The sequence below is a fragment of the Numida meleagris genome, chromosome 1 (assembly GCF_002078875.1).
Source record: "Numida meleagris isolate 19003 breed g44 Domestic line chromosome 1, NumMel1.0, whole genome shotgun sequence".
Classification (NCBI taxonomy): domain Eukaryota; kingdom Metazoa; phylum Chordata; class Aves; order Galliformes; family Numididae; genus Numida; species Numida meleagris.
In genome coordinates this window covers 49,475,677-49,748,590 of record NC_034409.1, presented here as the reverse complement: position 1 = coordinate 49,748,590, position 272,914 = coordinate 49,475,677, and the positions used below count along the sequence as shown (strand labels likewise).

General features: G+C 39.6%; 5 protein-coding genes and 2 long non-coding RNA genes across 21 annotated transcripts in view; 3 read left to right on the top strand and 4 right to left on the bottom strand.

Moving 5' to 3' along the window:
* Positions 1-32, bottom strand: part of UBN2 (ubinuclein 2) — a 57,893-nt gene extending 57,861 nt beyond the window's left edge. The window contains exon 1 of the mRNA XM_021394816.1: positions 10-32. Coding sequence (XP_021250491.1) covers positions 10-32 — 23 coding nt within the window. The remainder of the gene's footprint in view (positions 1-9) is intronic.
* On the bottom strand, positions 8,017-11,487 carry LOC110389438. The gene is made up of 2 exons (XR_002433225.1): positions 10,163-11,487; positions 8,017-10,002 (listed from the first exon to the last, which is right to left on the bottom strand). It is a non-coding gene; the product is annotated as an uncharacterized LOC110389438 (long non-coding RNA).
* TTC26 (tetratricopeptide repeat domain 26) lies at positions 11,573-58,450 on the bottom strand. 8 transcript variants are annotated; one of them, XR_002433125.1, is made up of 20 exons: positions 58,069-58,435; positions 57,805-57,942; positions 57,535-57,627; positions 50,317-50,431; positions 42,641-42,690; positions 41,091-41,236; positions 39,687-39,858; positions 39,195-39,269; positions 37,958-38,060; positions 35,974-36,029; positions 34,105-34,158; positions 33,629-33,692; positions 28,204-28,292; positions 23,567-23,650; positions 21,930-21,999; positions 19,716-19,822; positions 16,239-16,372; positions 14,822-14,956; positions 12,421-12,565; positions 11,579-11,845 (listed from the first exon to the last, which is right to left on the bottom strand). XR_002433125.1 is itself a non-coding variant. In XM_021379433.1 (19 exons), the coding sequence occupies exons 1-18, from the start codon at positions 58,291-58,293 to the stop codon at positions 14,845-14,847; spliced, it is 1,887 nt and encodes a 628-aa protein (XP_021235108.1). In that variant the 5' UTR covers positions 58,294-58,435; the 3' UTR covers positions 11,573-12,565; positions 14,822-14,844. The 8 variants fall into 8 exon arrangements, 6 of the variants coding, with proteins under 6 accessions (XP_021235108.1, XP_021235233.1, XP_021235010.1 ...); XM_021379433.1 differs by having other exon boundaries at positions 11,573-12,565; XM_021379558.1 differs by lacking the exons at positions 11,579-11,845; positions 12,421-12,565 and adding an exon at positions 12,641-13,116.
* On the top strand, positions 69,797-114,295 carry GUCY2C (guanylate cyclase 2C). The gene is made up of 27 exons (XM_021384434.1): positions 69,797-70,073; positions 70,909-71,021; positions 72,206-72,273; positions 74,737-74,952; positions 77,381-77,502; positions 78,307-78,403; positions 80,521-80,632; positions 81,811-81,946; positions 84,957-85,042; positions 85,479-85,596; positions 87,597-87,678; positions 90,301-90,406; positions 90,930-90,992; positions 91,548-91,619; positions 92,478-92,582; positions 93,754-93,840; positions 98,060-98,192; positions 100,027-100,164; positions 103,090-103,178; positions 104,845-104,936; positions 106,466-106,624; positions 108,241-108,433; positions 108,743-108,917; positions 109,842-109,940; positions 110,503-110,597; positions 111,210-111,286; positions 113,697-114,295. Exons 1-27 carry the CDS (start codon positions 69,857-69,859, stop codon positions 113,869-113,871), a joined length of 3,225 nt encoding a protein of 1,074 aa, XP_021240109.1. The 5' UTR covers positions 69,797-69,856; the 3' UTR covers positions 113,872-114,295.
* PLBD1 (phospholipase B domain containing 1) lies at positions 116,814-152,987 on the top strand. Its single transcript, XM_021378972.1, has 11 exons — positions 116,814-116,971; positions 124,521-124,740; positions 132,242-132,325; positions 134,095-134,233; positions 139,646-139,810; positions 142,291-142,435; positions 148,352-148,552; positions 148,662-148,802; positions 149,801-149,986; positions 150,845-150,951; positions 152,315-152,987. Exons 1-11 carry the CDS (start codon positions 116,893-116,895, stop codon positions 152,480-152,482), a joined length of 1,635 nt encoding a protein of 544 aa, XP_021234647.1. The 5' UTR covers positions 116,814-116,892; the 3' UTR covers positions 152,483-152,987.
* On the bottom strand, positions 155,013-264,072 carry ATF7IP (activating transcription factor 7 interacting protein). 8 transcript variants are annotated; one of them, XM_021378343.1, is made up of 15 exons: positions 263,843-264,030; positions 208,463-209,478; positions 199,359-199,445; positions 196,458-196,606; positions 195,214-195,351; positions 194,746-194,811; positions 194,066-194,139; positions 193,475-193,563; positions 191,260-191,895; positions 189,655-189,722; positions 171,812-171,890; positions 169,042-169,200; positions 167,773-167,958; positions 162,999-163,111; positions 155,013-160,450 (listed from the first exon to the last, which is right to left on the bottom strand). In XM_021378343.1, exons 1-15 carry the CDS (start codon positions 264,001-264,003, stop codon positions 160,034-160,036), a joined length of 3,438 nt encoding a protein of 1,145 aa, XP_021234018.1. In that variant the 5' UTR covers positions 264,004-264,030; the 3' UTR covers positions 155,013-160,033. The 8 variants fall into 8 exon arrangements, with proteins under 8 accessions (XP_021234018.1, XP_021234275.1, XP_021234450.1 ...); XM_021378600.1 differs by lacking the exons at positions 155,013-160,450; positions 162,999-163,111; positions 167,773-167,958; ... (1 more) ...; positions 171,812-171,890; positions 263,843-264,030 and adding exons at positions 180,667-188,185; positions 230,343-231,405; positions 234,416-234,503; positions 244,454-244,928; XM_021378775.1 differs by lacking the exons at positions 155,013-160,450; positions 162,999-163,111; positions 167,773-167,958; ... (1 more) ...; positions 171,812-171,890; positions 263,843-264,030 and adding exons at positions 180,667-188,185; positions 230,343-231,405; positions 244,454-244,928.
* On the top strand, positions 214,340-217,117 carry LOC110389169. Its single transcript, XR_002433081.1, has 2 exons — positions 214,340-215,425; positions 216,899-217,117. It is a non-coding gene; the product is annotated as an uncharacterized LOC110389169 (long non-coding RNA).

Genomic DNA, 272,914 nt, shown 5'->3' with positions numbered 1-272,914 from the left:
GCCCCCTACGTTCTCCTCGCCGCCTCCGCCATCTTGGCGCCCCCCCACATAAATAGAAGCAGGCCCCGAGGCCGCGCACGCGCCCCGAGGCCGCCGACGCCGTCGCGCCGCCCCGCGTCGCGGCTGTTATTGCTCAGCTTTCCCTCGACGTCAGCGCGCCCGGCGGTGCCCGCCCCCGGTTGCCATGGCGATGTGCACGCTGCTGCCGTCGGAGCCTTAAAGGGGCCGCCCGCACGCGCCGCGCGGGGCAATGGCGGCTGAATCGCTGCCGTCCCCACCCCCCGCCTCGCGCCGGACCGTTGGCGCTCGGGGGAACAACGCGCGCGCGCGCGGGAGGGGAGCGGCCGCCCCGAGGGGAGGCCCCGCTGAGGCGGGAAGGGAGAGGGGAGAGGAGGGGCAGCGCGGGACGGAGTGAGGTGCGGTCTGTGCTGTCCGTGGAGGCGGCGTTCACCACCGACGGGCCTGGGCCTGGTTGGGGCCCGAAATGGCTCCTTGAGGAGCTAACCTCCTTGAGGTCCTGCCCTGGCAGTGAGGTGGTCCTCTGAGGAAAGGGGGCTCTGCGGACCCATCTGTTGTGTAGGGTTCTGGTCCTGGTGGCAGTGGGTTGGTGAGAAGAACTGTTCTCTGCGCACACGAAGAAGGCAGCATAAGAGCAGCGTACTTCCTCTTCCAGGAGCTGGTGCTGCCTGCAAGCAGAGTGTCTCGGTCTGCCACCACCTACCTGACAGACTGATGCTTCCAGGCAGTGGTACGCTGACAAAGAAAGCACTGCAGAATCTCAGGAAGCCATGAGCATCCCCGTAATGGATCTTCACTTGCACTGGAGCAGGCAGGAGGAAGATGTTACCGTCTTTTGCCCTTCCTTGGCCTCAGTGTTTCTGAGGCAGAGGAGTTGTGTTCTCCTTTTAATTTAAAATGTACTTGTGTTATGCAAGATGAGTGTCATTTGTATATCTATTTTGAAGGTTTACAACAAACCATTCTAAACTGCCCATTTCCCCACTTTCCAAACTGCCTTTAGCACAGCTCTTGATGTTTTCATCTCCCTGCATATGAAGTTTTTTGACTTGGCTACTCTACGCTGCAGAGAATATTCACAAAACTGGAGCAGTGTTCCTGAACACTAGGGTTTCACTAAAGGGAATGGAGAACACTCCAGAATCCTACTTGCAGCAGGAAGTCATGGAGTGCCTGACCAGGTCTAGGGAACATCGGCTGTCCTGAAGTCCTTCAGAAAGGCTTTGTTCAACACTGTAGTCAAAGAGACTTCTTTTATCTTAAAACCTTTCATATTTCAGTACAACTGGAGCTACAAAGATGGTGAAGGATCCAGAGGGGAAGATGTATGGGGAGTGACCGATATCCCCGGGTTGGCTCAGCCCAGAGCAGAGGAGCTGAGGGGAGGCCTCATGGTGGCTGCAGCTCCTCACAGGGAGCAGAGAGGCAGCGCTGAGCTCTGCTCTATGGGGACAGTGACAGGGCCCAAGGGAACGACATGGATCTGTGTCAGGGGAGGAGCAGCTGGGGGTTAGGGAACGGTTCTGCACCAGAGGGCGGTGGGCACAGCCCCGAGCTGGTGGAGTTCAAGGAGAATGCTCTCAGACATAGGGTCTGATTTCTGGGTCACTAGGAGTTGGACTTGATGATCCTTATGAGTCCCTTCCAACTCAGGATATTCTATGATTCTATGAACTGGCAAGCTTGGCAGAGGTATTCCTCAGAAATATTTCAACTTTCAACTCCAGGCTGGACGTGGCTCTGGGCAGCCTGGTCTAGTGGTTGGCAACCCTGCACTCAGCAGGGGGGTTGAAACTTGATGATCTTTGAGGTCCTTTTCAACCCAGGCCATTCTATGATTCTATGATAAAATTAGTCGTAAATCCCACCTGTTCTCTTGTTGCGAATTTCATACATTTATCAGACGAGGCACACAATAAGTACTGCTGGACTCAGTGTCACTAAGCTCCAGACCTGCAGATTCTAGTCTTCATCAAAGTTTCTACATAGTCTGTGCTAATAAACCTTGTTAATTAATGGTAGAAGGAGACCTTTCCTTGTCAAAAGTGCAAGTTAGTGCTGGGCAAACAGAAGGGTAACTTGGAAATCCTGGGCTCTTTTGTGACTCTGCTGAATGCTTGTTTTCAAGTACCATATGGGAGATGAGAGCTTGAAGTACAGTGTAGTAACAGGAATACGACAATTTATGTTCATAGGTAATGTCTGCACATATTCTTGGAAAGGGGTGAAGACAGGCTGTGCACTGAAAGAATCCAACTTAAAAGTTGATTCTGTCTTTCAGTCCTGTAAGATATGTATTCAGATGTAATGAATGTAGGACACGTACTCTACAAGAAAATGAAGCTTGCAAGTTATCTGGAACCAGTACTTGAAATTCTGTTGATTATTGTGTAGATACACTTGAAACCACATCTTCGTCAGATTTGTATCGTGCTTTGAAAAAAAAAAAGAGATAGCAATAACTGATCTGACCTTCGATAGGGTTACAGAGGAAAACACTGCTAATACTTGGAAGCAGCAGACAGCCATTTATTCTAAGTTAAGACATTGCAAATTTTGATAGAAGCATCAGCCTTTCTCACATATAAGGTTTCTGTGGATACTTACTGTTTCATTTATATTCCCCCCTCTTCCTCCTCTCTTCTGGGAGATTAGCTAGACAAATAAATCCTCGAAGACCTATTTAATCTAACCTCTGAGCATCCTGGAGCACACCTCTTTTTTATGAGGCTGAACATTTGTTTATATGACTAAACAAACAGCGGTGCTGGATGTTTGAATTTAAAGTGAAGTTACCAAAAAAAGCTTGCTCTAGATCTTAATATCTTGAACTAAATTAGAAAGAACCTTGGCAGCAGATCCAAGCATAGCAGGTGCTGGAATAAAGTGTGAATTGGTGGGTTACATCCAGAGAACTATGTACAGAAATGAATATTGGCTTCAGTGCTTTGGAATTTATGGTTGCAACATTGGAATATTGCAAAATTTGCACCAGATGAGTCCAATGAATGCTCACACAGGAACAGAAAGAACACCGTATGCAAGTTTGTCAGGACCTATTGAACTAAACTGAGGCTGAAGGTGATGTTTCCTGAATTGCATCATTACCTGTTACAAGATGTGGTGTCACCACTATGAGCTGGAGTCAGAACGATATTCCATGGAATGGCAACATGTGAATTTCCCATTGAAGAAAAAAGTTCAAGATGCAGCCCTCAGTAGGTAAAATGATGTGCACTGCCTTTTTGGATGGGAAAAGGATGGTCCTTCCAGGTTTCCTGGAACCCAGACAAACCATCAATTCTGACCACTATGTTGCAATGCTGACTAAGCTGAAGGCTCAAATTTCCAGAATCAGGCCAGAGAAGAAAACAACCTTTCTCTTGCAACGCAATAATGCCAGGCCCCATACCACTTTGAAGACCATGGAGCACATTGCCACACCCACTATATAAACTGGATTTGGTGCCTTCTGACTTCCATCTGTTTGGGCCAGTGAAAGATGGACTGTGTAGGCAATATTTTTGTAGCAATTATGCAGTCATAGCATCTGTGATACAGTTGGTTACCTCCACAGATTTTTTACGAGTGCAGCATACAAGTTCTTGTTCATTGCTTGTGAAAATACATAGCTAATAGTGGTGACTATGTTGAAAAATAGTGTTTTGTATCTGAGAATTTGCTCTATCAAATGGCGTTATTGTGTTCTTTGTATCTGTTGTAGTTTTCATGGAAATAAATAGGAGGCATTACTTTCGGAACAGCCTATGTAAGTTTTCTTGCTTGAGGTTATGTGGCATGGGGTGGTAGCTTTAAGAGCTTCTGCTTTGTTTAAGGTGAAGACTGGTTTTCCCAGTAAAGGGGAATTCTCCAAGGGATGCCTCTGTTCATTTGGGGCTTTGTTTTTGTGACAATATCTTCATTTTTCATGGGTTGTTTCCTCACCATCTCTTCCTGATGTTTTAGTTTCTTGTAGTCCAACCAGGCATCTTGTTGATTGTCGTGGTCCTTTCACTGAAACTGCTGCCACAGCAGCTGCAACTTTCATGGCTGTGTCAGGAGATGCTGCAGCTGCAGGTAGGATGACATTTGTGCAGCTTTTGCTAGAACCGCTTCTGCATTACAAGAATGCACTGCACCAGCAATGTGGCTGGTTTTGCTGTTTTTCTATGTAATAAGGCTTTCTGAATTTGCACGTTTTTCTTTTTCACTTGTCTTTTCTTCCTACATTTTTTCTAAGTTGTCCCCTGTCTGATCCAGAAAACAAATGCTACAACCACTTGAAAATAAAATTTGATCAAGAGGCTTTCAATAAATGCAGGAGAATGGATATAACACAGCTCAAGGAGTAACAGAACCTCTTTGTTTCTCCAAAGGAAGCATCAATGTCATGCAAACCAATTGGAAAAAGATGTTCTTCTTTTAATTAAAAATACATTTTCTTGCAGAGCATACCTCAAGCTTTCTCTCTTTTAGGAGAGAAATCCTATTTAATCCTGCCAGGCAGGAATCAGGCATATGTGTTCAGAGTTGTTACCAGATGCCACATTTTCAAAAGGTCCTAAGTTCTCCATTTAGTGAGGTAAACAGTGCTTTAGAAGGACTGTAGGCAGGTAGACAAATACCAGATATTGAGGGCTAGAAAAACTCATTGGCTTCAGGTAATTAGGAAATACTTTACAAGGGAATTTATCATAATTTCAAAGTAGAGGAATAGTGGTGAACTTTATCCCACGCATTGGTATATTGCACCCTGTGAACTGGTCAAACCTTACTTCTTGGAGAATGAAAGTTTGAGACTATGAGACACTCAAAGTCTTTGAAGAACTTTAAAAAAAGCTTTGAACAGACTTAGTAAAAAATTCAAATTTTCAATGGCAGTAGGACTTCTGTTTTTCTTTTAAAGTAGCAACAACTTACATTCAAAAGGTATCCAAAAGGTTACATTCAAACTGCTCCTGGAGCTAGAGGCCTCACCCTGAAAACACTCTTTTCCTTTAAACATGAATGTAGATACATCCATTTCCTGCAACCAGTAATTGTCTTCTAAAACTGTGTTGTGTACCAGGACAGCACTGGCTGTCTAGTAGGTAGATGATCTTCATCATTTACATCAACAGTGAGACTGAGTGCACCCTTAGCAGCTTGCAGATTATGCCATGCTGTGTGGTGCAACTGACACACCCGAGGGATGGGCGATGCCATCCAGAAAGACCTGGACAGGCTCGAGCAGTGGGCCTAGGTGAACCTCATCATGTTCAACGAAGCCAAGTGCAAGGTCTGTCCTTGGATCATGGCAACTGTCACTATGAGTACAAGCTGGGGGATGTAAGGATTGAGCACAGCCCTGCCAAAAAGGACTTGGGGGTACTTGGCAGCTGGACATGAAGCAGCAATGTGCCCTCACAGTCCAGAAAGCCAACCGTACCCCGGGCTGCATCAAAAGGAGCAGGAAGGGAGGTGATCCTGCTCCTCTGCTCTGCCCTTATCAGACCCCACCTGGAGTACTGTGTCCAGATGCCGAGTCCTCAGTACAGGAGAGACAAAGACCTGTTGGAGTGCATCCAGAGGAGGGTCACAAAAATGATCCAAGGGATGGAGTACTTCCCTGCCAGGACAGGTTGAGAGAGTTGGTGCTGTTCAGCCTGGAGAAGAGAAGGCTCTGGGGAGAACTGAGAGCAGCCTTTCAGGATCTAAATGTAGGCAGAAAGAAGAAAAAAAGGGAACAAACTCTTTAGCAGGGTCTGTGTGATAGGACAAGGGGAAATGGTTTCAAACTAGAAGAGGGGAAATTTAGACTGGATGTAAGGAAGAAGTTTTTTACAATAAGGGTAGCGAGGAACTGGAACAGGTTGCCCAGGGAGGTGGTGGATGCCCCGTCCCTGAAGACATCCAAGGTCAGGCTGGAGGGCCTCTAAGTGTCTGATCCAGCTGTAAGTGTCCCTGTTCACTGCAGGGGGTTGGACCAGATGGCCTTTAAGGGTCCCTTCCAACTGAAAAGATTCTGTGATTCTCTGATGAAAACATGATGTTGGCATTTATCTCACCAGAGCAAGTCTTCAAGTTAGAAAAGCAACAGGATTTACACGGCTGCATGTAAATAGCAGTGTGGTTTTCCCAGCCAGTCAAAGGGGGAGTCCTAGCTACATCGATTGTCTGTACTTTGCGCATGTAATTTCTCATGGTGAACTTCAAACTGACACTACTGCTGTATGATTTGTGATTTTTATCATCTACAGAATATTGTAATAAAATTAGCTAATTAAAAAAAAAACAACAGGAAAAAGATTGTTAACTTAGAGGAACTTCAGAGAAAATTCAAAGCTTCAAAAGCTGAATTTACATGGAATAGCAGCATGAACCATGTTGGGAAGAAAGAAGAGTGAGAGAAAATGAAAAGAACTGCATCTTGGATGAGGAAGAGCAAACTCCTCCTGAACAGGTGGTGAGATATTAAGTCTTCTACCTAATGTTAAACATCAGCTCTTAAGTGTGCATGTTTGCCAAGCAAAAGCTGGTAATTTTTTTCCTCAGATAACAGTAGCAAAGTCAATTCTAGCTAGCATTACGAGATGTAACAAGAAAAATGTTATTTTTTGCATAACAGTTAATAATTGTTTCTGCTTCTGCTGTTAAAATTCCTTGCTAGAACAAGCATGCACCCTTCATCTTTAAAAACATATGCAGCCTTCAGAAAGAATAGATTTCCTTAATGGTAGTAAGTCTTTCATGATTCATACTTGCTCATTTCATGGTGTAAAAACACCTACATATTTACAGAGATTGAGAGGGATTATGTGCTCAGGGTTGTCTCATCCCTCCCTCCTCTTCCCCCCCCAACTGTTACAGATGCTTGCTGTGTGGGATACTTATCTGCAGTGAAAAGCCTGTTCCATCAAGCCAGCCCCCTGGAGGCAGCAGATTACCAGCCTGGCTGAAACTTTGGAGTCAGGTAATTGTCTTACCTTCTGTTATTGTCTGCTGGTTCTATTCTTCCAGTAGTAATTAAAACCACACAAGTATCTATGAGTCACTATTTTAAGTAGCTACAGCACCCACCTGTAAAGGTAGTAAGAAAAATTGGCTTTCCATAGAATTCTCAGCTAGAATGGTAATTTTACACTCAAAGAAGTAGTAATACTCTTTAATGAGGTAAAAGGCTCTGGAAGTAATTCCCAGCAATACGAAAGCTAACGTGCCATAGATTTGCTCTTCTAAGTGCTGACCTAGGACGAGACAAGTGCTCTCGCACAGTGCCCAGAGAAGTGGGCCCAGTCAGACCGCAGGCAGCCTGGCCTTGTTCACTCACCAGCGTGATATTTTCCTGTTTTCGTGAAATATTAATGTTTTAATTAATTTAATTATCAGAAAATGTTTCATTTATAAAATATTGTAATACATAAATATTATAAAATGTTGTTTTAAAAGTATAGTCACTGTTCTGGACACAACTATCAAGCAATGTCCACTCTCCCAAAAAGCAGAATGACGTATATTCCACGTAGATCACAAAGGAATCTTCTAGGAATTGTTTGACGTAGGAAATAATATTTGGCTGTGACCTTGGAGGATTTTTTTTTCTTCTCTAGTTTCTCCTTTGGCTTTCAGGCTGATGTTACAAAAACTCCAACATCCTCACCACCGCTTTTGGTGCCTCTCAGCACTCTGGAAACTGTTTTGCCTTGCATCAAATTCTACATCTAAATAAGTGCGCATTATCACAGACAGCTGAGGATGATTGCATAAACAAATTACCACATTTTTAACATTCATACAAGCCAGAAGTATCCTTTGCATGCGTGGTTCAGCATTTTCATACTTCCATGATTTTATTTCCAAGCCAAATTGCATTCAAAAAGCAAAGCACATATTCATCCACAAGAATTAACGACATACCAAGCTTGCAGATTCAACACAAAGCTGCTTTTGAGTTGCCACAGCATTAAAAATAGCATCTGAAAAATTACTTGTGAAAAATGATTTTCCATACATGAATAATTTAAACAGACAAACGGAATTTTATTGAAGTCTGTTTTCTTACCACCTCAAGCTGTATTTTGAGAAGATATGTGAAATTTAAAGACTTTTTAGAATATTGGAACAGCAGCAATAGCAGTGAGAAGTTTAAGAACAGAGCAGCAGCTACATACCAGAAATGCTTGTGAAAACAAGCTACATTTCAAATGTCATTTTCGTGGCCTTAACAGTATTCCTCCTTACTCTGATAAGTAATTATACAGTCAGATGCAACTTATACTTTGTCACGGTTTTAAGAGATTTTAAGGTTAGATCTCAGCGTTGTACTCATTTGGAGTCGTCCACAGGACTTACATATTTCACAAATCAGAACAAACGTTGAATGTTCCCAGGAAGTAGGGCAAGGCAAGCGGTGTTCAGAGGTGGGGTGAGGGGAGGAGGAGATATGTGGAAAACTTTATGACTGTGCTGTAAGTCACATGTTAGCGGCTCAATGGGAAGGGAAAACACTTGACAGGGAAGGAGAACATGCAGAAATGAAAAGTGGATGCAGCAGAAGGACCTGTTTGAGAACAGCGAGCTGAATCGAGTGCAAAATCATGTAAAACTGGCCTCGGAAATGGCTTTGCTCTGACCTGAAAACAGCTCTTCTGACTATAAGTAGTGGGGAAAACCACAATAGTTTTATATAACTAAATTATTCCCAGTCTGTTTAGCAACGACTCAAGTTCAGAACTTGTGACCTCATGAATGAGTCAGACAAAAGTGTGATTTAACTTGTAGGATACTATTACTATGATAACCATCAGTAACGGGAATATGCCATACAGTTTAAGACCTGGTTCAACAGATTTTGTAATTTAATTTTTCTAAAGTTTTCTTAGAAAAAGCTATCACATATGGATTGATATTAAAGAGAACCATTTACTTCATGTTGAATGAATTGACTGACTTGTCAAAGACATTGTGCTTCATCACATAATGGCTAACCACATAACGGCCTCAACCTGAGTGCACACCCACTGGTGAGAGGCAAGAAGATAACCAGTAGCTTTGAAGCAGAAGTGCATAATGATCCCATCATTCTTAAGAAACAAAAAATTAGCTAAGAAATTTAAAGCTGTAGCATTACAATGTGGAATGTAACTGTTGGAATTGAAGCATGCTTCTTTTCTGTATGACATAAGCCATCTCTTTGTTATTACATGTATTATTAGAATGTTATTGCATACTGTGTAATTTTGCATTGTTGTGTATGGTTTTTCACAGAACTGACCACTTGAGAGTTGCTTACTGTGATCAAGGAACAGATGGTGAGGTCTGAGGCTCATCACTCTTCTGTGGTTAAGGGGCAGCTTAAAGTGTGCTTTGAGGACTCCAAAACAGGCATACAACTCCTAGGTCCATACAAGTGCAACTCAGAGATTATGACATAGGCACTATCCCACTTTTCAGTTAAGATGTAGTTGTATCTGAGAAATGCTCAGTCTATCTTGTACATCATTTCGACAGGAAATATGCTAAGTTCCAGTTCTTGGAGAGTTAGTTGTAATAGCATTTTCAAGACTATTACTTACTTCACTACATTTGTTATTTTTAATTATCTCGAAGAATAACGTGGAACAGTTAAGCACAATAGTGTACAAATATGAATCGAAACAGAAGTTCTCTTTTTACTTGAAGAATAAACTCAGTTTTCTCAAAAGTCAAAGCCTTTACTAAAGATTTACTTTTGTTTTTGAATCCATAAATAGATGTTAGTGTAATTCAACAATTAAGCAAGTCCTATAAGGAATTTAGAATCTGACCATTGCCCAGAGATGTCAAATACCTGCTTTATCTGTTCAAAATGAAAACAAAACTTTAGAACCTACAAAACTCAGAAGGAAAATTTTTGTGGGTGGCTTCTAAGTCTGATTTGAGTGCAAAGAAAACGAGTACTATCTTTCAAATTCTGCAAGCAGCCTTAACCAATGGGACTCCATCTCCATCAGCTTTTCTGGAATGCTGTAAAATTAACAAAGAATGAATGGGAAGATACATGACTAATGACATGGATCTTCTACAAGTTTACCTGTGCAGCAGTTATACAAAAGCAACGCAGGCATTGCTAATGTCATGTAACTCATTTAAAAGAATAGAGTAATACAGTATCAGTAAGGCATACCTTAAATGAGTGGAGAAGGACAAATGGTGAAAAGTAGCAGTCATCACTGATAGAATGTTTCGGGGAGTTACTTTAGTAGCTCCTGGAAGGATGGTCTCTTGATGATTCAAATACAGATGTAAGTGGCACAAAAGGCTGCAGAGAAGTAGACTAGTAATGAATGAGACTAAGAGTCACAAGGAGTAATGTGCAGAAACTGGAAAACTGAGTACATTCAAAAAAATACACTTTTCATAGAGCTTAGGGTAGGCTGTTTGGAAGAGTAGACTGTATCCTGGAAAATACTGGTTCTGGAAAAAACCTAGATGTCATGTTACAATCAGGAAGCAATTTAATGTGCTAATATGGCAAAAGGTATGAATAGGAGAACAGTGAGCAGCAGTATGAAAGAATGTATTCCAATATCTCAGGCAGTGATAAACTAAGTGCCACACAACCACTTTAAAAGAAAAAAAGTAAAAAAATGTTGATGAACTCATTGCCAGTTTTCCAGGCTGGAAAATATCCTTAAAAGAGGTGGCCTCTTTAATACAAAGGTGACTGGCTTCCAGTTTATGCATACCTAAAGAGGGGGAAGAATAAATAAACGAACAACCCCCCCCAAAAGCACAGAATGCCAGACTATTTAACATAGCACACGTGAACACTGGAAAAACAAAATACTAGAAAATAAGGACAAACAAACTGAGTTTAGAATTAAGTTGCAATTTTTAGAAGAGCAAACATGATTTAACCATTTGAACAAATTGCAAAGGAAAATGTATCTTTCATTACCCACCTTTAAGTGTTACTGTTGTCTGAAAGGCAGATTTGTTACTCAGTGTGCAGTAAGCCAGTTTCACACAGAGAGGATATAATGATTTATTGCAGAGTTGTACAAGTTTGGGTGCTAGATGGTCTCCCACAAAGCTAGCACTAGAGGCTTTTTTATACTTATCTTTTTATCACTTGATCATTACCCCTATATAGCCTACAACTGGTCAGTTAAAGATAGGGCTGATCTCCCTACCTGCAGGCTAGCCAGACATGCTCATTAACTACGTGTTTTCTCAAGGCACTCTTTTTAGTCATCTTTTTTAGTCATTGCACTGTGATTAGGAGTTCCTTTACTTAACCACTTTAGCAGCTTCAAGGGTGGTCAACCCGAGTTAGATAAAAGCACATATTTGTTATATTCAAGGATACACATACAAAAACTTACATACAATCATAGAGTCATAGAATCATAGAACTGCTCAGGTTGGAAAAGACCTTCAAGATCATCAAGTCCAACCGCAACCTAACCATACTGCCCTAACTCTAACAACCTACCGCTAAATCATGTCCCTGAGCACCACATCCAGACGGTTTTTAAACACATTCAGGGATGGTGACTCAACCACCTTCCTGGGAAGCCTGTTCCAGTGCTTTCTGTAAAGAAACCCTTTCTGTAAAGAAGTTTTTCCTGATATCCACCCTAAACCTCCCCTGGTGCAACTTAAGGCCATTTCCCCTTGTCCTGTCACCTGTCACCAAAGGTTACAAAGATTAGTTCTTACTGACAACATTGCTGGCAAATATTTTTATGAAAGCCAAGTTATGGGATTCAGTACAAGGATTAGCAGACAAAATTTACCACCATGCGTTATGAGGATATTGTGGTATAACTTGGCAGCATCTCAGCACTGCATGACCCTGCAGTATCTAAAAGAAAGGTAGAAAAGGAAAATGGAGACAAAAATGGAATGATAACAATATATGTATAGTTATATACATGTAGCCACAATGCAATTAGTCTCTGCCTGACAACCCACACCTAGAAACAACACAACTGCCCACCAAGCAACTCCCCACTGACCGACACCCAGCAACCCCCTATAACTACATTGCAGCAATGTAAAACATAGCTGTCCTTCCCTGTAGAATACTTGGATGTTACTGGCATAAATGCTGAGATATTATCAAGCTTAAGATCATAATCTTTATTTATCAGGAATGGGTTAGCGCCCAACTAAAAGCAATTACAGTATTTTAGTTTTCTCTGTCATTGTTAATGATACAATTGCTAACGCTGTACCTTCGGTGCGCTCTCTGTATCATATTTTCCATAATGAGATGGTTACTGAGAGTATAAAGAAATAGCTGTATTTTCCATATTCTTCCTTTTAATTCTAACGAAGCAACCATTTCTTTCTGACTTAGTCACTCTTCTACTACATTATCTGAAATACAGCTGTTTTCAATTTTACGTTCACTTCTTACTGACCCAATAAACTTACCAGTTTCCCTGACTCTGCACACGCATTCTTCACTGCCTGCTAGTTCTATGTAGGTCCCTTTTGTTGTTATGTTTTTTCTGCACATCTCCTTTCACTCCCAGCTTTCCTATTTAGTGACTCCTTCAATTCCTACAGTTCAGGGAATCTGGAAACGGGCAGAGGTAAAGTTCTGCTAACTACTAGAGAAACAGCTTTAGATGTTTTCTATTCTCTTTCTATACCAGCTAAGGCAACTTCTATCACATTTTTGTTCTTAAACATACTTCTGTGCTAAACAAAACATCAATATTTCAACAGCTTTCTTCTGCATTTTAGAAGAATGTACCTACATTTCTGTTCCATTACCAGAACTTTTAAGTGCTAGGACAATATCTTAGTGTATTTTTTATTTTGTCACCACACAAGGCAAAGCCTGCAGTCCCCGCTTCTTTATAACTTCAATGATAATTATTATCAGTCAATAAAATGTACTGTGCTAAAAAACACATTCTTTAGCATATTAAATATGACTTTGTGACTACAGTGAACAAAGGCAACATTTTCAAAAACTTCTTCACTGATCACAGACAAAGAATTTAAAATGAGTCCCCAAGCCCGTATGCTGCAATGCCAACACACTTCCTTCAGAAGATTCATCCAACACGTAAAATGATCTGCAATGGATTTGGATGCTCTTCAGCTCTCCTGCAGGTTAACCTTCAATAAAGGGAGTAATTAGATGCATTTAACATCTGCTACAAAGCCACCAACATGATTTTTTGAAGCTTTGTACCAACACTTACAGTAGTATTTCTGATCTGTTTCCAAGTAAATTAAATTGGGAGGGAAGACAAAAATGCCTTTTCCATGTTAAATGTGTTTTGCAACCACTTTCAGTGAAAACACTTCATGCTCCTGTCACACTTTCTCTTTTGAATCAGTGTATCATTGCCACTGCCCCGCTGAAAGCCTCTATTATTGCTGCTTATCTGTTCTCTAGATTTCATGTAAATGCAAATAATCACAATGATCAATGTATTTCCAGATATCTGAATGATGATAACCACAGTTTTTGCTTAAAGCAGTAAAACCACTGAAGTTACATGGCTGAAAACCGTGTATGTTTCATAGAAACCCAGCCTCCTTATTTTCAGCTTCAAAATCAGGACCAAGGCCACTGACTTGCCTTTGAATGACTACTGAACATACAGTTAACCAGTCATACATCTACCCTTTTCCACAGCTAAATGAATATACTATTTCAATTATTTCAGCATGAAGCAACACAGACCAACATTCAACTGTAGATTCAAATAAGAGCTTTAATCAAAGCACAGACAGCAGTGAATACTGCATTCAGACTCCCCTCACTCCAAAAAAAAGTTACAAAAATACTCCAGAAGTATTTTATAAATTTACAAATCGTAAATTTTACTTTTACAAATAATATACAAACGTTTTTCACTGCAAACCATATAATACATTTCTATGTTACAACTGTTGCCTTCTTTTAGAATCGTATGTCCTGAACTGTTCTCAGAACACATGAGAGTAATTATCTCAAAAGTACAATACATTTATTTGTAACTAGGATAGAAAGCACTGAAGAAAATTATTCTAAAGATTCAGCTCTGGGTGTTTTGAGCATCAACAAAACAAGGTTAAAACCAATCTGCTCTGGTCAGTCAAACCTCCATGCCCTGAAATAGATGCTACCATCACGCTTTTCTACTAACCTAGAGAGCAAATAAGCTAATTAGAATCTTGGCATTTTTGATTGATTAACCCTCATCTTCAGAGTTAGTGTTAAGAGAGGTAACAACTCTTTCAGATATAAATAGAAGAGATGATTTATCCAGAAAAGGACAGTGCTCAGAATATAGTTTGTATTTTACCCTAGGCAGGTAATATATAGAACTCTTTGCGTGTTCTCTGACATCCTATTTTGGTTGTCACAGTCATCCTCTCTACCTGCCTCATTCCATCACTTGCTGAAGAAGATTTATCTTAGTCATTTAACAAATAAGTCTTCTCCAGAGGCCAGAATACTTACTTAAAAAAAAGCCCCACAAAGCACTCCAGTAACTCATGCAGAGAAATCTGGGGAACGCCAGAGGAGTCCTTTGACTTGTGGACAGTTCGAATTACAACTAAAAACTGAGAAACTTAGAAGAAGGAACACACATTTGTGCAACAGAAAAAATACCAATATTGCTTTAATGAACAAAAGCAATAACAAAAAAAAAAAAAAAACAAACACAAAAAAACTTGCTGGACATTTTGCAGTCTCATTGAACTACACTGTTGCTCAGCTCGGTCAACCTGCTTCACGTCTGAAAGCGCTACAAAGAAGGAAATACCCAGAATGCACGGGAGAAACCAAACCCCATGTACTACAGTCACACAGAAAATAGTAACTGACCCTGTTCATCTTGTGGCACTGACTTAGACAGGGACTCGGTTCTCCTTGGCCCACTTTTTCATGATGCGGATAATGTATTCCACTTGAGAATTACCAGTGCTTCTCAGGAGATGCAGTACTTCCCGCAGAGTCTCTCTACAAAGGAGTAAAGCAAAAATTTAAATGCAGGTGAGAATAAACTGATAAAATAAACAAGCACCCACATCCAAACTATTTTGTACAACATGGTTCATAGGCAGAGAGATCCATTTGTCTATCAAGTAGAAATAGGCAAAAATGCACGATAGTTTAGATACTAAGGGAAAAAACAAAGTCTTGTTTGCAATTGCAACAGGGAGAGAGTTTTTATGTATAAATCCCTACTCTTGCAAAATAGTACCCCAGAACAAAACAAAGTATTTTTCTTTAATGCTACTTACTTGCTAGTCTGAGTAGGGCAACATCTAGTTTAATGCTACCAAAGCACCTTACAACTTACTAATACAGAAATAGCATGGAAATGAACATTACCAATAGGATAAACCAGTGCGAACCTGCAGTTTGCTAGCTACTTTACAACAAGAACTTGTAAGTATAATGTTAAAATGGGCAAGCTATGTATATTTTACTGCATCTATTGCAGCACTTGCCAAAAGGACACTTGAAGGATGTACTGGTTAATGAGATTATTCCAGCAGTGAAGGGAATACAAGGAATTTGTAGAAGCCAAGATGCACACCTTCCAGTCATGTACGAAATGGCAACTTTGGCCAGGCGAGAATGGCCATCTGGCAATAAATCAGAATATTCACAAGGGAACAGTTCTTAAATACAGCCTCACTTCTCTCTCTTTCTTCCATTCAGTGAAATGGACCAAAAGCAAAATTATCAATAACACAGATAGTTTCCTTTAAGCTTTCATCAAATAAGTATCTTTGACTGACAGTTTTTAGAAAGCAAAGGTTAGCAAATTTTAGCAGTCTCTCATTTAGTCACTGTTTAGAGAAACCACATCCTTCCTCAAGTGCTGAGTAAGTGCCCCCTTATTTCTGTTCTGTGAACCTTAAAATGTCATGGGACAGTTTTCCATTCTTAGGCCATCAACATGAAATGAGGTCCTTTCCCTCAGGACACAAAAGATATTACATTTATAACTTAGCTCTTACTAGTATAATGACCAATATATTTTGGTAGCCTACAATTCATAGCATTCACTGATAAGACATTCTCTACCACATATTTTCTAACCGTTGTTGTGGAAGATGCAATTCCAAATTGAACACTGTGGAACCACTGGACAGAGTTTCTTTTCTCCAACAGGTCAATAAATAACTGAAATAAATAATTGCTCCCAAAACTAAGATTAAGATTTTAGCTTATACCTAATTGGAAATAGGAAAACTGCAAAATAAATTCAGATACAACAAAGAATACTCACTTTGCTTCTCGGCCAGCTAAGATCATTTGAAAGACGCCAACACAGGCACCTCTCTTCCCTTCCCAGTATTCAGGATTACTGTCCAGTCTCTCCAGAACATCAAATGCTTTGGCTGCATAGTAAAACTGACGCATCTGCATAAGAAGAGAATCACTGAATATTCCTGGCTATATGACCATCCTTCAGAAGAGGATTAACAGTTTTGAGTTCAGCTTTCTGAAATCAGCAATAAGTCATAGAAGCAATGTGCACTTATTCTCCTGTTTTTCTTCTGGCAGCAAGTGACACAGAACAGGTACATTTCAGTTCTATGTAGGGAAACGTGATATTATAACATTATTGTTACACATCTTTGAAAACAAAGACAAACTGCACTGTGAACTTCTATTAATTGGTTATGAACAGCACTGTTCTGGTTTTGATCATATACATTTATCAAAAGCTAACAGAACTTCTTACCCACTTTTACTTTTCCCCTCCAAATCAGCAATAACTTAGAGTATGAGCTGCCCTACATACAGTAATATCTACTGTACCAAACTCCTTGATACAACATCAACTCTAATTAGAATAAGAGAATCATTAACATTGGAAAAGACCTCGAAAATAATCAAGTCCAACCACCACTAGTCCAAACAAGTCCTAACAGTTTAAAACAGAACCGCTTTTTCTCATCTAGAGATGGATCTGTATGTGGTTTGGGTTAAACTCAGAGCTAAATTTTACATTTCACTGTTACAGTACAGTACGAATTAAGATTTGGTGATTCTATACACCAAAGTTTTCCGAAGCATAGGAAAACTGACAATGTACCCTATCTTTTCTGCCTTAGACTCCTTACTTGTAAGAGGGAACAAGAAGCAAGTTGGTTGATAACAGTCAGTGATAAAGGAGTGATTGCAGTAACTGCAGCTTTTCAAGTCACTATAGCTCATGTGAACCTTATCTGTGTCTTTGAATGTTTTCCAGTTCAGCAAGCCTGAGTAGTAATGTTTGTGGCTAGCATCTTCCAACAGGAGAAACGGAAGGCAGACTGAGTGTAACCTCCCATCCTTTGGTGGCTGGAAGCTTGTCCTTTTCTCTCAGCAGATGCAGGCTGTGGGAGTTACATTTGGATACTTTACTCAGAGAAGTATAGGTACTGCAGAATAATTCCCTTTCCTTCATATACATGGTGATGTTAACCACAGGTGACTGGAAAGCACTTATATGAATGGGAATAAAGATGGTGAGTATAAACAGACATCTCAGCTCAGAATATACTGAATAGTGATCTCTCCAAAGTGGCATCTGATGTCGTTCCATTAAGCAGATAACAGTTTAAAGTCCTCTTTCTACCTCACATAAAAGCAAGAATTGCTTGACCCCAGATTATGTGCTGCTTCCTGTATGGATGGATAAGATGGTCTATTTCATGATAAAGAAGCAATAAATTAGCTAGAAGTCCTGCATGCTAGATTCCTCAAGCAACTGCTATCAGAACCAGCAATGGGGCATCCAGCTACACCTAGTCTCAGATAGCTGTTAGCCTTGTTAAATCATGTTCATTCAGCATTCTGTTGAATGAAACCTTGCGTGACTGCTTCTTAAGCTACAGCTATGATGCTGTTTGCAGACCTCCAGTATATAATATAATATTTCAGAAAAAAACTGGAGAATTCTATATAAACTCAAGCAATACATTGCAATTGCCATTAAGTGGGAGAAGTAGAAACAGCTGATATTATAGACAGACAAGTTATAATACTGCATTAATTAGATAGCCTTTGAAATGAAATTCCTCAGTCATTTGTGGCCATATGTAGACATAAATAACATGAAAAAATTTAGTCCTGTTGGCAATTTTAAAGAGCTCTAGATAAATCCAAACCATGGAGCTGCCTCTCCTCTAGTGCACAATATGGTTTTGAGAAGAATTTACTCAAAGTAATCAACTGATAAAAACGAGACTTAATATGATCTAGAGATTTTACATAAGATCTAATTGTCAGCTTGCTTTCAAAAATTGCAGCCAGGGGAGATATCAGAGGTGACAGCAACTTGCTTGAGAAAAAAAGGGCAGATCGTGCCTTACCAATCTGGTGGCATTCTACCTTGAGCCCAGCTCAACAAGGAGAGGAGAAGGATCCAAGGACACCTTACTGTGGGTTTCCAGTACTTGAGGAGACCTTACAAGCAAGAGGGAGACTGACTTTTTACATGGTCTTATAGTGATTGGACAAGGGGGAATGGCCTTAAACTAAAAGAGGGGAGATTTTGGTTAGGGCTTAGACAGAAATTCTTTACTCAGAGGGCAGTGAGGCACTGGCACAGGCTGCCCAGAGAAGCTGTGGGTGCCCTATCCCTGGAAGCATTGAAGGCCAGGTTGGATGGGGCCCTGAGCAGCCTGAGCTGGTGGGTGGCAGCCCTGCCCACAGCAGGCAGGTTGGAACGAGATGATTGTTAAGGTCCCTTCCAGTCTAAGCCATTCTATGTTTCTATGGTGAATGAAATACATAAAAGATGTGTTAAGAGAGGATCCTCTCAGTTTTAGAAGAGCACTTTCAAGATCACAAGGTAGATTTTCTGTTTTACAGTTATGAGTTGTTTAGGATTTTGAGAAATATGTTACTTTGTCTGATGAAGGAAAACAGCAAAGAAGAATGTCATAGATAGTATGCAGGTATTGCTGCTCTTTAGAAAACTTGGCTGAACTGAGAATCTTTGAGAGGTTTTCAGTAAGCGTTCGCTGTTCTATATGATGGCAAGTTTGGTCACTGTATCTCTAATAAGCCTACGCTAATAGCAGCTAATACTTGTTTATTCACTTAAATTAAGAGTCTCCATTGAACCAGTTCCTCAAGATTTATATCTGTTCTGCTTTCCTCACATCTGCTTTCTTAAAGCAGTGAACTATTCTATTTTCCAATCACAAATCATTTCTTCTTTCTTCTATAGCGCCATTTACAATCCTCTCAAACCAGTTGGTCTTTACATCTCTACATTCATCCTGCAGATAAAGCTCACATTTTCTATTACACATTTTGCAGAACAGATTCAAGTTCGAATCTGTGCTAAGTCTCACTGTGTAGAAACACCATCTGAAGAATTAGATACTATGAACTGAGGCAGAATCGTAATCAGCTTCGCAAGTTCTCTTCACTACTAACACAGCTTTTTATGAACTAGAATTTGTGGAATAAACTATTGTTATTGACAGATCATGCAATAGTTTGCCAGTATTTTAGTCACTGGATTGTCTACCAAGAACGCCCATAAGTTACAATGCTGACTGAGCCTTGCCAACTTATCTGCATTAATAACCATACCCCTGTTACAAGTGGAAGTTCAGTACTGATGACAAAGATGAGAAATATATAAAAAAAAGGCTGTTAGTGAAATTGCCTAATTAACATGCTGTACACTAAGTTCTAAAGCATTGAGATGCAGAATCATGTAAAAGCTCTGGTCCAACTTTTTTTTAAAGAGAAGACTCACTTTGTAGCAATCATTTGCAATGAGCTGCAATAGGTTAAAGGACTCCGCTGAGGTCTCCATCTTCAGATAGAGCTTCCAGGCCAGCTGTGGTTTCTTATTCATAATATCTGCAAACAACAAAAAGCTGGGATCATTAAAAGAATATGACATGCACAATACTCAGTGAAAGGTGGAATGTTTCTAAATTTCTTTGCTCAATGTAAATGCATGCCTCACCCTATAAGCATGAAGTTGGGAAGGGAAACGCATCCTTATCTTCTGCCTTCCTAGTGATAACAGCAATTCATCAGAGAACACTAATAATTATGGAGTATGCATCTCACTTTGTATTTCACAGATATAGCAACAAGCACAGCTCGCATAATTTCAGAAGTGAATAAGCAACAGAACAGAAAGCATAATAGAAGGATTTTATGCAGGACAATTAACTGGGCAATCAATCTAGATGTTGAAATTTAGGATTTTGTGTTCTTATGCACATAAAGATTTTAACTGGCACTGAAATAAGGTCTCTGATAATTGGTGCCTACCTCAATCTAAACACTGAATTCCCATGGTTCATAGAAAACCAAAGGACTGGTAGAATAAAATAAAAGCTCCTATAGCCTACAGGCATAATAAAATGTGTCATTATGCATCTACTGGAAAAAAAATGTGTCCAAATTCCTGAGATTTTGTCCTAGTTTTAAATTTTAATTTGTGACTGGAATTTTTCATTGGCTTTCAAGCATACCTGTTAATATACAATTAGAAATAAAGTGAATATTCCATCTCAGCTAGTGAAAATGTCTACTAGCACATGTGAATATAAAGAATTCTAAGAACTGATTTTATGAAGATAAGGACCATTCTGTTAATGTGAGGCTTATATTGTTACTTCCAGACACATTTGAGTACTAGGAGAAAATAAAAGGAAATGAAGTATTTCTTTTTTGAGTCTTATCAGCTGCTCACAGAGTAGATGGTTGCTCATACATGGAGAAGCCAATATGTATGTTGCAGGTAGAATGAGTGGGAATCATCAACAATAAAAACATAAAAATGCAGGATTTATGGACAGTTCTCATTTAGGAAACAGTATGGCATCCACATCAGATTTTTGTTTCATCAGCTCTGGATAACACACGCAACAGCAAACAGCCAGGCCTTAATTTCCACATATGAACCCATCTATCTGGAGAAATGGACTACTGTGTTCATTCAATGGCTTTTTACCTCCTCTTCAGGAAGAATTTGATGTAAATAGTCCAACAACCTTAAACAAAAAAATATTGTCTAGCTTCCAAAAAAGATGCATCTCTAGTGCTTCCTTCCCTTTGGAAATATTTCAGGATTGAATTGTATATGACTCAATACCTAATTGTACTCTGACACGAACGAATTAGAATGCTTTGAAATTTCCATAGCAGCTTTTATCCAGAAGGATATAATAGCAATTTATAAACTTGACACAAAAAGATCAATATACTCATCAATGAACAGTTCCTTCTGCAAAATATTCCAGAAGCTGTTTGAAATGAAAAATGAAATTTTTAAGATAGATAAGAATATAGCACCTTTACTGAAACTTCAGGAGGAATTCAGAGCGGTAAGAGGCACACCTGAGAATAAATAGCAACTTTAATGAAATTGCTACAAAATTTATAATTGATAATTGATTAAAATAGTGTTAATTCTACCTCTAGTAGAAAAGTTAGCGCACTTAGAGTACTGCACTTCCAGAATCATGTCAAAGAACTACTGTAGCACAAAATCAAAGGGAGGAACGCTGTCTACTGAACAAGCATGAATTCCCTCAGCCATGGGAGTACTCCCAGTAAAACTGGAATTATACAGACCCTTGTGCCTGACCCAGTATTGCTGCTTCTATTTTATGTTTTACTCTGAACATTTTACAGTTTTAATCCAGTCTTTCAAGACAGGAAATCCTCACTCAAGCAACGGAGTAGACAACTGAGAAGAAAAAGGTTCACTGGTTAGGACAAAACTGCATTGATGGAACCATGAAAGTATTGAAGCTGTAACTGCTTAGTGAAGCCAGACATACGAAAAGTGCAATAACCACCCACACTATAATGAGCGCACAATCAGCTTTTCACTTTTAAAGTCCTGAATCCACCTACAACATTACATTCAATTAGGACAGTGGATTGCCAAGACTGATGCAATAGAGGAGTATCTGTATTCTGCAAGGTAGAGAGTAAAGTGACTCACAGCAGCGAGCCAGCCAGCTAAGGTAAACAAAATCATTCTTTATCTTCTCACTCTGGATCAAAAGGAACACCTGCAGGAAGAAGGAAAATAAAAGATTATTTATGCACATACTTTTAAACAAACACAAGGCAGACCTGCCTCGTTTCAACATGCAGGTAAGGCTTGAGCCATGCAACAATGGCTTCATGAGAAGACTTTGAGTTTGCAAGCGTAGTGCTGGGGCATATTGCTACGTTGGGTAGGTGGAGGACTGAAACAGTGCAACGCTTATCAAGGGACTTCTGCAGCTTCGAAGTGCCAAGCTGTGCAGAGGGTGTGTACTGCTATGAACAAGCACCGGTGAGTGGCCACACAACCCAAACAGCACAAAGGAACACTGGGCCTGTGGGAAAAGGTATTTGGAACTTGTTTGTTTAGAAAGCAATGCATGCAATTAAATTAGCATCATCCTGAAATACCAGAAGTTTCACTATACATATGAGCCTTTCTTCCCCGTATGTGTCAGAGTTCATTTTAGGTGAGCAATAATCCATTTCTTACCCTTTTGGTTTCAGTAAGGTTCTGAGGCAAAATATTAGTCTTTTGTAACTTACTGTACAAACACAGGCTTATTACATTCTGCATTTAAAGGGATGTGTGTGTGGGAAGTTATGCATTTTAAGATGTACTCTGGCTTTATTAAGAGGAAAAAAAAAAAAAAAACCCAGCTACGTATGCCTCTTTGCATGTGTATCTGTAAGTATACTTAGGATGCTTCTGGGAAAAAAAAAAAAAAAAAAAACAAGCAAAATATCTTTATAGGAGCAGATGTATGTACTGGAATTGTGAGTTCCACAGAAATAGAGTGAGTTTTGGAAAAAAATAACTGAGGAGAAGGAGGAGAGCTCTGTTGTGACCAGCTTTGAAGAATTAAAAAATTAGAAAGGAGAAAATCAAAAACCAAAACAAAAACTGTATGACCCACTTTGGACTATATGTTTTTTTCTGGTTCATCTTCTGATATCCTTATGGAAAACATAGCTTCCATCTTCATGATGGTTGTTTGCTTCTGCATATTTTAATTGTAATTAAGTTGCTACTGCACATAGACACAAAAAATGCTGTGTGTAGAAGTTAATCTCTTCCAGCTGCATCTGGATGCTGCTGAGTAAGATAGTGAACACTTCCTCTTCTCCTCCCACATCTCCCCAAGGAAGAAAATGTTTTTTTTTTTGTTGTTGTTGCATGGGTTTTTTTTAAACACAAATTTCTAGGGACACCTTGCAGCTCTTAACTATTCAGTGTCTTTTACTCAGCATGCTCTAGTCAATCTGAACAACAGGACTGCCTGGGATCCCAGACAAAGTGTAGGAAATCTGATTAAGAAGGCATTCTTTGATCAATTAGAGAGAGCTGCAAGCACTCTTGTGACGCACCACAAACAGCATGACTCTCCATATACCTCGCATTACAAGATTAGCAAGATAATCTTTTCTGAATAGTGTTCCCTGTGAGTTTCAGTTCCTTTATGAATGTTCCACACAGTGTAATTATTTTCAACCAAAATGAAGATGTAGATGGAAAAAAAAAAGGAAGAAAATAGAAGAGTCTGAGGGAAACATTTGTATTATTGCTTTCTAAAGAAAGTAAAAACATACCTCTTCAGCTTCACTAAAAAGGCCCATGGACGCTTTGGCTTGGGCGTAGTTGAAGTTAAAAGTGTCATCATTGTAGAAGTAACTCTGGAAAAAAGAAAGCCACACAGAAAGAAAGGAAAAACTCAAATGGTGTAATAAGATTAAAAATAACACCCCACTCCAACTCTGAGTCAACAACAATCAAGACAACAGGAAGGAAAAAGAAAAACCCACATTATGAACATACGACATTTATAAACAGTGGGTAGAAAATTATGGACTGGCTTTCCATCCTACATTTCTGACTACAAACACAGCCGGAAAATTCCACAGTATTAACCATGAGTTATCTGGAAAATATTCCAAGCTTTAAATTGCAGTGGCAGTTTTTATGGGTGCCATTTTCACTTTGGTCATGTGAAGACATGCTGTGCTGCCATGGTCTCTTTCACCTCCCAAACACTTACTTCACCACTAGAGTGGTAAATAGGTAGCTGACTCCCTAAAGGCTTAAGGAGATGAACAGTTTGTTTTTCCAAGACTACTCAAGAAGTTCAACAAGACATCCTGTGGATCTGGTTATGTGACAGATGCTAATCTGAAACACTGGATCACAAGAAAGAGGTGGAGCTGCAGTGCCGGGCTGCAGCCAGGGAGCATACTTTGTAATAGGGCTTTCCTAAGCTCAAGACTTGCTTACAGGCACCCTTCTCTCTTAGTGCAGTACTAAGCTGTTCTCTCCCATGATATCAGACAGGACACACTTGGTTAATGATAGATGGTTAATCTGGCTGCATCTCTTCTGAAACACTGCATGGGCCAAAGCAGGAAATAAAACTGTAGATATAGATTAGCCTGATGTTTGAGTTTGACCCAAATAGCTTAGATTTGATCATGGTCAGATGTCCAGATTAAAGTATAATTCAGATGACCAAAGTTAGCTGAGCACATTCTACATTCAGTTCTGTCACCACACTGCCTCACAGGCAGACCTGATATAGGTAAACTGGATCACAATACCACAGCAACAAGCATGAATGAGACTGAGGATCTCTGCCAAGCAGAGGTACAGTGCTTGTGAAAGAACCCAGGAAAAAAGCAGGATGGTTTATCCAGTGTCCACAGTTATCACGAGGAAAGCTTTCTTGGGAGCATAATAGCAAGCTGTGTGGAAAAATAATGTCTTTCCTTATATAACATCTATAAGAGAAACAGCGTGTATTAGGAAGATCAGTTTCTAGCTAACTTTGGTTTGCTCCCTCATTAAGAGTGAGGAGGAGGTGAAAAGCATAGCTAGGACTGTATAAATATATGGAGAGCGAGGGACAAGACCCTTTCTCGGGGCTCTGTCTTCTTCCATTATGTATAGACACTTGAGGAACCTCATCCCTTCCCTGTCAGAGGCAGTCACAAAGACCCAGTCCACTCACATATACCTAGCCACTGCCTTGAGAGAAGAGGTGAGAAGTTGCCAGTAGTTGCCAGATGTCTAGCTTTCACCTAAATAATCTATGCTAAGGTCCAAAGGAGCTGGTGAATACAGCAAGCTATGTGAAGGCATGAGGATGAACTGACTGGGGGAATCTCAAACTAAGCCTGTACAAACATTTCAGTACCCTTAGGGTGAATTAACTGGTTTCACCAAATGAGAATTACAACACTTTACTGTATACTTCCTCAATGATAGTTTTGTGTGAATCAGCACAAGTCTCAGGTTAAGCAAAGCTGGTAAGCAAGATGCTGGTTTTACTGCATGAATAGCTCCTTCTGTTCAAATACTCTCCATTGTATTTTTGAATTAAAACTGAAAAGAAGCTCTGTCAGCAACCAAACTCAAAAACTGTCATCCTATCCTGGCTGTATTAGTGCCAGAGACCAGAACTGCTGCAAAAACAAGGCTAGTTGAAATGGATCTGTGTTGCAAGATATTCAGGGCAGCTACATGGGTGTTTTTTTCAGTCCAGTGCATTCTATGCACTGGACTTCACTCTTTTGTGGTCTTTTTACTGGCCTTCAGTCTTTCCATAAAACTGTGCTCTGAGGGACACCTATTTCAATGAGACACTCAGATACTCAGTTGAATGATGAAGCATTCATTGTGGCCAGAACTCAGCTGACCTTGAATTATCTTCTCTTCTCAGATGATCGTCAGTGCTACAACGTCACCAGCAGAGCAGCTGGCCATATATTTATAATACTCTGTCCATTGAGACATTCTCATGCCTTGAGCTGTTTTAATCAATCATAGATGAAAGTGGTATTTCCTGTAAGTATCATGCAAACAGTCTTCAGAGAGCGCACGGCTCTACATAGAGCTGCAGACATTGTATTGAAATTTATTTCTATCAATGAAAAAACACAAAGGTGACCGAAAAGCCACCTAATCCTGGTCTGTAAAATGGTACAAGAAGAACTACTTGCACTCCCATGACCTAACTAAATCTGACCAGTGGCTAGACTCAACTAAAATTGATGAGTGTCATCTACCTCAAAAGGACCATGCAAGGAAAACAGTAGTAGGCAGAAGACATCTGTCCTCAGTTCTTGCTTTTTATCAACAGCACTATGTCTCAAAGTGCCAGTAGCTATAAACCCCTTCAAGAATTTAACAAATACATGTTTTACCAGGCTTGATCATTTTGCAACCTGCTAGACACAATCTATAAAACCTTCCAAAAACTGTAATTCCAGCAAGCCTATATTGTTTTCAATACAAATCAAATAGAGGTTTCAAATCTAACTGGTTTATTCTAATCTTCATTTTGTATTACTTTGTCTTCTTACCAATCCTCATTTTGACTAATTTTATTTTCTTTCATTTCTATAGCAAATAATGCCTATCTTCTAAATCTCTTCAGACAGTATTTCAATTTCTAATAATTCTCTGAATTACTTTTCTTTCTGCACTGCAGAAGGGGAGGCCAGTATTTCAAATAAGAGTAAACCACTATGCAATGAAACGCATCGATCATTTTTCTATTGACCTTTCTTTACTTAGCATAATATTTTGTTTAATCCTTGTAACACATTCACTTTGCAAGTGTGAAAACTGAGGGAACGCTAAGAAAGGTTATATTTGCCTAAAAATGTTTCAGAAAAGGTATACAGTTAAAAATAGGCACGTGCAACACTGTTTGCCATATGTGGAACATACTGCGGTACATTATTCTTTTCTGATGATTGGTTTTGGCAAATTACTGTTATGAATGGAGAAGCTGAGATGCAAGCAAAGATCCACTTACATATAACATGTAACAGTAGTGCTTCATACTTTCAGCAAAGCAGCTAATTTAAAACAAAAACCAAACCAAACAAAAAAAAAAAAAACAAACACAAGAAACCAAAAGACCAAGCAGTCAAATAGCCCCTCCTCTCATTAGGCACACATAATAAAATCTTTTCTCCCATATCTGACTAAGTAAGAATGCTCCTTCTTCTAGTTGATAAATATAGCAGGATAGAAAGTTTGCATACCTGTACCTCTTGCTATTTCTGCCTCCTTCCTGGCAGTCTTTAGATCTGTATTTCCCTCTGCATGGAATCTTACTAACATCTTATGAAGAAACATTGAATATTCTGCATTCTTCCTTTTTTTTCCCCTTCAGATTTTCTTTCCAACCTTTCCTACACCATTTTCCTTTATACCCTCACAAACAGAATTGTCTCACCAAATCCCCTCAATTTAGTACTTCTCTTACCTCATGACTCTGTCCTATGATCTCCCTATTGCCTACTTTCACCTTCTTAATTTCCGTTTAGTATCTTGCTCACTTCTGACTCTTTCCCTTACAAATGCTAACCATGCTTTACTTTCCAATATTAATGATTACTCCACTGAGCTCCCCAGATGCTACCATATTCTCCCCTTTTCTAAGATTTCCTATATACATTGGCAGTGGTCATTAATCTCATTTAACTTTATCCTTTCCAGGTTAGAACTGGTTGTTTAAGAGCTGTGCATTATCTGTGGAGTGACTCATTCCCTTTATGATAACTATAAGAAATACACAAGATGAATTCTCCTCTGGAAGTTATCATCTGTCCATATTGGCTATACACTGACACAAGTTGATCAGTTATAACTGGAATTCTAACTCTTAGATGGCCTAAGTTAGGCAAAACAAATCTCACTGCTAGTTTCTAGTGCTCCTTTTCTTCAACTAAACACACACTTCAGTTTAGGGTAACAGGTATCTTTTCATTCCACTACAGTGGAGCCATCCCAGTTGCTATAGCCACTTGGGATTTCATCATTGACCTACCCCCGATATAGTTTAAAAACATTACACTTCTGTCATTCTTCACCCATGCTTTGGCATTATTACAATCACATGCATACTCCTTAAGTTTCCCCACCCTTAGAACATCATAGCTCTCTCCCCATCTAGTGCATCTCCCAAATTGTTTCTTTAAAGATTCTCATTCCTCTTCTTATCAAATACAGAGTTCTTACTACTCTTGTCTCCAACCACTGGAACAAGATTGCAGTCACTTAATCCCATGATCAGAATGCTCCAACTATGCAGCACTGTTGTTCCCGTGTTTTAATGTGCCTATTACGTTTCTATGTCTTTTTCTGATTCACACAGTACAGCATAATTCCATAGGTAGTGATTCCAGGCATTATAGTAGTACCAATGCTAAATAATAATACTAACCTTGACGGAGTTGAGGTAAATCAGGACGTTAGCAAACTGTCTAAGAAGAAAGAAGCAGGAGGCCATGCACTGTCTCCCTGGAATGGTATCTGAAATTCAAAAGAGAAATGCAGATTAGTAGAATTTAAAAACTATGTGGTAATGGAGGTCACTGCCAAGATTGCTGGCAACTATGAAAGCAACTAACTTCTAAAAATAACATAACTTGCCTTTTCAGGCAAAAGAGTACACTAGAGGTTAGAAAAGCTATTAGATCATCTTGTCAACTTTTCTACAGCATACAATAACTATCACAAGACTGTATTCAACAGCACATTCTACAGAAACAAATTGTTTAAGTAATAGGACTTTTCCGTGACAAAAATCTATGCAGCATTATTTTACCATGAATTATTCTTACTTTTAGGAAACAACATTTGATACAAAGTCTGAGTTTGTTATTCTGACCTCATACCATTTTGCTTTAGAATTACACTCTTTGGTTATCCCAGACAAAGAAGACCTATATATTTTGATTTTAGTTCCAGTAAGAGAGCAAACTTCAGACACCAAAAACATAACCAAAAAATTTCAGTACATGCACAAGTTAAAAGACAGCATGAACGTTATTTTTCAAGCACTTGGGTTACCACATTGCTCACAAGTGATAATGCCATAAATAAGTTAGGCAGACAAGCACAAATGAGTGCCAGTAGGATCTTTTTTTTAAGAGTTTACTAGGACAATTTTTTTTTCTCAGACTCAGCCAGCAGAGAGTGGTCAGAGATGGATGAATCCAAGTAGCAGCTACGAAGGCAATATCCCAAGGTTGTTAAGAGAGCATGCTGCTCTGTGCTGGTGGTGAAGTGACAGAAGCTAAGATCCTAAGATTATCAACAGCCCTGAAGTAACCTGCTCTTTCAGGTTAGTTACCATCAATCCATCCACACTAGAAAATTGTATCTGAAGAACAATACTTTGACTGCGCCACAGCACTAAACACAGCATTTCACTAGAATTCCACTGTAAATTTTGCCTTCCAAGGTAAGGTACTAATTATTGCCAGAAAGCGTTATATAAGATCTCAAAACGTATTGCAAAGGAAAGCAAAACATTCTCATTTTTTATCTTGTTGCATGAGGAGATACTAGGCTTGGATGTCCTGTCATTTCCATAAAGAGACAATCATCCCTATCATTGGCTGAATGACATCCTTCAGTTCTCCAAATTAAGAAAATCATTTAGTTATTTATACAGTGTTCATTTGGGAGCAGAAACTGGCCCATACGTACTTTTTCCTCAATGTCCCTCCACTTCTTTTTTTTTTTCATTGTAATGAGAATGAAAGTACCTCAGGAATGCACTTTTTCTCTCACATTCAATTTTTGAGGCTGAAATTCTCAGTAATTTAAATAAAATGCAAACGAACATTTGAAGACTTAAAACTAGGAATACATTTTCCACTAAAAAGGAGTTAATAGGACCATGCATTTCTTTTCCCATTTATGGGAGATGTCTAAGTTTCAGCATTTAGTTTCATATCCACATTTTGGCAGGAAATTCTATTATCCCAGCACACTATCCTCCATATATTCCTTTTAATGAAACAAACAAACAAACAAGTAAAACATTTATAAATCTTGTACATCTCAGCATGAAAACCAAAGCTTTATAGTTCTATTCCACACAGTCCATCTTATGTGGGAAGAGGATAAAGTTCTCACTCCAAAAAATTACTAAGGGTGATCTAAGAATACCTCAAAGAAGCAACTGCACCAAACCCAGAAGAAATACTTCCTTCTTTCTGCTTTACACCTGCCTTGCTCTTAAGAGGACCACAGAAAACAAATGGGGTGCTGTTCTCCATTATGTCAGCAGTGTAAATAGGGTAGTTTGTAAGACTTATGTTCAGCACCACAAACACTGTATTTAATAGAAATTTTAATGCTCGTTTACTTTCACTAACGTTCTTCTTGCAACATTTTCTCCTTAAATTCTCTGATAACGGTTATGTTTTCTACCACGTTGAGACAATGCGATTAGATCACTTACAGCACAGGAATTACCTGTAACAATCTAGTTATATCCCCTTTGGTAACACCAATTCTACTTTAGGAGTCACTCAGGATTACAAATTCTTTATTAAATAGTAAAACAGAGCTGCTGTTCTGGGCATTATTTATTGTATCTAACAGTTGAGTACTGACTGCTATGCTCCAAATGCTTCCTGATTTTTTGCTTTTGGATGTGCCCACTCCTCTTAAATCACATAACTTTTCATATATCTAAGAATTTCATCTTGCACTGGAAAGGCCTCTGTTTGCTCTATGTTCCTCAAACTTCTGTGTCACAAATATAATTAAAAATAGCAAAGATTCATTTGCTGACTCCAAATGACCTTGCAAACACACAACACAGTATTCTTCATAAACTAACTTTTTGCTGCTTTTCTCTTCATCTAGTCATGGAATTTCTACAGCTAATGAGAGCAAGTCAGAAAGACAAGAATTTATTTTGAGAAAATATTCCACAGAGAGCCATACAATGACCAAGGTTGGAAAAGACCTCTAAGATCATCCAGTCCAACCACCCACCTATCACCAATATTTCCCACTAAACCGTGTCCCTCAGTACAATATCTAAATGTTTCTTGAATACCTCCAGAGATGGTGACTCCACCATCTCCCTGGACATCCCATTCCAGCGCCTGATCACTCTTTCAGAGAAGAAGTATTTTCTGATGTCCAACTTGAATCTCCCCTGGGGCAACTTGAGGCCATTCCCTCTCGTCCTATTGCTTGTTATATGGAAGAAAAGGCCAACCCCCACCTCACCACAAATCTTCGCTTCAATCCATTCACTTTTTGATAATCCACATTAAAGCCTGGCAGGTCCAATTCCAAGAAAAGAAAAAGCACAGGATTTCCTCACTCTAATCAGTACAACCTTCTTTTCCTTTGTTAGTCTGCAAAACAGCTAAGAAACTTGATAAAGATCTCAAACAGATGATCTAGTTGTTCTCTTTGCTAGACCGGCACAGTGGGAAGCATTGAAGTGTAACTTACATGCTTGAATAGCCTGGCTGGCTACAAGCCCAAGTGTACAAACAGGTGAGAATTCTGTTCTCCATTTCAAAATGCAGCATATTAAAAATGACCAAAAATATACATCATAATGGTTAATATGCTAAGTAATATAAGAAAATAAAAATGATCATATTGGATAGATCTGAAGCCTGTCTAGCTCAGAAGCTTGTGTAGTAAGAATATATGGCTACAGAAAGAATGCATTCTGGTTTCACATATAATATGTGATTTGGTAAATAACGCTACTTCCTTTGAAGCTTCTCCCAGCTTCCAACAACCTGCTCTTACACACTTCCTAACCACAACCGAAAATTTTGCAACAGCCAATGTAGTTTTCTTTTACGATTTTCTTTATACATTTTAGTTCTTGCAAGATTCTACATCTAAGAAGTTGTCTTATGTGAAAAAGTAATTTGTGCTCCTTGTTTTTAACTACCTTGCTGAGGATTTATTTCAACGCTCCTTAGGCTTTGGATGGTAGAGTAGCTAATTCTTCTCTACGCATCTTTGCTATGTATTTACAATGTTCTGTATCACGACTGTAATAAACTCAGTCATCACTTTTGCAGGCTGCGTACCCTCTTATTTTATTTCTTCTTGTTCAACAATCTGTACCCTTTCTTTTGTCCTTGTTGTGCTTATGTATGCTTTCTTGTTTTACCATATTCATTGGAAATGTAAGAATCAGAATCGCAGACAATATTCAAGCAAGGGAATTACAACTGTGTACAATTACACAGTAATTATTTCTGTTTTGTTCTCCCTTTCCTCATCAGTTCCTAAGAGTCTCTTCAGTTTTTCTAGAGCTTCTTATAATTTTGCAAATATAGTTAAAGTTTTTTTCTCCATATGTAATACTTCATATTTATCAAAGCTAAACTTAATTTGCATATTACTACCCAGCTTCATATATTCTTCCACAGCTTTCATCATTGTGGAAGCTCCGACTATGAGTAATTTTGTACCACTGGCAAACCAAGTCATGTCTTTGTTTGCCTCCTAAATCTAATTAATTATAAATATGAACCCTTTCTTTAGGAAGAAAAAAGGTTCTTTCAAGTGTTCTTATCAGGTTTGTTTTATCCTTTTCACCGCTACTTCTCATTTGAAACAGAAAACTTGTAGTGAAATGTTATGTGGCTTCCTTTCTTGAAATTTAGTACTAGAGAAATACTTGAGGTTTTTGTTAGCAAATGAATTTTGAATTCAATTATACTCAGATTACTGTAACAGAATTGGATTTTGATCATAATATTTCAAATCAAGTTCTATGTAATAATCTCTGTATTGGTCAGGAGTCACCTGATCATTTGTGTGCTCCCTTTCTAAGAAAGAAGAAAAGTTGTCATTCAAAATTTTTCCTCTGTATCATGCCACATCATTGCACATACCAGGTTAGCACAGGCAGAATAGAACTTGAACTATTTTTTAATTATCTAGCTACATAAAATCTCTAACCTCTTTAATATGCCAGCCACTGATCCTGCCTACGCTGGTTGGTGAATAATTTAGGCTCTATACTACGCATCTCATATTATCTGAGCGTAAACAGGTTTGTGTTACTCACTGATAAAGAAAACACGTACTTTATTTTGGACAAGGTTTCTGTAGTGCTTAGAAACATCTCTTCACTGGCATCATCTACTTTGTAAGGCCCTGTTGCAAATTAAATGTGAACAATATGCTATATATTACCTTCTTCCTATCGTGTTTTAAAAATGATTTTCAGTTTACAGCCTCTTCTAAAAACAGGTGTTCCACTTCACTCATCTATTTAAAAAACATCTAATATTTGTAAAAAACCCACATTTTCATTTTTATGTGTTTGTTTTTTGCCATGCCCTACCGCAGCTGTTTATTTCTTCTACTTGGTATCTACAGTTTGTTGTCCTCCACAGACCCTGCATTTGAGGATACAAAAATCACACTATTTCACTTCTAAAGGAAGAATTGGTTTGAACTGTATGCTCTTCTCTGTCAGCTTTTTTCCACAAGATTTTAAGAAGGTGACAAAGGTTTCAGCAACACACTAAATTTAGTTACGTTGCTGTCCTCTCTTTCTACGAAGGGGATTACTAATATAAGACAAGCTGCCGCAATACCTCTAAGACTTGCAATTTGAAGTATAGTCTCTTTTCTGGCCAAATTCTGGCCACAGTTTTGGAATAAATTGAGCCTTCTAATTTAAACTTGTAAATTTATTTTGAACTATAAATTAAACTTTCTCTCACTCACATTATAGCAACAGAATGCCTAGCACTAGTCAACCTAATGGTCAGCAGTTAGATGAAGATATGATAGTATATATTTGTATTTCATAGGAGGGATTACATAATGGAGAAAGAACATTTCAAACATACCACATTCACTGGCTGATTCACCCACCAACTGGAAGAACTGCTGAGCAATTTTCAGATGATCTCTCTAGGAGAAGAAAAAAAAAATCCAGAGTTGTTACTACAATACAAACTGAAAATGTGTTCTGGGGAACACATATGAGAAATTAAGAATAACAAGCAGGCAAACTGGGGATGAAGTAAAACCAGAAAAGGCAAACTATGCCAGTGTGTAGGTCTAGATACACTGGAATACTGTAAAAGCAAACAGGGTTTGAAAGCATGACAGGGAAGCCAAATTTAGTTTGATTTATTTTCAAGACTAGTAACAGAGACTTGCAGTTTATGCACTATGGACTGAGAACTGTGTGGAGTAATACGAAGAGACTCAGAGATCTTGCAGTGTAAATGTGAGATGACTTTCACTCCATTCCAGTCCCTACAGATCTGTTCATATCCTACTGTTGAAGAAGCTAGAGAACCTCATGGACTTAACTCACCGAATCCATTTCTTGTCCAAGAGCTGCATTTACCACTCCTTTGAGGATATACTCCTGGAAAAAAAGAGTAAAGAGGATCAAAAAAGGCAATGTGAAGATTTCAGGAGACACAGAACAATGTACTCACACATATTTTTCTTTCTAAAGTTAACTCTGTCCCAAACCAGTTTAACTGATAGCTAGTTATTACAAGAGCAAGTGCTTCAGTACAGCGTCACAGTCACCCCCCAAAAATCTATACTACTTGTTGGCTAGTCGCTTCTGCTAAATATTTGGGCTGCAAAGAGGTAGAGTGTTTTCTGATAAGATTTTATATTCAAAGATGATGCACCAGAAGTTACACCATAACCATCTTGGCTAATAATCAAGTGCAATATCATTATATTAACGCACAGATCCAACTTCCAGCACACACACTAGTTAACCATCACCACCACCACCCATGCTCCAAAACGCACAATGTTTCTCATCAGGGTAAAAACATCAAGAGGTTTGTGCTCATGCTATTCTACTGAAACTAGGAACTGGAACAGAGCATGCTGTAATCTCTACTGTGAGCTACAAAGACAGTTCTATTCTCCACTGAGCAACATTTTCTTAGCATGTAACCAACCCGTTTGTCTTGTTTAAATTTTATAATTTAAGAGTTCTAGCTATAGATATGCTGTAGTAGGCTCTCCTGATAAACTTGGACAGATCCCTCAAACATAAACACAGGAAAGGAGGGAAAAAAAGACTGTACACAAACTAGCAAAATGCAAGGAAACAATGTGACAGTAATAGCCAGCATGCTAAGTAATCATTTTAGTACATCAAGTCTTACAGATGCAGAATTAAGCCCTACAGACTCCATGACAAAGAATAAATTTGATAAGAACTATAGGAGGATATACATGTAGCTTTGCAGTCTTAATGGGGAGTTCCTTCCAATCATGGGTGAGAAAATTGAGAAAAAAAACCCACAAAGATTCTCAATTTAAAATGTATCAAGTGGGTGATATTATGGTACTCATACTAAACATGTATATGGGAAAAATGCAGGGAGAAAAAAGGGGCCAAAGAAACAATACCCGTATAAAACTGTTTAAGTATAGTAAATACTATAGTATATATAACTGTTTAAGTATTAACTATACTGAAAAATGCAAGAAATAAAAAGAAACAGCAGAAGACACTCCTCAGCACAGAATTACCACATCTGTGTTCGAGGTTTTCCTTTTCCTTTTCTCCCGCCCTCCATCTATTCCTCACACACACTCATGAAAGGTTTCTTTCATGCCCAGCTATGTGATCTTTGGAAACTAAACTGCAAAGAGGAATAAATCAGAGACTAGAGATGCTGGAACAACCACAAAAGAAAATGACAGTAGCAGTCAAGGGACACTGCAGTTTTCACTCACTGCAGCCAAAGTGAGATGGGATTAGAAGAGACCTATTATTTAACACGTTGAATCTAATCTAGCTCATTTTTATTGAAATGGCTTCAGGACAAACCACATGAGTGTCTGAGCTAGCAGATCCTGAGGGATGGTGGTAACCATCACTGAGGGAGAAGTGACAAGCAGCTGCAGTTGGAAGAGAGCTTTTATCTGTACAGTAACGGGCAGCTTCCTAGAATCAAATCTGCACAAAGAGTTGCATTTTCAATCGTCCTGGGCAGTGCAGTACTAAACATGCTAGGTACTCATGTGCGCACATATAATATTCTACGGATGACTGTTAAATCTATCACTGATAAAAGGAAAAAAAACGAGAGTTTTAAGAGTATGAACAGGGCAAGCTACCTGCAGGATATCAGTTTTGTATGTGGCAGAATTCATACTAATTTACAACCTGTCTTTATGTACCATGACATCATTTTCCAATTACCTGTGGAGCTGTAGGTTCCAAGTCTTTAATCAGGTTATAAGCCTCCTGCACATCATCTGAAATACCAGATGTTAGAATGCATGACAAACCACGGCATGCTGTCTTAGAACAAATCATTCATCCTCTACAACATTACCCTATAGTCACAGATGAAGAAATAAAGCATTTAGACAGGGAGAGAAAGGTACCTATAAATCACTGTGAACTTATATCACAATGGTGATGGTTTTCCAGAACTCAAATAACAAACGTGGTGTGAGTAATAGCTTCTTTATTACTACAGTTTTCCTAGTAGAGATGACTCAGTCCCTCATTCATAATCTAGTGGCTGCCTTTTCAACAATACAAGGTCAAGACAATAAATCCATTACTTCCCTGTCTATCTCTTTTCATATTTATTTACTCCATATGCAGGATAAGGCAAGATGTTTCTGAAGAGAAACTTCATTTTTTCTTATCAGCATTTCAAAATCTGTCCAGCACCTCTTACCTGATCCTACTTCTAACAAGCAAAACCACTACCAGCATAGAAGTATAAATGTAAATTTGGATTCAATAAGCAACTTTGCATCTCCCCAAGAAATAGTAACTGAAGAGATCCTAAACCTTATGAAGATGCCCTTTGAACTGACAAAACGTTGCTAATACAGCATTATACCAGTTGCCTATAAGAATAAACCTTATCAAACAAAGCCTCCTTTTTGCTACTACACATGATCCATACAGCGTGGTGACAGTACTCCAGAGTGACTTAAGGCAATATACACTGGAGATCCCAAGCTCCAATTCAACCTCTAACCAACAACTCTGCTTTTCTACTCATTCCCTAGAGCAGCCACATAGTAAGCTAGTACAGACTATCCAAAAGTAATCACTTTTTATTTAAAAAAAAATTAGAAATAATTTTTTGGTTTTTTTTTTTTTTGCTGGCTTAGCTACCAATGCTGGCACAAGGATCGCTATTCAAGGTAATTAGCAGGGCATGAGGAGGAGAAGAAACTACAGCAGCTCTGCTTTTTTATCAGTGTAGACCATCAGCACAGAATTCTCCTCTTCAGGCTCTGAAGATGTTCTCGAACAAACATAGGAAATTAGGATTGGAATTCCTGGCCCCAAACCCTAAAACTCACTACTTTAAACAGTTGAAGAAAATGGGAAGTACGTTTGTGCTTCAGTCTTTTCACTTCAGAACATATCTTTATCAGAAACCTTTAAGTTTTGGAGAGATGGCTGTAGACATTGGGAGTATTCTTAACCAACATTGCTATGCTATGAAGATTTTTAAAGGGAGACAGAGCCTAAGCACATTTTAATCCTAACTCCATAGCCTTCTTTTGTCAGTATGCACGTTATTTGAATAACAAAGAATGGAATCTAACTGAAATTATTGCAAGGTTGGCAGCAAATGAGTAAATGGACTGATTTTTAAGTGATGCAGATGTACTTTGCTTTTGTATAAGCAGAGATCAATTTGAAACATATCTTCCCCAATAATGTTAACAATATAATTGATAATAATACTAATATTGATTTCAACAATATTGATTACAGTAATACTGGCCACAGCATTTGCTAGGAGCAGCAAGTGCAGAGTTACCAATGTCAAAGTGTACTGACTGACCCAATGGATGCCTGATTGCATGGATAAGGAAATAGTAGCACATGCTTGACTTTAGCAAGGTCTTTTGACACTGTCCCTATAACACTGCCACAGCCATTTCCAGTTTCATCATTTTAGCCATACCTATAAACCCAAAAGCCTCCAGTTCTCTGAGGAAATAGATTTATTTGATGGCATACAATTACAGCCCTTATCTACAAGCCATGGGAATTTGTTTACATCACTGTTTCTCAGAGATACTGAAAATGAAATATATTACACATTACTGCAAAATAAAAAACATTTTGGGGAGTAATCAGTTGAGATTAGATAAATAAAAATCACCCCTGAAGCTACGAAAGAGCCAGAGGAAGGCATATTTACCTTGCCGGAGATAGTAAATCACAAGATTCAGTCTTGCCTCAGGAATAACATCAACCAGAGGGGGCAGCACCTGCAAAGCCCCTTCTCCTCCTCGGAACACCACCTGCAGATAAAAGCAGCATATTGATAACTGTATATTACAATCTTGCTTACGATCTCTTTAATTCCTATGTTAACAGCAGGAAGAGGTGAACAGTACCGTCTTCAGTGTAATTCCTGCTTTAATATAACACTAAAATTACTGTGTATGACAACGTTTATTCTAAAGAATATTAAGTACATAATTCATCAGTAGACATTGACTGATTTCAGATTTTAGCAGCTCACAGGTGTGACATACCAAACATTTTAAAGAATATGACCCAGAATAAAAGTGAGAACAAGTAACAAGTGCCAAGTTAGTCTCCTTATGATTATGCATGTGAGAAAAAAATAGTATAACTATTATACACTTGTTTAGAATGCCTTAAGATCTATAAAACAGTCGATGCCTTGTACTTCAGATTTACATGACAGTTCCTCCAAAAATATATATATATACTGACTCAATAAACTCCTGGCAAAAAGACCAACTTTCAAAATAAAGAATTTTAACTTATAAAAGTCCAGTCTGACAACATTGTTAGCTTGTTGTGACAAACAACTGCCTGATAAATAATAGCTATTGACAGCTGTTCAGCAATGTAATAATACTATTGTGGGGTAACTAACAGGTACTCAGTGACTCTTTTACTGCAGAATACATAAATACTTTGGCTTGTATCGGTATCTTTTTTCCCCATGCTCTCCCTGTCAAGTACTGTTTTGACAAAGACCATTTTCCTGAGTTATCTTAATTCCACTGACATTGCACTCAATTGTAGACGACAGTTCAAGGTCATGCATTTTGGCTTGTTTCTGTACTATCCTAATTGACTAGCCTCCACAAAATATCTTGCTAGGGCATTCTTACAAGCCATGATTTATTTTGATACGCCTTTTATGTGAAAGCAGCAACATTATTATTTTCATGATACAACCTCAAACTGTCAGAGAAAATGCCAGGGTAAAAAAAAAAAACAACAGCAACAGACTTGATGGAACATGGATTATACAGGCAAGTATTCTGGAATGGGACTTCCAGGGCAGCAGAGATTCAGATGTCTGCAGATCCCAAAATATTCCCTTTCATATGTCTTCAAGAAAAGCTCTACAAACAACTGCAGATCCCATTAAACTCAAGAAGTACATTACTCACCAGATTATGTTTAATGAGCTCCTTGCCAAACTCAAAAGATGATGAGGCACTGTCTGTCAAGTTCTTGAGTTCTGCCTGGAATTACATACATTCAAAAAGTTTAACAATAAAACAACAACAACAAAGCACGCAAACATCAATGGAGGATCATATTAGTCCCAAAACTGACAGAAACATCTCCACCAGCTCTGGGTCACTGGAAGAGTTATGTCTTCCCACTTCTATGTGGTGATTTTTGCCAATTGAATAATACATAGACAGAAGGTCAAAAGTGGAGCAGGAAAACAGTAAGACCGCTGTGCACGCATGTGTACAGATGGTTTAATACCAGGGTAACTGAAGTAGGTGAAACTCTTAAGAGAAGGACACAATGTTGGGATAAAAGGCCATTATCAACATGATTAACTGATTAAGACAGATAACAAGGAAAAGAAATCCCTAAGGGATCTTGAGCTAAAATGAAGGCAAACTGAAAGGCTGTCAAATAGATACCTCAGCAGCCTTTCCATTGTACAGTCGGAAATGGTTACAAGCCTTAAGGTTAAGAGCAATGGTGCTGTCAGGAACTTGCTGAAGATAAACAGCTAGCACTTCTTGTGATACATCATAGTAATCCAGCTTATAATAGCATAAAGCCACATATACATTCAGAGCCAAGTACTCCCTGCAGAACGGAGAAAAGAGCATTTAAGACAACATTTCAATCCACCAGATAGTTATATTACAGAATATTAAAATCAGTGATGAAGCCCTATATCTTTAACAAACGTATAAAATCTGGACTTTCTAAATACTTGCTAGGTACCTATATATCTCTAGTTTGTGATAAAAGTCGCACAGATCCAGTGACAGATGTGCATTAGTTTTTTCAATGGCAGCTATTCCAACTTAATTACTGACAAAACTGTTGGTTTGCAAATCTTTGAAAAGGTGGTAATGGAAAATAAGTACTTTTGTATTCCTGGCAGAATAGGATTTCCTGTGCAATGTGTGTGAAAACATTTAATATGCACTTAAAACTTTGAAAACATTTAAACAGATCTTATTATCTTAGAAATAGAATTATTAAAAAAAACCAACAAGCTATGAAAACAGAAGAACTAGGCACAGAAATAAGACAGATATTTGTGATAACAGTAAATAAAACGATAACTGTTATGAAGGTTACTCTCTTAGCTTTGCAGGATTGCTTCTACAGATTTAGAAGTTAAAAAACTCTTTCCTGAGCATTAAATTACATTTGTACGTTATGAAGGACGCTCAGCTTTCTCTAAAGCACTCAAGAGGAGACAGTGCCAAAAGACAGCTACATATTCTGGGGCAGCAGTTTCTTTTTTACCAAACTGTTTTTCCAGCTGCTTAAGAATTCATTTTGTTCCTTTTTAAATTATGAACAAAGAAGTTGTAGAATATGATAGAAAAAACATGACGCTTAAAGAAATGCAAGGAGCTTTCTACATAACCACTAAGAGCCAAACCCTTTCTTAGAAAGGGTCAGGTGAAGCAGAAATCAGTGGCCAAAAGCAAGGCTCACCAGACTGATAATCAGAAGGTAAGAAAGAAAGAAAAAAAAGAGAGAGAAAAAGAAAAGATAAAGCAGGTACATAACCATACCTAATTTCAGAAGAGAAAAGCATAGAAATATAGAGGGCTGTCAGGATGAATTACAAGAAAATAAAGCAATGGAGAGCAGTTTACTTCTTAAATGTGCATTTTTCAATAATGATTTGCAATGAACAAAATTGAGGGATCTGCAACTTGTGCATATTTTGCGCTGGAAGGAGGGCATAGTTATTGGGGAAAATTCCTACTTTTAGAATCTAAAAGCAGCTAATTGGAATACAGACACAACAATATCGGAGACACCGAAGGAAAGTTTAGAGTAGAAATGCCCACCGATTTTCAAGAAGAATGCATTTGTAGATATCAATAGCTTCTTGGTAGTGGGACCGCATGTAGTGGATAGATGCCAAGCTAAGCTGATCCTCTGTAATGTCTTGCAGATTTTGGTGAGAGCTCATCAGTTTCTTCTCATCACTGAACTAAAAGAGAAAGTGCGACATTCTCAAAAGAGTTCAGTGAGAAATACATTTTAAGTGAATTAGCTGGATTAGTTTTGCCCTTGCTGGCAAGCAGCAATTGATTCATTTTTAACATCTGGATGTTACTTCAAAGTTAATCTGAACAGTGGAGAAAGCCAAACAAAGAAGCAGACTGGTTGTAACTAGATAAATGTGAGGCTAAAACTAAGCACACACTTTCCTTTAAGTTGTGATTTAGACATAATTACATGTCACAGGCCTTGTTGGATAAGAGAGGAAGAGCTTAATTCATCAGTTATTTCACAAATGTAATTTTGCAACACAAGATTTAACTTACTGCTCAATCCGGCAGAATTTTTTTCTGTTAACAGATGAAATCTTATTTCTCATGGATAGCAGAAAAATGCGAGTCCTGCCAACACTCAAGAACTAACTTTCACAATACTTTACAACACTAGCAAATTCTCTGTCATCATTCCTCCAAAATCCCAGTTAAAGAAGTGATTTTTAAAAGCATTGCTGTCAAGCACATAACAAATGCACCAGGGTATAAAAAAAAGCAACAGAGTTCAACAATCACCTTATACTTGTATTACAAGAATAAAGTTGAGGCTACCCAGCAATCACTTTAATCAAATCAGTTACTCCAGTGCTTCCCTTCTTTTTATCATGGACATCATTAAGTGCCAGCGTCACTACAGAAACATTTTAAGATTACTCTTCTAAACCAACAGAGATTTAAGTCAAGATAATCAGGCATCAAAGCTAACACTCAGGACTTGTATTTTATTTTGCCCAAAACTCAGTCTCTTTGGTACCACAATACTGGTTCGGTATCATACAGGGTGGTACAAAAGCAAATGGAAGTTCCTTTACCACACAGCCACATGTGGCAATTGAAACAGTCATTAAACTGTTGTTGAAATTTAAGTAAGTCTCATGCCATAAACATTATTACATTTTGGACACTGAATGACCTAGGAAGATCAGTAATACCTTACGGACTTTCTTGGTCAAACTGCTAAGTATATAGCACAGCTGCAAGTTAAGAAACTTTGATACACTTCAAAGAAAAAGAAAATAGTGGTGTATGCATTTCTGATTCTGTTCAAAGTCTCAGGTTCCTCATAATCAAAAATACCATCAGGTTCTTATTGTATGACTTGCATGAAGCTGGTTGGTAAGGCTTTTTGTAGATACTTTCTGAGAGCATCTATTCCAAGATCCTGCCTTCACACTTGCTTTCTCCTTCACATTTTATTACAGAAGCATGGTTGCAGAAAATCTTTGTTCTTCTTTTGCCACAGACATTTTAGTTATTTGCCCAGGTTGCCAGTACACATTACAAATTACCAAATTGAAAAGAAAACAAAGCAAAGCACGAGTGAAGAAAAGACACTGTACCTTATGTGCCAGGTGAAAGAGTAAACGGTTCTGAAGACGACTCTTAGGTGCTGAAAGGAAAATTCAGTAAGTATTGCTGCAAAGAACAACTTAGGACATCTAGTTTTTATTTTAACTTTCTCAACAGACATGCATACATTCATTAACTAGCCCAAATACAGTTCTTCACTGTACTTCACTTCACCAATTTTAGAGTGGCTTTAAAGCCTTCCTGCTTCCCATCTTCATTCCCTGTCCATTTCTTTTGAAATCCCTGCTGAAAATACTTTTTCATTGGCCTCTTCCTTCCATGAGCCGTAAAAATGTCAATACCTGCACTACCATTTCTCTGCTGGTCCTTCTGATTAACATGTTTTTTTTCTGATGCCACACAGCACATCTCTTATAGAATAAAAAAAACAGCAACAGACAAACTCATAATCAAGGTTCTTTCTACAATCTGTGATATTTGAAGTAAATTGTGATTCATAATTCTAGGAATCTTGTCAACTTTCAGTGTATTGCAAATTCCAATGCTGCTACCGTTTGGTTATGCGTACAGATTATATCATACACAGTTCTAATTTCTTCAGTCTATAGGAACAAAAGGCACGTGAATGAATCCTGTACTCAGAGCAAATAAGATTCAAGCTAAGACATGAAGAGAGAAGAGTGTCTCTCCAAAGCCACTGAAGTCCCCAAAACTCCTGGCTCTAGAAGGTTTAGAAATTGCATTTAACACATTTCATAAGGCACAAATTGTTAACTGCGGAGCTTTAAGTCACTAGAGAGAGCCTTGTGCTTCACTGAGATTGACAAAGGCTCTTGGTCAGCAGAGCTATTAACTTCTTTTGGAAGCAATCTTCCAAAAAGCCTTCCCTTGTTTCCTGTGTTTTCTTCAGCCTACTCAGCTAATGAGCACTCTCATTTTTGCTCAGACCAACCAGCTGGCAACCCAGCATTTACATGGAATTCTTACAAAGAACAGAATTACTTACTGTGTTTATGGGGCCAAGAAAATGCAGAGTTAGCAAAGCAAAGGCCTGTAACACAACGCTATAATTCTTCTGACATCCTAAACCACGAAAGAGAGCTCAAACCACCAAAACCTCTTTCTCTTCCCTTTCAAAGATGGAAATTTCTAGCAATAAATTAGATTTATTTTAAACAGCAATTTAGGGACAGATTTCCATACTTCTTACTTTTTCTCTACATAATAAGAAAACCGTAATTCACAACAATGCCAAAAACCAACCAGGCCATTCTCATCAGATGGGTACTGCAAAACTCTCTATGTACTCTCTCCAACTACATCTAGAAAAAGAAGACAGCAAATTTTCTCTCCAAAGAATTGCTAGAATAGAGAATTGCCAAAAGGAAAAGGTGGTACAAGAGAGTTCTCACAAAACCAAAATATCTCGCCAAGTATTACTATCCAAGGATCAAGAAGTTACGAAGCTACATGGTCTTCAATCTTGGATGTATTAGGGAATTCTCACTGGCCTAATAAAGGAAAGGAAAGCTTTTCTGATCTACAGTCAATACTGTGCAAGCAGCAGTAGCATTATTATTGACATTGCAGTACATTCCAGAGGCTATTTCATCCACTGAGTTAGAAAGCTGGAGTACCTTGACTTAAAGCAAATTCTTCAACATGCTGTCAGCAGTGATGCCACAGTTAACTCTGCATGTGCCTCAGCATTAATTGATAGGTTTCAGTATCGAAGTTTACAAAGGTTGCACATGGACCCCACATGTGCTTTCGTGCAAAACTTCAACCAACCACAACCACTCTTCACAGTTCAAAACGTTAGGTCATCAAAGACTCCAAAAATATCAGCAGGACAATTTGTGGGATTTACACTGAAAACAACATATTGTATAACCACAGTCCAGTGAACAAAGACATCAACGTTCCTTTTTTTTGCGTAGGTTTTGTTTCTTTTTCTGAGTAGGTTTTAGCATTAATTCCTGTGTAAGCGACTTGCAAGCAGTATTCCCTCAAGAACCTAAACTGAGGAATTATTGTTTCACTGGTCAACCAGTGACGGTAGGGCCACACTCTCAAATCTGGCATCTGATCTGACGCTGAAATTGTTATTTACTTCTTGGCAAGAGCTGGAGCGTTAGTCCATGTTATCCTATGCCTAAAACCAGGCAAAAGGTGAAACCCAAGTTCTGATGGTTTGCATAGGTAGGAAAAAGGCTCCCACTTCATAAGATACAGTACTACATGATAGAATCCATTTTACATTCTTTAAAATATAACCTTTTTACCTGATGTCAGGCAGGGAAGAGGAGGGGCAAAAACAAAAACAAAAAATGTAGTCTGGTTGACACTGTAAGCAGAACCATGGAAACATTCAATAACAGCAGTTTATTTTCTCCCAGTGCCAAACTTATTTCTTGAAAGAGACCTATGAACAAGGTCAGATTAATTTCCAGATAGAATCAAATAACAAATATTAGATAAAGCTGCTGTTAATCACTGGGGCAGGAAGGGGTGAAACTACCTCATCATCAAAGAATGATCTTTTGAGGAATGCTAGGCTTGCTCTTTTACTACTCTCCGTTATCAAATGTCATTGTCACTGACCTATCAATGCCACAAGGAAGCACATATTTCTTTTCCTATCATACTTTCTCAAGAAAGAGACTGCTTATTTTTTTGTTTGTCTGTTTATGTCAGCATTTAGAAATCTAGGGATCATGATGACAATGCTGCACTGCGATAAACTGCACCCTGCTCCTGTGTCTAGTATTGGCCTTGTACTGAAGACATCACTGAGATAGCCAGACTGGACATAGCTCTTTCCACCTAAGAAATGCAACAACATCTCTATGCTAGAATTTTTGTAATGATCAGTGCTGATGTTCCAGGGACTAAAGTCATAGATGAAACGTTTACATGTTGCGTTGAGAGACCTGGTTTGGTGGGGTTATTGATGGTAGGTGGATGGTTGGACTGGATGATCTTGTAGGTCTTTTCCAACCTTGCTAATTTTATGATTCTATGATTCTATGACACAGATCTTAAAAGCCTTTTCCCTTCTGTTTCCCTGTGGTGACTCTGAGCAGGCACCAACACAAACTGTTTGTTAAAATATAATAAATAGCAACAGCAAGAGAGAAGGCAGTTATCTTCACTATTAAACAAAAAGTGAATCTCACTAGAAATGGCAGCTCAGACTCTGGGTGGGTTCCATATTCCTCTCACAGGCAGTAAGAAGATGATGAGCAGGGTCATGAACAATCTGGCCTTTGTGCAAGACAAGGTTGGTGAAGCACCCAGAACTAACAAAATCCATCCAGCAAACATAATGTATACAAATACTCTATTGAGCACTTCACATGCTAACAGGTGTAGAATACATCCTAAACTGACAGATCTGGGAGGGGGTTGAAGTGGAACAGTGATGAGAATGCTTCAGCCAGGTAACACAGAAAATATGACCAGAGAAAACCCTATTTCACTGTCCCTGAGAAACAACGCCCTGCTCACCTGAACACAGCTGAATGAAGCCCTCTGTGCTTCAGAACCACAGTCTCGCTGGTGGAAGGAAAATGCAAGGGTAAGGGAAAAATGTCAGGAAAAAACAGAGTCCAGCACTGAGGTTTACACTTGTACACACTTGAATAGCTCAACTGTTGAGAATTTTCTCACATGAAACCTACAGAGGTAATTCACCGAAATTTTCCCTTTCCTCAAATACTTTTATTCTCTTTCATAATTAAGTCAGTTCAACTGTGTTCAGTTCCTTGCGGTATATACACATCTCATTTCAGTCATGCCTGAGCACAGTAACTTGAAGATGACTGAAACAAAAACTCAATTATTTCTGTTATGTGGATTCCACTACGCTTTAAAAAGCAAATAAAAAACCAACAACACAGAAAACAAACAAAACCAACAAAACACCACCAAATCAAAACAGGGCTGGTAGTTTTTAAAGTTAAAAGATCTATAATTTGATACTTTCTTGTGTCCACTTCGAAAGTTCAAACTCAGCTGTTTCAAAAACACCTAAAATGCAATGAAAATGAACTCCTCAAGAAATACAGTACAAGCAGAAAGCAAATAATTTTGCATGTAGGGAAAGATGCAGCCTAAAGAAAAAGAAAATCCAGCAATGTTTCCATGCCCTCTTGTAACTGCACATTTTCACTGGTGACAGCTATCTGACACCTGGCAAACATTTGTGCATGAATAAGCAAAACTGGTTTGGAAAATGCCGCCGTTCTTACTAATTCATCTCTGTTTTGCTTTTGTGCAATATTGCTCCTTCCTGCACAAGCTGAAATGAGAAGTATCTCTGTTCAGTTAAACCACATTCTGAGCTGACACACGAAGAGCCGTGAAGAAGCAAAGCAATTATAAAGCACTGCCCATTAAAAAATAGGAGAAAAACCTCTAATGACACGTTAATACAACCCTATCTGTGCATGAAGCTTACATTTAATTGTAAATTTCCACATTTAAAAGACTGGGTTTTTTTTTTTTGTTTTTTTTTTTGCAGCCTCACTTATGTGCAAATCACATTTGCTGGCATATATTTTGTGGTTTAAAAGAATACTGTTGGTTCTTGTTTTTTTTTCTTAATGCAGTGCTGGCCAAAGGCTTCTGAGAGCACTGCACAGGCTTCTGAACACTAGGATTAGTTGCCAGCATTTCTGTGCAAATGTGGCAGGCTGAGTTTCTGGTCTTTGTCATTTATTTCTTGAAGGCACAGGACTGAGAATGCAACATAAGACTATTTGGTTTTATAATGAAAAATTAATATATGTATTATTATTTATTAAGCCAAGATGAAGACTTGGCTGCACTCTTGCAAGGCAAGAATGGGTTGACATACACTACAGAAAATATATGTTCAGCCCTGTGCATTAAAGCACTGATGCGGAAGGAATAAACAATGCATCACTTGGCAGCTTGGCTATGGGATCACTATGGAACAACAGCTGCTGACTTGAAGTAACTCCACTTTCATCACAGATTCAGGAACTATAACGTAAGGGGACAGCAGAAAAAAGAGGCCAGAACTATCTGAAAGGAATTTGGAAGAAAGCCTAGAGGAGATAAAGTACATCTATAATGAAAAACCTTCAAAAAAGGATTCTCTGCTGCTGACTTTTTGTTCCACTTCTTAGGTTATGTTTGCAGTAATTCTGGTTTATTTGACTTTTGATATACAGACTTATTATTTCCTGAGAGAATGTACAATAAAGTTTTATTTAAGTAATGACAAGCTTCACATCTATTATAAAATAAAGTCTTGCTCCAGAATAGAATGCAAACAATCTTTTATGAAATGCAATAATTACCTCATGGCCTTTAACCCTAATTTCCTGATTTTTAAACATTCTTCACATTTGTCCTCAGTTAACAATTTTCTTAAGCAACGACAACAGTAAATGACAGGAAGGAACTTCTATTTAATTTCCAGATATTTATATTTCTGTGCAGATGAGCTATTCCAGAAAGCTAGATGACATTTACATTCCCTTTCATGAAGAGACTCCAACACCGTAGGAATTTAGAATTATAAATGAAAATAAATTATTTCTCCCTCATTTGTTTTAGCGCTGTGCTGCTTTCAGAGGCATGACAACTGCAGCAATAATCAATAAACATCAAACAGTATGCAAAAAGTCTGGCAAAGTAATCCCAAAATAGCAATGGTAAGCAGCCCAGCACTAACAGTATCTATCACTCTTACAGCAGTGTTAAAGGCAGTAGTGGATAAATGATGTTCTTCTACAGACTTCACCTGTTGTGCTTACAACCCAATGAAGTATTTTGCTTCTTCCAGATCTTTGCAAAACCACGGAAGAAATCGTAAGACACTACAGCTTCCACTGTTAATATATTGAGAAAAATTGTCGCTGATGTGACTGTAAGACGCTGAAAAAAACTAAAAGAGGATATGTCTTGAGTGAAAATAAGACAACTCAACTTCAGTGTAGGAAAGCCCGAAATGATGGGTGTAGAAAGGGGAATCTACAACACTTCTCCTTTCTCCACTGAAAGCTCCCAAGCGTTACAAATCTTCAGCCGTGACTGCCTCCCCAGCAAGCTTAAGTAGCCAGGAATCATCAGTATTACAATACTCACAGCAAAGGCTTAGCATCTCACTACAAAAACAGGCATGCTGCCCTACTTGCACAATTACGTAAAGATCAGCAAGTAACATTACTGCTAAGCCGTTTTCTATTTTGTTCCTAAGCTACATTCCCAATGTCATGCACTCCTCTCTTAATATTCCTGCCCTATTTTCTTCTGGCACTTGAGCACTGTTAACCACACCACTTACCCTACCCCTTGCCGTGCTACCAAGAACTGATCTGGGGGGCAGGGAAGAATTAACCTCTCCTCACTTTCAGCTCCCAGCTCTAAAGATGCATGCCCAGCCATGTACCTGTCATCTCCAGAATGGAGAACTGTAATTCACCCTATGTGAAGCTGATGACAACAAGCAGGCTCCAGCTGGTACAGGATGCAGCCACTTGCTTCCTCTGTCATTTAGATATAGTGACACCACAGATCTATAGCCCAATTATTTTTACATTTCAAGTCCTAGATTGTAACCTCCTAAATTCAAGCTTGCAGTACTTTACAGATTAGATTATTACCTGTGAATGCTAGAATTTTACACACTTCTTGAACAATATGGATCACTAATCAAGAATACGCAATACACATTTCTGCAGGAAACTTTTTATAGTTGGAAACAAAACGTTTTCAGATGTGGGAATCAAGTTCAAGATGATTGTTCAGGGAATTTTAAAGGGTTACCAGAATCTCATTATCTCTATAAAATACTGCAAAACTGTCATCTTTGGAGGCATTCTTCCACAGTAGCAGAATATGCACAATAATTTTCTCCCTATCCTATTTTCAGCCCAAGATTAAAAAATAAAGAATGAAACAAAACAGAAAACAAAAGACTCCATAAGAGTCTTATCCTAAAAAGATGAGAGTCAGAAGCTGAGAACACCACCACTATTAATTGTACTTAGGAAGCACTGAGATACTATGGTGATGGGAAACAATAGAAGTCACTAAGATAAAAAGAAAGTGATGGGTAACAAAATGAAACTGGAGAAACATTTTTAGGCAGTAAAAGAGTGCCTTGGAATCTAATTTCCATTCCTCTTCTTTAATGATTCCATGCATGTTCACATTAACACGGAAATGTAATAACGTGGTGCAGCAATATCCACACCTTGTAGAATGAGATCCCTAATATCAAACTGAAAAGGCAGTAAGACCATCTACGAAGTCACTCAAACTGCTGAATTCTCTCATGCTTTTATCTTGATAATTTCACTATCCTCATTAGCTTCATCTGCACTGGCTCAGAGATATGGAGTCAGTCAAAAGAACAGTAAATTTTTGCTGCTGGTCAGCATATGCTACATTTTGTATTTAGAAATTAGTAAGAGAAATTATTTTCCAGATGCTTCTTTCAGTTCCATTTGTTCCACCTCCCCAAGGTATTTTTAGGGAGCAAATCTCGTTACAAATCTTGCCCTGAACAGAAAGAAAAAAACACAAAAAAACATGAAAACCCCCAACTTTGCTCAGAAGTATCCTTTATTACTCTGGAAAAAAAGCACCATATACTTTTTCTGGAAGTCATTTTAGTTGTTCAAGTCAACAAACAGTTCTTTTCATCAATCAGAGACATACATCTCACCTTTCAAGGCTGCTTGTTCAGCTTGTGTATACATCCCCAGAAAGAAGTAGGTACACGCAAGGTTCACCCAAACATCAGGATTGCAAGATGGTTGTTTGGTCAAGGCCTCATATTCCTGTAAAAGAAGAGGTGTTTTTTGTTGTGGTTTTTTTTTTTCTTCATTTAATAGTATACAAATTATTCAGCTCACTCAACTTATTCCCAAGTTCATTATCACTCTTACAACCAAACTACCACATTTTAACCTAACATACGTTCAGCAGCTCCTTTTTGTTCACGACAGTGGAAGAGTCAAAGGAGACAAGCAGCACTATAAATCTTCTCTGCAGGAATTCTGTCAATGTCGTAATAGTTATAAAGTCATCAGGATAACCAGCTTTTCCTCTCTTTTCTGATGCTTCCCTAACTCCTCCTCCAGTCATAAAAACCATGGCAATCTCTTCATGAATACTTATTGGAGTAAGTGTTAAACATCCTTTTATAAATCTGTATGTAGTGTCTTAGTATAGATTAAAACAGCAGACTCAAAAGACATGCTATATGCAAGGCAATCCAAAGAGGTGTGGCAAGAAATATTTTTGTGCCATTAATAAATAAAATAAAAGTTTAAAATAAAATAGAGTGTTTATTTCAACTTTAATGTATATAGTTTATAAATAAATATTCACACGTTGCAGGTGTGCCATTTTTTTTCCCTCTTCGAGGCTCTATTAAATTACTGAGAAGGACCTTCCCAGTGAAAGTGCCTCCTACTGCATTCCTTCTCCCCATCCCATGTCCAATCTCCAGCATAAGGCAAAAGCAGGCCAGGTCATTCAAGGTTCTCACAAGACCTGCTTAAAGAACGCTACCCCTATAATTCTCAACCAGCAGAAGCCTCTCAACAACACACCCCACTGCCAACTCTGTATTCTTTCTCCAAGCGTATTATCTGGAATTTCTCCCTTCCTGGTGAGTTTACCACACTGTGCCACCGTGCATGGAAGTCTTCTTCCCGTGGGGGAAAGGCACAGATACTGATATCAATCACTAGAGAAACTATGTCCAAAGGGCAGTGAATTCCAAGAACAGATGCATGCTGACAACAACAAAATTTATAGTTCGCTAGTAAAAAGAATTTTTTTCTGTTGCCAAGTGAAAGCAAACTGCACTGTCAACCACAGAAGGTATTGGTGAGGTGTGCTCTTTAAAGCCAGCTCAGTTTTGCTAATATTCTAGGGACTAACCATCCTTCAAGAAAGCTTTAAAAAAATAATAAATTAATTGATTAAAAAAAAAACCAAACCCAAAACAACAAGCAACTGCCAACTACAAAGAAAATATTTACGTATAGGCTGATGTTCCCTACTGTGGTCAGATCGGTCTTGACGCAGGCCTGTGATGGAGCTCTGAGACAGGCTACTGCTCTGTATTGGGGCCATCTGGAATCCTTCAGAATCCACTCAGATTAAATGCACCCAAAGGTCTCTTTCGGCTATGGCTTCAGGCAGATTAATTAGAAAGGACAAAGTGCATAAACACAAGTCATGTTCTGGCCTGGCCATTCAAGACAAGCAATAAATAAAGAGTGCTGTAGCATTACTAATGCGAATCTGTAGAAACACAGTAAATAAAAATGAGGACTGTTAGTCCTTCCTACAACATAGTTCTGGGCCATGAGCCCAAGCTAAGTGCTGCTGCCCCTTCACTCAGTAAAAGCCATTCAACATTACAGTTTCTCAAAGAATACTTCACAAGTGCTTTTCCCCTTCCTCACCCAAAACAAAACCAAACCAAAAGCACAACAAACACACCAAGAAAATCAACCAACAAAATACTCTACAAGCCTTCCCAACAGTCGCCCCGTGGCATATTTTTGCCAACCAAGGGCTTAACAGCTTCATGCTTTTTCACTCTCCTTCACCTCTCATCCCATCTAAAGACCCACATACCTTTCCACAGAAGCAGGCTGCTAGGTTGATTACCTATGGCTACGGACACCTACTGACAATGCGCCTACTAACAACACTGAGAGCACTGCGTAGAATCCTGCTAGCCTCATTACTTGTCAGGATTCTCCAAGCTCATAAACAAAGGTTCTGCAAAGATGCTGAAGAGGCCAATGTACAGGGCTGCCTCACAAGTGCTCAAGGAGGCGAGGAGATACTTGATTCCTGGCTACAGTCATGACAAAGAAGCACAGAGAACTGAGAGCCAAAAATCCATCTTTCTACCTTCAGCTGTCAGAAGCTTGAGCATTTTTATATTTTCATACTCTCAGCAGAGGAATTCAAACAAAACTAGACATTGCTCATCCATGAACAATTACCCTGGTATACCTCGGTTCCTTTCACGCTTCACTGCCTGACTGAGGCACAGCAGAGTAGGTAGGAGGTCCTGTCCAGCAAAGAAGTGAAGCAGTTCCTGATTCTCTGCTGAAGAGAAGGCAGCAGGCAGGAAAGCCTGTCAGAATCCCTGGGTGACAAGAAGGTGGAGGGGATTCCCCACTAGGAATAGAAGAGGTAAAAATCTCCACAAGAGTAATTAGATCCTCCGATCAACTAGGGGAGTCCCACTTGCCGTACAATGCCAAGAAGACACTTATCTGCCTACTGTTAGTAAAAATCAATTTACAAGTGAGTAGGAAGCCCTCAGGGACTGCCACCATGACTGCTGGAAGGGTTCGGTGTAGTGCCACTTGTAAACTGGTGCACAGCAGCAGTGATGATCCCAGACCAGTGCCAGTGGTATATCCTTTGAGAAAGACATCGACCTACTAAGAAAGGAGAAGTGTAAACCTAGTCAGGCTGAGGTTAGAGCTCTGCCTAGCGACTGCTGGTATGTCTACAGTAAGACAACTTGAATGTGCAATTACATTGCTGTAATTCTCCCTGAAGATACTCTTGGATTTGCGGGTCTGTCTGTTTTTCACTTCTTCCCCACCTCTCCTTGTGGATGATGATGGCTACCTCACCCCAATTCCCAAGACTCTCCAAGACGTGGCACGTAGCCAGCACGCCTAACTCACCATGAAAATCTCATTATAAATGAAAGGATTGCTAAACAGCAGGATTTCATCAGGTAAAAAGAATACCAACCACAAATTAGGCATGTAGTGACAGAGACAACAGATACATTGTCACTTGCAGGTACTCGGGACTGTGAAGCATTTAGACTTCGTGTAATGTCACTCTGTATAATTCTGGAGAATTTTCTACCCACAGTACTTCATTTATCATGGTCTCAGCACATCCCAAAGAGATCTAGATATTATAGAGAATCCAGGAATTTGTCCTTGAGAATATACCAACAACACCTCTGTAATATAGCAGTGAAGGTAGATGCTGCATGCAATTCATCCTCAAAGCTGATAACTGAAAGGGAATTCAACCTACACAGTACAGTCAACGCTTTCCTTTGACCACTACAACATCTGGAATTACAAACACAGTGTTCTGATCCAAAAGAAACTAGGCTCAGATGCGCAGGCTTATTTCCCACGTGCTACCAAAGCAACAAAGATACCAGGATTCATTACTGTGCCAAAAATCGGTCTTAAAGTGGAAAAGACAGGCCCTGTGATCTCTCACTTTAAGAGGTGTGTATACATGGTTTGCAGTTGTTTTGTTTTTTTTGTGTGCGTTTGTTTTTTCCCTGCCAGGGCAGAAAGAGAAAAACAGACTGGGTTGTAGATTTTAAAAGCCTGAATCAACAGCATCATCTAGTGGTGAAGTAAATAAAACTGACAAACTCTAATTTCTACAAAAACAACGCTGTTATTCTTTCACAGAAAAACTGAAAACCTACTCTGGCCAGATGAGCACCTACTGGACATTCCAAAGAGCAGAAATTATTTCAAATGAAATCCCAACCTATTATTTGTTTTATACAAACATGTTTTCTTCTGTTTAAACTTCCACTCCTTATTAACACCTTAATATCTAGATATAAATTAAGTAAAGCTACTGATTGTTACATTCATGATCTTTAAATGACACAACTCTAAACGTGAATATTAAGTTACCACTATGTTCAAAACTGCTGCTCTTCATTTTGTGCTATGTATACTGTCAAGCTGATGTCACTGAACAGTTCTAACTTCTCCCAGCAGATATTTGTTCTTTAATCTTAAGGCAAGGGGAATGTGTCTTTTCAACTTACTTGGAGGCTTGAGAAATTCTGTTTCTACCTCACATCACATCTGGATAGAGCAAATTCTCTGATACAAAACCCTATTTTTCAAAATAGTTCCCCACCACTAGAAATGCATTTTTGCCAGCAGTGAACAAGAACCTGCATGCTATGCTTATAAAACCTCCATCAGTGGAGGTGACCCGCTGTATCACAGACGCTATGATGGCATCATTGCTAGGAAAAGGTTGTCCACACAATCCATCTTGCATCATCCAGAACAGACAGAAGTCAGAAGGTGCCAAATCCAGGCTAATGGGTAGGTGTGAGCGGACAGTCCAGCCAAATCTGGCAACGTGCTTGTCATGGTTCCAGCCTAGTTTGGCCTAGTTCTGTGACTAATGGGGCAGAGGGACCCACGGACCCATGCCAGGGGAAAGAGGGAAGGGAGAAGACAGAGAGATGGGCCCAGAGAAGGAAAAACAGCAGCAACAAGCTAAGGGAGAAAACTAATTTACTAAATACGATAGCGGAACGCGAGATAACACAATATAATACAATATAATTGGAAATGAAGCTAATAAATGAATAAGAGAGAGAGCGTCTGAAAACTGAAGGCCTTACTCTAATGCTGTAGGCGAGACAGCTAGGGAGCACACACAGCAGAGACAAGCAGAAAAAGAGAGTCCCGCAACTCCCAGGCAGTTTTATCTTTTCCTCCAAATGGAAAATGAAAACGGAATAATGAAGTCTCCTGGGAGATGTAGTTCATTCTTCTCTTCTGAGACTAAGTACCCGGAACTACTGACAATCCATGGAACTGGAGCATTAACTCTTTAACTCCCAGTACACTACATGATATTATGCTGTGGAATATTGATAACAAAAATCATAGAACTGTGACAGTGCTTCATGGTCTTCAAACTGATATGAGGCCTGGTGTTATTGTGTTGCAAGAGAAAGGCTGTCTTCTTCTCTGGCATGATTCTGTAAGTATGAGTTTTCAACTTAGTCAGCATTGCAATGCAGCAGTCAGAGTTGATGGCTTAAACGTTCCAGGAAATCCAGAAGGACGACCTCTTTCCTATCCCAAAAGACAGGGCACATCATTTTACCTGCTGAGGGCTGCATCTTGGAACTTGTTGTTCAATGGGGAATTCACATGTCGCCACTCCATGGACTGTTGTTTTGACTCCAGATCACAGTGGTGACACCATGTCTCATCACCAGTAATGACGTGATCCAGGAAACTGTCACCATCAGCCTCGTACTGGTTTAATAGGTCCTCACAAACTTGCATATGGTGTTTTTTCTGTTCCTGTGTGAGCATTCATGGGACCCACCTGGTGCAAACTTTCCGGTATTACAACATTGCCACCACTGTTTCCAAAACACTGAAGTTGATATTCAGCTCCATACAGTTCTCTGGTCATGATCTGCTGATTCACCTGGATGAGCTGATCGAGTTGATGCTCTTCATTTTGCGGTGTGAGATCTGTGTACGATCATCTGGAAGATGTCTTGTCTTTCATGTCACGGTTGCCACTGCTGAAACACATCACCCACTGCCTCACTGTGCTCACATCCACTGTTTGGTCTCCATAAATGTTCAGCACACATCAGTGAATGTCAATGGATGCCATTTTTTCTGCATGGAGGAATTCAGTGATACACCTTTTCTTCATAAGCATTTCCACGTTATGGATATCATTTCATTAGATATCATTTCATTAGACTACCTCTATGCTGCCATCCATCACACAGTGACAAAATTCAATGGAATAGTGGCAGAAAGGTTCAACCTCTACTGCTATACCACCAAAATCCGCCACTAACATCATGGGCCAACATAATAAAATAGGAGGCATTACTTTCAGAGCAGCCCTCATATGTTTTAAAAAAAGAAAAATTCTCCCAGAGTACACAAGTTAGAAAACACTGCAGTCTTTTCAGACTACAACTGCACTTTACAGCAAGTTGTGGTGGAGCTCTCCCCCAGCTGACATTGACCAAAACTAGTAAGTCTTAAATGGTGTAATAGAGCACTGTAAGGATCCAGCAATTCACATCAGTAGGAATGCAACAATGGAAAAAACACTACTCAGGCAGACTGAGCTCTTTCCAAATCTTCACTTCATATGCAGCCTTGTGGGTATCACCAAACAAGTCTCTACATGACTCTGTATTCAAGAGTGCACACTGATTCCATCTCTTGGAGGTTCACAGCAAAGTAGGCAACAAAATCTTTTTCAGATTTCTACAGAGGAATATGTTAGCTCAACTGAGGAAAGGAATCCAGTGACGCTGGCAATAAACTGAGTGGCAACAAATTGAGTTTCACAGGAGACATAAATGGACACAAGACTTACATTTGGAGTCATACACAAAAAGTGACACAACAGCACAGCATGGTGCAAATACTGGTAAGTTATGTGTAATTGAATAATCAACATGCCTCTTAGTGACTTAAAACTTTTGGAGAATGTTTTATTGCACGGAATTACCTAATATAAGAGAACACACAGAAAAATAATAAAGTACATTAAATGGCCAGGGTCATCAACCTCTAAAGACTGTTAAAAAGCATGCATATTATGTATAAGGAACACAGTGAATACCACAATATAATTAAATCTGAAAAACAAAACTGTGGAAAGTTAACTGCAAGAAAGGAATGGAAAAATAGAGAACATGAACTCTGACATTAAAAAGAGCAAATCAGTTTACCGATCCTAGTGTTAAAACAAACAGTAAGTAACTACAAAAGGTCTATTGGGCAAATATCTCTTTTTCAATCCACATTGCTTTTTACACCATGAGCTTTACTATTGGGAACAATTTCTTCTCAGAAAGAGCAGTGCTGCACTGGCACAGGCTGCCCAGGGAGGTGGAGCAGGTGTTCCAGAACCGTGTGGATGTGGCACTGAGGGCATGGTCAGTGGGCATGGTGGGGATGGGCTGGTGGTTGGACTGGGTGATCTGTTCCAACCTTAATGATTCTATGATAATCACGTCTATAACTGGATTGGCTGGCAGAAGCGTTCCCTACCCCAGCACACCTTCCTGCTGTTGCCATCACCGTGGCACAGCCGCGATTCCCCATCTCACCTCCAGAGCTCTCTTGTAGTCACCCAGATGGAAGGCGGAGTACCCGATCCAGAGGTCAGCATCCTCCTCTTGCTCACCTGCGTGCCGCTGAAACTTCGGAGGGAAGAACGAGTGTGAGACTGCTGTCAGCTGTCACGCACAGTTTATAAACACCAACAAAGTAACACCAGGCCCACTTATACCGCGGGCAGTCTGATGGCTGTGGGTGCCGCTGGGTGCAGCCGCTCTCGGTTCCCAGGGAAGCAGCAGGCCCCGGCCCGCGCCCGTTACCTCCAGCAAAGCGATGGCGCCGGTGAAGTCCCTCCCGGCCAGCAGCTCCTCCAGCTGCGGCACCTTCTTCCCTTTCTTCCTCCGCCTGTCTCCCTGCGGCGGGGTGCTCCCCACAGCCGGCTTGGCCCGGGAGAGCATCTGGGCAGAGAGGAGAGCGGAGCCGGCTCAGAGCGGGGCCCCCGCGCGGGGCTGTCCCGCCCGGAGCAGGAGGGAGCGGGGAAGGAGCGCCCGCCCGGCCCTCGCCCCCCGCCCGGCCCCTCTCACCATCCTGCCGCCGGGCCCGCGCTCCCCACGCCGCCGATGGCGCCGTTGCCGCGGTAACCGGGGGACGGCGGAAGAAGGCGCGGAACCGCGCGATGCGGCCAATAGGCGCCGCGCGAAAACGGGCGCCGTCCCCGGAAGGGCTGGCCTTTGGCTCTGCTGGGCTCCCACGGGCTCCGACCACCTCACGCAGGGCAGACGCTCGTGGAGTGTCTCTTGGTTGTCCATCTCCCGAGGCCTGGAGCTTCCCGTCCTGCCGGTAGCCGGCTGGCAGGCGCTCCGACCTGCCCGGCCCAGACTGATGAGTGCAGGGCACGGCCAGAGAAGTGTACTGGCTATCAGACTCTGCAAGTAATATTTCCTATTTTATTATGTTGGTCCACGACATCAGAGGTGGATGATGGCGGTATGGCGGTAGAGGTTGAACCTTCCCGCCAGTATTCCATTACGTTTTGTTGCAATGCGATGAAGGACAGCAGAGGGGCAGTCTGACAAAATGGTGTCTGACGTGGAAGTGTGTATGAAGCAAAGGTGTGTCACTGGATTCCTCCATGCAGAAAAAATAGCACCCACTGACATTTATCAATGTATGCTGAACACTATGGAGACCAAACAGTGGATGTGAGCACAGTGAGGGAGCAAGTGGTGCATTTCAGCAGTGGCTACAGTGACGTGAAAGACAAGCCATATTCTGGATGGCCATGCAGATTTTTATGAGCACAGCATACAGGCTCTTGTTCATCTCTGGTGAAAATGCATCACTAGTGGTGCATTTACACTAATGCATGCAGCATGGGCAACAAACAGGAGGAGCTCAAAGCCATGGTGCGACAGGAGTACTTTGACTTAGTTATCATCCTCCCCAAAATTCTCATGATTGGAGTGCTGCAATGGATGGCTATTAGCTCTTTAGGAGATACATGCAAGGAAGAATGGGTGGTGGGTTGGCTCTGTATACGTTTTGATGTTGTAGAACTCAATGCTGGGTATGATAATGGTGAGTCCTTATGGGTAAGGATCAGAGGGAAGGCCAAATAGGCCAGCGTCCTGGTGGAAGTCTGTTATAGATCTCCCAGCCTGTCCAAAGATGGGCTTCAAAGCTGGTGAAGGGTCAGGAGCACAAGTCTTAAAAGGAGCAGCTGAGGGAACTCAGTCTGGAGAAGAGGAGGCTCAGGGAAGACTTTATCACTCTCTACAATGACCAGAAAGGAGGTTGTAACGAGGTGGGGTTGGCCTCTTCTCCCAGGTAACTAGAAATAGGACAAGAAGTAATGGCTTAAAGTTGCACCAGGGGAGGTTCCGGTTGGATATTAGGAAAAATTTGTTGTCAGAAAGAGTGATGATGCATTGCCCAGGTAGGTGGTGGAGTCACCGTCCCTAGAGGTGTTCAGGAAATGTGTGGATGTGGCACTGAGGGACATGGTTTAGTGGGCATGATGGGATGGGTTGATGGTTAAACTGGATGATCTTAGATTTCTTTTCCAGCCTTAACAATCTATGATTCTATGGTGGTGACTATGTTGACAAATAGTGTTGTAGCTGGGAATTTGCCCTATCAAATGGTGTTATTGTGCTCTTTGTATTGTTCTGGTTTGCATGGAAATCAATAGAAGGCCTTACTTTCAGAGCAACCTATAGATAGGAAAGGATGAGGGAATCAGAAAAAAAGACCTCTCAGTTACTAAAATCCTTCCACCTGATCAACTTAACCAGTCAGGGATACGCTGAGCAGGAGGTCCTAAGGTTGGATACCAGGATAGATGGAGCTTTGGACTCGCTCAGGACTGTTCATGTTCTCCAATCAAGAATCACTCTTTCCTGGATTGCTGCTTGTAATGTACTGTTGTTAGGATACTACATAGTCAGCAGATGATACCACGTAGGTGTTTGTAGTTTCCTGGTAAACATAGCCACTCCACCTAAATTACTCTAAATACAAACACGGAGAGTATAATATTAAATGTTAGATATGCATGTTGTGTACATTTTAACAGCATACGTTAGCTGATCCCTTTGGCAAATCCTGGGTAATTTTCAAGCACAATTGTGACCTTGTTTCTTGTAGCATATCTGACATTGCTGTTTGCTGCAAACAGAACAAATCTCTTCTACTTCGAGAGGAACACTACACAATAGAATTTCCAAAACGTTAATTTTTATTCTGTCTTAATTGCACCACTAGCAATTCCAGTAAAAAGAAGCAATACATTATGCTACTGTTGACAGCTACCCTGAAAACACCTGTCCTTGGAGAGGTTTAATGAAGCACCTGTATTTCTGGCATTTCTGCTTCCTTGAGAATAAAAAATACTTTGTATTCCATCAGAAAGAGAGATGGCTTTTGTTGATGTTTGTTTGTTTTGCTACAAATAAATAGACCTGTTTGTAATGTTGTTCAGCAATAAAGAATGGCACACTTCTTCAGAGGATGGAACCCCTGTTCACGTTCTACCGGTCACTTCAAGCCAGCTTGGCCCTGGAACAGCACGGAGTGTTTGCAAGTGTCCCTGAGAGGTTACACTGCAACCAGAATCCTTGGGAGCACAAGAGAATTGTGACAGTGTGCCTTGCTTATGAATGTGCTTTCATACAATAGGCCATAAAGAAGGGGAAGTAATCCGCACTCCCATAGTGGATTTATCTGCAAGCAATTAATTTCAAGTTAGTCAATCAAAGTGATAAGGAGTGTATGCCAGTGATTTGGCCTCCTTTTGTAGTTTTTCTTTTATTTTTTAATTAAGTAAGCTATTACCTTTGTTAGGAGAAAACTCACTTTCTATAAATAGTTACAAAATTATTTGCCTGTTCAGAGATTGGATTTTAAGTCTTTTTTTTTTATATTGTTCAGTTTTTATATATAAACTAATACAATATACATATCTGTTGTCTTATCAGTTATTTAGGATTTTCTGTTATCTAACAGAAAAAAATTGTTCTGCAGGCCAGAAAGCTTAGCAGTTGTAAAAGTCTCCTTATCAAGACCCTATGAAATCACAAAAAACATCTAGATTGACAGGGATACTGTAAGATTCCTTCTTCCTCTCAGATCTGAAATGATGCCTCAGAAGTACTTCATTTCTAACTAAAAGAAAGTAAGAACTTTTGTAAATACCTCACAGCAATTTTCAGTACTGCCATGGAATATTCTGACTGCACAGAAAGCTAAGAAAAATTAAGATTTAAGGTTTAAGGGCTTTTTTGCATACAAATGCCATAGAAAACTGATTAAAGAAACAGAAGAAGCAGAAATGTCACTGCGGGAGGTATTTTATGTGAAATGCAAAATCGGATGGGAGACCTTCTGACCTTAACTGTGTTTTAGTTAAGGCAGTTCTCCTTAGCCTATACACGCACCTTGTTTACTTTTGTTACCTCAAAAAAATAGTGTAGTCCGTATGGGTTAGCTCCAACTGAACTTCAACTCACCCACAACATTAGAAAGTAATTTTTTTTTCTAACTGGACATATTGGTCTGGTTTTCAGTTAGAAAAGTGAAGACATTTATACATAAAGCACAAATGTAAGATACATTTAATAACACGGATCCTTCTTAGCTTCTTCTGCATGACTCAGAGTTTTTCTGGAGCATTCTGAGCAGGTGAAGCTGTGACTCTGTCAGATCATTCCCTCACATGTGAGGTCTACGCAGTATTAGAGGATGGGTTGGTGACTTTAGTTGTGATTTCATGTCCAGCCTTGCTGACTTACACAATGAGGTGTATACAGCAAGTTGATAGCCCAATAGCTGTATAATCATAACCAGCTGTCAATCAGAGTAACAGACTTTGATGTCAGAAGGATTCCCAGTTGGAACTGCACATCTCAACAGGTAGGCTATGGGTTGAACACATAAAAATCGAGTTATCTCCTGACTTCTTGGGATACTATCTGTATGTAATGTGTGAGCAATAGAAATAGGGAGCAACATACTAGAATTTGTCATTGTGCCATTGGGTGTGGGCTCTTTGCACATAGGAATGGTCTAAAACCTGCTCAAAGCAGTAGAAGTCTCTATTTAAATCTAGTGTATGCTAAATTGTGGAGGAGGACTGATGTAACTTAATCGTGTATTCTCACCAGCACCAAATTGATCTAAGTCTTTCTAGAAAGTCTGGTGTAGCAATTACTGCAAAGATGCAGATCAAAGTGGGTAGAGATGTTATGATCCTTTCCTCATATGAAATGCCAAAATGACACTTCATAATTTTAAAGCTAAGTTGAGAAGTTCAGCTACTCTATTAATAATGCTGGAAAACTGCTGCTGCTTACCATCGCTGTTCTGTTAGCTAGTGGCATTATCTTGGAGGCTGTGAGCTGCAAGATGATTAATGATCATGTTTATTCCCACACAGAATTGCTGGGAGAGGGGGAATTGGCCTACACTGACAGAAGCAAAAGGGAAGTCATACACCTGTGACTAAACACCAAGATAAGCATGAGAGACTGTAATGACTTTAAATAAAATCAGAGAGTAGAAAGTGAGGTTTAAGAAAAGAAGAGGAAGGAGGAAAGGAAAGCTAAAATGAACAGAAAGGAAAGACAAGAAATGGAAAAAAGTCATCATATAAACAAAGCAAGAGGTTGTGAAGTGACCTTTTCACTGGCAACAATCACATGCTTCAATTTCCACGTCTAGCTAAAATCTTGATTTTTCAATAATGATGCTTCACAGTGTTCTGCCTCTTGTACCATTGAAAATGCATCTGACAGCCTCTCGGGAGAAATCATTTGCAGAAGTGAAAGAAATGAAGTATTCCCCTGCTAAAACTACAAAGGCAATCCCTTGAGATGAGTTAATGGCGTATGATTTCCATAAAGCAAAGATCTTGAAGAATATTTGCTTATTTTTTTAATGGAGCCAGTGATATCTGAGCCTTAATCTGTCCTGTGTAGGCTGTCCATGATGAGAGAAGGTGAAGCATCTAAGTTGAGAGCAAAGACCAGCCTGCAGAGAGGTGATAGATCACGTATGCATTTAATACTCTTGTCAAGCCTCAGTTGTCCACGTCAAGACAGCAAACAATAGTCATGTGAAACAAAGACCCTGAACAATGAAGCAAAAATGGGTATTTTCTACCTTTATTTTTTAAGTTTACACAGGTGCCTGACAATGATTGTATAGCTTTGTGGGAATTGCACTTTCAGAGGCTTCCTGAAACTTCCAACACCCAACCTATCATTAAGATTCCGTCAAGTTAGTAAATGTAACTTCAAGCTGCTCTTGTATTGGATTTCAGCATCAGATTTAAGTTCAGTTTTGGAAGTTTATATATGTGGAATCCAGGGATGAGAGGCAAGGCAACCAGCAGATTGTGCAAATCCAAACTGCCCCAGCACGAGTCAGTCTCAGAGCTGAAGATGCAATGCATGCTTAGCTGAACCCACATAAACTTAACCGAATCAGAAAGCCACATCATTGCAAGTGCTATGGGCTGAGAATGCAGTTGTACTGGTCCAGGAGTTGGGGTGAAATATCTGCACACAATTCCACTGCCAAATGGATTTGTAGGCATGCACTATGTTGAAGATCTCATAACTGCATCCCATCGTACAGTGTAGACCTGTTTGACATTTAATAAAAAAAGAGCTTGAGAAGACCGAAATACATGTCCAAGACACAAATTATTACATGAACCTCTTACCTTTGTAAGGTAAAACAGGACAGATGTTTGCATTTTACAGATAGCTCCCATTTGTCACTTGACAGAGCTGTATCCTGCTGAGTCTGAAACAGTGTCTAACTCTTATATTAAAATATGTCTTGTTACTCTGGAAACAAAGTTCTCCATTGAGGGTCAGCTCTGTGGTTCCATTTGACTGCCTACTCTGCTGTGGTGAATATTAGGATATTAGAAAATTGTTTGACTCTACTGAGCTGTAGATTTTAAATCTGTCCTCCATCTCATTGCTGCACTTTTGAGGCTTCAGCTAGCACGGTAAAATGGTCCCAGGCAGAAGCCCTGATGCCGAGAGCTGCCTTTAGCTGCATTAATGTTCTTGTACTAGCCTTCCTCACCAAGCTATCATCTCTGTGTCACTCATCACTCTCCATTATGCTAGGGTTAGCTGATGAGACTTTATATCCTATATCAAAGACACTGTAATCCCTAACCAGCACCCTGACTCTAGGTTCGGAGCCTCAAGCCCCTCTGAAACAGTTTTTTAGACTTAATACATATATATTTTTTAACTTCACCCGGAACAACCATTCACCTTATTAACTTACTACCCCTGCAACTGCAGTAAATACTGAACAGCTATGCAGGTGCCATCTACCAATGTTTTTTTTTACTATCATAGGCTCAGGTCCACTGTCAAGTTGAACTTTTCACAAGGAGCACCTGCTAATTCTTTTATGGGTAGTGGGAAATTCCCTCAGCCTGTCTTTATCTGACAGGGTTTGGCCTGTGATTGAGTTGCCAGAGATCATTGGTTTTCTACTCTTAAATAAATACATGTTTTCTCTGTGTTTGATGTCTTATATTAGCTGATATCACAGAACATTTTCCTCTGGCAGGAATGCCTGATACTGTAACTGAATATCAAAACAGAGGTTGTTCACTTGAGTTAATCCCAGTTGCAGCTGTATCTCTGCACAAGATCTAATTTCTCTTCCCCCTTGCTATTGATTGGAATAATTCAGATTTGAAGCTACAAAAGACTGATTCAATTGTACTCACCATAAGGAGATGGTCAGTCCTCTAGAGAAAGTACAAAACCAGAAGTAGAGAGGGAAGGCTTTTTTTTATTTGTTTAAATAGTATACAAGTCAGATGGCTGAATAATATTCATTTCAAACTGTATGAGTTGGGAAAGGGTTAAAAGGAAGAACCTTTCTTCATTGAGCTACATGTTTATGATCCATCACATATTTAGCTTCATTTTCTGGTATGCGGCAACACAGAGCAATGGGAAAATGGGGCCACCACCCAAGGTCCTGTAATGTCAATTACAACTGTTGTTAGACTTGTCTGTAGATTTCCCCTAACTAGTTTGTTAATTTCTGACAAGAACAATTGGTGCTTTGCAGTTGGAGTGTAATTCCACTCTAATCTATGGGAGCAGCTATGAACTCCTAGGACAGAGTGATAAGCTTGTGATAATCCATGGAAATGGCAATATAATGAGGACTTCTACTTTATCAGGGTTTGTTCTGGATCATGCTGATCTATCAGGATATATCAGGATAGCACAACACGTGACTCACATATTTGCTGTTTATCAGAAGATAGCTTCAGTCCCAAAGAGTAATATTTCTAAGTCTTTTTCTTTTAATGTTCTTTATAGTCAGTGAGAAGAAAAAATAATTGCAGTAAGACAATACAGCTGCTCTACAGCTATGTTTATCATCATTTACATTACTTTCTTTCAAGTCTGGGTAGTAGAAAAATTGCCAACGATTGTTTCAATGATAGAAAAAAAATATCCTAGGTATTCCCTTTAATATTTAAAGATGATATCCTTATTACTAGGCAGACTAGACTTGTAGCATACTGATATTAAATAAACACAGACAGTAGTGTTTCGTTTTCTTTTCTGTCTGTGATCACTTTTTTTTTATTTGAACCTCTAACAAAACTGGAAGATGAGTTGACAGTCTGTCTACTTTGTCTTTGATCTTGCTAGGACTATTGGTGCCAGCTTCCACGATAGTAGTTTGACTGACTGGTAGCAGCTGATGCTTCCACGTAGCTTTTTGTTTCTTTTGAGGTTTCTGAGATTTCCATTCCGTACCTTTTGCTTTCTCCTCTCTGAGTCGTCAAGTGGAAATAATGATTTATAATTAAGCAAAAATTAGATTAGTCTACGTGCCAGTGAGAAGCTCCAAAAAATAAACTTGGCGAAGGTATCAGAGTTACACATTCAGAAAACAATTGCACTTTTACTGTATGAGCTGGCTAGAGAAAGGGACTTGGGGGTACCCTGGCTGAACTGCCATTGCCATTTTTCAGTACTCTTGTACTTTGTGCAGAATAGAAGCCATTTAAATGAGGAAAAGTCTATCTCATCAACCATCGAAAAAGGACTAGGAAATTATTCCAGAGAGAAGGTGTGCTTTGTGGAACTCCCTTTGCAAAGGTCGAGGGAGCTCAAGGAACAACTTTGGGGGTATTTTTGCTCTTCTGGTTTCTATTCCCCTGAGTATCTTTGAACATTCTGGAAGACTGAGAATAGATGTCGATCAGGAAGTCAGTGCTGATTATCTGTTTCAAATACACCCTGTTAAAATCTAGTTGTTTATTATCCAATGAAATGGAGGTCAGAGCAAACAAAGTGCCATAGAATCAGGAACCAAAAATCACTTTTCACTAAGTTCCATGATACGGTTCTTTGTAGAGTTAATTTGAACTGGTACTTCTAATCTAACACCCACACAGACCTGTTAGGATGTTTTGTAACTATGCAATATGTGCATGGGTACTATTGTTATTGGTGAGAGGCTGAACAGTATTTATTTATTCAGACAAATAAATACAGGACCTTGCTACTTGAATGTTAATTGTCCTTGTGCTTCTGAAGACAGAATATGTGATAAGCTTCAGGGTTTGTATTCAGTGATTCAAGAGGAGACCTCCATCACCTGTTAATAATGCTAGAATTACAAAGATGAGGTGCTCAACCTGATGTACATGTAAGAACTGACTTATTGTATAGGTACTTGCACATTGTAAACATATTTAATGCCAGAGTGTTTTTCACCTTTCCGACAAGATAATAACAATAGTTGATGCCTAGATGCCACAGAATAATAGAATAACCCATCAGGGAAGTCAGATGCAGTTAGTACTTTATTCCTTAGAAATTGATTAAACCTGGAATCTTTAAAGAGAGAATAAGTAGTTCTAGAAGATGCGCTTGAAGATGTTTTTAGTATACATTTTCCAGCTTATTCTGGGGGGTGTCAGAAGAGGTTATCTTTCACAGGAGCTCCTGGTTTTTGAATCTCTTCTCCATGTCATCACATTCTTTCATGGGAAGACAGAGTCATTTGTGTTGCCTTTTCTTATGCTCCCATTACTTCTAGTTCTGTTGTAAGACAGTATTTCTAATTAAAGCTTTTTGCTTTATGCTGCCGTTGCCTGTGGGAATAAAAAATAAAAATAAAATCAAAAAGGGCTTTTTCTTCTTTTTCTTTTTTTCTTTTTCTTTTTGCATCTCATGCATATTTTGATTTCTGGGTTTCTAAAATGTATCCCTTCCTGACCAATCTTTGAAGTATGAGAGCTGCTTCGTGGATGGAGAAAAGTTACTGAGACAGTGGAGGCAGTGACCTTAAGAGATAAGGAAGATCTTTCGAGGCATCTGGCTAGTTGGTTTCACTGGTAAGCTTTTTATCTGGTAGACCGGATGTTAAAAAATAACCTTCCCTTAGACAAAATTGGATGGGATCCTGAGAGCTTAGTTTTATTCTGCAGCCAGGGCACTATGAATGGATGGACACTGTAGTCTCTTCTCTTATTCCCTGGGACTAAAGATCCCTCAGGCACAGGCAACAACTAACACCAAAGTAGAGAAGATTTTGCTTTTATTTGTGGTAGGCCCATCAAATTTTGTGCTTTACATGTAAGACTCAGTTGTCTATTTGTTTTCTATCCACTCTCCTGATCTACAGTATCAGAAACTCTCACATTTACAGCACAGTGCCACACCTTTTCTTTGTCTCTTTTACACCATGAACCATATGCTATCGATCAGTCTGCCAAGTACTTTGGGATCACGTAACAAGGGAAAGTGTGGTGTTCAACTGTGTGCTGAGGAGCACATGCCTCACCCCAGCTGCATTCTCCTGCAGCACTACCTTGTGCTCCATGCCACCTGAAAATGAAGGCATCCTCACATGGTGGGACTTGACACTGAGAGACTATGCACACACCGGGCAATTAAGAAATTGAGAAGTTAACAGTTCAGTTGTAATTTATTCTGACTGGGATTTCCTATGGCACCATGAAGACAAGGAGCAAGAGAAAGTGTAAAAAGAGATGTTGTTGTAAGGTTATAGCTGATTTTACCTTTTTTATTTTTAAAAGAACATTTTAAAACTGCCATGAAAACTGAACAAATACATACTAGATACACAGGCAGGGAGACCTCACTGCTATTACATACTTACTGGGTGACAAGCAATATCAAATACTCAGTTCCACTTGCATTAATCATATCAGTTAGCTGTTTCTCTCAGATAGACAGATGAAGAAGAGTATAAAAATCCAGTGATCTTGTTCTGCTGACGTTAATGACAAAAATTCTATTGACTTACATGGGTTAAGCTTCAGGCACTTTGTAAATACCTATAAAATGGGCCAGTGGTGAGCAGATGGTCTCAACATGGAAAGCTGTATTCCATTCTCAGTATGTGGCTCTATCCCCACATAGTCCAGATCTTTACGCAAATAATAATTTAGAATTACTGTATTAGAATTGCTAGATTAGAAGCGCTGACGTGTGTAAGGTCTTCTCTTAAATGCTGTTTCATGGTTTCCCCTGTTGTTAGGTGTAAAAAATATTCATGCAATAGTAATTTGCTATTAAAAACAAGGATTGTATAGAAAGTCAATGGAAATACATTTGAAGTGTATTCATCACCTTTTAAAAACAGGTTTGGAAAGAAACCATGGAATTGCAGCTCTGGTTTTTTTGTATCAAAAGCAATGGTGAATTATCAGGAAAGTAATAAAAGTAGAAAGTAAACTGATATATTATCTGACAGCCTCAGATTTCAGAAAAGCAGAAACTGCAGTAGGTGTGAACAAAGAGCCCAAATTCACACCAATCACACTCAGTACTTTATTTAAATTTGCCTGTTGATTCCTTTTATCCTGGACTTCTCTTCCATGCACAGCCCCATCCATAAGGCTTGTAGTATTTATTTTTTTGCCTCCCCTTCATTCTACTACCTTTCTCAGGATAAACGCTTAGGAAATCCTAAGAGACCTACTCATGAAAATTGCCCCAGTGTTCTTTAGCGGGTGCCTTTTAGAGATGCCATTTACAGTACGGATTTTGGTCCCACAGGTCTCAGATGGGCCTGTGCTGCCTGGGAGCAGACCTTGGGTGCTCTGGTGTACAATGCTCCATGAGTACTAATGGACGAGCTTTGTGCTGAATCTACTCAGTAAATGGAAATGAAGGCTTTGGTGTGGAGGACTGCAAGGCAGACATTTCTGCCAACAATAGAAGTGCTCTGATGGTAAAAGCTATAGGAGTGAAATTGATAGCTTATCACATGAGAAAATATACCATTGATTTATGAGCCCAGCCAGCAAAGATAGTATAGCAACATAACTAGAGATGCTGGGCAATGCAAACATGAAGTAATCAACTGCTTTCCTTAACGTTTTAATGTACCTTTTATTTTATTTCCATTTTAAAGTGTCTTTTTTACAGTCCATTTGTTACCTCCCCTTAGTTCTCTCAGCTCATTACCGTGATGAAATGTTACTGCCCTTATCAGGCAAGGTTTCAGGTAATGCTTCAGTTTTACAGCTTCAGCCTTTCCATGAGCAAACATTCACATCAACCTTTAGCCTCTCTCCTTTCCTGAGTTTTGCTGTTGTTAGTATTTCACAAACCAAAGTGCCACCTTGGACACCAGAGGGATGGGCAGAAGTGAAGGAGGGAAAGGGGACAGGGAAGTGCCCGAGAAGGATTGTACAGCCTGTCCTTGAATCTACAGTGCGGAAACCTTTTTTTGCTCTTGCCAGAAATAAAATCTGTGTAGGGTATCTGGAAGAAGAAGGAGGACCTGAAGAGGAAAAGAAAAGAGAGAACACACACAATGGATGTAAACTGAATGATAATGAAGCAACGGATGTTGGGTCTGGCCCTTTGGCTTTTATTCCTCTCACTGCAGCTGTTGCAGCAAGTTGGTTCAAGTAGGTGTAGCAACAACAATTACGTGATCAATGTGATGCTCATGCCTGACTCGGACTTCCCATCAACTTCTGAAAATTTGACAGCCGCTGTGAAGGAAGCCTTGACAGCAGTGCAAAATGAATTAGAGACAGAAGGTAAGGCAATGGGTGTTGGTGATCCCTCTCCCACTGTGGTTTCTTCTCACTTTTTGCCATAGCTTTCTATTCATGTGACCTTCAGCAAACTGCTTCTCAGACAGGCTCTTTGGTTCTCTGTTCACGTTATATAGATCTTACAGAAATAATGGTCTCTCTCTATGAAAAAAAGAAGCACTCTACAGATAGGAAGAGCTAGATTTGCTTTCATAGTAACTGGGCAGAGTCTTGCTTTTTAGTTGGGATTGGGAACATGGGAATTGCGAAATTGGATAAGTTCAGACCAGTGATCCATCCAGTGCAGAAACCGAGATGCCCTTGCTTGAAACCTTAAAACTTATTCATCCTATTTCAGAATTGATTATAATAGGAAAAGTGAGACCTTTTCCTCTCCTGGCCAGATTAGCTTCTACTCTCTGAGAATAATTTTCCCCTTGACTCCATCTGTTGATCACATTATGTCTAAAAATGTGAAAAGTCTGCCACCCTCACTGTCACTGTGTAGAGTATCTTGGGACAAACGTTCCAAAGAAATTCATAGTCTGCCCTCTAGCTGAAGAGTTTTGGTCCAGTTTTGTTGGAAAATGGTGTCTCTAATAAAGACCAACACTAAAAATACTTTGTACTGAAATTACTCACACCCAACAATCAACACTAGAGCAAATTCTTCATCTCATCCTAGATAGTGGGAGCCAGGTAGCTGGGATTCCTGGTAGCTTTAGGGGATAGCAGACATCTTCACGAGTCTACTCCTGTGTGCTGGAAGAAGAGGGATATGGTGTATTAGTGGTTATCTCCAGCTCTTCAGGCTGTTCACTTTTACATTGCATTGCAGGAGTAAATGTTACTGTCAATGCCACCTTCCACCACTTCAGATCATCACTATATGTCTCACAAGGCTGTCGCACTAGCACCTGTGAAGGTGTAGAGCTCATCAAGCAAATTTTTGTGAGTACCTGGCTTCTCTAGGTTAATATTCTAAGAAAAAAAATACTTTCTTTTGTATATGTTTGTATACGTGCATGTAAGTATGCATGCATCTGTGGTTGTGTGTCTGTCTTAGTATATTAACTTTTGAACCTGTTGTTCAAACTAACTTGAGAGGTAGGTGAAGTTGTCAAAGACATTCCCATAGGTTTTGTGAAGACAAGCAGTCAAGCATAGAGACCTTATTAATGCTTCCTGAAGGCAGTCATTTGGTAGCAGTGCCAGCTGAAGCAGCCACCTACTTCAAGCTGCTTTTCCCATCTTCAGGTTATCTCCTCTGTCATGCCTGCATAGCTCTTTGTGGGGCCACATAACCAAAGTAATCAAATAATAATAAAAACAAACAAACAACAACAACAAAACCCAACAAACTACAACAACAAACTACCCAAACACTCCAACAGCCCCAGTGGAATGAAGAATGTCCATTTCCAGCTGGTTCAGTTCCCCAATCCATTCTCCATTAGCTTACAGAAATACATGTGCCAGCACAAAGGAGAGAGCAGTGCAAGCTGGGAATGTACAGGCAGAGGGCCTGGCACTGATAACAAAGCACAACGTATGACTGTGCCCAGAGGGCAAAGATGAACTGCGTGCTTGCTTCTCACTGGAAATTGGATATGTTGTGTGGGAGAAAATGTGTGAGTCTCCGAATGCTGGAAAAATGTTGCAAGATATTCAAGAAGCTGAGTTTCAGTGGACACTCATGTCTACTTGCTGTCACCTCACAGTGAGGCTTTGTCAATCAACTGTGAATTCTCACATCTAACAATGTATGGTTGCATGCTGTAGTCTTTGTTAAGAAGTCCCTCATGGCACACAAAATTGCTTTGATATGTACTTTCATGTACACAGTTGCAACATTTTAATCCTAACCTGCTGTCTCCCTCTCTCTCTCCATTAAGGTCATACTCTCACAGGTACTATTCTCCACTCAGCCTTTTCATAGCTCTCTGTGACTCCTCCCTCCTTCACTCTAGGTTTGTTCTTTTAACCTTTCCATATCTCCTTTTGCATTCTTTCCTTGCTTTTGCTGAGTAAATTCTGGGGCTCCTTTTCAAATCTTAAAACTCTCTTTAATCTCCCATCCTTCTCACTGTGCCACCGCACTGTCCCTACTACAGACCCTCTCTGATCTCTTGCAGGAGAATGGCACTCTTGGCTGTGCTGTCATAGGGCCTGCTTGCACTTATGCTACCTACCAAATGGTCTCGTAAGTACCACCCTCTCCATGCAATATTGTGTTGTTAAAGATGTCAAGTGTTTGAACAAAGTTGTTTTGAGTGCAGCAAATCAGTGGAGACATTGGAGTTTGGGGTACATCAGACACTTTGATGTCAACAGTCAAGTCTGTAAGGCTGTTGTGCATAGCCACTTAAGTTTGGAAGGGAAAAGAAAATCCCCTCTGAGAGCTCACTGATGCAGTCTCATTACTATCAGCTAAGTGTTTCTAATTGCTGATGATCAATTGATATTGGGCTCAGAAGACATGACTTATCAACAACCACAGAATGAAAGGGAGATGATAGTTTGAGGCACTAGACATTGCAGAACTGCAGAAACGGAGGTCTTTCTGAGTGGGCTTTCAGTTACTGAGAGGAGCCTGTGTTCCATGCGGCAAGAGAAGATAAAAAACTCAAATAATCTTCAGTAAGAAGTGTTTAGATAGAGAACAGCCAATTTTATCCTAACTCTTCTCCCTGTGAAAGCATTTCTGAAGAATCAGTCTCCCTACTAGAGTATTAGACATAAATCAGTGTAGTTCTGTATTGCATTATACATTAATATGTTCATTCTCAGATACTAGGAAAACATGAGCTAAATCTGTGTAGCCTTAGTATAACTCATTTTAAAAAAACCCGCATCAGTCATGAGTACAAATCAATACCGTTACCCAGTGAGTCATTCTCCCTGCTTTAAACTTTCGTAGCCTTGTGGTTTCACTAAGATATACAGATAAGATTGGGGTACTTTTACTTCAGGCTTTATCAGCTCTATACTTTTCTTTGGATGGGGTGACCAGAAGTTAGTCCAATGTTTCCAGAGAAAGAATTAATTGATTTATAGATTTATAGAAGAATAAAAATAATAAATTCTCATGTACAAGGCCACGATAAAATATTATGCAATGTGCCTCATTTTATTCATTGTGACTCCTAACTTTCTTTGTTTTTCTATTTGCTGGATTTAGAGCTGCCCAGAATGATGCCAAAGTCTTTTTTCTCAGACTCTAGTACAGTTACAACAGTATACATTAAAAAGTATGACCAGTGGAAGTTTATGCAAAGAACACTATCAGGCAGCTGTATTTGCCTACGGTGCAACACATTTACAAATTTACAAATCAGAACAAGTGATTTACTTTACAACACATCGAGTCAGAGAGAAAAAGGTCCATTTCATTAGTGAAACATTATTAGTGATGACATTATGTCATCTATGTCTGTTTCTGTTGTGACAGCTTTAAAACCTGTAGTTTGTGAAGTGGCACCTACCTGGAAAATAACATTTTGTCATAATAATGCTAACAATGCTGATGGGCATGTTCTTTTGCAGGCATAATTCCCTGTCATAAAAAAAACAGACACACAAACAAAAAATACTTCACAATAAGGGAATGAAAATACTTTTAGTCTAGTCTGATAATCTGCAGCAACTAGGGAAATACTTTTATCCGAATTTTAGTCTCTGGACAAAAAATACGATTACTTTACAAATTTGCTGCTAGCAGAGGATATCTTTATTTGGTCCCTCTGACTGATGATGTTGCTCAGCTCAAAAAGACTCTTATTTTTGACTTGTAGGACTAAATGGTTTTGATGGCAACAAGAACCTCACCCTCCAGCATGATTGCAATAAAGAGATAAAATGTATACCACATTAAAAATTATACTGGTGGGCAGAAAAACATCCAGTACTCATTGCAAATCAGAAACCAAATCCCCTTGTTCATCCAAAACTGACATCACAACATTGCCAAGACTATTAGGCTTCTTTAAATGTCCTGAGCATGCAGCTCAATTTGTAAATACATTTTGTGACCAGTCAACAGGTGTGACTGCAGGCACCAAGGGTTTGCTTGCCGCATGTAGGTTGGCAAAAAAAAGTTGAAAAACTATTAAAAGGGTGTCGTTTATTGTGTCAGTAGGATGACACAGTAAGTGGGAATTTTTCCTTGAAGTAACTCCTATGCCCCCTTTTTGCAACTTGTTTTTCTAGCCTGGCCCCCTAGAATATGCCATATGGATGCCATCATTTCCTAGCTGTTGAGTAGATTGTTGAAAAATAAACACTCCTTACAAACCAGCTCCTGAGACAGACAACAGCATCTTGTCCTTGATGATAGCCCAACAGCAGAACTGGATGGGTACGAGAGCCCTTGGATTTTCACCATAGCCCTTGGGCAGAAATGGTGCCTGGTACCCAAAGAGACTGGATGAGGAATGTCTGTGCTGCACAAGGAATTGGAGCCAGTGGGAGAAGATGCCCAGATCCATTCAAAACTGGCCCTGCAGTGCCAATACCTTGAAATTTGCTTGTGTTTTTTAAGAGCCTTCTGTTTCAGGTTAAACTAATGCAGGATGAAAGGAGAGGGAGCTGGGGATAGAAATCATGTGGCAGCAGCCTTGGTGCTACAGCAATCCATTCAGACTTGTCCTCTTGTCTCTCCCCTCAGAGTTGAAACGATACTGAGCCTGCCTCTGATCTCTGTAGGGAGTTTTGGGCTATCCTGTGACTACAAAGAAAACCTAACCCGTCTTCTGACCCCAGCCAGGAAAGTGAATGACTTCTTCTATTATTTCTGGAATGAAATCCAGCAGCCATTCAAAACTAGCACGTGGGAATCTGTCTACATTTACAAGAAGAATGACAACTCAGAGCAATGCCTTTGGTAAGATCCAGATCCACTTCTGTCCCAGCTGTTGACCTAATAAGCTCCATCTCCATCCTCAGGCATTGCTCCTATAGGCTGTCCTACATGCCCTGCATGTTGGGAGATGCCTTACTGCTATTAAGGAGTGAGAGAAGGAAAAGAAGAATTATACCCCTCAGCTGTACTGTATATCTGAATATTGCACTCTACATTTAAGTATTTTCAAACCTTATCTCTTCCTATGGACAGCATAGCACAAAAGTTGTTCCTGCTGCAAATACTTGTTTACTCCGTTCTTGATGTAAATACTGTGACACAAGAGTGTCCTCCATCATAGTCTCCATATATGCCTTTTTAGGTCAGGGGTCTTACAAGCTCTACACATTAACTGATTCAATCTGAGGGCACAATTATTACTCCAAAACATTTCAAAGTTCAAACTGGATCTTTCTTTGTTCAGCATGACCCCCAGTGTTTGCAGAGTTGAAGCTATGGTCTCATCAGTTTTGAAGAAAAGAAGACAGTATTTACGTTGTGACCTGAAGCATCAGCCCATGATTTTTCTTGAAAATGCTGGATTTTCTCCTCTCTAGATATCAAATATTGTTTTAGTCAAGTAGATGCTTTCATATACTGACACTTACTCTTTCTTTTTTTGACTCTTATTTGATTTTCAGTACATGTGAATGTCTATATGCTCTTTTGAATTATTATTTTTTCCAAAGTACTGGTTAATTAAAAAAAAAATCAGCTATGCTATACTTAGCTTTTTGGCTTCTCCTACCAATGTTACATAGATGTGGAATCATAGAATCATAGAATCGTTTGAGTTGTAAAGGACCTTCAAAGGCCATCCAGTCCAACTCCCCTGCAACAAACAGGGACACCTGAAGCTGATCAGGATGCTCAGAGCCCCTCCAGCCTGACCTTGGAGGTCTCCAAGGACGAGGCATCCACCACCTCTCTAGGCAACCTCTGCCAGTGCCTCACTACTGTTATCATAAAACCCTTTTTTCTTATATCCAATCTGAATCTCCTCTCTTTTACCTTGAAACCATTTCCCCTTATCCCATCACAACAGATCCTGCTAAAGAGTCTGTCCTCTTCTTTCTTTCAGCTCCCTTTAGATACTGAAAGGCCACTCTCAGGTCTCCTCAGAGCCTTCTCTTCTCCGAGCTGAACAGCCCCAGCTCTCTCAGCCTGCCCTTGTAGGGAGGTGTTCCATCCCTTGGATAGCTCAAATTCAGACAAGAATTCATAGAAAATAGCTATTATTTATATTTCCAATTCATATCCTGAGGAAGTTAAAGAATTTATAAATCTATTGGCTTCGGACCTTCTTTATAACTTCTGAAATGTTAAAGCTCCTTTTCTTTAATGTTGTAAATTAACAAAAGAATTAAAATTAATTTTCTGTTTCTTCCCATTTGATTGTCATTATTCATCCTAATATAGCTGTAAAACGCACCTCATTCTGCTTAAATGGAAACTGTCATCTTGAACTTTTTTAATTGCCTAATTTTAAAAATCTGTTTTTGCTAAAGCATAAATTATACTACATGGGACAATTGTTTTCCCCATGTATGTATAAAAGCACATGAATACCCACAGTGGCAGCAAGAGCAAGCTATGTCTCCAACTATGCATATGGTCCTGTAAGTTAATGATTAACAAAACAATTCCTGAAAACAGTGGGGAGTGGAAGATGTTTCATAGCTTATAGGACAGGAATCTCAGTGTTGCTAAGTCAAAAGTTTGAAAGCAAAGAAAATCCTTCTCCTTTTCCCTCTGCATTATCTTTACTTCAAACAGAATGTCTCTCCTCAATAGGTTGAGGCAAGAAGAAGATTTAGGAGTTGGCTGTTTTTGTTTAATTCTTTAGTTTGCTTTTACTCACTTGGTTGTTTCTTGCCATTCTCATTTTTTCCCTTCAAGTTTTAACTGACTCAGTAAAACTCTTTTTGCTCCTTCCTTCCCTTCCTTTTCCTCTCAGGGTACGTGTATTTTTTATCTGAGATCTTTCTACAGCTCTCATTTACTCTTTTGAATCTTCAGATACACCTTCTAAGGTTGCAAGAGGGGCCTTCTACAGCAGAGCTTCCTGGCACTGTTTCCCATTAGTCTCACTTACTCTAATTTCCCCACAATCCTGATTTTTTTCTTAATTGCTAATGTCTTATTACACTATTATATTCTCTAAACCCATCCTTTCTATGGCCAAGCTCAAATACCCTTGGATGACTTTTCAGCAGTTTTAATTCCTTCATGCTCTGTGTTGATTTTTTCTGTTTCTGGTACAGAAAAAAATGCTCTGTTCTACCTTTCAAACACTCATGTGTTGTAGACAGTCTGTCTAGCATTTTGATTTATTTAAGAGAAATGGCACAATGCACCTATGAGGAGTTAGACATTTTTGCCAATGTCTGTGCTCCCTCCCTCCTGCCAGGTACATGAACGCACTAGATGCTGGAGTCACACAATTCTCTGAAAAACTGAAGTTCAAGGACACTGTGAGGACACAAGATCAGTTTAGAAAACTTGTGAAAAATCCCAAACGGAAAAGCAATGGTAAGGGGGGTGACTGAGGGTGCACTCTTCCCTGCAGGTAAGTTACTTTTTCCTGGAAATCCGACTATCCTCTTAGTTACATTTTAGGAGTGGCCTTTCCACAGTGAAGCACACACATATCATTTCACATGGATGCAAATATAAGGTGGCACAAACCTCTCAGATTCCTCTCTCTATCCCCATAAAATATGGAGGAATATCCTGCTTCCAGAGGACTTCTGGGATGAATTCTCCCATCTAGATATAATGTTATCCCCCTACATACTCTGTTTTGTGAAAGATTCAGAAATCCAGGAATCACAACTCCTCCTAATCAAGGCCCTAGACATTACAAGAATGCTTATTTCTCTATCATTCCTGTGTTTGCAGCTCTGATATATAAAAGGGCCTCACTTGTGCCATCAAGGGGCACTTCTTCTGGAAGTGATCCATCTAAACTTGAAAAATTGATGAGCAATACCTCATAAACTATTACCTGAACACCATATGACTTATGAACTTTCATATACAGTAGCCTGGACTGCATCAGAACTGCTGCTGCTTACTTGAGTGAGATAATGATGGTGCTCTGGTGCAATCAAACATAAAATAGAACAGGCATTGAAACACTTTCTACCAGCTAACTTTCCCACAGATATCCCCATCCCTCGGGTTTCTGTGCAGACAGTCCCAGCATAATGCAGGTAATGTGCCTTAGCTCAGCATTGCTACACTGTCTGCCACTCAGGCACCAGGGAGCAAGCAAATGTCCTTTTCTTATCTGTGTTTCTCACCAGTCTACCCCTGTTTCTGTCCAATCTGTAGTGATCATCATGTGTGGCACTCCAGCTGACATCAGCCAAGACCTAGGGACGGTGACAGTGGATAAGGACATTGTTATCATCCTGATAGATCTCTTCAAGTAAAGTATCACCTTTGCTTTTCCTCTTTTCTCTGCACTTTGCTGAAAGACAGAGATACTGGAGATAGTCAGTGTGGAACTGTTTTGTTGAAGAAATGCTTTATCAAGAAATGTTTTCCATTGTTTCTTTCCCCTTTTCTTGCCCTTTATTTATATAACCTATTTTGTGTGTGAATCATGGCACATCTTCTACAACATCCCATTTAGTCCATGAAAAATTTTTCTAAGGCAGTGACCAGAGCAGAGATGGTTAACTTCATCCTGTGGAATCCTCAGGGCAGGGAGCTGTGAGAGAATCACAGAGTACAAAGTTGGACTGGTCATGAGCTGTTCACATGAAGATTGTAAACGTTTCATACGCTCTATCCAACTGAGGCAGCTGTATAAATATGGCTAACAGTATGTTTTTCTAGGATTTTTAATACTCCTTATTAAATGACTTAAAAGGGAGGTACAGTTTTTTCTTCCAATGAGCAACACCTTTATAACTACACAGATCTAACTTTTCAGAGATGTTCCTTAGTATTCTGTTGTTCAATTTCATCTTCCTATTACTAGTTACAAAATCTTTGTAGTTGAGGACAGAGATTGACTAGCCTTATCAGTCATAGCCTCACGAGCTTTGAATTAGTAAATAAGTGCACCAAGAGCTGATCTCTGGCCCTAAGTTTAAGTGACAAACCACAGCCTACATTCATATGGCTAAACCTCCATGCCCAAAATGCCTCTTGAGATTGGCTCCTGTTGTCCTGGTAAGTTATAGTCTGGGAGAAAGCGAGCTGATCTAGACCAAAACCATGCCCAGGACCTCTCTGCTGCAGTATTTGTCCTGGTACTCAGCTTCCTCAGACCATCTTATATGCTGCCCTCCTTAAATCTGCTACATGCCCCTCTGATCTCAAACCATTTTGATCTTAAAACAGAAGCAAAATACAGATACTATGTTAGATCTAAACTCAAGCTGTAGGAGAAGGCAAGGTCCTATGCTTCTACAAGTGCCATGGCCCTCGGACAAAGTGATAGGTTTAAATTTTCTTCAGCTCTGAGTCCTGTTGCATCCAGGATGCACATAGTGTTTAAGCCTCCCTCAAGGGAAGGGGGATGCTGTAGAATTATCCAGTCTGGTGGAGTCTAATGAAGTTTCCTTTCCTTCTGGTTAGTTCAGTTCAAGTCCGAATGAAAAGCGCTTTGAAATTATCTGGGGTGAAAAGTGTGATGTTAAAGTCGTAAGATTCAGAGAAAGGCAGGAACAGGGCTGTGGAGTTGGGATCTCATCTGATGTCTGAGGAGTGGAGCTTGTGGTCTCCAAAAGCTCTTGATACTGTACTTACTGAAAAAAAACAAACAAAAAAACCTATAAAAGGATGGTCAAAAATGTATAATAAGAGAATGTTCATACAAAATGAATTTTTAATCAGTCTTGCTATAGCAATTGCTAAATTCCTCTGTAGTACATGAACCAATATGTGTTTGCCAGTCTGGGAAGCTCTTCCAGATGGCCTGTCAGGATGATGAAACCAAAGACACCTGAAAGCTACAAATGTTCCTGCTTGTTTTAGCATGCTTTTCAAGTTCACGCAGTTTCCTTTGATTTTCCCAGATCACCGAATTAAAAAAAATAAATCAGTAGGATGCTCTCTGACCTCTCTGATTGTTTATGCCCTCCTATTAAGTGTTTTTAGGGCAACTCCTGCTGTTATCAATTCTAGCAGGAAATATCGGAATTAGAGGAACATGTAAAAGAATGCTGAAGAGGTCAGAAACATGCACAACATGAAAAAACAACATATTCCAGTACTGTGTATTCCAGGGAGAGACTTAGTTTTAATAAATATAAATTCCTGCTTTGAAGAAAACAGGATGGACACCAGTTACTTTAATAATAAGTTTCAGATTGCCAGATCTCCTTGATATTACCTTTTAATATAGTTAAGCACAAAAGCTGGCATGAGGGAATGAACAGCGTAAAAGGTTTTGTCTATGATGAAATTTTATTTATATAGCTACTGTTTTAACCTGTTAAATAACAGTTCCACTGGGGAGAGGAGAATGCTCTGTGATGGTTACTGCTGCCCCTGTTGCTGACTCTTCATGAGGCTTTTCACTTTGCTTTGCAGGAACACTTACTTCAGGAATACCACCTCAGCCCGTTATATGCAGAATGTGCTTGTCCTGACTCTACCACCAGCTAATAACAACTTCAGCACAAGGACTGCCGATACCAGCCTGGTAACCATGCTGTTTTATACCTGATCATTGCATTCAGCTCATACATGTTCCTGCACTAGGAAATGAAAACTAAAAACAGAGTGGTACTCATCCCCCATCATGCTTTCATGTCAATATTTTCTTACATTAACGCAGGATGACATTTCATTCTGCTGTAATGATGTAAAAATGCAGTGTCCTAAGGGAAACATCCACCATCTCATATTCCTGCTTTGTGAAATTCAACTCAACCTTTTCTTTTGTTCTGCAAGTGTCATGTCCGTGGGACTGGAGGGGAGATTTGTAGATCAAGGCTTTTTGACACCACTTCTGGTTGACTGACAATCTTACATTTTCAGTGTAGCGGGAAAACATCAATGAAGGAAGATCTATAAGTGTAACAGAGATGGAAAGACAATGGAAAGACAAGACTTCTGTGGGCAGATATGTGTTAAGTGGTGGCAATCACCACCATTGCTGCTTCTGACCAGAGATGTTCCAGTTTCTCAAATTTTCAAAAAACAGGACATCTTTTTTTTCTGTAAGAAATGCATATATGTCTTCTTAAATTTCCTGGAAAGCCGAAACTATGCAAACCCTGTATCTGCTCACTGATACTGATATTCCTGCAGTCCACCCAGGAACCAGACTCTACAAGAGAGTTCCTCCCAAGACTTTTGGCTTTGAGCTCCAGCTCTCCAGCTTTTGGCTGTCTTTACTGAGTTTCCAGATCCCTCAGCCTGGGTTCAACTTTTTTTGGGTGCCAGCTCTGTGGCAGGCAGCTGGGAATTTTGGCACAGCTTCTTGCCCCTGAGCTGTGGCCATCTGGAAGGCCAGACTTGCTGGCATCACACCAGATGATCTGCACTGAGAATCTAATCCAAAGCCAAGAGCTTAGCGTCCCACTGAGCACACCTGCTTAGAACCCACAATGTAGGATTTCTTGAATCGTTTGCTCCAGAATCAGCATGCCAATGCTTTACATTGGCCTCCTTGTCTTAATACACCAAAAACATATTGTTTACAGCTTTATACTTCCAAGAGAGAACATCTATGTAGCATTGCCCTTGTACTCACTCAGCATTCAGATTCTGGTCTTCCATGCTGGAAATTTTGCCAGTACAGATTACCAAAATTACTGTAGCTTTAAAGCAGATATACAAACTCTCAAATTGCCTTTTCTTTTTCTCCACTTCTAGGTGGAAGATGACTTTGTTATTGGCTATTATAATGCAGTCTTGCTGTTTGGACATATTCTGAAGAAATTTATCTTCTCCCAAAGCCCAGTGTTACCTCTCAGTTTCATCAATGAATTCCGAAATACCACTTTTGAAGGTAAAAATGTATGATCCTGAGCAGGGTTCACTGAATTGAAGAGAGGAAAGAGGTTTGTTTTTAAATACTCTTAGGATCAGTCTCTTCTACACTAAAAAAGTCCAAGCATTTCAGTGAGTTTTATTCCCACTATATTTTTTCTTTTACTCTTTTATCATTTTTATCACATACGTTATCTTCAGTTTTAACAAAAGCAATACACAGCAGTCATGTGCAGAACCACCTCAGTGCCACTGCAATTAGCAACAGCCTGTTTGAGGAGCAGATTCCTTCCTGGGTCGTGGCCTTTTCATAGAATCACAGAATTATAGAACCATTAAGGTTGGAGAAGGCCTCTGAGGTCATGTAGTCCAACAATCAGCCCATCCTCACCATGCTCACTAACCATGTTCTTCAGTGCTACGTAAGCATCTTTGGTTATCCTTTGTTTGCAACAAAATTCTGGGTGAGATGAACTTGTGTTCAAGTTCAAAATTCAGAAATAGTAGCAGCCCAGCCTAATAAACATTTTTGTAATAGCTAGAGAAGATCAGAATTGTATTTAAAGAATACTGCTGTCAAAGGAGGGGTTGGGAGGAGGAGAGACAGAGCTTCCTGAGCAGTAGAGTTGGAGGACAGGGATGAGGCCCTGAAGCTGGTGCCATTCCTTTGAAAAAGAGCTAAACTCTCTGTAAGGAGACTTTTTGGAGAATGAAAAAGGAGCTGGAAGAGAGAAGGGTTTTAGAGTCTATGCTTCCTCTAGAGACAACCTGGCATTCAGGTTTCATTTTCGGTTCTCCATGGGTTGTTAAATCGTAGCAATGTCTTTTCTAAGCTTTGTACCAGTGATCTAGTCTTGGCTTGAGAGGAGTGCGTATGAAATATGGTTAATGTTCAAAACATCTCTGAAGTCCACTTAGCAAAGCTTTAATCAGTTTGTTTCAAACTGTTTTTAGTTTACAAAGACATTGTAGGCCTGAGTGCCTTGCTGAGAGCATAAGCCAACTGGCAACGCTTTGGCTCTTCAGAGTCAGTGTTCTTGTTCCTCTTAGAGGTTGTCTAGTACCAGTGGACTTTTATACTTAAAAATCACAGAAATTGAATATAAGGAAAAGACAGAGACAGTATATATGCAACAAAATCACAACAGTATCTCAGTCCCATCTGTCACTTTACATCAGAGATCTGTACCAAAGTTATTACTCAAAGCTCTGTATTTATTGTTTCACCTACTCTCAGAAAACACGTCTAGAAGTTTCCCAGATTTTCCTAATATGGCCCAACAGACGTTGTGCTTATCTTTCTTTTAACCATAGCATTCCAGCAAAAAAAAAATTTGCTTATGGTAATTCCTGGGCTGCATCAAAGAGGGGTGCCCAGTAAGGCAAGGGAGAGCATTGTCTCCCTCTACTCTGCCCTTGTGAGGCCCCATCTGGAGTACTGTGTCCAAACCTAGGGCTCCCAGTACAGGAGGGATATGGAGCTGATGGAATGTGTCCAGAGGAGGCCACAAAGTTGATCAAAGGGCTGGAGCAGCTCTCCTATGAAGAAAGACTGAGGGAGCTGGGCTTGGTTAGCTTGGAGAAGGCTCCAGGGAGACCTCACTGTGGCCTTCCAGTACTTGCAGGGAGCTTATAAACTGGAAGGGGACCTATTTTTATATGGTCTGATAGTGATAGGACAAGGGGGAATTGGTTTAAGCTGAAAGAGGGGAAATTTAGATTAGATGTTAGGAAGAAATTCTGTGCTCAGAGAGTGGTGAGGCACTGGCACAGGCTGCCTAGAGAGGCTGTGGGTGCCCCATCCCTGGAAGCATTCAAGGCCAGTTTGGATGGGTCCCTGAGCAGCCTGAGCTGGTGGGTGGCAGCCCTGCCCACAGCAGGGGCGTGGAACTAGATGATCTTTAAGGTCCCCTCCAACCTAAGCCATTCTGTGAGTCTATGATTCTATGAATTCCTCCTGGAGTCTGCATCCTTTTTTAATATTGCTGAAGTCATCTCTTTGGTTTCATTTGGTTTGAAAGATAAGTTACACAGACTTTTTTTTTTTTTCTCTTATCTCAAATTTATCTTGCATATTAGTTATAGGTTTTGTGTTTTTAAAAAATCCTAAAAATGAAAGGTGTTGAATCACCTTCATTCTTCCTTGTGTGAGTACTGGCTGAGTAGAGAGTTCACACAATAATTATTTTGATATGTACAAGGTGAATTGTGAAAAAATTAACACCAGTCTTTAAGGTGAAAAGGAAAATGGTTATTCCCAAACAAAAATAATGATGCTGAACTTTAGGAAAAATAAAAGAAGTCATTAGCAACCACAGCAGAAAAGCAACCTGAAACTGGTCAAAGAGACTCTCCTTAACAAAAAGAAAGGAAAAAATGATGGTGAGATTTTCAAGAGTGGTGGATACTGGCAACACTTGTGCTCTTGTTGAAGTGCCTGGCCTCATGAGAACAAAGTCAAGCCAGTGCTGAGGGATGTAGAAGGTTCCACCCTAAAATCCTTGGAATGTGCTCCATAGGCAATTTCTCACATCTGCTGACATTAGGAGGCAAGAGGTTAAAGGGAAAAAGAACTTGGTTAAAATAATGTTGTTAGAGCCAAGCATGTAGCTATCAAAAGAGTTAGAGGAATGAAAGTACCTCTACATTTCCTTTCTTGCTGATAGACTCAAACTGCAGAGGGAAATGGGCAATTTCCCTTGTCACCTCTGAAATGATCCCTTCAGGGGAGTTTACTCTGCCATTCTTGGTATGCTGAAGAAACCTGACATATATATCTTTCCTATGGCTAGAGGGAGACTTTCCTTTTCTGTGCAGTTAGTTCAACACCTTTTACTGGGTTTTGTGGAGAAAATGTGGCGCACTATGAAGGGAGAAGCAGTGCCACACTAAACTGATACGTGCTCTAGCACGTAGATGAAGAAGAAAAAGATCCAGAGCATCAGAAATCCTTTTATTTATCCCATTCTTCCTGCCACATATTTCTTTATTGGAAAATACAAACCCTCTGCCTAATTCTGTGTCCACAGGTGCACAGGGTCCTGTGACTCTAGATGAATTTGGAGATATTGATAACAATTTGACCCTACTGTACACGACACAGTCTGCAAGTGATGTACGTATGTCCAGGAAGCAACTGCTTGGCCTTGTATACAAAAGGAGAAACAAAATGCTCTGTACTATCACATAAGAACAGTGTAAATTAGCACAACAGAAGTGGTGGCATGTCAAGGCATACTGGGGGCATGCTGGGAGGGGGTCATAAGAGGTGTCCTGGAAATGGGGAGGATTGATGTCATCCAGTGATTCAGTAAGTGAAGTACAGCTAGTGTCTCTGATACATTTATTTTTAGGGAGAGGGGAGAAGTAAAGAAGAATATGGCAGCCAAACATATGGCTAAGCTGAAGAGAACACACGAGTGTAGCAGGAAGAGCAAGAATTACTCTGCTGAAGTTTAAGCTGCACATTTTTAAGTGCAGTTAGAAGCAAGGGACAAGAAAAAAAAAAAAGAGAAAGAATCGCTGCTGACTACATTTCTTTACTCCTACAGCCGCAGTACAGAGTTCTTATGTATTTCAACACTCAGGAGAACGAGACATATGTGGAATCTTCCAGTCCGGATTTCATCTGGAAGAGCCACAGGCTGCCTAGTGATATTCCAAGCACTGGTGAGATATCCATTAAACATACCTCTTCTTCCAAGGGAGTTCACACAGCCCTCATACCTAATATACAGCTCTATCTCTGCCCAAACATTGAACCTGACATCCCAGAAACCACCACCTGCCTTTGAGTTTTTGGTGACTCCTGGATAAAATGGTTAACCCTCTGTGTTATTCAGCATGGCAGAGTACAGCCCTGCTAGTCAGAGCCAGTGAGTGTTGTTTTGACATTCGCTACATGGCAATTGGCAATGGGAAGGCATATTTTTCAGGGTATGATATGCAAGACAAAAATTCCTGCTGTGGCAGTGGTTGCAAGGGTTAGTACACCGTGGGTTGGCTGGTGTTCACCTGAGTCATTCCCACTGTTGACTGAGTGTCCAAAGGTGCCACAGTTATAACCTAAGTTTCCATTAGTTTGCTGTGCTTTTGACCTCCATTAGGGAATGTTATAATGCAAACTGATAGCTGGAGGAACAAGCACCATCTGTAAACTAAAAGTCATTCACAGTAAGGTGGACACTTTTATTCTTCAGTGAAGTAAAACTGGCTGTGTGTCAACCCTGCACACAGCTCCCCATGCTGTGCTGTCCGGCCCCAGCCTTCACAGTGCTGCCCCAGTCCCATTCTCATCCACCCCTCATGCCCCACATGTGCTATGTTATCAGAGGATCTCGTTATCTTCAATACATTCCCTTGAGGATGTCCTTGTTTGAAGTGGCTGCACAAGGGCAAAAGAAAAATGTTTGGGAATTGCAGAAACGTTTTGTCTGTGAAGTGGTATCTTAATATTGAGTACATAGTGAAGGCTGGACTTCATGGCCAAGCTATGCAAAAACAAAGTAAAACTGCCTCTCACAGGCTCTTGATTATTTTGTTTTCCCATTTGTAAAAGTAAACGTTTCTCCAGTGTGATTCTGAATGCGGGGTGCTTCTGCATCACTAGGTAGTTGTAACACTAGCAGCCAGGAGGTGGAAGCAGAGTCTCAGGAACAGGAAAATGCAATTCCACCGGGCTTCCACGGGAAACTTCAACCTGATGATTTTGGAGCTATAAACCACTACTTACAAAGCTGAGGTTTTAGAGAATTCTTGGGAAATTGCTTTGCAAAATCTTGTGTATATGTCATTATATGGAGGTGACAATATCCTTCCATGGTGAAGGGAAATGGTAGTATGGTTAGTTTTCAATGGAGAGCAAGAGACTAATATTTAGTTACTTGGACACCCTAAGACAGATGCTGGCATGAAAACATGGAAGGCAGGGAGATGTGATACACAAAACAACAAAATCAAAGCTAGAAAGCTGGGTCCAAAATGCAAAGGAATTCCTAAACAGAGTTCCATGTTGGATGCAAATACTTACAGTAGCATGCTCAAAATCCCTGCTTAGTTACTGCCTCGTTTTAGAAACAGCTAATGTGTGTCTTTTACTTTGTGTTGTTATTTTTATTAATTTTGATTGTTTTTGTTATTCTTATTTTACTCTTCAAAGTTTTCCTATGCGGCTAACCACTTACTGCGTGTATATCCCCACCCCTTAGACAGTCGTATCCAGGGTTTGCTGCCATCCTCTATTCTCATGAACTTATTTGTCTGTTTCATTTTTTAGAATGTGGTTACCAGAAAACAGTTATTTTTATTCCAAGACTTAGTTTCTTTTTCAAGAAGAAGAAAAACATTTGGAAGCCCTGAGCTGATGTGAGAGTTAGTGCTATTGAATTCACCTCCCACCTGGCTGTGCCTACAGAGTGCCCATGCCTCAGGTGGGGACATAAGAGCACTGCTCAGGGCCATGCTTCATCCTATTCTGAAAGGGAGCAGGCACCTGTCATTTCTGGGGAGTGCTGAGCTTTAGCAAAGCCTCTCAATTGGAATGTGATCAAAGAATATCCCTGCTTGGCTACTGTGACTTGCATATGTGGGTGAAGGTAGTTTCTTAAATAGAATATTGTTTTCAGTGTCTTTCATCAAGTTGCTTACTTTCTATTTTTTCCTTTCTGCAGGCCCACACATACTGACTATTGCTGTCTTCACACTTGCGGGAATTGTGATTTTGGTTCTGATCATCTCTTTGCTTGTCCTAAGGTACCACTCCCTTTGTCCCTCTGCTTATCCTAGAAGAATTTTCCTCCTAGGGCAGTGCCTTTGATGTCTCATGGAAGAGCTACTGGTGACCTTTCCCTACATACCTGGGTAGTTGCCCTTGTGTGAACTGTTTAGCATATGCCAGGTCTGCGTATGTAGCATTGTTATGTCAGGTTAATCATCAAGGGAGAAGATACAAGAAGGCTCAAATTTTCTGCATCTGCAAAAGCTCTGATTCTTACTCAGCACAGAATCTCATGTCTCAGACCACTCTTCAGACTTTTTCCACTTACTGTCAACCATTAGCCCACTTGTGGTTCTTTCATCTTTCTTTGACCTGTTGGTGATATAAATGTTCAATTCAAAAGGAGTTTTCTGTCTTGTGGGAATCAAAACACCATGAGGTTCTAATGTTTTCATTTCATGCATCCATTCTGTCTCTCAGATCCTCTGACTCAGTCCAACTCCTCATATACAGACTTTTCTAAGAGATGTAATTTCTCAAATACAACATAGTTTATCTTAATTGTGATGGAAAATGCAGATATAGAAACCAATGGAATCTCCTTTTGCTGGAATAAATTTCACTAGATTTCCAAATAATATAGTTTTCTTTCATGTTTAAAGAAATTGTCTTAATTTTGCATCTGTTTTTCGTATCTCAGAACCCCTCTTAGCTACATAGCAGAGAACTTCAAACAAAGTGAGAAAATCAGGTCTTAAGAAAAATGATTAGAAACAGGTACTTCTCAGGTTCTCTTATTTTAAGTCAAAGAATCTTAGAATCATAGAATGGCTTGGGTTGGAAGGGACCTCAAGGGTCATCAAGCTCTAAACCCCCTGCCACAGGCAGGGCCGCCAACTTCCATATCTAATACTAGACCAGGCTGCCCAGGGCCCCATCCAACCTGGCCTTGAACACCTCCAGGGATGGGGCATCCATAACCTCTCTGGGCAGCCTGTTCCAGCACCTTGCCACTCTCATAGTAAAGAACTTCCCCCTGATATCCAACCTAAATCTTCCCTCCTTCAAGTGAACCAGTCTGCCTTGTGGACTAAAGCTTTTCATGAAGAAAACTCAAAGATGAAGGTATTCAAATCTCACATAGGCAGTTGTGCTCAAGAAATGAAAAAGCTGAGTATTCCCACATAAGCACTAACATACAAACAGATTAGTAAAGTTGTTTGTATACGGTCATGAAAATTGGCAAAAGTTTGTCTGGAGACAGTTTGAGCATGTTATAAAGGTTCTGTACTCTTCCATATTTGCAGATGTATAAAATCTAAACATTCTGTTCATATTTTTAGATTCTTACTGTATACATATCATTGTAATATCCCCAACCATCAAATATAGAAGTTTCTGAGGATATTTTAGAGTAATTTCTTCATGTTTTCTTCTAGAGAACTTACCTTTTTAGTATAGGAATAATAGCAACCATCACAACTAGAAGTACTACAGCAGATTGTCCCCTAACAAGGTAATAAGAGAGATTCAATTATGAAAATGAAGAAAATGCCTCATTAGTTCCTGTTTATCTCCCACGTTCCTAGGATGCTTCATAGTCAGAACTACACACCTCCCTTTTAGTTCTGAGTGATGTGGAAAATAGCAAAGCCCTAAAAAACACATTACTAAATATTAGACTCAGTAGATTTTAGTTCAATTTGATGTGTCCTTAATCACCAACTGGTAACAGTTGGAATTGCAGCACATTCTGGTCAGATATTGACAACAGTTTCCAACATTGAACTAAGAAACACCGTTCTTACAGCAATTATCAGTACCCCCTTTCTTATACATGTATAAGTTAAAATAAGTCGGAAAAGGGAATATTTTGTTATTAGTCAGTACAATCATTTCTCCCATTGCTGCACTTGCCAGCAGTCACCATGTGTTGAGATTCCCAACATGCTGCCTCTCCAGATATTCTTAAATCTTGTGTTTTCTTTTTTTTTTTTTTTTTTAATAGAGGAAGTACTTGCATGAGTAAACAGATAATTTGATGAGTACAGGTCTAATTGCAGCTTTTCTATAAGAGAAGATAGTGTTTGTTCTGAAGTTCTGCAAGAGAGACAGCAGTTTCCTTTTTCCAGTTCCAAGGGCTCTTCCAAAATACACAGAATACAAGAGATAGCCACAAAAAGGGATCTTATCCCAACACTATTGTTGCCTCCTCTCTTGGCACTGTACTCACATCTGTTCTCACCACCCAGTGTTGATGCCAGGACTTCGTTGGGCTAGTAGTTATTTGAAGCACCTCCCTTTAGAGTACATTCAATAACATAGAGGAGAAAACCATATAAAATAAAGAAAGTGCTTTGTACTTTAAATTGTTCTGACCTCTCTTGAGTCTCTGGCAATGGCCCAGCAGCTGTTCTCCTAAATCTTTTCTATTCTTCTACTGCATCTATGGAACTGAGACAGCATTTAGTCTTTCCCAAAGTTATGGGAATAAGAGGAGCCTCAAACTGGAAGACTATGAGAGACATAGGGCTTGTGCTCAAGCCTTGTCAACATGACACTCCATCCTTGCATCATCCCAAAGCTTCCCTGTCCTAATCTTCTGTCATGAGTTTCAGTTATCTGGGAGGATATCCTGAAGTTTGCCTGTTTTGCAGGAAGTACAGGAGAGATAATGAGCGTCGGTGGAAGAAATGGTCCCATATATCGCCTGAGAAAATCTTGCCTCTGGAGACCAGTGAGACAAACCACGTCAGCCTGAAGGTAAGAGAAGCATGATACCCAAAGATGGATCTTGGATTTTGTCTCCTGAGGACCATCAATGCTGGGACACTGGCTTTCTCTGACTAAGACACAGGCTATGGCTGTGGTAGGAATGGGATCTGTTAACATTATTGTGGTTTATTTTTTAATTCTCTTGCTATATTGAAGAATTAAGAGATTATTCCCCTTCTACCACTCCCTAATAGAATCAGTTGCCCAACAGGTATGCTTGTTTTTGAAGGGGAAAGAGGCTGAGGGCTGATTTCCAGTCTCTTCCACACCACAGATGGTTTCTCTGTGCTTTGTTCCACACCTCTAACTCCCAAGAGCATGGGAGCAGCAAGTGGATGCCATGGCAGCTGTGGGAGTTGCCTGGCTGCCCCACAAGTCTCGTGGCATGTGGTGGCACTCCCTGGAGAGAGGCCTTTACTTCTCTGTGGCACACACTAGCAACATATCCCTCTCTGAGCCTGAGTGGGGAGTAGGTGATAATTGCAAGTTAATGATCCTTCTTTGTTCTCAGATTGATGAAGATAAGAGACGTGACACCACCCAGCGACTGCGCCAGGGCAAATATGACAAGAAGGTAAACTGTGAGTCCACGCTCCTTCCTCTGCTCAGGAGAGCTCAGCGGGAGATCTTCCTCCTCCCTGGAGTTCAGGAAGCAGCTCCACCTCCCTGTGACCTTGCAAAATAGCCTGGGTTCATGCAAGGAATGTGCCATATCGGGTGCTTTGCACTTTGCTTACTGCCAGGAGGCAAAACATTAGACACCATGAACCCTGGCCTAGTCCAAAAGCACAGAAATGGAAACAGAAAGCACAGAAGTCAAATATATACAGTTTGATACCACAAAGATTAAGGTATCAATGGAGAACAGGCCATTTCCATGCATTTCTTGTATACTCAGCTGAGCTCACTATGAGGTATATTCATGTTGAGGTAAAATCTGCATCATTAACAGTTCTAAATAGTTCCTGTCTATGTGGTAAATCTTTTGAGGGAAATGTAACTCCACTGCTTACTTAGTTGACTGAGACAGCAAAGCAATAGGCAGGTGTTTCTGAGGTATTTATCTAGCATTTCTTGGAAGAGAAGGATTAATCACTACAATTTCTTTCCACTGTTATTTTTTCTTCAGGTGGTGATCCTGAAGGATCTCAAAAACAACGATGGTAATTTCACGGAGAAGCAAAAAATAGAACTGAACAAGGTAATTATTGTATGCAGCAATTGGACTCAGCAGGGTGGGATGAAGCCAGTGAGTGAAGTCATTGCCCTCCACTGCCAACTCCATCAACCGTATATCACTTATGCATGTTTGTGAGGTGGACAGGTAATGTGTTCATCAAAGCATCTTGCTTGATGACCTCTGTCTTTGCATGTGTAATCACATCATCAGCTGAAGCCAGTGAAACTGAGGTGAATGAAGTAATTCACTCATTGTCATAAGGCCCTGCTAAATACATTTTTATAGCCAGTGCTAAAAGACTATGCACTCTGCTCATATTGTGCTAATCCATCTGTAGTGGAATATTGTAGTTAAATCTCATTACTGAGTGCCAAATGCAGCTCCTTCATGATGCATTATTTTGAATGATGAGTTTTCATTTTTACATAACACAGCTATACTGTGAATTCACTAATCTCTAAAAATATTTTGAAGTAAACTACAGTTGTTCACATATATATGGCCAAAGTCCATAATATCATGCAGCATCATTACGTTTTTATTACCTGCTCGTTTGATTGATTAACAACATTCTGTCTCTCATAATGGCTATTTTGATTAGCTGTGAGGTTTGACTAGAGAAGCAATAATAGAGATTATAGTCGTCTCTGGAATGATCTTGCAGTATCCAGCAGCATCTAGTTTTAACTCTAATCCTGAAGGTTCCGGAATGACAAATGCCTTCAAGTACTTCGCTCTGTGCCTTAATCCACACTGGTTCAAAGGGAACTCATACATCTTTTCAGAGCCTAAGATAAAAAGCCACACAAGCATCATTGACCAGTGTTTCTGTACTAACAACAACTGCTTTTGAAAACAGATATAATATTGCTGTTCTAGCTCCTGCAGATTGATTATTACAACCTGACCAAGTTCTATGGCACAGTGAAAATGGACACCATGATCTTTGCAGTGATTGAGTACTGTGAAAGAGGATCCCTGCGGGTAAAGAATTTTGCAGTTTCCCTTCCCCAAATTATCATAGTAAGAAAACAAATCTCCTGCTCTATGTGGCCCTCGTGCTGCAGCACTGCACCAGGCAAGTGGTAGCAAGTTTCTAATGTTGAATTCCTTCCCCCTTGCTCACCTCTCCCCAAACTTCCTGCCTGTGGCTGCCATCAGACTGGTGGTTCTCAGTAGCCAGAGGATGCAGTGAGGTGTGAGCAAGGGAATATAGGCAAGAGCTCTGCCCAGACAACAGCAGCAGCCAGTATCTATTATTTTCCCTACTGGGAGCAGATAGTATATAATGTTTACTTTATTTTCTAAGACGTAGCTGTTGTCTCTTCTGATGCTCTTGCAGCTCCTGCTGTGGCCCCAGAGTTTGAAAACACAGAGAAAATAATATAATATTAATTAGGGGCAAACAGTTTAAGACTGGAATATAGTCCCGTGCTGTAAGCCCTTCGTTCTTGTTTATAAAAGGAAACAGTAAATTGTTACGTGGCAAGAGTATGGAAAGATTTTATTATTTTTAGATTATTACTACCGATATTATTTCAGAGCTAATCATGGCGGTGTCAGATTTTCTGCAGACACCAGTGTCTTTGCTTCTTAGACCATACAAAGACTCTCATCAGTAGCAGTGGGCTCTGGAACAAACTCACAGCAAGGCAGCAAAATAACAGATCTATCTCCAGTTAATTTCTTGTAAACTCATGGAGTCTTACTTTTAGCAATGGAAATCATTGTGGTTGGAACTGTAAACCACTGTCCTCTTATGTTAAAAGATGACTCTACTTTGAGTTTATAAGGCCATGAATTAGTTGGAAGAAACTGGATTGAGCACAAAACACAGATTGTCCTTTCCTCTTATATACCTTATCCATTTCTGTCACAGCTTTATTAGACTTACTTTGGCTTTAAGAGCACATACACAATTTACTTCAATTACACAAAACCCTTCTTTTCTGGAGTCCTCACTTTTCTAGTTCTCTGTAAACCTAAAATATATATAATATTCTCTGTCTTCTGAGTCAACTTGTGCTCTAGTGCATGTATTCCTAATAGGCAGGTCTGACTTACTCAGTCCCTGGTTGAAAGGCTATGCAATACTCAGATCTCAGCTTCTACTTTTTCCCTGATGCAGATTAGAATCTTTTTTCTTCCCTTGCAGGATGTTTTAAATGATAAAATCTCCTATCCTGATGGCACATTCATGGACTGGGAATTTAAAATCTCTGTCATGTACGATATTGCCAAGGTAAGTGTGCTGCTGACCATTCAATATTAATCAGCCTCTCCTTACTTGCAATATGGATCCTTTGGAGAAAAACAGCTACTGCAGTTTTTCCCTTTCCTTGATAGAGCTGGATGCCCTTCCACTCTTCCTTAAGAAAAGCCTGTGGCTCTCAAACTGAAGGATTAAACAGGGGACAGATTTGGCTTTGGGGTATATATGAATAATAAAATATGCACCAAAAGAAATGTGACCCAAAGATCAAAGGGTTACAGTTTGATGACTGTGGCTCTGATTAGTAGGGCCTGGGCAGTCATGAGCCCTGTAAAACAGACTGTGTTTTCTGGCCTCAGGCAAGACTTGTGATGGAAAGCTATGGTCTTTCAAAATGATGGAATTATTTCAATTTGTATCCAAAAACAAGATCAACTTCTTTTCCTAAACAAGCTCTGTTTATTTTGCATCTTGATTTTCCCACTCTCTAGTGAGACTCATTTCTCACTAGGACTACCCATTTCAGTCAGCTAGAGAGGGACAAACAGAAATACATAATAAAGCAAATTCTGTTCTATGCTATGGACTTGCATCTGATTAGCTGGTAGATAAGGAAACTTTGTAATTCACATACATTCATAGAATCATAGAATCACCAAGTTTGGAAAAGACCTACAAGATCATCCAGTCCAACCATCCACCTATCACCAATAGTTCTCACTAGACCATGTCCCTCAACACAACATCTAAACGTTCCTTGAACACCTCCAGGGTTGGTGACTCCACCATGTCCCTGGGCAGCCCATTCCAGCGCCTGACCACTCTTTTGGAAACGTAGTATTTCCTAACATCCAGCTTGAATCTCCCCTGGCCCAACTTGAGGCCATTCCCTCTGGTCCTATCACTAGTTACACAAGAGAAGAGGCTGACCCCCAGCTCACTACAGTCTCCCTTCAGGTAGTTACAGAGAGTGATAAGGTCTCCCCTGAGCTGCCTCTTCTCCAGACCAAACAACCCCAGATCCACAAATTGTATCCCTGCAGGTAATCCAGAGCACTTTTTGCTAGTGTACAACTGTTGCTGGAAGTTTTTCCATTTCCCTACACACTTCAGTTCTGCCTTGGTCTCCATGATGTATGACTCCACTCCATCTGTTCTAAAGAGATATTGAAAATCTTGCTCTTTATTAGAACCTCCTTTAATCCAAATTGTCACGGCTTGTTGGCCTTCTTAATGACTTTCAGGTTCAGTTAGTGTTCAGCATTAAGCTTCATTTTAAATAGCAGCAGTGTGATTTCCCTTCCTTTTAGGATATCAAAAGAGCAGGGTGTTTTTTAACCCTTTGCGGTTCACATTCAGATATTACCTAAGAAAATGCTGATAGGTAGTGGCTCTATGTATGAAAGACGTGGAAAACTGCAATCCCTCTGAAGGGAGTGACCAAATGCCCAGTGACTACACTAGGTGTGACCAGGACTTCAGAACCATTTGTTCACCGCACCATTGGTAAGGAGGACATGGGGTCTGGGGATGGATGGAACACTGTGTCCATTCTGTGGAACAGCTCCAGAGCATTACTATATTAGCAATGTTAGAGTTGGTTCAAAAAACCTTCCTGAAAACTTGAACTTAGGAATATATGACTATAAATTGCCATTTGGATGATCTGCCAACCTCTCCTTCTCCTGCCTCCTCTCCACCTGATGCTGTGGTGGAGTCTCTGGGACCTAGACATTATTGTGCACTTCCTGTACTGCTTTTCACTAACTGCAGCTTCCCGCTTGAATGTCTTCTTGCTTTACTTAAATCACATCATGACCCTTCAGCTCCTGTTCCCCTCACCCCAGCACATGCTCTTCTCAAGCCCTCTAACAGCTCTTCAGGCTGTTTTTTGTTTTCAGGTAGGTATAAAGGATGGTTAGAAGGAAAGAGGAAAATATTATCAGGCACATCTGTGAGACTTGTTTCTTCAGAAACTGTTAACAAGGAAGCTCTGGTATAAGGAAATCAAAATTACCTTTGCCTATAATTTGATGCTGAAACTGATTAGGAATTCTGCTATAGCAAGGGGGTATATTTCCTGGATGATATAAGCAGGAGAAGGAAGAAGGCACAGCTGGAGGAAATAGGCCCTGGAGCAAGCAAAACATCCTGGATAATGTCAGTAGGGCTGCATGATAAAAACTGCTTAATCAAGAAACATTTTCCTTGGATATAGTGTGCACACAGTCTCTGTAAATTCTGGCAGGGTCTAGACAGGCCCAGGATAACCAGTCTAACCACATTCTCAAGGGATTGCATCTGTTGCATACTGCTTGTCTCAGACATACAGGTTCTGTGCCCCTAACTCAGCTCATGTCTCAGTGATCTCTTGCAGCACTTACTGGTCAATTCCCAAGGAGAAAAAGGTACAGAAGAGGCAAAAACCCAGTATGTCATATAGCGTATGCCTGCCCACATAAACTCTGTAACCCAGATTAAAGTCTATCAGTTACCATCTAGGAGATTGAGTTGCACTTGTAGGAATTTCAGAGGAAGACCATTCACAGAAGAAACTAAACAGATAAAACATACCCGTTCTCACTTCCACAGATTATACAAAGGCTGCTTTGAAAGTAATGCCTCCTATTTTATCATGTTGGCCCACAGTGTCAGAAGCAGACTTTGGTTGTATGGCAGTAGAGGTTGAACCTTCCCATTAATATTCTGTTACATTTCGTTGCCATGTGACAGATGGCAGCAGAGGGGCAGTCTGACAAAATGGCACCTGACATGGAAGTGCATATGAAGCAAAGGTGTGTCATTGAATTCCTCCGTGGGGAACAATGGCACCCACTGCCATTCGCTGATGCTTGCTGAACACTGATGGAGACCAAACAGTAGATGTGAGCACAGTGAGGTGGTGGGTGGTGTGTTTCAGTGGTGGCAACAGCAACAGTGGGTCACCTCCACTGGTGCAGATTTTTACAAGCATGACATGCAGGCTCTTGTTCATTGCTGGTGAAAATGCATTGCTAGTGGTGGTAACTATATTGAAAAGTTCTGTCTTATAGCTGATAATTTGCTTTATCAAATAGTGTTATTCTGCTCTTTTTATCTGTTGTAGTTTCCATGCAAATAAATAGGAGGCATTACTTTTAGAGCAACGTATGTAGATTATGCCTTTTATACTGAATTACAGAGAGGAGGACTATATGAAGAAAAGCAACCAGCAACAGGCTAAAAGTAGACGTGAGCTAAAATATTGTAGGAGAGAGAAATGAAACAGAATAAATAATAGCAGGAAAATATAAATTAGCACACGTACACTCTTCCTCAGTTTACACCTACTTACTAATGTTCTTTTCCTGCTATTCGTCAGTGCTGGCCACTTGTCATGTATTATACCACATTTGATTGTCTTGTACTAAATGAACAAAATTCAGAGGTAGTAAGTAAAAAATATCAAACTACACACCTTTGTATGTGTGTGTGTGTTGTGAGTCAGGAGACTCATGAATCTCAGGAAATACAGCTGAAACTATATTGGCCAGTCCTCATTGTGCTCAGTTCCTAGTTTAGCTCATGGATAATCAATACGTATTCACTAGTGCAGAGAAGGCCATTAACAGTCGGGTCAGAAGTGACCTTTAGGACTCTCTAGTCTGATCACTTGCCTTATGTAAGTAATAGTGTATCATCTAATCTGCCTTAACCCCATGCTGGACTGCTGGGAATGATCTACTGAAATGTTTCTGAATGAAATTTCTGGTGACTGGTAATCTTCAAAGATGATCAGACGTAAAGAGCAGTTATTCTCATCTTTGGTAACCATTGGTTATATATGCAGTTGGAGACATTTTTTTGTTTGACGTTCCCACAAATCTGTACTAGATTTAACAAAAAAGTATTTATCACAAATGAAATCAATGCTTCTGGAGGAGGAAACAAACTTCTCTAATGCCCTAGTGGTGATCTAATCTCATCAAAACCCAAGATGTGCTTTCAGGAATTTGTTAACCAACAGGAAAGATGATCATTAGTCAAGACATGATCCTTCTAATAATCCATCCTCATTTCTTAACACTGACTGCTTCTATGATCTTGGAAATTCTTCTCTATGAAATACTTCTTCTCTCCTTCCATGACAGAGAATTGTTGATAAACGCAATTTAATTACTTAGACACATATTATGCTAACACTTCATATTCTCTTTGACTCTAGTAACAGCGGAGAGTCTCATTTATAGTCTTGTCTTGTCAACCACAGGGAATGTCTTACCTGCACTCAAGCAAAACAGAAGTCCATGGTCGACTCAAATCCACAAACTGTGTAGTGGACAATCGCATGGTTGTGAAGATCACTGATTTTGGCTGTAATTCAATTCTGCCTCAAAGGAAAGGTAAAAACAATACCCAGTTAGACTGTCCTTCATGCTTTCCAACCCAGTGGAATTTTCTTATATTCATAGTATAGTAGGGCCTAATGACATCTTGTACACAGTACAAAACATACAGTACAACTTTGTTTCATGTAGCAGCCATCGTACAAATTATATATGAAAACTTTCATAAGTAACACAATAAAAATTATTAGCAAGTGGAGAAAGAAATTAGGCAGTGTTGGTGAGAAGGAAATGGAAGATAAATTTTAAAATTATATTTGGATAAACAAGGAGACTTCCCTTGTGAGAGAGATGCAGTAAGTATTTTCAGGATCCAAGGGCTTCATGCAAAAAGCTCCCATAGGGCTTCATGCAAAAAGCTCCCATAAGCAGTAATAGTGGACTTGTGTGAAGAAAGAAAAAGGAGAAAAGTACCACTGGGTACTTGTCATTGATCAGTTACATGTGTTATTACAGTGCTGTGTAATTTAATTTAAATATTAACACTTGTGACTGTAATCATCCTTAAAAATTAGTAATGATATGTAATGATAACAGTGTTTTTCATTCCTTTGGTAGGAATATAACAATATCTGTTCAATGAGCTCAGGTTAATTTTCGCAGCTTTTGGTTACATTTTCTATTTCATCTAATAATCGTAGGACAATTCTGTAGAACAGAGCATTCCTTTCTACACATCTTCTCCTTTCTACTTGATCTTGAGTGCAAAGATAAGCCCTTCTGGAATCATGTCATCTGAATCTGTTTAGCAGAGTTTGGAGTTTAGTAAGTACAAGACTGTTGTATATTATCTGAGAAGAACCTGTGGTTGCAAATGGATTGAGAGAAAAATTTGAAACTGAGACACAAACATACTCAAGAGTAGCAATGAGAACATAAGAAGAGTAAGAAACTTGCATTAAATGAAAATGTTCTGTTAATTCATAATTTTGCATGTGTTGCACTTGAATTTATATTATGATTTAATTTTAATGAATTTATCTTCTTATGCTGCTCTTAAATACTTTGGCAATCAGCCTTAAAATTTCTGCCCCCTAGGCTTCTTTCCTTGAATAAAACTTACTGGTTCACAAGATATCTACAGATTCATTGTGGATGTTGCAGCCTGATATCATAACACTGTTTTCAGGGTCACAATCTGTCTGTTATGATACATCATCAGCATGTCATATAAAACTGTCATACCATGGCAGTATTCTAGTCTTGAAGTACAGTGGGGCTTGGTGACTTAGAAGTACAGAATAATAATTTCTGTAGAAAGAAAGTGGTTACACGCAAATAGCATTTATGTCAAGCTCAAAAGCACTTGGAGATTACTTCTGTAGAGTCACGATACCAAGGCTACCAGGAAATATTAAAGCCTTCTCATATGACATCTTGAATAACAGACTCCATGCATATGGTTCCAGAATTTATGCCTCTGCATGTATTTTTCATAGCACTGGCATTCCTTGGTCTTATACAGATGCATGGGCTATTTCTAAGAAGTCCATGTGAGTTAGCTAAGAGGAGCAAGTTGATTGCCAAGAAACATAACTTTTCTGGAGGTGTGAGGGTCTGCACCAACAGTGAAAACTAGTATTGTTACCAAATCCCAGCCAATTGCAGATTACCGCATCATAGGTTTATCTAACCTGCATTGATGTCAGCTTCTTGCTTCTCCAAATAACTACTAAAGGAGGAAATAAACAGTACCAGTGAACTCTGTGTTTTGTATGAAAAGAATAAATGGAAAATGGCCAATGGATGCTTTTGAGAAGGATTACCCTTTTCAATTACTTTTCTCCTGTACCCATTTACCTTTTTTCCCCACTGTCATCTGGATTTTCAGACCTGTGGACAGCTCCTGAGCATCTCCGTCATGCTGATGTATCTCAGAAGGGTGATGTGTACAGCTATGGGATCATTGCCCAAGAAATCATCCTACGCAGAGAGACCTTCTACACCAGACACTGTCAAGACACCAAAGGTAAATCCACAATTTTCTCCTCCACTGCAGCCTTCTCCAATGCTATAGCTGTAAGTAGCACATCCACAGGTTTTTGCGAAAAGTGCTTTCTCTGCTAGGTGCATGAACCAGTACTTCTTTCACTGTGTGATGAACAACGAGCATGTTTGAAGGATATCATTGTGGAGGCAATATTCCTGTAAATTGGGTTTTTACTGAGTTTTCTTGCCCTTTCTCCTCTCCATCCCACCTCTGCCACAGTGTTATAGAAGTTAACCTTATACAAAAGCTGCCTAGATTTACTGTGACATTTAAGGCTACAAAAGGTTGTGCAAAACATATAGTAGTTCACTCACACTGGGCATCACAAATCAGCAATGTCAAAAGAGAACAACAAAAACTCAGCAGCATGACATGACATTTAAAAGTTGGCAATTCGGACCTTGTTCCAGCCTGTCAAATTAATTTTAGTAGTTTATCTTCTGTCAGAAAAAGAATCTCCTCACACAATTCATCCATTAAACCCTATTTTGTGACATTGTTTTTGAATGGATAACAGCACAGACAATACCAGTGCCCATAATCCCATGCATTATTTTATATTACTATGTTATAACCACCATAAAGGCATTCAGGTTTGAGATTTTCCTAGTGACAGTTACCAACAACAAGTTTAAACACTGCCTTTATCTCTGAGTCATTCTGAAAGATCTGCTTGACATTTGCTAAAACATCTAGAGCAGCAGCTAGCCAGCCTATCAGCTCCTTTCCTGAGTAACATTTGAGAATAACATCTAGGCCAGGCTCATCATCTTACGTTATTGCAAATTTGTGCTCTTATCCAAGGAAATACAGTATTTCACATCATCAGCTCTTTAATATATAAGTGGATGTAGGAGAGATTAGAAATACCTGTTCCCCTTTGACAAAACTATTCAGTCTTTGTGCTGTGTGACAGATGGTCCCCTGAACTGCATGCAAATAAGACAGGGTAGAGAAAATAAAAATCCTTGTACTCCTTATCTTTGGGAAGAGAGAGCCGAAATCATCATGAATACAAGAATTTTAGATTCAGATTTAATGCAATGGAAAGGAATGAGTTATTATATTTTGTTGAAGTGGCTCATCATTAAAACATCAGGATTCATTCATTAGACAAGACAAGGCAGCAAGAGAGTACACCATACTTACTCAAATGTCTTTGAATTTTGTTTGTATCATCATCTAGTTTGGGGAAAGAGTAGTTCAGACCTGACATGATCATTAATTTACAAATATCTAAGTTAAAAAGAGGGAAAAGAATGCAAAATTAGAGTCAATGATAATGGGCAAGGAAATGTCCCTGATGCATGTTACATACATTTAAGTGTCCTGTGAAAGTCTTTCAGTAGCTAGGCTATCAGAAATTAAATTCTGCAAGTTAGAAGATGCGATATGGATATTTCAGGATGACTGATATAACCACTTCTCCAGGTCTTCACAGGCAGCAGCAAGGACTGTGTTCAGATTTAAGAGATGTTTAATGAAGCCTATACCCAGCCTCCATCCACAATTGGGAAAATTAAGCTAAATTTTCAAGTACTCAGTGAGCTAATTATTTCAAAATGCAAACAAATATTGATCAACTTAGTGTACAATAATATTACTGAGTGAAAAGAAATCCCACAAAGATGATGGGCATACAGAACTGTATTTCTAATGTATAGAAGTAACTAGGTTATACTCCTTCCCTTCTACTTCCTTGTGAGACAGCTGTTAGACCAGCTGTTGCTCTACTCTTTTGCAGAAACACTTCATTCACTCTCAAGACTGAAATCTTGTAATGAGTGAATGTACAACTCATGCTCCATGCTCTACTACTTCTTGCCACTGGCTAATTGCAGTGTTGCTAATAATTGGTTTTACTTAGTCTTTCAGGTGTATACGCAGCTTGGAAATCTATCACATTCCTCTTGCATTCATGAGACTTACACAGGTTCTTCTGTCTCTTCGCTCACAGGATTTGGGCTTTCCAATTTGAGCGACCCTTAAACAAAGTCTCCTACTCCTTCTCTTGTCTGTAATTTCTGCACCATAAGCTACTGCTTTTTTTTTTTTTTAGGGTCATCATGCATAGTGGGCATGCTTGGCATCCCTAGCTACTCTAGACATGTACATACCATCAGGATGACAAATCTTCCTCATCTCATTAGATGCTTCCTTTGGCAAAATATAATCAAACATCATTAATAAGTATGTTTCACACTTACAACTTCTCTCTCTTCCGTAGAGGTCAAAAAGTCCTTCTCTTTTGGTACTCTCTCCCTCTGAAGCTCTTGAGAGAGCATTTTTTTTTTTTTTTTTGCTTTAGCTCTTTAAATTTTTTGCAAATGCAGTCTGCATTCTGATGTATTCAGAATCCAGGTAACTTTCATAGAATGGGTTTCATGAATGTGAGTACAAATGAGCTAACAAACTGGATGTTTTTATACCATACATATTAATAGCTTAGTTTTAAGGAAGTTGGGCATCTGGAGGATGATTTTAACTGATCTGGAGAGAATTGTAGGTCTCCATGTGTTTGATCATGTTGTAATATTCTAGTGGGCTTCTCACATAGTTTTTTTACTATAGCTATACTTCATGCTGAGAGGCACACTAATAATACCGGATGTTCATTTGGGAGGATGCCATAACCATGTCTACCATGACCAATAAATACTCAAGTATATCCCTATTCATTTTGCTTTCAGGGGCATTCAAGCCAGCCAGCCTGTTACAATCTTATACCATATTTTCAGAAAAGCTCCAGAGCTGAAATTCACATCAAAGAGAAGGGAACCACCTTCAAGCTTTTGTTTGAACAGTAGCTTCTAACACATCATAGGATGCTATCCACAAGGAATGTTCTTCCTATGCTTTTTTTTTCCCTTTAATTAAACTTTGCATCTTTTTTTCTTTCTTTAGAGAAACTTTACAGAGTGGAGAATGACAAAGGAGTGAAGCCTTTCCGACCAGACCTATCCTTAGAAACAGTGGGAGAAAGAGAGATGGAAGTAAGCTAATCATTAACAAAGCCATTTTTTTTTTTACGTGAAGGGTAGAAGTCCTGGCCAAACTAGCGCTCCTGATCACAAGAGGATGAAAGCTATGCACATTTTATGCCAAATGCCTTAACCTCATGGGAAGAAACGGTATTCTGTAGTTGTTACTAGTGAAGTGAAACAACACTAATGAAATTTTCTCTTCCTTCTTTAGTGTATTCCATGCAGCAACTCTTTAGTTTTCTCCTAGTGATGGGTTTAAAAACTAAAACATGTTAAAAGTAGATCCTTCATGACGTTGAACTTTTCATGAAATTGCTTGTCTTGAAAAAAGGCAAATGTATCAAACAATGCTCCCCTGTCTCTCTAGAATTCACAAACAACTATATTCAGTTTGTCTGAGTCAAAAGAGGTCATAAAATAAAAAGGGAACATGTGCTTACTTAGTTTCGTATAGTCTTAGGGCTGAGAACAGCTAGCTATGCCATAAGGAGAGTGTTATACTGATATATGAAAAATTACATATCATCATGTAGTGAGGGTTGTATATCTATGTGTGGGAAAGTAGCAGTCTGATCTGCATAGGAAAGGATCTGGGATGGATCAGTTTTCTGATCCAGTGTACCATATACTCACAAAGACACTGTGTTGCAATAATTCAGGGAAGGACTATCATTATCTTTTGAAAGTACTCTCAAGTAGTAGTGCTTACTTATCTTTGTATTACAGTGGTGTGTCTTTTGAAATCTGGTATTATTCCAGGGTGCTAAACTGATATGTGAACTTTAAATAATGCATGAGGATCACAAAGTATAATATCTCAGGGGAACTGGTGGCAGTGCAACACATTTCACAGAGGATTCATCTCACCTATCTTCAGACATCTACAAGCTGTGTATCTCATTCTGACCTAGCCACCACAGGTCCCTTTTACATCTGATAAGAAAATACTCATCCATATGACTATTTGGACCTATTTTATATTTTTAGATCAAGATGCCTTTCTCTCTACTGATTACAAATGTTACCCAGGGTGGCTATGCCAGACACAAGTACCTACCTTTTAAACAAAACTACAAGTGGGATTTGCCTCAGGTAGCTTTAGATATCTGCAATGCACATATCTACTTACTCCATAGTCACTGGAAAAAAAATTGACAGTTACATGGTGCTACTCTTTTGATCTCTTCTTTAAGATGGCATGAATGACATCTCAAATTTACCTGTTTCCATTTATTATATGCCCCTAGGACTTCTTGCTCAGGTGTAGAGGTCCGTATTGCAGACATCAGCATATTCAGTTGATGAACTCCATTATTTCTGGCTGAGTCACTAGTTTCAGAAAATTCCCAAACTCAGAGTTCTGGAAATATAATTACCACAGCATTTACTGACATGTCAGTAACACTACCTGGCACCAGTTGCAAGATGAGATCCATTTACTTGCCTTTCTTTTACATATTGCAAATTCAACTGAAGATCATGTCACTAGCCACCACAGAGTTAAGTTTCAGATGCCTGCAATGAATGTCCCAACCATAGATTCATAACAGTTAGTCACACATGTCAATATGTTGCTTATCAAGAGTAACTGGAAATGCCCTGATGAACTAGTGCTATTTAGCTCTATTATCCTTCTATTCGCACTACTCAGTTGGACTTCAATTTTCATTTGAAGGTATATACACTAGTGAAGAGCTGCTGGGAGGAAGATCCAGAGAAAAGACCTGACTTTAAGAAAATTGAGAATATTCTGGCTAAAATATTCAGGTGAGCATCTGGGGCTCATTTTTTCAAGTTGCTCCAAACTCCTCCTGGGTGCTAGAAAGCTTGTATTTTTAAGTATGTAAGCTGATGTTAATACGGTCCAATTAGTGTCTTCACTTTGATTTGTTCTTTGCCACAAAAGTAGGTGAGCACATGCATATGTGCATGTACACGTGTGAACATGTGCAGCTATGCATGTATTAGCTGAATGAGGGTGAGATGATCACCATACCTCAAATTGGTACATTGTGAAAGTAGCAAGCTGGATAATTAGAGATTGAAGCCATTCAAATAATTCACCTCCTGTCTCTAGGCAGGAGTTGGATAGTGAGTCACGTTGTCTAAGTTTCGGGAAATAAAGGCACATAAATGTTTGGAGGATGATTAGAAAGTTTGGATGAGCTGAGTTGTGCCATAAATAACCATCTAGACGTCCCAAGTTGAGCTGCCTAAAAGTGTTGGGTTGTACCTCATCATAGCAGTTAATTATGGCGTTTTGTAGCCATAAAGTTGCGGGATAATAAAAGCCATAATTGAATAAAACCTACAAGGTTATACAGACCTTTCACCTGGCTACTGCTACATTGTTCCTACAGAGTTTAGTCTGAATTGATTAGTTAGATGTCCAAACAGTGAGCTTTTAATCACTCTTTGGAAATAGCTTCCCAGTTTTTAAAACTCTCATCATCCAATACTAACTCACATTACTTTACACTTTACATGGGCAGAAGGAAAACTACACTATGCAAAACCAAGTGTATGAATTGAGTGAATCATGCTGCAGATGAATGGAAAGAGGTAGCTTGTTCATTTCCTAAGCCTCAATCCTACAAGAGGATGGAGATTGCCTCTTGCCACATGCAACAAGGTGTTTAAGGGGTCTCGGTGCATCTGTGACAGGAAGACTTGTCTAAAGTAAGAGTGGCTTTAAAGTCTGGTTAAAAAAGAACAATAGTCTGACATTTCCAGTCAGTCTGGCTCCATCTACTTTCAGACTACTGAGACAAATGGGTTATGAGTAGCCCATGTTACTGTGCTTCTATTTCCAGCAATTATGCTTCTGACTGAAATCCGCTGGATCTTGTGACCAAAACTAACTAATGGACTAATTGTTGTATTGAATTGTTCTGACTTCCACAGAGGTAGCCGCAAAATTGTCTCAGTCTTTCTTCCTAAAATTTCCATAGAAATGCTACATGCTGTTTTCTATCCATCTTCTTTAGCTTGCTCTTGAGATTTGAGCTTGCTCAAATGAATGTTCATGGATTACCGAAGGTAACCTGGACTTGGCAGTATTAGCAGGGCTATGACTTGAAGGTGCTTTAAGAATTAGCAGCTCTGAATGACCAGTGTGGGGCACAGACTTTCAATTCATAATCATAAGTCTTCCAAGCAATAAAAAAACATGCATTTTAAGCACTTTCATTCTAACTGTACAGAAGTTAAACACTGGAGAAGTTTTGTTACCTCTCTCAACAATATGCTTCCATCATCCTTTCTTTTTGGCTCCTGTGCATTTCTGTTATTCCCAGTAACTACCATGGCCAGTCCAATGAAAGCTACATGGATACCCTGATCCGACGTCTACAGCTGTACTCCCGGAATCTGGAGCACCTGGTGGAGGAGAGGACAGAGCTATACAAAGCAGAGCGAGACAGAGCAGACCAGCTTAATTTCATGTTACTTCCAAGGTTAGTATTGACCAACAGGATTTTTACTGACATTTTATTTATATATCTCACCTGATTTTTGGAGAGTGAAGGATGGGATTAATATTAATCTTACATTTCTTCAACTGAAATGCTACTTCCTCTGTTCTAATTCTCCCCACCTTACAGACAAAATGTCAGATGTAGGAGGTGCCAGCAATTCCCTCTTCTGTCTCTCTGCACGGCTCATTTGAGGACAATGGGTAGCAGGCAGGGAAAATGTAGTCTGATTCCCCATACAGATCATTTCCATACCTATGTTAATCCCCTGCCTAAGGGTCTGATTAAGTTCAGCATTTAAATGTAGTGTTAAAAAGATTTACTGAACTGGTGCCTTAATTATGAAAAAATAGTGGGAGCTCAGATAAACTATATCTGACATACAGTTACAGTGTGATGATTTAAGCCAAAGAAGAAAAAAGCTTCAGCTGGGAAGCCAATTTAAAGTATCTTCATTCATCCATAGAATGTATTTGCCTGGAAAAGTGTGGGATTGCATTGAGGCCATCCTTCCTCACTTCTTATTAAGGCTGATAGTGTCAGATATATCTTGCTAACATTTGTATCACAACTGACAAACGCCTTCAAGCTTGTGCATACCACCCTAACGCAGAAAAGTACATGCCCACTGAAAAAGTGGTCTTTTAAATGAAGATTGACTGTATCGGTCCTTCTCATTTTATCAGTGTATTGATCTGTTCAACCACTTGGCAGCATTTTGAATTACCGAGGACATTCAGTTTTAAATAATCATTGTAAATTCTAATTGACAGACAGGTAAGCCAGTCTGCTCAAGCAGCTGTATTCTCTTTAACAGGAAGTTATTCATAGTGACATTGTGTTTAATGCTCAAAGCTGTCAAGTACTCAACAAATAGCCCAGAAAGAAGATGAGAAAACTGTGTCTCCTCACCATTAGTATGCACAATTTTGTGCAGCGCAAGTCTGTGATGGAGGCTGGTTACTATCTCCATTTTCCTCAATTACTTGTAGGATACAGCTGGAATCCTAACGCTTTATGAAGACTTATTCTTTTCTCCTAGACAGTACAGAGTCAACTATCCTGCAAATTCAGAAGCAGGTAGTCTGGAGAGCTGGTGTGACTGTCAGGTTTGATGGCAACCTCACTTTAATCTTTTTAAAATATCAATACAAAAAATGAAGTATTATAATATTATCCCATTCCAAGATATTCTGAAGTCCTTTGGGCAAAAGGGCAGAGGCATTTACAAAGACATGGGGAATGATGTTTCTCACAAGTTTCCTTCTCTGTAATCTGATCTTGATAGGCAGGAAAGAAGAACAAATCACTGAGGTCTCCATTCTCTGATGAAGTTTCATGCCAAAGCAGTACTTGGACCCCTCATCTTCCTCAGCCTCTCTTTATGCAAAGGATTTTGCAAGCCTGTAGTACATTAACTCAGTAGATGCAGAGATCCCTGGCTGAAAGGCATTATGGACATCTAAAATGCTATTACAACGGCAGTTTTCAGCAAACAATTTGATGCTTCCTACCCAGAAAGCAATGATGCAGTTGAGTTGTGTGAGAAAATACCGTTAATGTTAAACACTGTCTTCCTGCCTTCTCTATTTCCACAGGCCAGTAGTAAAATCTTTGAAGGAGACTGGTCTGGTAGAACCAGAGCTATTTGAAGAAGTCACTATCTACTTCAGTGACATTGTTGGCTTCACCACACTCTGCAAATACAGCACCCCTATGGAGGTAGTAGATATGCTGAATGACATCTACAAGAACTTTGATCACATTCTTGACCATCATGATGTTTACAAGGTGACTAGCTCCTCCATTTTGCTCAGTTAATGACCAAGCAGCACAGAAATGAAACTGGCCAAGATTACCTCATGTCAGTATGTTTGTGTGCCAGCTTAGAGAAAGTTTTATATACCAGGTGGTCACAGATTCCTTAAGTGAAATGCCATGTACAGTCATAAATACTCATATACAAAAAGGTGTTAGCTACCTTAAACAAAACAATCCTGCTGACTAGGGACCAAGTTTAATCATAAACAAGAGGATATGATAAAACTGTTCCACTCTCAACTTCTTTGCACACTGTGATTTCTAATTGTGTTTCCACAGGTAGAGACCATTGGTGACGCTTACATGGTGGTGAGCGGTTTACCAAAAAGGAATGGCAACCGACATGCAGTAGACATCTCCATGATGGCTCTGGACATCCTTAGCTTCATAGGATCCTTTGAGCTGCGACACCTGCCTGGTCTGCCTGTCTGGATTCGCATTGGAATTCACTCTGGTACACAGTGGTGCTAGTTCAGCAATAACAATGTCGTTGCCTTGTTTTTGAACTTGAAGAATAGATATGGAAGTTGTGGGTAGACACGATACACAACTGCTTTCCTCGTGAAGAATCAGTTTGAAAATGATGTGCCCGGGAGAAGGTTAACAGAAGTAAATAAGCCACTAGTTTGTTCCCATCTAGTGAAATAGGCTGTATCTATTCATTCATGGCTTAAATCAGTAGCTAGTAAGAGCAACTGTGATTGCTCCTGGTATGATCAATTGTAAGCTTTCAATGGTCATTCCACCCTGACCAAGGTGGAGATCAGCCATGGCCAGACAAGCATGTCTGGCCACAGAACACAGGACTTGGTCTTATGCTTTTGGAGACAAAAGTTCTGATTACACCTATGTGGGAATTCATGCTTCAATTAATTAAGAAAAATATTTATTTTCCAAAAGAAACTACTCAACAATCTCAGGGACTTTAAGAAAACATCTTTCATTTTTGCTTGTTTCAACAGTTATCTAAACAACTGCCAAAGGAGGAACATAACAGTGAAAGCAACTGAGCACTGGGATACCCCTTGAGGCAATAATATGAAACCCCTCTATAGTTAAACTTATTCTCTATTTCTTTTGCTTCCAAAACTGTCAGTAACTGTATTTTCTCCTGCACAGAGATTATGTTTAAATGCAATTAATACCATGCAACTGTGTCCCATTTTGTTCTAAGTGGATTCCACAAGACAAGCAGAGCTAGGCCTGGTTTGGTGAGGAACGGGAGATGTCTAGATGGTTTAGTGGTAGAGAGCAATACCACTGGTGGGGAACACAGTGCTCCAGTAGGTGCTGCAGTGTTCTGCAATGGGAAGAGATACCTTTCAAGCTAGTAATCTCTTGACCAACCTTTTTTTCATTCTATGAATCCCATTTCTAGGTCCATGTGCGGCTGGTGTGGTAGGAATAAAAATGCCTCGTTACTGTTTGTTTGGAGATACAGTGAACACAGCTTCACGGATGGAATCCACAGGCTTGCGTAAGGATTTAAGTTTATCTGTCCATATGACAGGATCGAAGGCTATTGGTTAGTTTGTGACTGAAATGTCTGTTTTCAGCCAAGAACAATTTGTTATCAGCTTGCAGATGTTTTAAAGATGAAGAAGCCCTATTTGTTCTAATTACCAATTGTTTCACTGTCCTGTTTGGCAATGAAGAATTGCTCCTTGTTCCTGCTCCAGTGCTGGTAACAGGGAGTACGTAGGCTGGTTTTTGCTAGCTGAGTTTTTCTGGAAGATATACTACTGATGTGCTTGGGATTTAATTTTACCATATGAATGTTGGATTTCAGTTCAACCTAGAACTGTATCACAGTTTTGTTGTGTAAATATGTTGACTGTACATTTTAAGTTGAAGCAGTTACTACTTCAGCTACACCATTAGGGACCTGTGCCAAGAGCAGATTTGTCTTTTTTCTGCCCAGTGTCTCCATATGACTATTCTCTTTGCAGGATTCTTCCCAAATATTCTCTTCCCTTTTAGCATATAAACACTGCAGATACATTTTCAGATTGAGCTTTCATTGTCTATTTTTTTCTTAGCTTTAAGGATTCATGTAAGTGGTTCCACAATTGCCATCCTGAAAAGAACAGAGTGCCGGTTCCAGTATGAAATGAGAGGAGAAACATACTTGAAGGTAACCTTTACCATGCACAGAGAAAACCAGTAGTATAAAAACCATTATATAGCTGAGAGTACCCTGCAGCTTAATTAAGAGCTAGGGAACAAAGGTTATAGATCAATCAGTACCATGAGCTCTAGTTGTTGAAGACACTTCTATAACAATGATGCAGGCAATGAAAAGCTGCCCAAGTGAAAAACTAAAGTAACATGAAGATGTAGAGAATAAGTGAAACATATAACTGAAAGTTATGGAGTAATAGTAATGGTGAATTGGGCTGATGGAAGAGAAGCAGAATCTACTGTTAATTTACTCTTGCTCTGATATCTGACTGTCTACCTACTTATCTATTTATTTCAGTCTATGTACCTCAGCAGATGTCTGTACTTGGGAGCTGATAGTGGGTAGCACAGCTCATCTCTTCCATGGTTTCAGGTCACAGAACAAGTGAATATGCAACTACATCTCACCCATTATTTTTCTCTCCACATCCAATTTTTAATCCTTTGCTGTGAGCAAAGGCAAACACAGCAATGTGCAATATAGAATTATTTAAGTAAATGAAGTACAGGAAATTGCAGTCTAATCCTTCAATTATGCTTTCTCTTCTTTGTCATACCTATTTAGGGCAGAGGAACTGAGATTACTTACTGGTTGACGGGTACTGAAGACAAGGAATATAATCTCCCAACACCTCCTTCAGTGTAAGCTGTTTTTTTTTTTTCAATACGTGAAAAGGAAGGAGAAATTTCTAGTCTTTGAACTTTAGACTTAACTGTTCTTATTTGGAGCTTATGGATATAAGCACGTAAATATTCATTACAGTATTAGCTCTAGGACAATGTATGTGCTGCTGCAGGTTGTTTGTATGCTTAACAGGTTCATTTCATTAGAAGGGTAATAACACTTACAGGACAACTTGCTGATGTGATGGAGATGGACATAAAAATTAAAAATATTAATATTCCATACCATATGACATTGCTTGTTTTGTAAATATATGCATACAAGTGATGCACAATGCAATTACTCACCACTTGCTGACTGATACTCTGAGCAGCAAGTTCCCCCCATGACTTACTACTGACAGTTTTATAGTTTCCATATGGTACTACATAGTATGGAAGATCCCTTTGGTCAGCTTAGGGCAGCTGCCCTGGTTCTGTCCCCTCCCAGCTCCTTGTGCCCCCTCAGTTCCTTTGCTGACAGGGCAGTATGAAAAGCTGAAAAACTGGAACGTCCTTGGCTCTGTACAGCACTGCTCAGCAACAACTAAAATGCCAGTGTGTTATCAATATTGTTTTTCTCTCAAAGCCAACACACAGCATATCAGACACAATGAAAAAAATCAACTCTGTCCCAGCTGAAGCCAGGACAATTCCCCAAAACTTTAACCCTTATTGTACCTGTGTGCCACACTACATGCTACAGCTAGAGCATAATCACAACTCAAATGTGCAGCTCTCTAATATCATGTTATTTTGAGCAGGATTCTGTTAGAAGAGGCAGGCAAAGCAACTGTAGTATTTGCACAGGCATGAAGTGTTTAAAAATTGAACAAAATTTTACTTCTTAACATGTATGAGTATAGTATATTTAACAAGAGAAAAAGAAGAGGCTGATTGTAGCAATTGGAAAGACCAACATGATGGAAAAGGTGTTACAAAAGAGGTAGAAGGAGTGGCACAGTAGCAAGATGCTACAAAGAAAGGGAAGTAAATCACTCATCCATATCGGAAGAGTCTGGCTTCACATGGAAAAGCTTCCACCAAGGAAGGATCTCCAGAAAGAGATCCCTCAGTGGCACTCAGCCCTGAAATGAGGCCAGGCTCCACCCCCCTTCCGGTCACACAGTGAATTGCCTTCACCTGTGCTCCCAGGGCTGACTGGGTCTTTCCTCCAGGTGCTCAATCAGTGGTTCAGGCCATGACTCAGCAGTTCCCATACACTGATGTATTGGAACCGAGTGGTAATTTGCATTAATACTAAATAAAATATAATAATAGTGGGAGTGTTGTTTTTGAGAAATAGTGCAAAATTGAAGTCAGGATGACTGTCTTCATTTCATCTGTATTTTGCATGTGAGTACTGCATTTGTTCCTGTTAACTCACTAGAACGTGGAATTTCTTCACTTTCTACTTTTGTATACAGTCACTTTACTAAACAGGGATTTGCTGCTATCTGCTTTGAAGTAACAGTGTTTCAGTACAACTTGAAGCAATTATATTGCAAATTGTACTTTGCTGAATACACTGGGATCTATTATGGTGAAAGGCATAAGTACATAACGTTTCCTGCCCATTTATTCCAATCTACCTAAGAGAAAAGAGATAACTAGCAATAGGATAAAGGTTTTCTCAAGACATTTGCAAAACAGAAACAATCAAACTTTTAATCTACTACAGAATCTCATGAACTTAGCTTTATTTAATGGAAAGTAGAAGTGTTTGTGCTGAGCAGAAAGCACTGTCAGACCTGTTTATATGGCACAACTCTCTGTAATCTCAGAACTCCTTTTCTGAATTAAAGTGATCAGTGATTGAATTGGCAGTTGTTCTGAAATTCAACTATTGAAAATATCTCTTGAGCTGGATGACTGGGCTCCATGATGTTTTTGTTTTCACTTCCTCATCATAGGCTCTGTCACACAAAATTGCCCCTTAAAATTCTCATATAAAGGGTACTCCAGTAAAAACCAGGCAGATAGGAAAAGTTTATGAAAACATTGTACTTCTGTTACTGAAGACCACCTGAAGCTGAGTGGTGGAAGTACTGGTACAAGTAATGGTGTTGAGAAATAGAATCTGCTTTGATTGGGAGCGAGTCTAATTTATGTTTCCTTTTTCATGCAAATAACGCTAATTTTATTTTAGCTAATGACACTTCTACAAATCTCCCCTGTAAAGATGGTAATCAATGCTACCAAGAAAAATTGCATGTAATTCCTCAATTATATTCCCAAATCCAAAACCTGGATCCAAAACCTTTACATCAGTAGTGTGTGAATGACATCAATATGAATGTGGGATAGAAATGTTTAGAAAACATTGGAGATCTAGGGATCACTAAAAGCATGTCAGTCAGTGACCTTTTTTCCATCCTGTTGCTTTCAGGGAGAATCAGCAGCAGTTAAAAGATGACATAGCAGAGATGATAACCAAAATTCTTCAGAAAAGAGAAACCGAAGGGTACAGGACCAGAGAGATTAAACGGGTAGCAAGCTACAGAACAGGTACCCTGGAATACTTGCAGCTGGCCAGCACAGAGAATTCTGCTACATATCTTTAAGACTGGATGTCTAGTGTGACTTAAAAAGCTACAGCAGCTCCCAGGAGTACTTCATATAAAGGCTGGAGGCTTACGTTCTCAGCTGGAGGAGAAAGAAAATACCTTTCAAGGCAACCATTCTACCACTCAACCTGCTAGCAGTACATCAAACCTCTCTTCACTGTCACGTCCAAATTGTCAGATGACTTCAGCAGGAGACGTGCAATCTGATTTGAGAGAAATGAGACCTGACGATACCTTGTCTATTCTTGTTTGTTTTTTAAAGGTGATAGCCTGTTCAATAATTCACTTCTGAAAATATTCACAGCATAGCCTTAATTGCTCATGATTTTCAAATGTTGTATTTAATTTGTAATTTTTATTTGAAGAAAGCTTTGCTGTAATATATTTGAAAATAACATTAAACATACTGTGTAAGTCTGGATATTTGCCATTTTGGTTTTTTTTTCTGCAGTTTTCCCCTCTGTCTCCCACATTTTCTTTAGCCAAGCTGTCTTTCTTAAGGAGATAGCTCTTCCATTATTCACCTTGGGAGATAACTCCAGAATCTGTATGGTTTCTAAAGCTTACCTTAATTCTGCAAAATCAAACAGCAAACCTTGCTTAACAGACCCTTTCATATCTTTCCTCTACTTCTTTTTGTGCCCCCAAACCAGAAGTGCAACAGAAATGAAAAAAACAAACTTCTTTGTGTTTTTCAAACCTCTGGAAGTTTCAGTTCAACTTTAGGATGAAGTTTCACAACCAGACAGAACTCACATTTTACTGAGATGACTCACTCATAAACTGACACATGGCATTTATTAATAATCAGATTTTAAAAGCAGCCAAAGAACAGCGGGTGCATGTAGAAGAAAATCAGCATTCCCATAAAGAAATAACAACTAGCGAGTAGAATTTTTTGCAAAAGCTTTACGTGCATTGGTGGCTTTCAAAGCAGAGCTACTTCTTTCAACAGCTGTCAAATACTAGTCAGTATTCAAACTGTAAACTTTGGTATATAATTTGTCCCCTAACCATTCTTTTATGGTTTTGAATAGCAATTTTGTCCAAGGAAACAATCTTGAAAGGGTCAAAAAGAGCAAGACAGTTGCCTATGTTTTGTCTTTGTCAACCTCAATTTGCTTTTTTGCAAACTCACAAAAAGCCCCACACCAAAAACAAAACTCAACAAAACAACCAAAGTGTAAATATACAAGTTATAAAATTAAATCAGGTTATACTTGTAAGGCTTATAATATTGCTTGATGAATGTAAATTTCTATAGACAGGAATACGTTATAGGCAGAAATAGCAGACAGCCTGTAACCAACAGCTACCGGTTTCAGATTTTATGTTAGCAGTCTTTAACATGGGCTGGCACTAAGAACATACCACTACTTTTCTTGTTCGTGTCTTAATGGAACAGCTCATTGGGATGAGGACAGAAAAAAATGACTGGTATTCTAAAACTGGTATGTATTGAAAAGAATATCAGTACAGTATAAAAACATAAAGCTAGCATGCCTGCTATTTCCTGGCCCAAGATGCCAATCAAGAAGCCTTGTCTCTATGTCTGCATTCCTTGGTGAGGTGATACTTGGCACCATGGGTCTATTCTGGTTGCTGTATCTGATACACTCAGCAAATGCAGCTATACTGCAGTGACAAGTGCTGGACTCCTCTAGCATGAAAAAGTCCACTTCTACTTCCTTAAGCAGAGTTGTTCTGCTCTTTGAAGTGACTTAAGTCTGCTTTTAAAGAGGAGCTATATGGGTTCCATTTGTGATGCTCCTGAGATATGAATTATTCAGCAAATATCTGCTGACATTAGGACAGTTAATTTAGACAGTTTTTAGTTTTCAGTAGCCCTTCTCTTTCCTGCACTCTTTAGATCATAAATGTCATGTAATTCTCTGCAGATAGATAGTAACTTTAACAATCAACTGACTGAGTTTTCTGGCACGCTTGTTTTCTACGTGGTTCTGTTCTTGTACATTTCTGTCACCCATACGTCACAACTACTCTTTAAAAATTTTCACCTGCTTTCTGGTTTGAATCTGTCTTAGATTCAGTGTCTTATCACTGCATATTGTTACCAAATGTTGGATTAAAGAGTCCTCTGCTATCAGAAATCTGTCACTGAACCATAATGGAATGGTTTGGGTTGGAAGTGACCTTAAAGCCCATGCAGTCCCACCCCGTGCTGAGGGCAGGGCTGCCACCCACCAGCTCACGCTGCCCAGGGCCCCATCCAACCTGGCCTCAAACCTCCAGGTATGGGGCACCCACTGGGAATGGCCACAGTTGCAAACCCGAAGGAAAGTACCAACTCCTTTTTCTGCAGGGAAATGTGCGGTGGTTTGACTTAACAGGGCCAAAAGATGCCCTTCCTCTTTGTAAAACGTGTGGTTTGACAAGACACCATGTAACTCCTGTTGCTTTACAGGAGCCTTCCCTGGCAAACCCCGGAGGTCAGTCAGCCCGGCCAGCCTGGGGGGCCCGGCAGGGTCAGGTCCAGGGGTGCCCCACCACAGTGTTGTGCCGCTCCAGGCTGGTCTGTGTGGAGAGGAGACCTGAGCTTGCCATGCAGTGAACCCCAGCTCTCGGATTGGCTTTGGGGGTTCTGAAACATCTTCTGTGCCTCAAAACACATCCAGGTCTCAGCCCGACACCTTCCACCATCCCCTCCAGCGGGCTGCGGGACAGCCGGACCCGGAGGGCAGCGCAGGGGCCAGGCCTTCGGGGCGGCTGGACAAGGAGCCCAAGGGTCCCCGAGAGCCCCGGGGCCACCACGAGGAGACTTCGGGCGGGCAGCGCGGCGCGGGGTGACGAGCAACCGCCGCTCCCTGGGAGAGGAGGGGGCAGCGAGCTGCGGGGGTAGCCCTTGTCCCGGTGGGGCCACCCCCAGCACGGGGGCGCCGGGGCCGGGGCGGGCGCCAGAGGAGGCGGGGGCAGCGGCGAGACCTGCCCTGAGCGAGGGAACTTCTTAAAGTCCTGCCGCCTCCTAGTGCCCAGAGGAGACGCGGGGGAGCGAGCAGCATGTCCCGGCTCGGCAGCGGCCCGCTGTGCTGCTGCTGGGGGCTCGTCCTCGTGTGGGCGGTGGTGGGGATCCGAGCAGGTGAGGCGGGCTCAGGGAGCGGCAGCGGGGTCTCGCTCCGGAGCCTTCATGTCGGGTTGGGCGGGGGTACTGCGGCGTTGCCTGCCGGCCGGGAGGGCTATCCCGGCCCGGTTCCGAGCAGGCGCTGCGCCTCGTGCCGGCTTAAGGGACGCCCGTGACGCCTGGGGAGCGGCTGCGGGGGGTAAATGCTTTATTCAGAGCGCGGTGAGGCGCTGGCACAGGCTGCCCAGAGAGCTGTGGGTGCCCCATCCGTGGAGGTTCAAGGCCAGGTTGGATGGGGCCCTATGCAGCCTGAGCTGGTGAGTGGCAGCCCTGCCCACGGCACGGGGTGGGACTGGGTGGCTTTGAGATCCCTTCCGACCTAAGCCATTCTGTGGTTCAGTGAAGTCTTCTAGGAAGTTCCTGGCTCGCTTACTAATTGCCACAGAACAAGGGAAAATTCAGGTGACAATTGTTTTAACATGTCCACATTGTTACAAGCATCCCATTTTGTGGACTGTCCTATCTCATCTTGGAGGCCTGCTTTTCAAACCTTGCTTGAACTTAATGTTGAACCTAATGAGGATCAACAGGGCCAAGTGCAAGGTACGTGGGTTGGGGCAATCCCAGATACATCTACAGACTGGGAAAACTCGTTGGGTGCAGCCATACAGAGAAGGAACTGGGGGTCCTGATGGGTGAAAAGCTGGACATGAGCCAGCAGGGTGTGCTTGCAGCCTGGAAGGCCAACAGTATCCTGGGCTGTATCAGAAGAGAGGTGTCAGCAGGGTGAGGGAGGGGATTGTCCCTATCTGCTCTGCCCTCCTGAGGCCCCACCTGGAATACTGCATCTCGCACAAGAAAGATGTGGAGCTGTTGGAGTGGGTCCAGGGGAGGTCATGAAGATACTCAGAGGGCTGGAGCACCTCTCTCTCCTGTGAAGACAGGCTGAGGGAGCTGGGCTTGTTCAGCCTGGAGAAAAGAAGGCTCCGGGGAGACCTCATTGCGGCATGCCAGTACGTGAAGGGAGCTTATAGGAAGGAGGGGGACTGACTTTTTACATGATCTGATAGCGATATGACAAGGGGGAACAGTTTTAAGCCGTAAGAGGGGAGAGGAGGAAATTCTTTGCTCAGAGAGTGGTGAGGTGCTGGCACAGGCTGCCCAGAGAAGCTGTGTCCCTGGGGGTGCTTAAGGCCAGGTTGCATGGGGCCCTGTGCAGCCTGAGTGGGTGGGTAGCAGCCCTGCCCTCAGCACGGGGTGGGACTGGGCGGCTTTGAGGTCCCTTCCAACCCAACCATTCTGAGATTCTATGAATTGGCAAAAATTTTCATTACTGCCTTAGCAGGACTGAAGGAAGAATCAACCATGGAGCATGCAGAAGGAATTGAAAGGAAGTTTAGGGTGTAAAGTAGTTTAAGCTAATACCTGATTCCTCACATCATAATTGAAGTAGACCAATAGAAGACTATTAAGTAGCATATAGAAGTGCCTTTAGGCTATTTAATAGAGCAAATATAGCTTTCGATGTTGTGAATTTTCTTGTTTATCTTTGTTTTGTTTTCCCTAAATGTGTTCATTAGTATTTTGAACTCCTTGAGGATTCTTCATTGTGCAGTTTGGAAGATGTTTCTGGAGAATGTTCTCTGGTAAAAATCACTGAAAATTAGGGACTAAGATTAGTGAAGCTATTTGTGAAACAACTACTTTTGTTTCCTCTGTGGATGATGTGCACTGGTGACCTACAGTTGTTTTAGCAAGTATCTTGTTCACAAGCATCCTTGTGAATGTGAAAACCATACAAGATTGAAACTCCTAAATCATAGTTCACACATTTGAATATTGCCCCTCTCTCTCTCCAGTAATCAGAAATCAGGGGATTAGGATTCAAATAATGATAGGCTTGTTGGTGGCAAATTAAAAAATTGCTCAAAATGTATGAGGAAATAGGATTAATTAAGGCTGGTAGGATAGAAAACACAAATAACTTCAAGAGGAACAAGAATGTATTTAGTTCTTTAATTGAAAATTATTGGCTTTCATGTTAAGTTCCTGTGCGGTTTAAGCTAATCTCTGAAGAAATCCTGACGTACTTAATGTTTATTTTGTAATAGATTCTGGTTGTAACTGTAGTGTGAAATCTCACTTGTACTTCAGCCTTTCTAAACAGTTAGAAAGCTGGTTCTAAAATTTCCTTGGGAAAATAGGGCAAGTTCTATCAAATTACAAAATTGAACTGAAATATCAGATGCTTCTTATTATGGTTACCTGATACGTGGAATGACCAACTAACTGAACATTAGGCTGTACTAAAAAGGAGAGATCTGCAACTCTGCTTTATTTTAATTGTTCTAGGTTGTGCTAAAATTGTTTTTAGTGAAACAGGGAAAGCAAAGTGTACAGGTAGCCACCAAAAAAAATTCCTCACCTTTCAAAAGCCAGAAATAAAAATAAGCACGTAAAATGGAGATTAAAAATGAATAGCTGAGGAATCCAGTGGTTTTCCTGTTATTAGGACATGCTTGCAGTTCTTCACTCTGACTTAACTTAGTTAGGTGTAACCTGAAATGCATGAAATGGCTGAAAATATTCCCAGTGCTCCCTCTGTTGTTTGTGAGTGAGCTTGCTCCTTGAACTGAGGACAAATATGAATGTTTATTCTGATCCCCAAACCTTGTAGCTGTTCCACTTGCAGGGGAGTTCTGTTAATTTCTCTAGTCAGAAGTCTAGTAGGCTGTCCAGATGTATGTATGTTTTAAAAACAAAAGCATAGGAAAAAGCATCTATTGAATATTTCTTAAAGAACTCTATTGCTGTTCTTAAAGTATGTCAGGTGTTATTTTTGTAGTTTTAATTTATTTAGTAAATATAAGAGACTGTTATTAAATAGTGCATGTTAGATGCTCTTGGGCCGTCTTGCTGGATTGTTCTTTTTTGTCTGTCTGTCCTGTTCTTTCACTACACGTTATTGCTAGGTACCATCGTTTTCCAGCAGGGGGACTGGACTAGATGATATTTTGAGGTCCCTTCCAATCCCTGACATTCTGTGATTTCCTAGCCACAGCTGAAATATCTTCATTTTCCAGGGTATAATCTTGGCAAAAGGCAGATACCTCTCACGTGGTGAAGAAATTCCTGTTCTCTGCCAACTGTACTCCTGTTTCTGGATCTTTATTTGGCAAAAGCATCAGTATGACTGTAAGAACAGGCAGCTTCAGGAAAGGTTCTTCCCAGTCCCTGCTGCCCACAGACAGGAGAAGGAACATTTACTTATTTACATACTTGTTTAGTCATTGCTCTTCTGTACTTCTGTCCCCCACCTTGCAGTGCACTGGCAGCTGTGGTGGAACTGCATGTTGCTGATGCTACACAGACAATTCTGGCTGCACTGACCTGCCCTTTTCCTAGGGAGACTGAGTCATTTGTCGTGGTAAATGATGTCTGCTTCTACTTTTTTGTTGGGTTAACCCTACTAAGCAGTACTGACATGGAGTTGCCATAAGTTATCACAGTCATTTCTGCTCTTCAGAGGCCTGCGAGACAGCAGTAAGTTGACATCTGTCAGTGTTCTCTGCTACACAGTGACTTTCATGATAAAAGGATGATTTCTAGATTCACGGAGACGTTGCACTTGGTTCATATGTAAGGAGTTACCAACACAACTGCTGGGATAAGATATATTAAGGTCTCTGCCTCACCCTCCCAAAATAAAAATGCCAGCATTATACTAGGGAGAGGTTCGTGTTGGTACAGGACACGTAAGGGATTGTTTGGAATTCTGCAATCTGTTCTTAGATATCTGTGTTCTGTTAATATGTTTTGGTTCTGGATGGTTTTCTGGTAGTGCTGCTTGTTTAGATGAATAAATTACAATTGTGACAGAGTGGGTGATAGGAAGTGCTTCAATTATGTGGCATTGTAGGCTTGATTTAAGTGTATACAAATTTATAAGATGCGATTTTAAATCCATGTTCAGCAACGTAAAACCTGATCTTCTAAATTATAACAATTACTGCATGATTATGTATAAATATCTGTTCCTTGAAATAGGCATAACAATTTAATCTGAGGGTATTTTGACATGTTAGACCAGGCCTGTTAGAGTTGCAGAAACTGATGTAAAAATGAATGAGCTGACATCAGATAATGAGTATATGAGCTGCCAAAAAAACCCCCAAAATCAGTAATGGGAAATGGAGTCTTCCAGCATTGTTGTTAAACCATTTCTGTGGCACCTGGCTCAGTGCTGTTCCTCTGAAGGCCTCTGCAGCTTTGTTGCTTCCTGTAGCTTCATGCTTTCACTTCTATCCTCTTCCAGTCCTGGTTTTCTCCAGTTAAACTTCTATATCGAGAAGTTACGGGCAGGGCAAACTCAAGGATAGTTTAAAAGTTGGTTCTGACTTTTGAAAACAATTCTGAATCTTCGTGCTCTGACAGGGAGAAAAACAAAGAAACACAGCCAGCCACATTGGAGTATGTGTGTTCAGGGCACGTGTCTGTTTCTGTTCAGCCTGTTCAGGACCCAACTTTCCCCATTCCCTTTGCTTTTGTGAGCTTTAGTTTTATGAATGATCTTTGGCTGTCTGCACTGATCAGCCTCATTAGTCTGTGCTTCTCTTTATAGATTTTTCAGGTCTGAGTGATTCCCGTGTTTACCCTTAAGCTAAAGCAGCAATTAACTATCTTTTAGTAATATGTGAGGTAAGGTGAAAATGGAAAACTGAGATTATGGCTGCTTGAAGAGGTATCCAAGGACCATCATGTCTCAGTCCTTTAAATAAAGTCCGTACCTGGCAGATGAAAAGCATGTTTTTAAACGTTGTGTTCCCAGTCCCTTGAAACGACTTCATCTCCAAATAAGTTCGTGTAAAATCTCCTATTCATAGAATGGGGGGAGGGGAAAATCTTCTTCACAACTGAAATGCTGTTCTGGCTAACACTCCCTCATTTGCATGCAGAATGTGTCTGGTACATTATGAAGACTGATACAGTACTCAGTGGTACAAATCTAGCTGGAGGCCAGTAAGTGGCCGTGTACTGCAGGGGTAGCACTAGGTTCAGTACTGCTCAGTGTCTTCATTAATGATCCAGATGATGGGACGGACTACCCTCAGCAAGTTTCCTGATGATACAAAACCAGGAGGGGTGACTGACAGACCAGATGGATTTTCTTCATCCGTAGGGACATTGGCACGGTGTAGAAACTATCTGACAAGAACCTCATGAGCTTCAACAAAGGGAAGTGCAAATTCCTGCAAAGAAGGCTAATAGTATCCTGGACATTTGGCAAGTATTGCCATCAGGTTGAGGAAAGCGATCCTTCCCTTCTTCTTAGCACTGGAGAGGCTGTACCTTGAGTACTGTGTCCAGTTCTCGGCCTCCCAGTACAAGAGAGAGCTGGAAGCACTGCAGAGAGTCTGGTGAGGAGCCATGAGGATAATGAAAGGACTGGAGCACCTCTCCTGTGAGGAGAGGCTGTGAGAGCTGGGACGGTTCAGCCCAGAGAAAGCCAAAGGAGAATCTCATTAATGTCTATAACTATCTGAACAGAGGGTGCAAAGAGGATGAACCTGGCTCTTTTCAGTGGTGCTCAATGCCAAGACAAGAGGCAGTGAGCACAAACTGGGACATGGCAGGTTCCCTCTGAACACCAGGAAGAACTTCTCTTCTTTACAGGTGCCAAAGCATTGGCACAGGTTGCCCAGAGAGGTAGGGGTGTATCCTCCTTGGGGACACTCAGAGGCCACCTGACTGGGCAGCTTGTTCTAAGTGCCCTTGCTGAAGCAGGTGGGTTGGACCAGATGACTTCCAGAGGTCCCCTTCCAACTGTTCTTAGTAAGAAACACTTTTTCCTCTTCTTGCTGGAACCCTGGGAATGTCTCTGAGTATTCAACAATGTAGTAAAACAGATGAAAGATATCTTAAAGAAGCTGATAACTGCTATGTCCGAAAGTGATTAGTTGAAGAAAGAATTTAGTTCTTGGAAAGCTGTTTCACTTTTTCAACCACTTCATGGGTCTTCATGAAGATGGCTTCTGAATGAAGAGTACTGAGTGAAGTGGGTGCGCTTGGTTTGAAGTCAGATGAGCTACTTAATCACAGACATTCTACTTAAAGCTTTTTGAAGAGCATTAAGTATTGTGCTGGTATTGTATTGCTTTTTTTTCTTTCTTTAGTGGTTGCAGTATAATCACATGCATACTAAATATTTCCTGTAAAATTATCCAGAATTATTTTCAGCTCTCTGTTTTGCAGGTGTTGTGGGCATGATGCACAAAATGAATTGTCATGAGGCATAGTAACCAAATTGCAATTCCTTGCTATCAACTAGCAGCTCTGATCAGAAGAATAAAGACATCACTGGTTTCCCTGTTGTGTTTGTGAGTTTATCCCTTAAAAATAGTTCAGGAAACTCTGATTTTCCCACTCTGTCCCTCTGCCCCTCAACTCTTTTCACTTGTGTTGCTCTGATGTAACCAGGTCCCATCTTAGGAAAGGCTGAGCAATTAGAGGTTTTTCTGAAAGCTCATTGCCTTGCTCTTTATTCTTCAGTTCAACAGGATTAAAACTCAGTTAATAATGTTTCCCAAACAAAAGCCCAGGCAAAACTCTGGAGTAGCCTGATGCCCTCCTTTTTCACTGTTCCTATTCTTTTAATGCTTGGGGTCCACTCTATTCTGGTTGTCTGATAGGTATTGTGTGCCTTAAAATGGATTGCATACATGTGGTGCTTTGATCTTTCAGCCTGTGATCCACTGAGCTCTGCAGGTTGGATAACAGCACCTCCAAGGTTAGCTGCTCACAAAGTTTGGAGGAAAAAAAAAAAGCAAAACCAACTTTTGCAACTGTTTCTGTCTTTAGGTAGAAAATGAAGTCAGCAGTAGCTATAATTATTTGCTGTGGATAAAGCACGACAGATTTCAATAAGATTTGTATGGTTTTTCTTCTGGGACAGATAAGGAAATACTTCTATGTTTGTTTTTTTTTTTTTGTCAAGACTCAGCTGGTTGGAGCTTTATACCAAAGGAGCTGTTGATAATTTCTGAAAGAGTAGCATGAGAATATTTACCTATAAACTGCTGTCTTTGTAAAATTCTAGTTGGTTCTCCTACTGCTCCTCAGTCTGTTAGCATTAGTGTTGCTCTCCGTAATGAAATCAAACTTGTTGGAAAGCTACAAAATATACTTTAAAATTGCCTCAGCAGTTCACTGTTGGATAGGAAATACCTACACATGCTTCCCTTGTTTTCATCTTACTTTGCAGCAGCTACTTCATGAGTTCTCAGTCTACAAATACTGTGAGAGAGACTTCTGAAAAGGTGGTAGACCAACCCATTCCACCCCATTGCATAAATCCACATGTGGCTGTTTAACAGCAGCTGCCTGGGAGGTTGGAGACCCGACTTGGTGCATGTTGTAACTAGTTCTCTGACCCTACTAGAACTCTGTTAGAGTCAGCAACATTGAAGTAAAATGATGTTCCTATAATACATGTTGCTTTTCAGATGTCTTGCATCGCTAATTTCCCTTTTGTTTTTGTTTCCATTGCCTTCTTTCTTCTTGGCCACAGAAATGCGCTATGCAACTTTGTATTGGAATAAAGCTCAAAAAACACTTCAGGTCAAGAATATACTGGACAGGAGCGGAGATGCCTATGGCTTCTACAACAACACGGTACAGACAACAGGTTGGGGAGTTCTGGAAATCAAAGCAGGCTATGGCCATCAGACCTTAAGCAATGAAGATATCATGTATGCAGCTGGCTTTTTGGAAGGCTATCTCACAGCTCCGTAAGTACTTCAGTAAGCCACTCAACTTATGACACTCGCAGTGGATTTCTGTGCTAGTCAGTTTTTTGTTCGTTTTTGTCCTTTCCCTTAATTCCCATCAATTTAAACTAACCATACATTCTTGTGGTTGTTTTTTTAAGTAGTAGCAAGTATAGCATCTTCACCACAGTATCAAGATATGGTTTCTGCTCTGTGTCCTGTCCTCATCCTGCAGGGTCTCTGGACACATCAGTGAGATTGATGAGTACTGCATCTATATTACTGCTTAAATAACGTAATCACAGAATAGCATATGTATAATGAAATGTGTAAGCACTATGATGTAAGTAATTACAAAAGAGGCAGCGGAAAGAATAGTTATTTCCCCAGCAAAGAGGTAGGTGGCTGACCAACAGATGAGATGATGAAGAGCAGATCAGGAAGGGAGAGACAAAGGTTGCAGGGCTTCCTTAAGGAGGTTTTTCAGCAAACACTGTTAAGGAATCTACTAGGGAAACAGTTGCTGACACTTCACAATGTGGGGAGTTTGGTCTCTCTTGGACAAAGTAAAAAATGCTGATATACCGACAGGCAGATCGGTGCATGTCTAGAATGGTCAGTGAATGCCCTGTGGAGAGAAAATGAGGGTCTGAATCTCTCACAGTGTAGATCTGTGAAAATTGTTGGTGTTTTGTGCTTGTTACAAATTCAGTGAATCCAGACTAGCTTTTTTTTGTTTTTGTTTTGTTTATTTTTTGTTTGTTTTTTTTAATTCAGAAGAGAAGTTCTTTCCCTTACTAAGCAGGAAGACAGAATTGATGGGATGTAGTTGGAGATATAACTATATAACTAAGCACATGATTCATGGCTTGTTGAACAAGCTTCATTTTTTCCTCTATGAACTTAGGCATGGTAAAAGAAAAATTCCCAAGTTCTGATGTGTGCCTGGGGGTTAGCTGGGAGATGCTTGTGATGGATGCTGGCTTCACCAGCCTTGCTTCCACAACTCTAAATCAATTACCATTAGCTGCATTTAACAGGTGAGCATGGGAGGCTTTTCTGAAGAACAATTGTCTGGTATGACTTCTGAACAAGATAGTAATGTAAAGAGCAGTAAGACATGTTAAGATCAGTTAAAATTTTGTGGATAGTTCTCCAATCATATTGTATGTTAATATGACTCTCTAGTAGATCTTAATGGACAAGTAGATCTCTGAACCAGATTTTTACAATATGAAGGAAACCCAATTAAACAGTGTTTGCCAATTAAGAAAACACTTCTGAGGGAAAGAAGAAAGGAGTCCTAGAGTTCTTAGTGCACAGCATTTAACCCAGGCAGGAAAGAGAATGAAATACATGAGAGATTTGGATATATGATGTTAGATTATTTTTCATGAGAAGTTACAGTTATGCACTACTTAGTTTATATAAACTACATATGGATGTGGGGGAATCGAAGCATTGCATGACAATATTGTTGAACAGATTTTTCTCTAAGGCTTTGTGTACTCATCTTTAAGTGGTTAAGCTTAAGTTTTGTCATACTACATAGACATCCCAAACCGTGCTAAGTCTAATTAGATGGCAAGTAATGTTTCAGGAGCAACAACCCACTTCCTGGTCCCCTTCTACATCCACACTAGATCTGTAAGTCTTCCTGGCTGTCCTTTTAAACAAACTTAAGTATATGCCCATACCTTTAAACATGGATTGAGTATGAAACAGTGTCTGCAAAGTCTTTATCTGATGTCTAAGTCTATGCTTAGGTTTAGGGGAAGGAGTGGTGTTCCATGTGCCCTTCCCCCCAGCTACAGATGTTAAGTGAAGCCTCACAGAAGTGAAGGTGCTTGCAAGTTGTTCTGCTCAAGGCCTTTGCTTTCTCCAGACCAGATGTTTACTACTGCTGTTTCCAGCCCCAGCCATTGCTACTGCAGGGCTATGAACTCCACCAATGACTGCAGAGAGGTAGATAAGCAGAAATAATACTGAACAGAGGTCTTAGAGTCTGTGGAAATGAGCTTGAGGGTTTGTGTCAAGGGAGAGATTGAAGAAGTAGGGTTTGAGGCTTGGGCTTTCAAGTAAACTGGGGAACTTGAACTCCTTTAAAACAGGTAAGTGTGACAGTGGGTTAAGATGCAAAACAGGAAGTAGTCAAAGCCTCTCTTTTTTTCTGAGGAAACTTTGAGGAAATCCACAGAGACTTTCTCTAACAGTGCAAAGCCTGAAAATGCTTTCCATGTCCAAAATGGCTACCAAATATTATACGTACTATCTGATTTTGTTTCTTTAGCTACGTCTTTACTGTACTGTGGTAACTGCTGTGGAAATGTTTCTTATGGGGGTTGTAGAACTGTGCCTTGTAGAACTATTTTGGATAAAAGGACTTCTCTGAAGCTAAGAATACCTACTGAAATATTGTAGCTAAGGAGCAGAGATGAACTAGCAATATACTCCACTGACCCTTGAGAAGACAGAAAACCTATCGCTGCAGCTTTTAGCTATACAACCTTGGTGTTCATTCATTCAGTAGACTGCAATCCAGGCAATCCTGTTATGTAGTATATTTGCAATTTTGTATACCACAAGAGTAGTGAGAACTCACTAAGTTTGCACATGTTAAAAGCTTGCTCTCAGAACTCCATTCCTTTTTCTTTATCTTACCTGGGAAGTGTTGGAATCCTAACTGACATGCAGGCAGATGTGTAACCACCCCAAGGAAAGAACAAGTCTTTTGCAGTGGAACAAGGGACAGCATCTATCAGACTGTAACCCTGTTCCATCAGACAGCCTGGCAGCCAGTTTTTAGGGAAGCTCTGTAGCACCATCATTACTTCTCTTAACATAATGAGTCTCTAAACACTGTTGTTCTGCTTCTGCACACATCCGGGCTCATAGTAGCTGCACGCAGTTCAGCCTTCCTTTTAAAGGACTTTTCCTTGCTGTAAGCAGGACAGAAGAGAGTGTCAAACAATGTGTTTGACAGCCTTGAAGGCTTTATTTGTATCAACAACCACTTAGCAACACCGCTATGGGTGGCTCTGGTACAGCCCTCTGAGGTGAGTACATGAGATATGCTTGCTAATTGAGGTGTCCTGTAGTATTTTGTTTCCTTAGTCTGGACAACTAACTCCCAGGTCTCATCTGTCACACATCCGCTTACGGCAATGACTCCACAAAGCAGAAATCACCCAAGGTGCATCTCTGTGGGAACCCTGAAGTCCTACCAGGAAGCACTCTGATCTCATTGTGTTGTATTAATAGGAAGGATACGTTGAAAGCCTAATTCCAGGTTGAAGTACAGGTTCCTGCGGAAGCTGTCAGCTCCAGTCTGACAGTGGCTGCAATTCGGAGACCTTCAGGAATTCTCAGCTAGGCCAGTTCTTTCATTACACTTAGGGTGTGAAGGGAGGTTTCTAGACTCAGCTAGGCCTTATGATGTATGCCTAAGAGTGACAAAATCCCTCTCAAGTGTACGTTTTGTCCTTATTAGGAACCCAAGGAGAATGTAATGAAAATTGATTTAAAAAAAAAAAAAGGCATGCTGAAACTGTGTGGGGAAGAATTTGTCTCTGCTCTAGTTTTGTAGGTCTGTGGCATAAAAGCAATAGCTAAGCTAGTCAGACCCATCTACCACTGAGCATGATTCATCTTTCTAGAATAGGCACCTGATTCAGATAGCAGCTGTCCATTTTGAAAATAGTTAGGGGCAGGATAAATCTAATTCTCGTGTCTGGAGAGCCAGACATTTGTTTTTATCCCTGGTCCCAAGTCTCTCTGTAAGATCCAGTCCTATTGTCCAGCTGAAGTTTTTTTTTGCTGTGGTTTTCTTGGGTATGAATTGTCTTCCTCCATTACAAACAAATGTTACTGAGGCACACTTCACTCAAGCAATAGCAGAGCACATCCAGATCAGTGGCATTCAGCACATGCTATTACTCAGTTCCAACTGAGACATGCCGGCTGCCTAAGAGCAGTATTTAAATTTGAAGCAACATTAATTGTACTCTTTTCTGATATAGCCTCAGCTGACCTGAGTCCTGTCATCTTCCTTTAATTTGAAGAAGCACAGCTCTGCTTTGCTGTTTTTAGATTTTGAATTCTTGTCCCAGCTTTTTAATTGCCTTGTTTTTCACTTAGATACAGTTGCAAAGCCTTACCTTATTGTAATGATCCAGTTTACTTCAGAAGGTAATTCTCTTACAAAACATGAAGGCCTTGTACATAGAAACTTTGTTAGTAGGGGAAGAAAAACACACAAAAAAAAACATAACACAGGGCATCTAAGAGGAAAAGAGTCTTGAAAACATTGTGCATTAATAATAAATAAATAAATTATCCCAGGAATCATCTGGCCTCTTAGTGTATGCAGGAAGGAGGCCCGTTAAAGAAGCTGGTTTCACTCCTCTGGTTCTGAACAAAACCACTCTCTGTATCAGTCATCACAGCCTAACGATACCACCAGTGTAAAATCTGCCTTGTGTTGCATAACTTTTGAGAGCTCCAAATGAAGGAGAGTTATGACTTGTGGTTGAACCTAGAAGCCTGGTCATCTATCCTGGCCCAGGCAGCGGTCAGAGTAGCATCCTTGTTGTTTCTATTCTCCTAATCTGTTTCTTGTCCCTGAAAGACTATCTGCCGTATGGATTGTCTTCTGCTATTTGCTCCCCTTTTCTAGTGCCATCAGGGATCAGACTTGTATGGCCTATGTTATGCTATGATTTCCTTACAAAAATTGCTTGGGATTTTTATTTGCCAAATTTGTTGGGACTGCAGGGATGCAAAATATTGATCTGGCTCTTCAACTTTCTTATCCACTTGAAGAAAAGGGTAGGAATTAGGGCACGTAGCCCTAATAACTCTGGAACTAAAATTGATGCTGTAGCTGGAGTTCCATAAAAAGTCTGATGGTGTAAGGCTGCTGAGTACTTCCTTCTCTCGCCCTAACTCCTCCTTCCAGAAATCCAACCCCACTCACGTGCACCTCCCTAGACACTCATCAAGCTCTTTCATATTGATTCATTTACTAAGATAGAATCACAGAACCATTAAGATTGGAAAGACCACTAAAACGATCTAGTCCACCTGTCAACTCCTCACCGGCATGCCTACAAAAACACATTGTTTAGTGCCATGTATACCTTTTTCTTGAACGCCTCCAGGGACGGTGACTCCACCACCTCCCTGGGCAGCTTGTTCCAATGCAGCACCGCTCTTTCAGAGAAGAAATTTTTCCTCATATCCAACCTGAACCTCTCCTGGGGCAACCTAAGGCCATCACCTCTTGTCCTGTTGCTGTTACCTGTGAGAAGAGGCTGACCCCCACCTCGCTACAACTTCCTTTCAGGTTGTTGTAGTGAACAGTAAAGTATCCCCTGAGCTCTTCTTCTCCTGATCGGACAATCCCAGTTCTCTCAGCTGCTCCCCATCAGACTTGTGCTCCAGACCCCTCACAGCTCTGCTGCCCTTCTCTGGACACGCTCCAGGACCTCCATGTCTTTCGTGTAGTGAAGGGCCCAGAACTGAACACAGCACTTAAGGTGCCGCCTCACAAGAGCCTAGTACAGAGCAATGATCTGCTCCTGCTGGCAGGATATAATATTGCTGATTGAAGCCAGGATGCCTTTGGCCTTCTTGGCGACCTGGGCAAACTACTGCCTCATAGTCAGCCAGCTGTCAGCTAACACCCCCAGATCCTTTTCCTCTGTGCAACTTTTCAGCCACTCTGCCCCAAACCTGTAATGTTGCATGGGATTGTTGTGACCAAAGTACAGGACCTGGCACTTGGTCTTGTTGAACTTCGTCCCATTGGCCTCAGCCCATTGATCCAGCCTATCCAGATCCCTCTGTAGGGCCTTCCTACCCCTAGGCAGATTGTCACTTCCTCCCAACTTGGTTGTCTTCTGCAAACTTAGTGAGGGTGCACTCAACCCCTTCAAGCTTCCTTCTTGTATCACTTCTGTTGCTTGTCTGTCTGCATAAAAGCTAGAAAAGCAGTTTACGTTTTTTTTGCTGGGTTTGTGTTTTACCTGAATGTGTGCAGACCAATTAGAATGAGTGATCAGAAGGGTACCAGAAGTGACATAAACAGCAGGGTCACACAGTCGAAAACAGTTGAGAATGAGGCAAGGGACAAAAAGAAGGTCAGTAGATCAGTATCTCTAATTATCAACAAACCATTCAGTCATCTCTGGCTGCATTCTCTAATTATGGCCTTTAATTATGCTCTGAGAGAAATGGGAGAAAAAGAGTACCTGTCTGCACAGCTTCCAGAGGGAGTTGCCCTTGTGAGTTTTAGTACAGAGAATATTGTTGTGCTGGCGTGTGCTTTCCTTGAGGCTAATGCCTATTCCTTAGTTCTGTTTTCTCTCAGAACTTAGTAGGAGCTAATTCTACTGATGACTGATGTAGTTCTACCAACTCCAGACTTCAGCAAAATAATTTCCTGTTGACTTTACTTAGAACTAAATATTCCTCCCTACGCTTTCTTTTTTTTTTTTTTTTTTTTTTTGTCTCTGTGGCTGAGAAAGTGTTTGTTCAGTTTGAACAGCATGAAGAAACATTGATGGGAAAAAAATTAGTGGAATGAGAAATTTCAAAGGATCTGTGAATCAGATGCATGAATTGGGCAACTACACTTGACTTAAACTTAAAGGGTGGCTTTTAACTCATGGGCTTCTGAATTTTTTTTGGCAGTTGATTTTGTCTGGAAATGTAAAGTGCTTCACTTCAATAACTAAGCAAAGAGTAACAGGTGTAAAAAACCACAACCTTTTGTTCCTCCTAGTTAATAGGGATGAGGCAGCTAACTGAACTCAATTTAAAATCAACAAAAAAACATATTTAACCCCTTTTCTCTCCCTCCCCCCCCAAAAAAAAAAAAAAACCAACCAACAACAAAACCCACCCTACAATAATTTTGTTTTCCATAAAGATGGATTTGTTTAGAGCTGGCATGAGTCTACTATCTGGGAATGCACAGGATCAACTTACACCTTAAAATAGAGATACTTAGCTTGTTACGTGGTTGAACATGGTTAATGGTAAGTGAAAACTCTGCTAGGTATCAGGCTGAAATTCTCTCACTACTAAATCAGCAAATAATATTCTCCTCATCTCTGTGGCTTTCTTGATTCCAAATAGAACAGCTCTCTAATAAACCATTTCTGTTGTGCTTTATGTTAACGTGCCAGAAATTCCAAGATAGTTCTGGTCTACAAACATTTCCTGAATCTGAAGGTTTGCTATGAAATTGTTCAGTCTCATTCTTGCTTCTTCTTCCATTGTAGAGCTGTTGAGCAAGTATTACTAGGGTCTTTTATTTTGATTCAAATTTCAACAATCCCTTTGTGTTAACTTTGCTGTTTGACTTGCATTCAATATATGAAGTCATTTCTGTAATTAGAAGAAGCTGACTTTGTGGACTGTGGTACTTTTCTGCCAATGTCTGGCGACACACGGGGTGGTGTGGAAGAGCAAAGGAAGATGGAAAAAAGTAACTTTTCTTTTTTTTCTTTTCTTTCAGGCATATGTATGACCATGCTGCAAACATGTATCCACAGTTAATTAAGAATCCCACAGTTCGAAGTGGAGTTCAGAATTTCATGGCGTATGTATTTAGTTATTAGAAAAAGCAATTATCAAGATTTAAGGTTGGAGTATAAATGAATTTTTCAGTTTTTTAAATTCCTTGTTAAAGGCTTAAAGAAAATACATGCTTATTTTTCTTCTGACTCTGTGGCATTAGTGTGTGGGGAGTAAAAAATTCTGAACATAAATGAAGAAGGGCATATGCCCTTTTCTAATTCTTTCAGGGAAATATTTAAAGCTCTCACCACAAATGGCTGTGGATAATGCCAATCAATTCTGAAGTTTATTCTAGTCAAAATCCTTTCCTAAAAGCTGGTATTTTGAATGCTTCACTGAACAGTGTGGTCTTCTGGTACCTTAGTCTTTTTAGCGCTGTATATTCTTTCATTCTACTGTGAGGTTAGATTTTTTTATGTTCTAACACTGAAGTAAATAGTCTTCTAATCATAAAAGTCCTAATTCCCTTTTCTCTTCAGCTTTATAAATCAAAAGTAATTGTGCTCCAATAATGCAGCTACGCTGCTTGGAAACCAAAACTGGGAGAAGAACCATGCTAGGTACTGGAAGGCTCAACTGTGATTAGCACTTTAAATCTCCTAAGACCTGTGGTTTCTTCCGTTATGAATACTTCTGTGAAACCTGGGTCATTCCTGCAGACTAATGACATTTCACCTTGTGTTTTTTTCTGAAGCAAGGGGTTACATATCTGAACAATTCGGTTATTGTTGCACATGTATCAAGTTTGTTGTTTTTCGTATATATAAATAGAACAGAAAAAAAGTTTTAGTGCTCCCTTCCTATGGTTGTATCCTCTCCAAGAGAAAGATGAGGTAGGTACCATATCCAAGTCCTTTTGGCAGTATAACCCAGAATAGCAGTTGTATCCCCCAGGATGCATTGATAATCACATTCTGATTTCCTTTGACATAATTATTGCATCTTCTTACTTTCAGACAACTAAACTTGGGTGGTTTTGTCAGCCATATACTGCTGGAAGAGTTTAATTCCTTGCCAGGTTACATCCCTTTTTTTCTACTTTAGATAACACCAGGTAGATGGATAGATAGAGGCCCAGAAATCACAATCTGGTCCTGGCTTATTCTAATAACTCAGGTTTTTGTGTGGCCCTTTGTGCACAGTGAAGGAGAGAACTCTGGAAAATAAGCATAGTGTTGACTGCTCTCGTCCTCGGGTCTGTTCAGCTTCCGTTGTCTCGTGCTGTAAATGTAGGTTATTTGGCTAGTGACTTCTCGGTTGGATTTAGCACAGGGAATGATTGTGTTTGGCCTCCCACCTTTTCCTTAGAGGAGGATAATGATGGTTCTTAAGCAGTGTTTAAGCACTGCCAGCAGAAAGCCTTCATTGCACTTCTACCCAAGGGAGAGAAATGAGAGGGCTTCAAAGGTCCACATATTTTATCTTCAAGTAGGCATCTGAAAGGGAATTGTTCACCTGAGCTGTCAAATGCTTGTTTCTCTTTACTGACTGTAAGAGGATGCTTGATCCGATGTAGGTGAGTCCCACGCAGAGATAGAGTCCATCTCTTTCTTTAGCTCTGAAGCAGTGTATGGTAGTAACTGCTGAGTACGTTACATGGATCTGAATATTTGCACCCAGAGGATTCAGTCTTCATGTCTACTCAATTTCTAGAATATGATTTGGCTCAAAACACTAGGAAAGTTTTGATATCTGGGTTGTAATACAGGCCTACATTTGTCCCTTCCTTGCAATATCGATTATTCTCTAAAGCAAAAGCAAGAAAACCCCAACCTGTTTGTTCCTCTGCAGGAAACAAGATCAATGGACAAGACAACAAATCAGAAATAATAAGGATGACCCCTTTTGGAGGCATGCTGGCTATATTATTGCACAGTTGGATGGTCTGTACATGGGAGCCCTCGAGTGGGCTAAACTACACAAACAAACAGTAAGATTATTGCATCTCTTTTTCAGTAGTTGGGGTTGGGATGTCAGAAGATGAAGATGTGAAAAGGGAATCTGATATTATAAAAGAAAAAGTGTATATGAAGACTAGTGAAAAGCATTCATTCTGCATTCTGTGATTCTAAAAAACTTCAGTCGCTGTTCAGGGTAGGTTGTTACTGAGCTTTCCTGTCACGTCACCACAGACCTTTGCACTTAGAACTCTGGCCCCTCACATGCTGATTAGGTTGGGAGTGGCTTTTGCATTCAAGTGTGAATGGTGGAAAGATAGACACTTCTCTAAGATGTTTGCTGTGCAATTGTTATTGAGCAAATGACCCTCCTGGTAGGAAGAGTAGCTGCAACAGCATGAATCAGCAAATAGGGAGTGTGTTAAAAACTTTTATTTCTAAGCATCAAAGCTTCTAGATTTTAAAGGATATTTTACATTGCTAGATGACATCTCCCTTCCTGTTTTCCAAGTCTCTCATTTCAAACTGTATGGTCAGTGTTTTGGCAGGCCAAAATGGGGTGTTTTTTTAAATTAATATTTTTTTCAGGGTTGGTTAGAATTGTGTTTCAGGTCACCAACTTGTATGCAGTACCAGAGCTCCTTTAAATTCAATAGAACTGTGGTAATTACAATTGTCCTCTTAAGTCTAGTACGTCTGATGGGTTCCTGAGTTTGAGAGGGAGGACTTGAGTAATTGCAGTTGACCTTTTGCCTTGGTTCATTCATACCAAGAATTTAGAGAAGATGACAGTAAGGAATCACAAGCAATTGGATTTTAGTAAAATGCATGTCATCTCTTCTTTGCATGGTCTTTCTTGAGCCAGTTCAAACTAAAAGAAAAGATTCTTGACAATAATGAAAATATCCATCCTGGTGTGTCTGAATTACAGGGAAGATACTGAGAAGCCTTGGCTTTCTAGGGAAATAAATCCCTTTCACAACACCTGTATCTGCAGAGCCCTGCAAATCTCATCAATTTTTTTTTGGCTGCTTTGGAATGCTGTAGATTCAGATGGGCGAGAAAAGTGCTAGTTTGTGTCTGAGCTAATTCCTTAGAACAGGCACATCCTACCTGCAGTGTGTTTTCATCGATCCTTTTTGTCTGTGTAGTTGGTATTAAAAGCTCTGACCTCTGAAGTAACCAAATCATTCTGCTCCTCTTTCAGTCAGGGCACATCTCATCAGCATTACCTATATAAAATGGTACATTTAAGGGTAATTCAAACATGTGGTTCAGTCTGAAGTAGCTGTCCTTTATGCTTGATCTATATGTAGTGTGTGTGTGTGTGTGTGTATAGGCACATATATATCTACATGTGTATGTATTTATATATAGGCATGTGTGTATATATATACATATATATCTATTTATTTTCCCAGATATGCCTGGAGCAGATGGTGGGAATTATTTCCAGTCCTTCCTGCTTCTTTCACAATTTCAGCTTTAGGCAGTATCACCTGTGTTGGGATCCATATCTTTCTTCTCTTTCCCAAAGCAAAAATATTCTGTGTGTGGATGTCACTTGAGACAGAACTGCAGTTTCCTCTGTTTGCCAGAGCCAATACATTAACATCACTCCACCTTCTGAGTACAGTTTGGGCAGCTGTTTTTGCACCTAAATGTTTGGTTTTCCTTGGCATCTAGATGATACCTGACAGCTCTGTGAAAGTGCATGTAATTTCTCTTGTTGGATATCACGCTACTTTTGGGAGAGTAAGCCTCAGGAGTCCTATTTGTGTATGTATTTACCATTGCTAGGATCCCCTTCAGAAAATAAAGACCTTGAAGACTGCTTTAAGAGTAGGCCAAAAGATGTAAAGAGGATGGAGAAGAGGTGCTGTGTTTACAAAGTCTATGGATGTCTTCACTGAACACTGGGTGAAATTGAACAAAATTGTTCTGTTTTTGGGAGAATGGGAACGAAGGCTGTATCCATGGCTTTTTAAACTTGCAAGTATTGGAGTATTACATTTGGTGGAGTGGTTGACATGTGCTTACCTGATGAAGACAAGTGAAAAGATCTCTTTCCATTGTTCTGTGTAATGCATGGTAGGTTGAAACTGTGCCAAGTTCACATAGTACATAAATGAGAGCCAGATTTTATGAGTACAGATAAATGACACTCTAAAACGTTCTATTCCCTGCCCCTCCTCCCCAAATTCAGTATTTCTACAATATCCAAATGAAGCGCCATTATATCTGTCCCAGATAATCAAACCTTACTGCAGAGAGAAAATTCGTTTGGACACAGAGCTGCTTAATAATAGCACTAGTATGTAGTTACTATTTTCTTTCTGTATGGAGCATATGTTTTGTAATGGACTGTTTAATTTTTGTGTTTTCTGTTGCGTGAAGTCTGGTATCCTGCAGGGCTATTCTAGGTAGGCACTTCCATTCAGGCCTGCATGAGAGTAATGCTTGTTGGAAACTTCTGTATCTTCAATTTGATGTTTGCCAGCATCATTAAAAAATATGTCAAAACCTGAATACATTTTCACGTTAAAGTGTGAAATTATTCTGTCTGGTTTGACAACATTTTATATTCAGTAAACAAACCCAACCCTTTTGTCAGGACAATTCCTGAAGGAGGGGCACTCAAAGAACATTAAGCCTTTTCATCTGCCTAATGCTCTACCAACGCTGTGATTAATCTTGGGCTTGCCTACACCGGGAAATTATTCTTGAATAAGGAGGTGTAAGAGTTTTAAATACCACAGTGACTCCAGGACAGCTCTCTATTTCTACTTGCTTACTTACTATGGAGAATGCTCATGCAGGGGAGGTCACTGAAAGGCAATTGTTACAGAGTAACTAGTCTATTTTATTGTTTCTTGTAGACGAGTATTTAAGGCTGGTTCTCTATCTGCTAGCTTTTCTAAGTTTGCCTCCTTAAAGCTAGTAGTAAATTTACGATGGGAAAGGAAGAATCCATTTGATTTTTTTCACTTTTCAGGGCAGTACCCTAGAGTATGTCTGATATATTTTAGCTGAATAACTTTTTCTCTCGTTATGGCTATATCATCTCACTGCTTGTCAGTTTAGCACATTCATTCACTCTTCTTCAGGATGCATACAAGGAGTTTTCCTGACAATGCTATGAGAGATGGGAGAAGGTGATGAAAAGAGGTTATAATACGCCCAATATTATTCACTTGTTATGATGTACGCTCGTCTAATTCTTGCTGGTGGGCTCGGATTAGCTCCTTACAGAGAAGACTTCTCCACATGCCCTGGAAAATCAGGTGTGGTTATTCCCCAACTCGGGCTTTCTGCCTGGTGGGAGATGTATCAGTCTGCGCCTGAAATTCCCACAACTGGCACGCATCACAGACGCCCGAGTCTCCTGTTTGAATGCATTGTTTTCATTGAGAAACTCTTGCACTGAGCATGTCAGACTTCTCTAATGTCACCTCGCTAGCATCAGTCTTAAACACAAAACCAGTATTTTCCTAGCAAAGCTATGGCATGAGTTCTTGGAAGTAAGCTGGAATGAAACTTGCTTCCCTTCAAAAGGGAAATGAAAACAGAACTTGAATGGGTACTTAATGACCTAGTTCCTCTTTTACTTCTCTGTTTTGGCTGACTTTGGGGGATGACAATCTCACTCAGTGGAACACTAGGAATTTACATATTCTTTGCTATTTTATTCAAAGGGATCTTTCCTCCTACTTTCCTGGCCACATTTCTGTGATCATAGTGCTGATAGCTTCCTTCTGTAGCACCTTTGCTCAAATTTGAATGGGCTTCTGTGATGCTGTAGCAGTGTCAGTAATGTCATAAGGAAGGCAGGTTTTATAAGGGAGAATATGGAGAGGGTAGCAGGTGGAGGAAAAGAACAATTCAAAAGTCTGAAGGCTGGTGGAGCATTCTTACATGCAATCCTGTTCCTTCCTCCTGGTGATAATGTTGGCTTGTCAGTTTGCTGCCTGACTTTTCTCTGACAGTAATGGTTATAAATTGGACATTGGAAAACAACTTCTCCTCACAGCTTGTTTAACTTGCAGTACTTTAAGTACAGCTGGATGGGGGAAAATGTGCTGGAACTGTGGCAAGTCTGCTTATATGGATTTCAGTGAAATAGCAATTGTTGGGACTTGTCTGCAAATGATTCATACTACTGAGTTGCTTAAAACTATCCGAAGGTACATCTCTTGATTTTCGTCATGACCTCTGCTGCTCCCTGTTTATGATATTATAGCAAAAGTATGATGAGCTAGAGAAATGTAACTTCCTTTGAATTTTGCTTTGGATTTTTTTCTCTCATGCTGTAGCTGCTGTTAGGACCTTTAGCAGTGCAAGATTTTAGTGGTGAGAATGGCTTATTTCTATTATTGTCTTGGTAAGCATTGTGGGAAGGTTTAATTCCTTCCCCCAGGATATATACACTAGAGTTTACATTATTTTTGGTTTTCCTGTTGGTTATTTGCCAAAACAGCAGATGGATAACACAAAATTCAGCCTTCTGAAAAAAAGTAAGTATTATCTGAATTTGGCATTATTTTTTTGGTTGTTTGTTTGTGTTGCCCTTTCTTCTCTTTTACTGGAGTTTGTAGAGAGTTAAGCTTTATGGTTTAATATCAGTGATTTATATTGCAAGCAATATGCTTCTTTGTTATATGATTCTACAGTTAGTAGTCATAACCCTACACTGATTTGCGTTCTGTTCTTTTCCTTAAGGCCTTGCCTTAACTAAAGACATAGTGCAAGCAAGAATAGGAGAGTTAGAAAATAGTCTTTGAAGGTTGAGGTTAGACTTAAGGTTTTATTTTTGAATAGGCAGTTTAAGAGGACTCTGAAGAACATGTTGCTCAGTGAGCGGTGTATAGTTAACCATGGTTGTCTCTAGCTATAAGGGTTTTCTGAAAGCCTAATAGTGGAGTGCCTTTTGACTGACTTGCTCTTTTCAGCTAGTTCCATGCTTTATTAGCACTGTTAATGTATCTCACTTCCTTCATTTGTTTTCTCCTTCTCAGACCTGACGTTGTCTTTAATTGCAGTCTTTATAAAAATCCCAGAGCTCAACCAAGTGTGTGCTAATATAAAGGTTTTCAAAGGCTTTTAATAAATACATTAAAAAAAAAAAAAGTCTTATGCTGGAGTAACAGCAGGCTAATTAATATGCTGTTCACAAAGATTCACAGAGGTTTCCTAAGTTACTGTTACTTTCTCTTTTTTTTCCTTGGAAATGATAGAATTGGTATTTCCACTACAAGGGCTAGACCCTTAAAGATATTTAAGTGCCTCATTCCAGACTGAGTTTTAGCTTTTGGGCCTTGTGGAAAGATATTTTGTAGAAAGTATAAGAGATTCCTTTGCAAAAGAAAAAAAAAATTCTTAACAGGTGAGATTGTGTTGACACTTTCCTGTCTGAAAGCATTTGTTGTGGTCTCTTCCTTCTTCAGCCACTGAGCGTCTTTGATGTCCAGTTTCTGAATGCAGTTGGAGACCTGTTGGACCTCATTCCTGCATTATTTGAGTATTCTGCACGAAGTGGCCAGTGCAATGTCGAGGCTGGAGGCCATGGGAAATACCAGTGGGATATGGGCCACTGCTCTGCTCTCATCAAGGTGAGCACCGAGAACTTCATTTCTAGTGATTATGTTGATTCACAGTGTTATGAGTCTGTGCTTCTGTAGTCTTCACTGTTTACGTTGCATGTGAATAAAGACCCCCTTGTCAATTAAATTGCTTTTATGCGGTTACTGTATGTACCCGCATGGATTCTGGGTCCAGTTTTGCTCACTGGTGTTTGGAGAGAGGGAAACAACAAAAACAAACAGACTGAAAACTCCAGAGACTGATAGCGAAAAGTTAGTATGATTACTGGGAATAGGGAAGAAACTGGAAGAGAGTAACTTGTTTTATGTAGCTAAGCAAAGTCCAAAAGGGGATACCATGAATGTCTTCAAATACTTTGGGGATATTAAACAGGGAGGAAGAGAGACAGTGCTGGTTGGTAAATACAGTCTTGAAATTCTATAGGTTGCTCTGAAAGTAATGCCTCCTATTTATTTCCATGGAAACTACAACAGATAACAAAGAGCACAATACCACTATTTGATAGAGCAAATTCTCAGCTATGAAACGCTATTTTTCAGCATAGTCACCACCATTAGCTATGCATTTTCACCAGCAATGAACAAGAGCCTGCATGCTACATTTGTAAAAATCTGCACCAGCAGAGGTGACCCACTGTTTCACAGCTGCTATGACAGCATTGTTGCTAGGAGAGTGTTGCCCAAGCAATCAATATTTCTTTGGCCCAAACAGATGGAAGTCAGAAGGCACCAAATTCGGATTACATGGTGGGTGTGGTAGAACAGTCCAGTCGTATCTGGCAATATGCTCCATGGTCTTCAAACTGGTATGGGACCTGGAGTTATCGTGTTGCAAGAGAAAGGCTGTCTTCTTGTCTGGCCTGACTCTGGAAGTTTGAGTCTTCAGCTCAGTCAGCATTGCAATGCAGCAGTCAGAGTTGATGGCTTGTTTGAGTTCCAGGAAATCCAGAAGGACGACCTCTTTCCTATCCCAAAAGACAGGGCACATCACTTTACTTGCTGAGGGCTGTGTCTTGGAACTTGTTGTTCAATGGGGAATTCACATGTCGCCACTCCATGGACTGTTGTTTTGACTCAGGTTCATAGAGGTGACACCATGTCTCATCACCAGTAATGATGTGATCCAGGAAACTGTCACCATCAGCCCCGTATTGGTTCAATAGGTCCAGACCAATTCGAATATGGTGTTTTTTCTGTTCTTGTATGAGCATTCATGGGACCCACCTGGTGCAAACATTCTGGTATTCCAACGTTGCCACCATTGTTTCCAACACACTGAAGTCGATATTCAGCTCCATTCACAGTTATCTGGTTGTAATCTGCTGATTTGCATGGACGAGCTGATGGAGACACTCTTCATTTTGTGGTGTGAGATCTTTGCGTGGCTATCTGGAACGCGGCTTGTCTTTCTCTTCACTGTTGCCAGTGCTGAAATGCACCACCCACTGCCTCGCTGTGCTCACATCCACTGGTTGGTCTCCATAAATGTTCAGCATGCATCGATGAAGTTAGTGGGTGCCATTTTTTCCACATGGAGGAATTCAGTGACACACCTTTGCTTCATCTGCACTTCCATGTCAGACACTATTCTGTCAGACTGCCCCTCTGCTGCTTTCTGTTACACAGCAACAAAATGTAATGGAATGCTGGGGGAAGGTTCAACCTCTGCTGCCATACCACCAACATCCGCCCCTGAAGCTGTGGGCCGCCATGATAAAATAGGAGGCATTGCTTTCACAACAGCCCTTGTAAAAGAAGTTTACTTAGAGTTAGCAGTGATATTTTCGAATAGCTTTCCACTGAGAATAATGACAGATAAAAATGCTTTGAATGTAAGTGTCCGATACATCGTGGCTGCAATTAATTTATTCAACTAAAATAACTGAGTACCTGGGCAATGTATGGAGATCCATGTAACCCAGAGCAACAATATTCATCTTAAATTGAGGACCATTCATCCAACCACTTGCCTATAGCAAGAGGTTTGAACTAGCAATAAATCTTAGAACAAGGAAATCGGTTAAGATGTACTATCAATATGCATTTACCTTTTCAAAATAAATGTACTTGCATTTCACTCTGTACTTCAGAGTTTCCCAGAGGTATTTACACAGAAAGAGCGTGTTCTAAGTTAATGTTTGATATGTTTGCAGAGAGCTGGTTTGAATGCATAAACACAAGTATTCAAGAATAAACTGGGGAAAGAAAGCATGTCTTGTGACACAGGTGTCCTAAAAAGACCTAAATTGTTTGATTTTGAACAATGGCAACTAATTATTTGAAAACAACACGTGAACAAGAATTATTTCCAAAGGTGTCAAAAATTCATTGTTTAGCGCACAGTTAAAAAGCACAAGCATCTGCTCCTTCTTGAACAATGCAGTTAGTTAAGCTACTTAAAACAAGTTGTTCTCCCAGTTTCCTTCAAATACAAAACATGCAAAGTATAATAGGACCTGAAATGGTTCATCATTCTGTTTGTTTTCCAGGTTTTACCTGGATACGAGAACATATATTTTGCCCATTCCAGCTGGTTTACTTACGCAGCCACACTGAGAATATATAAGCATTGGAACTTCAATATAGTTGATCCATACACTAGCACCAACCGTGTCTCATTCAGCAGTTACCCAGGTAATGTCAAAAAAAAGACACCTCGCGAGCCACCGAGAGGACAAAATGTCTCATCCAATTTTCTGTCTGGAACATCTTGTTTTTTTGCTGTTGGTTAATCACATTCAGTGCTCAGAGTAGTACTAGTTAAATATTCTACTACTTGTGTAGTGCAAAGTCATCTCAACTATTGAACTTCTAACCTTATCTATGGCGTTCACATGTTTGGTGATAACACAGCTTTGAACAGTTCTGTGTCACACTGTGGCACGACTCTTGCTTGAAGTGTATCAAACAGCAGCCATTTGGAATCGTAGAGACTTCTTTCATGTTGGGTGAGCAAACCTCCAGTCGTTTTTTTCTCCTCTTGCAACTTCTTTATTAACTGTGGCAAAGGGGAGTATTTTTATGCTTATTTCACGTATTAGAAATATATCCAGCAAGAACGCTTACAATCCCTCTTGGGAAGATTAGGCAGGAAATAGTATTCTCAAGTTTCCCAGCAGAATTGCCAGCACTGAATATTTCAGTAGTGTAACATGTACTCTAAGCAGCTTAGAGTAGTACTGAAAAACATGGGGAAAAAAAAACTGAACAAGTTTAGGACCCTTTGTATGTGTCAGCACTGCATCTGTTTTTAAAGGTGGAATTTCAAAATCAAAAATTACCGAGCGCTCAATCTTAAACTTTGGAAAGCAAAGCGTGTGCTGTAGCAGGTTATCTGATTCTGATGAAATTGTACGGGATGATGGTTTGAGACTGTGCTTTGATTAATTACTGTGCTTGCCTTCCTGTGGAGGCAAGGGGTACTTCATGGCACAGGCTCCTGAGACTGTTTTGAAAAATGGTTGCATTCATTTCATGTTGAGAGCAAAGCTGTTTTTTTTTTCTGTGGGGAAACCTTCCTCGATGATCTGCAGGAATACGGCTTTTTCTGTGATTTTCACTTTAAGGAAGGAGTTAGAAGTATTTTGGCAAATGCCTGTAAAACAACAGCTTTTCAGGAGCATGGAGTTTCTGAGGAATTCCAGTGCTTGTCAGAAGGAATTTTGCAGGGCATGTCTAACCTGGTAGGAAGCCAAGGCTTCTTCCTGAGCTCTTTGTCACCTGGAAGTACCAAAGGTCATTCTGGATCTCAGAAGAAATACTGCTGAGGATAGTACTATTCTAGAGAGTGTGACTGTGTTTTCTGGCTGTTGCATACTGTATTATGCTGCAGATTCAACCTTGGGATCAGGATGAGCCATGCAGAGTGTCTTTTTTTATTATTTAATATTACTGTTTTGTTAGTGGGAGTATACACTGACATCTTTGGGTTGTTCCTTTTGTGGATTCTTAATACAGAGTGAAATACTTATGTTTTTACAGGACAAATAAACCACACTGCATGGAAGGTACCTGAAAATCAGCTACTGCTGTGCTAAAATGATCCGAGTCTGTTTGCTAGTGTACAGAATCCCAGTATGCTTCCCTGAGCCTGGAGTATGCAGGGCCTTGTAAGAGAGGGCTTATTTTAAAGCTTGCCTGTTCCAGCTGGACTCTGATGCAGTGATACGGTGAAATTTACTTCTACCAACAGAATTTAGTGAGAGCAGTTGCAAAACATAGTTCCCATGGCTGCAGTGGAGTTTGAGAGAGCTGTGGTATGACAAGTGCACTTGCTAGCCACCTAATTACAAGGTAGCACCACAAGCGCTAGGTGAGCATCATCCACTGACTGCAGCAAATCGTGTTAGCTGTGGGTGTAGCTCACAAACTTGCAGTTCTCCAGAAGGTGAGCAAGCTCTGAAGCCACTGGCCTGGTAGTGACCTCAGGACATCATGCAGGAAGGAAGGGACTCACAGGTTCCTCTGATCTGTGTTATAATCAGATGAAGCTGTAAATTTTCAGGGCATCTGACCATGGAATCCACAGCTTGGCCATTGTAACTTCTCCTTGCATGCAGGTTCTTGCTCCTCTTCTCTGTCCTGACAGGTACTGTCTGGGATATTCTTAACTGGTTCTCAGTAAGCTCACCTGGATAATACCCTCCATGATCCTCATGAACATAGTATTGACTTTTGGAGGAGACAAAGTGTTAAGAGGCAGGTTTCTTTCTTTCTTTTCTTCAATGACAACTGAATTATTTACAGATTTCTGTCAACTGGAACAGGAGTAGTAATCCCTGCTTTTGGAGAAAGATTCATCCACCTGCAGCTCACTTCCATGCTAATCCTAAACCTCACTTGAACCTTGCTCATTGTTTTAGCTTTCTCTTCTGTTGAAAGCATCTGTACAGAGCTACATGCAGAACGGCTCTGTGACTCTCTGGAAGGGAGGAATGACTTGGCTCCGACTTCAGTGTCTTGTTGAGACTTTGAGTGTAAGGACTCAACGTGGCTAGTGAGTTTCTGCACAGCAGGGAGATACAGGCCATGTTATAGTTGTTCACAGCTGTTGAGTGGAACTTTGCTCATTTGGAGGGATAAGAAATGCAATGGCATGGAGTAGATAGGTGCTAGTTTTTGCATGACAAGTCTAGCAGAACAGCAGAGTTAAGACCAAGCTAAGTGCAGTCACTGTTCTGTACTGCCCCACGGAGCCATTTGAAGAAACGAGCCCCATTAGCTGCTGAAAGTTGCTGGTTTCCTTGGACAGCAGCAGATTGGTTTCCAGGATCCCCATCTGCTTGTGGTGAGTTTTGACCTCCCTTTTAGAAAAGGGAACTTACCATTTGGACCCAAGCACTATGGGTTGGATAGTGACCCCCTTTCTCTAGGTAAGCCGCAGTCTTGTTCTGTTTTTAGCTGCTCAAGCAAAACAGTTAAGAAGAGCTTTATAGCGGCTTTGCTCCTTTGGCCTGCTGTCAGGATCTTGCTTGGCTGAGACAGGCACGAGATGGCATAAAGTCATTCTGATGCATGGCTATGTGCTGTTGCAGCAGGATGAAGAGGAAAGATGTTCTTGCTTTGAGGAGGAACAACACATGGAAAGGGCAGTAGGCCTTGTATTCAGGGGATTGGCAAATTATCCTCTGCTCATGAATTTTGCCAAACCCTTTCTTGCTTCCTAGCTCCCTTCAACATCTACCTAAAATTTGGGGATGAGCAGGGAAAAGTACCTGATACACTTCATGTCTCTGTTATCTCATCTGCAGTGTGGGGTGTATTATAGCTTAGTGCCTGGGAGAGGTTTGCCAGTGAAAGGAAGCTGGCCATGCAGTCTTAGCACGAAAAGCAGCTGCTGGTGGGATTGAGAAAGTTCATCCAGAGACGGCATCTCCCTTTCCATTGTTAAATGTTCCTGCAGCCCAGAGCAGTGGGCATTGCGGCCAGGAGCTAATCTCATCCCTGGGAGGTGATGTCTAGACATCCTGTCTCTGACTTTCAGACTAAAATAGTGCACCTTTCTGTGCTCCAGTGAGCACAATGACTTTTTAAAATACCAGAAAAAGGGATGCCATCTGGTTGACAAAGCAGCAGCTACCTCTTTTGGAACAATAGCTGTCAGGAGCATGGCACCCCTGCATGCTATTCAGTGTGCTCCCCAGAGAACACTGTGGCTCAGATTTCAAAAAGTATTTTGTTTTGCTTGGCTAATTACTCGTATTATGAATAAAGCTCCAGATTCTAGAAACGTCAGCATTCCAGAAACTGGATCTAAATGACTAAGGCCCTGAAAATGCAATCAGAAGTGCTTTTATTTGTTTCTATGTAGGAAGAGTCAGGTTGATTGAAAGAGGAAGAGAGTGGAAAAAAAATATTGAGAGTAGCTGATAAAAATGAGAGATGGGTTTACAGAGAAAATATGTCACTGTTATCTCTTTGTACAGTTTACCTGGAAGACAATTTCAATTACAGCAGATTCTTGTACATAGTGAAAAAAAAAATGAGAAGGACACAAGAGGATATCAAATATCTCTTGGTATCTCTAGACTTCACCTGGGTTTTATTTTTGTGGCTGTCTTTGTCCTTGGTAAATCTGTCATACGTGTTTAAGTTCCCGTTGCCTCAGGGGTGCCTGTACCTTAAGTCATAATGGCATATGTTGTCTCTGGTTAATTGAGCCAGTAATGATATATCATGGAGGGCACATTGTATTATAAAAGCAATGCAGGATGAAACTTGGTAAATACTAAGGCCTAGAAGAAAATCCACTTGTTTACAGCTTGGCTTAGCTTTGCAATTTACAGAATCACAGAGCTGTAGGGGTTGGAAGGAACCTACCCCAGTAGGTCACATGGGACCTACAGTAGGTCACATGGGATGTACTGTTGCTTAATGCCTGGGAGAGGTCTAGATCAGAGTTTGCATTTCAGTTAATTCAGCTTCTTCTTCTGTGTTAGTGCTTACAACGAGTTGTGTTTTTCAGTTTTATCTCAGCTTAGGTTGATATGAAAAAGAGGAAAAAGCGATTCCGTTTATTTTGAAGTGGGTCACTTAGCACTGGTACCCACATGGGAATTGGTGCTCTGTTGGAATCAGTTGTTTACAAGTTTCATTTATGCTCTCTTTAGACAAGCACGTGACTTATTATGCAACAGCTTATCTCTGGTGTAGATAGTGTCTTGGTGTAAAATAGACTGACAGAGCCAGATTTAGAGTGTTTCCTTTCTTGTCCTTATTTACTTGAGATAGTTTTGCTATTTATATGCTTTATTTATTGCCACTGTTTCTGAGAATAAAGTACTAGGACCCACAAGCTGCCAGGGTGCTCTGCTTGTTCTATACCAACGTACCTTTAGAGAAAAGGTGACTGTATTTTCCTGGACCTGTTCTGTTTTGAGATCTTGGGACTTTAAAAAAAAAAAAATCTTGCTGAAGTGGAGCCCTTAAACACTGTTGGAAGGAGGTCTGCCTTTTGGTAAGAGCTGAGGACAAGAGGCAGAACTGAGTTGTCTTTCTGGCTCTTGTAGGTTGCTGGCCTTGCTTTGTTTGCAGAGTGTATTAATGAGGCCTTCTGTAGATGTTGCAGTGGAACATAAGTATTAGGCTATTACACAAAGAAAATTTTAGCGTTTGGTACTCTTTGAAAAAGAGTGATGTCATTAAAAGCTTACTAGCAAGAGACCAAGTTCTGGATGACTTTTCCATCAGTAGCTCAGTTAACCATATTTCCCCAACCTGGTGATTGCCAGCTCTGTATCCTCTGGAGAATTGCAGAGTCAAATTATTTCTGCTTAATAAATAGTTGCCATGCCACCCATGGCGTTATAGCTGACATTTGGAATTCTGCATACCACCACCTGGCATGAGATCTGCAGTTGGGCCTAATGCTCCCATTGGCACCCAGCCTGGGAAGGGATCCTGCTCAGAGAGTCATGGCGGCATTGCGTTTGGCACAGCTGTTGAATGGCGACACTTTGCAGAGAAGAGTAGGTAGAACTTTCTCTCCCATGCAGGAGGTGGCTTGTAATTTGAGTTGCCCCCATTTCCTGGAGACATTTTTTAGAACAGTTAGGTTGGAAAAGATTAAACTAAGAAGGAAGATTTTTCTGCATAGCTTGTTTAGTCCAGAAGAGATTTATTTACAAACAAAGAAAGACCTCTGAAAACTGGTTGATGAAGATCTGTTTGTGGAGTTGTGTTGTTTCACTTTTTAAAGAAACTTCTTTGTTAGAAACAAACACTTGCTCGTATACTATGTAATTATGTAATTCCTGGAAATAGCCATTGCTTGACATGTGAAAGGGAAACAAGTGGGAAAGCCTGAGACACAAACCTGAAGCAAATGCTCCAAAGCACGTTGTGTGTGCTGAAAGCATGACAAGGGAGAAACTGTGCTGACAGTAGGCATATAGTGCTTACAGAAATTACCATATCATCTTCAATATTTTTATGGTTTTATTTAAAAATTGCACATGCACTCTCCTTCATATCCTTTTGTCTTGGGTTGTTTTGTTCTTTGAATACAGCAAGGGTTCAGAGATAACAATTTTTGTGTAATTGTTATTTAAGGCTTTTTAGTGTCCCTGGATGACTTTTACATACTAGGCAGTGGCTTGATAATGTTGCAGACCACCAACAGTGTGTTCAACCACACCCTCATTAAGCAAGTGGTGCCTGAATCCCTGTTTGCTTGGCAGAGGGTCCGCATTGCTAACATGATGGCAGACAGTGGCAAAGCTTGGGCAGAAACCTTCTCAAAATGCAACTCTGGTAAGTGCACTTTCATATGAACCTTAAAAGAAAGGACGTGTTCCTTCCCCCGCCTCAAGCCCCTTTTCTTTCCCAGACAGGGCATGTGACTCTTTGTTCTTGTACCTAGGGACCTACAATAATCAGTACATGGTGCTGGACCTGAAGAAGGTCAAGCTACAGAAGAGCCTCGATGACGGTGCGTTGTACATTGTTGAGCAGATCCCAACCCTGGTGGAATATTCTGATCAAACAAATGTTCTCCGGAAAGGTAATAGCTCCTGTAGCGTTTGCTGGCTTCGGAAAGCCATGTCTTTATGCTAGCTGGAGCTGACTGTGCTTTGTACATGGGAAGGGCTTACTGAACACTAGCACTGAGGTTCAAATTGTCAGCCCTTGGTTAAAGCCTGTCTTAGGCTGAATACTGCGCTGTCTGCATGGCTTCTGCAGTCTTGCAGAGCCTGGGACACAGAAGAGCTTTTCATTCTACTTGGGTCAACTGCTTTTTAACTCTCAAGGGCAGACAGTGGTGAGTGTGCATCTATTCCCACCTCTCCTTACCCTCTGTGTGCAGCCGCAGCTTTCCAGTCACCACACAGTAGTGTGTCCGTGTGTTCTTTGCCGGCCTGTCTCCTGCTCTCCCCTGCTTGCTCCATGGATCCTGTTTATCTGTTCATCTCCAGGTTTTGTTTGTTTCCCCCCCGGGCCTCTCTTTCTAACTGCTCCTTTGGGACCCACGTTCTAAATTCCATGTTATGAATGTGTGTTTGTTTAGGAGTTTTTATTTATTCTTTTTTTAATTGTCATCTGCCTTCATTGCACAGTGCACTGTTGCATCTCAGTGAGTTGGGAAGAGGGGAGAAAATGGAGCGCATTCACTCAAGTCTCATGTATTAAAGCTTGGTGGCGGCAAATGACCTTTCCCTGCACAGCCCCAGAGGAGCGTAACCGCTACAGGAGGGCTGTAGCTGGTCTGCATCTTCACCTCAGGCTCCTGCAAGTCTGATCTCAGCTGCTCTGCAGGATGATTCCTCAGGGTGGAAGTCTGGGGGCGGGTTGCCTGTGTGTGTTACACAGGGAGTTAACCCCAGTCATTCCAGTTGACTGTTGCCTTATTTTGTTCCTTTCAAACCAGTTGGGCATGTTGTTCCTCGAAATGCTGTTAAGGCAGTGCAGCATGGAAAATGTGGTTGTTTTTTTTTTGTTTTGATATAAGCAAGAGCGTTCAGCTTTTCCAAGCGTCTAACAGGTTGTTTGTTTCTCTTGCAGGTTACTGGCCTTCATACAACATTCCTTTCCATCAGAAGATTTACAACCTCAGTGGTTATGCGTCATATGTTGAGAAGTATGGGCTGGATTTTTCATATGAGCTTGCTCCACGAGCAAAAATCTTCCGTCGAGACCAGGGCAAGGTGACCAACTTAGAAAGCATGAAGTACATCATGAGATATAACAGTAAGAAATATATCCATGTATTTTGGAGCTGATCATAAAAAAAAAAAAAGTAGTGTTAATTTACTTTTATTATAGTGAAAAGCATTACTTACAGATTAGTTACACTACTGTAAGTGCAGATTGAAACTGAAGTCAGTTTGGCTTCTGCCCACCCTCTCAGCTCCTACAGTCCAGGAAGGATGGTCTTTAGTAGGTAATGCTCTGCCCTGTTTTTCCCTGACAGGGTTCTCCTTACTGGATTAAAACCAGCGTAATTAACTTCTGGCTAAGCCCGTCTCTCAGTACAGATAGCTTTAGATGCTATATTTTGATTTCCAATTACAGGGAGCACAATGATTACCAGGCTTGGGCTTTGGGAGGCCTCTCCCAGGGTGGGGTATTGCCACTGATTGGGCTGTGAGTAGCAGCATGCTCACAGGTGTTGAGGCTTGTCCTTTCCTCTTAGCTTGCAGCTACTGCAGTGGGTATTTGAAGGCTTTGCTCCTTCTGCTTCCTTTGTTCCAGAACAGGAATGTGAAGGCTCTCACTGCTGCGCTCTTTCTTCCTTGTCTCCCATCCCTTTCTTTTCTGCTTTTTTGAGGAGTCATGAAGTTCCTGCAAGCTTTTGTCCTGTGGAATTAGTGGTGTTTGTGGTTAGAGGTGGGCAGTGGTGCCCCTGGGATGCAGAAATAGCTAAATGGACTTGGATTTGGAACTTGCCTTACTCAGGCACTGGTTTCTATCTGATACCTGGAGAGGAGCATGAAAGCAGCGTACTTACCCAGCTCTTAGTGCTTTGGGGACTTGAGAAGTAGAGTGCTTTGGTTAAAGGAACTCATTTGTTTGCTTTTCTTCCCTTCCCACTCCATCTCTCCCCAGACTACCAGCATGATCCTTATGCTGAACACAATCCCTGCAACACAATTTGCTGCCGAGAAGACCTGAATCCTTCCTTCCCAGTGCCTGCAGGCTGCTATGATTCCAAGGTAAATAACCCCGATTTCTGTCTCTGGTGAGTGTTTGCTGCAGTCTCTTTGTGCTCTTCTCACACCTGCAATGCGTTTCCCTGCATCGGGGTGGGCATGGCCAGGCCTGCTTCCTCTCTCCACTCTGTCCTAGTACTGGGCAGCTCCTGTGCAGAGACCCATCTCCTGCCCCTGACACCAGTCCTGGAATAGTGGTGTTGCAGAGGATGCACAGGAAGATACACAAAAGAAAGTTGTCCATGGGAACCTGTGTTGTTTCAGGGTAAAGCCCTGAAGCTTTGCATCAGCCTGAGTGAAGGCTGAAATGAGTCCTTGGATCACCTGGAGGAAGGTGGAGAAGATGACTGCTGTACAGTCTGGGCTTCCTGGTCATGGAGGCTGCTTGGTTGCGTCCCTAGAGCCCACAAGAATGTGTCTTTATCCTCCTTTTAATTTTACCTTTACAAAAGCCTTGCTCTCCAGTGAGTCACCCTGCTCCAGGTCTCCACCCCTCTGTAAAACTGCTTTGATCAAAGTTCGCCAATGGTCACCTGTCTTTTTAGGGGAGGAAACGTGGGGAAATCTCAGATCAACGGTGTTGGAGAAAGCTGCAGTTCTTCTGGGCAGCCTGTGTGGTGTTTTCACTGTGAGGGGCAACACCTGTGTGCGCAGCTGTCCAGCCCCAGCATGCTGGCAGATCCTGTGGCGACCAGCTGCCTCCTCTGGGTTGACTCTGAATACTGGGATGAGTCCTTTGGAGCCTCTTTGAGCATTGCCAGTGCTGAGCATCTCTCAGCTTGCTCAAGCTCAGGCCAGCCTGCCTGCCTGCTGTGGTGGCCAGCAAGAGCTCCCAGAGCTGGTTGTTATGGAGTGAAACCAGAGATCTGCTGTACAGAAGTGTCCGTCAAGGGAGCAGGTGCCTTTTACAGCAGTTAGGCAAGGGGAATGGGCTGGGCTTTTCTGAGAGGTAGTGAAACAACAGGGCAGGGGGCTCCAGGCAGTTGCAGTAACTGTGCTGCCCTTGTGTGACAGTTTACAAGGGATGGACCAAGTGCTTAACACAGAGCAGAGCTTATGCTAGATTGTCTTAGGCTGCCCTTGTGGCCTTTTGGAGACACCCAGGAATGGGGAGGACTGCCATGAAGGTGGATATGCTGCTCTCACCCTGGATAGTGCAAGGGCTGTGTGTGCTTTGCTGCTGCCCCTTCAGCACTGCCTTTGTGGCTGGAGATACCTCAGTGCAGGGGAGGATTTCTGCCTGACAAGCACGCATTTCCCCTTGCTCCATTTCTTTGCCTTAGCGTTGTCAAATCTCTCTGAGCTGTTTCTGCTATGGGGTGGGTTCACGTCAAACACCAGGCAACCATTTTGTCTTTTATTGCAGGTGTCAGACTTCCGCCTGGCCTCGGCATTCACAGCCACCGCCATCAATGGTCCCCCAGTGCAGGGCGGTCTCCCGGTCTTCACCTGGAGGCGGTTCAACCACACACGACACCAGGGCCTGCCCGAATCATACAACTTTAAATTTGTCACCATGAGGCCAATCCTGTAAAATCAGCATCGATATTCCAAAATGGGATTTTACTTTTTTTCATGGAAACTTTCATTCCTGTGTGTAATAAATCCAGCTGGACGTACACATCCCTGTGCCTTGCCTGCCCCTCTCCTGCTCTGCGCAGCACAGCATGTGCTCTGCTCCTCTGTGCTGTCTGGGTGGCCCTTTGGCTGGGATGGATGGGAAGCAGCAGGCACTGTGCTGCCCTTTGTCAATCTGAGCATCATCTCAGCTGCTCCCAGAGTGCGAACGAACTGTGGTGCAATCACAGAAGTGATCTGTCTCTAGACATAGGAGCTACCTCCAGGACTGGGCTGAGCCATGTGGCTTCACCTCTGTGCTGGCTTCATGGCTGCCTTTAGTCTGAGCAGTGCTGGCAACGTGCTGAAAGTTGCTTATCCACAGGGAGTGTTACTGACAAGAGTCGCAGCCATGTTCTCCATAGCAGGTAACTGAGCCTTCTTCATTACATGTACAACAAATAAACAACTCTCTCCTCTTGGCCTTGACAGTCCAGTCTAAAGAGGGCACGGTACCACCCTGCATCATGTAGGCAGAAGAATATGAGGTTTTGGCAAGGGCTGGGGAAGGAAGTAGGTTACTGCAGCTCAGCTGACACTCTGCCCTAAATATCTGGCTGTCACATTTTGGTTGATTTCTGCCAAAGGGCAGGAGAGACCAGAAGTTACAGCAGATATAGATGAGGCTTAAAATCAGTGCAGGGAATGAAATAGTTTGTTTTCTGGAGCAGGAAGAGGTATGTCCGAGAGGCCACAGAGAGCATCTGCACTGCATCAGGACTAGGTGGCTGCAGGGGCACACATGTTGCTGCACGTTCTGCTGTTGGAGGGAGAATAAACGTGATGTTCCCTTGATGCCATGTATTAGCCAAGAGATGGTGCTGCACAAGTGCCTTTCCCCAGAGGTGGGGGGGAGGAGATGACCCTACTGACAGCTTTGAGATAATGCTGTGCCCACCATGTGCTACTCGTCTTTGCTTGGAATGTGTGGCTGTAGTTCCTGCTGGCCCTTGATCAGGGCCAACCAGCCTCTGCCTGGTTGGTCAGGGCCATGAGCCCTTGCTGTGACTCATGGCAGGCTCCAGCCTTACAGGGCAGCAGGCTTGGTGCTTTCAGAATAAACACCAACTATGAACAAAACACTGTGCAGCCTTCAGGTGTTTGCTCCTGATTTCTGCCTTGAGATGCGTTTCTAACTCCTGTAAGTGGGCACAGGCCACTGCCAAGCAGCTGGCACAGCTGGAACCGGACACGCTCTGAACAGCATTGGGGACCCCACCTGCAGGAGGGGAGGGAGCCGGGTCCTGGAGGGAGCTGCTGGGAAGCAGCAACTTGCCAATATGGGAGCACAGAGCAGCCGGAGGAATTCTGTTACTCCCAAGCAACATGATAGGTTGTATTTACTGCCAACTGTTCCTGTTTTTATATTTAAAAACAAAAATAGTTTCAATGTCAGTCCCTAGAGACCAGTGAACTGCGTGTAGCTTCCTGCGTCAGACTGTTCTTCACCAGGGCACACGTGGATGCTTCCCTGTGCTGAGAGTGGATGCAGTCAGCAGCTGTGAGATGCCCCTTTGTAAGTGCCCAAGGAAGGGGAGACGTGCCCTTCTCACACCATGAGCCTCCTTCCCTGTGGCAGGAACAGCTTTGTGCTTCAACTCAACTGTGGGGAAAACAGAGTTCTACTTTGAAGAGCCCTCTTCTCTGAGTAAATATTTACATAACCGGGACCTTGTGAGCTGTATGACTAACCCATGTGACTGTGACTCTTATCCTTTGCTGCTGATGGCTGTGCTGGGTTCATGATCACCACATTCTTGCTGTACTGCACCGTGCCCTTCCTCCATGAGCAGCCCAGCTTGGGCCGAATGTGGCCGCAGCGACTGTGACACAGCTGCTGTCCCCAGCACAGCACCTCCACAAGCTGTAATTATAAAAGTGCTTGAGCAAAGTGCTTATGCTAACATTTCTTAATGAAAGCAATGGTCTAAACTACAGGCACAAAGTAGACTAGTATTCTAAACAGTTTGAAGGAGCTCTCTGCATTTTCAAGTATGATTGTATTCAGCCGTCACTTAAAGTGAGTCCATACACAATCTTTTGGTCAGTGACTTGAAGCAAGTTTTACTAAGTGCCAGGGAACTATTACCATCACAAATTAACGATACTGCCCTTGAAGCGTGAGCACAGCACTCATTCAGGGTAGGTACATCCAACTCTCAGGCCCCTCTTCGCTTTGCAACTTTCTAGAACTCAGCACATTGCTTTAATTTCTGCTCCCGTGAGAAGCCTGGAGGAGCAGCACCACGCAGCTGGCTTTCTAGGAATGACCTGGAGCCAAACCACTGCTGCTTGGCATTACTTGACCAAGGTGGCACCATGACTGCAGAACTGAAAAGCTGGCACTGCCCCATCCTCCATGAGACAGCATGGCGGGAGAGGATGAGCACACACACAGAGTGCTTTGTCACCTGAGATGTCTGGAACTAAGCACAGATGACTCAAAATGTTAAAAACCCAGTAGTTTATTTCAAAGTATAAATTTCAGGCTCGTCAGACAAAACCCCACTACAGTTAACACATACACACACACTAATCTACAGTACATAGAAAAATGGGGAGAACTTGCAACTGTCCAGTTTAAATAGGACATAAAAGCAGTCCTTTTGTATTTACAAGTCCAGCTGCAAAGCAAAACAAGAAGTCGGATGGAGCTGCTTGCAAAGGATTTTGCATGTTTGACTCAATAGCCAAGAACTTACTACAGCTGAACAGGACTCCCCAAACAGTTACTACCCAGTTGTCTTATTTACAGATATACCCCATTAAATTAAGACAGCACGTCAAATATATATAAATATATGTGTGTGTGTGTGTGTGCATATAATGTATATTAAAAACAAAAAACAAAAAACAAAAAGGAATGCTCAGCCTGCACGATGACAAGAAATAAAGATGCATTCTAACAGGTGGGCAGAAGGGAAGAAAAGAAGAAATCAGTTCACTTGGTTTTTCTTAGCAATTTTTTTTGTACTGCCCCTCAGAAGGTATTCAGAAGGAAACACAGAGCTGGTGGCAGGGCTGGCTCAGTCACTGTCATTTGAACTCCCCTCTCCAGTGTTTTCATACAATGCCCACCCCTACCCCAACCAACAAATTAAAAAAATATATATTTAATATATCAAGCTTCTATTTTAAAAAATCTGGATAGATATTTTTGACCGAATGAAAATACTGAAGTTTATAAGAAGGCAGAATCACAGCTTGATTTTGTACAGTGTATACAATAGTCTAGACCTGGGGAATGGCTGTTTGGGGAGCAAGAACAGATTTGACCTGGTCCCTACGTATAATACAGATTCTGATTTAGTGGACACTTAAGACAAATAGCATTAAGGAAGAAGTGTATGGATATTTTGTTATAGTACAAAACAGTGCTCAGAACCTACTGTTGGGCCCAATCGAGCTCCCACTGAAGGCACGAGGGGGTTTTGCCATTATTTTCAAAGGAAGCAGGATAAGACCCCTTATTTTTACAGGGAAGACACCATGGGCATTTCCAGCCTTGTGCTAAAAATGTTGGGGTGGGTGCGTGTGTCAATGCTTGTGCTCAGTGATCTAACGTGTTAATGGGCAGCAAGCACAACTGAAAGGAGCAGAGCCCGAGACCAACTGCCACTCCCAGGGAAGCTGGGTTGGAGCATGGAAGTGAACACAGACTGAGAGGAACCTGCCTCTGCACCCTCACATCTTCTTGAGTTGTTACTGCAGCTGCAGTACACATGCTATATATACATACAGTCTACACCCTTCCTAAGATTTAGTTATTTGAATCCAGTAAAGGTTTTTTAGACTTGCACTGAAATAAAGGAAGCCAGTGAAGCTGTAACTAGGAGGAACTCAGTGGAAAAGAATGGCATTTTGCCATCAGCACTCCACAGGAGGGCTTCCTTCCAACCAGAAACAGAACTAACTCAAGTTACTTCTTGCCTGTGGGCACAAACCAAACCTAAACCAAACCAGAAACAGGATGAAAATAAAAAGTGTACAATCAGTGCAGTGTTTGCCAAAACATGGAGAACTAGATCTGAGGTGGTGCAGCTAACGTGTCATGTACCCAGTGACAGCAGCACAACTCATTAGCCAGGAACAATTTATACTAAGGTACTGAAAATAAGATGGAAAAACTTGCATTAGGTATAGGGAGGCATTTGTATAATGTCCCTAATAACATGCTTTAGCTCTTAGTTGTGGACCTGGAGCGGTCAGCCATTTGGACTTCATTATCTCTGTAGATCCCTTCCAACTGAACTGTTCTAGCCTAGCCTACCACTTGAAAGCTGTGTAGAGACTTGTAGTATATTAAAAAATGAAATACTAGAAACGTCCAGTAACCAACATCTTTATGATGACTCCAGTCTACAGCACAGTATTAACAGATCCACACTGAATGTTCCCAGATATTTTAGTAATACTTTCAAATAAATTCTATTAAATGAAACCAATTATTTCTGAATGTGTTACTAGTGGAAATTCAGTTCCTCAATATTTTTATTGTTTCTGGGAGGATAAATGATAAATAAAAAACAGCCACTCCACAACATTGGGAAAAGTGCCATTTGAGTTGAGCAATGCTCCCGTTCATTAACATAAGGGGTAAGTACTTGCTGTAGATATCTGCTCCACTGTGAAAACAATTTTACAGAAATGGCATCGTTCTCTGCGCATCAGCGCTAAGAACCGCTACCTGCAATGTCTCCAAACTGAGTGAGGCATCTGAAAAATCAAGCTATGCTTTGTCATGTACTTAGCCACCTGCACTTGCTTAAGATCCTGAAATTGGATCTTAACGTCTCTGCTGTAATGAAAGAAATATCTGCTTTCACTCTACAACTGCGATGGCCTCGCTTAGCAAACAGTAGCTAACTTGCTTAATCTATTCACAAAAATGAGCTCCGCTCTGCCATACGTAGCAGAAACAGCTATTAAGCAAGAAACCAGTTTTAACTCTGTTGAGAACATCTTTCTTTAGTAAATAAAGATGAGTCTTCTCTGTGAAGATTCAGTCCACAAAACCTCCACGCAATACCAGGCCATCCCAACTATTACCTCCACCGGAGAAAGGAAAAAAATTCTGACACAAGACTCTCACCACCTGCCTATCCCAAGCAAGACAAATCTAGTAACAATTGTGATCTAAAAGCAAGCACAAACTATAGAAAAGCTCATGTATAGCTGAGGCTGGAATCAAAATTCAATAAGCAGCATAAATTCCAGGTTGTATTCTAATATTATTTAGTTTAACTTTCTAACTATAAAACCTCATTGTACTGATTTGGCCAACAGCCCTTTGGTACCACCTCAAAGACATTAAAGTAAATTGATGCTTTAACAGCCATCAACTGGAAGAAATTGCTCTGAACCTCTACTACAGAACTTCCTTTATAAGGACTCAACTTTTAATAAGTAGTGTAAATGCATTATTAATTATTCCTTGAAATAGGCAGACAAAACATTTAATTCCACATAGAAAAAAATCAAGGCATTATTGATCATTGGCACCAGTAATATGGAGACAACTGTTATTCAAAAGAAAAGTTAAACGTTTTTCATACGTGAGATTCAGTGCAAACCTTCTCTCGTGATACATGGATTTAGACAGAATTTTTGCTTACCCACATCAATAAAACTCCCATATTGGTAGTATTTGTTACTCACCTGACGGAAGCAACAATGCCAGCTGTATGAAGGAGTGCAGTAAAGTAGGATGGACAAAAGTTTACAACTGAGTTTTTTTCACATGATGTTCTTGAAGGGAACACAACTGAAGAACCCATTATCTCGCAGCTCATTTCACCAGCCATATTTTGTGATTTTTTCAACCCTGCTTATTATTTAAATTTTTCAAGACAGCCACTATTGGAACTAAGAAATCTGTAACTTCTACAGCTTTGTCAGATGACGAAGTAAATTTAAAAAAAAAAAACCCAAACATTTTCCCTTCTAAATCCAGTATTTGGTTCTGCTGGACAGAAACAAGACTGCTGTCCTTGTTCTTAAAAATGCCAAAATAAAAATCTTACAAATCCTTTCTCGTCCAGGTGTTACAATTTGGTTATGCATAAAAGAAGTTTAAGAACATGTTAACAGGACAGTGGGACAGATGCACTTTTTGTTTTCTCAGCTCAGAAGCATCACAAAAGCCTCTAGGAACATTTGCAGTTGCTGACAAATTTTGGGTCAGTGTCTAAACTACTCTGGGGGTGTTAGCTTTCTCCAGAGGCAGGAGGTGACTGGAATAGAGGACTAAGAAGCCAACTTTGTACGTTTTTCTACGAACTGAACATCTAAACTGAGTGCAAACAGGCAGAAGCTTTCATGGTGCCACACCACATAGGTTTCTTTGGCTGAAATGCAGCATACAGCTTTCCCAAAAGAACAGGGAAAGGCTCTGGTGGAAAATACTGTCTCTACACTCTAATATTCTTCACAGGACAAAAACGACAACTCATTAATTGCAGTGAGGGAAGGGTTGATTGAAACTACAGATAAAAATGAGTCCAGCATCAGTAGATGTTACATTTCCTGGTCTTTATAGAAAGAAACAATCACTATGGGCCAGGAAAACGAGAAGCAGTAATGAAAGGCTAGAGGGGTAAAAGGAGAAGCAACTCCAAGCAAATGAACACCACAAGGTATCTGGCTACATTTATTTCTGAAATTACTGTTTAAGGCACAAAATAAATCTAAAAAATAGGGCTGGATGTATAAGGGGAGAGGCAGAAAAATTATTTGAGCTAGAGAGGTGTGAATGTAATTTCTACAATCCAGTTTCAGATCTGTCCTAGGAATGCTCCAAGTGTGAATGGAGGTGGATGGTGACAGTAAAGGAGAGCTCTTATTTAGGAGAGGTAGGAAGTAGTGGAGTGATTTTTTTTTTCCCCACTACACCACCTCCAAATTCACAGACACTGGTTCCCTGGCCAGACTAAAGTTCCCTTCCCTCTCCTCAGACAGCTGATTACTGTTGGTAATTTAAGAACGGATCACTCCATCTTCCAGCACACAAGTGAGACCTTGAATCACCTTTTGTATCACAGCCTGCTCAGAGAGAGCTAGGTGCAAGAGGCAAATCTGTTCTTGCCTTGATAGACGCTACCGATGTAGTTCAGCTTCAGAAAAATGCAATTTATTTTTTTGCTCCCACTCTGAAGCAGAATACCAGGCACCCAATGTGCCCTTGAATAAAGAGTAGGGAGATGTCTAGGTGGAACAGCTGTCATGAGAAGGAAAATGAAATTTTTGAATGGCCCACGACTTGACCTATCCAGAAAAACAGGTTCTCTTGCTAGAAGTGAGACTTTATTTTTCTTTTAGTTCTGAATGCATGTAGTGTATCACACAGCCGTCTAAATAAATCCTGCAGAGAGTGGATTTAAAAGTGAATTTCATGCATGGGATCAACCCCCTCAAAACCAGGGTAACTCCTGGAAGTAGGATGAGTTTAAAGGCTCCAAAGAACTCTAGCTTAACTGCTCTGGGAGGAGATCACATCTGTGGACTGGGGGTCACAGAAGGGTCCAAAACGGCCGTAGATGTCCTTAGCTCGGACTGCGAAGTAGTATTTGCTGCCAGACACAAACTGAGTAAGAGTGCATGCCATAGGTAGTGGAAGGGCCTTCACCTCCCCTATCTTCTTCCACTGAGAAGGCATAGTAGCACTCGGGTCCTCGTGGTATGCGTAGAGATGGTAACTGTCCACACTGGCACAACTCCGGTCCACTTCTATGACACTCCACGACAGCACAATACCATTCTGGCTCTGTACCCGTGCCAGCTTCAGCTGTGGTTTTTGAGGCAGAGAAGTGTTGGCAGCTTCAGGGGGCAGGCGTGGTGGCTGTGGTGCCTCTGGGAGTGGAGCAGGATGTACAGGGCGTGGTGGCTCCTAAGCAATATAAGAGCAATCAGGGAAAGATAAGTCTACAGCAGTGGAAAGAGGTTTTAATTCATCATTCCCAAAGCAAATGGAAAGAAATCAGCCTGCAATCACTCAACCACCACAACTCAAAATCCTGTGTGCAGAAAGCACCAGGCATAAAAAGAAGCAAAGGGTGAGAAGGGGTGGAACCAACGACGTCAGAAGTTATTATTCACATATAAATCACTACCTGGACACAAGGTCGTCACCACAGTTACTTCGCTACATCCTGTTTGCTTCTCACCCATGAGATGATGGACTGTGAGCACTTGGCCAAGACTGAGCGGGCAGGTTCACAACGAGTTTGAGCTAATCTGTATCTGAGCTGCTGCTCCCACATTACCCAAACCATCCCAGACAGTGGTCTGAGCTGGCAACTCAACGTAGTTTTTGTTCTTTAAGTTTTGTGTGTGTGATACTGGCCTGCTTTCTTCTCGTTATTTATCAATGAGAGATAGGTGAGGCTGAATGATGTCTAGATTCAAAGAATAGTTAACCACTTTAGTAATATATTTACCAAATCAGGAGATTGGAAATGAGCTGACTATGTAACAACTGAGTAAGCAGGCAATGTACTTCAGTCTCAACAACAAAATTATATGAAATTAGTCAAAAGTAAATTTTGGCTTACTAAAAAGGGTTGGAGGTGAGGCAGAAAGAATCAACCGAAGCAGTGATTAAAACAAAAAAAAAAACAAAAAAACTCCAAACCTCAAAAATTCGGGACTTGGCAATTAAGAGTGTTGTCTGTACTGTGTTCTTCTACCTAAACTTTGCAAGCATCTGTACTGAAAAACTGATCACAGAATCACAGTATCCTTAGAGCTGGAAGGGACCTGTAAAGGTCATCTAGTCCAACTCCCCTGCAACGAACAGCGACATGCACAGCTAAATCAAGACGCTCAGGGCTTGATCCAGACTCGCCCTGAAAGCCTCCAGGGACAGGGCATCAACCACATCTCTAGGCAACCTCTTCCAGTGCCTCATCACTCTCACTGTAAGAAACTTTTTCCTTACGTCCAACCTAAATCTACCCTCTTTAAGCCTGAAGCCCTTTCCCCTTGTTCTATAACCACAGACCCTGCTAAAGGAGTCCGTCCCCTTCCTTCCTGTAGCTCCCCTTTAGATAGTGAAAGGCCACTATCAGGTCCCCTCAGTGCCTTCTCTTCTCCAGGCTGAAGAGCCCCGGCACTTTCAGCCTGTCCTCACAGGGGAGGTGTTCCATCCCTCGGATCATTTCTGTGTCTCTTCTCTGGACGTGCTCCAACAGGTCCATGTCTCTCCTGTACTGAGGACTCCACATCTGGATACAGTACTCCAAGTAAGGCCTCACCAGCGCTGAGCAGAGGGGCAGGATCGTCTCCCTTGACCTGCTGGCCACGCTTCTTTTGATGCAGCCCAGGATACAGTTGGCCTTCTGGGCTGCAAGGGCACACTGCTGGCTCATCATATCCAGCTTCCCATCTACCAGTACCCCCAGGTCTTTTTCAGCAGGGCAGTTCTCAATCCTTTCTCTCCTCAGCTTGTATTGGTAGTGAGGGTTGCCTTGACCCAGGTACAAGATATTGCATTTGGATTTGTTGAAACTCATGAGGTTCACCTGGGCCCACTGCTCAAGCCTGTCCAGGTCCCTCTGGATGGCATCCCGTCCCTCTGGTGTGTCGACCACACCCCACTGCTTGGTGCCATCAGCATATTTGATAAGGGTGCACTCAACCCCACTGTCAATGTTATTGATTAAGATATTAAAGATTATCGGTCCCAGCACCAACCCCTGTGGGACACCACTCGTCACTGATCTCCATCCAGACATCGAGCCACTGACCACCACTCTCTGGACTCAATCCTGCAGCCAGTTCATCATCCACTGATCAGTCTACCCACCAAGTCCATATATTTCCAATTTGGAGAAAAGGATGTTGTGGGGTACCATGTCAAACGCCTTAGGCCTCATCACAAAATGAGCAAATGGCTGAGGTTGGAAGGGACCTCTAAGGCCATCTGGTCCAAGCCCTGCTGAAGCAAAGGCCACCTAGAGGAAGGTTGCTCAGGACCATATAAAGGCAGCTTCTGAAGATCTCCAAAAAGGAGAATCCACAACCCGACCAGGCAACCTGCGCCGGTGCTCCCTAACGTGCACAACAAAGAAGTGTTATCATCCAATTCATAGCCAATCCCATGAATTATAGTTTCAAACTATGATAAAGCTTCTTGTGGCAGTTCTTTTGTACCCTTGACTCCACAAGTCACCAACAGATAATTCACACCATTTTTCAATATGCACTACTGTTGATTTGAAGAACTCTTGTATAAGCTAACAAGATAGCAAGCTTTCACTGTTCCTGGCAGATCTTTCTGAAGGAGATATGGTGGTGTTATACATGTGAACTGTCTGGAAAGTGTCTACAAGATATTTCACTATTCTTCAGTTCGCACTAAGAAGCAATCTGAGACATACTAGTGCAGAGACAAGTCTGTAAATTGCCTTAAGTAATATCAAAATGACAGTACTCACTGCATGCACTTGTGGTGGTCGATGATGCACTGTAAGCTGAGGTGCTCCAGATCCAAGAGTTAGTCCATTGTTCACAACATATGCAGCTGTTTGAGGCATTCGTACTGTCATGCCTGTAAGAAGCACAATGAATATTTCTGAGTACTGAATATTTAAAATCAGCCAAACGGAACACTGGAAGCCAAACTCCTTCATTCAGCTGGATGACACCAAATTTCAAACTGACAAATCCTTCTCGATCTGCCATCAGACTAATTATTGTACTAAACCAAAATCACTTTCCATTCCTCTAAGCTGTAAAAAGAAACACATGCTAATGTCTGCAGAAGGGAGAGAATGATGTATATTTTTGTCATTTGTAGAATCAAAGAATTGGGTGAGCAGAAGTGGGGGAGATTCAGGCAGCTTGAGCTTTACAAAAATAAATAAATCTCATCGCTTTGGGGTTCAAGGAGGAAAAGATAAATGCTGCAGCAGCAGAATGACACCCACTCAGTATTCAAATGCTAGGAGGCTGTGGATGGCATGAAAACCAGAAAAGATTATGTCACTGTCCAAGAAGGTTGTCTTCCATCCCAGACTGGACTCCACTATGAATATGTACTCACAGGAATTGCCATTTCATTGCATCCCATAGCAAACTGACCGGACTGGCAGGACTAAACTAGGTAATTTTATAGCTTCATACATAATATCCAGAACTCTTGCAAAATACCAAGTAGTTACTGTTTATACTACATTTCTCTCTCTTACGTAACATTTTGCCCATTTACTGGTGGGACACACAGTTTTTATGATCTCAATGCTTTTCTGCTCATTGTAACTGGTTGCCTAGTGTGTTTTTGCAATGGAGGGGAACGCAGACAACACCTCTGTCAGATATGAACAGGTGAATGATCTGTTCAGCCTGCTCAGTGGCTGAGCTGAAGGGTGAAGTGGAGAGGATGGCGAGTATCAGAGAGTGTGAGAGAGAGACTGACTGGTGGACCCACTCCCTGAGAGAGAGAAAACAGGTGAAGACCCCAGGTAAATTGGAGGATCTCCTCCCCTCTTGTCACCAGGCAGTAAGGGGGGGATCTCAGAGACTGGGGGGGAATGGAGACAGGTCCCTGCTCGAGGAAGCAGGTGAATCCACTCCCAACCTCTCCCACCTTCCCAGTTACCATTTCAGAACAGGTATGGGGTCCTGCAGGAGGAACTGGCTGTCGAAGAGGGGGATAGGCAACCTGCTCCAGAGGTCTGACCTCAATCGGATAGGCCTGGTGACTTGCTCCTGAAGGGAACAGAGGGCCCAGTATGCAGTTGACCCTCATCATAGGGAATTCTGCAGTCTACCTGGAGCCCGAGCTAGGAATATCACCAGGACACTCCCCAGCCTGGTGCACCCCACAGACAACTACCCACTGCTGATCTTCCAGACAGGTGGGGAGGAAGCTGCATCCTGCAGTCTGAGGGGAAGGAACAAAGACTTCAAGGCTTTGGGACGGCTGGTGAAAAAGTCTGGGGCGCAAATTATTTTCTCTTCCCTCCCTCCATTTTCAGGTAATGACGTGGGATGGAATAGAAGGATCCAGTCCATAAATGCCTGGCTACAAGACTGGTGCTATAGGCAGGGCTTTGGGTTCTTTGATAGTGGTTGCTTTTAGAAGACACCAGACCTGACAGTAATATATGAGAAAGGTTTATCTCACAGAGGCAAAAGGATTCTGGGACAGGAATTAGCAGGGCTCATTCGGAGAGCTTTAAACTAGATTTGAAGGGGGATGGGGTTGTAGCTGGACTTGCACTAGTGGGGCAGTGTTGATGGAGACCAGGAGGCCTCCCACCCCCCCAGGGTGAAATCGGTGTGCTCAGCTTGCTCCCTCAAATGCCTGTACACCAATGCACGCAGCATGGGGAATAAGCAGGAGGAGTCAGAAATCTGTGTTCAGGCAGGAAATTACGATCTGGTGGCAATTACAGAGATATGGTGGGACAGATCACATGACTGGAATGCGGTCATGGATGGCTATGTCCTTCTCAGGAAAGACAGGCCAGCAAGGTGAGGTGGTGGAGTTGCTCTTTATGTGAGAGAGGCTTTGGCCTTTTCAAACAATTACTAGGGAAAATCCCATGGGACAGGGTACTTGAGAGTAAAGGGGCCCAAGATAGTTGGTTAGCACTGAAGAACTGCTTCTCCCAAGCTCAAGATCAGAGTATCCCAACAGGTAGGAAGTCAAGAAAGGGAGCCAGGAGACGTGCATGGTTAAACAGGGAACTGCTGGGCAAACTCAAGTGGAAGAGGAGAGTCTACAGATCATGGAAGGAGAGGCTGGCCACTTGGGAAGAATATAAGACTGTTGTCAGAGGATGTATGGAGGCAACTGGGAAAGCTAAGGCCTCCTTAAAATTAAACCTTGCAAGAGGGGTCAAGGACAACAGAAAGCGTTCCTTCAAAAACACTGCAGATAAAACTAACACTAGAGGTAATGTAGGTCCATTGATGAATGAGGTGGGTTCCCTGGTGACAGAAGACACAGAGAAAGCGGAGTTACTAAATGCCTTCTTTGTCTCTGTCTATACTGCTGGAGGCTGTCCTGAGGAGCCCTATACCCCTGAGGCCCCAGAGGAAGCCAGAATAAACGAGGAGTTTGCCTCAGTTGATGAGGACTGGGTTAAGGACCAATTAAGCAATCTCGATATCCACAAAGCCATGCATCCTGATGGGATGTGGGTGCTGAGGGAGCTGGTGGAAGTCATTGCTAGGCCACTCTCTGTTATCTTTGGTAAGTCACGGGGAACGGGAGAGGTGCCTGTGGACAGGAAGAAAGCAAATGTCACTCCAGTCTTCAAAAAGGTCAAGAAGGAGGACCCAGGTAACTACAGACCGGTCAGCCTCACCTCCATGTGAGGTGACGGAACGACTTATCCTTGGCGCTGTCTCTAGGGATACCAAGGATAAGAGGGTCATTAAGGGCAGTCAGCATGGCTTCACCAAGGGGAAGTCATACTTAACCAACCTGATAGCCTTTTATGAAGACATAGCCAGGTGGATAGACCATGATAAAGCAGTGGATGTGTTCTGTCTTGATTTTGGTAAAGCATTTGACACCGTCTCCCATAGCATCTTCGCAGCTAAAGTGAGGAAATGTGGTCTGGATGATCGGGTAGTGAGGTGGACTGTGAACTGGCTGAAGGAAAGAAACCAGAGAGTTGTGGTCAATGGGACAGAGTCTAGATGGAGGCCTGTATGTAGCTGAGTCCCTCAAGGGTCAGTACTGGGACCATTGCTATTCAACATATTCATCAGCAACTTGGAAGACGGAATAGAGTGCACTGTCAGCAAGTTTGCTGATGACACAAAACTGGGAGGAGTGGCTGACATGCCAGAAGGCTGTGCTGCCATCCAGTGAGATCTGGACAGGCTGGAGAGTTGGGTGGGGAGAAATTTAATGAAATACAACAAGGGGAAGTGTAGAATCTTCCATCCAGGCAAGAACAACCCCAGGTATCAGTACAGGTAGGGGACTAACCTGTAGGAGAGCAACGTAGGGGACAGGGACCTGGGGGTCCTGGTGGACAGCAGGATGATCATGAGCCAGCATTGTGACCTTGTGGCCAAGAAGGCCAATGGCATTCTGAGGTGTATTAGAAGGGGTGTGGTAAGTAGGTTGAGAGAGGTTCTCCTCCCCCTCTACTCTGCCCTGGTGAGACCGCATCTGGAATGCTGTGTCCAGTTCTGGGCCCCTCAGTTCAAGAAGGACAGGGAACTGTTTGAGAGAGTCCAGCGCAGAGCCACAAAGATGATTAAGGGAGTGAAGCATCTCCCTTATGAGGAAAGGCTGAAGGAGCTGGGTCTCTTTAGCTTGGAGAAGAGGAGACTGAGAGATGACCTCATTAATGTTTATAAATATGTAAAGGGTGAGTGTCAGGAGGATGGAGCCAGGCTCTTCTCAATGACATCCAATGACAGGACAAGGGGCAACGTGTGCAAGCTGGAACATAGGAGGTTCCACATAAATATGAGAAAAAACTTCTTCACAGTGAGGGAAACAGAACACTGGAACAGGGTGCCCAAAGAGGTTGTGAGGTTTCCTTCTCTGGAGACATTCAAAACCTGCCTGGACACGTTCCTGTGTGACATAATCTAGGTGTTCCTGCTCCAGCAGGGGGATTGGACTACATGATCTTTCGAGGTCCCTTCCAATCCCTGACATTCTGTGACTCTTCTATTTCTGTCTAGAAATACCAGATCTTGGACAATCTCTTCTTCTTTACAGATCCCCAAATGTATGATATCCAAGCATTCCAATTCTTCAGAATAGAAAGAAAGCGTAGCTCACAGAGTGATACATTTCAGAAAACCACAGATTTCTTTCTATAAACAGTCATTCAGCTTTGACACGAGTGATGAGAGTCAGACATCGAGGTAAACTGTAAGACTGAGACAGTGAGCTCAAATAGAGTGTTAAATATTACTTTTTTTATTATGCAGTAAAAATAGTTTAATGAAAGCACAGAACTGTCATTAGCTGTTCCATATCTTTTTCCTATTAACACACCTACCTAAGAAGCTAGTGAAACTGGAAACTCTTACAGGATAAACTGTCATCAAAAATTATTAATTATTTCTTAATAGCTTGAAATTTTCTCAAGTCTGTAGGCTAGCAAAAAACTAACCACTAATTTGGCCTAGTATTGTAAAAAAAAAAATCCCCAAACAATCCAGATCCATTAGGCAGAATGTATGAAGCTGTGCTGTGCTAGAATGTGCCAGGAAGAAAGAATCCCTTACCTCCAGGCGGTGGGTTGACTGGCCTTAAACTTGGGCTTGGCATGACAGCTCCTCTTACAGAATTCTGAGCTGGTGGTGCAGGAATAGTGGTATAGACCACCTGATGGTTAGCAGGGGTTCGTGGTATAGGAAGTTTTGCAGCTGTTTGAGTCACTGGTCGATGAGTTACATTCACTGTTGTCGGAGCTGGGAAAAGAAAGACAAACCACAACCTAGAATGTAATTCCACTAAGTGCCTATCTCATTTGAAAAACTTCATAATCTGAGCTATGCAAAATAAAAGCTGTCTCCAGAAAATTCTATCTGCTTCTGATAGTGCAAGAAAGGAGAAAATAGCTTAAACAAATGGTAATTGTAATTTTCACCTGAAATAATAATAATGCCAGCATATATCCAAATTCCAAAGAGAAAAGATAAAAATAATAGCCAAAAGAATCAGGCTGAAGAAAAAGGAACAAACCCAAATCCTCTACTGCTAATAAATAATAAAAAAATGATAATAAAAAACCAACAATTACTATATCTGATCTGTGTAAATAAAAGTAGTCCTGAGTGTAAGGATAGCTGTGGAGAAGATAAAAATCACTACTGAACACAAGCATGTAAGAGTCCACAGAACTGATCAGTTGTAAGATAATTCTAATGCCCAACAATTATCTACAGGAAAAAAAAAGTGAAATAAAGAGAAAAGAGGACCTACATTTCTTTTTCATGTTAGAAAAAAAAACCAACATAACTGCAGACAAAATAACATTCTACGAGGGATGGAATATCGCTGTCAGCCTGGGCATTCACTCTGCCAAAGGAATTGTGATGTGCAGGTGAACAGAGATACAAGTGATGTTGCTCATGCTTTTTTTTTTTTTTTCCTATTACTCAAACAGTGTAACACTAGAGATTTCTTCTCCTTCACTTATGCAAACAAATTTTGTTAATCATTTCCATGGCTATCCTATTGATTAGTTACCATTTTTCTCCCATAAGAGTGTCAAGAAAATTTCTAGTATGTAACATCCTTAGCAGAATTTCTTCCTCACCATGGAATTCATTTGATCCTGAATTGTTTCTTTACAAACTAGCTGGACTATTTTTCCCTTCCACTTAATCCATTAAGGAAGCAAGCAAACAAAAAAAAAGGATATTGACTAGGAGATTCTTAAGTCACTCAAACATTTTGAATGTTCACCTGAAAAGATTACAAGAGTCTAGCTTAAGAAAAAGCAGCCACTGCATTCACATAATGGTGTAAAACGAAAAAAATGAAGTTACCTGCAGGTAATACATGTATAGTGGTCTGGGAAGGTCCACTTGTTGGCACACCTGTTTGCTGCAGAGGGCTTGGTAGCAAAGGTGGTAGAGGGCGAGACGAGGGCTGGGTAGGGATGCTTTGTGCTGTAGCAGGTGTCTGATTCTGCTTCTTGGCCTCAGCTTTAAAACAAAATAACAATAACAGTGACAACAGCAAACAGAAACTAGAGCATCACAGATCTGTTTATTTCTTGTCATTCAGATTATCAAATAATATTTTATAGCACATTTCTTTCATCTTCTCATTCTGCAAACCAAACTGTTAACATTTCATTCAGTTCCTCTCACCTTCACCATGTCAATCATTTTTCACCCCATACTCCATAATGTTTTGTTCTGTCATTATGAAATCTGTGTACTTCTGCATAATTTGAAAACCCAGTCTTTTCCACTAAGAAAGGAGTGGCCTAAACCTTAAAAAGGGCCTAAATATTGCTGTGTTCAACTTTTTTTTTTTTAAAGTGATAATTCTTGTCTACTTCTGGTACTTATAACCTTTTATTTGCTCTTTGTTTGATATATTAGTAAGCCCATTTATTGCTGTTCTGAATTTTCACACTATTTTCCTAATAAAGGAAAATAGCTTTATTAGTAAAAAAATTCAGAAAATTTCAAATTTTGTTTTCTCACACTGTCAACACGACTTACTCATTGACTGGGACAATTGAGAAATACAGCACCTGTATTGGTATTTCACTATAGCAATATTTTTACCGCTTTAGAGTATTTGTGGCATCATAAAATACCCATTTGAGTGCAAATCTGTGTGTAAATAGACCTTCTGTCCACAAGGAGAACTGCGAAGCTGTATTTTTAAGCTAGATTAGAGTAATGGTGTGCAGATAAGGCACCACCAAAAACTAGAAAACACAAAATAAGAGAGTAAGTTTTAAGGGCAGCTATTCAAAAATTATTTGCCCTGACAAAACTGCACATGCAGCAACCACTAATTCAGTAAAAGAGAACACAATGTAGAAATAAAAAATATTACTCCTGAGAATACGTATCAGCAATATACTGAAGAACATATTTAGAAACTATCTATCAAGTATGCTAATGAGGTTACATTAAGAAGAACAGGGCTAATGGCAGTGTGGCTCAAGATGTTTGTTTATTTATGAGGAAGTGGAAAGTATTTTGATCATCACACTGAGCTGCCTTTAACACCAGCTACTAATAGCTTAAAGTAGCAGTACCCTTCACAAACTCTTGCATGATAAACCTAACACAATTCAAGACCTCAAAAGTAATACAAAATAAACTGCAGACTTTCTGCATTGTCCTCTGTCTGCTGACTGAATAGCAGAGCTACTTCACTGAAGTCATTTGACGAAATCAATTTTCCTTTAATGAACAAAGCAGCATATAGAAGAAGCAGTAAAGGGATGCTTGTTTTGAAAATATTAAGTGAGATATTTCCTGCTGTTTCATAAAGGAACAGGTCTCGCGATTAGTTCAAACTTCTTGTATTTCACATTGGATTGAGAGACTTCCCAGCATCCAGCAAATTCCTTGAAGAGATTGCTAAAGAGATGTGCACACGTATTCACTTTGAATACTTACAGATCTCTACACATTTCAAATGCCACTGCATAATTTAAATGATGCATAATTTGAATGAGTGCTTTCTTAGTCATGATCAAGAGAAGATGTGCTCATGAACCAAGTAGTAGGAATCCAGACACACTACTGCTATAAAAGGGTAATTTAGGTAACAAGGACAGTCTGGGCTACCATGACTTGTTTTGTTTTTATCTCACACGGAAGCAAATCCATTTGTCCCTAACAAATCAAGAGTCCTGCTGAGATTCCAGCTGCTGGAAACTAGGTCAGGCTTCTACTAGCCAGAAACGATGAGAGATAACCTAGTTAGATATCACTAGCAAAAGGCTATTTAGCTATGTAAGTAAAAAAATCAGCAAGGAAAAACGGAAGACTAGGTGCACAGTAAGCAGAGAATTAAGGTTAGAAGTAATGCAATAACTGTTCCAATGCAAAATGAACAAAGTATCATCTTCACTAAAAATGTGGAACTTGAGAGAAAGGACAATTTGATTTATGGAAATGAACACAAAATGGAAATCATCACTACTGGAGGCATAGAGCAAAACTACAAATCTAAATCACAAAATGGAAAAGAAGAGGGTCTAATTCCCATGCCAAAAAAATGGGCTTGCAACACTGCAGTCAGAGCAATGTGGCACAACCACAATGTCAAAGAACATAAAAGCACAACTATATTTACTCTAATCTTGGCACACAGACACAAAGCAAAGAACAGATCAGATCTTCATTTCGTACTTACAGAGTTATTTATTTATGAGGAAAAAAAAGATTAGAAATTCTAACAATCTAATGCCTGAATACCACCTGTAGAAAGCTCTTTAATTAATCAGTAAAGACAAAATTTGTCTAGAGGAAGTTTCAAAAATGTAATAAAGAATTTAAACTGCTCAAATTATTTCAGATTATTTATTTCTAACAGATTTAAACATAGACAGCAACAACTCTTAAATTAAAGGAAAAGGGAAAAACCTTAAAGACAGTACTTTATACTAAGCAGAACTCCTTTTATTTAAGGCCTATCAGAATTCTCCAGTAACAGTCCTGCTTACCAGAAACAGCAGGGAATAAAATACACTGAACTGAAACACCTTTCTGTCATTAAAGGGTATGAAATAGTACTTGCAGTTCAACTATGCCAGCTGTTAGGAAAATCTTTTTCACCTACCTTGAGAAGAGGCATCATCCTCATCATCCAGTGTAAGGTCAATGACACCTCCTGAATCGCTTCCTGTGACCTTCCCGCTCTGAAAGACAAAACTCCTTCATTTTGCAAAAGCAAATCCAGGGAACAGAGACGGAAAAAGGATATGAACTGAACACCGAGTAAGTGAGGTCTCAGAATTGAAGCACTTATTATAAAGAAAATGATGAATTGAGCAGAAGGAATAGATTACAAACAAACTTCTCCGGACTTGGAAAAACAGGCAAAAACCAAATGTATGGATTTCAGTATCAAGTACTGAAGTATCTCTTAACTTGATGATGAGTAGTATATTGTTATTTCACAGGTAAATAAACTGACAAAGTGGCATTATTGAGTATCTTTCAAATTATGACCCTTGTAATATTTTAATCCAATTGTGATCTGTGCTTTCCTTTATGGCAGTATAATCTTTTGACATAATAGTCACTGGGACAATGTAGGACAATGTATTACTCATCTTGAGATAGTTCAGCCTACATGCCTACAGTGACACTGACTTCAGAGTACGAAAATTTCTTATGCGATGTGTATGCTGATAAAATATGTCATCAAAAGCCATCAGAAAATTCCAACAGTTTCCAGCTTTTAACTTCATTATTGTATTTTATCCATCATCACAAATTTCAGCATTCTATCATCCTACATATGAAGCCATTTGTGTCTCTCTCTTTAGAGAAGATAAAGTAATCTCTGAATGCTAAATGTTACAAAAACCCAGTGGGCTATCAGACAAGATTTCTCTTCTGGATCAATGGATCCCTTGACTGTTTAGACTGTTTACAGGAACCCCCACCCTTTTTATTTAGCTGATAGAGTAAATAATGGAAGAAAAACCCTACGTATGCCTGGGTTTTTAAATAAGCTTTCTAGAACAGATGTGGAATGACATGAATATCTGATTTCTTAAACTTAAAGCAGAATTTGGTTTTGTAGAAGAGATGATAGTTTGCTGCTGGACTGAACTACTGATTTATGGATTGCAGTAAACCAGATTCCTTGGGGCAAACAAGGGGTTAGGAAAACAATTATCAAAATCACAGATAAATTAATATGAAAAATAGTGTATGTTATCAACCGCACATGATAAAGTCATAGAAGATTCAGATGGTACTGTGTGGTCTAATAGGGACAGATACAAAAAGCCCAAGGATTGAGATTATCTGCTCCATGAACTTTAATTAGGGTAAAGCAAAGCCTTTAATGAAGTCTTAAAGACAATTCTCAAACAGGTAAGCCTTTGAGGAGGGAGAAAAGAGGCATCACTAAATACAAGTGAAAGCGGTCTCTGAATTACTGGTCACTGGATTTGGAGGGCCTGACATGAATGATCATTATGCATTTAAATTATAACACAATTTCTGCTGAAGTTCTGATGCTGCCACTGATGAAATTCTGCTAATAACTTGGATGATATAAAATGTGACAAACAGCTAAGTACTTAAGCTCCAAGATGACAGAAGTGACTTCTGCAGGGACTCTACATGGAGAAACATCTTTCAGATCTATTAATCATGGAATTCTTCTGTTGAGTGATTTCTACTTCAAAGACTTTCCAGATTCAGTTTTCTTCATGTGATGTCCTGATTTAACCACTTGAAGCTTAGGATAAATGCCGCATTCAAATAACCAATAACTACTTGATTAGTATAAAGTCAAGAGGAATTTCATTCCAACTTGATAGTCTTCCCAGTCAGTGATTTGTATTTTAAACAATAGCTTTCTTTGCTAGGAGAAAGCATACTGCAAAATAGGAGGGAGATCTATGAGGAACTGGAAAAAGAAGAAACTATCACTAAACTATTTATTCTTCCCCCACCGTAGAATCTATTTGCCTGAAGTAATTTCCTTCAATTCTTCTTCCACAAAGAAATTCAAATCCCTAGAGAAAAATACTCTTTATGAAACTGTTTTGAAGCCCTACTTAACCATGTTAGTTGAGAAAGTTCTTTGAATTTCCAATACTGCATGAAACCTTGATTTTGGTGTGTCTGGGAGGCCAGAATCTCAAGTTATGCAATGCTAAACAAATAATCCAATCAGCCAATTATGTCTCAAGAATGCAGTTTTCAGAAGAAAAGATCTTTGAGTTAGCCACACTATTCAAGATTTTCTACAGAGCAACCCTGGCAGCAATCTCCTCAGTAAGAAATATCTTTAAGACTGTTACATTTCTTTCCACAACCTGTACTAAAATTGAGGACCAGAAGGGCATTTTTGCATGGTGCTCTCTTGTACAAACCCCAGTCCCACTTCCAGGGCACACACTTCAGTTAAAACAAGAGAAAGTTGCACTCCACACACAGCACACCATAAAGTCTTCACTTCCCAGCCAGATTCCCCTAATTCACCTGCCATACATCTCCTGTGAATGAAATTTAGGGCTATGGGAAAATGACAAGGTAATCTCAAATGCTGAAAATGATGCATGTTGTGTCTCCTAACAAAAGTAAGTAGAAAGATGTGGTGTTGTCAGGGTATTCCTTCACAGAACAGACTGCTAATTATGCCTGCCATAAACGTCAGAATTTTGGCTACTCAAAGTATCTGTCAACATTTAAGAAGAGGAGCAGGCTCCATTTCTACATTCTGTAGGATTAGCATAGTTTTCAGATTCTTGTAGATCTCTCATATCCAGGAAAGAGAACAGTAAGAGACTTAGAAAGAACGGGGAATTAAGGATTGGAAGACTCGTTTACACTTCCTCATGGGGAAGTTAGACATCTCCATGACCTGACAGAGATATTGTTTATTAGGTGTTTCTGGAGTGTCATTGCTTACCATGTGAATGGTTAAGATCTACAAATAGAACTATCTGGAATCATCCCTGCCAGAAGCAAGTAATAATGTCCTGTGCCCAACTACTGAAAAGCCATCAACCTTGAATATTATGACTCTTTTAGTCAGGAACTATCTCAGGATTTTTTTTTTTTTTTTTCCTACAAGGACTTGCAAAAGCTCTAGTTTATAATACAACCGCGTTTGAGGAAAGGCTAGAAAGAAACAACTGCTATTACTCCTGTAAAATGAAGGGGATTTTGAGGAAGGGACTGCCCTGTTGCGCATCAGAAGAGGAGAGTTATACAAGCCACGCAGAGCAAAACCATAAACCAGCTTAAGAAGGTTTGTGGCACTGGTGAAGTGAAAGGAAGTGTAACAACGGCCTTCCAGATATGTATGAACAACCTTCTCATTTAGGTAAAAATCTGAAATAAGAAAATACATTTTTCAGCTCCTAATACTACACTTCAGCAAGCACTAATGCATAAACTAGTAACACAGAAAAGCATTTTGATCTGCTGTGAGTTTTCAGCTTTCTCCAAACACAGGAATATCAGAACTCCTGAACCTGCTCCACCTGATCTCAATAGAACAAGATAATACAACTATGACACTTTTTTCCTCAGGACAATCATACTAGTGAAACAGTTAAAAGCATTTCATGAGAACCCAAAACATATGTGCAGTGCCTTATTTCACATATTGCCTAGCAAGTCTGAGTAACAGAAGAGTCAGTTGCCTAGAATAAACTGGAACTAAAACAAAGTAGCTGAAGTAAGATGAAGTGATCTGTATCTACTTGGAACATATTAATAAGACAATTTTATTTTATTAAAGCAAATGTAAACCACAGTCAACAAAACCAAAACCTCTAAAACCACCTGTTCTCATTTGTCAGAACTAGAGCATCAGTCTCCAAAGTGACCAAATCATAGAATCATAGAATTAGCAAGGCTGGAAAAGATCTACAAGATCATCCAGTCCAACCATCCACCTACCACCAATGTAACCCCACTAAACCATGTCTCTCAACACAATGTCTAAATGTTTCTTGAACGCCTCCAGGGATGGTGACTCAACCACCTCCCTGGGCAGCCCATTCCAGCACCTGACCACTCTTTCAGAAAAGTAGTGTTTCCTAATGTCCAGCCTGAATCTCCCCTGGCGCAACTTGAGACCATTCCCTCTCATCCTGTCACTAGTTACAAGAGAGAAGAGGCTGACCCTGAGCTCACTACAGTCTTTCTTCAGGTAGTTATAGAGAGTGAGAAGGTCACCTCTGAGCCTCCTCAACTGCACAGAAATCTGTTTACAACAGTATCGGTGTAGTTTCCAGTAATCACAACATAAAAAGTTTATACTGAGGCTTAAAATAAACTTAAATTGCCATACTGACTTTTCCATCATTTGTACTAGCTTATCTGCGTTAGTACATATGCCATTAATCTGTGAATAAGAGAAAATGCTCCAAAAGGCTGTCATCCACACAACTGTTTTGGACCTGTTTTATCCAGAGCTGACAAGGTAGCTTTGTACAACCACAAAGGGGCAAGAGCAAGACCTGAACATCCAGTTAACCACAACTGCATCTGACCTGCCTTAGTTTTAATCTTCTTCTGCTCACATATACCAGCCAGAAGTGTAGCCAATTTTACACACAGCAACACGTCACAGATGTCAAGAAAGTAAGTGTGAATTCTTTGTGCTTGCTGTCAGAATACCAAAGACCTGCAAGACCATCGCTGACCAACTTCCCATCTAAGTTTCCAGCGATAACAAAACAGGAACATAAATTTAACAAAACACAGAAGAATAGTTGATGGAAGTAAGTGAGTGTTTGCAGGCAACATATTAAAGAATTAAACCTGAAAAAGCAATTAGTCAAATAAATTTGTTGGGACTCGTATGTTTCAAAGGTACAAATATGGTTTTCAAACTTTAAATAATAAAATAAATTAATAATAGCATTTGAGTCTATTTAAGATCAGATTTTATATGATCTGCAACAAATTTGTATCAAGCATTAGTTTTCTGATTAGGTTTGAAATACTTCTTATACATTTATTTCTGCAGTTATCTTTCTGCAATGAATAAAATATGGAACTAATTCTAAAAAAAGTAACTAGAAAGAGAACAAAATTTTCATTTAAAACATATTCTTCAAGAATTTGTTTTTTGGGGAGAGAGGAGGTGAGGAAATCCTACTATCAAATGTCAAATTTCACAGATAAATGTGACAAAAAACATTTAGGAAGACAACAAGAAAAATACAAGACTTCATCTCTCACTGATTTTGTAATTTTAATATAGTCACATCTTTATGCTTCATCTGTCACTAAACTTCCATTTGCAATTAAGATGTTTTGCATAAAAGCAGTGTATCCTGTAACTGAACACTTCATAGATCAGTACAATGTAGATCTGTCTGAGAAGATTCATGCAAATTGATGTAAATTGGAGTTTAAAGGCAAAACATGAGGTGAAATGAATGAAGAAGGGTTGCAAGGTATGATTAAGAGCAGAAACAAAGGTAGAAAAGAAAGCTGAAGGAAGAAAAAAGACAGGAAATGAGAATTACAAGCCAAGGAGCAGCTAAGCATGAACCACTTCAAGTACTAGACTGCATGAGTCTTCTGTAATGCTGCTTCACTATTCAGCGTTGTGCACTTTTCCTCAAAAAGCCAGCCAAGCAGAAGGAATCTCAATCTCAGTCTCAAGGAATCTCAATCTCTTCTGAAAACTGTGCTCCTTAAAGAAAATCTTTCAAATTCCACATCCTCTGCTGTGGTTTCTTCAATTCACAGTATTATGTCTACACCTATAACATTTAACAATATGGAATTACCTCAAGCTTTTGTTGTATGCCAAATAATCCACCCAAGCATTTAACTTGGCAGGTATGGAGGAAAATTATTTTAATACTGAACAGTTCTTTCACATAATTTGTGAAAACAAAAGCCAAAGAGTAAATTTTCTTTCAAATATCTGAGCTTAACCTTGTAAGTCCTGAATCACAGGTTGTCATACCTCTCAAGGCTACTTAAGCAGTTAAGCAAAGCTTTATGGTCCCTATGGAAGATAAAATAATGAAAAGCATATACATCTTGCTTAAATTTACATTAGAAATAAGTATTTCTAAATGTTCTCCTAGCTGTAAAACTTCTAAGGAGAAGTGATCTATATCACTGATTCTTCAGAGCAAGTCTTTCAGTTGTTTTTAAAAATGAAAATTATTGGTGGGGGGAGTGAGAAAACAGCTGTGTGTTGCCTAGCAGCTGACTGGGTTAAACTACAACAGTCCTTCTGGTGCCCAACGTGGGGCTTCAGGGGTTGAGATAATGACAGATCTGACCAAAGCATGTTACAATAAAACTGTTATAAACTTTACAGTAGTTTAATAAGAGCTAGTCACAACGATACTTTTCTTTATTATTATTTTCAGAGAACTTTCAGGTTTTTTTTCTTCAAACTATTTTATTTAGCACCGTATCTGCTATATACCTTGCCTGTTGTGCTATTTACCATCTCCGGAGGCTGGATTAGGGCTATCATTTTGCTGTACCGTATAATACACTAGCTTATGACGTGATAAAATTACAGATTGGGAAACCAATCTGGTATTAGTAAGGAAAGAAAGTCCTACTAAGACAAGGATGAAAGAAAATGAGGATGAAGCAGGGTCATCACAAGAACGTAAGGAGAAAGAGGGAGAACTCATAAAGGAGGCAATAATCGTCTGATCCCTAACTGCAAGTGAGCTGCAAGATATGCAAAAAAAACCTTCAGCCATTATCCAGGTGAGCACATTCTCACCCGAATGGGTGACAGTGCTGGGATAATGAGGCCAGCTGCCTGGACTTACTTAGGAGGCAGCAAAGCCAGGCAGCACAGAACCCTTTCTTTGGAAGGGGGACAAGCCTTCATCCTATGGAGGTGACTTTTGTCAGCCATGAAAGATATCCCTTCAAGAAAGATCTGGTATATTACCCAGGCAAGTGGACCACCATGGAGAAAAGCAGTACCCGAAGGTATTAGTTGTGCTGGAGGTGAGGTACAATATTAACCTGGCCAATGAGCAGTCACCCCAAGATCTAGATGACATCAAGTGCCCATGACTTATGTGGCAGAAATTTGTACAGAGTGCACCATCATCGCATGCCAACACACTGGCAGTACTGACCTGGAAAGATGACAAAAAAACAATAGTGGATGAAGTGGCCAGCTTACTTTGAAAATATAAAGAAAATTTATCATCCTCCTTTAGGGCCTGTGTTTCAGCTGTGAAGAAACTGTCCCAGGCGTTCCAGCAATTCGAAGACACTATGTCCTACTCCCCACCTGTATGGACCAGTATCTCCACTATTAGAAGTGTTCCTCCGCTTGAGGGAGGAAGTATAGTGCGTACCCACCACGTGCCACCCTGTGGTTTTACCTTGGAGAAGATATGAGGAAGAGGAATGGAAAATCCACCTTGACCCTAGAAGCACAGGTATGTGAGTCGCAAGGAGAACAATTGGAAAAGGAAAATGGCCACTCCAGTTTCCAGTAGGCAGTTTCCCAGTCAGAGAAGATGGTCTGATCTTATTTCTGAGTTTGATAATGAGCCTTTAAGTTTGGATCCACAAGAAGTGAATAGCAAAATAATCAGAACAAGAGGGGCCCTGCCTCCAGCCAGGTGGAGGAAAGGGACAACTGGGTTTATTTGACTGTGTGGATTTGATGGCCTGGCCTATCAGAACTGCAGGAGTATAAGGCTCAAGTTGACGCTGTGCACAGTGTACCTTAATGCCATCAAACTAAAAAGGAGCAGAACTCTCATCTGTATTTCTGGAGTGACAGGGGGATCCCAGAAGCTAACTACTGCAGGCCTAATTAGCCTAATTGGGAACGAGTGGCAAAAGCACCCGACTGTGACTGGCCCACAGGCTCTGTGCATCCTTGGTATAGATTACCTATAGAGTTTCAGAATAAGAAAAAGAATAATGGTGGGCTTAAAAGACTAATGGTGGGCTTTTGGCACAGCTGCCTTGGAGACAGAGGACATGAAGTAGCTGTCTACCTTGCCTGGTCTCTCAGAGGAGCCCTCTGTTGTGGGGTTCCTAAGAGTAGAAGAACAGCAGGTGCCAATCAGTACCACAACAGTTCACCAGCGGCAATACGACACTTATCAATACTCTTTGATTCCCATCCACAAGCTGATTTATCAACTAAAGCCAAGGAGTAATCAGTAAGACTTGCTCACCCCTTAAAAGCCTATACAGCCAGAATGAAAGTCTAATGGAGGAATGGAGGGTAACAGTTTGGACTATCGCAGCCCAAATGAAGTAACACCACTGCGGAGTGCTGTCATGCTAGAGCTTCAATACGAACTGGAATGAAAAGCAGCTAAGTGGTATGCCACAATTGATATCACCAATGCATTTTTCTCACTTCCTCTGGCAGCAGAGCGCAGGCCACACTACATACATACATGTAGTCATCACTGCTATTTTTTTTTTCCTTTTCTCTCTTGCTTTTCTGACTTAGAAAATAGCTTTTATTTCAACCCATTAGTTCTATTTTATTTTTTTCCCCCAGTTCTCTCCCCCATCCCACCTGGGGAGAGTAAGCAAATGGCTATGTGGTGCTTAGCTGCCTGGTGGGTTAAATCTCAAGAGGAAAAAAAAAAACTTACTCCAATTCCACAAAGAAAACAAATACAAGAAAGGAGCCTGAATTTAAAGGCCAAAGAGCGAAGCACATATGGCAGATGATGCTGAGAAAAGAATGGAACTTTTTTTATCACAACTACAGTCATAAACTTTAACCAAAATAGAAGTGGTTAGAACATCACAGTATACATGTCAATAGCAAACTACTGACAAAGTTGGGAAAGACATCTCTGAATAGAAAATCTCTAAACAAAAAATATTATCTGTTACATCATTTTACATAACAACACACATACAAACAGACATACTCACAGACAAACACGCACATACCAAAAAGTAGATTCCGGTATTCTGAATATGAACTTCTCTATTCAAATATGGTATATATCTTTTTTTTTTTTTTAATTTTGATACTATATAACGCCATGCTTCAATTCATAACACTGAAATAACAATGCTGTATATTGTAATGCCACCTGCTTTTCATAAAGGAACATTTCAGGAAGTAAAAGTGAAAAATGGAAAAAAAAAATCAAACAAAAACCATTAACTCTAGGATAGTAACGCTCAAAATCCTGAAGATTATTTGTGGCATGCTGACAAAGTAGAGAAAATTTTACTGTTAATACTTTCTAGATCAACAAAACTGAAAAAAATTCTGGGAGTCGTAAAACTGACATACCATGAAGCATCACACCACCACAGTCATACATGACGCACCAAGGCGTTATATAATAGCAAAATCAATTTGAAATTATGGAAAGTGATATTAAAAATATGTTCTGGAAATAGCGTGGGTGTGGTGGTGAAACTGGGTTTGTATGGATAAAAACAAAGCTCACATTATGATTTTGTCATCCACATACAAACCCACAAATTTCTAGCACAGGCTAAGAAGCTACGGAAAACATTTTTTTAGTATATTTATAATTCTGTTACAGATTGCTTCAAACTTCTCACTGCTTAACACTTATCAATTCCAATACAGTAACTCTCACAACATTAAAATAATTAAGCCATCCTCATAAAGCTGTCATGAGTATTTATTTGACCAATGCATTTGTCATCTCTTACCATAATATAAATGATAATGCAATAAGTTAGCAGTTTACCTAGTTTGTATTTTGCACAAACAAAATTTCACAGGGCTGCAATACTTGTTTTGATAGCATGTGGTTGCTTACTTGTGTATAACTCAAACACTCTCATTAGACATTTTACGTATTGCATTTACCAGACCATTCCCCTTACCCTTATTCAGTACTGAGCAACGCTTTCTACAGAAACAACAAATCAAATATGGAAAAAGGGAGCAATCCCTCTTAGTAACCTCTACATGTTATATACCCTCTAATTTCTTTGTTGCAAAGATCAGACATCAGCTCTGCTACGCCCATCAATAAGAAACATAAATCAAGAAACATAACTGAAATACTCTGCGGTAGAAAGACTGTTTTTAGCCGTCATCATAATTCCAAAATAAAAACTATAAAGGACCACTTGATGTAATGCTTAAAGCATTTGTCTACTGCTGCGATTTTTTCTTTAATCAAAGAGTTAAAAGGGCATATATAGTAAACACATAATTGCACTCACGTCTCTTTACTGGCTCTTACTCTCTTAAGGTGAAACATCTACCTTCTTTCCCCAAAGCCCACTGAAAGTTTCAAAACAATAGCATGTGGGATGGCCACCTTGGACAACAATCACATTAATAACCATTAAATGCATTTTAATTATAGCATGTTTCTGTTTAATAAAACTTTTTATAGCTATTATATGTGCACGGTGTAGTGACACCAACAGTTTCACTGTTTCAATAAACCTCCTGATTTTTTTGGCCCCAACTGACAAATTGGAGCCTATAAAACACAAGTCCTTACTGAAAGCTGCTCTCAGTAGCTAGGGGTTGATTTAAATAACACAGGTGCAGTCTCAAGGAAAGACAACCTCTCCAAAAATGAATTTAAAAAGTCATCTGAAAAATTCCCAACAGGACATTATATAGCTGAATTGAACGGCTGTTTTAAGGAAAAAAAGTATCTAGCTAATTCATTCTTGAATGACCTTTAAACTTCTAACATCTTAAGAATTTAGAGTTCAAATTAGTCTCAGGCAAAGGTTCCACCTTGTAGATGAGAGCTAGTTGCATTTTAAATAGCAGAAACATAATCACACGTTCAGAGACAAAAATCAAGTATCCCATTTCACATATATAGTTATACATTTATTTTCAGTCACAAAACTATGAAATGCATTTTCATCAATAATGGTTCAACAACATAGAACTAATAGCTGCTAATACTTTTTAAGCAGATATGTCCCCATTGTTCACACTGTTTCCCAATAGACATTCACAAAATTTGTTACACATTGCAAATAAAGGGGAAAAAAAGATACAAATGCACTTCAATAGCATTTTACCAGATACATTTCCAATAGTCATAGAAATACCTTAAACTGTAGAGAACCAAACAAATCAAGGTATGTCACAAACAATGGGAAATGGATTGGACACTGGTGGATTTTTTATTTAAACTAATGTTAGCTGAAAAGGTGAAATGCACAGATTAAATTTAAACTGAAAAAAGAATTACTCCACAAAAGGATAAAGTGCACTCAGAGTATGGAGCAGGGAAGAAAAGACTATTTGCCTGACTTGCTGATTTAATAAATGTGAACAGATTGAACAGATTGAATCTATGTCCACCATTTTTAACATATCCAACATCATTCACCTTTACTCACTGTTACTTTATCTCACAATGTTAATAAGTCACTTTAATAGATTCCCTCAGTATGCTGTGGGTATATTTATATATTATATATAATATTTTTAATTCCTGTATCTACAATTAGGATTCATAATAAAATACTTTAAAACTATTATAAAGATTTGTTATATAATTAAAAATCCTTTTGCCCCTAACAACGTATACTGTAATAAATTAAAAGTGCTTGTCATGAATTCAGAAATACAATCCCATGACCTGAGGCACTGGAACGACCATTGGCAAAATGACTGGGACTGAATAGCAACCTTTAAATTTCTGCATAAACAGGAAAAAGTTGAAGTTCAGAGACTACTGCAAACACAGTAAGATGCCCCCTCTCCTAGATCACTGCAGTCATTCCTTTTGGAGCAATAAGCAGAGGAAGGCTGAAAAGGGAGTAGTAGTATTACAGCCAAACTACACATCCAATCTGCTTCCTGCTATCTCTGACTATGCTCACCCAGGCAGCATGCAATTATCAAAATGCTGCATTTCAGGATCGTCTTCAGATATTTGACATTCTACACAGTTGAGCTCTTCACACTATCTTAGAGCAGGGATGAATTACTCACACATCAATGGGAAAAAAACAACACAACACACTGTAAGATACTGCACTAACATAATAAAAGCAAAAATGAACAGAAATTGAACAAAAGAAATTTCCAAACTTACAAAAAAAACCACAGAGAACAGAAGTCCTACATTCCCAATAGACGTACTAAAGCTTCACTATAAAAACGAGATGTAAAATTAGAATATTTACAAAATGTCACAGTCGTTTCCCACTGTTTTCAGAATCAGCTTCAATATGGAAAATGGAATTTAATCATTGACATAGCATTGACATTCACATTGACTTGTTGAAAAAAACAAGTTTACTTGACTTGGTTAAGGCTAAGTACAATTTTTCTGCAACTGAAATGAAACACGAGTTTTACGAGAAGATATAATTAGAAAAGTCAAGAATGACAGATGATACATTTATTTCAATGTATATTTGCTATATTCAGTTTTTTAAAGTGAAATGTAAATGATGAGCCAATAGTGTCCTACAAATCATGACAAACAAATATAGTGGAAAGGAAAAAAAAACTTAGTCATCATGCTAACTGAGATTCTCTGCTGACACTGCCACTGAGGAGTCCAGTTCATGTCAATTTTTTGACAGATTTCATGATCACAGTGCACAGTCTGTTCTGTAATAAATGGGATTGATTTGATATTTTCTCAGAGGAAAAGGAAAGACTCCTTTCCCCACACTACTGTACACGTGGCCAAAGCTGAATTTACAGAAGCAGCCAAACACACATTCTGTTTGCCTACTTCAGCTTTTATAAAGAGGAAATACATTCATGAAAATCAATGTAAGACTTTGGGTTGGAGGAGAAACAGGAAAGATTTTTCAGTTGTAGAAGGCTAGAAATGTACTCTATTAGTTAGAACTAATTCTATTAAGCTTTCAACTAATATTTAACACCGTCTCCAGCTCTTTTAAAGCAATACTACTTCAAGCCCAAGCCAAGAGTGCTTTTTCTGTTCCAAAAAAAAAAAAGAAAAATTCTTTTATACAAAAATCAAGACTTAGTAATACTGCAGTTGGTAGCAGCTTAGAAGAACCAGGTTCAAACTGAAGGTAATATGAAGACTTTGAATACAGTTGGTGTCAATAAAATTAGAATTTAACAAATGAGAAATTAAAAATACCTACTTAGCAGTCAACAGATAAAAGTCAAATTAGAAGTCAAATTAAAAAAATCAGACATGTCCAACTTTGCCACAAGAGTCCTTTTCTTTCAGTTTAAATCATCATCTAGATTTGTGTTGAGGAATCAAACTATTAGCAACACGCTGTTACAGTAAATGACATAGATGCAGTTAGGACCAGAGGAGGGCATGTGGCTGGTATGACCACAGTATGCAGCAAGAATGAGCAAAAAAGAATGAACTCCTGGCAATGGTTTCTTGTCTCTACAAGACAGATGTTCAACTCTTGTACAACAGAACAAGGAATTATCTGAGACAACAGGAAAATGGGGGGAAGTAGGAGGGAGTGGGGAGATGTAAAAAATGACACATATCCATCTTGGTGATGGTTTAGAGCAAAGCTCTTTGAACAAGAAATGAAATTTGCCATCCAAGCTGAATTATGAATTCTGTGAAGACTTAAAGTTTGGAAATTTGTTATGCTAAAAAATCCTAGAATAAGTTACTGCCCTCTGTTTTTGTATACTTTTTTCCCCCAATTTTTATGTATGGACACTAGAAAGGATTTGCTATTTGTCATTTCCATTTGATTTACTCTACACTTGATAAAGTGATAATCCTGGATCTGTGATTTCCTGTAGCCAAGAAAGTCACAAGTTAATGCCGCAACTAAGTAAATGTAGCACTGTGTGGCAGAAGTAATTTTTATATTAAAAATTATACCTGATTAAGTTGCTTGATCTTTATAATATGAAAAGTGACTATAACCATTATCTAAGATATAAATAGCCATTTCAAAATCTCTTAAATCATTAACACAACTGATCAGAAAATAGAACATTCTATGCTGGTCTACACTATGGAAAAATAAAGTAGCAAATACAACTAATCTAACTGGCTTGAAAACGTACCTGTCATCAGTATGATAAAAACTTCAAAGATCAGGCATCAAGTCACAGAATCATAGAACCACCTGAGTTGGAAAGGACTTTTAAAGGTCATCTAGTCCAAATCCCCTGCAATGAACAGGGCATCTACAGCTAGATCAGGTTGTCCTGAGCCCCTCCTGCCTGCCCTTGAATATTTGCAGAGGTAACACTTCAACTTTAATTACATGCCATTCAAACCTCAGATCTGCTCAAACCTATTAAGAACATTTTCCTCATTTCACGAACAACTGAAGACACAGAAATTTTTGTACCACCTGTATCAGATAGTGCCTTTGGAGATCAGAGTGACTGAAATCTTAGCCAAAAACACGAAAGAGGAAAACGAAAGACCTGCAACAGAAGTCTGTAGCTCATGGATGAAATTAATCTAAGAGTATGTTAAAAAAAACAAAAGCAAAATAATAAAAACAAAAAAACACACAGCATAATCCTTTGGCAAGTCTGGTAACAATCTGAACAAAGAATCTGACAGTGATCGGGCAATTCCAGTTGTCTTCATGCATATTTATCTATTTGTACTGCAAGTGTCTGTTTCATTCAGCTTGTACTTTCCTCTGCGATCTTCAGCAATCAAGTATTTGATTACTAAGACGCTACAGTAGTGCCAGCAGGCACAGAATGGTGTAATAAATACACTCCTCACAAAGCCATGCACTTACTGTAGAAAGCACAGCTCTTCAGCTAAGTGGAAATAAATATTCCCTCCCCCCCCCTTTTTTTTTTTTTAATTTAAATATCTCTGCTCAGTCATTCAGAGTCCCAGATGCTAACGAAAGTCATAGAAACTCCAAGATCTGCACTAAGCTTCTGTTCCATAGCTCACTTCAGGAGTGTGAACAGGATACTTCTTGCTGAACTAGGCCATAAGAAATTTCCTTAGTAAACCAACTGATAAAACAAATTTTATATATATTTTTTTCCATTTTAGCAATTTACTTGAAATCAATTCTGTTAATTCAAGTCATTGGTTCTTGTTTTATCAAGTGCTTTATGAAGGTTAATTACAACAGTCTCGAAGAGGACTGGCACTTAGGCTCACGCTGGCTGTGCTCTTGGGGGGGGAAGAACTGCGGTTCAATAGGATGGGGCTTTTAGATTTGAGAGCAGTATGTCCCTCAGGGACTTAAGTCACAGAACTAGAACCAGATGGCATGCTAGTCTTCTTAGGAAATAAGATTTTGCTTTTTTTTTTTTGAACAACAACATGGTTTCTTTAACAGGTGGAGGCACCAGACAACGATTCTTTTATGATTTGGGGTCTTGCTATATAGGTAATTGGGCATGTTATTCTCCATTATATCTGACCAAGCCCTGCAGTGAACTTCTGCAGCTCCCCAGTAGTGTTTAATAGCAGACTCAGAGCGATGGCCTGCCACTGCCATAACTTCCTCCAGGCCCCAGTCCCGCTTCACACAGTAGCTGGATGGTGGTAGTTCGGAGAGAATGATTGGTATATCGCTGAGAGAGCCTGGCTGCCACACTTATCCTGGGCATCATTGCACCCAAGTAGTTCACACCCATTGGTTCTCTTTTGTACCATACAGGCTGTTCTTGCATTTGCTCTGCTGTTAGCTTTAAAGGATGCAGGTAAAAGGCTGGAGGCTCTGGAGGCAACTTAGATAAATAAAGCTCCAAGGAAAAAACAGGACAGTTTGGGTCCCCTGGCATATCATACATTTTACCCATTTTATGAGGATCTTCTCCATTTTTTCCTTTGCCAGGATACCTAAACATAGCATAGCGACGCCCGTTCTTGTCCTTCTCAACAATGAAAGCATCTGGAGCCAGATCTCTCAAAATTTCCCTCCCTCGTTTGGTAAAATGCAACTGCAAATCAAACCACACCTTGTTCACGAGTGCCAGAGGACTGTGCAATCCCAGTACACCAGACAGTTTAATCTTACGCAAGTCGTCAGCAGCAATAGGAGGATGGTGGTGAGTCTCATCCTTTCCCTGGATGCGCAGCATCCTCAGCATACTCACAAACACCATATTTGCACTAGCAAACTCTTTGTCCTTCATTAAGCAAATCTGACGATTGTAAGGTGGCATTTTGAGATGCCGGTTTAAGCCAGCACGCATTGACTTGTAGCTTGCCACACTGTAGGTATTTCCATCATGATTCCTTATTTTGCAATAAAACTCTCTTAAAATATCATTGAGTTCACTTACTGGAACCAATTCAAAACTAGGATCCTTGCCATTTTTGGCCAGCCATTGTTTTAATAGGTTAGCTGCCCAGCCAGTCTGCTTGTGGGTGTTTTTGATGCTCTTAGCATCCTCTTCCTCTTCCTCCAAGCCAAAGAGGACATCCTCGGGGAAGTTAAAATTCATCTGCGCTGCTTCTACTGCTTCTTTATTTTCTGACGAAGTCTCTTCCTGTTTCAATTGCTTTTCGAAACAATTGATCAAAGTTGTACCATCAAATATGCCACAGGTATACGGCACACAGCGAACTACTTTTTGTTCTGAGAGCTGTGAAGTGCAGAGCAATACATAATATTTTGGACGTTACATAACAAAAAGCAGGTGGCATTAACTGGACTTTTCAAACGACATGGCATGTCAGATTCATATCCTGCTAGTCAATTAAAATGCATCTGGTCTTTTTTTATTAATCATGGCATTACACATACTTTAACTGATTCAACTGAAAGTAAACCTAGAGACATACACTAAAAGACTGAAAACCGGAAAGTGTCTTGTATAGTTTCCTTCCATTTCCTTCCTTTTTGCTCACCTTCCATTCCTAAATACCACTCACACACACCAACTTTTTTGCTAAAAACTTTTCCGGATTTCAGACTCTACCAAAGATGAAAAATTCCAAATTATATATCTTATACTGAGAATTACATCTTAAAACCATAAATCTCAATCATTCTGATACTGCTTTTCCTACATATCAACTACTGACAAATTTGTATAGCTATAATCCACAGGTATCTTTTAAAAATGACAACCATTCTTTATGAAATCCTTTAATAAAAAGGTAAAGTAAGGCATGGATTATAATCTGTAACACTGGTCATCTTTACTAGACTACTTATGCAGCAAGTGAAAAACAGAATCTTGTCCAGTATATTTTCTTCTTGCTTTGAAACCACAATTCAGATTTATCTACACCTTGAATAACTATTAAATGTGGAAATTTTGGCTAGAAGAAATTAATTTTATTCCCCTTAGTAAAATGACTTCCAGTTAACAGAAATGTACATGTGAAGTGCTTTGTGAAATATCTGTAAACAGAAAGAAACTTACTTACAAATAATTTTGAATACCTTAAATTTAACCTTAAAATTGCAAAGCAAGTCCAACAAATTTTAGAAGAATCCAGAAGTACTGCAAGTTCTCCCTGATCATGAAGTAGTTATTCCTGAAGAAAGCTTTTTTTCCTTTTTTTTTTCTTAAACATATATGGCAATAAAATGTAACTCTATTTCTTAGTAACTTCTGGATTAGTGTAAAAATGAGAGAGCTGCAATAATTTGCAAAATACTTTTAGCTTCAAGTTTAAGACCTTTAGACAAAAAACTGAGTAGGGTTTTCTTTCATATGTTGGCTCTGTCACATCAGACACGTTTTTAGTGTCCTCCAGAATTACTAACTCCTACGTATACAAAACACACTGGAAAACTTCTGAAAAGATTACCAGAAGCTCATGCTCCCAATAATACTCTGGATCAGAAAAAGAAGAAAAATACAATGGACACAAACTAGAAAGAATGGCAAAAAAAACAAAACAAAACAAACAAAAAAAACCCCAAAACCAAAACAAGAAAAAAGACAATCATAAAAGACACACAAACCAGAAAGAAAAACCCACAACAAAAGAAACCACCCACAGCCTGAAGTTGTTTCATTATGAGCAATGGGGGTAAAGAATTTATCCCCTGTGGATTGTAACTTTTGAAATTTATACAGAAATACAATCAACGACCTACCTGTGTTGTCCCCTCAGCTGTTCTCTTGTTGGCCGAAGAATCTGTTGGTGGCCTGCTTGTCGGGTTTTCTGAGGGGTCAAGAAATTGGTTCATTTGCAGTGTCTAATCAATACTAAACTAAATACTGCTAATCCACTCAACAAATTTAGAGGCAACATTTGAAGCTGTTTGATACTAAACGTTCCTTATTTGTCAGTCCTGATTTCTAACTGCAAGTATCCAAGCATGATTATTACCACTTCTCAGAGGAAGCAGGAAAAAAAAGCAAAATGGCACTTTTCAGTCTGGAAGTGGTATTCATTTCCTTCCCTGAGTGTCTGACAACATTTATGAGTAATTCCCTCAGTTATCCGAGGAGAAAACATAAGTTCAATCTCTCCTGCCCCTATATGTAAACAGACAAGATATTAAGCTGAAAAAAAAATAGTTATTCGACACATTCACAGGAAAATTGACTAAACATGTATGGTTAGAGTGGAAAATATGTAACTGAGGCAAGCTGTGCAGGGACAGCATTCTTACTTGCTCAACTGAACACATACCTAAACTAGCAACTTAAGTAGAAGTTCCTTGAATATTTGACATAAACATTTCAAGCAGAATTCTTCCTTCATACTCCCTTTCATTTTAACCAGAGCTTAGCAGCAACAGCACTGGCCCAAAGCAGGGTTTCAATTCTGGTGCAAAAACCACTAGGTATACACAAAGCCTACATGAACTGCAAAAAACAAGGGATATTTCTGGGCACACAGACCTTTCATAACCCTTTTTCTGATGAATTATATCATTATACTAGCTTTAGAGATAAACAATAATGCAAAGCATATAATTGTCACTTTGATGGAAAACATATTCGGACATATGTATCTTAGAAATGGGAAAATGAAATAAAATTATTTCTGATGTTGAGCTCTGCTTGAACTAATCCTAATATTACATTGTGCCAATTAGAAACTCTTGGCTATGATTTCAACTCACTCAAGACCACTTACAAAATCTTGATCTCAAAAAAAAATTTCACCATATGTAATAACAGAAGTGCAGAGAATCGTCATGGCATGGCAAAAGATGGAGAGAAAGCATTTTAAAATAGCTCAGCTAAATAGTATATTTGAACTTCTCTTGTTCTCAGAGACTTTAAATACATTAAATCTAATTCTTTGGAATTAGATTAATATTAATTTGTGGTTTTTTTTCCCATCTTGTCTAAGTGTTTTGAAAATTAAGTCAATGAATATACTTTCTTTTCTTAGGAAAGGCAATCACATTATTTCAGGAAGCTACATTAAAAAACCTAAACATGAAGCTGTTAATAGTAAGACAGAAGTTTCTGATTTCATGCTAGGAATAATATAAATCAAGTTCTAAATAAAACAAAGCTTACAGAGTCACACTGTTAACTCCTAATGAGACATGATTGTCAACAACGGCTAAAACATTTGTGACAGACTGTTTTGATCTTGGTAATTTCAACATTGAGGCCACCCAGAAGATATATTTCAGTAAAACACACTAACAAAACTTCCACAGGACTAGGGTTTTATGTTTCCTTTTGACAATGGTTTTATCTTCCTTTCCTAGTGTCACTATTCAAGCATAACTTACCAACTCTGGGTGCTGTAACGGCGGGTGGTTCAGTAGGAGCTGTACTACTAAATGCAGAGAGGGGAATCTTCATATGTATGGGACCTCGACTGCTGGTAGAATTATGAAGTCCTGAAGTACCCACTGTGGGCAAAGAAGTCCTTGTGGTTTGTGCAACAGGATGTGTAGTTGAAACTGCTTGTACAGCTAATGTTGTCCGTACAGACCCAGCACTGGCTGGAGAGCTTCTCGGAACACCAGGACTGGACACAGATGGGCTGTTATTTGGTTTAGTTGTGTTAGTAGATGCCAAAGATACTGCAGTTTTGGTAAGGCTACCAACTGTAGATGAGCTCTGTACAGATATAAATTCAACGCTGCCTGACTGCTGGTTAGTGACCAAAGTTCCTGCGTGGCCTTGAAGGAGCTGAGGCTGGGATGACACTGCAACAGGCACGTGCAAGATTACAGGCAAAGACTGCAATGAGACAGACATAGGCTGAGTGCTGCCACTGGGCACTTGGCTGGTGCCTACAGCTGTAGCTGTGTTAGCCGTGGAAATAACTGTCGTTGTCAAAGGGCTGGAGGTCACTGGAGTCTGAGGCTTAGGATGTCCAGCAGCAGATGTCTGAGGAGCAGGGAGACTGGAAGCTGGTGCTACACACAAACACAAAAACAGCATTTGAACCAAGTGGGTAGATCCACTCCAACGCAACAAATGAAAAAATCTGGCAAATTATTACATTTTTTGCAAAGAAAGGCTACGTGTGCTTTTCTTTTCTGTTGTACACTGTGATATTCAATGGCCTAGTGTAAGACAGTCCATACCACATTTCTATTTGAAAGAACTATATACAAATGACAAATATTACAAATAATTATGACAGAAAGGCTTGAGGAGCTCTGAGATTTAACTGATGAAAATACACGTAGTATAGCACTTCAAACACTTGTTACAGAAATAGTAGAACAACTGGTTCTTCAGAAAACACAAGAAAAGAAAAGCTAAATCACTTGACCAACATGCTTTGTATAGGTAGAACATTGAATCCAGAAGGTTCTACTGAAATCAAGGATTAATGGACCAAAGAAGGTATTTGCTTTTATGCAATAAAATTTTGGGATTAAATCAAAAGATCAGGAGTATAATACACTACATATAGCCATTATATTCCTATTATGTGCTGGTTCTGAAAAAAAAAATAATAATCAGTATTCATATTAACTAAACAGAATTTTAAAACTGAAGATGGTGTTGCTACATTAATATAATTAATTGTGGTTTTAATTCTAAATTCCTTACAAAATTCTAGTATAGGAATTTCACTTTTCAGTGCTTCCTTTAAGAAACGAGGCTTCCCTGAGTTCCCCACTCAACTTTTACAGTCATTAGTCAGAGGGTATGATAATCAGCATCCTACTACAAACAAGTACAAAAAAATGGCCTGTGAGCCATGTGTTTCGCTTCTCAGCAGTGGAGAAGCTTCATGTTTTTCTGCCTTATCCAGGCAAACAGTCTGCTGCAGCATTCAATTTGTCCACATGTTCTGGTTGGCCATGTCAATGTATTTTCTGCCTTGCCTAGTAAGCACATCACACAAACATAAATGCACCATAAATGCCATCCAGAAGAGAGCAACAAAGATGATAAAAGGGCTGGAAGGAATGAGTTCCGAGAAGAGCCTGAGGACACCTGGGTTATCTAGACTGGAGAAGAGAAGGCTAAAGGTGATCTCACTGCTCTCTAAGACTTGTTGAGGGGAAAAAGTGGAGAGGGAGTTGATGGTCTCTTCTTTATGGTAAGAAGACGACAGAACACATGGGAATGGTATAAAGCTGTACTGGGGAGGTTCAGGCTACATATAAGGAAAAATGTCTTTACTGTGAAGGTGGTCAAACACTAGAATAGTCTGCCTAGAGAGGTGGCTGATGTCCCTTGCCTGTCAGTGTTCATTTTGAACACCGAACATTTCGACAACATCCTAAATAATATGCTTTAATCTTTGGTTAGTCCTCAAGAGGTCAGGCAGTTGGCCTAGATGATTTTTGAAGGTCCTTTCTAACTGAATGATTCCATTCTATTCTAAACTGGGAATGTGGTAGGCAGCTAAAACTAATGACGTCAGGAATAAAGAATTTTTACAAAACAGTTTTGCTCTGTTCAGTTACCTAATTAATAGAAATCAATAAAACTTTCATGAAGTTAATTTATAAAGTCCACAGGGCAGTTTCTCACCTGCATTCACAGGGGCTTGAGGAGTTGCAGGTTTACCATCTCCTACATTCCTCTTTGATTCCAGCAGCTGCCTTACCGTGGTAATATTTCTATAGAAGTAAGATTCAGTTAGCACTTCTCAACAGGTATAGTGATGGTGGGGAAAAAATATTGCATAGCTATTAGTTTCATTGATTTTATAATCTGATTTATCTTCTGCCCCTACAAGCAAATTAACTCTGTATATTCTTCTACTAATGAACAAAAACAAATAAACAAAAAAAACCCTCAGAGAATTATTTATTTACAAATTTTCAAGTGTTTGCATTGAGTCTGCCTTTTGACAAGAGAATTTTCTCTTTGTTAGACTTCTATCTATTATTTTTAACTGTTAAAACAACACACCGTTTACCTAGGAATGGATTCAATACTGTCCCTTTGTGAATACTGCGAATAAAAATTGAGTTTTACAGTTGAAGAGCAATGAAGGAAGAGCACTTTAATTAAAAAACAAACAAGCAAATCAAATCAGGGATGATCATCCATGACACGAGGTACTGCAAGTGTCCTACTCTGAATTTTAACATGGTCGTAGCGATGTGCTTTGCTTACCGGTATGTCAGATTATTTGCATTTGCAGTGCTACTTGCTACTTTTCCTGAAGACAGAGATGGATTTGGCGTATTCTAAAAAAGAAACAAGAAATACAAAGAAAAACAAAACAACTACATCAGCTTGCAAACTTATGGTTTAACTGTACTCCATATTCATTCCTTTCTACATGATGTTTATGTTTTCAGGAGCCAAAATCATAAGGGAACTTGACACGTTTTACAAACATCCAGAAGCTATTTGGTCCTACCTGCCTCACTCCTACATATTCTCTCTTTATAAGCCTCTTGTCTTTAGGTTTTTATAGCAAAAGAATCAAAAATTCTTTTTGAACTATCATGAATTTTTAGCTTCCACTTCGTCATAGTGACTAACCCAAAACATTCTAGACAGAGAAAAGTTTCTGTTTGTATTCACTTCTCCCCTCCCTCCATCTCTAAAAGGATCCATCTCTCTTTATATTGAAGTAAATTACATTTTCCTACATATAATTTAAGGTGCTTTCACACTAACAACGTATAAAGGACCTTCTGTGCAAATGACAATTACCTAATAGATGCTGAGGACTCTATTCGTACATATGGCTCACTCCTAGACACATAAGGCAAACCTACTTTGTGAACACTACTGAAACAGGTCACATCTTTCTGCAAATGAAATACAGCAAATGTAGTTCTTACTTCCTGTCTTTTCTTCATGTCCTCCTTGGCAGCTCCAAAGCGCTTTGTCAATCTAGCGATTTTAGCCTAAATGGAAAGAAGAGAAAAACAAGTAAACAAAACCATAAACACAAGAACCATTAAAGAAATTACACAAACCAAAAGTTTATACAGCTAAGATCAATACAAAAATTATCGTTTTATCAGGGGAAAATTTTCTTTCTGTGAAACACAGTATTACTGTATGACTTTGGAACAGCAGAAAGACTGTTCCACAACAGTCTTTGTATCACAATCCTACCTTATGCAAGAATTTTCACTGCTATTCACAACTGCACAAAGATAATCTATTTTTTCACTTATTTTTCCTCCCCTCTTCCCTCTATGGAATTGAACTGTCTTCCCTAACAACAGCAACAGGAAACTTATTATTAAATGCTGAGGAACTTGTTAAATTTGACTCTTGTATGCAATTCAATACACACTCACCTGTAGTTCAGTAAGCACAGTTTTATGCCTCTTGTTACATTCTACTTTCTCTATTCGCATTTTCAAGTCTGCCAGAGTCTTGTCAAATACAGCACACTGCAAAGCAGCAAGCTTTTCTTCTAACACTCTCTGGATAACCTGCCAAATTGTTATTTAAATTGGGATGGGAAAAAAAAAGAAAAGAATATTAATCCTAAAATTTGGGAGACTGTCTATAAAAATATTCTCAACTAAAAAAGAATTTTGCCACAGAAGAATGACAATGGTTGTGTCCTGTCAATCAAATAAATTGATCATGGTCAACAATAAAAATGTGGTTACATTGCTAAGCAAGGTTTTTACACCTGTTCCTGCAAATATATACATTCCTTTCTAGCCATTAACTCAAGAAATTGATTCCACTGCATTATGATAAATATGTACAGCTTTATCACTGATATGAAGAATCTTAACAGAAGATATTTTCATAGCATTGGTGTTTACACAGGTTAATTTTTCCCTTTCTTTTCTACTCTTGAAAGGGACAATGACATTTGAAGAACAGAAACTAAAGATGTTTAATGAAACTTAACTTTTTGATACACACTTTCCCCCAAGCAGAAATGCCCTGTGTTGCTTTAGTTGCAGAAGATAAAAATGGCAAAAGAGGAGACTAGTTTCTGCAAAGTAAAGATTTAGAAGCAGATGGGGAAAAGATAAATGTAGTAAGTAGACTTTGCAAAGTAAAAATCTTCATTAGAAAAATGAATTAACAGGCAATAAAAGTGGTTGTCTGGATCCTACACTGAAGTTACAATATGCACCACCCAGGCAATTAATAGCTCTATAAAAATCTGCAAAACACTATGTTTGTTAACATTCATTATTTTGAGACTTTAAAGCCGGGTACAAAAAGCAGATCACACGTAACCATTTATCACACTAAAATGCCACCTTCACTCTTTTGTTCTCCATCTACAGTCAGATTGCATTTAAGAATTTAAATGCTTAACACATTTCAAATATAATTCTTGTGGCATGGTTTCCAAATGGCATCTGGTCTCCAAAAAGCAGGGCTACCTACGACTTGGTAAATTGAACTTCTGTTGTTATTTTAAAGATGTATAATTTTAAACCAAAAAATGAGAGAAAACGTGTACATGAGTAGTGAGTGTGTGGGAAAAGACAGGTAACTTCAAAGTGGCAAAAGAAAATAAAAATATGAAACATGGTTTTGCCATCTTTGTTCTTCATTTCCACTCTACCTTTTCTAACTTTTGGTCAACATCTCTTCTGGCTGTAATTTTCACTTGGAATTCTGCTTCATAATCTTCTTCTCCCACATATCGACGCCGTTTAGAATGTATGCTGTCCATGTCCTCAGATTTTGAACGCTTTCTCCTTGACACTTCACCTGAAACAATTAGACACAACTGTTGATGAAGAATCTTAAAAACAAACAAACAGAAACTAAACCAAAACAACTAAAAGAACCAACCTCAAACAGATACCTGCAGAATACCATGATTATTATGAAGTTTCATTTTTTACCTATTTAAGCATTTTTCACTCTAAAACAGTAAGAATGCCTTGGGAAAAACAATGTATTTGACAACATCAAAAGAGAACAACAGTCCCTTTGTCTCCATCTGTTGCTGCCATGAGTTCTGCTTTGTGATTCACCAAACCACTACCTCAAATGCAAGACCACACTAGTATAACCATTCCCTTCTTGCCCGCTTCCATTTCCTCCTCTTCCTACCAGCACCATCTTGCAACATAACATGGCTTCTGAGAATCAAAACAAAACCCTCTACTGAAAAAAAGTATCTTTTCTCAGTAACCTATTAGCCAATTAAAGTTTCTACTTCACTCTGCCTGTGTTAGCAGAGTTCTTTCCTACCTGTCATGAATTCTTAACCTGTACCTCCAGCCTCTGACTAAGAAAGCAATCAAGCCTTTTTCTTACTATTTGAGCAAGAAGGAAAGTAAAAACCTGATGAAAGAAGAGGCTGAAAACAGAATATTACAAAAGTTATTTTCATCACAGCAACGAAGCACAGAACAGCAAAAGAGACCACATTCATTCCTCCAGCTCCTGGCACCATATGCTCTAGTAATACGGATGCAGAACGATGTGCCTAGGTAAAGGGAAGTAAGGAAAGCTATAGACCATTCTGAGTGTGTTTGACCATCCAAACATAAAAGACCATACGCTTCACATTTGAGGATGAGTCAGAAAGACAGGATTAGTAGATAATGAAGATTCACTGGAGACTGAGAAAGCACAAATAATGACTTTCCATTTTTCTTTAATTATATTACGTCCACTATGTGAGAAATATTATTAACTTTACAGATTTATTTTCTAATTTTCTGATGGTCAAATTTCTGATGGTTTTCGATTTTGAGAGCTGCACTAAGAAAACACTAGTGTACTAAAAACACTGAAAGGCAATTTTAAAACTGCATGACAACCTATTTTATTTTTAAAAAATTGAGTGTGCATAACTCTTCACATTTTAGGTGAATGCAACAGGACTACAGGACTCCATGTAAACAATTGCAGAATGCTGAATATTTTTGAACAGTGTAAATGTCTAAAGTATGATTTTTTTGTTTTTATTTTTTCAGAATGATAGTAAACAGTGAAAAATAAGAAAGAACAGCTACAGCCCAAGCTTTCTTCCATCCATCAGAAAACCCTGTAGAAAGTAAATAAATTAAAAAGAAAAACTGTAAGGTTAGAAAGCTAGCTACAGACTACTGAAGACAACTTTACTGGGATCTTCTGTACAACGTTTGCCTACTCCCAGTCAGTCATTTGAGAAGAAATTGAACCATTCAGAAATAAAACAATTAGCTTGTAACATAAAAGAAGTACTTATTTATTTATCAGGACATGTTCAATAATTTGTTCTGAAGCAGAAGCTACATTTAATCTTACTGAAGCTTGATTATCTTTGAAGAACTTGAGGGTGCTTGCTGCTGGTGGAAAGGACAGCAATGGGAAGTTGCGACTCTTGGAAACAGTAACAGCTTCAAGTGAGTTGTGTCAGTTGTTCTTGATTGAAGGCTGCTTTGCTCTTATGTTTCAGTTAACACCTTGTGGACACTCAAACATCCTTCCAGCACACACTGACAAGAAGCCTATATAACAGCTGGGCCTAAAGCACAGCTCCCAGGGCATGGCTAACAACAGCTGCAGAACTCTGCAAAGCAGGGTGCACAGAAGGTGGTCACGATCACCATGCTCAGCAATGGTGGTGACCTACTACATGACATCACCTCCACTAGCCACTGGAACTGTTCTTCTCGTCATGTCCAAGCCTCCACGCGAACAGAGCTCTCCTGGGTGAGGATATGGCTTTCTATGTCTCAAGCCTCCTGGTCTGACTGGGGCCTCCCCTTCTGTATGAAGCACTGGCAGAGAGAGAGGAACTTCTTGCCTACTACAGAAGGAGGTCAGGACATGGAATAACATCAGAGATAATTAGAAAGAGACTGACTGGATGAACTGTAAAATCCTGCAGCTTCAAGAACCAGAACCTCCAGCTACACCAGAAGACATAGCCAGAGCTTGTCCTGTTGCAAAATGGAAATTCCAGCAATGACAAAGATAGGAAGCACCAGGACAGTGGCTCTCAATCTGTCTGCAGGTGCACGGGATAACAAAAGATTTGGTCCAGCACTGTCATTCCAGATGGCTGCATGCTCTGCCCAGGGAAATGTCTGAACTATCTGAATTTGAGCCATCCAGCAGCACAATGCAGAAACAACGAAGAGTAACAGTGGATGACTCCCTACTTGCAGGGAACAGAGATTCCCATCTGCTAGGGACAGGTGACCTCATAAAAATGTAAAAGCAGGAAGTGTGCAGTGATGGAGTTAAGAAAGCCAAAGGCCACCTTCAGCTCAATCTGATGAGGGACATGAAGGGCAAGAAGGGCTTTCTACCTGCATATTAGTAGCATAAGGTTAACTAGGGAAAATATGCCCCCTACTGCTGACAGAGCAGCAAGCGATAAAGTAGAAAAAGTCTCTGATGCCTATTTTGTCTCAGATCTCAATCAGAAAACTTTCCTTCAGCTATCCTTGACACTTTAATGATTCTGTGTTTCTAATATGTATAATCAGTGAAGAATAATACTGTTACCATTACATACCTCTCTCTGTGTGTTTTTCTTCTTCTTTGTGGGCCACTTCTCTTTCTTTGTCCGCTTCCTCGCTTTTTCCCATCTCCTCCACCTCTTCTACAAACACAAGGAAAATAAACGTGTTACATACGTTGATCTACAGAAAGTTACACACACAGTCCTCTTGACTTGTGAGCTTAGGATGCTTACAAAACAGGGAAGAGAAAGAAACGTGACAGAGGGAGAAGTATGTACCGATGAAAAAAACAGAAGATACCTTCAGAGCAAAAAAGTCTGAACTACTGCACAACATAGATCCACCTCTGAATTGCTTAGCTTTAAAACCAACACAATGCCTCAAAGTTACATCTGAAAGCTACATTTAGGAAGAAAATATTCAGTAGGAAATCACTAATATGTTTATTTATGTTTGGCAAATTCAACCACAGTATTTATGGTAGATAAAGTCAAGATCCTTTTCTCTTAATAAGTATTAATTTTATGTTTCTAAAAGAAAGCATCCTAATTTAAATCTAATCCTTTACCCTACTCATGACAAGGGGGTTGGAACTAGAGGATCTTTAAGGTCCCTTCCAACCCAAGCCACTCACTTAAAACCTACATTTCAGAAAGTTCTTTAAACAATGAACATACAAAAAAAAAAACCCAACCACATCTCAAATCCTCACAGCTTACAAGGAAGTACTTCCTGAAAGCTGCACAATGTGAGAAATTTCCATCACCTTTTATTACATGTTCCATGACTTTTTCCAGTGTTTCATACAGGATATATTGCTGCCTCCTATGCTTGCTAGATACAACATCATTAAGTTGCACTGACTATTAACATTACATTAAAATAGATCCAGAATATAACAAAACTAGTCAACTCTGTTATACAAGACTCGATTGCTACACTTCTTCAATTTCTCTTTTCATTTAGTTATTACAGCAGAGTTCATATAGGCTTTTTCAGAGGAAGTTGCGGCTGCAAAGATAATACTGATAGTCTCTTAACACTAAATTCTACTTGTACTGTGAGCATCATTTGGATAATTTAAAATAAAGTTACATAATAAATCAGCAACAGGAATTAGAAAACCACAAACTGAAATTATGAGGGTTTTTTTTCCCCACATTATTAATCTATGTAAGAAATAATGATTCAAACCACACAATTTTCTCAAAACCAATCTGACTCACTTTTAAGGTAACGAAGTGTTATAGTGTCTATATCACTTACTTTTTTAAAGATCTATAGATAAATTTCATGCACTTAATTGTTACCTGTGAGACAAGACTCATTCACTAAAGAATCTAAAGGAGACTCTCAAAGTTCAAGAGTACTTTTTCAATAAGTTATAGATTTTAAATGTTCAACCAAAAATACAGATATCTCATTGAAAGACACACATATCCAGGATGCTTTTAACAGCATTCTAGTTTCAAAGATGAAGGTTTGGTTTTGGTATGTGTGTTTTGATTACTTGTTTTTGTTTCGCTGCTGTCTTTGTTTTACAAAGCTATTTCAAGGCTGAGGAAGCTCAGTGCTTACAAATTTCCATCACTCTCTCTATGCACAGAAGTTAACTTGTTTATTTAAAAGTGGTTTAAACACAACCCCAGCTAAACTCTTACAGTTAGGAATTGCCATACAGACAATTTTAAAATTGGATAATAGTTTATTTTTCACTGATAAGCTGTGAATTCATCATTCTGATGCTAGACAAGTAATGAATGCAATCCTTATTAAAAAAAAGAATTTGATAATATCATATTATCACTGCATTTACCATAGTCTTCTTAATAACTGACTTTATTTGCTGTGGAACTGAACACTACAGCTTTGTTTATGTTGGTTTATTTCTGACTACCTGTCTTCCTGTCACTGAACAGCTGAAAATACCTTTTAATAACTCCTACAACTGCAAGCATTCAGATTTCCTTAATAGCTGACTGAATGCATTTTTGGATGCCAGTTCAGCCAGTATGTGTATAAATGGAAATAAAAATAAAGATCAAGTTTAAGCTTAGGCAAATACTTAGTATTTGCAAATACTCTGCACTGCACAGTAATACTCTAACTAAGCCATAATCCTGTAACCACAATGTCCTCCATACAGACTGGCTGTAACTGATGTGCTCAGACAATAACCACAACAAAGCACAAAAATCTACCTCTTGTAAGGAGTGGTAATCCTTGATGAAATCCTACCTAGAAGTTTTTACATACAGGAAACACTTTTAAATGACATTCTAATAACTAAATGCTACATACTCCTGCTAGTATGATACATTTGCAGAACAACACTTTTCATACTAATGTATTTGTCTTACAAAACAGTAATTTGCATACTGTCTAGGACATGATCAATACCCATTACTTACACATTTCTATAAATGGCCAGTCTCTCCCCAGAGTACTTTCTACACATGTAATTACTTATGAATTATCAGAATACATACACTTTTGAGAATGATGCCAAAAGACAGTTACCTGGACACAACATTAAATATATATTTTTACCAACATGAATTTCTGAAGCATGAATTTCACAAATTTAAATCTCATCTACCACATCTTACAGATTTTTAATTAATTTATAAACTCCAGAATGAAGCCAGAAATGGGCTGCTGAGGACAAAACAAGTTAAAGCAGGTCTGCATGGAAGTTCACCAAGAGTCCAGTATAGACTAGTCTGTATGACTGTGGAGTAGCCTTGCTGAAAGGCTGTACCCGCAGGGGTGTTAGTAACACAGACAGAAGTGTTGTCTTCCCACTCTACTCAGTGTTTGTCAGGCTGTACATGGAGTACCACATCCAGTTCTGGCCCCAAAGATTAAAAAAAAGATGCAGAGAGATTGGAAAGGGTCCAAAGGAAGGCCACAAAGATGATCAAAGCGCTGCAAAACCTGCCTTGTCAGGAAAGGTTTGGTGCATTACTTCTTTTCACTCTAGGGAAGAGAATGCTCTGAGAGGACGTCAACACAGTATCCTAGTAACCTAAAAGGAACAGCAACTCTTTCTTCACAAGCAGCCACATAGAGAAGACACAGGGAGATGGGTACAAGTTGTTCTGTGAGAAGTTCTGTCTTGGTTTAAGAATTATTCTTTTTTTAAATGAGATTAATCACTGGCACACATCACCAAGGATATGGTGGAAACCCCATCACTGAAGGTTTCTGAGATGCAACTGGACTGGATTATCTCATCTAGGCTTTCTTTTCCCACAAAACGTTGAGCCTGATGATCTTTCAAGGTCCTTTCTAACCGGGGCTGTACTATTATTATATGAAGAGTTTGGCTAATGTATGCCATGTAGTCTTGAATCTAGCAAATAAAATGTGAAAGTTTTTTTCCTACAGTGCAAAGGAGAAGTCTGACAGTCGTATGAACTTCATAACAACACCTGTAAATTTGTGAAAACATGCAACTCTAAAGGCAGCAAGATACAAGCCTGATTTAAAAAGGAATTTTAAGCAGGAAGCATATTAGGCACATGTCTGCTGACTATTTTTCTGTTTTGTATCACACAGAGTACTATGCCAGCACGACAGTTCCCCAGCAATCACCACCTCAGATCCTCTATATCCACTGTAGATATTACAATTTTTTGTGTGAGCCCTTCTGTAACTGCAAAAGACCTCTAGCTCATATTGCTACTGCACTGATACACTGATGGTATCTTAAATGCATTCAGTGTGCTTTCTAGGTATTTACTTCTCAAAATACTGTGCTACATGAACGTTATTTCATTCTTGATTACACAGACTAAAAAGATTTATATTCATCATTATGTTTTCTATTCCGTATTTTCCTAAGACACAAAACTAAGCGTGGCATCACCCTCTGCACTTAAATTTCTATGCACAGAAATCTTCCAGAGTAATACAATATGCTTGTCAGATCCCAATCTTGATTCAGCAATAATATCAAGCTAATTATAAAGTAATTTACACTTTAATTTACAGGGTATATCATGAATACTGCCCAGTACTCAGGAAATCAGCATAGCTCTTCCTAAGGCAGAGGTACATGCACACTGAATGAGTGATTATGTGCCTAAGTACATTTTGAAGTTAGAAATTTCAGTATCCACAAAATCCACAACACCAGGCCACATTCCTCAAGCTGAAGTCCAAGCAAAGGCACCATCAAGAGGTTCTTTCAATTCCTTTTATACAGTCAGTGTTTTCAGAATCTAGAAGGTCTTAGAAAAGACCTTCAAGATCGTCAAATACAACTGTTTTTATACATTTTAAAAAGTTACAGGTATTGAGAGTTCCTATGTATTTTCAAAGGAACCATCATGACCTAGACAAGCTGGAGAAATGGGCTGACAAACGCATTATGACATTCAACGAGTACTAAGTTATGCATGTGGGAAGGGAGAGCCCTTGCAATGGCACGTAAGGGCTGAGGCCCACATGGCTAGGCAAAAGCTCTGCTTTGAGGATTTGCATAGGCAGCAAGCCAAGCATGAGACAGCAGCACGCCCTGGTACAAAAGGAAGCCAAGAGCATCCTGAGCTGTATGCGCAGAAACACTGTGTTGTGGTTTACCCAGCAGGCAGCCAAGTACCACACAGTCATTCACTCACTTCCCCCCTCATAGTGAGATGAGGGAGAGAAGAGAATCAGGGAAAAAAAAACACAAAGTAGTTGAGATAAAAAACTATTTACTAAGACAGAAAAGGAAAACATATATTATTGCTATTATTATATATAGTATATAATATATATATTATAAAGATAATATTATTGCTATTATTATTTTCATTTACAAAACAAGGGACACACAAATTGCTTACCTTTCACCAACTAATGCCCAGCCACTCCTCAAGCAGTGGCAGCTACTCCAGTCAACTCCCCACAGTTTTTGAAGTTTCTTCTCATGATGTTATATGGCATGGAAAACCCCTTTGGCCAGTTTAGGTCAGCTGTCCCGGTTCTGTCCCCTCCCAGCTCCCTGCGACCCCTCAACTCTGCTTTGCTGGCAGGGCAGTATGAGAAGTTCAAAGATTCTTGGCTCTGCGTAGCCACTGCTCAGCAATAACTAGAATATCCATGTGTTATCAACATTGCTTCTCTCCCTAAACATAGCATTTTCAATACCTATGAGATGGCTTCTGAGTAGATGGAGTCAGTCTCTGTGTAAAGGTTCATGGCACAGGAAGTGAGAACATGTGCAAGCATAAAGATACTTCAAGTGATAGAAGGAAAAAATTTCCCAACGTGTAGACAATTAGAGGAAGTGAACCTCTCTCAGTAACCTAACTGGATAAAGTCCTGAGCAGCCTCATCCAATCTCACAGTTGACCCTATTTTGAGAAAGAGTTTTAACTAGAAAATTATTGAGGTATTTTCCAACCAAAACTATTCTATTATTTCGTCCTTCTCCTCCACAAAATAAATCTATTAAGTGATTCCAGCACAAAACACAATATTGTTTTATTTACTTATTAACACACTTTTAATAGGAAAAAAATCCGTAAAGGATTTAAAATTATAACTGATGAATCCAGCATCCCTGAACCAGCCCCTCCAAAGTCTGTCAGACAGAAGTACATCTCATTTCTGGTTTGCAAAATCCCATGGATCAAAGATGCAGCAGTTGTACCTTCATCTGCCAAATTTAAGAAACCTCTCTGCACTATATATTCAGTTGCAGATACTACAGATTTCCTATATGTTCTATTGGATGAACAAAACTCGTGCTCTCTTAAGGTTTCCAGTATTATATTTCCCAAATAGTGAATTAACATTGCACCAGCTGTCTGAAAGCTTTCTGTTATCCCTTTTAGGATTAGACACCAGAATTGGAAATACTGAAAAATAAAGAAGTGGTTTCCTCACTGCCACCTAAGCAGAATTTATTTTCCTGTTTGTACACTCAATAATTTTGAGAGCTACCTGTATTATAATACAAGAACAAAAGATAATTTTTACTTGTTTATCTGCCACTTGTATGCTCTGAAATTCTCTTTAAGCACTACTTTCTGGAAGACAAGCTGTATTCTTCCAAATGTTAACTGCATTCTTTATTCTTAACAAGCTGTACTTGGGCCTCCTGCTTGACTTAAGGCTATTAGCAACAACGAAAAAAATCAGTAAGCTCTCCTTCAAACTAGCCCTGGAGGGCATGAAAAAGCACTGCTATAGAAAAGCCTCAAGTCAAGGTGTCCAGAGTGTAGTCAATGATAACAATTTTAAGAAAGACTTTAGGTTTTTGTTAGTGGATGTCCTCATCCAGTCAAACTCGAGAGTATAGAGATAAAAGAACGCAGCAACAGCTGCACTAGGTATAACAGTTTATCTAGTCCAGAATGCTACCTCCAGCACTCTCCTGACAACAGCAGATATTCAAGTAGGGAAGAATCTAAGGCGGAGAAAATTCCCAGAAAGGTTCTTTAGATTTCTGAAAAATTACTGCGGAAGACCTCCAGATCTTTAGGCTTTTTTTTTGTTTGAGAGACCTCAAAAAAAAAAAAGTAAACTTTTAGCAGTCACAATGCTGCTAGCATTAAGCTCCGTAGCGGAGAAGTGTCTCATCCTCCATGCTTTGATCCCACCTCTGACTTTTTTCCTTTCTTCTGTTTTATACGTGAAATTCTTTTGGAGGAAAAGGCAGCAAATACTTTTCATACTACCCACGATTTCACATGTCTTTGTCACTACCTTCCTCAACCTCTTCTTTCAAGCTGAAAAATCCTACTCTATTATCCTTGTCTAGAAGTTGTCTCTCTGATCTGCCATTAGTCAGAAAGCAAAGAACCTGTAGAAAGAGTTGAACAGGTAAGAAGCTATGGGTGCTAACTTCCCATAAACAAAGACAGCTTGATCTTGATAAATCTCTTGAAATCCTACTCAGTCAAGCATGAAGGAATACATTTGGCTTAGTGTGGTCACTGTTTCATAAAAAGCTAACAACAACGCAGCTTGAAGCAATAGCTTTCTTTAACTACAAGTAGAGGGCAATGACAGTACACCTGTAAATTATTAATCAGTTTTATTTTTCAGAAGTGAGACAGTAAGACAGAGTGCCCCATGTTCCAAAAATACTTATAGATACAAAGCTGTGTGATTACAACAAGAGTACAGAGAATATCAGTTTAACAACAAGAATTTATCTGCTGGTTTTGCGAAGTGCATGAAAAGACTAAAGTACCAGTTTCATGTACTTAATGCTTTTGAATGTCAACCAATTGCCATAGTCACCAGATAAAAGCTGGTTAAAACCACTGTGAGTTAAATAAAGTTAAATGCATGAAAATCATCTACATGATTTGTGGGTTTTTTTCTGAAACCTTTCTAACAGTATCATCACTTGGTAAAAAAAACCTGAAACAAATGGGGGTTATGTGATGTCTGTATTATCAGCATGTTTTCATTCTGTAGGAATTGAATGTTGTTTCTGCATTAGATATCGAAAAAGGGGAACTGATGTAAAGAAGTAGAGTACAATGTATTTTGTAGCTTGCCCTTAGAAACAGCTAGTTTGAAAAAGTAGAAATATCATATTTTTCAGTAACATATTTTAGGAATATAGTTGCTGAATTATGTGATAAATTCTCACTCGTAAAACTGTAATAGTTATGAATAGTATGGGAATAGTATTATGGACTAGAAAGCATGTTGTAAGGCTATTCTGTTTGGATAAGAGACCCTCAGCAAAAGAAAAGCAGACTTGTCAAACATCAAAGAACCCAGGGCCTCCACACAAGGCCAGATTGTCTCACTGTGCGGTTAGGCTGGGATGCGACAGGCTGGCATCAAGGTACTCCCCCCTATCCTCCTTCCAAACTTATCTCTATTCAAGGACAAACAGATGTCCAGAAATAATGGCCGAGAGTTGAGTGAGCAAATGTTAGAAGTTACATAATTAGCAATAAACATGCTTAGCTAGCAATAATCTATGTTTAGCCAGTATCCGTATGTTTAGTCGCGCGTCAGGAAGATTTGAGAACCTGAAGTACTCAGCCAATGAGGAACAATTTATGTTCATGTTCAAGAAAGTTGAAATCCTTTCTTCTCCGTAGGAACAATAAATCGTACATTTCTTTTCCAACAAATCCTGTACCACATCTGGCAATCACTTCCTTTTATATACTTCCACCCCTTCCACCAGTTTATAAAGAGTGATGGGGGGACTGTGAGGGTACAAAATATATCTAGGGCAATAATTTTTGGTGCTATTTTCAGTCCTTCTAGGCCACAAATTCTATCCCTCAAATCGCAAGACTACACAAAAGTAGTGGGTAAGACTGTCTTCTATTAGGCCTCTGAACATGATTACATGAACAGGCAAAGAAAGAACTGGTCAACTGGTTCTACTTTTTCCTGCAATTACTTGAGAGTGCAAATGACAGAAAAAACAAGAATGATTTAATGATATAAAAATGCTGTTCTATCTGTAGATACGACAATATATTTGAAGTCTGGATGCAGAGTTTGAAAGTTTTCTACATTCAGAATATGCCTGACTTAAAATCACCACAGGAATATACACTGCCAGAATAGAATCCTTAGACAAAAATAGTCATGCAAAAAATGAGAGAGAGAAAGGCGTGATCTGGAGTACTGTTTGATTTACTGAATGCTTGTGTGTGACAATAATCCAACTTAACGCTTCTTTTTCTTTCTTTTCAGGAATGGCAACGGGGAAGAAAAATACCATAAACATGGCAAAAATTAATACTGATTTTTGGTTAGGGTAATATATCACTAACAGTGTTGGCTAGACCTTCTCTCTTGATTGCTTTTAAGAGTTTGTCTATGATAAAGTGTAATTTTAATGCTTTTTAAGTTCTTTGTTTGCTGCTCACAACACTAATGCAAGAACAAATGCTCACACCAGCAATGCTAAAGAGTGAAAGTTAAAAAGCTCATTACTCCACTAAATACAGTTTATCACTTTCAATTTCAAAGATACTGATATGAATTTCACACGCTCCTAAAATTCATTACTTCAAGGCTGTTCTTAAGAGGAAATGCCTGCATAATCCCCCCCTATACACCCAAAAGACTGAAATTCTTAGATGCTGACTTAGAAACACGTCAAATGTAAGTCATTTTAATAAATGAACAAAATCCCAGACTCGAATCAAAGCTACCGATCCAAAAAAACTCTTACCTGGAAGACCTGACTTATTTGATAGTATCACTTCAGCATGCTCCCTCTCATCACAAGGATCCTCTTCATCAGACAGTACTAAGAAAGCCTCTTTTGGCAGACTTTCATTGCTGTCCTGCTTCAATGGTGAACCCAAACAGTTGTCCATCTTCTCTTCTAAATCTGGGGCGGTGTCATCCACCGGAAGCAGAGAACTTTTAGAAAAACAGCTTATCTCATCTTCTGCAGGGGCTAGTTTTTCCAAAATTGGAATAATTTCATCTGCTTCCATAGAGTCAGTATTCTCCAGTATACTTTCACTTGACTCATCTATTCCCTTCTCAACTACAGTTTCTGAAAGACCTGCAGCGTCATCTCTTTGATTTTTTGGTTCCTGATCAGTTTCCATACTGCTAGAGATAGCCTCTTCTCCAATAGAATCGTCAACAATTACATCTCCAGCCTTCTTTTTCTCTTCAACAGGTGAATTAGAAATAACAGTTAAGTCATTTGTTTCTCCTTTCTCCTCAGGAGAGGAGCTATTATCACAGTTTGATTTATTTTCACCTTCTGATGGAGTGTCACTCTCTCTTTGGTCCAAATGATCTTTTATGTTATTTTCTTCATGGAAGTTAACTTTATTGCTACCAACCACTCTGTTTTCAGCCTCACAAACTATTGCAACATCAGTATCTTGTTCATGAGTAACATTCTCTGGAGAGAGAGGTTTAGGTTCTAGGTCACTGACTACACTTCCTGCCCTACTTTCAGGACTTTTGATTTCACTAATTTCATTAGAATCCACTAGGCCATTAACTTCCTTCTTGTCCTCCGTACAGTCTGTATTGCTTAAAGGAGAATTTAAATCAGAATCTCCGTTCTCGTGCTTTCCATTTAACAGTTTAACTTCAGCTGTCTTCAGCAGGTCTTCCTTAGCCTTGTAGACAGCCTCAAGCTGTTGTCGATCACTTGCTCTCATGGTTTTTCGTGCTTTGAAGACTTTTTTCTGAGGTTCATCTGTGCTGTCCATCTTGACCCTTTAAAAAAAAAAAGTTCCGTAAGACTTGTGAAGGCCATTATTATTTTATTATTATTACAGACATTTTAAAAGAAGACTACAGCTGAAATTTGCTTTTTGCACATTTTAAGGCAAATTGGTATAACTACCTACAAAATCCAAAACAACAGACAAAATGCTTAAATTTTGTTTCTTCTCATGAAAAGCAAGTGGAGATTACTATGTATGCTAGACAAATAGAAGCATGTAAAGATCACCAAGATCACACAACTACTTTAATGACATCATGTAGTAACACATACTAATCAGCTCAGTATTATTACAGCAGAGATACAATTAAGTTTCTTGCTGGAAAGGGCATTGGGCTAATGTAAAAGGAAGTGCACACTTATCCCAAAAAGAAACTGTCTTGCCCTATCAGTTGATAATTATTTTACCTTTCTAAATCTATGTAATGTCAGGAGTTTCAGAAAAAAAAATTAAATTAAAAACAAAACCAGTCACAACTGGAATAAATGACAAAAATATTTATATTAAATAACTAAGAAATTTTCAATATTTTGAAAGAATTTATAGTGAAATAGAGTAGTTCTTTTACAAGAGACCTCTGAAGATCACCTAGTCCACCATTTCACCTCTGAGAACCAAATGCTTATGTGTTTGGGTCAGATTAAGCTGCATCAGCTGAGATAGGTAGCAACACCTACTCCAGTTCAGACTAATATATTACATTATATAATGCTTTAGCATTAATTAATTAATCTGGTTGGCCATGAGCCAGCAGTGTGCTCTTGCGCCCAAGAAGGCCAATGGTATCCTGGGGGTACATTAACAAGAGCACGGCCAGAAGGTCAAAGAAAGTGATCCTCCCCCTCTACTCTGCCCTGGTGAGGCCGCATCTAGAATACTGTGTCCAGTTCTGGGCTTGCCAGTTCTAAAAAGACAGGAATCTCCTAGAAAGAATCCAGCGGAAGGCCACAAAGATGATAAAGGGCCTGGAGCATCTCCTTTATGAGAAAAGGCTGAGTAACCTGGGTCTGTTCAGCCTGGGGAAAAGAAGATTGAGGGGGGATCTGATTAATGTTTATAAATATCTAAAGAGAGGTAGGAGGCAAATAGATGAAGTCAGGCTCTTCTCAGTGGTGTGTAGTGATAGAACAAGGAGCAATGGCCTAAAAGTAACCTGTTCCAGAGCTGCACTAATACCTCTTGGGGAATTTTTTTCCAGACTGAACCTCCCTTGCTGTATGTAACTCTTGATCACTGCACCTTGGTACCATTCTATATCTCTACAGGAAGAGTTTGGATCTGCTCTTTTTATAAGCAGACTTGTCTACAACTATTAAATAGCTGTACAATTACCCTTCAGCCTTCTCTTCAGTACATTAGAGTTGTCAAGCTCTGTCAGTGTGTCTTCACGGGTGCCTTAGCCTTCTATTTCTATCTTTTTGGAAGTCCTCCATCTGATTCTTCCTAGTTCACTCCAAACAGCTTTTCTAATGAAGAAAATTATTTAGCATTTCTGTGTTGCTAAACTAGGATATTTTAAGATGTAAGAGGAATATATACTCTAAGATGCAAGTTCGACTATCAAGACAAAACTCTAGATTTTACAACCACAACATATAGTTATAACTATACAAAGCAAGACTTCTAGAACCTCTCAGTTACCGTAACTCATGAAAAAACACAGGCATAATGGTAAGAGATATAAGTTATTACTTTTCCTCTTTATTTTCCACTTCTTACGAACTTTGAGATTTCCTTCCACATTATTTCAATTTTTTTCCCGACAATCTAGAATACTTGTATAACTGATAGTGCTTAAATAACAGATGCATTCACACCTTGGCAACAGATCAAACAGACCTTCAAAAAAGATTTTATCAGCTGCTTGTAGACTCACAATAATACCATTAACATATGCATTTTTGCATGTCTGAACAAGTTTCTGGACATGACTGTCTATGACTTTATTACCACTAGTGGGAGCAAAATGCAACACTGATTTTAAAAATCAATTTACTCATTTTTAGAAAACACTCTCATCCCACAGCCACTTCCTATCACACAAAATAAAAACTCCAGATGAGTTGTTAGGAGCGTTTTAAGGCTGTCTACATGCTAACACGGTATCTTCATATTCCTCAGAAGAGAATACAAGTAACACAGTAATTCAACACAGTCTTGAAGTGAGGAGAAGCGTAGAAAAATCTATTTCAGATGCAAGTGTGCTTCAGAAGCATGTATTTCAGAAGCATGAAATTTTTGAAAGCATATGCCTGTCCTTCTCAAGAACGCGAGAAGTAAGTTTTCTTTTTCACATCACTTTAAAAGCATGCATCAGGCTACCACATAATACAGCATTGCTCATACTCATGGTTCCATGAGCATAACCCCCTTCAACATGCACGCTGTTACAGACACACAGAGACAATCTAGGGAGAAAAAAATGCCCAGGCTTGGCTAACCTTGAACAATTCTTAGGGCTCATGATAGGTGAACCAACTAGTAAGCACTCTGCTAATCTGTTACAGAGATATAACGCCATTCTCTCAAAATCGAGAGAGAAGTAGTTTCATTTCCCTAATGACAATGCTTTATGAGCACCACACAGAATTTAAGTCTTTAAAAGTTCACATACCATAAAATTCACAATTTTACTGTGACCAAATGATATTTCAACAGATTAATAAAAATTTTCCACACAAAACTTTAAATCAAGTTAGTAAGTGTATCACTTGTATAATCATAAAATATAATTTATAGCAGAGCAGTATTTGTATGCTCTAGTTTCCTTAATTATCGAAACTATCTTTTATTCATATATATACATAACATAAAATATGGTAAAGTATAATGAAGTACACTTCCTTTTTAAATTTGCCAAAAGAAACACTTAAAATTCAAACATCACAATACCTTTTTATATCAATGCATCTTTTTCCTTAGAACAAAAACACTGAGATAATAAGCTTAAGTTTCTGACACATTTAAAAAAAAAGGTGTTTTATTTACAGCTAACGATATTATCAAAAGAAGACAAAGCTCTAATACAATTCTACAGTAAACCTGTAAAAAAAAAAGTCTTACAAAATTCCATCGTCAGATAGTTATTTGAGTAACATGTATATTTTCAGCTCAATCCCACAATCTTTTGCAACCGAAGAACGCTCTGAAAAAGCTACAGAACTATAAACATAGGTGAGATTAAAAGATGAAAACTAAATGCTAGTTAAGTATCACGTATCACTGCAGACCAGACTTAAAATGTTTCCAGCCATACCCACAAGGGAGCACAGTGCAGCCAAATAACAGATCTCATGTGAGAGCTGAATAAAATAAGAAACAAATAAATCAGTAACCAGCTCAGACAGGTTTGGTTGCATACGTGCAAGCCAATGCGCGATCATCTTATAAATATCTGCCTTCCAGTCTTTCAAAGTGGTAAAGTGGTTGCCTTTCACAGAGGAACTCTACAGCAGGTTACATGAATTCAGACTTGCACAAATACACTTAAAATTGTTTTAAAAATTAATGTATTTAGATAATTTCCTTTTAAACTGAACAACTAACTTGAAGTTCAGCTACATTTGCTATATATTTCACTCATATAATATTTGGGCAGCTTCAGTTTTTACTCATCACATTTGTGACTTGGTCATGAAGGACACAAGCCAATGAAGGGGTATCTCTTATTTCAAGAAAAGGCACTTGTATAGTGCAGTACACAATGAGTCCTGCATGTAGAGCTAAGTGTGTAAGGGTTAAACTCTGTAAATAGGTTGGTAGATTTTGAGTGGTTGTTTTTGTTTTTAAATAAAGTTCACCAGAAAAATAATCAATTTTGAAATACAAAACACTGTAAATATTTTTTCTGTAAGAATCTTCACTTTAATCTTGAAAGCCACATATACTTCAGAATGACAAGCAAACACACCATCAGGCACCTCCCTTCAAAAATAAATCTGCAAATATTTCCCATTATCAAATATGCAATACATGGCAAAACCAAGCTGTGCCAGTGTAGTTGATACACAAAAGGCTTCTCTTTCAGCCAACCAGAAAGCTTTCCCCTCACTTCCTCCATTATATACCTTATTATTATTAGTCTGCAAAGAGACTGCAGCTCTACAACAACAAAGGAAGGCATCAGCTTAGCTGCAATGGACCAGCCTGTAATCGTGCGCTCATAGGAGCAGCACAGGAACTGCTCAGTATCAGCCAATCAGCATGCAGCTGCCTGAATCCTGCCTGGCAACAGGCAGCGGACAAAGAGAAGGTCATGGAAACACACCAGGGGGAAGAAAGCTGCAGTCGTGCTCAGTGGGCTTTGCATAAGATCATCAGTCTAGAACAGCATTTGCAGAAGATTCCTAGCCTATGTAGTGCTGCCAAAAACACTACAACCATAAAACATTTGCAAAAACACAAAAACAATAATAAAGGGAGTAAAAAGCCTTTGATCAGGAAAAGCGCTGCCCTAATACGCAAGTCTACTTATAACATAGAACAGCAAAATCAATGAAATGGAGACAGTTTGTGATTAGGACTACACTGTTCTAGATGGAAGGGTCCCCGAGAGTCAAAGCAATGCACAAAACCTACCTCTTACACCGCAGCTCATAAGCAGTTTTCAGTTGAAATAATCTCTAGCAATGTAACTTAATGCAAGTCGTCATAACTCTAAGAACTATTTTCAAGGAAGAAAAAATAAGCTCATATTTTTCCAGAGCACATGCTGAAATATAACGCCAGTGCTTTTGATGCCGCTAACACTTGTCTGTTTATCACACTGTATGCAGGATACGCCACTAGCACTTAAGATCCATATACAGCTATGTCTTAATACGTTAACATCATAATAACCACAGCTGAGGACATACAATAAGTGAAAACAGTATTTTTTCTAGCTCACCACCAGGTGATGAATTTTCTCCCCTTTCAGACTAATAATACATGAGTGTTGGCTGAACAGAGCTAAAGAAGCACGTGCCATTTTCTGAGAGAAATTACATCACCCCGTGTCCTATTTCACCTACTCTACATACAGCAGACCGAGGTTTAATTTTTAATTCAGGCTCTAGCTTATTTCTGTGCCGTATTTAGAGAGGGGGCCAGCAGTCGCCGTTTCGGCACCGAGCAGCGTTTCCCGCCGCAGTAGAAGCTGTAGCTTTTCCAGCGCACCGTAGACGGAAACGCCCGCGCTGCCACCCTCACCTCCCGCACAGGAAGCCAGGCGGCAGTCTCGGCCCAGCCCGCGGAACGAGCGCCAGCCTCTGATTGGCTGGACGGAGCAGCCAATCAGACAGTGGCTCTTCACATTCTGCCCAGCAACAAAAGCCCATGAGGCCATGCGTGAAAACTCCTCCAGGATGCGGTATCATGCCAGGTGCGCAAGGAAACCGAAGCGCTGGAAAACGACGTAAGGCAAAGGAAAGTTAGGGAGTTTCTACTTAAGAGCTGGAGTTTTACAACAGCGTTAGCCCGTGAGTGCAGTCAGAGGGAATCTTTTAACGCGTAAGGGTTCTTTCAGCGGATGAGGTGGGAAACCACCGAGCACCCAGGCCTGCACAAGCCTGAAACAAATAAGCAATGTCTGTCCTGAGTGTGTGCTTATTGACCTATTGCACACTGGGCAACATGTCCATTTCTCAGACAAGACAACTGAGTTTCTGTTATATTAGTGTTGAATCATAAAACTGCTGGGAGCCTATCTGCGTTCAAGCATGGCAGTTTTTAACTTCTCCTCCGTTACTGGGCAGTGCCTGCGTTTCTCTAGCATTCCAGCAGGAGCATCAAAATGGAGTTCTTCCTTAAGGCCTCTGCCTTGGAAGCGGTGGTGATTACCCAGCACCCTTGCACTCTACCCTCTGAAGAACTGCCCTCTGAAGAATCAGCTCAGTAAAACATGATGTCTGCATGGATCTATGCTCACTCAGAGAACTACCCAAACAACGCTACAGGTTTGATAAACCAGAGTAAATCATAGAATCCTATAATGGTTTGGGTTGGAAGGGAGCTTTAAGATCATCTACTTCCAACTCCGCTGCTATAGGCAGGGACACCTCCCTCTAGACCAGGCTGCTTAAAGCCCCTCCCAGGCTGGCCTTGAATACTTAGTGGGAGGGGGCATTCACAACCTCTTTGGGCAACCGGTTCCAGTGTCTCACCACCCTCAGAATAAATAATTTCTTCCTAATATCTAGTTTAAATATAACTAACTGCTCCAGCAGCTTGATGTCCCTCTTGTGCTGGGGGCTCCAGAACTGGACACAGTACTCCAGGTGGGGTCTCACAAGAGCAGAGGGGCAGAATCACCTCCCTCGACCTGCTGGTCACACTTCTCTTGATGCAACCCAGGATATCGTTGGCTTTCTATAGTATAGTTTCAGACAAGTTGAGTGGTCTTCTGTACTTAATGGTCGACAGCTTCATATGCAAACTTGAACTACATTCTCATAACTTTGGTGCCATAATGAAGGACACAATTGTCCTATGCCATTCTTTACATCCAAGAGGATGACATGACCTCTGACTTTGGCTCATAAACCCATTTCTCATCCTAACAGAGTAATTTTAGACATCTTTTCCCACGAAGCACAGCAGCTACTCCCTTTTAGGTCACAAATCTAAAATCTTTCAACTGCAAATGATTTTTCAGAATTGTCCTTTCATTGCTCATTAGTTTATGGCTATTACACACAAAGTATATACTTTAGATAATGGGAAAAAAAAAAAGAAAAATGAGAATATTTTTTGGGCAACTTTGTTAAATATTCCAGTTAGCCTCATACAAATGACTTCGCTATGTCAGAATCACCGGCCTGTAAAACACATTACATTTAAGCTCTGAACCTTGTTCTACAAGAAGCAAACAGATGTTTGTTGTCTTAACTAATTATAAGTAGTTTTGAGCATTACGCTCTTAGACTAAAATTGCTTGAGTAGAACTCAGCCAGAGCAACAGGGGTAGACGCTGTCTTCTTACCAAGGTGTTAGAGATTTCAGCTTTTATCAACAACTCAAAACATCAGCTTTCAATTCAGCTGTGAGATCTCCAAATGCTGAAGTACTGCTGTTTCAATTTCTGTAACAGCAAAATTCAACATTCTTAGGAGAGTAGATTTTTAGTACAAGCTAAAGCACTATGTTTCTTTCTCTAAAAATTAACTCAAATTTTATATAAAGTTTAATTTGTGCATTTTGACATGCGTTTGTGAAATGCTGTATTATGTACCACAGAATCACAGAACATCCTCAGCTGATAGCGCAAAATGAAATCCAGAACAACCTGAATTAATTATTCATATACATGTAGGCAGAAGAAAAAAAGAAACTGAGAAAATTGTAAAAGTAATGCAAAATGTTCGATTCATAGTTCAATTTTTCTATGTGTTATAAAATCCAGTCTAATCCAGTCTTTTGTCCTTCCATAGATGAATTTTCAAGTGATAATTTACAGACTAAGGATACGCAACTACGTGATGCAACTGCCTTTCAAACGTTTGCAACCTCGCATCAGTCTCAGAATTCTGAAATCAGGGCACCACTGTTAAGTGACATCAAAGGTCATTTACCAAATGCTAGAAGGAATCTAGCAACAAAAAAAGTGATGCTGATTTTAAAAGGCAATAAATGCTTTCCATGCAAACAAACATTATTTAGAAGTTCTTTGCAAAGACTGTATTTTCTCAGTGGCAAAAAAAACCCCCAAGAATATAAAACACAACTAAAACACCAGCTGGTCAGTTCCTTGTGGAAACTTGCTGCTTATTATAGAGTATTATCTATACGTCCTCTACAGAAGATATCATTTCTCAGGAGTGGACGTGCTGCTTTTTTTTTTTGTTTGCTTATTCAGCTTGTTTGAACCACAACTTCCACAAACAGAAGTCACTGCTGAACTCTCAAATTCATCACATCTGACTGAGGGGAAGAAGTCTTCAAGATGTGAAGGATCCAGCTTCCATAATTTCAGCTAATTAAAACATGGTAGGGACTATCCATAATATTTACACGTGGGGAAGCTGGAAGGCTGCTTGCTCATTTTCACACGGAACGGCGGTCCGTCCTTTCAATGCCAAAAGCACCCAGAAGGGAACCTCCAACAGCCGCGCTGCTCCGCACCAGCTCCGCAAGGAGCGGAGCCTTGGCTTCCTCGGGTTGATGGCAGCTGACGGCAGGAAATTTGCATTACCGCTCAAGATTGGCTACGGAAGAGTCACTTTGCATTAACCAATCGCGGGGCTGAGTCACCACGAGGAGGCCTGTGCAAATCTGCCTGGCAACCAGCTGAAAAGAGAGCCAGCACCACGGCACATCACCAAGACTGGGTGTGATGTGATGCTGCTTTGCCTGTGATGTCGTATGTGTGTTTACACACAACCTGCGGGGCACCTCATTTCACAATCATTACACAGCGATGATACTGTCACAGAGAGACAAATGCATGACTCTACTGCAAGCACAAGAAATAAGGGAGACACGGTCTTCAAATCTTATGCCCAAAACAGAGGCATTAGGTGCGGGTATCACACACTTACCCTCTCAGATTTATGTATCTTGTTTGTTGGTTTTAAATAGAAAACTCTGGGTTATAAGTACTGCAGTCATTATCTTTTTAAATTAAACCAAATATTACAGTCTGCATATTTTCTTCTTCAGGGCTTGAGCACCTTCCCTATGGGGGCAGGCTGAGAGAGCTGGGGCTTTCCAGCCCAGAGAAGAGAAGGCTCTGAGGAGACCATATAGTGGCCTTCCAGTACCTGAAGGGGCCCTGGGGAACGCTGGGGAGGGACTTTTTAGAAGGGTACGTAGTGACAGGATGAGGGGAAATTGACTTAAACTGCAAGAGGGTAGATTTAAACTAGATATTAGGGAGAAATTCTTTACTGTGAGGGTGGTGAGACACTGAACAGGTTGCCCAGACAGGTTGTGGATGCACCTTTCCTGGAGGCGTTCAAGGCCAGGTTGGATGGGGCTCTGAGTAACCTCATCCAGTGGGAGGTGTCTCTGCCTATGACCCGGAGGTTGGAAGTAGATGGTCTTAAAGGTCCCTTCCAACCTAAACCATTCTATGATTCTTGATTTTTTAAAGCAAGTACTAACAGAAACTCATTCTTACTCATTGTGGTTTATATGCCATGTCACTTTGGTGACGTAAATGGAAATTGAGTCATTTACTCCACTGCAGTGGATGTATCCGAATCTTCATTAAATGTGGACTCTCACTCCTGAAGTTAGATCTTTGTGGACTCCTGTGCTATCCCTTGGTGTGCCACACATCATGACAGGTACACCACAAAAGTTTACGCTCTCAAACTAAAGACAGTACTGGACTTGGAAAGGTGAGAAGACGGAACCAAGAAATGAAACTATGAATAAGTAAGTCATCTTGATAAGAAAAATGAAATACAGAACAGAGTAAGTAAAACTCACAAAAAATACTATCTAAATAAATGTCCTATTACAAGTAACTTAAACGATGATCAACATGTAAAACATTTTTGTCATTTTCTACTCAGGAAACAGGTATAATCTAAACAACTTCAGTTTTCAGCACAACTGAGCTGTAAGCATAAACTCAGGAGAACTTCCTGAGGTTTCTGAACTGTCCTATCCACCACATCTGCCTGCAGATCTATTTCATGGAACTGGTTGCTGGTAGGTCAAACCCAACACATTTAAAGGATTAGAATAGCACCCAGTGCAAACACAGCTGCCTCATCAAGGTCCTTTGCAGCCTGAAAGGCACCATCTGACCATATCTGGTACACAAAACCATCTGTATTTTTCTACAAGGCTGTAGCAAATAAGGAGATGTGGAAGAAGAGTAGCCAATGCAGATAGTCACATCGACCACTGGCAACATCTGACAGCTTTTGAATGATTCAATGAAATAGAATCACAAAATTAATGAGAAGTCACAAGAGGAAAAGAAATAGAAGAAATCTTCAAAATACCAGAAGAAAGAAAACAGAGAAAGATTCATCACTTTTCTTGTAAAAGCAACACGTTACAAAACCTTTACTATCCTTAACATCTGTTAGAACTGTCACAAGCACCCTGCTTTACGGAAAGGTCGCTCGCTCAATATATGTTAGCTGGCCTCTGCTAATAATCTTTATTGGTAGTCATGACCACAAGACAGTTATTCATACATCAACAGAAGCTAAACTTTTTCCACAAGCTAATGCCAGGGAAGGACAGGGACTGAAAAACAAGCTGTCAGCCTAATAATCTACTCACTACTAGATTCAAGAAGAAAAAAACAAATGTGTTTTCAGTGCTGATAACCCAGCGTATTAATATGCTAAGAACACTAGGTAATGCAGGTAACGGAAGTTTTTGTAATAAGTAGTCACATAAGTTTCTATGACAATTTCTTGTTATAATAAAGCATGCAAAAAATAAGATTTATTTTATAGTAAAAGTGTACAGCAATTAATTAAATTCTCTTGGATCAATGGGCAGACAATTATTTTTCTGTATTTGCTGCTAGGCAGAGATTTGTCACGTCTGAAACTGTAAGGGTTTGGAAGAAAAATTACCCAAGATATTACACAAAGTGCACTTTAAATGCTTTATAATCAAATGTAAGCAATCATAGCATTGACAATTCTTCAACTTAACTCAGAACAAGCTCTGCAGACACAAGTTGTCTGACTTAAATTAATTCTTTACTAAAATGAACAAGTAACAGGAAGGAGAAAGAGGACAAACACAGTATGGTTTCTTTATGTAATTCCAGTAACAGAAACAAGAAGTCAAGCACAATACAACTACTTTCAAAAGGATTTTTAATGGTAAAAAGTATTCTGAAACAGTAGTGATTCTAGCTGCATCCTTCCTTTCTAGACCTTTCAACCATGCTCCTCTTTTCTCACCACACTTGCTACACACTCAGCCTTACAGTCTCATTATATACAATTTGCTAGAGTTCTTTCAAGACCAAACAGTATCTTAGATTTAATTCTTAATGTATAAAATAATCTCTTCTCATAGTACTATCTCCCCAAGACAGCTGAAACTTGATGTGAGTACGTATAAATTTTGAAATAAGGTTGGTCCTCAGCAGCACGATTGTGTGCATCTGCATGGGCAGGGCAGCACTTTAAGATTTCTGAGGTGCTGACTTGCATGTAATGCTAGTATGCTAGTATCAACTCATTTATATACTCTGAGAAACAAAGACACTTAATCAAAAGCAGAGGAGGATGAGGCAATTTTCATGGAAAGTTATTACTCGCAATTGGGTGAAAATAATTTTGGATTTGGTTCTTTAAAATATACATTTTTTTTAATTCTTCCTATCAGTGTTATTGACTGAACCTTAGTAACAAAATTACATCCACCCCACATAAACTGTGCTGGTATTACATTGCACAATATTCTATTGTGTATGAAAGATGAAATGAAGCAAGAATATGATGCAAGCACTTATGAAGTCGCATATGAACTCAGATCAAGGATTTCAGGCACGTTAAAACCTTTTTGATGCTATTTTAACCCAGTGAATACAAAGCAACCCAGCAAGTAAAAGAAGTCTCAGCCGAGATCAATTGTCTGATGCTGTAACTATGAGGCTACTCTTAATACTTAAGCCAGAACAAGACAGTGGTCAGAAGTGGGAACAGAGAACTAATTTAAGCTGGTCTTGCCGCATACCAGCCTTTGAACACAATTTATATTATCTGTACAAATAGCACCAAGCTAAGTCAGGAAGCTTAACATCCAGATATACATTTGCGAGGATCAGTACTTCAATGGCTTCTTGAACTGGCTAACAAAACAATCACAGGAACACCAGAGCTGCCAAACTGGAACATGCAGCAGAACAGCCTTGGGTTTTCTGGGTGTAAACGTATGAGTCAAGGATTACTGTGATGGACAGGGAGAAATTCCTGAAGTTGAAAAAGCACTACAGCTGTCCCATTAAGTCAGCTTCATCTGATTATTTGTGCTTTGTAGGGCCACTGCATGGAGTTTGTTCCCACACAGAAATATATTTGATATGTTCACGTAGATGTCATTTATTTTAAAATGTTTATAACTATGTCTCTGATGTAAAAGCACTGTATGCAATATTAATTACATAGTTAATATATAGTTATTTCTTCAAAGCTTCAAAAATAAAGCACTGTAAATACACAGATTGAAGATGTAACTTCTGGTTTAGATTGTACCAAATTTTACAGCAGTAGGCAGGCTCTGAAACACACAACAGCTTTTACACAGATTATTAAAAAAGGAGAGAATATTTGCCTCTGCTCTATTCACAAAACTGAGATCCCAATGTGAAATTTTACTTAAGTATTTCCAGATCTACGTATTCAGTTAAGAACGTCAAATGCTGATCACACTCCATGTTATGAATGCAACACCGTGATTATTATTACATAAAATATGGAAATCTGTACTATTCCATCCCTTTAAAAATATTTCAGTGAATTCCCTGCACTATGCATAAACATTTTACTCTCTATTATTTTATTCTCTATCTAAAAAACAATGGTTTTTGGTAGCCCATATAAATACACACAAGACTAAGCTCTGGGCCAACAGAACTAATAACAGTCAAGTGTGTTTTTACTAAACACATTACTCTGGTGCTTTAAATTGGGCAACAAGCTTAACCCCATAATGTTATTTTTCAGTGGAAATTTGTTACTCACTGATCTGCTTGGATCATCCATTAAAATTTAATGTCTTGGTATATATTTTAAACATACAAGGAAAAAAGAATTAAGGAGGAATATACTTATAGCCACGGCTGGTTTGAATGGCTTTACTTAGGTTATCCCAAACACTAAGTGTCATCATCACAAAGTTGAGTACTGCATCGATAAAAAAGGTCAGACTGCTGAAATCTATGTCTAGCATACCAAAGTATCTTTAAGAGAATGTAACTATGAAGGTTGAAAAGGTTTAGCTGAAAACTAATTACATCTTACAAAAATATCATTTGGAAGATTAATATTATCTACATTTGATAATCATGAAAATAGTAACTTATGACAAGGATCAACAGGGAGAAGTAACCTCTTACAGAGTCATTTTATTCCAAAACTTGAACGAAGTAGTATAAATTCAGAGATTAAAATTACTTCTAGCATTTATAGTTTCTGAAATAATTGGAGAAAAAAAAAAAACACAGGAAAAAACAACCTGGGTAGAGGCAACCCCCATTACCAATATAAACTAGAGGATGAAAGGATTCAGAGCAGCCCTGCTGAAAAAAACCTGGGGGTACTGGTGGATGGAAGGCTAGACATGAGCCAGCCATGTATCCTTGCAGCCCAGAAAGCCAACTGTATCCTGGGCTGCATCAAAAGATGCATGAGCAGCAGGTCAAGGGAGGTGATCCTGCCCCTCTACTCTGCACTGGTGAGGCCTCACCTGGAGTACTGCGTCCAGATACGGAGTCCTCAATGCAGGAGAGACATGGACCTGTTGGAACGCATCCAGAGAAGGGCCACAAAAATGATCCAAAGAATGAAACACCTCTTCTATGAGGTCAGGCTGAGAGAGCTGGGGCTCTTCAGCCTGGAGAAGAGAAGGCTGCGAGGTAACCTGATAGTGGCCTTTCAGTATCTAAAGGGGAGCTATAGGAAAGAAGGGAACAGACTCTTTAGCAGAGTATGTGGCAACAGAAGAAGGGGAAAGGGCTTCAAGTTCAGGGAGGGTAGATTTAGGTTAGATATAGGGAAAAAATATTTTACAGTGAGGGTGGTGAGGCACTGGAACAGGTTGTGATTGAGACATTCAAGGCGAGGATGGGTAAGGCCCTGGACAGCCTGATCTGGCTGTCTTGTCCCTGTTCGCTGCAGGGGAGTTGGACTAGATGGCCTTCAGAGGGTCCCTTCCAACTCTAAGGATTCTATGATTCTAGAACAAGCTAATCTGGGCGCACCAGCAAGGACTGCATTTGGCTACATTCCTGTGCCATTCATTGATTTGTAAACATTTGTGAGGTTGTAGCTACATACAATAGAAGACTAGTGATGAACAAAATCTTTCCAGAATATTTTAAAGTCTGTTGGGAATTTTAACTTCTGTGGGAGGTGTGTCCCTACAGTTTGGGCTTTTTTTCTTTTTGAGCCTAGATCATAGACTACTCTAGTCTACAGTGATGAAAGATTCCTAATTATTCTACATGGCAATTGGTAACATTAACAAGTCAAATCAGTTTGTTTATATTTGCAACTCTTTCAGAAGGATCAAGCAAACTTGCTTGAAATTCTGGAAAACTGACATCCCACCAAACTACACTAAATACATAAATACAAAAAGATAATGATGTGATCATCAGTACATTTCTAAACAAGCTTCTCAGAGAGCAAAACCTGTAGTAGAAAGTACCTGAAGAACTGATGTCCATTTTTTTCCCATTATGTGCCCAGATAACTAAAATGAGTCTTTTATCCTTCAAATAAATTTGTATTTAGCACAACAGAAAGAAATCTGTGCAAGTGTGAGCAACAAACACTCAGATTTAATTTTCACTACTGGAAAGCATCTTCTCTGGGACAAGTCGGTGCTAAATAGTTCCAAAGAAGAGCAGCATGAAGATGACTGTGGTGACTCTGAGAAATACAGTGCCATCATGGACACTTCCATTCTCTGGTAGTACCAGCCACAAAAAAAAAAAAAAAAAAAAAAAAAAAAAAAAAAAAAAAAAAAAAAAAAAAAGGCAAAATGAAAGCACTTTGCTTCTGTTGATACCGCCGCAGGCTAGTTTTAAAAAGTGTCTATGAGTAAGAAAAAAGCTAAGAAGAAACAGAAAAAACATGCATACACACAAGATCAGCAAGCTCTTTCTATACATTTTCATATGAAAAGAAGTAACAGTAACAAAGTTGTAAATATAAGAGATTCTTCCAGTTTTGTTTAAATTTATCTTAAGTAAGGAAGCAGTAGTTGCAGAATTGAGAAGGTACTTATCAAGCTAAATGATTTTCTATCAATAAGCTATGTAAAACAGAAGATAGTCCTTTATTATAAAGTTTCATACATATATATGTATGTACCTATCATATATAGCTATACACGCTTATATTTTCTCACATATTTTGTTTATATATGCTTAGAGAACATATGATCAACTGGCTTATAATTATTATTTCTGATTCTAATAATTAAATTATGAACTATGGAAAAAGTAAAATTTTCAGACATATTTTCAAATGTAATTCTTGTCTAAGTTGAAAAATACATACACACAGTGCAAGGTCAGACTGAGATAAAGCTTATCTGTACCAACTTCCTTCTTGGAAAAGAAAGTCTGCTTCTTTGGTATCTCTATTCAGATACACTAAAAAAATTGATACACTTGAAGTTAAGATCTCTGCTTCTGAGATATAACATCTAATTTGTACGATACAAGACACAGACTTCTATCAAATCTGACATATGAATTCCAAGTATTTAACTTGCACTTCTTTAATCAATAAGATTAAGAGGTTCAACTTACATCATCGTCTTGAATTCATTTTTTGAGTGTTTACCATTCTGACAGTGAGATAAAGAATTCATTCAGTGAATGCTGCAGATAAAAAAATAGGGAAATATATACTTGAAGACACTGCAAGGAATGCTAAATTTAACAGGGCCTTAAATTCTTCAAGTTGTCTGACATAATTCAGATGCAAATAAAAATAGTCATTTTAGAACACAAGGGTGAAACACAAGTAATAAAAAGACAGGGTCTACCTTACAATTTGTTTTTAATTAGGAATATCCTACGTAATCTAGACAAGAAGGATGACAAATAAACTTACCATGCAAGGTAGCAAGAAGAGAAAGAAGAGACTCTGAGAGTAAAAACACAAATTCAAACCACAGGATTGTGATCTTATTATCTATCTAGATTTACTCTGCTCTTGGGAGACATACACTCCATGTGTGAAATTGAGAAGATTCTACAAATGTTGTATGTAAGCCTATAAGCATTTTCTATCTTACTAAAAAAAAGGACAGACCTAATCAACCTTCAGTGACTTTACCAATACACAGTCATCAAAGAGAAGATTCCATGGTGGCAGGAAAAGAAAATAAACTGCAAAAATCCATGCAGATAATTTGTATTGGCAGATAAGATTGCTGTGAGGTAACCATTATTGTGATAGACTACCCACACAGACTGGCATCTAACATAGAAGAGCTCACTAAAAAACTGCTTTGCAGTACAACAACCTGTACCCCACACGGTACTTGGCATACATTGAATACAGTTACAGTCTTCAAAAGAGGCAGTGAGGCATTTAGTACTCCAGCAGAATTAGCACCACCACTGCCCTGCGGCACAATCTTAAATTGCAAAGACAATATATTTACACAGAGACCCATTCTGATAAACTTTCTCCTAACGTTATTAAGTAGCATGTAAGCATTAAGAAGTGTTCCAGATTGTCTTGTAACATGGGCTCTATTACATTACCTGTATGCTCTATCACGTCCTTTTGCGTTGATTAAATATTGAGGAAGAGAGAGAGGAAGGGATGAATTTGTAATAACTAGGGGTAGGCTTCTGGAATGAGGACAATGAATAATAATACTTTTATGAATACTAAGTAAGTGAAATCAGGCATGCACTACAGGTAGTAGCTCTTCAAATCATAGCTAGAAATTCATCAGAGATGAAAAGCAAGTAATTAGGTAACACATTTGAAGTGGAAAATGATGAACCTGTCTAATGTTGCACAGATGTCTCAAGGATGCAGAGTAATAAAATTTTTACTTAAAGGCAACACAGCTGTTGCAACTTTCCTACCTTGTGAAATGAGGCAACTGGAGAGTTTTAAATCACTACCAGAAATGAAAGCTCTGTAAGATCTCAGAGCAGTATCAAAGTGCCAAAGGAAAAACTGCAGTGAAATAGAATCCTTTTTTTCTTTCTTTTTTAAGACAATCTAGTTGAGGGTTTTCTGATTTACAGTAGAACCTTCTGAGACATACACTGCCAGACTGTATCAACAAGGGAGAAATTAGGAATGAACTGAGTATGTGTATGCAGAAACTGCACGACCTACTCTACTATTAACTTTTCTTTTGTCTTAGGATTTTCTGTGTCAAAACAAACATATGTGAACTGGAGCCTTTAACGAAAGATGTTTTAAAGACATTTCTTAGCAGGGGGTATCCAGCAAATACCTGTCTGAGGACAGTGACTTGCTTCAGAATCCAGACATAACAGCCCTCTGGAAAAACAAATACTTGCTTTTTCCATTTATTTGAATGTAAGATACTGGTGTTATGCTGTCAGTACCTGATTGCTCACGTGGAGGTAGAATTACATGGCAGATAAATTAGATGGCTTTATTTCTATGATTCTATGATTTCCCAGAACATTTTTAAGCATTTTCAGAGAAAAAGAAATTCCATGATTTTAAAAGATGATGGAAGTACAGTTTGAAGTATCCTTCCCAAACACCTCAATAACTGATGGATAATACGTTACATGCATCATTTTTTCAGTCTTGGCAAAAGAGAGTCTGACATTATGCTCACCCTTGACATTCTAATAGTGTCGCTGGTCTAGATGCAATCTACTCTAGAAATTTTTGCGTGTAGGTACTTCTGCAAAGTAATCCTGAAGTCCTGTAACTTCCTCTAGCTCTACTCAATTAGTCCAAAAAAATGATAAGTATACTTTTGGTAGTATGATAGTTAAAAACACTTCAAGCTAGTCATTTTTCTTGGAAATTCTTACTGGCACAGATTCCCTTGAAGACCGGATTTCTGTTACCAGTAGGACATAAAGAACATTATAATTATTCAAAGAAAGCTGGTCACTTACAAGAGTGATGTCATTTGGATTATTCATAGAGACTAGTGATTGCAAAGTTAACATGCATTATCTGCTAAAGACTTTCCATTTATCTGTTGTGCTGTGGGAAGATCAAATGTTAACATACACACCTGTAGTACAACATTAGATCAAGAAACCTGAATTATGTTCTGTTAATTACAGGCTTATAGCTGATGTTATAAAGGAATATGAATTTATGCATGTAAAAACATATTTAGTGTATATATATTTAATGTGTGTGGATATATACTCTAAATGCATATTTTCTGTGTGATCAAGGAAAAAAACACCATTGTGTTTCTGCAGTACCCTGGAGACAGATCTTTCAAAAAGAAAGTTGAAAATGTTATATCCAATGTGTACTTCTGACAGTCTTACTGAACGCACTTTGGTGTAGATATTCTCAGACAGAATTTTAAAATAAAATGGAAGAACACACAGGTGTCCTACCTGACAAATAAAGACTTCCACCTTTTAGATGAAGGTACTTTAAACCTCAAATGACATCAAGGTCAAGAAATAATTTTGGAAGCGTAATTTATCTGTTGAATTCAGAGCCTAAGGATCCCAATGACACAATTACACGAGACGTACAAGAAATACTCTGGAAGACATCACTCATGGTAAACTTTAAACAATAGTTTTTGGGGTTGTTTTTTTTTTTGGTTTTTCTTCCTCCTTTGGAATTCTTTTCAAAAACAGCCATGAATCCCAGTTTGCAGTCATTCACAACATCAACCGTGCACGGTATCCGGCAGAAAACTTGTGAACAGAAGGAGGTAGAAAGTGTCACTTTATTGATGCAGCAACAGTTGATACTGCAAATCCATAAACAAAGCAGACTTTAAAACTTAAGCATTTCTGTGGTAACTGAAATGGTGAACCTATAAAGCACAAAGGCATACAGTTGTCAAATATTCAATGCTACTTCTCCTGTACTATTTCCATCAAAAAATATTCTGGATTTTCACACGTTTTGGAAACTGCCTTAAAAGGCAAGAGTAGGAATCAGTACTCCCGCATATGAGGGAAATAATACTCAGGAAAATAAAGAAATAAACGTTTACTGGCTATCCTTGTTTGCTTCTGACAAGCTGAAAAGAGTAGGAGAGATAACAAAGAATGCTGGCTTGCAGGGAAATGACTACATACCCTGCAGGGCTGATTGATAAGATCACAGACACTAGCCTGGTGTGCTAAAGAAATATATCGAGCGATACGATCCTCCTAGAATGCATGCCTTCCCTGCTTAGAAAAAATGGGTCTAGAAACATCTTCAATGGCAGTGTTCCGTACATCAGGAAAAAGGGGGGAAGTAAACAGAAGGAAAACACTTCATTCCAGTTACTGGGTCATTATTTTGTGTGCTACTGCAGGTCTTTAAAAATAAAGACAACATTATAAATTCACAAGGTTCTGACAGTTTGCATAAAACATCAAGCTAGAATTCACAGTATCATACAATACCAACCAAACAAGGAGCTGCATGTTTAGGTTGACCAATGTATTATTCAGCAATGATTTTGCCAGAATGGTCCATAAAATATTTTGAATCTGAACCTAGAAAAACAATGGCTCAGGCTATAGTGATACCACCAACACTTTCAGTAACGGTTAATAGCAAGAGCGGGGCTGGTCTCTTCTCAGTGGTGACAGGTGACAGGACAAGGGGAAATGGCTTCAAGTTGTGCCAGTTGAGTTTTAGGTTGGATATCAGGAAAAACTTCTTTACAGAAAGCATTGTTAAGCACTGGAATAGTCTCCCCAGGGAGGTGGTTGACTCACCATCCCCGAACGTGTTTAAAAACTGTCTGAATGTGGTGCTCAGGGACATGATTTAGCGGTGGGTTGTTAGAGTTAGGGTAGTATGGTTAGGTTGTGGTTGGACTTGATGATCTTGAAGGTCTTTTCCAACCTGAGCAATTCTATGATTCTATATTTGGTCTCTAAATGATTTCTCCGAATTTCTGTCTGAAGAACTCAAAATAGCACTACAAAAGAAGATCTTTAATGTTACCAGTCAGAGAGAAAAAGGCAGTTGATGGAGCAAGAAACTGGGAGCACCATCACAAATACATGAACATATACAGCTATTTTAGATAGCCTGTCTTTCTAAACTCCACAGAAAATTATATGGAAAAAAAATGCGTCTCTACAGGGTCATTGTGATAGGGTGATTTACTCAAAGGATCAGTATTCACTGTTTTGAGAGGACAAATGCTCCTATAAATTTTATTCTCTCCCTTGAAAGAAGACAAATTTCTACAGCTTTCTGTGAGCTGTTAAGACTCTGAATGTGTCAATATAGCACTAAAATCTGTCCCTCAATTTATGAGAAAATGGATAAAAAACCCACTACTTTCAAGCTGTGACATTTTGATTTAGAAAAACATTAAAATAAAAAAGTAAGCTATCCAAAATGATGACATAATGACACGAAGATACCAACCTGAAATACTACCAGCCTTCTAAAATACTCATAGTATTTTTCCTCAAATAGCAAGACCTTGCACTTACTGTAATTACAATAAACTGGTGTTGCATCAACTACAAATATGAGGATTTCCTTCTGGCTCTGAGCCCAGATTAACACTTAAGATTTTTACTGCCTTCTAACAGATGCTGGATTACTAATCTATGCTAGTATTAGTCCAATAAATGAAGTGGTTATAATAGTAAAAGTAGCTACAATATAGTAAATTCACAGGTAACCACTGGAGGGGAAAAGTATACAAAAAAAATTTTTTTTTAATTCTCTTTATGGGGTAGTTTGGCAATAAGCTTTATTAATTTATCAGCATATCAGCCTTGTAGAGGGATAAAGAATATTATTTTAGGTCAACAGTGTAGTTATAACACCTAGCAGTCTTTCAGTTATGCCAGAAAGAAGCCTTCAGCCTAACTATGAAGATTTGTTCTAAAAAGAGTGATACGACTAAATAAGGATTCTACCTAAAATTTGGTAGTTTTTTTTTTTTCTTTTTAAGGGATTTCCATATAACGGGCTTTTTGTTTCGTTGGTTTTTTTTAGATACTGAATAGTTGTGGGGGTGAGAGGGAAGAAGACATACCTGTCAGGAGAGGGGGTGTTGTTCCTTTCTCTTTTCTCTCTAGAACTACATCAAAAATTGTAGACATAGATATGCTTTCTGATGGACAGTATAGGATATTCCCTCCAAAATGTCAATCAAGAGAAAAGGATTCTGCTTTGCGCATTTTAGCAAAATCCTCACATAAGAATGACAGAAAGTTGCTTCCTCTGCTGTCCGTCCTTCTTTGAATTTCAACCAGAGCCTTGATGGATTTTTTCAATCTTCATCGCAGAGTAGGTGAAGAAGCGCACAACCCAGTGTGTACCTTTTTCACTAAGGATGCACATTTTTTTATTCACCCAAGATCAAAATTTAATCTTTCCTGATTCTCCTTAATATGTAGAGCAACATTTGGGGTAGAAATCCCTGTATGGCAAGGCTCTAGGTTTATTCTCTGAAGTAGCTGTTTGTTTGTTTTCAACTTGAGTGTTTTATACATACTTGAAACACTGATTTCACAAGGGGTTTGCTGGACACTTCTGCTTTATTTACTTGGAGGTCCTCTGTCACATTCAGAGGGTACTCAACAAGACTCTAAACCATGAAATCCAAAACCAGCCACCAGATTTCTTTCTCCACGAAATACTGCTGATATTGCTGGCATGACACAGCTATAGTTCACTTTGAAAGTACACAAAGTTGATGAAGGCTGATGAGGAACAGTGAGCAATGAACCCTTACTATATCCTCTTACTCAGTCTCAGCACTGTGGTAGCAGTGTGTCACTGCCATGGTGGCTTCAGGAGGAGAGCTGAGCAATGGTTTCAGTTGGTTCAAATTCTTCCATTTCCACTCCTACTCACACAAAGAAAAATTGCTTCTTTTAAGTGGAAAAGGTTTTTCCAAAAAAAGGGTCTGCCAGTATTTCTTGGTTATCTTCCTTAAAAAAGCAGAAAATGTTGCTCCAGTTTGAACACTTTAAGATGACTTGATATTTCTCCAGAGGAAAAAAAGAGACCATCCATACGTTGAAATTTAAGGAAAAATAAAATTTAGTTTGTCTCTCCTTCTGAGGCTGTGTTCTGTGTTGTATTTGAGTATGCTGAGGAAACAAAAAGGAACAGACCTAAGGCAGGAAAGCATTTCAACAGAAGTTCAACTTGGAAAAAAAATACAAGGGTGTTTAGATAGACTAAATGACAGCACGATAAAGAACCACCTCACACTATGACATGCATTTACCCATCTTTCTCGTTGTTTTATATAGACACAGCTTTCTGCAAAATCAACATAAGAAAAATGGTTTCCAAATCAGTAGGAAGTATTCTTACAATCCAAGCCCCACCAAACCAAAAGCAAAACTTCAAAAAAAGATGTCATGTCCTGGAAAATATTTTTCATTTTTACAGAATCATTTGAGTTGGAAGGGACCTTTAAAAGTCACTTTTCCTTTTCTTGTCAACTCATCCTTCAGACTAGTTTTCTGATCCAGCCTCTTGCTACATCAACACAATGAACATGATAGCAAAGACTAGGAAAAAAGTAGCTAGAACTAGAAAGTTACAAGGACTGCTTTAGCAATGTTGATACAAAATACTGAAAGTACACCTTTGAAAATGGTCAACTCAAAGAACAAGGGCTACTCAGAAAGTAATGCCTCCACAATATCAGAGGTGGATGGTGGTGGTATGGCAGTAGAGGTTGAACGTTCCTGCCAATATTACATTACATGTTGTTCCTGTATGAGAGATGGCAGCGGAGGGGCAGTCTAATAAGATGGTATCTGACATGGGAGTGCATATGAAGCAAAAGCATGGAAATGAATTTCTCCAAGCAGAAAAAATGGCACCCACGGCCATTCATCATTGCTTGCATCGCAAACAGTGGACAACCAAACAGAAAAATTAGGTGGTGGATGGTGTGTTTCATCAGTGGCAACAGTGATATGAAAGACAAGCCCCATTCCAGATGGCCACGCACAGATCTCACATCACAAAAGGAGGTGTGTCTTGATCAGTTTATCTGCACAAATCAGTGGATTACAACCACGGAATTGCGTACGGAGCTAAATATTGGCTTCAGGGTGCTGGAAACAGTAGCAGTAACGTTTGTGCCAAGTAGGTCCCACAGATGCTCATGCAGGAACAGAAAGAACACTGTATGCAAGTTTGCCAGAACCAATACAAGGCTGAATACAATGCATCATTACCAGTGGCCAGACACTGTATCACCACTATGAGCTGGAGTCAAAATGGCAGTCCATAGCGTGGCAACATATAAATTCCCTGTTATAGAAAAAGTTCAAGATGCAGCCCTGAGAGAGTAAAGTGATGTGCACTGTCTTTGGGGATCTGGAAAGAGGTGATACTTCTGGATTTCCTGTAACAAACAGTCCCTCAACTCTGACTACTACAATGCAACCCTGACTAAACTAAATGTTCAAACTTCCAGACTGAGGCCAGAGAAGACAGCCTTTCTCTTGCAACATGGTAATGCCAGGTTTGAAGACTGTGGAGCACACTGCCAGTCATGGCTGGACTGTCCTACCATCTACATATCAGAATTACCTTGAAGTAAGGAAGCGTCTTCATAAGCTTGCTATACAAACACACATGTATTCGTAGTGCATGGTTGACTCTGATTTTAGCCGAGGAAGGCACCACTGATAATTACCAGACAGAATAACACAGGCCAAAGTGAACTCTCTCTCATGTGGTAGCCAAGCCAGTTTCTTTGCATCTGAAGTAGCAACTCATAATCCTTTCCACAACATTTGCATGTTCTTAGTCTGACCATCCTAGAAGACATCATAGGATGTAACTGAAGATCTGAAACTTGTTTTAAGACAGGTAGGTATCAAGAGACTATGCTGGTGCGATCCATTTCTCTGCCTCAAAGTCACATGCGTAAGTGGATAGTCAGCATGCTGCAGATGCACTACAGGAAATAAAGATTTCTCACGCCAAGAACAGAATCCTAAGACTAAGGAATAGTTGGCATTAAGTAGTGTTTTGTTTCTCTGGCTTCCTTCCCTTCTACTCTTTAATTCCCAAAGAGAGAATCGAAACTGGACTTGGCAGAGAGGCAACCTCACCAAAAATAAAGTCAAAATGGTCAGATTCTTGCAGAATCCATGGTTCATCATGTACTGGAAATCACTGCATGCTTTTTAAACTTCTCTACTGAAGACTTCTTCAAATAGAGACATCTGAGATTCCATTGGAAGGGCTTCAGATTGTCACAAAGATCCAAAATGCTGCAAAGTATATAATATTTCTGGTTATCCAGGCACTGGATTGAAGGGGAGGAGAAGCATACAGTGTGTATGTATACTGAATTCAGCTGAGTAGTCAGACACGTTCTTAACGTCTGTCAGTCAGTGAGGATACATGAAGATTGACATCAGATCCAGGTATGGTGAAGGCCAAAGGCCTGGAGATTCCAAAGTTTCCACACAACAAAAGCAGAACGTTGCTAGCAAAGATGCACCCACCTCCAAAAGCAGAAACGCACTAAAAGAGAAGAAGGGAGCGAACAAAACAGACTTCAAAATGAGAACATAGCAGCAACAAATTCTCTAAACCACACTGGACAACTGGAGATTCAGTGCAAGGTCTGCCTCTTTGCCAGCAGGACAAAATGCACATGGCTTTGGCCAAGGGAAGAGGAGGGAATGAGAAGGAAATAAAAGATAAAATAAAAGATTGTTCCCCTCAATTAAAACCAAACTCTGTAATTGCTCTAAATCTTCCTTTCCTATTCACTGTGTATGTTTGTGTGTGCACAAGGATACACAGAATCACAGAATATCCTGGGTTGGGAGGGACCCAGGAGGATCACTGAGTCCAACTCCCATACATCTTCCTTCATGATTTGTCATTATTCCTACCACAAGATACTGAATGATGTACCAGACCTGTGCTGGAGATGATCTACTTTCCATTCCAACTACACTACTTATCAACAATTTAGCCATGTCAAATCAGTGTATCAACCTCCTGTTTTTCTTGACTGTGAAGTGAAATACTTTTTTTTTTTTTTTTTTTTTTTTTTTTGCTGTAAACTACTGCAAAAGAATCAGAAATTGTAACTGAGTGAACCAAAAGGCTTACCTCTTGCGTTTTCTTAGGGGAGGGAAAAAACCAACACAACCCTCCAGCTAGTCAGAAGGTGAAACTGACAGATCTGGTAACACGCTTTCTAGTGTAAAGGCAAATGAACAATTTATTTAGAAGACAGCTTAAGAAGTACATCTTCTTCAAGAGGACAACACATTTCAAGTTCAAAAAAAGATATGGACCTTACTTCATTGTCTTAAAATCCAGAACAACATCAAAACAACCTACTGCTTTGAAGTAAACATGAGTGAAATATTTCTAATACTATGTACATAATACATTTGATACACACATGCAATTCTGTACAACTAAAATGCTTTTCTTATAAAATTACATGGTATTATTTGAGAGGAAAGGAAATGTTAGATGACTAAATTATGATTACCTATGATCAGACATGTTCTTTGAAGTTTAACATTGATTCTCAATTTCTTGGACTTAATTCTTGATTTTAGGACTATTTTAACACTGTGCAGGGCATATCTTACCAAATACAGGTAATTTCCCTATAATTCAAGAATGTTACCCACAAACTGAAATCATTCTCGAGTGTGAAAGTCGCCACTAATAAATTCACTGCCTCTAAGAAAAGAAAGAAAATTCCACAAGCTATGAGCTCCAAATGCCACTGTGTAAACATTTTTTTCCCCACAAGGATATTCAGAAACAGAATACGAAAAAATAAACAAACATGACCAAAACCCTCCAATAATCAAACCCAAAGATCAGTTTCAGTACTTTACTGTTTTTGCTGGGAATTAGTATATTTCTCCTATACACTATTTTATAGAAAATTATCAGCCACCAGAAATTTTAGACAGTATTTCTAAAATCCATTTGGTATATCAAATCAGCTATATTTATAGGAACACAGAACACAGGTAGCTGTGTATCTTAATGGAGAAAAACAGAACTTATGTTTCATTAGCCTTAACTTAGTCCAAGATGTTTTAATCACCTTTTGTAAATACAGAAGCGAAAGGAGGACCTTATGATCACACAAAATAAGACTCAGTAGCCTATGCATAGGGAATTATAGCCATTTTTGGTGCTCTAGACTTTGCATGAGGCTGGCAGATGTTACATAGGATCAAGAGGAGACCAGTGCCCTTCGGGAATCGCAGTTTAGATCTAGGAGTCACATCCTAAAGTATCTAAAATGGTTCTAGAAGACTATGCCTGGTAAGCCAGTCTCATCCTCAGAAACTAAAACAATGTATTATGCTCAGACAGTCATTGCTGCTCAAGTGTAGAAATAAAGGAAGTGAAGGAAGCATATGGCAAATATCTCATTAAGTTACCAACAAACCATTCAACTGCTGTAGAGAAAAGTCTCTTAAGGACTAATAAAAGCCACTAGTATTTTGCAGTATATTTTTAACATTTCCAAACCTCCCCCAAAACATCATTTTCTTCATATATTTTATACAGCAAAAACAAAGCCAAATCACAATTATCCTTGTATTTCACTGAAAGGGCACAGGTTAGGTGGGTTGTACCATCTTGGTAACAGTTGCAAATGAATATTTCATATTGTATGTGAGGGAAGGTTTCATTAACTCCTAAAAAGTACAGGGAAGGAAAAGCTATAAGGCAAATCAATACCATTTCCCAATTTTGACTCAAATATGAGGTCCATATTCATCTTCTTGGAAGACTGGCCTACAATCTCAAGTGAAAAGTCCAGATTATGGAGACAATGAACTTCACCACGGTTTGTTGTGTTTAATTTCCACAACAATAGCTCATAGGTGCTTAGAAAATGACCTTGTATTAAGATTCTGAATGTGTCAGTATCACCTACCTTTACAAAATGGAATCAAAGGAATTTCACAGAGTTTCTAAGGAAAATAAACAAAATAGAAATCACTTCATCTATTGACCGACTTTGAGAAACCACTTGTCTGGAACACTGTACTTCCAACTCTAGTTACCTATCATTTTTTCTTCTTACCTGATGTCTGTTCCCCCAAACAAGTGATTCTATGAACAGTAATAACAACTCATGAAATAAAACCATCTGCTTGATGGATAGTAGAAAACAAGCTTCTTTTCACCATTTACAAAATACACAGCATTATCATTATTTGTCATAACCTGAATATCTACTCATAAATGCAGAAGTATATCAGAAATCCACCTATAAGTTACCATTAGCTTGAAAATGCTTTATACAAAAAGAAAATATTTCTTAGGTCTTAAACTGCACTGTAAAAAAAAAAAAATCAAGAAGCAATTCTATAAGCTAACTATAAGCTTAGAAAGCATCTTTGTATCTTGCTTTGGTGCCAACAGGAACCTTCTCACTAAAAATTGGCACCCAGGTGCAGAAGTTTAGTTAAATCTCTTGATAATATTACACTGAGACCACAACATATTTCCGTATAAGCATTTGACTAATCATATGGCACAGCATAATGTGTAAGAGGTCTGGAAGAATTTGTTGCCTTCTCGTATACAAGTCGTCTATTCATCTTACAGATATCTTGCAATTTTAGAATTATATCCATTTGTTGTGTTTTTGGGTAGATCTAGACCATTTATGCTAAATTTTTGAAGTACCAGTTCCACAGCTTCACACAGTAGTGTTGTGTGTTGAAGTTCATATTATTGACTTGGGTTCATAATAATCAGAGCTCAGTCCTTATGCAGATATCTCATTTGGAACAGCTTTCTTTACCATCGTGACACACGTAGGGGACATCCAAATGGTTTCCTCTCAAAATTCAAACCATTCTAGGCTGATTTTATAATTCAGAACTGACTGAAGTTAGAAGTTTAAGCACAGGTACTAATATATTTTCTTATTTTTTTTTAACGGTAAATGAGCCCTGAAAATTTCCATCATTTTCTCAAGATGCACAGTTCTCCAAAAGAAGGCTGCTGCTAACAGTATTCTCAAGGGATGCAGGGGCTACAGCACTATCACAGAAGGCGTTTAGTGGATAAAAATAAAATGCTACCAACAATTTTCAAACTATGTTTGAATGTTGCATTAGAACAGAATAATTAACTACCACAGCTATTTGCGAAGAAAAGTTTGTTTTCTGTTTTATCTTAAATGGAGTACCGATCACCAAAGTGCTTCCATCTCCCTCTAGGGAAAGTCAGCAGCAAACAGGGATCAGTATGTCAGGAACGCACAGCGTTCATTACCAGACTTAAGATTTAAGTAAATAAACACATCCCTGTGCTTAAAGATTTAAAACCACTCAGGATTCTGCATACATGCAAATGACACTACCTTCTAAGAGAGAAATACTTTTAGCTCTTGTCTGCTCTAGTGTTAGTCAGTCTTTTACCAGTTTTTTAGACATTAAAATGCTTTCATTATTCCATAGCCTGTTATTCCAACACCCTTGGTAAATGAACGCTAATTTTGTGTTGGAGTAAATCATTTTTCTGGCAGAAACAACGCCTTCCTCTACAGGAATTTCATCTCTCTTACTAAATTAGAAATAGTTATGGCATGCCCAAACCAACTGAGAACCTGCATCATTTAGTTTAAGTGGTACTAGAGTTAAGTTTTAACATTTTAACTTAGAGAGTTTCTATGATAGTTGGATTTTCTGTGACAAATGAACAGCCTCCGAAGTGGTTTTGCAATGTCACCTCCACTCTTTAGTTGACTGATCATCTCCTAGACTGGAGAATTTTTTTTTTTTTCCTCCATATTTGCCTTAGATTGTCAGCAAGGCTTCTTGGAATAAACATGCAGCCCTTGTGCTAGCATGTATGGTACATAACTTATCCTGTCCGATAAAAGAAAGCAGATGCAATACCACAGCTTTTTCACTTTGCAGTTAGCTTGCGATGTTAATTTCATTCTCTATTCTGCTGTGAAACATGTAATAGATAGCATTATGACAGCTGGATGGCTTTGGCTACAGCATGTTCAGCATTCTCTTTCCATCTCATCTTGCGATAAGAAGTCCAGAAAGTGTGGCAGAGCTTCATAATTTCCCCTTCCTTGGCCCCATAAAGAAACTAACTGCATGCATGGACACTTTAAGTGAACTGGAGCAGAAAAACTCCATGAGCGTAAGGTAGCGTAATACATTCATTGTCTGCAGCAAGGATTAACTGATCTTTCCTAAGCAGAGTTCCAATCTACTCAAGAGTAGCTAAGCATGGCTTCTACCTGCACATAAAATGCAGGCCTATACTGCAATTGATAGCTATGCTTGTGACTGATCACAGGAAAGAGGAAAATGCCATTCAATTTCTAAATCAAGGCAGTATAAAAGTCATACTATTCACATCTTTATTAACTCTTTGATTTAAAAACAGAGACAAACATTCAAATGCAAAAACACTTAAGGTGAAATTTTAGGGGGGATCTCACCAAACGTTAAGACTCCCAGTAAAAGAAAAATTCAAATTTTAAAAAAGGTACATGACTACATGCCAGTAAGATTAGTGGATATTGTAAAGAATTTTATTTTTCTTAACATGTTTGGGGATTTCATCCAACAGTTATAAGTTCTGCCACGGAGATTAAGCCTTGCCTATTATCTTTTTTTGAGAAAAAAGAAAAAAATATCTAGGATGACTGCAACATGTCCAGTGAAAAATATCAAACTGACAGAATTAAGGAAGTCATAATAAAGCGTGACAGCTGAAGGAAAAAGACCATTAAATGCCCTTAGCTATCCATTTAAAAAAAAAAAAAGAAAGGGTACCTGGCAAAAGCAAATCTGGATAATTTTCTCAACCATTTCACCTAAATACCTTATTTGGCTAAGAGCCACAGGATGATAGTTCAGAAGTTGTTCTTAGGTTGAAGATCTTGGCAACTTTTGTGAGGTCTCACCATGTTAGAAGACAGGAAGTACCACATTAGCAGGGCAAGGTTTGGTTAAATAGGTAGCCAGGTCTCTGTCACACTAGTAATACATGTAACGGTTCCACGTAACGGTTCCAACTGGAGAACTTCACCCAATAATGAAAAATTTAGACTACAGGAAAGATGTCATGCCAGCACTATCCCACGTAACCCAGATACAGAGTTGTCAGACCAATCAAGTCATACATTAGCTGCTTCAAAGCCGTATGTCATCTAAGTGCCTTAAGTCGGCCATCCTATTAAGTCTGTCTTCAAATCAAAATTGGAATGTCTTTCTGGAGGAAGGAAACCCCTAACACAACAGATATTGGAGGAGCACCAAGATGGTTAAGGGCTGGAGAACATGGCAAATAAGGTTAAACTAGCAAGCTAAATTTGTGTAGCATGAAGAATAGACAGCTAGAAGAGAACTAATGGACCTCTTCAACGGAGAAACTGGCATACTGACAAGGAACAACAGATACAGACTGCAACAGAGGAAATCCCAGACAGACGCAGAGAACAATTCTTTGCAATGAGGGTGGTCAAACACTGAAACAGTTTGTCCAGAGAGGCTGCGGAATCTTCACCCTTACAGATTTTTAGACCTTACACTGACAAACCCTGAAGTAACCTCATCTAATTTAAAGATTACCATCCTTTGAAGATGTCAGATTAGAGATTCATTCCAGCCTAAATTATTCTAGAACTGCTCAGAAAATAACACCTCCTGTTTTAGTATGTTGGCCCAGGATGTCAGAGGCAGATGGTGGTGGTATGGCAGTAGAGGTTGAACCTTTCCACCAGTACTGCATTCAGTTTTGTTGCCATGTGACAGATGGCAGCAAAGGGGCAGTCTAACAAAATTGTGTCCGATGTGGAAGCGTGTATGAAGCAAAGGTGTGTCACTGAACTCCTCCATGCAGAAAAAAAATGGCACCTACTGACAGTCACCAACACTTGCTGAACATTCATGGAGACCAAACAGTGCATATGAGCACAGTGACGCACTGCGCAGTGCTTTTCAGCAAAGTCAACAATAACATGAAAGACAAGTCACATTTCAGATGGCCGTGAACAGCTGTCACACCACAAAATGAAGAGTACCGCAATGAGTTTATTCTCACAAATTCACAAATTATGACCAGGGAACTGTGTACTAACAGCGTATCGGCTTCAATGCACTGGAAAGACTGAAACAGCTTTGTTTTGATGGCGGCAATGTAGGAATATTGCAAAGCTGTGTCTCACAAATGCTCATAGGAACAGAAGGAATACCCTATGCAAGTTTGTCAGAACCAATATGAGGCTGAAGGTGACAGTTCATTGGATTCACCTCATTACTGGTGACTAGATGTGGTGTCACCACCACGAGCCAGAGTCAAAACAAGAGTCCATGGAATGGTGACACGTGAATTCCTCAACAAGTTCAAGACTCAGCCCTCAGCAGGTAAAGTGATGTGCATTGTCTTTTGGGATAGTAAAGGGGTCATCCTTCTGGATTTCCTGGAAGACAAACCATCAATTCTGATCTCTAAGCTGAAGGCTCTAACATCCAGACTGAGGCCGTATATCACAGCCATCTTTCTCTTGCGACATAGTAACACCAGGCCCCACACCATTTTAAGACTGAGGAACGCACTGACAATCCTGGCTGGACTGTACTACCACAGCCACTGTGTAGTCCGGATCTGGAGCCTTCCAACTTCCATTTGTTCAGGCTAATAAACAATGGACTGTGTGGGGAACATTTTCTTAGCAATGACACTGTTATAGCAGCTGTTGAACAGTGGGGTCACCTCCACTGGTGCGAATTTTTACAAGCACGGTATTGCAGGTTCTTGTTAATCGCTGACAAAAAATGTATAGCCAATGGCAGTGACTACATTGAAAAATATTATTTTGTAGCTAAGAATTTGCTCTATTGAATAGTGTCACTGTGCTGTTTTCACAGAAATAAACAGACATTACTTTCAGCGGAAGCAAGTATTCTATGTTCTTTAACCAGAGTAATTTTTGTGTCTTTTCCTGATTATTTTTTTTTTAACATTGCTAAAACCCTATGGAAAAGACTGTAACCTGTACTGATGTGAACTTCATATCACTAGTATATTCAAGGCAGCTTAAGAGCACAAAATATATTACTTTCTTACTCTTGCTCTATATTCCTCAAAATTTCAGCCCCTCTACATTAACTCTACACTTGGGATTTTGGCTCTTCTGTTTTTGGGAGCTGGGGGAGACAGCAAAAGAGGTCTCTCTATGATCCCTACTTAATCCCAAAATAGAGTTTCTTGTTAAGCAGGTATTTACATTTACAAACGACCAATACAGAATTTTTTGGATCAATACAGAATGATTTTGGATTTTGCTATACAACAGAATGTTTGAATGGGCCTCACGGAGCAAATGATTCTTTTATAAATGAATAGAACTGCACAGTACCAATCATAGAACCATACACTGGTTTGGGTTGGAAAGGACCTTTAAGATCATCCAAGTCCCCTGCTATAGGCAGGAACACCTCCCACTAGACCAGGTTGCTCAAAGCCCCATCCAGCCTGGCCTTGAATGCTTCCAGGGAGGGTGCATCCACAACCTCTCTGGGCAACCTGTTCCAGTGTCTCACCATCCTCAAAATAAATAATTTCTTCCTACTATCTAGTTTAAATCTAACCTCTTCCAGTTTAAAACCATTTCCCCTTGTCCCGTTACTATACATGCCCTTCTAAAAAGCCCCTCCCCAGCTTTCCTGTAAGAAAAGAATCCTCACTTGGATCATGCTTCCTCCAGTAACACTGTTGTCATTCTCCCACCCCCATACACTTTTTGAAAGGTATTCAGTTTACATGATATATGTGCTTATTTGTTTTGCTGATGAAGAAGGCTTTACACCAAGGCATAACTGTATTATGCATACTGGGTATTAATGCCAAGCAACTGTGCTTTAAAACAAGATTTCGTTTTTTTTTTTTTTTCTCTCAGATAAAATTTTATAGCCATTAAACCACTTCGGCCATAATTCTATCAATATTCTTTCACATTTACTGAATTCATCACCTCCTCCTTCCCCCGATTGATATTAGCCTAAATAGTTATTCAGATTATCTTTCCTGACTTCTTCCCTGCCTCTTCCCCCCCCCAAAAGCAAGCAGTCTTCTAGATCTGGGTGGGGTAACACCTCAGGTGTAAAGTATTTTTAGCCAATTCTTTCAGAACTCCCCAGTGCAGATTACAAAGACTTGTTAGTAGCTTTTGTTTAGAAAAGTCTATCACAGACTCTTTGGTATCATCCTTGTAATGTCTAGATTAAGTACCTTAATCACCTGCAAGATACCACAGTGTAGCAGCTCTCTTCTACCTAAGAAACCAAGCAAGAATATATACTGTAATATTCTGCCTTTTCCATTTTGCTAGAAATTGTGTTACCATTGTCACCTACATGACACTTACTTTGCCTTATTAATCACAGTTTTCCTCCCAGATAATCAGTTTTCTACATTTTTTCATGTCCTACTCAATGCCATTTTTTTCTACTATTCTCACACTTATGCCTTACGTTGCGGGGGGGGGGAAGGGGGGAGGGCAATAATAATAAAAAAAAAGAGAGGGCTGTTGAATTGTCTCTTTCACTTTGCAAAGAAATCCAGACAGATTTTAACAGAATTTGCCCTTCATGGACAACCTCAATAATGGTTAACTATAATTTGGGAACTTGGGAAAATCCACCACTTTTTTTTCCTCTCTCTCATTAAAAAAAAAAAAAAAAAAAAAGTATTAAAGGTATAAAATTATATGAGATACAAGGAAAAAAAAATCATTTGGCACAAGTTGTTCACATGCAGTGTTTCTTTTACATTGTCATATCAACACAGAAGTATACCTTTCTCTATTACTGTTGAATTCTTCTTGATATCAGCCAGCTGTAGCTCTTTTCTGGCATACACACCTCTCTTGGCCTTAATTCACAGTCCATTTCAGAGCAGTTCTAGAAGTTTTGGTCTCTATCAGTGCCTCATTTCAAGTTCAAATAGCCTGCCTGCCTACTTTGCCCCAGTACTTTTCACTCCAACTAATCACATTTTTCCATCTGGACCACCCCACTGTCTACTGTCACTTCCCTATCCTTATCTTAAGCTGCCATCTACCTTTAAGCAATCCACACTTTCCATGTTTTCTTTGGCCTTTTCATGCATCTCTAATGCACCTTCTTTAGCTCAGAGACTTTCCAAATTACGTTAGTTTCTTTTACCTTCTCCCCTCTCCTGTCTCCCATCCTGTCCATTTTTTAATTGTAAAATGGCAACAATGCAAATGTATTAATTACAGAAACAGAACTAGCACATCTGTTCAATGCAGTATTTTCATGCACTGCATGCATAACTATAGCACAGTACATTAAGAAATTAAGAGTGCTGCTGTTACGTCAAAATTTGCTGCTTTAGCATGAGCTTTATTGTCTTCTTAGGTACCATCTGAGGGAGCAGACTGGATAAATATCATATTTTGACCTGTTTGCTATTTACAAATACATCTTTCTAAAAATTCACGTAAGAACACTTGTGAATGTTTATACTAAAAGATAAATGTCAGTTCAGCATCCTATATTTTGACCAGCTTTACCACCTCAAAAAGATGACAATTTAAACCACGAGTGGTTTAAGACCATTTAAGACCATGAAGCCAAAAATTCCCCCACCAAAAAAACCCAAACAAAGAAACCCACATCACTGATACATTCATAGAATCATTCAAGTTGGAAAAGACCACTAAGATCTAGTTCCTTCAATTTAACCTTCTTAATTCTGCACCCTGTTTAGGGGTCGGCTCACAGAAGGGCTATGGCTCTGTGTGCATCAACTGGTGTCACTACAGAGACAGAACAGTAGCAAGACAGTAGGGGTTGGAACCAAGCAGAAAACAGCAACATCAACAGTAAAAAAGTACTTCCTAGAATTTTTATTTTTAAAAGTCTTTAGTTTAACTTACGGAAACGTTTTTCAATAATTCCTAGTTAACATTCTCTCTAATGACAGTGACCCAAAATTAATTACAGCAAGAAGTGACTTCCAGGCTTCACAGAAAATTCCTGATTTAAAATGTAACAGAACTGGCATTTTGCCAACGTGGGGGATGGGCACCTAAGTGGAAAAATAGCTTCAATGGCCTCTGAAACATTAATGCAGAAAATCAGTAGCTCGTCTTACCTGTGGAGAACTTGACACGTGCAAAATGAACTTCCTCCTCTGAATAAGCCACTGACATTTAACTCATTTGCATAAGAATCAAGAGCTACAAGTAGAGTTCCAGGTCAGCCATCTTGATACTAAGATCTTATTTTGTTTATATAGCAGCATGAGTGTTATTTTCTATCCAGTCTGAGCTATGCTATTGTACCTCTCTGCTAGTAGCCTACATCCGCTTGTTAAAGCACGCTGGAACTGCCACTTATCCACACAAGTGAATCAACGTGTCACTGCAGCTCAGTGAGCATGCTACAGCCTCCAAGTGAATGTTGCAACTGCAAGTGTCCACAGCCGGAACTCTTTTGTGCTGCCTTCTGTGCTGCCAACTATGAGCACTGCAGCAACTATGTGCAGTGAGGTACCTCCCACATACCACACAGTAGTACCAACGAGCATAAATTTATTACAGCTCAGCAGAAGACAGCATACTTAAAGAAGCAAGCAGAAAAAATCATCCATGTTTTCACACACTAGGAATCTAAACTACACCTAGGTTCCCTTGCACGCCTTTTTGAATTCATCAGCATGGCTGTTTCTGCCCAGACACCAAAATGCTCCTGCAATCCATGCAAAGGCAAGTCCATGACACATGTTACTCGCTGCCGAGGTTGAGCCAGACTGCAGTTACAGCTAGCTGGCGCCAGTAAAAATTTACATAAAGGGGGCCTCATTTCAAGACGAAATTGCAGCAGAATATTGCCAAGCAAAGCTCCCCACCCCCACGCCTCTGAGACAACTACAGGTTCTAGAATATATACCTACCTATCTGCTTACTAATAATCCAGATCCGTGTCAAATGTCAAGTGTGGCTCCTACTGTTTATATAAATTAAAACTGATAATGGTCTCCACAAAAGAAATGCCACCTTGAAGCAGGAATGCTGAACACTATTGTTCAGAATAATTTTGGTAAGCATTCTGTAGTGATCTAAGTAACACTGAATAAATGCGTATGCTCAATGCTCATACCATCAGCTATTATATAACTGATATTCCCAGCCTACCAATAACAAATAACTATCACCTCCAAAGTAGAGCAGCTCCATTTTTAACCTACTGCTGACAGGTAACATGTTTGGCCATTTTGTTTAATTTACTATTTCCTTTTTCTTCCCCCTCCCCTCTCCTGTCCTCATCATGCAGGTATTGCTGTGGGCTTTGGTTTTTTTCCCGAGTACCTGAAAGGATATAGTGACAGGTAAAGAGAGAAACTTGGATTTTAGCCTCACTCTGACTTCAAATAGTTAATTTTTTAATTTTTGCTTTTTTTTTTCTTCCAAAGCTCTGTTATATTAACAAATAAATTGTATTTTACAAATGCTTACTCTAATAGTCACCATATTTTGGTGGGGAAAAAGGAAACCAGGCTTTACTTACTATTCATTGTGTTTACGTAAAGAATGAATAGTTGTGCAGTACCTTTCCCCAACCCCCCTCCTTTGTATCCTTATGAGAATCTCTTAGGGTATGACACAACTCAAGGCAGATAAATATACTATTTATTACGTTACACATAAGCATGAATTTGAACCCTGAAGAAAAGTTAAACCCACAGTATTGTGCTACACATCTAGCAGCACTGTTTTAGGTATGGTGTTACACCATTTAGCAGCACACAGAAAGAGGGAAGTGATGGAGGCAGAGGTGCTTGCCAATTCCAGTCAGGCAAAAGCATAGCCACCTCAGGATCAGAGAAGCCTGCTTTGCAGTCCTGACCTCTTCCTGCTCTCTACACTATTTTTCTTTAAAATGTTAACAATATCAGGGCTATATATAGCTGGATTACTTTTAAAGTCCCCTTTCCACTGTGGAAGTGCAATTTGCTGCAAGGCTGGTTCTAAGTTATTTAAACATAATACAGTTTACTTATCACACTATCACAAAGATACTGATTTTGTGTCTGAAAGTATTTAGTAATGCAAATTATTCTTCATTTGTTACAATTCAAGCTCAGAAGTTGTATCCAAAAGCCTGAAGAGATGTGCAAGGCAAATAGTATAATTTTTCCAAAATGATTGTCACAGTAGAATGATAGTTGTTAACTATTTAAGTGATCTGATACCACTCCCTCATTATCTCACATGCATCTTTTGATTTGTTACTTTCAGATAAACGTATGTATGTTAGCATATTTAAGCACTGCACAGAATACATCTTTCAGCGATGCTTTTGTCATTTGCAGAGTGAGTCATCAGATGAACATACTCAGAACTGGAAAATAAAGGCAACCAATTCTGCTTTTAAAAAAGCAAACACAACCTTACCCTCCTGTCATTTGCATTCCTTACAAACAGCAGTATCCCCATCTCCCACCCCAACTCTACATGTTTGTACACAAATACCAGCGTAGCAGTACAGTTCTCAACACAGAAAGCAGTACAAGTTAAAACAAGATCTCTAACTCATTTTATTTCCGAGCTCAGCGAATCCAGGCCAGAGCTTGCAGCCAGCCCTGAGGATGAGCTCTCCAGCTGCTGTCTGGGGGAGGCACCACCCCCCTTCCAGAACATTCTCTGCAAAGTCAGGCACACTCCCTTGGTTTTGCCTTCCCTTCCACTCCTTGTTGCATGTCACAGCATGTACACAGCTAGTTATGACAGAGCTAGATTTCAAATGCAGAATACTTTCATGTTGGGGAGGAGCTGTTCATTTAGTATTCAAAAACACATGAATTAAATTATAAAAAGAGAATTAATGAGAGGATATGCTAAGCCCCAGATCAACTGCAACATCTGTGCCCTGCAGCCAAAGCAGACTTACCCCTCCTGAACAGTAGCAGCGACCATTTTAGATGCTTCCAAAAAGGTGGGTTTGTTATTATTTATTTTTATATGGGAGAGTAACATTGGACAACAAACAAACAAAAAAGCCACTAGCATATTCCCTTCCAATCTTCAGGGATTTGCATTCCCCAAACCAAAAAGTCTGAAAAGGCTGCCTTTATTTCCCACATTCAGAACAGTCTGTTAAAAAAGAACAACCATCCAAACAAACAAACAGAAACACCGCACATGAATACAAAGCAACCACTGAAGAGCTTTTATTATTTCATGCTCTAGAAGCTAGTTACCTGGACTTTTCCTTCAAACATGCATGCAATTTTCTATTCTGTGATCAGAAATGACCTCAAAGAACAGATGTTTCAGTCAAAAGTAATGAGGCCAGTTGTGTTCAAAATAATTATTATTAGCTGTATGGTTTCAGTTGGTACATATGGTAGACAATATCCTAAAATTTTAAATGTCACAGATTGATTTATCTCAGAATAGAAAGGTACAGAAAAATCTGCTACAGAATAATTTGCATAAACATTTCATCAGCAAAGTTTGTCTTAAATCATGATGAAACCTGTCTTTAGTAGCTCAAAAGAAAAATTAAACATGGAAAAAAAAAAAAACACAAAGAAAATCTTACAGCCCTGGGCCCCCTTTAGGTGATACATATACATACAGCCCAAAACATCCTCTTTCCTCTGTCTTTGCCTATTTTCCAAAGCATGAAACAGAGCAAATAATTCACATAACAGCCACTAGCTCGGTAGCTCCCAATCACAAAAACATGATGGGGTCGCTCCCATGACTGCAGTACTGCAATGGATGGCTATAAGCTCTTCAGAAGGGACAGGGAAGGAAGGAGGGATGGTGGCATGGCTCTCTATATTAGAGAGTGCTTGAGGCTGGGAACGGTAAGGTTGAGTCTCTATGGGTAAGAATCAGGGGAAAGAACAACAAGGCAGACATCCTGGTGGAGGCCTGTTATAGACTGCCTAACCAGGATGAAGATACAGATGAGGCGTTCTACGAGCAGGTTACAGAAGTTGCATGATCGCCAGCCCTTGTTCTCACGGAGGACTTCAACTTCCCTGACGTATGTTGAAAATACAATGCTACACAAAAGAAACAGTCTAGGAGGGATGTAGACTGTATGGAAGATAACTTCCTGACACAGCTGGTAAGAGAGCCTGCCAGGGGAAGTGCCACACTAGACTGGCTGTTCACAAACAGAACTGGTGGGAGACATGAAGACTGGGAGCTGTCTTGGACAGAGTGACCATGAAATGGTAGAGTTTTCGATTCTTAGTGAAGTCAGGAGAGGGGCTAGCAAAACTGCTACCCTAGACTTCTGGAGTGCGGACTTCAAACTGTTCAGGATGCTAGTAGGGAGAGTCCCTTCGGATTCAGTCTTGAAGGATAAATGGGTCCAGGACAGCTGGTCAATCCTCAAGAAGGAAGTCTTAAAGGCTCAGGAGCAGGCTATGTCCCTGCGCCACAAGACGAGCCAGTGGGGAAGAAGACCAGCATGGATGAACAGGGAGCTTTTCCTGAGGCTCTAGGAGAAGAAGAGAATTTACCTCCTGTGGAAGGAGGGACTGGCAACTTGGGGAGAGTACAGTGACGTTGTTAGAATGTGCAGGGAGAAAATTAGAAAGGCAAATGCCCAGCTTGAAGTCAACTTGGCCGTTGGGGTAAAAGAGAACAAAAAAATTATTTTTTATATATAAATATATTAACAATAGGAGGAGGGCTAAGGAAAATCTCCATCCTTTACTGGATGCGGCAGTGAATGTGACCACTGAAAATAAGGAAAAGGCTGAAGTTCTTGATGCCTTCTTTATATGTCTTTAGAAGTCAGACCAGTTATCGTCAGGGTACTCTATACCCTGGCCTGGAAGTCTTGGATGGGGAGTAGAATAAACCCCACATGATTCAGGTGGCAAATTGTTAGAGACCTGCTACTCCACCTGGTCTGCCACAAGTCCATGGGGCCGGATGGGATCCACCTGAGGGTGCTGGCAGAGGTGATAGCCAAGCCAGTTTCCATCATCTATCAGCGTTCCTGGTCAACCAGAGAGGTCCCAGAGGATTCAAAGCTTGCCAGTGTGACTCTCACCCACGAGAAGGGTTGTAAAGAGGATCTGTGGAACTGCAGGCCTGTCAGCCTGACCTCAGTGCCAGGAACTGTTATGGAGCAGATCTTCTTGAGGGAGATCACATGGCATGCATGGGACAACTGGGGAATCAGGCCCAGCCAGCATGGGTTCACGAAAGGCAGGTCCTGCTTGACCAACCTGATCTCCTTCTATGATTGAGTGACCCGCCTGGTGGATGAGGCAAAGGCCGTTGAGGTAGTCTACCTAGACTTCAGCAAAGCCGTTGACACTGTCTCTCAGTGGAGAAGCTGGCAGCTTGTAGCTTGGACAACAGGTACCCTCTTTGCTAGGTAAACAACTAGCTGGATGGCTGAGCCCAGAGAGAGTGGTAGTAAATGCAGTCAAATCCAGCTGGTGACTGGTCACAAGTGGTTTTCCTCGGGGGTTGGTACTGGGGCCTGTCCTGTTCAATATCTTCATTGATGACCTGGATGAGGGCATTGAGTGCACCCTCAGTAAGTTTGCAGATGACACCAAGTTGGAAGGAAGTGCTGATCTGCCAGGGGGTAGGAACGCCCTACGAAAGGATATGGACAGGCTGGATAGCTGGGCTGAGACCAGTGGGATTAAGTTCAACAAGATCGAGTGCTGAGTCCTGCACTTTGGCCACAACCACCCCAGCAACACTACAAGCTTGGGGCAGAGTGACTGGAGCACTGTGCAGAGGAAACGGACCTGGGGGTATTGGTCAGTGCTCAGCTGAGCATGAGCCAGCAGTGTGCCCAGGTGGCCAACAAGGCCAGTGGCATCCTGGCTTGTATCAGAAATAGTGTTGTGAGCAGGAGCAGGGAAATGATCATCCCTCTGTACTCAGCACGAGGCTGCACCTTGTGCACTGTGTTCAGTTTTGGGCCCCGCACTACCAGAAAGACATGGAGGCCTGGAGCATGTTCAGAGAAGGGCAATGAAGCTGGCGAGGGGTCTAGAACACAAGACTTGTGAGGAGCAGCTGAGGGAGCTGGGATTGTTCAGTCTGGAGAAGAGGAGGCTCAGAGGTGACCTTATCACTCTTTACAACTACCTGAAGGGAGGTTGTGATGAGGTGGGAGTCGGCCTCTTCTCCCATGTAACTAGTGATATGACCAAAGGGAATGGCTTCAAGTTGTGGCAGTGGAGATTCAGGTTGGATGTTAGGAAATACTTCTCTGAAAGAGTGGTCATGTGCTAGAATGGGCTACCCAGGGAGGTGGTTGAGTCACTGCACCTGGCAGTGTTCAAGAAACATTTAGATGTTGTACTGAAGGACATGGTTTAGTGGGAAATGTTGGTCATAGGTGGATGGTTGGACTAGATGATCTTGGAGGTCTTTTCCAGCCTTGGTCATTCTATGATTCTAGGGAAGGCAGGGCTAATGGTAGTTGTATCTGCTCTTTACTATAGGAAAGCAGGAGTGAGAAAGCATCTAGAACAAGGAAGTTTAGACAGCACCACAGTAAAAAGTTGTGCTCCTTTTCTTTTAGAAAGGCAAAATACTGGTTGACTCCTTACCATACACACACACACAGTTACGTATATAAATATAAAAGTTTTGGTCCCTTGAGATTTGCATGATGAATTTATTTAGCAAATACTGAAAAATGGACGGACCTAAACCTACAAGGCAAGACAATGCATGAAAAAAAATATTATCTTGCTTTACTGGCAACTCCTTTGAAAATATTATATTCTTTATAAAACCACTGTAAAGTTTACAGCTAAAGATAAAATGTAACTGTTCTAAAATAATCGTAACGTGATTAAATATTCAAAATTCAAAACAGTTTCAAGTGCTTCATAACCATTTAGTTTTACTACTTAAGGAACCAATCAAATCAGCTGTCTCAAAATTATTTGCATGGTTAAAGAGTGTAGCATTAATTGAGCAATCCATTCCAGTTTGCTTTGAATCCTGCCTGAAATTGTTTGCTCCCAGTGTATCTTCTGAAATAGAAAATGCAGCTGTGCAAATTGAGACAATTCCTAGTTTTAAAAGGAACATAAAAATAATCAAGCTGTGCTAGAAGGGTTCCAGTCATTTACAATTTAGTAATGAACAAATATATTGAGCACTTCCATGAAGAACATGTGCACCTTTCAAAAAGAAAGAAAGAAAAAAAATACCAATCTGTACACTCCTTCAGAGTGAATTATTGTTGGGTATTTTTCTCTTAGAAATTCACATGTACGCAATACTGTTACCCCATTAGGGACTTACTTGCTTCTCGAAGCCTACCCGTTCAAGCTCACCTATCAGCAGTACAAAACTAATCATTCCAGAATGTAGCAGATCTCAAAAGTGGAGAAAATGCAAACAAGAACACAGATCCCAGCCTGACAATGCATCTATCTCACACTGAAAACAAAAGCTGAAGTTGATAATTCATTATACACAACTATTTCTAATTCAAGTAATGCACATCTGATTTATATATTTAATAAAAGCATCTCTTTGCATCCATTAGAATGCCATGCTTCCATGCGGGTAATCAATATTTTTCAACTACTAAAGAACAAATGAAAAGGAAAATACTGAAAACGTGAGAGGAAGGGGAAAAGGCTTATCTTTTCAGCTACCAGCATTACTCGGACTTCTGAAAAGAGAGATGTGTTCCATGTTAACACTGATTGCAGGACATAACATACCGCATGCATTCAAATGTCCACTTTACTGAAGAAAAACAAAAACATCCAACCACATCACACACTTTACTACAACAGAAACACTCTATAGCTCCCTTCTGAACCAGTCATTTCCTACAGCAATTCCAAAAATGATAATGTTTTTCAAAATGGCCTGTTATAAAGTATCCAAAGAACAAAGGAAACTGCAAACACAGTGGAGACAAGGAGAACTTTCCTCTAAAACACTGGCAATCTCTGTGCCTCATGCTTTTTTTGTAAAATGGAAGTCAACTTACTTAACTGACAGAAAGCTTTGGTTACTGAGCACCAAAAAAAAGCACAAAAAGGACTGTATGAAAGAACTGATGTGAATATACATTGCTGTACTGAAGTCTAACACATGTTAAAAACCACTCCTTAGAATGAAAGTCAAACACATATGCTACCTTCCCTTTTCATGTTCCCCTGAAAGAGGGCTTAACAAAACAGCAGAAAACAGAGCCAATACTGCTTGACAATTTTCATGTATACATACAGCAAAGCATGTTTTAGACAAAATTTCATCCCTTTTAGTGATAACAAAGTAGGAATTCAGTTATCATAAAGAATGGATTCCTTCTCCTTGCCTCAAAGAACGAGTTATTAACATCTGGAATTAATCGGGAACAATAAACAACTAAAATCACATAAACGGAAACCTCAGCAATCATTTGTAAGATGGGGTCAGGATGACGTGACTCATTATCTTATAGGAGATCAAAAACTGTTTGGGGGATGGGAAAAAGGAAGTCTCATTACACTACTAACATGCATTTATTACAAACAAGGCACATTTTAGCAAGATTTAAGTAGGCCTTACTGTCCAAGTTCTCACATGTTCCGAAGTGCCCAAATAGTTTCTGTCTCTTTAACTACCTTATCCAATCACAAGAGACCACTACAAACTAAACACTTGTTTAAGTCAAAAATGATTGAACAAAACTGCACTGGTGATAAAAACAAATAATAAGACTACCTACCTGCTTCACATGCAATCACACACTGGTATTATTCTTACCGCTGGCCTGTTATCCTAAAGCAGGAAAACCTTACAAGAACTAGATTTACAAGATCTACAGTTAGTTGAACTTAAGAATCAATCTGCCCTTAAATTCCCGTGTTTCAGTGATTTTTTTTTTTAATCACTTTCTTTTTACACCAGATACAAAGGTAAGCACACAGCAATGTCTCCTGAGAACCTGACATGCGTTACCTGCTCAAAGTACTGCATTTTTTTTGAAAATGGTGTACTGCCACTAACACTAGAAGATCATTTATGGAAACTGGTATTTCAAAACAAATTTAACCACAAAGTGCTTTGTTACAGGACCTGTAAAAAAAGCATGAGTCAACATGCAAAAATACTGAAGGAGTAAACTTTTAAGTATTTAATAAGGACTTTAACAACCTTTGTGTTACATTCACCTTCAGACACGAAAAATACTATGAAGCTATTCATAAACACTGATGAGTTACTCAGCTCTTCTGCTGCTTCTGAGATGTCTCATGAGAACTTCAAGTAACTTGCTATTTAATTACTCGAAAATTAACTAACACCTAGCTTAGGATCCCATACAGACCTTAATTAGGCAATTTAGACAGACGCAAACAAGAAATAAGTTAGTAATGTGGAAAAATATCTTCTTGTTTTTACTCCTTCAATCTGAGCATTGCTTTTCTTCTGCTTTCATGCTCTTGAACACCAGCCTATCAACTACATTTAAATGAGTTTCAAGCATGACAGATACCTACGCCACCTTCAACAAGTAACATGCAGTAAACACCTAAATGACGTGAAGCTACTAGCACTTTGAAACTCAGATTTAACGTAATAAAAGAACAATTTACTTTGAATCTTTAATTTTATTATTTGTAGCAGTTCTGCAAGATTTATACTACTATTATTCTTGAATAGTAACTAACTGCTACCTGCAAAATAGTTAATATTTACATAATTATTGCTATTCCAATGTATTTACGCAGGATTTGAAATTTTAATTTAACATTGGAAGAAATTAACTTGTTGAAAATATATCAAATGTAAATCTAGCCACTTGATAAAGAGCTTATGTTACGTATTAGTTAAAATATGAAGCAAGATTTTGAAAAATGGGCAGCATGCAGTAAGAGCTCTTCTGGCCTGGTAAGGAAGTAAACCGCAATTAAGTCATTTGTTAAGCAAGGTGTATGAGTGTGACCTTTGACCTCTTCTGTCCCACCCACTCTACCCTGTAACTGAGAAAGGACAGAGATTATGAATTAATCCAGTGACAGGGGAAAACAACACCATCACCACAATAACCACTCTCCTGCTGACAAGAAAAAGAAATTACAATTCTGCAGGGTATTTATATCGGTTACAATTTCAAATTTTGTTCAGCCAAAATTATAGAATTGCTTCTCAGTAAAGCAGAGCTGGTGCTTACCTCCAAGGTCCGAAGCATGTGATGCCAACAGCTCTGCTCATTAGCATACAATCAAGCTAAACTGCTGCAGTGAACACTTTGTCAGCCATTTTGAAACTGCACTGTCTCAGCTGCACTGAAAATGTGATTAAGATGGCTGCAACGTGCACTCAAGACCAGCCATTCAGTGACAACTCAGCAGTGGATAAAGCATTTATACAGCAGAGCACCTCCCTCTTCGCTACACTGCAACAAACTGCACAGGCAGAGGGGGGCCAGATAAATGGTTTCCTAAGACAGGCAGAAAATGGTTAATGCATGGCTGCAACATTACCAGTGGTGTTCTGAATAGCTGCAAAAAGAAAACAAAAATAAACAAAGACCTACTGGATATTAAAAGAGGCAGCCTTGCTAGGTCTGCAATCCAGAATTTGTATCACATACTTCAAATTCTCCCTTACTCCAGGCAGTTCAGAATCCATGTCACACATTAACAGCCAGAGACAGAGCCAAATCATGGCTAGGACTGACAAAGATTATGGATTAATTTTGAAGAGTAGACTTGTTTCTTTTTTTTTCCTCTTTTTTTTTTTTCTTTAAACAAACAAAAATATCTGTACCTTTTTACAATACCAGCTGTTTTGAAACATTAGTTGACCAATAAAGCAGTTTTACTTGGGGAAAAAAAAAAGGAAGACAGAAATGAGAAAGCTGCTAACAAAAAACCAAAAAACAAACAACAAAAAAAACCCCACAAATCAGGAACACTGAAGAACTTCAGTAAAGCCCAGAATCCACATACCTAATTCTTACATAATATATTGCATCACTTTTATAGATATGTTGTTTGATTTTTTTTTCCCCCCCTCCAGAGGCGTCTAGAATCTCTTCCGTAATTTTGCTAGTACTGCTGTTATTTTGGTTTTTAAGTCTGCTCCAGAAAACCTAACTGATTTGGGAATTCAGGGGGGGGGAGGAGCGATGGGGGAAGTGAGGGAGGGGTTAGGCACAGGGGAGTGTTAGAGAAATACATGACTTTAACACAAGTAGAAGATAATACAAGTTCCCATTTAAGATCTGTTCATTAGCACCAATCATCTGCCCTCATCCAGGCAACAGTGCATGTGATCTGGAGGGTGGACTGCCATATCTGCCTTGCTTCATCATGTAACCCTTCTAGAAAATCCAAATACAACTATTTTTAAATAACTGCAAGAACAGATGGAGCTATTTTGAAAGACATTAACACTGAATTATTCCCAACCTTTACCGAAGAAGTAGAACATGCCCTCCATCCATTCTTTTATGGAAATATCTAAGCTTATGTAACTGCACGTATCTGTCGCCAGTTGTAGCTGGTTATTTCAGGACTGATTATTCATGCCAGCAGAGATGTTTGGTGTACTCATCAGCACTAGTATCTGAAATTTAAAACGTTTAAATGCACTACTTGCCTAATACAAGGACAAAGAAAAAAGCATAGTTTACAAAGCAAGGGAAAGAACAGTCATATCCATGCAATCAACTACATAAATTATTGCACTCAATATTACAAAGGATTAAATAAAGCATGCTTGAAGTTCAGCTGCATAAAAGACAAGTCTACACTGAAACTTTTCTTTGTGAAGATCTATGACCTCATCAAAATTAACTTTGCAACAAATTCAAAATAAATGTTTTTGAATAACCACTTTAACTCCATGTTGCTTAAACTTAAGTTTAAACTTCATATATATAATGCCTTCAAGCTTACAGGGATTTACGGTAGCTTGCAACATCCTAAATCTCAGACTTACTATTTCATCTGTAAGTATGCATTCATTTTATTTTCTATTGTAACAATCTTTTAGAAGGAAGAGAAATCTGTATTTACCACATCTACAAAAATACTATATCAAAACCTGAATTCTGATCTGCAGTCCTAGATGTTCAGTGTAAACCTGGAATGTTTCCATCTGGAACCCAAGAATTACACTTGTACTATACTTATACTGTTCTGCATTCTCTAAGATTTGGTCTCGGAGCTCTCTAGTTGAAAACTCAGTATGTTAAATAGGTTTGAATAGGCATAACTACTTAGTTTAAATAAAAATAATAATTAAAAAAAAAAAAAGAGAGATCACTTCCACTGACCCGGACAAAATAGAAACATCACATTCTGACTGCAGTGGTAAATCACCTAATAACAAAGCTTCATGGACACAGAGGTGATGACGTGTTATTACAGACACCTAGTCTCAAAAAAAATCCATCTGAATGCTAAGAAACCATGGGAACATACTCAGACTTCACTTCCATATACTCAACTACACAGTTTTGTTAATGATTTAATAATATTACCTAAATTGAATATCAAAATAAAATCAGATGTTTAATTAAACACAAAATTGACATTTAAATAACTCGCCCATGAATACCTTGGTCCAGAAACCATTAAAGTGAACCCATATTAATGCAGAATTACTATATTAGCATGACACTGCAATTTTTTAATTGCTATTTGGGTTAGCATCTATACAGATTCTCCAAAATTCAGAAACAAATAAGGAAAATCAAGCATTTTTAAACGGATTCAAAACTGAATTTAAACTTCACTAACGTCGTATGTTTAGATTTTGCTTACACACAATAAAAACTCCCAACAACCTTAACTCTGCCCTCTTTCGATGAGGAGCCAACTCACTGTGGTACCATTTCAGAAAGTTCAAATATTCTAGTCACGTTAAATTTTAACAGCTTCTCTGTTCCAGCCTCGTCATGAACATCAAACAAGAAACTCAGAACTATACCCTGTAATTTCCGTAATAGTTTCATTGTTTGCTCATGAAAGTTCTATCAGTGGACCCCTCATGCCCTTCCACAATGTCACTAAGTAAGATCAGATTATCTACGTACTATGGTTTCTAGCCTAAAGAATCAAGAGAAGGCAGAATTTTCTTTTTTTTTTTTTTCTGACAGGGTTTTAAGTCACTTCACATTGCAGCATCAGTAAAAAGCAACCAAAGCATAAATCATTACTTTTGCTGAAGTTGTACATTTAAAGATTGGTCTATTGTATATCACCCACACTTCTGTGTTCAAACATTCTCAGTTCTCACTTACCCTCTTCTTTTGAGCAGTACGTTTATTAACATTAAGTAAACGAAACAATTATTGATGAAGTTCATGAGCAAATACTATTGTTTGTATGAATCTGATATAAAGTCCCAATGGATCACCTACTATCCTTTATTCCTATACTTACTTGGGACATTAGCCTAACTTGAAGAAACAACTCACACGTAGGACTGCAAGAACTTGTTAGATAAAAATTAAGCTATGAGTGAGTGGGGCAGAAGTCCACAATGAACATCAGACAATGAAAATTGTAATCAAGGGAAGTCAAAGTTCTGAGTTCTTCCTACAATTCTAGGTTTGAGACAATTATGGAAACATCTTTCTGCCACGTTGGGAGTCTTTTTTTTTTTTTTTTTTTTTAAATTTAACACTTCCGTGTAGCATTGTCAAATTGAGGATAATGCACAGGACAGAACAAAGTGACAAAGCCTTACAAATATGCAGGTTATTTCAGCAGCTAGATGAAATATTTGCATTCATATACCTCCTACGTATATTAACTTAAACCATTTTCACAAATTGGATCTATAAAAGAAAAATATTTTTTCTGTATGTAAAATATGTAGATTACACGTACCAAATACACTGCATTATGTCACTTAAGTATCTTAATAATGAAGCTACTTAAAAATTGTTTTGCGGACAGCCATCTAATCCAATTATTTCTTCCAGGAACAATCATCCAATTACACTCTTCTGAGAGCTGATAACTCAGAAGTACACTTTTATTCATATACAACATGCACAGCTCAAAATCAAACATCTTAAATCCACCCACTGTGTTCTTTATTGTTCATTTAAGTTACTCCTAAATCACAGTAACATAAGGGGCTTTTATACAAACACATACATAGTATTCCGAATTGCTCCAGAGTGACATGATGGAAGCTGAAATACCTGCACCTTGGTTGTTTGTATTTAATACTACCTGGTTACTATTACACCTTCAGCTACAACACCAGGGAATCATTACTGAAAAAGAGGTGTGGAATGGGAGAGACAAACTTGCTGTAAAATACACTGACAGTTTTAAAAGTATACATCAGTGATACCAAACTAGATAATGAGCTAGAAATTGAACCAACAAAACTATGTTTCCTGCAAATTTATTAGCAGCCTTATCACTTTTTGTCAGAGTGACCCCAGGTGCTTTACCACACCAGGCAAGATACGTATTGGGCAGCCTGAAGTTGTACACTAATGTGACGGCCTCTATACTGCTCTGACATACCTATGTCCTGACTGACCAGCTAGCTCTCACACCAAAACAATGCGGTATTGTCAGGATCTCCATGTCTCTTTCCTCACTGGAGAGAATGGCAGTCTCTCCAAACCCCTGCTGCCTATTTGCACAGCAATTTCAGGAACTGTTTTTGAGACTCACCACTGTCAGATCTGTGGAAAATGAACAAGTCTTTCAAAACTTTTTGAGAATACATCAACTGATAGACAATAATCACATAAAATAGGGCTATCATAGTAGAAGTGTGCAGGTTTCTGATAAAACTTTGTGGGACTGTAACACAATCAAGACTCATTTTGTCATGTACTGTCCGCTAATTTATACTTAAACATTTTAACACTTTTTCCTTATTAGTGGCATATCATAAGTATGATTTAACAACATTATTTAACATTCCCAATACACTTTTAAAATACTCATGGAACATTCATTTTTCACTAACATTCTGGTTTTAAACAGTGCTTAACGTAACATCAAATGAAAACAGAAAACAAAGCCATGTAAAACTCAAGTGCAATTGCAATTCTACTGTCCACGGATGTTATAGTTTTGCTCTATGTACACAAATGGAACAAAATAATCAGAAATTAAAACATGAACGAAAGCCAGAATATGCAACTGAAGTAAAAACGAAACTAGACACACATTTCTGAATCACAATACCATTGTTAATACCCGGAAAAGAAATAGAATTCATTGGTCTAGTTCTGTCCATACCAATCTAAAAGAAACTCATGTACTCTGAAGATACAGTTTCTGTATCACAACTTTTTATCTCTGAAATTGATCACACTTGGTTTTAGATTTTGATCTGTAGACCAAAATTAAACTTGAATAATTAGATGCTTCCAAAGATCTAAACATTCTATACAAAGTCAAGGACTTCCTGACTCCCATTGCTACAGAAATGGAGAGAGAAAAAAAAAAAAAACAAGTACGAAAAGTGAAACACCTAAACACACTATTATCACAGCATGAAATTCTCTAATGAAAATGAAGACTCCAGAACGTTACAGGAAATCTTGCCTTTGAAAACGTACACAAAACTCTAAGGTTGACAAAAATTGTTGTGACTGAAAGACTCAAAACTAAAATACTATAGTTACCGCTCTCGAGATCAGCCACTAGGCTGTAACAACCAAAACAAGACTGAGCTGTAGGAATTTAAAATATGAGATATTATGCAATTCTCTTCTAAACTTTATTTAGAGATAAGACACTCCAGAACTGTCCCATTTAACACAAACTAGTTGCATACAGAGATACATTTTCCTCTAAAGCAATCTCGATGCTTCTTAACGAGCTGTCAAAAAAGAAAGAAATCAGGATTTCAAAAAACAAAAAAGGAAAAAAATCCCACATAACAGTCACCATTCTATCCGAAAACCAGATAGAGAGTGAGGTAAGTCACCACAGCTTCAAACATTGCTTCTTCTGTGAAACCAGGACAGTTGTTTTTTTTTCATATACTACAGGACTTATTGTGACAAGAATAAATAAAATTCCTGACTTACAAGCATACACTACGAAAATGCGATTTGTGCTGACCAGTTTTCAACTGCTACATACATGTGGGCAAGTCCCTCACAGCAATACCACATACAGAAGTCAATAGCGCACTCATAGTAGTAACAGAGAAACACTGTATTTATAAAGAGAAACGTTATATAAAAATATATTGGATAAAGAAAAAATAGAACCACAAACGTTATTTAATCAAATTTTACGATTTGCAACTAGTTTTCCTTATCAGTATTTCTTAGGAAAATTGTAATCTACATCTGTATCACTGAAGTAATTTCCACAATAAATTCACAATATGAACACATAACTAACATACATTACAGAAAAATGCTAAGTGGAGAGCAAACGACAAAAATACACTCCCGCAAACTACCAAAGAGAACGTATTGATCAAGTATATTTTGGCTTTACTGTCTACATTCCATAAATAATTGAGATTTCTGGCATAATTAAAATTCCTGCCAGTAAGTGCAGGTATGCCTAATTAATATTTTTACTATTAAAAAAAAAACCTAACATCTAGATTTAGGGAAATTGATGTTGTCTTATTTTGGGAGGAAAATACAACATCTGGTTTAGTCATCTACTTTTCAGCCTGAAAGCATCTTCTACTTATTATGGAAAAAAAAAATCTTCTCCCAAAGATCACGGTCGAGCACATTGAAAATGACAATATAGTTACTAATTAGAAATTAGTTACTAAAACAAGGTTTTAAAAACCGTTTAATATTTTTAACTGTTAGCTTAATATTCTGCAAAATGAATATTTAAAATTATTTTTATGGTGTTCAAGCTCTTGGCTAGCAAGATCACGTTCCCTGGTTGAGGGGTAAAGCATTTGTCTGTATATACAGAAACCGTGCTGCCTGTCCTTGCATCCCAAATTCTGGAAGCATTATCAGAAGACCTTCTATAGGAAAAAAAACATCATACTAAAACTGATGCTGAGCTTCTTCATATGTGAAATGGGCAAACTAAAGCAGGAGGTATCAGCAAACACAGAGTATGGAATGTATGCATGTCTGCTGGGATTAGGATCTTATTGAAAACAGACTTGGTAATGGATGGGAAATGAGATCTAAGAGGTTCCTCAAAAACAGCATCAGAATGACTGTTTAAATTGATCTATGCAGTATGGTATGCTACTATGAATCAATTCTGTTAAGTATGATCAATTTCAAGTCTATACAACAGCCAAGAGCATCTTGTCAAATTAATTCATACAGCAAAATACAGAACTGTGCCACATTATCACAAGAACATCAGTTCAGCACTGCTACACTTGGTGGCAAGGTTGCAAGTGATAAGAAGGCTTTTACTCTGAGCAATGTAGTAAGTCTACTAAGCTAGAAATAGAATAATGAGAACATGGAGACCAAGATTCTTTGAAAAGAACACACAATGAGCAGTTAATTACAAACAGTAACAAGAAAAATTCCTACATTTATTCAGTAGTTAATCATAAAAATGTACTGCTATCCAAAATGAGTAGTGACATTCTTTTCTGCATTATATGCACATAGGAACTTGATCTGGTTATTTGTGAAGCATATAAAATAGTAACAAAGCTACCAAATGTGAGAAATAAATAGTGGGTTTAATTGCCATTATTCATGAATAGTACAAGTCCCCACATAAGCATCAGTGAATTCATTTTATGCTAGGTTCTGACAACCACTATTAGTCCTACCTCAGTGGTCTGAAAACTGAGAAATTACCTACCCATGACCACATATCAAATAGAAGTGTTTTCTGTGCATTTCTCCCTATTCCACCCAAATAATTTCTAATGTTCAAGGTAATACTCTTTCATACCTTCCCCTGGGACTGCACAAAACAGTAACTAATCAGAAAACCACAGATATTTTCTTACATTCATATAAACTCACCTGTGTAGAAAGTTCATATATGAATTTTTAATTCTAGTTTTAATCAGACATTAAACACGCTTTCCATATTTTTAATTATTTTTATAAAAATTAGTAATGGTAGTAAGTGTAACCAGGAAAAAAATATATACTAGACGATGTCTCAAAATGTATTCAAGCTTGCAAGAGAAAGCCAAACAGCATGCTTGGACAATATTCTGATCTTGTAGATGCAAATCCCAATGAATTTGTTGATAACAATATTACATTTACTTGTATGGTCTGGGAAATTCACCAAGCAAGACTGCGTTATCAAGCGTTATAGCTCTGCTATTTAGAAACCTTGTTCAGTAAGCTAGCTAGATGTACAAAATGTTATTTTTCTGTGGTTGCGCAAGGGCTGCCATATTAATCTCAATGCTTGTTGCCAAAAACATTTGAGCTGGGCAGTGTCCATCTCATCTCTTCCCCCAACAATGCACCCAATTTTTCCATCCAAAAAACCTACTGGTGATAATGGTCACACTGTCATTCCAGCACGTGAAGTTATTACAACATTACTGTTATGCAACAGAACATTCTAACATAGACACTCCCACTGAAGATCTGTCAAGGATTAAGAGATCCAGTGTGCTACACCCCTGACAGGCCCTAACATCACATCGGAATTAGAATGTAGCGCTTAACTATCAATTCAGTTTCAATATTTTAGTTATTTAAAGAACATTACGAGTGCACATGCGCATTCTCTACAGGAATACCTGACACATACATTTTGTTTGACGCAGGCCTCTATGTCAGCCTCCCATGCCATACAGCTTACTGAGGACAAGGCATACGTAAGGCACAACATGGCCTTTTCTTTCTTCTGCTTGGTGTGCAAGCCCATGCGCTTCAGGAACTTCCATCTGAAGTCCCACCAGCGTGCTACGGAGCACAAATAACAAGGGAAGCGTTTTTCTCCTTGCTGTCCCCACAGTCCACACAGCGCAGCGCTCCGAACTAGCGCTCGCGATTCTCTGGAGGAAATCCACCAGCAGCAGACAGCACCACGCAGGCAGCTCTTCCCAACCCCGGCACAGCACCCAGCGGTGTGTTCGAGGCGCCGGGCGCCGCTGTTCCACGTCAACAGCCGCGTGGCGCTGGTGTGCCACCGCGCCAACACCTCACCTCAGTGTTCGACGGTCACGCAGACACCCGCCGGGGGCTGCAGGGCACTCTGTCCCTCCAGGACCCCCGCACGGCAGCCACGTGCCCCCCGTCCCACGCCACACCTACCTGTGAGCCGCGGCCGCCGCCGCAGGGGGTCCTCCACGCGTGAGGGAAGGAGGAATGCGCGTCCCCGCGCCACGCTCCCCACCTGCTGCCACCTCTGGGCGAAAACGGCAACACGCATGCGCGCCGCCGCCTGCACTGGAGCCGAGTCACGTGCTCCCATGCAGTATGTGCGTAGCTGCGCTGCTGTGTGTGTGCGCGCGCGGCGCGTGTGCAAAGCTGCAGCCCCGGAGCATGCGCACTGCCGCCGCCTCCGCCGCCGCCGCGCAGAGCAGCGTTCCACACAGAGTGCTGCCGCTGCCCGGCAGCCGCGGAATCCCGAACGCCGCCCACCGGGTTTCCGCAGTACCTGCCTCTCTGTGCCCGCGCTGTTTCTGCCTCAGCGCCCGGCAGCCGCCGCTCCCGTTTCCTCCGCGCTGCCGCCGTAGATTCAAAATCGGAACCCGCTCCCGGCACCAGCACCGCCTCCTCCCGTCGCACGCGCAGGGCCGTTATGCAAATCGCTCTCATGTCCCCTCCCCTCTCCCGGTTGGCCCCGCCCCTTCCGTGGCCGGCAGTGGGGCTGCCCCGGAGCCGTCCAATACCGGAGCCAGTTATCCTCGCGGCATGCAAATGAGTCCCGATATATTTAAATGAGCGCGTGGCCCCGCCCCCTGGGTAGTGGCAGACGGTTATTCGCGGTCGCGCGCCGGAACGAGGGGCGCCCCGCAGCCGCTGCCGCCAGGGGGCGGTGTGGGGAAGCTGAGGGCAACGGGCTCAGCCCTCACCTTTCCTCGTTTTTCTTTCTTCCCCTCTCTTCCCCTCCCTCCTTCCCCCTTCTCGTGGCTTCCTGCCCCAGCGGTCATGGGCTGTACAGTGCTGAAGACTCTCTGGCACCTCAGAAGTCCTGCTGGAAGCTTGCTGGGCAACTCTGAAATAACCTGCGTTATCAGCAATGTGTGTTCACGTGCTGTATGTTCCCTACAGCTCCTCTTGTCCAGTCACTGGGTTGTGAGCAGAGTAACTTCAAGCTTTCGCTGTGGCAGGCAGCGCCTGAACAAATGATAGAGGCTGTTAGCTTTTTTTTGTGTGTGTACCTAACTTTGTGTTTCCAGTGTTCCGAGATACCAAACAGTGCTGTTGGCTGTGCTTTGAGTAGGTCTGTGGCACACAGCTTATCTGAGGTAATGCGTGGGTCAGAAATGTAAGTGGCCATTTCCTACCTGCCCACACTTTCTAGCTGAGGGCTGTGGATGGGAGGGAAGGAAGGCTTGGAACATGCTTCAACCTGAGCCATGACCTGGCACATTTTGTACTGTAGCCAAAGGCAGAACTGACTTGCCAATAGCTCATCGGTCCTCCAAGGCACTCCTCAGTTCTGAAAGAGAAAATGGTGGCTATATCCTCAGATAGGTACAAAGATGCAGTAAAACATTTAGTGTTTTCAGAAGAAATGCTTATGTATTGTCTGTGCTAATCTAGTGTGGAAGCTCAAGTATTAGTCATCTATTAACTGTAATGGAGAGTTCGATTTCCTCTTTGTTAACACCAGTAACACTGTCATTGTTCCTACTGAACCTATGAAACAGACACTGAAACATGGCATCCTATCTCCTTCAAGAGTATGCTAAATACTATTGTCTGAAAAACGGATTCACTACCCAGTGTGCAATGTGCAAATTCCCACACACTCAGTAGAGATGCTGCTTTTTACTTTGGCTAAGGTGCCATTGGAAGTTTCCAAAAACCAAGCACAATAATGCAAGTTTCTTCACCATATTTTTACATTAAATTCTCAAGTATTCTGCCTAATACAGAAGAAACATCTACTACCTACATATTCATGAGGCTAAGCAGTCATGACGCTCTGTCCCCTTTTGGCTTTTCCAGCCATCTGCATTTGCATTGGGTTGCTCAGGGGTCTTATGTTACCCTTGGTGGTCATTTGGGGAATGCTCCTTTTATCCTCATATGGTCACCTAAGAACAAACGGAACAGTTCTCCCATTGCCAGTTTTCCAATGGGGATCAATTGTCCTTGATTAATCAGACAACATAAATGGCTAAGATGTTCTTTAGTTGAAGCAGTACTTAAACAAAGAGTTCTGTGTTCATGTTGATTTAACAAAGACAACACCCACTCCTTTCCAAGGGAAGATTAATATTTAATTTACATGTATCTTCCCGCTTAGAAAGTTTCAAAATATCTACCTAGTATCAATATCAAGTGAGTTTTTGTCAGTCACATACAAAACAACATGACCAGTTGTGGTCTGCGTTCCTGTAAGTAATGAAACAGTATTTACAGCGCAGCAATTATGCAAGTTCTGTCAGATGTGCTCTACAGATTGAGTGGTAGTGTTTTAGGATGCTGTCATTTCCCATGGTTTGCCTGGGATCTTCCTGCTAACCGAGATGGAAGAATGAAATGTATGCATGTGCCCATAAACTTCTGTAAACGCATCTGCAGTAGTACTTTAAGCAGGTGCACTAGCTTGCACTTGAACCACTGAAGTGTGAAGATTTTGCTGTGCTATCTCTGCTACTGGTGCAGCAATTTCTAACAGAGGATGGCAGACACCTGAAACAGTAAACTCTTGCAACTAGTTTTATGGAGCTGTAGTGGAAAACTGTTATGTTTTGTCTGGGAAAAAGAGAGAAGCAAATTTTTCTTGGGTATTATGTGCTTTTGCGTACAGTCAGAGGCAAAGCATTCCAGAAAGAAAAGGCTAGAAAGCACCAGAAGTGCATGGTTACTAGCCATGCCTATTGTTTATTGAAATTTCACTGCTGGTGAGCACTTTATCAGGAACCATGCATATACATCTTCTGAGAGTCAAACAGGAATGAAAGCTTTGGAATGAAGGAATGAAGGCTAAAATATGCATCTTTTCAGAAGACCACGTATTATTATAGTAATGTTTCCAGATAACTACTGGTGATATTCCAAACAGATTAGTATGAAAGCCCTTAGAGCAATATAGTGTTTCAGTGACCACAGTGCATTTCTTTTACCTGGAGGGAGAATGAGGAAGGAGGTTTTGTCACCCTAAAGAATGTATTGTTTATTAAATATACAGTTAGGAATTAATTTGCTGCTATTACCTTTATTTATTTCTCACAGATAAATAGGAAACATAGAAAGGCACCATGAAATGAATGATTACAAAAATATTTCCTGGATCTTAGAGGTAAAGATAATACTGAAAATCTGAGTGCCTTAAAATATTTATCAGGCATCATATGTGTCTCCATGTGGTGATAGGACATAGTTTAATCAGCAACTGAGGGGAGCAGTTGACTAGTAATAGAAAAGAGTGCTGCTGATTTTGATTATCCCCAATGTCTAGACTGCTGACAAGCTCTGTGTGTTGCAAATTCTTGTAACATTCTACTGTTCTTTCAAATTCTGAAGAGTTTATACTTCATTCATGAGAACAGAAACAGAAATCTCAAGGAAGTTTGGAGAGCCAGTTCTGTAATGAAATACAGAAACATGAAAGACGCAACTGAAATTTCACAGCTAAACATTTGGGAAATTTTCTACAAGACCCATTAGACCAATGGTTATTTCTTAAAAATTAGTCCTAAATATTTCAAATACTATTTAGAAGATGTTATTAAAAATTATTTTGTTAATAAATTAAACATTTACTTGAAAAGTAACAGGAAACAAATGCATACAACATTTTATATAGAATTGCCTGCAAATGTATCTAGTATGTATTCTTTTTTCACAAAAAGAGAATGTGACCTTTTCTGTTCACCAAATGACATAAGTAGAATATCGTAAGTTTGTTTGCTCCGTAACAGTTACAGAAAGACAAACTATAGAAAAGCAAACAAAATTAGTTGAATTTCTTTTCAGAACTACTTATTGTTGATTACCAAAGAAAATAGTTTAACAGAAACTCAGCATCAAAATTATTTTTAAAGGGAAATACATATTTCCATTCTTCTTTTAGTTTGTGAAAATTGTGGTTTAATTATTGCTTCAAAATAGTTCTACAGAAATACAAAAGAATACAAAAGAATACTCCTGATTATTTAATGTCAGTGTTCTTTTTTTCTCCTCTTTTTCAAGCAACATTCTTTAGCTTAAAACAACAACAAAAGCACACAAAACAAACAAACAAAAACCCACCAACAAACAAGAAAAAATCCTTCAAAGTTGTATGAGTGTAGCTGTTACCATAAGGAAGTACCCTGCTATGACATTTTAGATAGCAGTATAAGCACAGTGGGTTAACAAATGTGAAGAGCAATGACATTATTTAAATAACCAAATCAGCAGTTTGAGAAAGGGAAAGTCCAGGTTTCTGTTAACTGCTCTCACTGAAGGCAGACTAGTCATAAATTCAAAAGACCAGTGGTATCGGTTTATATTGCTCAGCCTCTTCACAAGAAAATTAAAATAAAAAGTTGATAAGAAAACCTATCTTTAGCAACTTTTCTCTATTTGCAAAATTCATTTTGTTGCTGCAGAAGTGATGTGTAAAGCAAATGCTACACTGGAATTAAATCTTTAAGATACTAAAATTGTAACAACACAAAAAAGTGTATGTCCATTTAGTTTGCTTTCATGAACCTCCTAATGTGTTAGCTTTGTAATGTTGCAGGTGAAAAATAAAATGGATCACAATGCACTTCATAAAAATAAGAAAATGAATATATTCTGTGCAACAGGATTGCTTCTCAATGTTCTTGATTCACCACTGAAGTATGTATATAACATTTCATTTTCTTATTTCTAGGTAACTGTCACCGGGTAGCTACCAACTTATGAATGACAGATCACTAATAGATGATTACATGATCCTTCTGTCTCTCTGTCAAACTGTGTTACAAAAATGAGACTTAACAACCTGAGTATTTCCTAAAGATTACTTCTTTTCATAGGATTTAGTAATTGCTAATGGAGATATCGCTTAGTCACAAATGAGGATGATGAAAAAAAGAAAGGAAAGCAATGCACAAAAGAGTTAAAGCTGTCAGTATAAAAATGACCTTTTTGAATACATTAAATTAGTGGCTGTTAAATAAATAAAAACATGATCATAAGAAATGGTTAGCTATACAGAAAAGGGAAAAGTAATTTAATTTGTATATTTTATTTGTAAATCATTGCTTGAAAATATACTATTGTAAGAGGTCACCTTGCTAAATAAATGACTTTTGAGACTGGAAGATTTACATTAGCTTTTCTTTGTAATTGACTATATTAATAAGTATACCTTGCATAGTAATTAATTAATAGGATAGAATGATTAAGATTTCTCTAATTATATACAGGTCCTGTGCGAGGCAAAAGAAACACCATGATATCAGAAAGTAATTTATCTAACAGAAATATGATAATATAATTTGTAATTTGTATTTTAAAAATGTAAAATAATTTCTAATTTAATGATTTAGGATTACAAGAATTTCACTAAGAAGTCTTAAAATTTCACGGCAAAATTGCATGGTGTCTTTCTGATGAAGAAAAACAGAGGATTATTAAAATTCATTTTTAATGTATGCATTTTTAATTTTTCTTTTCAATACAGAACCTTAAATCTCAGCAAACAGGAATAAACCTATGAGAAAATGTTATGATATTTCCTAAATTTTTTAAATCATAAACTTGACAACATACAATAAGCACAAAAATGGTAAATGTAACTAAAACACTGGATGATTTTTTCCCATAATTCAGTGAAACTATTAAAGGTATTTTCACTTAAGTTACTTTTCACTGTAGGTTAACTGCCTTCCAGCTATGTGACTTTTGTAAAATATATGTAGGTTGCTCTGAATGTAATGCCTCCTATTTATTTCCATGAAAACTACAACAGATACAAAGAGCACAATAACACAATTTGATAGAGCAAATTCTCAGCTACAAAACACTCTTTGTCAACATAGTCACCACCATTAGCTGTGCATTTTCACCACTGATGAACAAGAGCCTGCATGCCATGCTCGTAACAATCTGCATCATTGGAGGTGACCTGCTATTGCTGTTGCCACTGCTGCAATACACCACCCATCTCCTCACTGTGCCAACATCCATAAATGTTCAGCAAGTGTTGATGAATGTCAGTGGGTGCAATTTTTCCTCATGGTGGAATTCAGTGACACACCTTTGCTTCATATGCATTTCCACATCAGATGCCATTTTGTCAGACTGCCCCTCTGCTGCCATATCACCAACATCTGCCTCTGATATCATTGGCCGACATAATAAAACAGAAGGCATTATGTCCAGAGCACACCTTGTGCTAACATTGTCTATTACCTTTAAGAGCAATAAAATACAGAAACTGGGAAAAATCCTAAATCTGGTCTACTTCTCTCATATTTAATAATAATTTGTTTTGTTGTTGTTAGTTTGTTTTTAATAAAATGTACTAATGATAAAGAAAATGTTGCTTGTCTCTTTCAATAAACTTACACTGGGTGGCTTTGTTGTATTAACTTATCTATTTACTGAGCTGATGTGTTTTAGATTAAAAACCTACTAGTCTTTTTTTTTTTTTTTTAATCTTAGTGCTCTTCTCCCTCATCTAACTTCCACCTCCTGAAATACAAACTACAACTAACTTCATTTATGTTATTCAAAGTTGTATTTTGTACCATATGGATTGATATACTTCAGTCACAAGTGCAGAGCTCAATGATGAAAAAGTAGTGACAAAAACATGTTTTCATAACTCATTAAACTAGTTTCTAATATGCTTTGAGATATACACAAGTATCATCTGCATTGTTTACTGTTACGCTTAATGTTTAGCTAATGAGTCTATCAGACTTAATAAGTTATTTTAACAACATGTTACCTGACGGACAATTGGAGTCTACTAAACAAAGATCCTTCTCCAAAGTCTAAAAATTTAGTCAATTCTGAGCAATGATCACAAATCTGTTTCCTGGAAAGAAGAGATTTTCTCCTATTGTCCAAATAACTGTTTGATATGAGAAAGTCGGGAAATCCAGTTGTAAAAATGGTACTTGACATATTGAAGAACCTTAAAGTTATGAAAGTTCTCTTAGCTTTATTTATTTTTCTTGCAGCTTATTTCGAATCACTAAAAGTATTCATGTGGCAGCAGTGGAACAGTTTGCTTTTCATCAAGTTTATTAACCATGTATTTTTCTTTATACAGTTGTCTATTTATTACTTTGGAGATAATAGTTCTGGAAGTAGCTTGGTGTTGAAGAGCCCTCCTCCCTAAACATGCAAAGCAGTACTGTTGTAGCATTGTTACACAGCAGAAGTTGAGAAATTAGCACTCAGTTTTAACTCTCATAATACTTTTTGGATGAAATGTGCTTTACCTCCAAATTACACATAGTTTTACGAGCATGTCTTATTAACCCTTATCCAATATTTTTAATGCATTTCTTGAAACAGGTGAAGAAATTTAAAGAATATGTCTGATGTTTCCTCCTGTGAGTTCTCTGAAGAACCTGTTTTGACCTGTTGGAAGAAATGTATCTGAACATCACTGTGGAATGTAATACATACAAGATGTCTTTAGTAAATCAACTATACAGATGATCTGAAATTGTGGGCTGATTTTTTTGTAGTCATGTTATTGACCTAGTCTAAATGAATGACAAATATTCGACCTATTCTAATGTTTATAAGCACATACTTTCAAGTGAAAAATGTCAGCACCATTTAAGAATAAGGCTTATCCTCGGGGTGATTATCTTACCTCAGTTTCTTTTTCTCAACTGTAACCTTGGACTTTTTTTTTCCCCAATGAAAGACTTGATTTAGATTTTTCCAGAAAGTGGAAGACTTACAGTTTAACAAATCTGAGAGGTATCAGACATACAAATTTCTCAATAAATTATGTGAACTTGCAGGAAATTGCCAGTGAAGAATCAGATGCGGTGTAGTTCAGTTAACAACTTGAAAAGGTTGACTTGAAACTTGAAATTTGAAACTTCGGCTTAGCCACAGTGAGCTTTTCCAAGAAGGGGTTATTTACATAATAACACGGACTCTGGAATATCTCACGGTCTTTTCAGTTGTTTTTTGAAAGGTCTCTCCTTTTTTCCTTCTTTTTCTTTTGTCTTAAACACATTAGGATGATCAGCCTTGTAGTCTGCTGAAAGCTTTGTAAACAAAAAATTGTGTGGCTATCAGAAAAGAAGTATGATATAAAAATGTGCTTGTCTGGGTTTATTCATGTATTGGTTTTGTTACTGCTGTTATGTTGCCTGCTTGGTTTGAATTTTCTACATAGTGACTTAGAATGAAAATGAAGGGCAACTTAAAACTCATTGTATTTATACCAAACCTAAAAAAGCAATTATATATATATAGCTTGTTGAAGTTTTATTTTTGCTAGAAGTCATTGTGAATAAAATTTGAATTTCAAGATATTATCTTGCTCTTAAAGGTTTTCCTAATTGAAGTTGTCATCTGGTATTTTTTGCCCAATTCTGAGTACTTTCTCATAACTTCCTCCTATGTCTTGTGGACACAAAGAAGTCTAAGGGGCCTGATGGGATTAATCCTAGGGTACAGTAAGTGCTACCATATGCCAGTGTGAGACCTCTCTCAATTATTTTTCAATGGTCTTGGGAATCTGGAAAGCTCCCAGTTGACTGGAAGTTGGCAAACATCTCAATTTTCAAGAAGGGCAGGAAAGAAGACCTTGGTAATTACAGGCCTGTCAGTCTCAATTCAGCACCTGGCAAAATTGCAGAGAAGATTATTAGGGGAGTTACTGGAAAATACCCAAAAGACAATTCATTCGTTGGCCACAGCCAACACAGGTTCACAAGGGGAAAGTAATGTTTAATGAACTTAATCTCCTTTTATGAGAGATTAACATCTATTTGACTGAGGGAAGCCATTTGATGAAATCTTTCAGATTTCAGCAAAACTTTCAGTACTGTATCTCACAGTATCTTTTTGGACAAAACGTACAGCATACAGCTAGACAAAGACATAATGCAATAGGTGAACAATTGTCTGGAGGATCAGGCTCAAAGTGGGGTTACATTAGGATGGTGGCCAGTCACTAGTGGGGTTCCACAGGGCTCAATTTCAGGGCTTGTTCTCTTTAACATTTTCACAAATAACTTGGGTATAGATCTTGAAGGTATACTATGTAAGTATGCAGAAGACTCTAAACTGGGATGAACTCTTGACTCCTGACTCCTTGAAGAGTTGAGAGGCCTTGCAGAGCGATCTTGACAAATTAGAGGACTGAGCGATCACCAACCTCATGAAGTCAAACAAGAGCAAGTGCTAGATTCTGCACATGGGACAGGGCAACCCTGGAGGACAAGAGGCGGGAGAGCAGTCCAGTGGAAAGGGATCTGAAGGTTTTGACTGGTGGCAAGTTGAATATGTAAGCAGTGTGCCCTGGCAGCCAACAGGGCCATCCATTCTCTGGGGTAAATCAGGCACAGCATTACTAGCCAGATGAGGGAAGGGA

Excerpts from the sequence above, each read along its gene's own strand:
- ATF7IP (XM_021378264.1), bottom strand. The coding sequence starts at position 264,003 with ATGAGAGCGATTTGCATAACGGCCCTGCGCGTGCGACGGGAGGAGGCG. Across the intron at positions 199,446-208,462 it reads AAATAAGTCAGGTCTTCCAG|AAGAGGTGGAGGAGATGGGA; the intron begins GTAAGAGTTTTT and ends TTGTGTTTGTAG. Across the intron at positions 194,812-195,213 it reads CTGTGCTTACTGAACTACAG|GCTAAAATCGCTAGATTGAC; the intron begins GTGAGTGTGTAT and ends CTTTCCATTTAG.
- TTC26 (XM_021379433.1), bottom strand. The coding sequence starts at position 58,293 with ATGGACAACCAAGAGACACTCCACGAGCGTCTGCCCTGCGTGAGGTGG. Across the intron at positions 57,943-58,068 it reads GCGGGCCCGGCGGCAGGATG|ATGCTCTCCCGGGCCAAGCC; the intron begins GTGAGAGGGGCC and ends CTCTCTGCCCAG. Across the intron at positions 42,691-50,316 it reads TGAACAAGCAGCCTTGAAAG|CACCTAAGAGTCGTCTTCAG; the intron begins GTGAGATGTATG and ends TTTTCCTTTCAG.
- GUCY2C (XM_021384434.1), top strand. The coding sequence starts at position 69,857 with ATGATAATGAAGCAACGGATGTTGGGTCTGGCCCTTTGGCTTTTATTC. Across the intron at positions 78,404-80,520 it reads ATCCTGATAGATCTCTTCAA|GAACACTTACTTCAGGAATA; the intron begins GTAAAGTATCAC and ends TTTGCTTTGCAG. Across the intron at positions 91,620-92,477 it reads AAAAAATAGAACTGAACAAG|CTCCTGCAGATTGATTATTA; the intron begins GTAATTATTGTA and ends TTGCTGTTCTAG.
- PLBD1 (XM_021378972.1), top strand. The coding sequence starts at position 116,893 with ATGTCCCGGCTCGGCAGCGGCCCGCTGTGCTGCTGCTGGGGGCTCGTC. Across the intron at positions 116,972-124,520 it reads GGTGGTGGGGATCCGAGCAG|AAATGCGCTATGCAACTTTG; the intron begins GTGAGGCGGGCT and ends TCTTGGCCACAG. Across the intron at positions 134,234-139,645 it reads CTAAACTACACAAACAAACA|CCACTGAGCGTCTTTGATGT; the intron begins GTAAGATTATTG and ends TTCCTTCTTCAG.